This window comes from Girardinichthys multiradiatus, chromosome 5 (assembly GCF_021462225.1).
Source record: "Girardinichthys multiradiatus isolate DD_20200921_A chromosome 5, DD_fGirMul_XY1, whole genome shotgun sequence".
In the NCBI taxonomy this organism is placed as follows: domain Eukaryota; kingdom Metazoa; phylum Chordata; class Actinopteri; order Cyprinodontiformes; family Goodeidae; genus Girardinichthys; species Girardinichthys multiradiatus.
Window position 1 is genome coordinate 4,284,243 of NC_061798.1, and position 273,026 is coordinate 4,557,268.

Here is a 273,026-nt window from a genome sequence, read left to right on the forward strand (position 1 = left end):
TTTGCCCCAAAGATCATACATTCTTCTAAAACCAGCTTCTTGACATGACTTAAAGTTGAAGACAAAACCCTCTGCGGTCTGTGGGTTATCTACCAATGTTATAAAAAAAAAAAACTTAAAAATTAGTCTGGGACTTCCCAGAATTTCTTATTTTTTAAAAATACTCCCATGTCTTAATAGATTTATAAAGAAAATTGCCTTTAATGATAGGTGGCAGTTGACCTGTTTATCCAATACATTTATAAGACAGAAGGTCTTGCTAATTCCTTTCTCAACCCTAAACTAAGGAGTAACGTGATCAGTTTCCAACTCTGAAATAATTCTAGCATGCAGACAATTCTCACTGCTAGGTAAGCCCTGCCCACCATGTTGTCTTGGAAGTTGGAACATTTGGACAGAAATGGATCCAGCTATGCAAGAAAACGTCAAGATTTTTAAACTAAAACACTTAATTAAACATCTGTAAATCTGTTTATTTACAGCACAAAAAAACATACAGAAACTTCCAGTAACAATCAATCCAACTCAAAACAACTGAGCGGTTATCTAAAAAAGAAACCCATTAAAAATCAAGTAAATGTCATAATTAAAAAATCATTCTTGAAGACGGTGAGGCATCATGAGGGAAGTCCTGCCGCCAGGATGCTGCCCAGAAGTGTTCGGTCCTTCAGAGCGTTCTCTACCTCCTTCTCTTGAATCTTCAGGAACACCTGCAGGAACAAGGAGTTCAGAACTACATTAATACAACCAACCATCTGACAGACTGCAGGAACCCTGCAGACTGGAACAGTTTGATTCCCAACTATTAATTGATAGAAAATTCTGATTCAAAGATCTGGCTGCTTATTAGAACCAGTACCAATATCCATCACTAATTAAAACCATGAGACGAGTTGAGGACTCATACAGGTTTACTCCAAACTTCAGAGCGGCAGATATGAACGGGGTCTATATTTGTTTTGGGAAATTATGACAAAGATTGTTCTTTATAAAAAAATAAAAATCGTCTTCCTTAATTGTAGCCTACAGCAGGGTTCCTACATTTCCCTGCAAATCCTCATATAGAGAATTAAAAAGAACCTTCGGGTTCTGCAGCTGAGCAGACTCATACTGTGCATATCTCATCCCACAGATGGTACCGTACATTTATTCATCACATGTTCCTCCAGGATTTTTTTTTTTGGAGGAAAAAAGAACCACCAATCATAAATTAGATCTGGTCTATGTAAGTATCCACATCTTTCAGTGTGAATTAACACTGAATTTAAGCACCAAACAAGATGATTCTGTCAGTCTGGATGCTGAATGACCAATAAAAGAGCTCTTTCAGACGTAACAGGAAGACCTGCATCTGTAACACCACAGCAGAAGTTCTGATCCATTTCAGATGGAGTTTTTGATTTACTGTTTGGTCTAAAGATACAAATGGAGGAACTGGTGACTAAACTGCTAACAAAGCCTGTAGTGGGAACCTGTTGTATCGCTGAACATTCAGCAGTCCATGACATGTAATGTTGATTGCTTGTGTATGATTGTGCAGGCTGTCACTGGGCAATACAAAACCAAAATGGACCCTAATCTGCAGAACCTAATTTCACCTGTTGAATCGTTTTCTTTAAAAGAAAAGAAAAAATTGGGATGGGACCAGAACCTGGAATTGTATGCATACATACGCTTTAACATGTGGTGTTTTAACAACCTCATGTCACTTCCTTGCACTGACCCCACAGCCAGGAGGCATTATGTCAACCACCAACACCCATTGATGCAGGTTTTGCATAATAGAAGAACTTCGCTGACATCTTGAGTTCAGACTTATTCCTAATTTTCCTGTTACATGCCTACATTTTCTAAATGGTCTGTGATATATTCAAATGAACAATCTCTAATTTAGTATCAGTTTGACAGCCAAAGCACATTTGTTTTAAATATATTTGTACATAAACTCTGAAGACAGAAGAGTTTAGCTCCTTACTACCAAAGACCTCAATAACCATTGCCTTCATTTAGTTTTTTGCTTTTCAGAACATTTGTTATACTTACCATATTATTAATTCAATATGCATATTTAAAGCATACAAGTTTATTTTACTTGAAGAATTTCAGTTGTGTAAAGCAGCTAGGAGGAGAGGGGCTGTATAAATATTCACTGAATTAAACTTGAGTTAATCATACTTCAAAAAAGGTTCTAACAGGTCCTGTGGACCACAGTGTTTGAATGATGTTCTGCAGAGGGTTTTATACCTTAGTGAGACGAGCCTCTTTGGCCTTCTTCAAAGCAAAGATTCCCCGGCTCTCCAGCAGCGCGCAGAGCGCCATACACTCCCCCTGACATACTCCAGACACTTTCCTCTGGGCGCACAGTCGGCTGTAGACCTCATGAAGCTGAAACACAAAGCAGGATCATCAACTCTTCATAGTTCAGACAGGAAGACAGCAGAAGCCCATCCGGCTGTGAAACTAAGTAAATTAAAGGAAGTCAAGCTGGAAGCCGTGCTGAACAAACCTCACATACAGGCAAGGTTCCAGCCTAGAGCTAAAGAACCATCACCTCAATCTGAGCCCAACTAGGCTGGCAATACACTGACACAGCCAGTAGACGGAGCCCCTAGTGAACCTTCAAATTACACTGAAGGCTCATCATAAAACAAACAGTATGGTGAAAGCAGACATTCCCACTGGACTTGCACCTGCTTCCTGTTTGGTAGCAGAGGATTAGGGAGGAATACAATCTGAAACGGATGACTTCCTGTAAAGTTACGATTATGCAATTTTAACTTGTTAACCAGCACCAGGTGCAAACTAAAGGATAATAAAGGTACATCATCAGCAAAGCAACTCAATTCCTGTTCTTAGTGGGTAGGGCTAAAGTGATGCTAGCAGTTAGCATACAGATGTGTTGAGCCACACCTACACACTTGCAAGCAGAGTGAAGCTACATGCTGAAAATGGCTTCCCGTTTGGTTTAGGGTATACCTCCAAGACTCTTTTTTTTGTGCTTGAAAAGTTCTACATGCAGGTTCATATTTACAAGTTGTTGGTCTGAGTTCCTGCAGTTTAGGGAGCAATGAGGAGAATTTCTAAAAACACCAAAACAAGTTATTTTTCAGCAACCTGACAACTATGCAGAGGTTCAGGAGTTTGAAAAGTCTGAGGTTTAGAAAAGGCAAATCAACAGAATAAGTTAAAATATTTCATATTGTTTGGCCTAATTATCATGGATTAAACTCATGACAACATCTGCCATTACACAGACCACCTTACCTTCCCCAGGTTCATCTCTTTCTTCTTCCCGTTGCGGATGAGCAGCAGCAGGCAGCAGACCAACAGCTTCTGCTGCAGAGGGAAACTCTCTCCCTCCGAACTGCTGCTCTGAGACGCCATGCGGTCGCCGTACACCTCCGACAACACCTTCGCCACATGAGGGAGGCCGACCAAAGACGCTGAAGACAGATGGGACACAACTGGTTTCAGTGTGTTAGAACAGCTTATTACGTTTATTATTAGGACTCCTACTGACCCTACCTTTAGCTTCACTTCTTGGACTGGATGCCTTCTGTCTTTCATCAGCTTCTGCAACCTCAACTGCTCTCCTGGGAAAAGATGGAGTGGGTCATTTTGCCTGGTTTTCCAGACACGGTGGGATCATGGATGGCAAATATAAAATATGCAGCTATGCTGGAATATTTACCTGCAGATGTCTAAAGCTTTTCTGGCGTCTCCAGACACAGCCGATACCTTCCTCGCACAGAACTGAACCGCAGATGTGTCCAGCATCCCCTCAGCTGAGGCCTTCAGGCACAAACCAGAACTTTGGTTAGACAAACACAGCCAGGTGACTTTGGTGAAACCAACAAAACCGCACTAACCTTGGTGAGTCTGTCCTGAATGATGGTGGCCAGCTCGTGTCGGCTGTAGGGTGGGAAGTTCAGCAGCAGGGGGCGACAGTGAGGCTGAGCCTGCAGTCTGGGCAGAATGCGATCAGTCAGGTCCAAAGCATTGGCAATGCCTACAGGAATAAACGTAAATTATAGGAGAGTTTGAAGATTGTAATGCAAGACACAGACCGTGTGATTTTTATTTAAAGGTACAGGCGCACTGAGAGACTAAAACATGCTGTGGGACAAGCTCTTACCGATGAGACAGAGACGGGACTGCGTCAAAAACGGCCATTCAAATATGGTGTACAAGACATCCTGAGCTTTGCTGTCGAGCTGATCCATTTCATCCAGAATAAGGAGTCTGGGAGGCAGACATGTTGATTAATAACTAACTTTAAGATTTTCACCTGACAGAACGAAGGAATTAAGCCAAGGAAGCATACTCACATTGTGGGTCCGGGGGTCGTCAAGAACTTCTGCAGGCCACTGTGTCCCCCAGTTGCTTTCAGCTTATGGGCCAACAGAGGGAATATGGCATGGGAGCTCCGCAAACTCATGCAGTTCACCACTACCGTCTTTACTGATGCTAGCTCAGACTGGGAGGACAGAAGAAACCAACAAACATGTTAATTGAGGACAAAAGGAGAACAACTAGCTTAAGAACTGGAAGATTTAACACTCGATCAGCCCTAATCGGTTGTTGCCGCTGACCAGAAGCTAAAAATCTAGTGGAGAAAACCTGATCTTTTTTCCCCAATCACTGAACACAGAAAGGCTTCCTAAACCTCATGGGTATAATAGCTGAATAAATGATTTAACAGTCAAACCGTTTTATTTGTACAAAACCTTGTCTCATGACTTGCAGGAATTGATTGTATTTGTAGATTTTTGCAGAGATTAAGACAGGGGCAGCTCTGTAACCTAAGCCAATTATTTAAATGAGATGATCACTTCATTTCAATCAGTATGATTTGATTGAATCAATCTTGTAAAGTACCTTGAGACGACGTGCTGTGCTTCGGCACTTTATAGATAAAACTAGATTGAAATTTAGAGGAAAGATTTTTTATTTTCCCATTTCTCCAGAAAACAAAACAAAAAAAGTTTTACATGTTATTTCTAGCACTTTAATCTAAATTGAAATTGGAAGCTCAAAGCTTTACAAAAATCTGAGATCGGACCAAAACTGTAATGGAATCTTATCCTGGCAGTAACACGTCTCTACACTCTGTCACTTGGAGAGAATGATCTGCCTTTTCATTTGAAACTGAACAGCTACAACCCACCTTCATCTCCTGGAGCACGCAGTTGACGCAGGCGGTCTTGCCAGTCCCTGGGGCCCCTGAGATGTAGAGGCTGCTGGGTGTGTGCTGCAGCACCTTGTCTTTGAGGAAGGAGCGAATGGACGCCTGCTCAGCTTCTCTGGAGAGGAGACGGTCTGGAATGGCGATGTGAAGCGCCTGCTTCACGCTTTGAAACCTGGACTCTGCGGAGAAAGTGGGCCCACAGATTAGTGCCATCACATGAACACATCTAATGTTATTTTTAAACTTTTCAAATGGAATTTGTTTTCTGAGAAATTTTCCAAATAAAAATAATCAAAAACTAGCAGCAGTTCTTACTGTCTGCAAACAGGCGGGTAACAGGCGACTTCTTCTCTGGGTTGCAGAGGACAGGACTCTGAGGAGGCATCTCCTGTCTGCTTGGAGACAACTTCATGGCTGGAGAGCGCTGCTGAAAGGAAGAAGGCTGCATGGGCATGTGACTAGCTGATGTTGGCAGGTTCTCCTCGAAGCCTAGTTTCCGTGGTGTGGCCATACTTGGTCTGTTCTGCTTCAGGGGAGAACATGGCACGTTGCAGCCATTGTCATCACCTTCAGGGAAGAAAAAAAACAGAACATTAGACTGACGGATCACTAAAGATCTGTTGCCCCCCCCGAACACACACAGAGACAATTCCTGTCCATGTCTCACCTGTGCGCTTCCGAGGACTGAGAGGGAGTCGTGTTTGCAGGCTGGGGGAGGAAGGTGGAGTTGAGGGAGGTGCTTGGGTTCCAGATATTTGGGGCAAGAGAGATGGGAGGGCAGCTTTCTGCTTCAGAAAGTGAAGAGGGCTCTGGCCAGCAGCACAGATGGGTGCCCTGTCACTGGGCTGCTTTGGAGAAATCGGCCCAATCAGAGTCGGGGTCAGAGGCCAGGGCTCCGGATTGGTTGGAGAAGGTGCCGTAACCTTCGTGTGGTGGGGTGTCTTTGAGCGCAGGGATGCTTGGCAAGATTTGCGACGTGGGAACTGCAGTGTGGGCTGAGCCTGCCCCTGAGAGCGGGTTCTGGGCATTTTTGGTTCTCTGTTGAAAACAAAAAGGCACAGAATGAGAAAAATAAACTACAGAAGAACCAAGAAACCAGCCAGTGACCGGACTTGGAAAATCAGTGGCAAAGTAAAGATCTGAACCTTCAATCAAAGTTAGAGGAAGCACCAAAAGCTGCAAGTACAGTGACTTTTCTACAGAGACCTACTGACTGTTTCTGCTGCTACTGTTAAACAGGGGCTGGATGTGTTACAGCAAAGCTGCTCCATGTTAACCTTGTGATCAGATTCTGTCATAGAACATGCTGAATTAGAAAATGTCTGAATAATAGTACGGTTCTGCTAAACTCATGGTTACAGTTACCTATGCTAAATCATTCATCAATAAATCCTCTAGCGTATAGCTTTAAATCAGAGCTCTCAGTATTAAGATGGACACATCTTAATTTATTTTGAAAATATTTTGTTTCCCAAAAAATGGAATATCTTGGAATATGGAGCACATCAAGATTTTCAGGTGTGGAAAAAAAGTTAGCAAGAAACTGTTGTTTTTATTCCCTATGAATATTGTGTTGTTAATATGGTTTAATATTGTCATTTTGTATAGAAATAAAAGAAATTGGATTTGGATTAAACTGGTCTGGGTAGGTCAGAGAACAACCATCAGCCATAAAACCTCTGATCTCAGAAACAAACTGTCTGAAAAAATCCGGGATTTTAAGTGATAAGCTACAAAATCCCTCATTGAGAATCAACTTCTTAGAAATCCACTCAGGTTTGTGAGACAGAAAGTCACATTAGCACCGAGCTTTAAGGTGTCCCTACTAGCAGTTATAATGGCACAATCCATATCTGCTCTGCATGGTCAACCCTTAAACTCAATACAGCCATTGCAGATGACCGTATGACTAACATTCCTTCGAGACTACATATAAATATCTCTAATGTCTCAAACAGAAGTACCGATGAAACCAAAGTGAAAAGATATCTCTACCTATATCTCTATTACAGCTCCAACCTAACTAGCTTATGGCGCCAAACAGCTGCGTCGCCACCATCCCCCCTCCTTTAGACTCTATAGTGATCTCAAACCCACGTGTTACACAGAAACCAATTTCAACTCATCTATTGTGATGAAATCAAATCGCTCTAACAAAAAAACTCTTACAATTTATACAATAAACTAGCAAACAAGTCCTGCCAACTAGAAGACACAGCAAGTCTCATGTCCGCCTCTTCTTTAACAAACGATCCAGGCTCAGTTACTTACAGAAAGCACGCTGCTGTAAACGGATAAAAGAAGTTTTCGCGTCTCAGAGATGTTGCTTTGCACGACGAGAAGCGGTCTCTATCTCAACCAGCCACATACTGGATCCAAAGTCGCGCCAAATCTTCTCTCGGATCAGCTGGAACTCCCTCCAACGCTCTCTGATTGGTCATTACCCAGCTTGTGCGACGCTCATTGGCCCGGCGTAAAAGGAGGATGTTACGTCAGTTTTGCTTTGCTCACACAGCCCGGTGGCGGGAGTTTAATTATCTCTGCTTTTGGTGGATTCTGATTGTGTGTTATCGTTAATCCAGAAGAGTTACGCTCCCTGGATCATTAAATAACACTGACAGCTAATAGCAACAAAGTGCATTGTGTAAAATACTTAGATTAAATCAACTAAATATAATTGTAATGTTCTCTTTTAAACGGCTCTTCAACATTTCTTCAAACCTTCTGGTGATCTACGTGGCTGAAGTTGGTTTCCGATTCGGGAAACAGTTAAAAGGGCAATTTAATCTTATTTTTCATTAACTTTAGCATATTTAATCTGCTCCAAATAAAAAAAAAAAACTACTGTATTTACGCACTTCAAACCTGGACTAGATTGTTCGACATCAATAGCAGAATCGTATAAACCTAGTTTGGGATTTTCAAAATCTTTCTTTGATTTGTGAAAGATCGAAAAAGGGCCAAAAACTACTCTACTCAGACACTTCAAACCTAGACTTGATTATTCTACACCGATAGTAGATTCGTTTAAACCTAGTTTGGGATTTGTGAAACCTTTATTTGCTTTGTTAGTTTAAAGGTGGCAGGTGGGGAGTTTGACTGGGACAGTACACATGTCAGTAAAGCAGGTATCCTAAGGCGAGCTCAGGAAGGACAGGAACCTTCCATGGAGCAGAAGGAAGATTTGCCAAATCCTAATTATGAAGCTGCATAAAATCCACTGTCTGATCATAGGCCCAAATCTTTAAACCCATTAAAAAACAACCTCCTTCCCTCAGTAAGGGCATTGAAGATGGGTCGTGGCCAGGTCTTATATACATACAAATAAGACCTTATTTTTGATGGGACCCAGCCATAACCCATCTTCAACACCCTTACTGAGGGAAGGAAGTTGTTGGCTAAGATCTCCTGATACATGGTCCCATCCATCTTCCCCTCAATACGGTGCAGTCATCCTGTCTTCTTTACAGAAAACCATCCTCAAAGAATGATGTTTCCATCTCCATGCTTCACTGTAGGGATGGTGTTCTTAAGGTTGTACCCATCATTCTTCTTCCTCCAAACATGGCAAGTGGAGTTTAGACCAAAAAGCTCTATTTTTGTCTCTTCAGACCACATGACCGTCTTCCATTCCTCTGGATCATCCAGATGGTCGTTGTCAAAGACGGGCCTGAAGGTGTGCTGGCTTGAGCAGGGGGACATTGCGTGCGCTGCAGGAGTTTAATCCATGGTGGCATAGTGTGTTACTAAGGGTCTTCTTTGAGACTGTGTTCCCAGCTCTCTTCAGGTCTTTGACTAGGTCCTGCTGTGTAGTTCTGGGCTGATCCCTCACCTTCCCCATGATCATTGATGTCCCCGAGGTGAGATCTTGCATGCAGCTCTAGACCGAGGGAGATTGACCGTCATCTTGAACTTCTTCCATTTTCTTATAATTGCACCAACAGTTATCTTCTCACCAAGCTGCTTGGTTATTTTCCTGTAGCCCATCCCAGCCTTATGCAGATCTACTATTTTATCCCTGATGTCCTCACACAGCTCTCTGGTCTTGGCCATTGTGGAGAGGTTGGAGTGTGTTTGATTGAGTGTGTGGACAGGTGTTTTTTATCCAGATAACGAGTTCAAACAGGTGCAGTTTATCCAGGTAATGAGTGGAGAACCAGAGGGCTTCTTAAAGAAGAACTAACAGGCCTGTGAGAGCCGGGATTCTTACTGGTTGTTAGATGATCAAATACTGATGTCATGCAATGAAATGGAAATTAATTGTTTAAAAATCACACAATGTGATTTTCTAGATTTTTGTTTTAGAGATCATCACACAGTTGAAGAGTACCTATGATTAAAAAAAAAAAGACTTCTACATGCTACATGCTTTGCAAGTGGGAAAACCTGCAAATTCGGCAGTGCATCAAATACTTGTTCTCCCCACTGTATCTATACTAAAATCAAGCAGAATGAACAGGAGACGGTGAATCAGATACCCTTTATCCCCTAACAGGAATGTATTTTATTGAACTTATTTCAGATGATAAAAAAGACATGTATGATTAACAACAAATGTACACCACAGGGTTCCTGCTCTTCAGAGTGGACAAGGTGAAAAATCGTGACAGATCACATGTGTCAAGGTGAGTGTACATCCAGTAAAGAAAGTGCAGATCCAACAATGGCGGATGTCCCCAGCACTGATCACTCATAGTCACTAAATGATTTGCCTGATGGACCTTTAGGAATCAAACACCCAAAAAAGCGGGTGGTAAAAATCTCACATGGATCCAAGCAACTCATTTACCCCAATGACCAAACATACAGAGTTGCTACAGGTAGTCAGACTAGAGCTCACTCACTGGAATATTGTTAGAACTCTTAACCATTTTCTGTCCAATATAACAAACGCCTTACTTCACAAAAATAGATCAGTGATTAGGATGATCATTCTTTAGTGTAAATATACAATATTTATTGCATTTTCACATAGACTTGTTTCTTATTTTGTTTCTGGCCATCACCTGAAAAGACAATAATAGTAAAAGCACTAGTACCAAAGAGAGTGAAGTCAGCCTGGTGTAAGGCAAAGAGCAGCACTGAGAAATGACCAACTAACCTCAGCCTCCATCTTCCATTTTTAGTCTGAGAGAGATTAGTGTTTTAAAGTGAAGTTTAGCAGATCATAAAAAAGTTAAATATAGAACTATCTGATATAAACAGTTCTCTGGCACTTAGTGTTCAACTCTGTTGGCTGCTACCATTTACAACTACAATCTGCTCATTGCATAGAAAACCATATAATGTCTCTGTGGCCTGTCTTCCTTTAAAGGGCCAGCAGCAGGAAAAGAAAAAGAATGAATAGCTTTTAGTTTTACTTCCTGAAAGATTTCTGATAAAAGAGACAAACAATTCCTTGTAAACTCCACCAAAGCCCTCGTAAAATTTGCAGCTAAGGAGACATTCCACCAAATCAGTTTCAGTACTTGGTACCAGTTGTGTTTCCGCCGCCAAAATGCAGCCTTTTGGAGGTAGAAACGGGGCCGGATCATGAAGGACAACCAAACAGAGCATTGTTTAAAATTCTTGAGTTGGTTTCTTTTTTAATCCACAACAGAACAATAAAAACATTGCTTCGTCACCTAAGTAAGAAGGTAAATTAGCATTGGATGCCATGAGGTCGCCATCCATCATCACGGGGCTGTCTGATTTAATATTGGCAGTCAGTGAATGCCGGTCAACACATTGTGTAAAGCTGCTTTACAGTCATCTCTTTTGAATGCAGCTCAGTTTCTAAACGCCATCAGGCCTGTTTACATGTTACCAGCTGGTGTTTAGAAATCCCACTTAAAGCAGCAGCTGGAAATCCAGTTGTCAGAGGTGGTCGGACATGATGGCTGGCTCCTACAGAGCATCCACAAACACCAACTGTTTAAAACATTGCACACAATCTGAGCTGTCTGCAAGAAAACAAGATAAATGGCTGGGATCTGTGTAGATAAAGTGCCTCAGATACTATAAAGATATTCAGAAAGATGACAAAATATAGTAGATAGTTGTGTAATGACAGACCTCCATGCTGGTTCTCTGACTGAGGAAAATCAAACTGGTTCTGAACTGGATTTTTATAGAGCCGGTAAAGAACTAGCTCTAGCACCTGCCTTTGTTCAGCCTCGGAACTGCTTTGGTGGAAAATCCCAATAAATTCTTTCAAATGGGTTCCATTCACCTTTTTTTGCACGACTAAACAGTGAAAATCCATTCACTTCAACATTCTAAGCGAATTCTGTTACACCAATGTTACTGTATAAGAAATCCTTATGTGTAAAGTGCATTAATCTGCATCATGCACAGTGTTGGTTTAGCAGTTAAGGTGAAGTGCAAAAATTGCCTGAAGATGGAGAAATGAAGATTCAGAAAGAAGGAAAAGTGGAAAATAAAAAAAAAAGAACGCATTCCCACACTAAATGTAAAAAGTAGCGTGCAAGACAACTCTTAATCCATCGCCCTGACAACCCTTTGAGGAAAAATGTAAAACTCCATTCTATGTACAGAGGATGCATAGAAACTGTCAGAGTAAAATAATATGACTCCAAAAGCATTTGGCACGCAGAGAAAAACAGAAGAGCAGAACTGGCTGTGATGCACCCTTACTTGGCACAGCTGGAACGGCTATTAACTACCAAAGCTAATCAAAACAATAACCATCAGTAAGAAGCAGAAACATTTACTGCAACTCATTCTGACATTTTCCTTCTATTGAGCTGATTTTTTCCCCCAAAACATTATAATGCTGACACAAAAAACCCCAAAGAAAACAACATGTTAAGAAATGAGAAGATCATAATAGTCATCATATTAAAAAATGGAATGCAGAGATTCAGAATTACTCAGAGTTGGTCATGATAAGTAGTGTCAAACATCAGCCTTGCATCCCATCAGCAAAGAAGAGGTGGAGGTAAGCAGAGTCAGGCAGGTTTGTTCTCTCATGCAAAGACAGGCAGTGATCCCACAGCAGTGCCAAACCTTTACTTTGTTTACACCACTGTGCTTCTGGCTGCTTTAGCGTTATATTGTGTGTAGTGTGTTTAAGATTTGAGTGCATCTCCACCGCTCCCTGATGGCTCATTATGTCCTCTGACACAGTTCAAGTCTTGAGCCGAGACGGGTTCACCTGCCCACTGGTGGCGCTGGAGGGGCTCCTCTCATCCCAGCTGGGTTCAGAGAAACAGAGACAATGGTTATTACAGGAATGTTGTGTTAGTTTTAATCCACTGGACAGGAATGATTACCCTTGAAAAACTGGTTAACTCTACAAGTTAACTGTGTGACTAAAGACAAGGTCAAGTTGCTGCACATGTAAAAACGGTGGTTGAGGTTTCTTGAACATGGGACTAGTACGCCCTGCTCAATTAATGTGTTCATATAAATCCTTGTATGGAAACTTTTCAATATCTAGAGCATCAAGTCTTTTAAGAGAACAGTTCATTTAGCATCAGGAGTCACTCTGTAAAAATCCTGTTTAAGGCTGGGCTGTTTGGAACAGTTGTGAACTGAGTCTTACTCACAGCAGGCAACTGTAAAAACAACAGCAACTCTTAAGAAACTGCTTATAAAGGACAGTTAATCTATGCTAACAAACCCTTTAAACCTCACAGATTTATTTTTTAAACCAACTTCTGTGTCTGATGCAGCTGATTTACAGTCCACCAGAAGGTTTGATCCATCATTTACTCCTCTGCTTCACATGACTTCACATCCTCCCATCTCATGAAAAAAACCATAATAATAAATGACAAAACCATGTTTACTGTCAGACACTTAAGGAATAGCCCAATATAGACTTTGATGGCATCAAGTTAATGGCTTTTATTAACTGTTGAGATTTAACAGGACTGTTTATGACATTACAGAATAACCATGTCACAAAGACAGTGTACCATTATTTAGTTCAGAACTGGAACCAGCAGCACCAGGAAGTAACAGTCTGCTGTCTGACTAGTGACTCTATTAAAATATTTCATGTCTAGATGTTATCTATGGACACAAGTGTTTTGGAGGGTAAGAAAATAAGTCATTCGTCATAACTAAACCTTTTTAAAAGGTGATGAAATGTTTCTGCACTGTAACAAATTGTTTCCATTATTTAAACAAATCTTGATTACACTAAAGTACTTATAATTTAATTTCCCTTTGGAATTAATAAATGATTGTGCTGTGTTCTGGAGTATTCACAACTTATTTTAGGTCTAAATCCAATATTTACAACTGACTTGTTTGCCAGCAACACTAAGCTCTATGTGAGCAGCATCTAGATGTAAAACCAGCATTATTACTTCCTCAAAACTATAATAGTTGCACAGTTTAAACATCAGAGTGGAAATGGGTGCACACATACCCTTGTCAGCTTTGCTGGGATAAACCTTGGTAAAGGACCTGTATTCCTCAGGAGGGGGAAGATCTTCAATGGGATGGAAGTTGAACTTTGACTCAAAATCATCTGAGGGATGAAAAGAATATGATAAAGAAGATTTAGGTTTTCAGGCTGAACAATCCAAAGCAATCCGTACACATGGTGAAGGGAAAGGCTAATATTATGGCAGACTGTAGGAAACAAGACGGAGAGGAGGGGAGGAAATTTAACAAAAAGAAAATCGCAGTGACCAAGTCCCAAAGGAACTAGATTTTGTGTTGGTCAAATGTACACACATTAACTGTAGTTTGATTTCTATCATTTATAATATTCACATTCTCATCAAAGATTATTTCTGAGTTGTCTTTAAATCCTGCGACTGGCTGGTCACACAAACTATTATTTTTATTTACATTTGTTGTTTTTTTTTGCGGCACTAGAGGCCTTTATTTTGTCATTTTTCCGACAGTAGGTAGACAGGTAAGAGGGCAAAGAGAGGGGGAGACACTCGGGAAAGGTCACCGGGTCTGGGACAGCCGTATCGAGGACTATATCCTCTGCTCACTTAACCCCTCAACCACCAGCGCCTCACCCTGGTCACACAAACTAAACATAGTCACTACATCACTCCCTACGCCCCCAAAGCTGCCTTGCCCCCATACAAGTCAGCCGATGCAGACCTGAGACCACCTTGCTTGGAGAGTCACAAGCTTTAACAGAGGTGGGGAGACTTTACCCTCCTCGCCACATTGGGCCACTCGCCAAAACTCATGGAGACAGCAAAAAGGCACCTTCATCCTGCCTTGAAGTGTTTTATAAAAGGAGCTATAGATTCAAACGGAAAGAAAACCTGACGGCAATGAATAATTCATTCACAAGACACGATTCTACAAATAAACCAAATAACTTGTTTTAGCTATGATAAAAATGAACTTCAGGATCTTGGGGACATTTCTGGATTTGTGAAATCTTGAGGGTTGGTGTAGAAAGAATCTTCTACTTTGCAGTCATCAAGTTCAATTATTGGGGATGCTACCAAAGAACTGAAAAGATTCTCAGAGTCTGAATAGACCTAAAAGACGAACACTAGGAAATCCTGACCGATCTGCTGCCGGTCACGTTCTGATATAGTTCTGTATAAATCAGCCTATACTGGTTGTCTCAACACTGCAGGGATTCAGTGTTTCTATTTTTGACTTCAAGTGAGCTCATCTCTGTTGCATGCTGCTTAATGTATGTAGAGAAAGCTCTACAGCTACCATTAAGTTAGATGAACTCCACACACACACCACACACACACACACACACACACACACACACACACAAAGCGTGTGAACACGTGATAGTACTCTAAGAACTGCTGCTTCTCTCCTAAATGTGTCCATGACAGCAGGAAACAGAAAAAACCTGGTTTGCATAGCTGCAGGAGGATATTTGACTATCCACGACTGCTCATCGTTGTCAGCTTCATCACATCAAGATCACAAAGCAGTTCAACAGCAGAATAACTGGATTTAAGAGAGACATTTGGAGAAGTAACAGCTGTCCATGTGATGATAACAAATCCAGCTCTGAATCTGGAACAAGCACAAACTCCTAGAGACGTTTTCTGATTCAGAACTTTAAATCTGTCCTCACTGAGTGTACCACAGCCAACTACAGAGTACAAAAGGACAGACAGAAGTCTACATGCTGCACCCTAAATGACCTACTAAACTCAAAAAGTCTCATAGTGAGACTTCCTTTAAAACTGCAGTTTATGGGAATTCAACCTGGAAATGTATAAACCTCTTGATCCAAAGTCCTATTACATCTACTTCTTGTTTTAGCAAAGTAAGAGAAGCCTCACAACCCATCATATTTATATATTATATAATAATTATTGGATGAAGAGTCAAAGTACGCTGAGTTCAGGTAATAATTTGTTGCAGCAGTTGTGTCATCGATAGGAAGGATATGGGAAGGATCAGGAAAATGCCACCATGTGGCGTTCCTACTCACCCATGATGGATTTGGAAGAGGAGCTCACAGAGTGACCGTTCCGGATGGGTGGTGGAGGAGGAGGTGGTCCAGCTGGGGTCCGGGAGGATGAGGAAGATGACATGGAGGAGGATGAGGGAGGAGGAGGTGGTCCAGCTGGAGTCCGGGAGGATGAGGAAGATGACATGGAGGAGGATGAGGGAGGAGGAGGTGGTCCAGCTGGAGTCCGGGAGGATGAGGAAGATGACATGGAGGAGGATGAGGGAGGAGGAGGTGGTCCAGCTGGAGTCCGGGAGGATGAGGAAGATGACATGGAGGAGGATGAGGGAGGAGGAGGGGGTTTTACCCGGACCAGGGGTTCTGAGACCCCAGAACTCTGCCCACGGTAAGGGGGTGGAGGAGGTGGAACGTCTCTTCCACCATTACGAGAACTGGGAGGAGGTAACTGGGGAGCTGTGTTGACAACACACACACACACACACACACACGTAACTGAAATAAGGAACAGTTCAACAGACTGAGGATTGCTATCTTCAGTTTAATATGTTACTAGGTGACAAAGTGCAATAAACAGTGGGTGAAGACTAATAAACAGAATAAAAAAAGAAGCAAAAATGCTGGAAAATACAAAAAATAAATCAGGTGAAGAGCAAATCTTGTGCTGGTTGCTTAGCAACAAAAGAACGGACATTAGAAGATTATATGAGTAGCGTAGCATCGTGTGAGAATTATAAAATAGAGCACAGCACAGGTTTATGGCACTGTGAATGTGAAGTAAACCCAGATATGACAAGGTTCACATAACATTTAAAGCCCAGATACATATTTGACTAAATCAACACATTACATTCCTGTTGTTCCTCCAGCAGCAACAGGCGCATGTAGTTTTCTCCTGTCGACAGGAATTTAGAAGATTCATTTAAGTCAAATATGTTATGCTTGTACATCTTGTCTTGAATAAGAAATTATGAGAAGAGGTTTTATCATGAAGAAATGCAACTTCTTCACTGAAACAATTCAGTGAAACAATCAGAACACAGATGTTTCCTTTGTTCACGTCCCTAATTTGGTTTTGAAAACATTTCGAGCAGGTGTGGGTAAGTCCTGTCTGGAACATCTCAGAAGCAGGAAGGACAAAACCCCTGGAGGAACTCAGCTGTCGCCCTCTGATTCAAGGAAAGAAATAACATCTTTGGTTTATGTTTAGACCTGTCGGGATCAATATGGACACAACTTTGCTGTGAACTGAAAACCTCCAGAATCCACTGTAAATGTTAAGTTGATCCTGTCCAATTCATCAAAACCACTGTCTTTAATAATTAAGTCTGGGCCTTGATGGGGATCTGAACATATTTACACCTGATCTACAACTGATTAACCCTTTAATCTCTAGCTAACATCCACTGCTGCCTTCTGAGTCAGTAGTCACATTACAGTTTTGTGAACACACTCTCCATTTTTCAACTCACCTTTGCCATATGCACCTCACAGGTTGATCAGGAAGAATCACAAGCCTTTAAAGTATGCAGCTGTAGTACTGTGGTATACAACACGACTAAGCAGGATTTACAGCAGCACTATGCGTAAAATATGTCCGGTATTTCCCCTACATCCAATAACATCTATCTAAGCTCCGCATTGCAATCATTTTAGCTGTCAAAATGCTTCTTGAAGTTGCTGTACATCATCCTCAGCATGTCATTTATCTGCATCAGATTCTGCTAAGCAACACAGTTCTCACTCGCCCCATGATGTTGGCTTAGCCTTTCCTCTCATGGCTGTAAAGCTCTGACTCCCACCTGAGGTGGATGAGAGCCATATACATTTAGCTCATCAGCCCAGGTGATAAACTAAAGGTATGACCTGAAAGAGGCTATAATGAGGAGATGACACATTAGGGTGCTTTACCATTAGATTGCACTTCAGAGAACAGATCAGTGAAAACTTGTTGGTCCTGTTAATTTGTATTTTTTTAGTGTCGGAAGTTATCACTGGAAAATGTAGGCCTGGCTTACTCAAAGGTTCAACAGATTCACTGCTCAGTGTAGCCCAATATGTAAGAAACTAACATTATGACTTAAGATTATACTTTTATGATTACCAATTAAGATTTCTGGAGCAGAAATGAAAAATGATTGTCAGCTGTGTCTGTTGATGAGATGCTGGTGTTACCTGTTTTGCGTCCAGGTGGTTCTCTGGCAGGTGGTGGGGGTCTGCTGGCCGACTGAGAGGATGGAGCTGGAGGCGGTGGTGGGGCATGGTTGCGTCCTTGGCTGCTGCCGCTTCCTGATTGGTGCTTTTTGTGTAATGAGTTGTGTCTCTGAGGAAGTTCTGGTGCACCTCCCCCTTCTCCATGTGAGGGCCCGTTGGTGGTGCCACTTCCTAAATGGGGTCTGTATGGCGGAGGAGGTGGTGGCATTGATGAGCTGCTGCTGCTTGGTGGTTTGCCTGAAGACTGTTTCGACTTTATGTTGCTGTTTGAGGAAGAACCTCTGCTGGGTGTAGGTGGAAGGACTTTATCTCTGCTGTAAGATGAGGATGTGGAAGATGAACCTTTCTGGTTTGGGGTTGGAGGAGCATTAGCACGAGGGCCTTTGTTAAAGGGTGGAGGAGGGGGCGGTGCAGAGGTGCTGTGCTTCATCCCGCCCGTTGAAGAACTGCTGCTGCTAGGGGGACGGGTGATGTCTGGCAGTGAAGGGCGGTGGGACCGCTGATGCTCTGATGGAGAGGGCTTGTTGGCTGCGCTTGGTGAGGTGGAGCGACCGCTAGGGGCACGAGGAGCTGCGGGCCGGGACCCTGGGGGCCGAAGGGCAGATCTGCCAACTGAACCAACAACTAAACCATCTGGAGGATAGACAGGTGATAAACAGTACAACAACTTAATGTAATAAAGGCTATTTACACCTGAATTGTTGATCAGATGTGAATTAACGTTCTTAAAAAAATGTTGTTTTTCTTTCTTTCTCTAAGGAAGGAAGCTTTTTCATCCCCTGCAGGCTTTTATGCAAATTTTACCATTTGAGGCAGTGGGCAAAAAAAATTGTGCAGCCTTCACAGAATACACGTATCATCAGAGATCTGTCTCAGAAATAGCTTTTACCTCCAACTGGACGTAGTTTTGGCACACCTCCCTGGAAAAGGCCCCCTAATCCAGCAGGCCCACTGCTTCCGAAACCTCCTCCACTGCTGCTTCCTCCACCACCACCACCACCTGGTTCTGGTAAAAAACAAAAACAAGATATGGTCAAACAGATTACAGTTGACCAGTATTTATTGATATTAGCTGTGACACTTTTACAGTCTTTAAAAAACAAAACGCAGTATTTAATGGTGATCTAGAAACATTCACTGTCAATTAGTGCTTGCATGCATTTTGGATGATGAGATCATGGGTGGACACTATTAAATACAGGCATGAAATCAGCCAAGTGAGGATGCATTCAGATCTGAAGTCGCTAGCCACATTCGTTTAGTATTCTGTTTGCATATCCAGGGAGCTTTATGGCCAAGTCGACTCTAGTGGAGTGCTTGTTTGGCTCGAGCACAAAATGTTCTGCAAGGACCTGTTGAAATGCAAGTTTTTGTTACCTACTGAGCCTAAAGAGATCCACTCTATGACTTCTTTGGTTCTGCAATGTTGGCTTGATTTTGGAAATCTGTGGGGCAGGGCAGGCTTGACTTGTGATTTATGAAGAGGCAGTTCAGACCAGGGCTTGTCTTTGCAGGTTTATGATAAAACTGTATGGTCAAAGAGGCTATTGACACCATCCATAATTGGGGAAGAAACAAATAGGCATTACAAAAGAACGTGGCTGCTCACAAAGTCTTGAATCCAAGGATATCTATAGAATGTGGTGCAAAAGGGATATCCACAGACTTGAAAGTATTATAAAGCAAACTCCATGTAAGAATTTGGGAAAAATTCACATGGTGTGAACTGTGGCTGGAGTCAATGGTTCAAGACCCACCACACACAGAGGACATGAGCCACAGCCTCCTTTGTGTAAAGCAACTCCTAAACCAAGGACAACATCAGATGCCTGTTACCTGGGCTAAGGATGGCCATTTGTGCATTTCACTTACCAACTGCACGGTGGCGCAGTGGGTAGCACTGTTGCCTTGCAGCAAGAAGGTCCTGGGTTCGATTCCCAGCCAGGGGTCTTTCTGCATGGAGTTTGCATGTTCTCCCCGTGCATGCGTGGGTTCTCACCGGGTACTCCGGCTTCCTCCCACAGTCCAAAGACATGCCTGTTAGGTTAATTGGTCACTCTAAATTGCCCTTAGGTGTATTGAATGAGTGTGTGCATGGTTGTATGTGTGTTGCCCTGCGATGGACTGGCGACCTGTCCAGGGTGTAACCCGCCTCTCGCCCATAGACTGCTGGAGATAGGCACCAGCTCCCCCGTGACCCACTATGGAATAAGCGGTAGAAAATGACTGACTGACTGACTTTGAAAATCAAGGTTCCAGTCTGAAAGAAGACTGGAGAGGCAAGAATCCAACACCTAAGCAGAACCACAGGCTGACTGCCTTCATGCTACACTGCACTGACGTAGTCCCAACCAAGTACTTCAGTGATTACTCACTAATGGTGAGCTCACAGTAGTAGTGAGCATATTCACTAACCGGTACCTACACACCATTTTCAGTCGGCCAACATTGTTCCTGTTCTATTAGTCTATTAAAATATTCAAATCTCCTGAAACTGAATTTTGGGTTTATTAGCTGTAAGCTATTATCTATAAGAACAGAAATAAATACTTGAATGACGCTGTTGTAATGATATATTACATAAGATTTACTTAAAGTGAATTACTAAAACAAGTTACCTTTCCAGTTATGTTCCAATTTACTGAGATGTACCTGCATTTAGAGTCAAAGTATTTCTGCTTATTGAGGACAAAGATGGTACAACCCATGTGCTATTTGGTTTGCATGTGTAAAATCAGCGGAACACCGGGCGCACACCATGTTTAACCTCATGAAAATGCAAAACATATGATAATGACCCAAACACGAACATTTATGGCAGGAGGATATGCCAATCTAATTCCTTACCACCACAATACAAATGATCAAACCTGAAACTGATTGCGGGGCTGTTTTTCTGTCTATATTTAGCACATTTCAAATGCAGGTGCTAACTGGAATGCAAAAATGTCTGCTGTCCCTGTGGCAAAAAGGAGACATAGATAGACTGACAGATGAAGGAGAGAGAGAGAGAATCGTCTGTACATGTGTCAACAGATTTGGATTTTATGAAATACAAATAATAAAAATAGATGAGAATAGGGGATTCTATGTAAGATTATCTAAGGGTTGATTTGGAGCTAATCACAAACAAAAGCCATGACATATTTCCTGATAAAACTCTTTGCAACACAGTTTTAGTGGCGTCTGGATCATTCCAGCACACCATCGTTGTCAGTGAGATCATCTGCTGCTGAAACACAAGCCTGATCATGCTGAGGGGCACATCACTGATCATCTGCCAGAGAAGGGCGCACAGCCTGTTAACTGTAATCGCACATCATGCAAAGGACCCACTGTGCTTTCATGTTGCTAATATAATTCATGGGAAAGAAATAAAAGACCTTTTCACATAACAAAGCAAACTGCACTGATGACAGTAACATTGTGTCATTGCAGAGCAAACGGAGATGGATCAGCTTGATAAATTTTTTAATGAGAACATATGCCAGGAGAGGGTTTATAGAGTAAAATATTTTGTATCACTAAAGAACAATTTGAACAATAAAATACTTATATCACTAAAATATTGGCAAAACAAACAAAACGAATTCAGTAAAATAATTGGAAAATAATTTATTTTTATCTACAGTACAGACCAAAAGTTTGGACAAACCTCATTCAAAGTTGTCTTTATTTTCATGACTATGAATATTGTAGCTTCACACTGGAGGCATCAAAACTATGAATTAACACATGTGGAACAAAAAAGTGTGAAACAAATGAAAATATGTCTTATATTCTAGGTTCCTCAAAGTAGCCTCTTGACATTCTGTTGATGAGCTTCAAGAGGTAGTCACCTGAAATGGTTTTTACTTCACAGGTGTACCCTGTCAGGTTTAATAAGTGGGATTTCAAGCCTTATAAATGGGGTTGGGACCATCAGTTGTGTTGTGCAGGAGGTGGATACAGTACACAGCTGATAGTCATACTGAATAGACTGTTAGAATTTGTATTATGGCAAGAAAAAAGCAGCTAAGTAAAGAAAAATGAGTGGCCATCGTTACTTTAAGAAATGAAAGTCAGTCAGTCCGAACAATTGGGAAAACTTTGAAAGTGTCCCCAAGTGCAGTCGCAAAAACCATCAAGCGCTACAAAGAAACTGGCTCACATGAGGACCGACCCAGAAAAGGAAGACCAAGAGTCACCTCTGCTGCGGACGATAAGTTCATCCGAGTCACCAGCCTCAGAAATCGCAGGTTAACAGCAGCTCAGATTAGAGAACAGGTCAATGCCACACAGAGTTCTAGCAGCAGACACATCTCTAGAACAACTGTTAAGAGGAGACTGTGTGAATCAGGCCTTCATGGTAAAATAGCTGCTAGGAAACCACTGCTGAGGACAGGCAACAAGCAGAAGAGACTTGTTTGGGCTAAAGAACACAAGGAATGGACATTAGACCTGTGAAAATCTGTGCTTTGGTCTGATGAGTCCAAGTTTGAGATCTTTGGTTCCAACCACCGTGTCTTTGTGCGGCGCAGAAGAGGTGAACGGATGGACTCTACATGCCTGGTTCCCACCATGAAGCATGGAGGAGGAGGTGTGATGGTGTGGGGGTGCTTTGCTGGTGACACTGTTGGGGATTTATTAAAAATTGAAGGTATACTGAACCAGCATGGCTACCACAGCATCTTGCAGCGGCATGCTATTCCATCCAGTTTGCGTTTAGTTGGACCATCATTTATTTTTCAACAGGACAATGACCCCAAACACACCTCCAGGCTGTGTAAGGGCTATTTGACCAAGAAGGAGAGTGATGGGGTGCTGCGCCAGATGACCTGGCCTCCACAGTCACCGGACCTGAACCCAATCAAGATGGTTTGGGGTGAGCTGGACCGCAGAGTGAAGGCAAAAGGGCCAACAAGTGCTGAGCATCTCTGGGAACTCCTTCAAGACTGTTGGAAAACCATTTCAGGTGACGACCTCTTGAAGCTCATCAACAGAATACCAAGAGTGTGCGGAGCAGTAATCAAAGCAAAAGGTGGCTACTTTGAAGAACCTAGAATATAAGACATATTTTCAGTTGTTTCCCACTTTTTTGTTCAGTATATAATTCCACATGTGTTAATTCATAGTTTTGATGGCTTCAGTGTGAAGCTACAATATTCATAGTCATGAAAATAAAGAAAACTCTTTGAATGAGAAGGTGTGTCCAAACGTTTGGTCTGTACTGTATATAAATGTTCGATTTAAATTCTATGCAGGACAGTGATGTGACATTATTTTTTTTAATTAGTAAAGCTATAACATACAGACAGCCAACTCCTACAACAAACTATTTTCATGTTGCTGATAATACGTTCAAGCTTAAATATTGTTGCTGTTTATGATGATTTCAAACATATACTCTCTTAAAAAAAAAAGAACAGGGTGAGTCTCTAAAGAATTAAAAGTTCAAGGGAGACAAACTTCTAATAAATTCTTTGACAGACGTTTTTGTCTTTTATTGTTAATATTGATTGGCCACTTTATAAGCTTCACCCTTTGCGAGTTATGTGGAGCAACACAGTTAACAAACTGTGTTGCTCCTTTAGTGCAGACACAGCACTAACCAGCTGCCCCGTGTGGACACCGATGGCGGAGGGCGTGCTACTCTGGACACAGCTCTGCCCTCCTGCGCAATGGCCTGTAATCCAATATTTTGATTAAAGGCAAAACAGAATTTTGATTTTGCTTCACTGGGCCCGACCGGACCCAAAACATAAAGCATCTGCTCGCAGAACATCTTCAAACTCAGCCTTCTGCTTGCGCAATTACACCCTCAGAAGAGCCGTTTGCAAATGAACAGAGAAGGGAAATAATATCGTCAGGGCAGAGGCTGAGATAATAAACCTGCTCCTGTTAATGGTAACAACAAAAGTTAACAAACTGTAAGAGTCCAGAAAAGCAGGAGTAGAATGGAACAAAAAAAATCAACAACTGGAAAATTCATAATGATGCAGCACAACAACCCCTGCATGTTTCATGTGCCACTTGCAGTAGCAGCAAGTAGCACACAATTTTCTCATTTAAATAGGGTGGTCTGAAGATCATCCCCCAAGTGTTTGGATTATAACAAAATCGATGCATAGCGTGTACAGCAGTGTTACAATAATGCACCGTACTCTGTTTACTTGGTTCACCTGTTATATACAGTAACTGAAGTCAATAACCATGTTTAGAACTGAATACCAAAAATAGTTCAGGTAGCTGAATGAGTTTTAAAAACAAAAGTCAGCAAACAAGCCGGATGTCATTTATGATGCTTAGCAGACAGGTAACTGAATGACGTAAGCTACAGGTTGATTTGCACACAGAACAGAGATGATAAGATCAGAACTGGTCAGTCAACAGACATGTGGAGACATTTTAACATAATTAGTAAATATTTAATCTCGGAGTAATCGACTACTGAAGGAACCGCTCAGGAGTCATGACAATAAAGGTGGCTACAGCAAGGGTGCCCACGTCCAGTCCTCGAGAGCTCCAATCCTAGAACTTTTAGATGGCTCCCTTCTCAAACACATCCAATTCAAATGGCTGAATTTCCTCGTCACAATGTCGTTCAGCTCCGTAGAGCCCTGGTGATGAGCTATTCATTTGATTCAAGTGTGTTAGAGAAGGGATGCATCTAAAAAGGTGTGAGATTGCAGCTCCAGAGGACTGCAGCAAAGCATTCCTGGTATAAGGACTGTAAAAAATGAAGGATGCTACTCACTGTCTAGAATTGGAGCACTTCTGTCATTGACCTCAGCAACCTTTTTTAACTTGGCCCCTTTGCAGATGTCTGACAGCAGGGCTCCACGGCCTTTTGCGTTAGACGAGCTCAGCTTAGGAGGAGCAGTGTTGGCCTGGAGAAGAAGTTAATAGTCACAAGGTTTGACTTGGTACAAACCTGAAGAGAATCAGGGTCTTATACAAACCTTAAAGAAAAGCTTTTTAGAAGAACAAACCTTGATCTTTTGACCAGCATAATGTTTACGCAAGGGGGGGATCACAAACTAAATGAACATTATAATCTACACAGCCTTCTGGTTTTTCATTCTAAATGAATAGCTAGACTACAGATATCACATTTATCACAGATATCACAGAAACTAAATACTATCATGTTTCTGAAAAACACGGCTCAAATGTGCATCAAAATTCTTTTAATGATTGACCACAAGTGTGTTGTCACAGCAGTATCAGTCATAAATTCACTTTGATTGTTAGCCAACAGTAAAAAGCTGCAGGGTGTGTTAGATCCAGTCAATCACCTGATTAAAGGTTGGGGGTGGTGGGGGTCCAGGGGGAGGCGGAGGAGGAGGAATCGGCATCCTGTTCCTCTACTGGCAACTCTCTCTGGGGGTTAAAGATCAATGGTGTCACTGTCTTCCGAATGATGGCATACACCGACTCCCTAACAAACAAAAAAGGTCCAAAAATGACATGTTAAACTAATGATGTTAGAGAGTTTCAACAGTTATTCAGGGGGTAGAGCCATATGAATGCAGACAATCAAGATGTGGCATGTTGTGTTGCTACCATGTGTGATGGGATGACAATGTTGAGCAATATAATCCAATTTCATTGGTGTGTCTTTATGTTTTAACAGGCAGCCTTTTAAAATGAGCTGATCATGTACCAAGGCATGCTAATGTCAATAAACAGCATGGGTTGGCCCAGAGAATTCATCCTCTACATGGAATAAAACAGCTCCTAAACTCTGTCCTTCACGCCTACAGATCTAATAGGAATAGGCGGAAAATGATCACCATCCCTAGTAGTTTACTAGCTGCATAATAATACTGAACTAAGTGACTGTAAACAAGTGTACTAGGTAACAAGGGAGCACAAAACAACTATAACACTGTGTTTTCCTGCCAATGTTACTCAGAACCAATTTGTCCCTTAAGAAGTTTCTACCCTTATTTCAATATGATTTCAATGCTTCCAAGTTAAAGTTCATTCAAGGATAACAGTTTGCCTACACATCCACGTATGCTGGCAACATGTGTAGCATAGATTTGAGACAAATATGTGAACCAAGACTGGAACTGGCACTGAAAGCTTTGATATCGGGAAATGTGACAAATACTGCTTGATTCACTGGAAGAAATCGCTCCGGCTTTCTCTGGAGCAAAGGCTCCTTCAGAAACAAACGTATACTCACAGCAAACCTTTAGCGTGTCTCCACAAAACTGTCTGGCCAAAGCATAGTTCTGGCATTGAAAAATAATTATTTTCACCTCAGAACATCATGACGTGAGCATCATCATATATATTAGCCATAAGAGTTTTCAATGTGCGGCTCAAAGCGCAACTCATGGACATTACTGGTCAAAGGTTTTAAACACACTTTTAGACACAATGGTTTTCTTTACGTTTATGACTATTTACATTGTACGTAGATTCTCACTGAAGGCATTAAAGCTTTGCATGAACACATATAGAATTATGTAGCAAATGAAAAATTGTAAAAGAACTTCAAATATGTTTTATTTTTTAGATTCCTCAAAGTTGCCATCCTTTACTATGATGACTCAAATATTAACCTTTGGCCGTCTCTCAGTGAACCTCTGGGAAGTTCTTTCTAGACTCTTTGGAAAACCATTCCAGGTGACCACCTCATGAAGCTCACGGAGAGAATGCTAAGAGAATAAAGCAGTCATCAGGGCAAAGGATGGCTAGTTTGAACAATCTAAAATATTTCACACTTTGTGTTTACTATATAATTCCATGTGTGTTCATTCACAATTTTGTTGTCTTTGGTGAGAATCTACAATGTAAATAGTCATGAAAATAAAAGAAAACCTTTAAGTGAGAAAGTATGTAAAACTTTTGATCAGTAGTGTATTTTCAAATCACATATCTTTGCCCAAATTCATCAAATTTAGTTTTTGCTCATTTGTATTTGTATTGTAGTGAAGAAATAACCAGGAGAACATCATTAATCATTACAAAGAATATTCAAGGAAGTGGAAATACTAAACTAAGCTTCCTTGTCTGTTATATCATGGAAACTGAATGTGTTTGTGCCCAGTCTGTATCACCTTCTGGTCCTTTTCTTTCTTATTTTCCAGTGATTACTGAGCGTCACACCAAACATCAGGATAATGGTGTCTGCACAGCATATTAGCTCTTGTTTTCCATCCCACAAAATAACGTGGTGTTTCACATCCTGGCAAGCTTTACTTTGAAAACAAAAAACAGCAGAACCCACACAAGCAGACTGTACCCTCAGGTCAAGTGTCACAAATTAGATTGTGGGTGTTCCAGACACATCATGTAGACTGCCACATAAATGAGGGGAAATGCTAGATTCCAATTTCTCAATGACTATCAAATAAGGTAGATGCAGCTAAAAATGATATACCTTGTTGTATTTTTGGCAAATTAATTGAATTTGGCAAAATAAGGCAGTTTGGGTTAGAAAAACATATTTTCTTAATCAAGCCATTATGCTTGTTTTAGTTTCAGCAAAAATATTATAGTTTCTGTCTGATGAATATTTTTACATACACCAACCCAACACCATTTAGTTCATTATATATATGATATGCAGTTTTATGATGCGTAACTGTAGAAGGAATTACAGATAATCAGGCGGAAAATGGAGGTTTTAGCATCTTCTATTGGGTTGTACTACCATAGAAAACTGCTATGGTATTACAACCAGTTTAGACAAACACATCACTGACTCCAAGCGACAACCCTTTATCAAAGCCAGAGTAGAAATGACTCTTTCTACCTTAATGTTTCCAGAATTTGAGATTCAGTGTATACCATTAGTGGGTAAGCTCCCCATCAGCTTTTTGTCATTTCCATTAGCCTCTTCTCTGATGGCATCTGCATTATTGCGGAGCTATGTAGTGGGTATGACCCTGCTGTAGTCACAAATATTTTTATATTATACGTTCATGCAGATTTTTTGCTATAGTTTTAAAAAAGTTGACTGAAGACTCTTTGGAAGTCCATGATGGTATAAAATTGCCCTAGATGAATTTGCCAATGACCATACAATGAAAGTAGCTTGCAATGTGTCTGAGGTCACTGGATCTCCCCAAACCAGTTTGCAGTCTAGGCCTACTGCTGGCTCATGCAGGCAGTACTTGGCCCTCCCTCACCCTAACTGAGCATGGCTATGGGGTTTCTCCAAAAGAATACACAGGAATCTTACCAGTCAAGTTACGCAGTCAGTCAGTGATGTGGTAGAAATGGAAAAAGCACAGCAGCAGAAACCTCAGAATGGGGATGGGGGCAGTACAAGTATGTGTGTCCAACCTCTTTCATGTAACAGTTCAACAATACGGAGATAGTGATGAACCCCTTTTTAAATCACCTTTAATTGTCCACACACCAAGATTGTCCAGCCAGCCATGTCTCACAACAATGTGTACTTAGACGCATGAAGCCAGGTTAGCAGAACCAGCAGTGCTGCTGGAAGGAGTGGAGCTTTCCAAATTCTAGCACACATTGGTCCAGAATGATTTCCACTGCCAGCTCAGAGGTTTGAAAACTGAGAATCGGGTTTAAACCCCATTCTGCTTTAGTCATTTCACACATCAAAATAATGTGGGAGAACACCATCTTAGCTCTGAGTCTGGGTTCAGGTATTTGCTGATACCAAGGCTCATCTGACACATTTGTTTTTACAGCACTGACTGACACACAACATACTTTAGGTGCATTAAATTTACTGAATACCTTCCACACATCAGTAACAAACTGTTTATGTGTTGTTTCTGAAGTTTTTAATTACGAGTAAAGTTTAAAAAATACCCGGATTTATTTGTTTTCATTGAAATGTTTTTATTTTAAATAGTTCAGTTGGTGATATTGAGTGCAGCTCTGTCACCATCACCCACTGCAGTCGTATTATGGAACCACTGAGTTAAAACCATAGGGCAGGGCGACAAAAGAGATATGGAGTCAAGCGGAGCAACTAACTGAGAAACAGATTATTCAAAAAGCACCAATCAGCAGCCTGATCTGATACTTAACATCCAATCAGGACATCCCTAATTTCTACTGTACTATAAGGTCAGGATTAGATGAACGCCATTTACTGTTAATGTCACATACATGGCAACAAATTCTAACTTTTGGGCCCTATAATCTTACCTATTCCATTCCAAACCTCTTGAGGGGAGGTTTGCTCTTTCAGTACCAAAAAGAAAGTCTCCTCACATCACCTGTCTGATACTGCACTGAAAATTCCAGCCACAGAGGAGGAAGTAGGATGCTTTTGTGGTCGAGGAAAAACTGAGCTACAGTGTTACAGCACTGTTTGTCCCGGCCAAAACTGGAGGGTCTGATTTCTCCACTCTAACATTTACCTGATATATTCAGACAATAAAAGGACTTACGTAAGTCAGTTTATTTGGTCCTTAATCAAGGATCTGTTCCACTAACTAGTCAAAAATTAATTTAATGGTTAACAACAGAGTTATAAAAAACAAACAAAGTAATACTAAGTAATTACAGGTCATTAGCCTCATAGCATAAATGCCCAAGTTATATTTCAGTTTATATGATTTAGACAATTATGTTATGAGGCTAACGAGATGAATGCAGTTCAAACTGTTTCCAAATAAAAACTATGGCAGCTAAACTGATTTAGTAATAATCCGTGAGTAATAATGGTTAACGAAGGTATACGTTTTTGGTCATTGGTTTCAGCAACAATTTGGGCACACTGACTTTAGAGTGCTGTTCATACCAAACAAGTCATCTGATACAAAAGTAAAACCTTCACATGACCAGCGAGCACTTAAGATTTCAACACCACAGTTAAGAATTTATTTATTTATTTTTTGCTTTTGTTCGTAATGACTTATTTTATGTTTGAACCATTTATTTTTACAGTATGTAACCTGGCTAATGTTTACCAGAATCAAAAAAACGAGTTCCGGGCAAGCAGAAACGTGTAAGCCGTGACATAAACTTTTGTCAGGCCGAGACAGGTTGCTTGGCCGCTCCCAGACATAGCAACAACATACCTGGAGTTAGCTAGCCGAAACTTAATAGGAGTGAAGTTACCTTCCACAGCCAAACATATACTCACCGGGTTCTAACAACAGGAGCTTTGGTTTGCCCAAACAACATGAATGGAAAGTGTTGTTGTGGCAGTCCTTCGTTGAAGCAGTTTTACAAAAATGACAACAAAAAACAGCTCATGAAAGGTGATGGCAAGTCGCAGTAGTGTAGCTTAATTCCAACTAAAAAAGTCACAGGTTAGCCGGGCTAATGTTAGCCAGCTACTGTCGCTTTACCTACGCGGCTAGCCGCAGTTAGTTGTTAGCATAGAGCTGTTTACTTCAAAGCTGTCAGTGTCAACCCGGTTCGGCTGCCTACAGTCACAGCCCAAATAGGACACATCTACGTGCTGAAGCGCAGCGAGGGTAAAACAAACTACAGAATGCGTTACAGGACCGCTTTTCACAGTTTCTGGAAGCCACGGCACACTTTACCCGCACTACTGACCTACAAGCAGAGCCATACTGTCCGCTGCCACCGTTTATCGGTCCCTTCTCAGAAACCCGGAAATGGGCTGAACTGCGCAAAATGGAGGCCGTTCGGCGCAACTAAAGATGAAGTGTCCGCGGAGAAATGTCAACTTTTACCTCGTAATGTCGAGGTGACAACCGAGTCCGTTAATTAAACTCAACCCGTGGTAACATCTATAATTCAAAGTACGTGGTGGGAGTTTTAGTGTAACGCGAAAGGAAATCATGCAATTTTCATTCAGCGAAGTTCAATAGCACCCCCATCCAAAAAACAGCAAAACATTTTCAGATTTACAGAAACATTTCTCATTATGTAATTTGAATAAATAATTCGAATTTAAATAAATAATGTTAACAATACAGGAGTTTCTTTATTAAATTAAATTTTTATATTTTGTAATTGTATTGTGTCAGAATTCATAGAAATATACCATGATATACTAGATATAAACATTAAAACCTTTGTAAAAATATAATAACATGGTATTTTTATATCATATATAGGAATATAGAATTCACGTACATAGTTTATGGGTCTTGACAAACAATCGTTTTAATTAAAACTTCAATTATATATTTACAACTGTATAAAGCTCAAAAATAAACTAGAAACTGCAGATGCATTTTAACATGGGTGTAAATTCCATTAAACGCTAAAATAATGATATCTGACGTGTTTATTTGCGGAGAACTCAGGTTTTTTCAAGCAGTTTTTCTAACATTAGATGACAAAATACAATATTTTGGAAAAAAATGGGCAGCAAATTGTTTGACAAGAGCCAAAACAATAATTAATATGGAAATAAACAAGATCATTAAATAAACATAAAAGTCAGGGGAAATATTAATTTAAAGCAGTCATACATCAATGAAGAGGCTATAAAGAAACATACAGTTACTCTCAAAAGTATTCATATTGCAGGTTTTGTAATGTCAAAAAAGAAGAATTTTTGTCAAGTTCTCCGTGGGCAGAGCGATGTGTTGCAGTCTGCTGCTTCTGCTTTTCATTCTGTACTCTTACAGCTCAAAAAGTTCAGAGAGAAGGTGTGAGAAGTAAGAAGGGTCAGGAAAATGTTCCAACTGCAGCTCTGACACTTATCCTAGTAGAGGGTAGGGATACTCCAGCAGCCTCTCAGCTCCCCTCACTATCCTCTGCAAGGCCCTTGTCTGTCCTACTGCACTCAAGTCTCTACATGTTGTGAGGCTGTTGTGGCTGACACGCTTCTTCTACATTGCATGGCGGTTGGGGACAATTCCTTTGGACTTGCAGACATAGGCCTTACCTCACTGGTAAGGCCTATGCCAAGGTATGCCAGGGTATAGCAGAGTCTGACCGATAGTCGAACCTCGGCTTCAGGAGGAACAGTGTGGTTTTCATCCCGGCCGTGGAACACTGGACCACCTCTACACCCTCTACAGGGTGCTCGAGGGTTCATTGCAGTTTGCCCAACGAGTTCACGTGTTTTGTGGACCTGGAGAAGGCATTCGACCGTGTCCCTCGTGGTGCCCTGTAGGGGGTGCTCCAGGAGTAGTCCTTTATTAGGGGCCATCCGCTCTCTGTACAAGCAGAGCGGGAGTTTGGTCCGCAATGCCGGCACTAAGTCGGACCTGTTCCCTTTGCATGTTGGACTCTGGCAGGGCTGCCCTTTGTCACCGGTCTTGTTCACTTTTATTGACAGGAATTCTAGGTGCAACCAAGGGCCGGAGGGGGTCTGGTTTGGGGACCAGTGGATTTCGTCTTTGATGGTTACTTCTTACAGTTACTAAAAACCCAAAGTTCTGTTTCTCAGATAATTTTATGACTTAATGAGACCATTAAAACTATTTGTTTAATTCAGCAGTGTAGGCCTACCAAAATGTCCATGTATTGGCACTTAATACTTGGTTTGGCCGCCTTTTGCATGAATTACTGCATCAATGCGACGTGGCATAGAGGCGATCAGACTGTGGTTCTGCTGAGGAGTAATGGAAGCCCGAATTGCTTTGCTAGTAGACTTCATCTCTTCTGCATTGTTGGGTCTGGTGTTTCTTATTTTCCTCTTTGTAACAGGCCCATATTTTCTCCATGGGGTTCCGGTTATGTCAGTTTGCTGGTTTGGTGAAGCACAGTGATACCGTGGTCGTTAAAGCAGGTATTGGTACCTTTGGGTGTCTGGGCAGGTGCCAAGTCCTGCTGGAAAATGAAATCAGCATCTTCATAAAGCTTGTCAGCAGATGGACACATAAAAAAAACTCCTCAACACATTTGGGTATTTTGGAGACTACATAGGTCCTTTAATATTAAAGGTGTAATTAGGATGAAGAAAATTAAAGATTTCTAGTGTTCTATGCTCTAAAATGTCCTGGTAGACAGCTGTCTACCAAGCAAAGCGGACCAAAACCAGTAGACATGTCTCCCCAAACCATTACTGACTGTGGAAACTTCAGACGGACCTCAAGTGGCTTGGGTTCTGTACCTCTCCATTTTTCCTCCAGACTGAGACATTGACGTCCAGTTGAAATGCAAACTTTACTTCCTTTTAGAAAAGAGAACTTTACACCACTGAGCAACAGCCCAGTTTTTTTCTCCTTGGCCCAGGTAAGGCTCTGGTTAACAAATGTGACAGTAGCTCCTAAGGGGTTTTCTAGATGTTAGAAGCACCCTTCTAACATCTTCTAATTCGTAGATGATGCAGCGATGACGCATGCGCTGTGAAAACAGGTTTACTTCCTGTCAAGATGGCGGTGAGCAGCGGGTTTGCTGCCCTGTGGAGGACAAGCAGCTTTAAGTTACCGCTGAACCCTCTCCTGTTCCCGTCTGCGGCCCGAGCACAAAGCTCTGTAAGCGGTGGCCTGCTGCCTCAGACCTCGCTGTCCAGACCTCCTTGGGCGGAGCACACTAGCATACTGCCAGCGGAGGAGGAGCGCAGCAGACATGCCGCCGTGGTGAGCACCGTGAACGAGCGGATCCAGAGGCAGGACTTCGGCCGACTGTTCGCTGTGGTGCATTTCGCAAGTCGCCAGTGGAAGGTCACTAACGAAGACCTGATCCTGATCGAGAACCACATCGAGGCAGAGTGCGGAGATCGGATCTACTTGGAGAAAGTGCTCCTCGTTGGGGCGGAGGACTTCACTCTTGTCGGTAGGCCTCTCCTCGGGAAGGAGTTGACGAGGGTCAAAGCCACTGTGATCGAAAAGACCGAATCTTGGCCCAAAGTTCACATGGTGTTCTGGAAAAGACACCGGTTCCAGCGCAAGAAGATCATCGTGCAGCCACAAACTGTCCTGAGAATCAACAGCATCGAGCTGTACCCCCGGCTGTCATGATCCAGACGGGGTTATTTCAGACCGACTGTTCCCAATGAGACTGTCAGTGGACCTTTTCTGGATGTGTTGTAACTGAAACAAACCTGGAATGTTCCGAGCATGGATGGTTCAGTGGGCTGACGCATGTAAACAAACTTTAGCAAGGCAGGAATTGTTTATATGGTATATTAAAAGTTGCCCTTTCTGGATGCAATCAAAAATCTGGTCTATTTTCTAAGTTTAAAACTGTGATAGCTGACACTACATAAAGCTTCATATTCATTTCTGGCCTCTGATCAGTCTTTTTTTACCAATTTGTTCAACTGTACTATTCCCCTTTTTTCACAATATTTTATGTAGAAAACAAGTGTCTTACATGTTAACTTTAAGACAGCAGATAAAGTTGAAAAATCCTTTAATGGAGACAGGATTAACTTGATTACTTTTCAGTACTGAAAAGTTGTCTATAACACCTAATTCTGTATGAAATATCCCAAAGACAAAAGATGTGAAACATAGTTTTTATTTTGAAAGCTAGTTGAATCTTCTAGAAAAAGGGCAAACAGCATTGAGGACTGATTTTAAGGCACTGTTGAACGTTTCTGCACAGTGGTAACAAGTTTTTTGACTGAGCTCAAACACTGGAGAAAAAGAAATCAGTAACTTGTCCAACAGGCAAAAATGATGACATTACAAAAATACATTGGTACAATGTTAAGATGTTAGCAATATGTTAATAAATGTCCTCTTTTTGGAGTCTAAATACTAACACCTAGCAGCAAAAATGCCCTTAAACATGGTGATTAGGAATAAGCAGCCCCTTTAAAAGAGATCTGGGTCCTTACCCTTCATGTATCCTGGTGGTGATGTTAAGACAGATGGTTTCATTCATTCACTTGAGAAATTACAGCTACATCACTTAATTACAAAAGTTCACATCAATTCAAACTGTTATCTAAACACACGAGATGTTAATACTGCTTAATTACATCCTCCTCTGGTCGTGTAACCATCTTGTACACACAACGTTGCAGGAGATAAAATCAGCAGTCATCCTTTATCTGGAAGTGTTACAAAGTTGTGCTGAAGTCGCTGTTAGAAGTGACAATCTTAGAGGGTTTCTTCCTCCTGACACCTTGAACACTACCTGCAGAGCTAACAGGTGTTTACTACAGAGTAGGCATGGGCTGGTTACTAGTATCAAGGGGTACAGAGGTTATATAAAGCTGGCTTTAAAATTTTCCATCAAACGCTTTAAAGTCGTTTAATTAAGATACCAGCAAAGTGCCGGAATTACCAGAGTTTTCTCCAGCTTAGTGGATCAGAGTAAGGGTTCTGTCACACCTCCACCAGTTGTTGCAAACTGCCGATCAGCTGGCTGAAAAAAAAGGCTCCTAAACCGTTCCCTCCCGCGTACAAAAAGGACAAATTTGCCTGAAGTATTTTTCTTGCAACAAACAATTCCAGTGTAGAAACTAAAAGAGCTCCACCCATCACTCTTATCGAGGCAAGACGGTTTTAAAACTACCGCTGGCAAAATTAGAGCAGCATCTGACTGGAGCCTCGCTACCTGAGCTGGAAACCTACTGAATAATCTAACTGAAGTCAATGTGTTATACACCCAGCTTTAAGAACAGACAGTCAAACAGGGATACTACTTGTGCACAATAAGCACATTTAGCTGAAACTATGGCAAAATTCAGCAACCGTTTTATTCAAGACATCTCTGCATCAAAATGTAAACAAATACAAACATTTAGTAGCAATAGGAACAGCCATTTCTGTCGTAAATAAATCTGTCTGTTTTTAATGTGTGCACTACTTTTATTCAAGGTTATCAGACTGAGAATCTCATCCCAGCCCATGCCTACTACAGTCCAGATCCCCTTAAATCAGACCATGAGGTAACAGATGACATTTCACTATCCCCAAAGCAATGTGTGATCCAACAGTAATCACCACTTCTTTACCAAACACACACATTCAAGTGTTTTCGTAAAGGTCAGACATTACCAGTAAATCCATCCATAAACCAACAGTTTAAACAGCCATTTTAAAACCAACTGGTTATGTATGTTTGATTGGAATTTAAAAAAGGCATTTGCAAGGAAGTTTGGTAAACACACTTCTCATTTTTATCGAATCAAAGGAAATAATCATTTATTTTCAGAGCTGACTAAGTCAAATGCTGAACTGCCTCCCAGCATCATAGCAACAAAATAACTAACTTTCAAAACAAAATTTCAAGTATTATCTTTAAAAGTCCAATCAGTATAGTCCAAAAGATCGACTCCTCCTCTTGATAGTCATCTGCTGCCTGGGAAGATTTCTTTTCATTATGCCCATCTTCTGACATGTAAGAGTCCTTCTCAAACGGGTCCTGGAGCACCGTCTGATCATAAAACACTCTTATTTCAAACTCGCTCTCCAGGTATGATGGGTGGCCATAAATGCCAATTCCCACGGGCCTTTTGAAGTCCCCAGGAACCACCACCACGTCATGGCCGCAGGTGACCGACTGCAGCTTGTAGGTGTCAAAATTCGGATGGAGTGTTTTATCAGACACGTACAGATCTGCGTCTCCTTTGAGGCTCTGCATGTGCAGGATGATTCTTCCATCGTGGTTAAGGCGCAGATAGCTGTAGTTTCCAGCCCCAATATGACCCTGAACCACATGGAGCAGCACCCATTCTACAGGAATACCGTCATCCTCTGGGGGGCTCAGAAAGCTTCTGGCCTGGGACAGCAAAAGGGTGACAAGCAGTATGGTGTGGCCCAGCTTCATGGTGAAGGCATCTGTCAGTCTGTCAGACAGCCTGAAAAACAAAATGATGCACACACACAACATGACTCAGCAGATTGTCCTGAGAGAAACAAAGATTGTACATGATTTAACATTCAACTTCCTCACACAAAGCTGTATGAATGTTTATCTCCCCTTACTTAACTCACAGCCTCTTCAGCGTACATTCTGGTTATTTGTAGTCACACACATCAGAATTTTGCTGGAACAGCTCCTTAACATCTAGAAGCACCCTTAGGAGCACTCATTTGCATAATTTTTGTTTTAATGTGCAAATTACAGTGTGATTCCATAATTTTTCCTTGTGTTGTACTTTACTACATGAAAGCTGCTCTATGAATAAAGTTTGATTGATTGAAAGTCAGAATGTTTAGCTGTAAAATAGCTAAACAGCTTTGTTGAGTGGACATGTTCCAAGAGTAATTAATTCCACGTGTACTGCCTGGGATTTAAAATTACAGAATAACACTCCTGCAATAGGTACTGCCCAGAGAAAAGGAATGGAAGCAAACTTTACAGCTAAATTCTGGAGATCAGGAAGCTTTAATATCAGTATGATGTCAGAGGTACTAGCTTCTGAGAAGAATCTGTAGGTCGCTATATATCTTTAAATCATAATCTCACATTTAAAGAGTAGCCTTGAGTTGATTTGTGTCCCAACAATTCAAATTTAAACAGGTTGCTTCAGTTTGATCAACACATTCTAGTTTTAGTCATTCTAGTATGACGCCTGTACATACAACTACTAAATTGATTTTTTAGATCACTTTTTTCGCAAATATAGCTAAAAGTCAGAAGACTATGAGTGCATAGTACTCTCTCCATAGTTTCCCAGTTTATTGAACGCAAAGTTAAAAATAAACAGCTGTGTCCCGTCTCCTCCGACTGCTCTGACCTTTGATCAAATACTTTAAAAGTTAACTAAAATATCTAAAAACGAACTCTGATAAATAGTTTATCATAGAATGTGTGGCTTTCAAATCTGTCAGCTAATTTGATAAACTAAACATTCTAAACATTTTAAAACTCAGCAACAAAAGCAGAGCAATGTCTGTTACCTAGCTAGGTTTGAACTTTATGCTAATCTATTAACTAACGGCAGCGGAGCAGTGCAGTTTTAACACGTATGACCCCATGGTAATTCTACTTAAAACTAACGCATGGTTTTTCTTCTAAATATTATTTAAGATGAAACACGTCACTGTTGGCAGTCAATAAATGAGCAAACACCTAGCTTATTATTTTGCAAACAAACACGCGCTAACCATCTTGTTTAGGAAACAGTTCTTCAAGTGCTTCAATGCTTTAAGAAACTGAGGTTACACTTTAGATTCAATATGTAACATCCAGCCATTTAATACGTTAACATTACTCACACAGCTGTCGTTTTCTAGTCAACATCTTCCAGTTAGCACAGCTAACCGTAAGTTCACTTCTTCACATTCTTTCTGTCAAACAGCGACTTTCTACCGCCACCTGTCGGCCAGGAAGGTACACTCACCCTAAGACCTAAACGTACTCGGATGGTTTTTTTTTGGGTGTCATCAGAAGGTTAAAGGCATATTTAATATTAAAATATATATATATCTCAACTAATTGTAAAACATTTTTTTTTGTGTGTAATGAGGTCCTCCCCCTTATCTAATATTTCAAGCCTTTATTTCTTGTAGTGTTGATAATTATTGCTTACAGATAATGAAAACCCAAAATCCAGTGGTAGAACAATATTGTGAAAAAGTTAAATATTGGAAACTCATGATGTCATCCTAATCAGCCAATTGCTGCAAAGGTTTCCTGAGCCTCTATCAAAGGTGTCAAAGTCCAGTCCTTGAGGGCCAGTGTCCTGCAGCTTTTAAATGTGTCCTTGGTCCAATACACCTGCATCAAATGCTGAATGCTCCAGAGTCCTGCTAATGAGCTAATTATTTGATTAAGGTGTGGTCAAGCAAAGACACATCTAAATGTTGTAGAACACCAGCCCTCGGGCCTGGAGTTTGACACCACTGAAAGGTCCCAGTCTGGATCAGTAAGTTACACAATCATGGGGAAGACTGCTGACTGGACAGTCAAAATTCAGTGTTTCAGAAAATTTGTCTATTACAGAAAATCAACAGAAAAATTATATTTTAAACAGAAATGGGCTTCTGAAAAGTATGTTCATTTCCAAGCACTCAATGTTTGGTTGGGGCTCCTTTTGCACGAATTACTGCATCAGTGCAGCTTGGCATGGAGGTGATCAGCCTGTGGTTCTGCTGAGGTGTAATGGAAGCCCAGCTGGCTTTGATCGCAGCCTTCAGGTCATCTTCCTCTTGATAGAACTCCATAGATTCTCTGGGGGGGTTCAGGTCAGGCCAGGTTGCTGGCCAATCAAACACAGAAACACCATGGTCACTGAACCAGCCTTTGGTACCTTTGGCAGTGTGGGCAGGTCCTACCAGAAAATTAAATGAGCATCTCCATAAAGGTTGTCAGCAGAAGGAAGAATGAAGAGCTCTAAAATTTCCTGTTAAGTGGCTGCGTTGACTCTGGACTGCAGAAAACCCAGTGGACCAACACCAGCAGATGACATGGCACCCCAAATCTTCATTGACTGTGGAAACATCACTTTTCATCCAGACTCAGGGACCTTGATTTCCAAATGAAATGCAAACTTTACTTTCATTTGAAAAGAGGACTTGTGACAACCGAGGAACAGTCCAGTTCTCTTCTTCTTAGCCGAGGTATAAGATGGTGTCTCTGGTTTAGGAGAGGCTTGACACAAGGAATGCAAAATTTGTAGCCCATGTGTAACATCTGTCCGTGTATAGTGGCTCTTGATGTGCTGTCTCCTTGCAAAGCTACCCCAAACCCTTGAATAGATTTTGTTTCATAATCCTCTCAAAGCTGCAACTATCCCTGTTGCTGTTCACTATTGTTTCCTTCCACTCAACTTTCTGTAACTGTAATTTGATACAGCACTGATCAACCAGCTTGTGACCACAGCAGTCCTTTAACATCTAGGTGACCCACCTTCAATGCCTTCTTACAGGATGCAATAAGCTTAACGACGGTTACGCTCCATCTGCTCCAGCCAGCTACTGAAATCAATGATTTCAAACCCAGCCTTGTTAAATATACACTTTTCTTATGAGCTGAGAGCAGAGAAGGTAAAAGAACATTTTCTTTGTAATTGCCTAATCATACAATGAACTATTATCAGCAGAATCTCACGTATCGTTAAATAAAACATGTCACTCTAAGGGGTATTAGATGACTTAACATACAAATTCCAATTGCAAATATAAAAACACTTCAAACCCTGTATGGCAAGTCTGTACATATGTTTTTTTTTTAAATCTTTAATTGACATTATTAAATGTAGGACTTTAAAAACCTGCAGAAATCCTGTTAGACCCAACTTGGAAAATAAGCTGCAATTAAGACATGTTTTTTCACTGTCAGACTTTCATTTAGAGCCAAATAGAACTTTTCAGAATTTGTAGTTTAGAAAATCAAACACCTGACCCACTGACACCTTCACTATTAAATTATAAGTCAAACTCATTTTTAAGAAGCAAAACATTGCTGGAGACATCTATGGTTCAATATGATTGGCTCACATAAAAGAACAAATCTAATTCTAAATGGATATCTGGGGTTGTCAGTGCATGCCTTAAAGAGTCACCATGTAAAAGTATTTTCCTCATTTATATGAACTGTTGCTTTAACAAATAAAGGATGGAAAGCGGCTGACAGGCTGAATGACTGGAGTGCATTTCCAAAAACCACATCAAATTGCAAATTTTATATAGATATATTTTTTTTAACAAGTTTGCAGAACCTGCCAAGTTGGATACAGTTTATGTTGAGTGGGGGGTCACCACATAAGGGTTTAATAATGACTGCAAACCAATCAGCTTGTTTAAGGCTGCCCAGTTTGACAGTTAAACTGGAGATAAGTCTGTCCCATCCAGAAAAATGGACCAGGCCACATCTGACACTGCAGAAGAGGAGTTTCCTGGTGTCCCTTCAGAATAAAAGACACAGTGTTGTTCTGAGATAAAGACCATCTAAACATTTAAATAAATCATTGGATCTGTTGTCTTATAAAAAAAACTCTCCTGAATCATCATTTAATGGCTGGAAGCGGATAGAGAAACACGATTAAATATTTTTTCCTCGATTCCAACTATACAAACCGACTTAACAGAACTCTGTTTAGGTGCATGAAGGCTGGGTGGAGACATGATTTATGAATAGTTTCATTATTTCTTTCAAAAGAATATCAAAGAATTTCTTGCATTAAACAGTTTACAATATAGTACCATGCTAGCCCTGTCCTAACAATTTATTAGCAGTGAAGAATCAGTGCTGTTGAAAACTACAACACACACTAGTGTTAAGAAGCTCCCTCTGTCCAGACGCCCTCTGCTCTCACCCAATCACAGTGCCTGAAAGAAGAGTAGGAGGGTTAGGAGACAAAGTGAGGAGATGGGAAAACCAAATGGGAAATTCTTACAAACCTACTGAGGTAAACAAAGCTGAAAAATGACACTTCATGCATACAAAATGTATGGATAGAGCAGAGAAAATGAGTAGGGGGGGGTCGGTTCACAGTTATCTCAGCTATGATGCAGGGATGGATGAAGGTGTGCATATGAGGGCACGTGATACAGGGTGGCTACGCAGGGTTATACTGTATCTGCATCTCTGATGAGCACAGCTTTAGTAGTGTTGCGCACCGACTGATGAATATGTCCTCTGGTCATGGACAGAATGGAACCTACATTCCTGGTCTGATAAAGTGGACTTTTCTCGTTATTTTCCCCTCATCTTTCTGAAGCTCTGTTCAATCCTTGGCGTTGTCTTCTTGTTTTGTACAGTTCAGGGTAATGAAGCTAGAAGTACTCTCGTCTCCCCTTCTGATATAAAGTCACGGAAGGTGGGTGAGACGGCTATGATGATGGGAGGTCCGTACTGGGGGTGGGGGGGCGGCTGGAGGAGAGCATGCAGCAGGCAGGCGGCTCAGACAGGGGGCGCCTTGCGCTGCAGTAGATACTGGTGAATGTCATCTGCGTCACGCTTCAGCCAGGCAGCGTTCAGGAGGATGTTCTCGCAGCACTGCTGTACGGTGCGCTCAGCAGCCGGGGCAGGGTGACTCTCGAAAAAGCTCTGCATGGGCAGACAGAAAGAGCCAGTCAACTCCTCACACATCCACACAGTTATAGAAACCATACCAAGCCTTGTAATTAAACCAAGACAGCTAACTAATGTGCAGGATGATTCTTCCATCGTGGTTAAGGTGCAGATAGCTGTAGTTTCTAGACTAATGGTCTCAGATCAATTTCATTCCATAAGGGATTCAAATCATTTAGTGAAGTTCTCATAACGGTTTATCTTTTTGTAGATGCTTTTTTTTCATGGAAGCAGAGTCCATAGTGGTTCTGTCAGTTTCAGATCATTCTGAGTTTCAGGATGTCACTGCAACTTCTTTCAGTCCAGCTGTTAAGTGTTAGACCAACGGTTTTGGAAGTAGCACAGGTTTTTTTGGAAGCCTTGAAGCTTAAACGTCCGAGTTGACCAATAATGTTGTTGGGTGATTATGTTTAGTGATCAGATGTATAATAATTAATTGAATAAAGCTTCATTTGCTCAACACTTTTTCTAGCACATCAAAAAAGCACATTACTGTAGGTTTGCAATAGAAAAAAGTAAAAAATAAATAAATAAGATAAGACAACAATAATTTTCACTACATCTTCCCCCTTGGTAAGATGTAGTGAAAATCATTGGAATGCTAAAGAATTCAAGAATTAAAACACATTTACATTATTTTCTAGAGATTTCACCCTGTAATGGTAAAAGGCCTGAACTTGTATAGCGATTTATCATGTCCCCAAAGCGCTTTACACTACATTCAGTCATTCACACTCTGACAGTGGTGAACTACTATGTAGCCACAGCTACCCTGGGGCTTACTGCCATACACAGGCGCCACCGACCACCATCAGCAGGCAAGTCGGGTGAGTTTCTTACCCAAGGTCACAACGACTGAGACAGACTCCCAGAGTGGGGATTTGAACTGGCAACCTGCCGGTTACAGCACGAACTCCTCCCACCTGGCTGTGGCTGAACCAAAGATACAGTATAATTTGTGGTCAATTTTCAAAAAGCAGCTTGAGAAGCAGAAGTCAGCAACTTGTAGTCTTTTAAGCCTTGAAGTAGGAAAGGGTCACCGGTCAGAATTCAGCCCAGGGATTGATATCCAGCACGTCAGAGTGAGTTGCAGAAATTATTGGATATAAGAGTAAATATGTTAAATAGGCATGCACCGATCGGTCGCATGGCCGATCGATTGGCCCCGATTTCCTTAATTTGGGGTGATTGGTTGATATGTGCATGTGAAACCGATCTTATCCACTGATCTTCTCTACCTACGGAAAGGTCTGAAAACCAGCCACTGTTCCTTTCTGCTCCGCCGTGAGAAAGGGCTGACTGACTGAGCAGCTCACCAGGTCATGTCTGCTCATGTGCAGTTTAAAACTGTTAACATAATATTGGAACACTCAAGATGCATTATGACCTTAAGACACCTGACAGGGTCAGTTATAAAAAAAAAAATCTCTATCAGCCAAAAGATCGTTAATGGTGATTCGCCAGAAAACTGCAATCTGTGCAGCCCTAATGGTAAATATTGACTCTCTATACATTCTGTGTATCGGCCAATAAAAAGTATTTATTCCACCATCCATCATTTAGTAGCTCTTGAGTAGGACATGGAGGCGTTCAGAAATATTAAATATGTTGCGCTGTAACCTAGCGATACCACATCCCATGGTTCCTAACAGAACGGTGTTGCTGTGAATCTAGCCACCAGAACCTCTGCACCACAGCTTGAGTCTGTAGTTCTCATCCTTGCAATAAGGTACCAGAGATATGTTACAAACTCTGCAGTTCTATTTGTATGTGAAGCTTGATACTGGTTATGAAGTAGAGATTATACCCGAGAGCTGGTCTTGTGTGTGATATGTAATGTCAACACAATCTATGCTTTTCACAACCTACACTACAATCCTTCTATTTACAGTATTTATCAGTGTTGCAGTTGAGGACATTTACACCTACTGCAGGAATGACACAAAAATAAGAGTCAGACAGGAAGTAGACGCCTAATACTAAAACCTGAATGCAGTTTTACCCCATCGCATTGACTAGAATGATGCCATTCTGCTCTCTTTTGGTCAGAAGACAAAATGACTGGTACCGATTTGAGAAAAGGAAAAAGGTTTCAGAGACTGAACGCTCCTTGAATTTAATGTTTCACACGAATAAAACTTGCAAAGAAAAAGTGAATAGTTTAAGTCTCACCTTGACTTCAGCTGCCATTTTATCAATAGCAAATCCATCGACTGTAAGCTGCAAAGACAGAAAAAGCTTAAATGCCAAGAAAGCAGCATGACAAAGCTCTGACAATGAAAACGCCACAGCTGATGGATATGACTCCAACTGACCTACAGAAAAAGGAACGTTTCAGCTTGATCAAAGAACTAACGATGCTGCTTCCATACATGTAATGCCCACAGAAGGATGTGATTAAAACATTAGTAACTTAGAGTAACACATGGCCTCACGTCCAACTAGATGTTTCCAACCAATTAAAAAGGTATTAGAACAGTTTTTAACTTACCTTGATGAGGCGTGATATGAGGAAGCCTCCTTGGTAGCGATTGTAAAGCTCTTCCCAGTTGTCCCTGACAAATTTCCAGGCAGCTTTCCGGCCTTGCTTACTGCTTCCGGCCACCCCTCCGATTACAGACACCGTGTCCTGGGGACGAACCTCTTCCTGCCCGGGTCAACATTCAACACAAAAGGTTAGGTTGGAACAGAAACTAATTCACCAAATTATCCGATTCACGGTTGAAATTTTTGCACAACAGCCGAGGAGGGTTGGGTCATAACAAACAGGTGCAGGTACAGTGTCTGAATTAAGCATGTCCCCAACAGGTTTTATTATTATTTAAATTATTAGCATCTTCATGCTTGAATACCAGTGGCTTTATTGCGCAGTAAAATAACACCCTGTATGGTCGACATTAGTAATGACTGTCTCATTTACCTAACCAGTGGGAGTTTCTACACGACCTTTTGTTCAGCTTGCTAAAATGCTAGGCTAACGCTAGCATGTTTACTCCATTTCAATATAATTCAATACTTCAGCTGGTAACATTTCAGTGCTCTTCTAATTAAATGTGCATGGACCAAACATACGGAACAGGCTGTTCTCCTGCTTCCCAAACGTAGTGCTTTGCTTTGAACATTTGACTTTCAGCTTCTCTCTGTACAGGTCTCTCCTCTCCAAACAGACTGTGTGGGGAGTAGGTTACATGATACAGTCATTACAATCTCTTTCACTGTGAACCGTTGGGCAAAACATGTTTATTAAATCAATAAAATCACACATGCAGCGTAGATTCCAGTTCTCAAAGCCTTGCAGACATTTTTTTTATAAAAAAGGCTTTGCAAATGGCAACCTGCATAGCTTGATGGGGATGTGAAGTTCAATATAGCACTGATTCTATGAAAAATAGCTTTATAAACAACCCCAAGCTGATTCCATTGACTGGATCGGGATGTTGCTGCTCTGCAAATGTTTACGTTGTCATTAATGGAGACTGAGATGAAGGAACATTGGGGACAGGGATTAAATAAATACTAAATGAGTGTAACAAAAGGAAGGATTCTTTGTCAAATTCCCTCCTCCTCAATATGAACAGAAAAAAACTTGTAAGTATGTAGCAAAGAAAAAAAGGTTGTGTACCGAGAGGGCGAAGTTGAGGACTTTCTGGATTAGATCAGGAGCAGAGATGGCGCCGAGCACTCGCTCAATGCGATTCTTCTCCTCCTGCATGTCTGCTTGTTTATGGAGCTGCAGGGCGGCACAGAGAACGAGTCAGTTGTTAGAAGAACACAGAGGATGATGAAGAGGAAATAAAGCTTGTACATCCGTTCAGCAGCTTTATCCAAAGCTGCGGACACAGGCAGCAGCATGTCTAGGGGCTGTAGAGTCAGTGAGTATAAAGTTCATCTTAGCTGTGTGTCAACACCAGAGTTTTTTTCCCTAAGATAAAATTCCAGTCAGACCCCCACAGTAATATTTTTAGGGACACCTGAACTGAACTTCAAGATTAATGGGCATTACATCAGAATCAGTGAATGTAATTGTGATATGGATATAGAAAACACAGGGGTCCTACACATTTGTAGTTCATGGTAAAATGTCACACATTCCCAGGCTCAAGTTATTGGTACTTTAACATTCATTTTAAAACTTAAGACAAAAGTTCTAGAGTTTATGGCAGATAATTCTACGGTGAGCAGGCGTTTAATATGGAACCTGCCATAACCAAACATTGATAGGAAAGAAGGACACAAGGAAAAAAGGAAGGACACAAAGTAAGAAGGAGGGGAGTAATCGCACACCATTTCGTCAGTGGTATAAAGAATGAACTCTGAAAATACAAATATTGTTGTAACAGGTTTACCTTCAGCATCGTGTCCAGTGTGGTGCTGTCACCATGCTTCAGCACTGTTAGATACACCTAATGGAAATAAAGATTCAGAGGATGATGGCTGGAAATAAATGTTGTTTAACAGTTGGTACACACATGACGTCCTGTTTCATCAATCAGGACTAAGGCAGAGAAACTTCAAAAAGTAGTTTGATGGGGGTTTTTATATTTAGTTCACAGTTATGTTTATGTTGCTTTTTTGGGTACAATGCATCACATTCAGTGATTATGCTTGTTTTAATTTTACATGCATGCAATAAATATGTCGCATGACTGACTTTAGCAGTATTGGAGAAATGAACAAATGATGCATTTTGGGTCTATATACATCTTGCCTCTGCATTTCATTTACTGTATACAGATTTAAACACCTATGTACAGTTAAAGTTGCCATCCCCTTTGATCAAACCTAACTAGCATCAGAAATCCAAGCTCCACTTACTGGACCCCTAACTAGCATCAGAAATCCAAGCTCCACTTACTGGGCTCCTAACTAGCATCAGAAATCCAAGCTCCACTTACTGGGCCCCTAACTAGCATCAGAAATCCAAGCTCCACTTACTGGGCTCCTAACTAGCATCAGAAATCCAAGCTCCACTTACTGGGCCCCTAACTAGCATCAGAAATCCAAGCTCCATTTACTGGGCTCCTAACTAGCATCAGAAATCCAAGCTCCACTTACTGGGCCCCTAACTAGCATCAGAAATCCAAGCTCCATTTACTGGGCCCCTAACTAGCATCAGAAATCCAAGCTCCATTTACTGGGCCCCTAACTAGCATCAGAAATCCAAGCTCCACTTACTGGGCCCCTAACTAGCATCAGAAATCCAAGCTCCATTTACTGGGCCCCTAACTAGCATCAGAAATCCAAGCTCCATTTACTGGGCTCCTAACTAGCATCAGAAATCCAAGCTCCATTTACTGGGCCCCTAACTAGCATCAGAAATCCAAGCTCCACTTACTGGGCCCCTAACTAGCATCAGAAATCCAAGCTCCATTTACTGGGCCCCTAACTAGCATCAGAAATCCAAGCTCCACTTACTGGGCCCCTAACTAGCATCAGAAATCCAAGCTCCACTTACTGGGCCCCTAACTAGCATCAGAAATCCAAGCTCCATTTACTGGGCTCCTAACTAGCATCAGAAATCCAAGCTCCACTTACTGGGCCCCTAACTAGCATCAGAAATCCAAGCTCCATTTACTGGGCTCCTAACTAGCATCAGAAATCCAAGCTCCACTTACTGGGCTCCTAACTAGCATCAGAAATCCAAGCTCCACTTACTGGGCCCCTAACTAGCATCAGAAATCCAAGCTCCATTTACTGGGCTCCTAACTAGCATCAGAAATCCAAGCTCCACTTACTGGGCTCCTCAGGTCTGCAGGCAGCACCTGCTTCCCGTCCACATGCTCCTTGAATCTCCGTCTGGCCTCTTCCAGTGTGGGTTTGTGTCCCGCCTTTCCCAGTTTGCCCAAAACTAGGCCTCTCAGTAGAGCGTCCAGATGGCCTGTCAAAACAATATTAAAAAATTATTTCAGCAGCTGCAGAAATTATTGGACATTGACTACAGAATCACAAAGACTTGTTTTGATCCATTACTGAAAATGTGAAAAATGAGGAATTTCTATGTTCAATTTCCATGAAAAACATTGGTATATTCAACAGTGGTTTCAAGGGCACATTCAAAGTGTTGATTTGTTAAACCACTAAGAGAAAAATGATGCCATTTACCACAACATGCCAGGAGACATTTAAGTGTCAAACATGTATTAAATTAAATGTTATTAAGAAGGAAAGAAATGTGCGGATGTAAAGAACATAATTCTATGATCACTGTTCCTCTGCCCTTCCCCACCTTCCCCTGGTTTGCTATCCCAGCCCAGCCTGAGGCCAATCGGTGAGAAGAGGTCCCGGATGAACTCCCGGATCTCCTCGTGAAACTCCGTGTGAGATAGCAGCGAAGACAACACTCCCAGGTTGCAGCTGAGGTCGCTCCAAACAGTATAGTTCGGTTCGTTGACGAATGCCTCCATCAGCTTCAGTACCTCCACTGTGCTAATCATCCCTGCACGAGACTGAAGCCACAGAACAAGAACCAGCAGTAAGCAGAAACTTCTTTCCTTCCTTTCAGAATTTGAACAAACAGCATATGTTGCTTCAGGGAGAAAACCAAAGTAAGGACTCCTAAACCATAAACCAGCAGCAGAACAGATTGAGTGACAATCTTTTAGCGGAAAACCTCACATAAGTATTCACACCCCCTGAACTTTCTCACATTCCACTCACTTCAATGTGTTTTATTTGACTGACCAACACAGTACTGCATGGTTATGAAGTGGAAACAAAAAGTCAAATGGTTTTCAAGTCATAGTAGGTAACCCACTGACTTGAATAAGTGCAATCGTGAGAGAAACTTGTGAACTATAGCAACTATGGTGTAGATTTGTCACCTCATCGACAGAACATGTACAGCACACGTGGTTGGGTCATAGGATGAGTAGAACGTAGCAGTTTAATAAATCACATATTTACACCACAAGTGTGTATTTCTTCTGAGTACAGACTGCACTTTGTGGGATGTGCTTGTCAGTTGGCCTTACAAGAGAGAAGAGGTCATTCTGCAGGCCGAGTCGGTCCACAGGCTGCAGGCTAAGGTCTCTGATTCCCGGCAGCAGACTCTCCAACATGGATGAGCTGTACTGGATCCGATAAAAGCCCACAGTTCCAGGGTTGATCTGAAAACAGCAGGAAGACAACAACATAGGAAACCAGAACAATTTAGACTGTAAGAATCTGCTAAATCAAGACATATACAGGTCCTTCTCAAAATATTAGCATATTGTGATAAAGTTTATTATTTTCCATAATGTCATGATGAAAATTTAACATTCATATATTTTAGATTCATTGCACACTAACTGAAATATTTCAGGTCTTTTATTGTCTTAATACGGATGATTTTGGCATACAGCTCATGAAAACCCAAAATTCCTATCTCACAAAATTAGCATATAATTAAAAGGGTCTCTAAACGAGCTATGAACCTAATCATCTGAATCAACGAGTTAACTCTAAACACCTGCAAAAGATTCCTGAGGACTTTAAAACTCTCAGCCTGGTTCATCACTCAAAACCCCAATCATGGGTAAGACTGCCGACCTGACTGCTGTCCAGAAGGCCACTATTGACACCCTCAAGCAAGAGGGTAAGACACAGAAAGACATTTCTGAACGAATAGGCTGTTCCCAGAGTGCTGTATCAAGGCACCTCAGTGGGAAGTCTGTGGGAAGGAAAAAGTGTGGCAGAAAACGCTGCACAACGAGAAGAGGTGACCGGACCCTGAGGAAGATTGTGGAGAAGGGCCGATTCCAGACCTTGGGGGACCTGCGGAAGCAGTGGACTGAGTCTGGAGTAGAAACATCCAGAGCCACCGTGCACAGGCGTGTGCAGGAAATGGGCTACAGGTGCCGCATTCCCCAGAGACCTGGGCTACAGAGAAGCAGCACTGGACTGTTGCTCAGTGGTCCAAAGTACTTTTTTCGGATGAAAGCAAATTCTGCATGTCATTCGGAAATCAAGGTGCCAGAGTCTGGAGGAAGACTGGGGAGAAGGAAATGCCAAAATGACAGAAGTCCAGTGTCAAGTACCCACAGTCAGTGATGGTCTGGGGTGCTGTGTCAGCTGCTGGTGTTGGTCCACTGTGTTTTATCAAGGGCAGGGTCAATGCAGCTAGCTATCAGGAGATTTTGGAGCACTTCATGCTTCCATCTGCTGAAAAGCTTTATGGAGATGAAGATTTCATTTTTCAGCACGACCTGGCACCTGCTCACAGTGCCAAAACCACTGGTAAATGGTTTACTGACCATGGTATCACTGTGCTCAATTGGCCTGCCAACTCTCCTGACCTGAACCCCATAGAGAATCTGTGGGATATTGTGAAGAGAACGTTGAGAGACTCAAGACCCAACACTCTGGATGAGCTAAAGGCCGCTATCGAAGCATCCTGGGCCTCCATAAGACCTCAGCAGTGCCACAGGCTGATTGCCTCCATGCCACGCCGCATTGAAGCAGTCATTTCTGCAAAAGGATTCCCGACCAAGTATTGAGTGCATAACTGTACATGATTATTTGAAGGTTGACGTTTTTTGTATTAAAAACACTTTTCTTTTATTGGTCGGATGAAATATGCTAATTTTGTGAGAAAGGAATTTTGGGTTTTCATGAGCTGTATGCCAAAATCATCCGTATTAAGACAATAAAAGACCTGAAATATTTCAGTTAGTGTGCAATGAATCTAAAATATATGAATGTTAAATTTTCATCATTACATTATGGAAAATAATGAACTTTATCACAATATGCTAATATTTTGAGAAGGACCTGTATACACTTTTGATGACTGGGTTTCATTTTTATTTTTCATTCCTTTTATTTCATTTCAGTGCAGAATTTCCAGAAATATTTTGCAATAGAAGCATTTCACCATAATAGACTTAAAGGACAAAACTAATGCATATATGGTGTTGGATCTTAACTCAAATAGTACAACAAACTATTCTCACCCAATGGTTTCACTGCTAGAAAACCAGTGATATATTTACTTCTGTTGTGGAAGGGAGAGGTTCAATGTGACCTTACCTTGATCCACTGATCAGGACCGACGCCACTCAGAGTCACAGTTGTCTCAGCTTTGTCCAGCAAAATCTTGAGCTTGGAGCATTTGGGGTCCTCGCTAGTACAAATGCTAATAGGCACCATCCAACTGGGACAACTCTCACCTGTCCGACAGACAAACACGGTGAAGACCTTTTTTTAAACACTGGAGTTCTGGACAGAAAATCCAAGACTTCTATTGAAACCACAGCATTCTTTGTAGTGGAAGCTGTAACCTTTGGAACAGGATAATTATTTTAGGCATCAGGGATGTGTTTAAAAAAGGAAATGCAGGTTTAGGACGCTAATACAAAAGGAAACACATGGACTTTGGTGGATCGTTTCATTTCTTCTGTGTTTTTTCTTTTTGATTGTTTCAGAGGTTTTTGATTATGAAACCAAACCATATGCCAAAGGACCTCAGCTTGTACCTGAGGAAGATACGTCAAATTGGCGAAGGAGTGAATTAATGTCGTGTGAACCTCTGGAGATCATTGTGCAAAGAAGGATTCTTCATAAAAGAAGAACATTATGGAGAACCCTGAGCATCCTCTTCATGAGACTGTTGTACAACAACAGAGTGTCTTCAGTCAGAGGCTTCTTCAGATCTGCTGTAAGACGGACGTCTATAGGAGATCCATCCTGCCATCAGCCATCAGCATCTACAACGGCTCTTTGAAGAAACCTTCATAATATGAGCTACAACAACATTTAACTTCCCTTTGAGATTAAAAAAGTATTTTTGGAAATTTTAAGTTTTTTGGAATTCAGAGGAAAGGGTCTCCATTCTCTGGACTATACACACAGAGACTGATGTTTACATTTAGCAATGCTAACCGTGCTAACTGCTAATATAAGACACTAAGGCTACTCCAAACCATCTAGTAAAACCCTGCTTTACAACAACTGCTCTCATACACAGTAAGACATAATCTGCTCCTCATTCAAGCAGTTAATGACTACCTACTGAACAAAGACACTTAATTATAGTTACACTATATTGCCAGACGTATTGGGTCACAGCACCAGATCACTGAAGTCTGGTGTTCCAATCACCTCCATGGCTGCAGGTGTATACAGCTTGATGTAGAGAAACCCGACTAGCCTGCACTGAGCCCCGACATCAACCTTCTTCAACACCTTTAGGATGAATTAGTGGAGACTGCGGTTCTGGTTTCCTCCTCTAACTATGAACAAACTTCTAAACCTTGTGGAAGATGTTTACAGAATAGTTAAAGCTGCTGTTGCTGGCAATGGTGGGTCCATCAACTAATTGGACCTTATAGTTTAAAAATAGGATGTTCATGTACATGTAAATGTAGACAGACAAATACTTTGGAAGTGTAGTGTGTTTAGGAGAAATCAGAATTAGCTGAAATCTTTATAAGCAAATGAAAACAAGAAAAATCTGAAAATGGTCACAACATTTTGAGTGATAGCTAAATTGTAATCTGAAATCAGCACTCACCATTATGTGGTCCACTGGCACAGAACTTCTTCTGCAATATCTTAAGGACCCTGTCATCACCTTGCTACAAATAACAAATAACCAGACAACAACTTTAAGACATTGGAGAATTACAGCCAGTAATTAGACACAAGTTAAACAAATTACAAAGAGATTTTCATTTAAACCAGCCAATTGGTTTATACTAATTTTTAAGTGGACTGTCCAAACTGGTTGGTTGGTTCTCAAAATTGACCAGATGGTACATAAATCACTCAATACTAAAGGAAACAAAATATTTCACCTGTTCCTGGTCAACTACTATTATTGGGAAGCCCATTTGCTTGGTCCATGAGCTCATTACTGCTGCGATGGGTTTCCCACTCGCCTGTTCCAGAGAATCCCAGAGGTCCTCTGTGGAGAACAGGCCAGAATGAGAAGATTAACACCTGCATCAGATTCTTCGGTGAACCCTACCCTTCTCCATGCAGACAAACAGCAGTGGTTCTCTTTTAAGGATCAACAAGTAGTGGCCACTAAAAAACCCACTAAAGCACCGAACTAACTGGGTCCCTGGTGGCTGTGGGCTGTTTGGTGAATTTATGACTACAAGCTTTTTTTCTGAAAGCGAAGAGGCACATAACCCTAAAAATATTACACGTAGAGCCAAAACAAGAAAAGAGCCTTCCAGTCCTTCAAATTATTCCACAGACCAGCTGGACAGTGTTCACTGCATGCTCTTACCTGTTGATGCATTTTTATGTTGGAACTTTAAAAGATAGGCATTCATCCCTTTCCTAAAGTCCTGTGAAGACACAATAAAAGATCAACTGAAATAGATAGAGTCTGATAATCGAGACAGCGCCCGCCATGAGTTAGAGCCCACCAACCTCGTCTCCAATGTAGTCGTGCAACATACGGATCACAGATGCTCCTTTGCTGTAGGAGATTGCGTCAAATATTTCATCTACTTCTGATGGATGACCCACATTCACCTGAAGCACATAACATAAGGCCCAAAACTTTATTCCAAATGTATCTTTTATGAAGTTAAAAAGAAATGTCTTATAATTAATAATCACCTTTCACACCAAATATTTAGTGAAGCAGTCATTTCACAAACATCAGTCAAATTATAAACCCGCCAGTTTGGTAAACTCCACACCAAAGATGTGCCTTAACCACAAACATCTGAACAGCAGGTGGCACGAGGAGAATAAAGCCTGTCTGGATCCTGGTTGACCTACCTCTATGGGGTGGCTGCTGTCCAGTGCATCCAAGTCAAGAGCGCGGGTGTAGTCTGCCGAGACAAACTGGGTCCAGATTTCATACTCTGGGAAGCAGTGATCCACACACAGATACTCAATCCAGGATGCAAACCCCTCATTAAGCCAGAGGTGAGTCCACCATTCCTGTCCACAAGGATACACTTTCAGTTAGAGGAACAGTGTCCCTGAAGACCTTCGGAATCTCATTACAACACAAATGGAAGACCTAATTGGGTTAGGTTGCACTTTCAGAGCTGGTATACATTATCTGGTAAACTATAATTGTCATTTATAAGGCTATTATGACTGGCCTGCCCTTGTGTCCTACCAAACTATTTGCTTCCCTTCCAATAAATACTTTAGGCCCTGATCACACATAAAACACACCCATCTTAACTGATGCCATCACAAGACTTCAAATGGCTCAAACACTGTTTTGCTTTCATCTGGGTCCCATTCAGTCGTATTGCATGAGGGACATGAGGAGCAGCTGCTTACCAAACAGACATGTGTCCTACTAGTGAGAGGCAGCATTTAATAACAATGTGCTTTCCAACCAAATAACCTAACTCATGTTGTTCTTTCACATGAACGTTTTCATCCAGTTCTTCTCTTTGGTTAGTGCATTTCAGCCATTATGGCCCCTCTGCTAAAACATTTTGTAAGAGAGAGAAGAGAAATTGGAATTGGGTAAAATTAGCATTGGCAGTTCAAGGTTTTACGTATACCAGACACTAGAAGATGGTCACAAAACTTTGATTGTGCTCCTATTACACAAAATAAGTTCTCTACTGGTACTCCTGCATCCTCCCACAGTCTAAAAACATGACTGCTTAACTGGTCACTCTAAAATTGCCCTTAGAAGTGAGTGAGTGTGTTGTGCATGATTGTGTGACCTGTGAGTTTGTACTGCCCTGTAATGGACTGCAGACCTAACCAGGAGGTACCCCAGTTCTTTCCTAATGACCACCAGAGATTATCCTAGTCCTGCCAGGATAAGTGGTTAAAAACAAAAAACTATAGAGGAATTCCTAAACTCTCTCCACGGAGGAACCGTTTAGTTCATACAACACTCAAAAAGGCCCCCTTAACAGTATAATCTGACAGTACCAGGAGCTAAATGTAGCCATTCCTCTGCATCCTGTACATTCAAGGCTTACCATTAAATACAATCACAAATAGGTGCAATAAATGATATTTCCCTTTAAAACTGGAGAGGTTTTCAGATTATTACCATGGTGACCAAGTTTCCAAACCACTGGTGGGCGAGTTCGTGTCCAACCACTAGTGCCACCCACTGCCTGGATGACGAGCAGGAGTTCTTCGGATCAATTAGTAGTGCAGTCTCCCTGAAAATAAAACAGTTGTAAAACTCTCAGAGACATGAAGGTGGAGGTAAACACAGCAGAGCCTCCTTCTATTCTTTGTTGTTCCTTTTATTCTTTCATTTTCCAGCCATGTTTGTAATATAATATGACATATATGACAAGACATGGAGTTTGGTATCGAAGAACTTTACTAGTCCTGTGGCTGTGGCTCAGGTGGTAAGACTTCGTCCTGTAACCTGTAACGTCCTGGGTTGCCAGTTTGAACCCCTGCTCTGTCCATTTCAGTCATTGTGTCCTTGGGCAAGACACTTCACCCGACTTGGCTGCTGATGGTGGTCAGAGGGCTCGGTGGCGCCGGTGTATGGCAGCCTCACTTCTGTCGGTCTGCAGCTGTGGCTACATTGTAGCTCACCACCGTCAGTGTGTGAATGTGTGTATGAATGACTGAATGTAGTGTGAAGTGCTTTGGGGTCTCTGGGGACTTGATAAAGCGCTATACAAGTTCAGGCCATTTACCATTCAGGCCATTCCTGACCTTAATCTGACAGAACAGCTTGGGATAAATTAGAGTGACTGTGAGCCAGGCTTTACCATCGGACATCAGTGTATGACCTCACAAATGTCATTTGAATTGCTTAATAGTCCCATAAACACACTTCTAAAACCTCATGGAAAACTTTCCAAGAAGACGTGTAGCCATCATGGTTTGGGTCGATCATATTAAACTCTATGGATTAAGAGTAGGATACTACCTAAGATCATAGGCAGACACGTGTACTTAAAAGATATAGTGTAGGTAAGGTACTAATTTGTCAACTTAACACTGATTTACTAAACACTTGCTTTTAGGTAAATAGAAAAATTTACAATTTTGATGCTGTCATATTAATAGTATAATAGTTCTGAAAATGCAATAGAACACAACCAACCTTTTTAAATTGCTACTGCATTAGTTTCACAGCAGCCTCAGGCTTTAAAACAACCATCATAGCATTAATGTTTTACTACACTCCTAATATAAATGATTCTAAAACAACTGATGCTTACCTGTATGTAACAAGGCCCCAGTTTTCCATGGCACCTACATCACAGAAAGAAAAACGAGTTTTACTTTAAATATTTTCTGTCCAAATGTTTTCATTTGCTTAGTGAGGCGAAGGATTTGCAGTTACTCACCAGCAGCAAAATCAGCGATAGCTATGAGATCAATTTTAGGTAACGGATAAGGAACACTGAAGTAGTCTTTGTAGAAAGGTAAGGTCTTAGTAGCAACCTGCGCAAAGAAATATCATCAGCCTGCTATTATGACTTTCTTCCATGGTGTCAGCATCAGAGAGAAACAAAGTCAGCAGGACGTACAGTACGGGACAGGCTAAAAGCACCATAACATGTTTTGGTCACATTTTATTTATTCACTGCTACAGTTCTGCTTCCCAGTAAAAACAGGAGGGAATACACTGAACACAAACCTGGTCTGTTGGTTTAATTCCCAGCCAAGTATTCTCACCTCCAATGCAAATTTCCCTTGTTCTGCCTTCCCGACAGGTGTGTAGACGCGTACCATTATACCATCTGACGACTGGCTCTCCACAAAATCATATTCACCAATCACAAAAGCTACGAGGTAAGTGGACATGATGGGTGTGGTAGCAAACTTTACTTCCACGAGGTTTTCATCATCTGGGTATGGCTTTCGATCAATGACATTCTGGAAAAGAGGAAACAGTCCTGTAAAAGGTTTTTAATCACTCATCGTTCTGGTGGGTGCTACAACTGGACAATGATTCCAAAAACACATCAGAACTGGTTTCAGGCCAACATTAAGCTTCAATTTGATCTTAATGGCTTTAATATTTCTTTTTGTCCTGTTTGTATAGCAATATTTTAGATTTAAGGATTAGGGTATTATCTCTAGTTTTATTGTGGTTCAGGTTTTTAAATGTTTTCAGAACAACAGAATAATGTTTTAATACTGAACGGTTCAAATAAATATTAAAAGCCCACTATTCATGCTGAAGAGTGGAAAAGTCCCCTCTGCTGGTGTTGATAGTATTAGAAAGAAAAAGAACACCAAATTAAATTAAAAGAAAAAGCAACAATAGTCATTCAGTAAACTCTTCACCCGGTTCCTGAAAGGCTGCAGGTCCAGATGGCATCAGCTCCAGGCTCCTGAGGTGCAGCGCAGATCAACTGTGTGACATCTTGGCGTACATGTTCAACATAAGCCTGAAGCTGTGGAAGACCTCCTGTGTGGTACCAGTGCCTAAGACCACACATCCAAAAGACCTCAGTAGCTACAGGCTGGTAGCACTGACCTCACCATCTAATGAAGACATTCGAGAGGTTGGTCCTCAACCATCTTTGCCCCTGGTGTGTTCTTCATTGGAACCGCTGCAGTTTGCCTACCAGCCTCGCATCAGGGTGGATGATGCCATCATCTACCTCCTGCACTGAGCTCTGACCCACCTGAAGAAGCCTGGAAGCACTGTGAGGATCATGTTGTTTCATTTCTCCAGTGCTTTTAATACTATCCAGGCTGGACATGTGAGGAACAAGCTGGAGCTGTCAGGAGTGGATACTGGACTACCATACTAGCTGCCCACAGTATGTGAGGACACGGGACTGTGTCACTGTCAGGCATGTCTGAAGTACGGGGGATCCACAGAGAAATGTGCTAGCACCGACTGTCTTCATCCTCTACACTGCAGACTTCTCCATCAACGTCTCAGGCTGCCATCTTCAGATGTTCTCTGATAGCTCTGCCATAGTTGGCCTCATCCCAAGTGAGGATGACTCAGACTACAGTGTACACAGGAATTCGTGGACCAGTGCCAGCAAAACCATCTCTTGATAAGTGCAGGGAAAACCAAGGAGCTGGTGGTGGATTTCTGCAGGTTCAGACCCAGCACACTGACAGGGGTGAACATCCAAAAATCGCTGAGATAATGGACTCTCTGGATGTTCATTCGAACAATAAACTGGACTGGAGTCACAACACCGATGCTCTTTACAGGAAGGGTCAGAGAAGACTAACCGTAAAGGAGACTCAGATCTTTTGGAGTGCAGGGGTGTTTCTGAAGAACTTCTTTGACTCTGTGGTGGCATCAGCCACCTTCTATGGTGTAATTTGTTGGAGTGACAGCTTGACTACAGCTGAGAGAAAGCGGTTAGAGAAGCTCATCAGGAAGCACAGCTCTCATACGCATGGCATCTCATGCCATGCGTATGAGACAGGACTCTAGTCATCCACTACAGACTTAGTTTGGCATAAAGCCTGATGCCCGCAGTCATAGCAACCTAAACAGACCCCGCTGAGGCTGCCATTTATTGTTATGCTGTGCTCTGTGCAGTATTTTTATGATGTATTCTAGGTAGTAATATTATGTTGTGCCCTGTACTGCATTGTTCTGCCTGCGGGTAATGGGAGTCCAGGGGCTGGTCTGTGGAAAAGAATTTCCTCCTGGTGGACAATAAAGTCTAAAGTCTGTCCTAGAATGCACCTTGGACAATGCAGGACAATGTCTGCCACCTCTGGCATGAAGCTATTGCCAAACTGGAGAGCTCCTTCAGTGACAGACTGCTGCATCCTAGGTGCACAAGAAGCGTCATCACAGATCCTTCCTCCCAGCAGCTGTTTGACTTTATAGCCATGACTGCTCCCAACAAGCTTAATAAATGTCTACATTCCTGCTGTTATTTGCAGTCTTTCCTTTATTTGTACATAGTGTGGTGTTGTTTTCTCATGAACAATTAAAAATACGCTTTTTGTAAAATTTTCAAATCATCCTTCTCAGTTGCACATTTCATTAATCCAAGTATGTAATTTCTAATAACTGTATTTCTTTCTCTTATGTAGTTATTTTTTTTCCTTAACTGTACAGTCTACTTTTTAATCTTTATAGTTATTTTATGTTTGTGAGTACCTGTATGCTTTCGTTTGCCTTTTACAGGTCCTTCTCAAAATATTAGCATATTGTGATAAAGTTCATTATTTTCCATAATGTAATGATGAAAATTTAACATTCATATATTTTAGATTCATTGCACACTAACTGAAATATTTCAGGTCTTTTATTGTCTTAATACGGATGATTTTGGCATACAGCTCATGAAAACCCAAAATTCCTTTCTCACAAAATTAGCATATTTCATCCGACCAATAAAAGAAAAGTGTTTTTAATACAAAAAATATCAACCTTCAAATAATCATGTACAGTTATGCACTCAATACTTGGTCGGGAATCCTTTTGCAGAAATGACTGCTTCAATGTGGTGTGGCATGGAGGCAATCAGCCTGTGGCACTGCTCAGGTCTTATGGAGGCCCAGGATGCTTCGATAGCGGCCTTTAGCTCATCCAGAGTGTTGGGTCTTGAGTCTCTCAACGTTCTCTTCACAATATCCCACAGATTCTCTATGGGGTTCAGGTCAGGAGAGTTGGCAGGCCAATTGAGCACAGTGATACCATGGTCAGTAAACCATTTACCAGTGGTTTTGGCACTGTGAGCAGGTGCCAGGTCATGCTGAAAAATGAAATCTTCATCTCCATAAAGCTTTTCAGCAGATTGAAGCATGAAGTGCTCCAAAATCTCCTGATAGCTAGCTGCATTGACCCTGCCCTTGATAAAACACAGTGGACCAACACCAGCAGCTGACACAGCACCCCAGACCATCACTGACTGTGGGTACTTGACACTGGACTTCTGGCATTTTGGCATTTCCTTCTCCCCAGTCTTCCTCCAGACTCTGGCACCTTGATTTCCGAATGACATGCAGAATTTGCTTTCATCCGAAAAAAGTACTTTGGACCACTGAGCAACAGTCCAGTGCTGCTTCTCTGTAGCCCAGGTCAGGCGCTTCTGCCGCTGTTTCTGGTTCAAAAGTGGCTTGACCTGGGGAATGCGGCACCTGTAGCCCATTTCCTGCACACGCCTGTGCACGGTGGCTCTGGATGTTTCTACTCCAGACTCAGTCCACTGCTTCCGCAGGTCCCCCAAGGTCTGGAATCGGCCCTTCTCCACAATCTTCCTCAGGGTCCGGTCACCTCTTCTCGTTGTACAGCGTTTTCTGCCACACTTTTTCCTTCCCACAGACTTCCCACTGAGGTGCCTTGATACAGCACTCTGGGAACAGCCTATTCGTTCAGAAATTTCTTTCTGTGTCTTACCCTCTTGCTTGAGGGTGTCAATAGTGGCCTTCTGGACAGCAGTCAGGTCGGCAGTCTTACCCATGATTGGGGTTTTGAGTGATGAACCAGGCTGGGAGTTTTAAAGGCCTCAGGAATCTTTTGCAGGTGTTTAGAGTTAACTCGTTGATTCAGATGATTAGGTTCATAGCTCGTTTAGAGACCCTTTTAATGATATGCTAATTTTGTGAGATAGGAATTTTGGGTTTTCATGAGCTGTATGCCAAAATCATCCATATTAAGACAATAAAAGACCTGAAATATTTCAGTTAGTGTGCAATGAATCTAAAATATATGAATGTTAAATTTTCATCATTACATTATGGAAAATAATGAACTTTATCACAATATGCTAATATTTTGAGAAGGACCTGTATGTTGCTGCTGACACACCTGAATTTCCCCACTGTGGGACAATAAAAGATATTTCCATTCTATTCCATTATAATCAGGTTTTTTCTGAAGCCAACACTCAGGAGGAATTTTCCCATTTCCATGTTTAAACAGGAAATGCAATACTACATCTTGATCCCTGAATGCATTGAGTTGCTGACTTCTGACTGGCTGATTTGTCATTTGGTTTAATAAGCAATTGAACAGGTGTACCCAGTAAAGTGATATTGGGTGTACATGAAATGACCATGGTTTACTTGTGAACTGTAAAAAGTTCCTGTGACGACAAATCATGTCACTCTAAAACACTCCTAGCTTTAGTCATTTCATTCATCAGAAAGAGACAGATTTAGTATCACAGCTCACATCAAGGGAACCGTTAGCCATGGTGGAAAATAGCCTCCATCAGATAATGGTTGCTGATTAAATGCTTTCAGTTAAGATTGCCAGCTGATGACAAAGCTCGTCAACGTACATATTAATAGCCTGTGGTAAAATATGCAGTCCATCTGGGCAATGTTGTGCAAACTATAAAAAAAGGACACACACGGATGTCAGAAAGTTGGCAGCAGAAAGGAACGGAGGAGCCGTGGAGTTTCTCACAGTGATGTGTGAACAGATGACATACCATATTGGACAAGGCAACTCTGTCCTTGGGAACTATCAGGGCGATGTCAAAGGTAGCTTTGATGGCGGGCTCATCCCAACAGGGAAAAGCTCTGCGAGCATCTGTGGCCTGAAGGAGAGGGAAAAGGACAAGGAGGCAGTGAATTTTATTAGGACATTGTTCAGTAAGGAGAGCTTTTTCAAGTTTATGAGGCTTTGTCACCTGATGGGTGATAAAAGAGAACATAGCATTGGAAAAAGAAAAGAATACCTGATGAGACAGAAAGCAGCCTGCATCATTTAAATTTAACAACACTGTACAGTTTGGAACCAAATTCATTTCTGAAGGTAACTTTTCATGTACTTGACCAATCTGCTCTGCACCACTCCCAGTACCACTGCAAGATAAATGTGGCTCAAAAGACAATTTGGGCCTGGTACAATGGTTCTTTCTTAGCAACAACTAGCAGCTGATCCAGAAGAAAGAACTGCTAGCATCAGAACCTATGGGTGGGCTAATGAACGCCAACAACCAATCAAAATGTTCTAAATGCCATGTTTAAACCTCAAGAGTTGGTTTCATTTTTGGATCTTTGCTATTTGATCTTTCCACATTAAACAAAGCTTCAGATTAGCACTCATTAACTGAGAGGCAATGAGGTGGCTCAGAGTTGGCTCCAGGTTATGGAAAACCAAGCCGGTTCTTTTATTGGACCAGCTAAGAACTGGCTCCAGCTTCTGCCTTCACTGTCAATGGAAGCACCATGATGGAAATACCCTGACAAAAGGTGCAGAACCTGCCTTTAAAAAGGTAAGAGTGTATATGATTACTTCTGTTTTTATGTTGTCACACCTTGTCTGTTCCAGCTGGGAATACTGTTAGATCTACAGAGCAATCACTTAAAACGTTTTGCTGACATCAAACACAGTCTGACAAATGCTCCCACTAGAGGCGTCCATGGACTTGTTCTACTGGGACACATGAGCCAGGATACATCTGCTGCACCCCAGTGATGTTCCACATCACATTTCAGAAATTAGGGAAAATATTCAATGACTAAAACATGTGTAAAATCCTCCTGTTTTTTTTATTTAGTAAGAATTTAATTGCTCACAGTCAAATGTAGTAGATTATCTACATGTAAAGAACATTAAACATACTGTGTAAACAGAATCAGAAAGCAGAAGAAAAAGTAAGACATTTGCATTTAGTTTATTATTTCTTTGTTATAACAATGCTTCTTGGCAATAAAGGCTGAAAATAAATAATTCCAAATTTGTAAGGAAAATGCATTTGTAGGTTGTGGAGTTAAGTATGTGGGTTACACCCATGAATGAAAATTAGCTTTTGACTGAGGTAGAGTGATTGTGTGGGGCAGCAGGTCCCTCACTGGAGACAATCAAAACACAGCAAGATATTGAGGGGACATTCTGCAAACATATCTCCAAAGTATTCTAAGATTTATTGCCAAGAAACATTGTTACAACAAAGAAATAAAAACTAATTTTCACACCCCTTGTCCTGAGTTTAGTACTTAGATAGAAATTGCAGTGTACAGAAGTAAGGTTTGCCTCTGCAGACTTGGGTTCTAATTCTTTACATTGGAATAGAAGAACCCCGTTTCCCCTTATTCCGGATGCCATCCACTCACCTCAAACTGTGTGACAGCTGCATACCGGGTCTCTCCAGAAGGTGTTGTATATTTACTTCTATAGAATCCTTTCATTTTGTCGTTCAGTTCCCCCACAAAGTCAATCTTCAATGTGCCAGAGCCTGGGAGGTATCATAGAAAGAGCACAGCTGCTTGTTCAGGCATATGAAGGAGAGCAAAATGTGCTATTCTCCTACATCAACAAAGATACCATGTATCAAAAACAAGGACAACTAACTGACATGCAGAGTCCCTTCATACCTTTCTGTAGGGCACTAGGAAACGACAGGGTGACTTTTTCATCCTCGTTTTGATAGTTGAAACCTGTAGCATTAATTTCTAAAGAAAGGCAAACAGAGAATGACTTGAAAAAAGTGACACTAGCACACAATTTCAGCTGACAGAGGTGAAAGAGGTCACCACAACACTTTAGTCAGAACAGTGACATGACAAAAGGAAGAAAAAAAACAAAGTTTGGTCCTCACCATCTCCTCCGTCTGGTGCAAAAGAAGCTGTTATAATGTCAATGTCAGCGCAGTTCATCACAATCTGATTTGTAGCCTGCGTCACCTGTAAATATTGACAGAAAACAGCTTAACTTAAACTTTAAAACTCATTGTTGAGTCATAATGTTAAATTCTAAACCCTGGGAAAGAGGAAGTTCCCCTGCAGATTAACTGCTGTCGGAAATTCAGCATGCAACAAAACCCAAAATGTAAATGAAACTGTGTCTGAGTCTTGCACTTCGCACTGAAATAGGATCAGAGACTGGAACGCATCCCGCATGTTTAAATTTTTAAAAGCTGGAAATAAATCTGTTGGGTCCCAGTCATAGGATCCAACAAGGACTGAACTGTACAAACAAAAAAGAGACAGAGAAAAACTCTGAGTCCCAGAATGCACTGTTTTAACCCATCCTCAGCTCCCAGGAAGAAAAACTCTGCCCCCAGCAGCATTACTTCCCCTTTCCCGCCGCTCCTCATTAGAGCAGTAGAGAGGGGATAAACGCGCAAGGATGTCTGACTTCGCTGGCTGAATTAGACTACTTCTTCTGAGAACCGCACAAATTTAAGACTTGTGGTGTTTAACCTTTCTGTCTGATCTTCTGCAGAAATCGAATCTAAGACAGAGATTCCCCCATCAGAGGCCGTGTTGCTAATCATGTTGACAGGGCCCTGTTCCCCTCCCAGGGGAAAGCCGGGCTTAGGAAACACGTGAGAGTCCGAGCAAGAGCTTTCCCTCCCAGCTGCTACAGACGGCAGCCTCCACAGCATCTTTGTTCATCTCTCACCAAGCAACTCATCGCCCTTTAGACCTCCTGTTCTCATAACAGTTCACACAAGAGGTTGTGTCTGGGTACAGAAAACTAGTTTAGGATAAAGCTATTTAAATAGTTTATTTCATTGTGTTTGCCTTGTAGTGTTTAACTACCAGAGTCGCCAGCGCTCATACTTATATATATTATTTATATTATATATTATTTGTATTAATTATGTTTAAAAGTCAAATGTGGAACTTAAAGGGCTGCTGAGTAAATATTTCCTTTGTGTTAGCTGAACCACTACCTCCGAATGTGACATCATGTCTGTCCGGTCGTTCGTCTAATGGCGAGCCTATGTCTGCAATCAACTGTTCAAAGGGTTATTGATTTTAATTCTTATAATATTATTTGATTAAAAATTGTGTTATTTACCCTTCTGATTTGAATTAACTGGTTGTTTGAACACATATAAATTGTTGTTCTTTATTAGTTTTAATTTGGCCTCAAGACAAACTTTGGTTCTTAAACAAATATATTCACACAAAACGGTGTTATTATTGCATCATCAGCCTCTTTTTCATTGCCTGTACAAAGCCCGAGGCTTCTGAAAGCCCAGGTTGCATTTCGATACAAATTTACTCAAGTAATTTTACTTTTCTGGGGCTTTACTTTCACGGGTAAATGGTCCTACTCCGGAACAGGTCTTTTCAGCTTTCCCCGGGATTTGTTAGAAGGGGTGAAGCTGTGTGGAGCAAGGCTTGGCAACAGCAGCTTCAGTAATGGTAGAGGTTACTATACAGATTAATCATTTTTATACCATTAATTTGTCAGAAAAAAGTAGTTTTAATATGTTTTTAAGCGAGTAAGTAGACCTCAAAACCTTGGGCTGGGATTCACAGGACCGTACCTGACAAAATGTTTTTTGGCTAAATTTAAATATTCAAACTTTGTTAATAATTAATTATTAATAGTTGCTAATAGCCAAAGCATCATTATTTCACAAATAATATCAACAATAAAATCTAAAAATGTCTTAGTGTGCATTTTGTACATTAAAACACGGTGGTAACATGTTGAATAAATGATCTGGTACAGTACTGGGAGACTAATTTAATTTGATCCATCACCAGGATGTTTGATGCAAGGTGCTCATGCTGGATTTTGAAGTCAGGTGCTCCATGGTTCAGTGTTAGAGCAGGAGCACCACATATTTGGAGGCAATAGAACTTGACGCAGTTGTCCTGGGTTCAATTCCCAGCCCTGACACCATGCCCTTCTGCCCTTCTTCCTGTCAAAGACTGTGCATTTATTGTTTGGGCTAACACACACCGGCACACTTTGATACATTGCAAGAGTGACATTGACAGTTTGCAACACAGGGGTTTTGACACGGCTGTCCGCTGCGAGACTCAGACAAGCCAGAAAATAGGCTGCTGAGACCTTATGCTGCACATGTTTCTCACTTTACTGCCTGCTTCATGGCAAAGGTTGAATCTTTATTTAACAATAATTCACAATAAATGCTGACACTTTAACCTTTCCATATCAAGAAGTTTTTAAATAAAAGGGCAGAGAGGGAATTTGTAAAACGTTTTACAAGATAATGAGGTTTAAGAGATTGTTTCTGTACACTGGTTTTAGAACACTGGTTGAAGCACCCCCACCCCCCCCACCCCCCACTCGTAATCCATGATTTCAGACCTTTTACAGTCTTTAAAAATTATGAGCAACAGGGCGTTGTAGATGTTCAGTCATGGGGAAAAATAAAGGGCACATTTGATCCAACAGTAGCTGAGTCAGGCCCACTCTTCTATACAATATTGCCTTCGTTCATTGAGGTTTGCAAACATTTCTTGTTGTCTGGCTCTCTAAGATTGCAAAGCAGTCGTTTGAATCTGTGAAAGACAGTTAAAACGTATTTTTGTCGTGGATGTACACGTGAGAGCGTAGCTGTTGCAGTTATAGTTTTATTGCTGTTTACTTCTTTGTTGAGGAAGTATGTTTTTCTTCCCCTAAACAAAGGTATACACTTATTTTACAAAACAATTCAGTCATAAATCCACAGAGGATTCCCTCTCTAAACTGCACACAATGTGTGACCTTCAGCAGTCCAGTCTAGCTTCTTAAAGGTGCCCTCTGGAATCACAAAATCTTGATTGTCACAAAATCTGGTGGAACAGTGGCATTGTGCACCCAACGAGGTGTGGACTCAGCAGACTCAAAATGGAGGGTTACACATAAATGTCAGAAAACACATAAGCAGCATGTGACACCTCAGGTTTGTTTTATTTTAAAGCATAACTAAATAAAATACTATATGCTAGTATATATACTATATACTTGGCCAAGTCCAGTGATCTTTTCCTTCTCACCTCAGCGGGACACATCCTATGTGTGCTAATGGTGAGAAATTGTGTTGATCAAATGCACACCACCCACAGATGCTGTCTGTGTGCTTTCACTTTCAATCCCCAGGGCTAGCTGGCTGACCATCTGTGATCTTTACCTAACACTTGCATGGCAACATCTGCTTACCTTTACACAGGTCCGCTGCTATAGGGTTGCGACTACCTAGCTCGGAGAATCGGGGGCGTAACAGCAACAGGTTCACTTCAACAGCAGACCAGTAAACAGCCAAAAATTCAGATTTTATAAAATGCGGTCCACATTGCTGATGATCCAGTTCATCAAGAACATTTGACCAGCAGCACCCAGCCGGTACTGTTCCTCTCAAATCCTTTAGAAGCAGCAAGCGTGTGTTTAGTTTTTACTCATGTCTAAGTCAGGACTGCAACTGACGATTATTTTGCTAATCGATTAATCTGCTGACCATTTTTTTTGATTTACCGATTAATAATCAGATAGCAAAAGGTGCATAATAGAATATTTCTTACTGTATTTGAACCAGGTGAAGGTGCGGAGTTCTGGATAGAGCATATTTACAGACAAAGAAGGTTTTTCCATCTTTAATGCAAAATGTATATATTTCTTGTACAATTTGGGCCTAATTACTGCTCTGCATGGGTTGTTCTTTCAGGAAATGGCATGTTTTAGAGTCTGCATACGCCAGTTAATGATTATTCCATTACTAAATTAGTTGCTGTAATCAATTAATCCGAATAATTTTTTTTAAGCACCAGACTATTGACATTCCATAAATAGAATGCATAAACCATTCAAAGATAACATTTCAATCTAACTTATCAAGATATACTGTCAAACCGTGGCACTAGTTCCACTAAGAAAATATTCAGCAACACAAAACTTTTTTTAATCTCAGGTTTAACAGTGAAAACCAATTCTCTAATTAAAGAAACAATGTTTCACATTTACAAGAACAACTTACAGCATTAGCAAATAAAACAAGTTGAGGAGGCTTAGGTTATTCTATATTAGTGCAGTTGGAAATATACAATCCCTTGCAAAAGAATTCACACCCATTAATCTTTTTATGTGATTTTATGTCAACAACTCAACCAGTTGCCTTGACATCTCACATCATGAAGGTCCTGATCAACAAAAAAAAACACCTTTCAGGTTCCTGCAGTTTGTTTGTTGCTGTGGAGTTGAGGTTGAAGGCGCCATCATACACATGCCTCAACAAGCCGTCATATTGACAAAGCAGGAAGGACTGCGAGGATCATGGTCTTTGATTTTTCCAGTGCATTTAACACAATTCAGTATGATTCACTATGTCAGAATCTCCAAAAAACACAGGTGGAGATCAATGAATACCCAAACAGATCACAACCAGGTGGTCAGCAGCACAGGAGCACCACAGGGGGCTGTGCCCTCACCATTCTTTTTCACTCTGTACACCTCAGACTTCCACTGCTGGTCATAAACCTTCCTTCTGCAAAAAATACTCAGAAGACTCTGCAGTTGTTAGGTGCACCAACTATGGACAACTATGGACACCAGAAAGCTGGTGGACCACTTGGCTGCAAGGTGTGGAGATAAATTTATCATCTTAAATGTGAACAAAACAAAGAAAAGGACTTTAGATTTCAGGAAAAAACTGAATGTGTCAAACGAACAACAGTGAAGGTTTCTACAAGCAGAGACAAAGAAGAATGTGCTCCTTGAGGTACTTCAACTCCTTTAGTGTTTGGAACAAGTCGCACTATATTTTTTATAATCTATTGTGGAACGTGTAATCATTTCTCTCTTTGAGGTAGCAGGATCAGGGCCAGTGACCTAAAAGCAGAACTAGCTGGTAAAGAAGGCTAGTGTGTTCTGGGGCCTACTCTGGAACATCTGGAGATGATTGTACAAAGAAGGATATAATGGACAACACTAAACATCATCTTCACAAGACTGTGACACAACATCAAAGTGAAGGAAGAAAATGATACATAGTTTAATATTTTTTTAAATAAATATCTAAAACAAGTGCTGTATGCATCTGTCATCAGCTCTCCGAGTAAATACCAGGAACAACCACCTGCTGCTGTAACCACAATTGCAAGTCTTTTGGGGCATGTCACTGCCAGCTTTGCATATCTAGACTGAAATATTTGCCCAGTTTTCTTTAGAAAATGGTCCAATCTTAGTTATATCAGTTGAACAGTGTCCTTGAACAGGATTGATGAAGTCTTGTCAAAGATTTCCAATTTAAGTCTAAACTCAACTGAGGTATTCTAACGCAGGAATACTCTTTGACCAAAACCATTCCAGCAGTCCTACCGCTGGAAGATAAACCTTGTGCCAGTTTCAAGTCTTTTGCAGGCTTTAGTGTTATCTTTGTTTTCTCCAACATTTTCCTGTATTCAGCTCCATTCATCATCAGCTTTGACCAGTTTCCCAACAGCATGATTCTGCAACCACCATGTTTCAACATGTGCAGCGTTAGTTTCACCCACAAAGAGCTTTAGCAAAACACAAATAGGATTTCTTCGGGCTTACTTTTTGCCACTATTCCAAAAAGGTCCATTTTGAAGCATATGTGACTAAAGAGTTGTCCTGTCAACAGATTTGCTGATCTTAGCTGAGGATCTCAGCAGCTACTCCACAGTTACCAGTAACTTGTGGGCTGGCGATCTAATTAAAGCTCATATTGCCGAGCCTGTCAGTTTAGGTGGAAGCCATAGCTTCCATCTAAACTGTTTTTGGATGATGGATCCAACGATGCCACATGCCATTTTCCAAGCTTGGGATATTGTTCTGTAACCAAACCCTGCTTTAAACTTCTCCACAACTTCATCTACAATGCTCTGGTTTTTTCCTGGCCTTCATGATACAGTTTGTTAGATATGAATTAATACACAGGACGTCACTAGTTGTAATAAGTACTATTTGAAAATTCACATCTTAATATATGAAAATGATGTGGTGCGTGTTGACTTTCTTTTAAGGCAGTTAGGGAGTGTTTATAACCAGGGACAGGTGTTTGAACAGGTGGCGGAAGTGCACACTATTGTTTTATGGGTTTAAAACGTTTTTAAGTGACGCCTATTGAAATTGCGTTTCGTGTTTATATATAAAGTTTTCCCAAATCATTTAATTACAACTAGCTTAGCAATAACTCATTCATTATTTTGTATACCACATGGAACGTGAACGAAGTAGAACGTTATTCCAAAAGCATCAGAAGGCTGCAGGTTCTAACATCAAGTGTTGTTACAAACACGTAGCGCACAGCGGTCTCAACCTTAGACACTTCTTTCATATTTCATGACATGTACAACTAAACTGTTGTTAAAAACGGATAAGTGTCAGACAGACTAAGTAAGCGAGTGGGAGGGGGCGGCACGATGTTACCATGATTTAGCAAACACATGACAGCGTAAGCTAGCTGTTACTTAGCTTATTTGCACGGGTAATAATAATAAACGTTGTTGACGGTTATCCAAACAGGTCTCACATTAGACTTACAGCTAGACGCTGTTAGCAGAGGCTAACTTTGAAGATATTCAAACAGTTGGCTAGGCTAACGTGAGAGTGCAGGTCTGCTACTACCTTCTGCACAGCTGTGTTAGCTATTGAGACTATCCTGTTAATAATATAAAGCCGCATTTTGCTGTTTTTCTGGCCAGTGCGAACTGCTTAAAAGACTTAGCCATATAGCAATCTACAGCTAACGTCCGTACAAGCTAATGCAACCCCACAACAACTGGCGGGTTGGTTGTGAACACCTTCTAGTGACACGATAAATTAGCTAGCAAGTGGCAACGTTAGCTAGTCAGATTACATAACAAAATCCCTCCCTGGAAGGCTCAGACAATATCATCCATGTCTGAAGCCAGGCGCCCTGCTAGAACTTACCTCCACTTGTGCCTCCAGCTTGCCGTCAAAAGTGAAGTCGATCAGGTCTGGCCTCAGACATAACCCATAGTTGACAGGGTAAACGTCAGTAGGTAACCGCACGAAGGGCCTTCTTTCGGGCATGGTTCCTGTATATTGGCCGCTTACGTTACTGAAGAATGAACTGTGTGTAGCGCCGTTTATCTCTCCGAGTTTTACTAACACAGAACTGACCCAGATGGGCTTCGGTAGTGGAGATGGACCGCAGCTGGTGAACCTATGTATGAAAAGCTGCAGAACCGTGCGTCCCGATAGCAACAACATGAACTGAAGCCCTTTCAACACTACTCTTCGCTCTTGTACTGCCCAAACAACTTCACTTAATCAGCGTCGAGTTCAAGAGAAATTACGTCATGACGTTTCAACGTGTGTGGGAAAGGCAGCGCGGTCAACAGACTTTTGTCATTCATTTACACATTTAGGATTTGTGCAGCAATTTAGGTAAAATTACACTTAAAGGAGCCATATAGCGCTGCCATTAGGGGCCTGTTTTATAGTCTTTTTTAGAATAATTTTAGTCAGCGTTTACTTTGTAGCAGTTGAACAGGATATTAACAGGAACTGTCACCCAAAGTGACGATTTTGACTTTATTTATGTATTACTTGACTACATTACAATGTCCTCGAAGGCCTGTTTACATTTTGCTAAATATATATATATATATTTAAAAATAAATAAATAAAAAAAAGCCCAGTGGTAGACTGACATTGTTTAAAATGAAAACAATATTAAATTGAAATACAAGCCGTCTTTTTGATGATGAAAATGCACAAGCATACTTTTTCCTTTTATATATACTTTATTATATATTATATATTTACACGTACATTTGGGCTAGCAAAGTAGACCACCACTGGACGCCATGTGGTAATTTAAATAAAATTGGGAATATATACCACAATGCATTTTTTGATTATGATGTAATACATAATTAAATTATTAATGTGTGTGTGTTATTATTATTATTTTTTTTATTTGAACTGTGGAACGTTTAACTTGAAAGCGTTTTTACCGGAAGCTGGTTTGTACTTTCCTGATTGATAGGTGCAAGATGGCGACATCCATGACGAGGACGTTTGGGGCTCTTCGTAGCGTTACGTGCAGCAGCTTAAAGGTACTGTGATGTTTAATGATGTTGCGTTGATGAAGTCAGCTTGCTAAGGAACTATCTTCTTCGGTCTACTTGTTTTTAACAGTGTGCGCTGTATAGAAGCCTTAGCACCAGTTTAATTTCATTAGCCGTAAAGGCATGACGCATGGATGTCTTGACATCAACGTACAAAGCTCTCGTAAAAACTAGTTTTCGATAGAAAACGTGAGGCAGATATATTGGCCATGTGGTATTTGTATGGGCTTATGATAGTGATGTAGTGAAGGCTTGTGGGGCGTTCAACTGAAGCAGAGAAGCAATGTTAGCAGTGTGTTTTTTTTTCACGGTCAAAAGGGTAGGATAATGTAGATAATATCATCTATCGGCCACGGCAGCAGTATTAATAACGGATCTCTACTTTTAACTCTTCAGTCTGGAAAGTCTCCAGATCAGAACTACACTGAGAAGCAGTGGTCAGCTCTCAAAAGCAGGTGGAGTAACAGAATGAAGTAAACGGATGCGTTGAGAAGACAACAGTGGTTCTCAATCAGTCAGGATTTGAAACAGAGCAGAATGTCAGAGGAAATACAGAAGTTAAGAAGAACCGAGGCTGTAAATATTGAATCTTCTTATAAATTTGATGTATCTACCAATGAAGGCGTTTACCACTCACAACAGACATTTAATGTTTCTCCAATAAATAGAATACAACAATCAGTGTTTTTTTCAACTGCTTAATCTCCATAAAAGTCAATTCACTTCTCTGGTGATTACTTCACTTCTTTATCCTTCCTTTCTCAGAATGCTGCGTTAGCTCTGGATGTGCGGCATCCTGGCCCACTTTTCCTACCGGTACGGACCAAGAAGAGGTACTTTATCCCTCCTGCAGTGGGTTTGAAGGGCAAGAAGGAAGAAAACCCAGAAGCCAACGCTCAAGCAGCTGGCATCGTCTTCCGACAGCAGTACTTTGAGAGACCGATTAACATTGCATGCTCAGGTAAAGTTAGTCAATGTGCATGAGTGACTACACTTTTCTTGTGTAGAAGAACACATTCTTGTTGAATATTATATCTGGATTCAAGATGCAGTCATGTCTTCTTGCTTTCACCAGCGGGAGTCTTTGACCCATACATCCCTCCAGAAGGAGACGCGCGTCTTTCTACGCTGTCTAAGGAAGGCCTGAAACAACGAACAGAGCAGATACGACAGAGCGCCACCTCACAACTGGCGTGAGATGTGTTTCCTCTTTAGGTTCTGCTGTTGATGGTTTCTTGTCTGACAGTACTCGATGTTTACAGGAAGGGACTAGCTTTGCTGTTGGGGAGAGCTCTTAGTGCCAATTCTTTGCACTGTTAATTCTTTTCCTCCTGTCTAAATTCCAAAGTCCTCATAGTTTCTTATAAAACAGAGAATTTTTATCTAATTTCAGGATTCGTAAAATCAAAGAGCACGATTCAGAGTTCAGCACAAAGACGTTTGCAGAGCAAGCTCAAGAGATCTTCGTAGAGGCTCACAACGCCCTGACACAGTAAGAAGATGAACTCTTGCCTCATTACCCCCACCCCCAACCTGCCCAGAGAACTGACGCACTTTCATGCAGCCAGCAAATTATGTTTATTACAGTGAGGACTGTGTTTGAAGCTGGAGATATGCTCCTGCTGCTCCCAGATCTGCTGATTAAACATTGTTGATAACTGTCATAATGACCAAAGATAAAGGGATAAGTCATTTATAAGTTCCATTCTAGGTCAATGATTCTGTTAGCCTTCAGCTACAGTGTTTTTCTGTACATTTCCATTGGTTGTTATGTGGCACACATTATCTAGTATGAGCTGCAGGACATGCTGCTTCCCTTCAGATGGGAGCATGTTGAAGGTACCTTTCATAGTTTTGAAACAAAGTGCCACGGGTTGGTATGGAATTATTATGGTATGATGATTCTAAGGAAAAATAACACTGCCTTATGGTATTTACTCAAAAATTTATCAGACCTAACATGTTCTAATTGATTTAATTGAAAACAAAAAATGACAGTAATTAATACTGCTACCTATATGACACCCTGCCCGTGTCACTGTTGTTTGAATAACAACATGGTTATAACTATTTGTCAAATCATTTTAGAAGAAATTAATTGACTCAAATAAAAAAAAACTTTTTTATTTCAGCGCTGTTTAGTAGCTGTCTGTAAGATTCTGCTGTTTTTGACATCCAAGCGCCTTGCAAACCCAATCATTTACACACTCATCACATGTGGACACCTTGTTTTGGCTTCAGAGTGACTTGATGTTTGCTTCTTGTTTTGCAGCTTCAACAGAGAGAAGCTTCATTCTCTGGTTACAGAAAGATGTTATCCTGTAAGTTATTCCTCTGCATCTTGCAAAAGTGTCCGTCAGTCTTCACTACTTTGTCCTAACTGCTGCCAACACTGTGGTGGCGTGTTTGCAGGAGATGACGAGAGGCAACCGCTACAAGACGATCCGGTGGAGGTTTGTCGAGTCTCTGGAACCACCCAGAGTGGTGCATGCCCGCTGCCCCGACATGGTCACTAAAGGCAACCTGTATGGCCAGGTTACAGTTCGTATGCACTCCAAGCAGGTATTACTTGATACTAGTATTTACTCCGAGTTAAAATGATAGACTTTGTTTACTCATTAGGTGACTTCTGAAAACAGCTGCATTTGATTTAATTTCAGTGTATTTGAATAAAGGAGGATAAACATGAACATACACCACACTTTTCAGATTTTTATTTTGAAAACTATGTATAATTTTTCTTCCACTTCACAATTATGCTCTACTTTGTGTTGCACAATCACAGAAAATCCCAATAACATACATTAAGGTTTGAATTTGTATTGTGACAAACTTTGAAAAGGTTCTACAGGTATGACTGCTTTAAGATTCTGTTGGTTCTGTGTTGGGGTTTCTTGAGGTTTGGGTCTGAAGTTATGATCAAAATTTTTGATCACTGGACTTTTTCCATGCTTGTTTTGTTCATAGACCATAGCTATCTATGACCGCTTCGGGAGGCTGATGCTGGGCAGCGAGGAGCAGCCAAAGGATGTCCTGGAGTACCTGGTCATAGAACGGCACTTGATCAATCCCTATAGTAGATGGAGGCTACATGGGAAAATTGTGCCCTCATGGGCTCCTCCCAAAGACCCAGTTATTAAGGTAATCATCCACCATGCACCACTGTTCACATTGTTCTTTAGATTTAAAAAAGGACATTTGAAATCATTTATTCAGTCAGTACATCGGGGGTTTTTAGGGCTAAATGAACAAAATTGAGGAAGATGTAAAAATAAGAAGCAGAGAAAAAGTTCCAAATGGGTTAGACTTCATCAAACAAAAGAACAGTAGAAGTATCAAACATTTCCTGTGGATACATTGAGGCTTTACAAGAAAACCAACAAGCAGAAGCAGCTTTCACAAGCTAGACTACAGAGTTAGAATGATGTAGAGCTGGGCTCCAACTTTGAGCTGGACCAGAGGAGAGAAGAGATTTTATACAGAGCTGGCGTCATGGAGACCAACAACCAATCAAAATGTTCTGAAATAATGTGAAATCAATGCTTGAACAATAATAAAATACATTAGCAGAAGATCAACATGAGATTGCTGTCTTTCATCTCCCCACGGTTTTATTTTGATGTCACCTTTCTCAGAGTTAAGTGGATAAATGAACTGAATTGAGCTGATCTTACAGCCCCTATTTTTCACTGACTCTAGACACCGTTTCTAACTCAGCTCTGAACACAGTTTGTCTTTTAATATCATCAGGTGGTACCAGTAAATCCTGCTCATAGTTAAACAAACTAGCACATTGATTCTTATCAAGCACAACACCTTAACAACAACACATGACAGTGTCATCATTACCCAAAGTGCCGAAGGGTTTCTGGTCATTTTACCCTTCACCATTTTGTACCTTTGGAGTTTTGGTTTGGACTTTCCAGGTATAATAAAAGGTGTTAGCCATAAAGGTACAAACTGGACCCATTTACCTGCATCATTTCATACCCAAAAGAGGACTTTCATACCCAATTTGACAACTGACAATTTCAAGTAATTTTCTATACAAGGAGGTAAACTGACTCAGATCTGTACAGAAGCAGTATTTGTAATAATAAATACAACCCAAGACTCAGTTACTTATGGAAATGACTTCACCAGCAGTACATGTGCAGTGTTTGTCTTTGCTGTTCAGGAACCATGCCCCACTTTTATTGTCCATAATGCACTTTGTGTTACACCAGACTATGAATAGTGCTTTATAACTAAGTTTGATTGAATGCTTAGGCTAATTGAGGCATTCCTCAGCTTACACCCTCAAAATGATGTTCTACACATGGAGTCCCAGGAAAAAAACACATGGAACCTGCTATAAGAAAAAATACTGAAAATATAAAGAAATGATGAATAACTGCAGGAACCTCGTACATGGCAATCTTGGATCCATGAGTTCATTTAGCTGTTGGTATTGTTGCCATGTCGATGGAGCTGTTGCCTGGTGGAGCTCAGACAGACATCAGGTGGGGGTCTACAGTTTAACCATCCATCAACCACTGTTGAGCTTTTTCTATCTTTGATGGGATTCATTTCATTTATCAGTGCTTTCAGTACTGTGGTTAATGTCTGTCTGAAGAGCTCTGTCAGATTACAGTACATTGCATTTATTATATGAATTACTTTTATACATATATAGTTTTTTCAACTTGTCAGTTAACACACATCCGCTCCTGTCTCTCATCCAGACGGTTGCCATTCCTGGTCCAGAGCTGAACCCATGGGAAGAATATGATGCCCTCAACTATAAAGTTCCCAAACCAGCATCAGTACAGTGGAATAAGTAGGTCAGCAGGGGGCGATGGTCTTTACATTAAACTGAGGACATTAAGGAGGACATGTTAATTACTCATGGTATTGAATATTTGGATGTTCTTGTGCTCGAGGAGGAAGCAGGCTTCATTTGTTTCTGCTTCCTTCTGTCTTTTGGATTTTGAGACATCAGAAGGAACAGATGCGATTTGGTCCCAACGGCAACATCAAATATCTTCCATGATTATGGCTTTTTTTCACACATTTGTTATTCGTTTGAGAATAATGGTTTATGTACCTGCAGAAAATAAAAATACACAGATCTATAGAAATGGAGTGGTTTATTTCTGCACTGTAAATACAAGATGTTGAACTCTACAATGGAACATTAATAATAGTCAAGGCTGCATGTCATTGTAAATCATGGACTCTTGCAATAATTTTTGTATGTTTAAAAAGACACAAGTATGATGCAGTGCTTAGAAAATGACGAGACAAAAACAAAATTGTTGTTTGAATTCTCTGAATAAAACCATTTTCTACGCTCTGAGACATACACTTTACTATGCATCATTACTCATGTTGTGGGGACATCATTACCAAACAGTCACCTTTTATTTTTCTAAAAACAACAAATAGAAACTTTTATTTTCATATGCTCTGTGTTTCTACTGTTGGTGGGTTTTATAATCACTTTAAAATCTACACCAGATGCCAAGAAAGGATTTAGCTATGAGCTTATACACTAATTAGGTTAGGTTAACACAGGGTGATCAAGGTTCTAATAGACACATTAAAATATATGCATAGGGCTTTGTTTAAACATTACCTTGGCATCTTTTAATATTTTATTGCAAAGCAGAAGACGGTCACTGAAAATGCATATGTGAAATGCATAATGTGTAGAGTCTCCAAACTGCATTTAGATTTGTCATAACTGCAGGCTAGAATTTAGACTTGATCACACATCAGCCATGGGAATATAATACAAGCACAAATAATACTCTCATTACAAAACATACAGACACAAAATACATTTTCATGTAAAAAGGGAAGCTCTCATTGCCATTCAAAATGTGTGTACCTGCTGGGAGGTAAAATGTATACATAAAAAACATGAAACTTTGCAAAAATGTATCATATGCACATATCAAATCAGATTTCTATGAGAGGTCTCTCAGTTCAACCCAACCTACAGGTCACTGTTAGGGTTAACTAACTCGCACCTAACTTGGTCAATAGCAGAAAAGTGTTGGTGTTCATTCATTTTAATTATAAAGTTTAGATTGTTTAGGTTTCAATCACAAGTCAGATGGAAAAACAAGAGCTTCGGCCGCACACTCTGCATCATCTTCCTCATCTTCCTCTGGAATGTTCTCAGGCTCCCAGGTAAACACATCTGTAATATTGTCTGTAAATGAGCCTGATGTGCTCCTGATGATGTCCCATGGACACAAAGCATCACGACGACCCAAAGCCAAGTTGGCCTTAGACTCATCCATCTGCCCTGTGCCCATGTCTTCTTGAGTCTCATCTTTGAGAGTCCTCTGGTTGTCTGTGACAACTCGTTCACTGTTGGTGTTATAAATGTTTTCTGCTACATTTGAGACTGCTTTTCCATCATCTCTGTCTTCCTTGGTGTCGGATTGACAAACATCTTTGTCTTTAGTTTCTACTGTTTCCCATGGACAAACATCCTGACAGCTGTGTTGCTCTTTCAACAATTTTGGGTCTTCTGTCTCCCATGGACAAACATCTGCCCGTGTGCTGTCTTGCTTTTTTAAAACATTAGATTCTTCATTCTCCCATGGGCAAACATTTTCTCTAATGCTGCGCCTTTTGGTAACTTTAGTGTCTTCTGTCTCCCATGGACAAACATCTGCCAAAGCACTGTCCTTTGTGAGCATTTGTGGATCTTCTGTCTCCCATGGACACACATTTGTCCTACAGCTGTCTTGCTTTTTTAACACGTTTAATGGGCTTTGCTGCCCTTGAGACACAATTTTGGCAACTTCCTTACTTTCACAGGACTCTGTTCTCTCCCATGGACAAACGTTTACTGGGATTTGTTCTGTCCCTTCAGTTTTCATGGAAGCAGTTTTTTCAGATATATCTAGTTTTTCTTGATGTCCATTTTCCCAGGGACAAACATCTGTGTTCATTGTCATTTGCAAAGCAGAGTCTGTGTTTGTAGGCTCTTTGTCCTCCCCTTCCCATGGGCAAATATCTTTCATTGGCTTAGGTGGATCGGGGAAATCCCTTGGACAGCTTTCAGCTGCTTTGGACAGTTGTGTACTTGGATTCAGGGCAGGGGTTGTTTTGTTGTGTGCTTGGGTAATTTTTATAACTTCTGTGGATGAACCAGGATAGATGGCAGGTTTCATGATTTCTTTCATAAGAGGTACCATCAGTGTTCCTTTGTTCCCTGAAGGGTTTTCATATAGACCTTCATCCTTGTTCTGAACATCCCAGGGACAAACATTTGCATATTCGCTGTCTTGTCTTATTGAAATTTGGGGAGTTTCTACAGTCTCCCAGGGACAGACATCTACTTTCAAAGACTGAGTCTGTGGCTCTTTGGATGTCGAAGTTTTAGAAGTGACAGAAATTTCCTGCGATTCCCAAGGACATGCTTCGACCCTAGTGCTCTCTTGTCCTCCCGAATTCCCTCGGTCTTGTGATTCCCATGGACAAACATTAGACCGCTCTAACACCTGGGATTCCTCCGAACAGATGTTTGCTTTGATGCTCTGTTGCCTCTTTGGTCCTTCTCCTTGTGCAGAACTAGCCCCATCCCAAGGACACACATCTGTGTAAGACACGTTACAGGCTGGTCTGATTCGATTGCTACCTCTTCGACGAGTGGAAGGGGTTCTTGAGCTGCTAATTGTCTCCCAAGAACTTATGCTACTACGTTTACTGCTCTGCCTTGAAAGAAACACATGGTCGTGGCTGCCTTCTTTTTGTCCATCGTCAGCATCAGCAGGAGAGATGGCAGATTTTACAATCACAATCCTTCGTGGGCTTCTATCAGAGGAATCCGTAGAGGACAGTCTGACTGCATTCTGCTTCACAAGGCAAGGCTTTCCATCTGTTGTTGACATGCTAAATTTCTGCAGTGACTTCTTGTCCATGCTTGGACGTCTACTAGATGTTCTAGATATTGGTGATGTGGAGGTACTCTCCAGGCTTTTTTGGGAATCCTCTCTGTTTAAATATACATCCTTAGTAATCTTGCTACTATCAACGGATGACATAAAAGATTTCACAGAGAGCCATTTATTAGTGGTGGTGCGGAAGGAGAAGACTCGTTGGTTCTTTGACACTTTGGGTCTTGGTGTACCTGGTGCACTAGCAGACACCGTTACTGGTGCTTTGGGGGAAACAATGTCAGCTTGTGATTCTTTGTCTACTGAAGGAACCTTTTCAACAGGTGGTAAATGGTCCCAGGGACAAACAAGTGCTTGTGGGGAAGGTAACTCTTTTTCTTCACTATCCTTTGAGCTTGCATATGTTACATGCTTTTTGTTCTTTTCCCCTGATTGTTCTGGCTCCACCTCCCAGGGACAGACCTCAGCTTTGTCAAATGATTCTGACTGAAGGGCACTCCGGGTCTGATTACTAATGGAAAGGCTCTGCTTTGACTGCATCACACTTCCACCTGATATCTTTGGTATGTTCTCAATGGAATGGGTGGTAGAGGAGCTTAAACTCCAAGATTTATGAAGCCTTGTGTGATCAGGATGCAGGAGATTGGTATCAATTGTTAAATTCTGAGCACTGACTGACTTACACACCGCAGGTGGAATATCCAGGGAGTCTGTCTCAGATCGCTGGGAGGATCTCTTCACAGAATTGGCCCTTAATGTAGAGTCATGGAACGAGGAGCCTCTTTCCCTCACATAATGATGATCATTTTGGGACTTGCATATGAATGATGAATGGGATTTTATTGAACTTCTGTAACTGATACTTACAGTATCTGGTGCCATCCTAAACGAATCAGAGTGACTCCCACGTCTAATGCGGAAGGATCCATCTCTGTCTTCACGGCTGCACTGCCGACTTACAGTTTCTGGGAACTCGGTAATGCGTTTAATAAGCGATCTTCCCAGTGCACACCGAGAACTGCGCTTCTTTGAAAGATGCGGGTTGTTTGTTGTCATCTTCTTTACCTTGTGTACCTCTAACTGGGCATATAACTTCTTAAGCTCATCCTGATTCATATGAAGAAGGCAGGAAAGTTGGGATTGAGCAGAAAGTTGAGATGGCAGGAAGGAAAAGACAATGAAAGAAACGAGTCAGAGGAAAGTCTAAATTACATTTTTTGTGTCAGGAGATAACATTGAGGAGAGTAAGAAAGGATAAAAGGCAAATAAATGTCTTAAATTTGCTTTCTGCCCATGACGCTATATGTTTGCTAATAAATTAATAAAATTGTAATTTTTTAGCAAGCATTGCTAATTGTAAGATTCTGCTTAAAATGTATTCATTTGTGTATTCTTTAAGATTTCTTTCACATTTCGTAAGTCAGTTCAATTCAATTCAGTTTATTTATATAGTGCCAATTCACAACAATCACAGTTGAAACAAGATATTTACATATACTGTATTAAAAAAGATACATAACCTATTTTTTCTCCCTGTTGGACATTAAATCAGATTAAACTCTGTATGTTTCAGGTTAGTTAGTTTTCAAGATTCTTCAACTGCAGAGGTTTAAATACATTTTCTCAATATTTGATAGAATTACCTTTTAAGCTTTATGACTTGACTAACATTTTGGGTATCTTTCTACAAAGTTCTCACAATTACCAGGGTTGCTGATTCAGGTTGGTAGGTTGCCTTGCTTACATATATATTTTATCTCTACTTCCAAACTTTCAACAGGACTGATATGAGGACTTTGTGAATACCACTCCAAAACAGACTGTTGTCCCTAAGCCTAATTGTAACTGTGTTGGCTGGATGGTAAGGTTCATTGTCCATTTACAAGACCCATTTGTATCCGGGCTTTAACTTCCTGACAGATGTTGCCTCAGTATTTTTACACAAGTGAAGTGCACCAGTCCCTCATGCAGTAAAGCACCCCCACAACATAATGGTGCCACCCCTGTTTATGATGTTTTCTGCCTTGCAAGTTTCTCCCTTTTTCCTTTAAATGTAACAACTGTCATTATTACCAAAAACTTAAATTTTAGTTTCACCAGACCACTGGAAATGTCTCCAAAAGCACAGGTCTTTGTCACTGAATGCATAAACAGTTTATTGGCTTATGTTGACTTTGGAGAAATAGCTTTTTCCTGTCTGAGTGGCCTTTCAGCCCATGTTGGTATAGATCTATTTATCTGTGGATAATTGTTTCATGGTTGATACACAAATTTATCACCAAACCACTTTCATCTCTTGGAGACAGAACCTGGTGTGTCCCCTATTAACTCAAGCTAAATGTTGTGAATTAACACATAAGCTTACAAAGTCATGACATTATTACCTGGGATTTCCTAAATTCTTTAACACCATAACAATCTTAGTGTAAGTAAACTCTGGAATTAGAAAAAAGTAAAAGTAAACAAATTCTAAAAAGTAAACAAGGTAAAAAGTAAAATTCTTGCTCTCCTTATTCTGGCATTTAGCAAATAAAAAAAAGTTTGGCAATCCTAACTTACCCTAAAATAGAAGTTTTGTCTGATTTAATTATAGACGTTTAAAGAAATGGGTCTAAGTTGTTTTTTTTTTTTTTATTATTGATTGTGTGTAAACGTCTGATTTCAACTGTATGTCACAGATTCATTACCTCGCGTTTGTCTGAGGGGACGTGAAAATTTACCTGAAAATCATCTGGGTCCATACTGTGCCCGCTCCAAGTAGAACAAAAGCTGTTATTGAGGTATGAGGCAGAACGTCGCAGATCCATTTCATCTTCATACACTTCTGCTGCTATCTCCTCTCTTCTAGCTTTAGTCTCGAAAAAAAACTACAAAACACACACAAATATTTGGAAACGTAACATATAAGAAAATGTTGTACGATATGGAACTGATAAAATTGTTTGAAAGGTAGGTTTGTTGATCTTGAAAATCTTTGTTAAAACTAGTTGAAGAAATGAATAAAGACTAATGATCTCAGAGCTAAACTGTTGAAGGAAATGGTTATTGCTGGATTAGTTACACTGCAACTATTATGCAGCCATAAGTTGCTTTTCTATTGTCTCTGTCACATGTAAATACCTTTGGAACCAGGAGCAGTGTAAGTGTAACTGTGATGGTGACATGGGTGTGCATGAAGGACAGCAGTAACATCCAGTCAGGATGGAGAGACAGAAAGGTGAACCTAATGAAAGATGGAAACACAGAATCATTCCTAATTGAGCACAGTTTGTGCTTCAGAGTACACATTAAATACTTAAAGTGTTGTATCTTTGTTACCGAAACAGGTGGTACATGGAGGAGAGCACGAGCTCGTTGTGGATGGCAATGCCCATGTAGCGAGGTTCATGAAAGGCTGAGGGGACCGGCCTGACAGCTGTCCACAGGGAACTGCTCCAGCACAGGAACAGAAGCTCAGCTGAAGTAAAACAGAGAATAAAGTCTACTCTGGTAAACTTTGTGACAGGGCCTGAATGAACTAAATCTGACAGAAAATCTGTGGGGTCACCTGAAGAGAGCTGTGGACAAATCTGATACATTTGGAGAACTATTGCAAGATATAGTGGACAGGATAAATGTCATATGAGAAAAAGGTTTCATTTGTCATAGAGTGACAAATTTAACCAGGAGTTTGTAGAATTTTAAGAGCCACTGTAAGAAACAACTTAACCACAGTTTCTTCAAAGTACATAAAATGCCATTATCTAGCACCACTTTTAGGCTAACTGACTGACTGACTAATTCCTTTTTTAATCACTTGAATATAATGAACTTTACTCCGCACACTCTTGGCATTCTGTTGATGAGCTTCAAGAGGTAGTCACCTGAAATGGTTTTCCAACAGTCTTGAAGGAGTTCCCAGAGATGCTTAGCACTTGTTGGCCCTTTTGCCTTCACTCTGCGGTCCAGCTCACCCCAAACCATCTTGATTGGGTTCAGGTCCAGTGACTGTGGAGGCCAGGTCATCTGGCGCAGCACCCCATCACTCTCCTTCTTGGTCAAATAGTCCTTACACAGCCTGGAGGTGTGTCGGGGGTCATTGTCCTGTTTAAAAATAAATGATGGTCCAACTAAACGCAAACTGGATGGAATAGCATGCCGCTGCAAGATGCTGTGGTAGCCATGCTGGTTCAGTATGCCTTCAATTTTGAATAAATCCCCAACAGTGTCACCAGCAAAGCACCCCCACACCATCACACCTCCTCCTCCATGCTTCACGGTGGGAACCAGGCATGTAGAGTCCATCCGTTCACCTCTTCTGCGCCGCACAAAGACACGGTGGTTGGAACCAAAGATCTCAAACTTGGACTCATCAGACCAAAGCACAGATTTCCACTGGTCTAATGTCCATTCCTTGTGTTCTTTAGCCCAAACAAGTCTCTTCTGCTTGTTGCCTGTCCTCAGCAGTGGTTTCCTAGCAACTATTTTACCATGAAGGCCTGATTCACACAGTCTCCTCTTAACAGTTGTTCTAGAGATGTGTCTGCTGCTAGAACTCTGTGTGGCATTGACCTGTTCTCTAATCTGAGCTGCTGTTAACCTGCGATTTCTGAGGCTGGTGACTCGGATGAACTTATCGTCCACAGCAGAGGTGACTCTTGGTTTTCCTTTTCTGGGGCAGTCCTCATGTGAGCCAGTTTCTTTGTAGAGCTTGATGGTTTTTGCGACTGCACTTGGGGACACTTTCAAAGTTTTCCCAATTGTTCGGACTGACTGACCTTCATTTCTTAAAGTAATGATGGCCACTCGTTTTTCTTTACTTAGCTGCTTTTTTCTTGCCATAATACAAATTCTAACAGTCTATTCAGTAGGACTATCAGCTGTGTACTGTATCCACCTCTTGCACAACACAACTGATGGTCCCAACCCCATTTATAAGGCTTGAAATCCCACTTATTAAACCTGACAGGGTACACCTGTGAAGTGAAAACCATTTCAGGTGTCTACCTCTTGAAGCTCATCAACAGAATGTCAAGAGTGTGTGGAGCAGTAATCAAAGCAAAAGGTGGCTACTTTGAAGAACCTAGAATATAAGACATATTTTCAGTTGTTTCACACTTTTTTGTTCAGTATATAATTCCACATGTGTTAATTCATAGTTTTGATGCCTTCAGTGTGAAGCTACAATATTCATAGTCATGAAAGTAAAGAAAACTCTTTGAATGAGAAGGTGTGTCCAAACGTTTGGGCTGTACTTTATATCTATCTAAATATCATCTACAATTTTCTAAGTGAGAACAGGGAGCATAGAAGAGGCCAATATGTTTTATTATTCACTAAAGTCTAAAAAGGTGTTCCTTGGCAAGACTTCACAGATATAGCTTTCAACTAAAAAATGCAAGGGAATCTTTCTTTCCTAAATCCTCAGAAAAAACGTTAATAAAACTCGTGCCTGTTTGCTACAGTCAGGTTAACAAACCCTTCTGTGTCTGTAGCATCTGAAAGTCACTCTAACAAAGCCTGCAACGTATTTACTGAGAAAATTCATAAGATTTAAAGAGTAGTTTATACATTAATATCAGGTCCAACACCAATGCCGGCTCCAGTTCTACAAAACCAACTACAAAAACTTAGAAGAAATTATTCATCAACTAAGCTCCTCCTCCTGCTGTCTCAACATTTTACCCACAGCTTTCTTTAAGAAAGTTTTGCCCATTGTAGTGTCTGAAATTGATTGCAATAATAAACTCATCCCTTTTGTCAGGTGTATTTCCCCAGGTCCTGGAGACAACTATCAAACCACTGTCAAAAAATAAATAAATCTGGACAAGTTGCTATTGCAAAATTACAGGCCAATCTCAAATCTCCCATTTAGCTGTAAGGTTATTAAAAAAGCTGTGTTTCAACACTAAAATACCTTAACAATTACCTACCACTTTGACATCTTCCAGTCAGGTTTCCATGCTCACAATGGTACTGAGTCTGTCCTTGACAATGTGTTTAATGACTGTAAAAGAACCCCAGTGCTGGTATTATTAGACCTAAGCACAGCATTTGACACTGCTGATCATGGTATATTACTTGAGTACTTGGCTGGTTAGAGTCTTATTTGAAGGACAGGGACTTTTTTGGGTCAATATGTAACTTTACATCAGAGTTGACAAAAATCACATGCACCCAAAATCTAGGAGTAGTGATGGACTCAGACTTAAACCTCCAGAGGCACATAAAGACAATCACTAAGTCGGCATTCTATCTCCTGAAGAACATTTCCAGGATTAAAGGACTACTGTCCCACCAGGATCTCGAAAAACTCACTCATGTATTTATCTTTAGTTGAATTGATTACTGCAACCATGTCTTCACTGGTCTGTCTGATGGAAAACACCAGTCAGACAGCTGTAGCTGATCCAGAATGCTGCTGCTCTTGTTCTCACTAAAACTAAAGTAGAGAACATCACCCCAGTTCAAAAGTCCTTACATAGCATTTTTCTTACTGAAATAACTCTTGTTTTTGAACTGGTTTGGTTCAGGTGGCTTCAAACTTTGAGCGTTTTTCCATCAAAGGAACTCTCATTCGAACTTTGGTATTTTGTTGTTCACTGTTTCCAGCAGTTTTAGGAACCAGGCTTGTGTCAGCAACAGTGGGAATTACACAGAGGTTGCTGAGCTGCGCACAATGTTCCTTTTAATGCAAAAAGAGAGCATCCATAAACTACAATTAATCTGTGAGTGTAACTGAAACCAGTAGTTATACAATACTGTTCAGTGTGTTTTTGCAAACATATAAATAATGTTTATATGGTACGTTCTTTGTCTTTGCCACCGTACTTGTTGCATCTATTGTCTGCTCTTCAACCAGCCCATGGGTGATGTTATGGTTTGTGCAGAGAAACCAAATATTCTGCGGTACCTGAGCAGAACCAGGGTTCGTGCCCTGGAACCTCTTTTTGTTGGTGGAAACACGCGTCACTGGTTCAAAATCACTTTCAGGAACTGAAATGGGCCCCGAACTACATTGGTGGAAAAGGGGTAACACTGGCTTCCTGTATCTCTGACAATAGAGTTTAAAATACTTCTGGTAGGTTATAAATCACTGAATGGCCTATCACCAAAATATTTATTGCTTCTGTATGAACCTTCCAGACCACTCAGGACTTCTGGTTCTAGTCTACTCTACATCCCCAGAATCAGAACCAAATATGGAGAAGCAGCATTCGGTTTGTATGCTCCACTACTCTGGAACAAGCTTCCAGAAAACTCCAAAAATGCCAAGTCCCTGAGTTCTTTTAAATCAAGTTTAAAAACCCATTAGTTTAGAGTTGCTTTTTTAAACTGTTAACTAAAACATATTGGTAAAAGTTTCTACTGGGGATAAAGGTTAATCAGGATTTTCCATCTTGGAACAGACAGCATAAAGGACCTTGCTGTCCCCAGTGAGAAGCAGTTCACTCTAAAAGACCCCTCCCCGACTGTTGAGCTGAGCTTCAGCCCTTTCTGGCTGAGTGCAGGTCTGGTTGTGTCTCCCAGCCTGGTGGCAGCAGGCTGTTTGCTCCAGGTGGAGATGATTAAATGAATTGTTTGGAGGTACTCACTAACACAGGAGCTGCTGACAATGTGTGAGAGAGGTGCTGGGAAATGGACACTGCAGTACTGAGAAAGCTTGTTTCAAGGAAAGGAAGGAGCTGGTGAGCTGCGGGCTGTATTTGAATACATGTAGAAACTGATATTTAGTGCTTTGAATATATTTGTTTGATTTTTGGGTGTTTAATTTGGATATGTTATACTTATTTTCAAGAATAATGTATGATCATTTGAAGGCTAATTAATTTTGATCATAGTTAAATTTGGTTTATTGGGTTTTGCTTAACCCTTTTGTGTTTTGCTTTGTGTTTAAGGTTTTTCACCTATTGTGGGCTTGACCACTTTCAAAATAAAAGAGAAAAAAGAAAGAATTGTGTTAGGAATAACCTGTATTGATATGCTCATAGCTGTTTTTCTCTTTTATACTATAGTGAAATAAGTATAAGTTCTAATGTTTCCCTTTTGTTACAATAGGATAAGAATTCTCATAGACATACAGTACAAGGATAAATGGCCCAAGGATTGTCATGAATGACCTGAAGCTGGGGCACTGGGTTTGATAGTGGAGCAGTTGGTATAACTGGTTTGATTAGAAAACTACAGCACACTTAGATTAAGGATGGACACCCGCTACTACACAACCTAACAGATAGACACTACAATGGTGACAAATAGTCTACTGATAATCACTGAGGGAGGGAACATCCATTGCATTGGAGTGCCAGATATAAAACTACATGTGACCTTCTATCGAGGCTCTTCGTCATCCTCTAACAGACGGCGACGGTCCGAGACGGGAGCCTCAGCGCTGATCTCTGTAATCATTCCTCTGCCTTAACTTAGATTAAAGGAGCTAAAAGTTAGAAACTGGTTGAGAGTCGTTCCTTTAAGAGTCTTTAGATAGTGTGTGATCGCTTCATGGGGACCAAGGACTGGAGGAGCTCCAAGGCGTCTGACCGCCAGCAAGGTGCGGTAGCTCAGACAATTGACTCTTGGTCACGGATTGAAGTCCAGTTCAAAGTCTTCTGAGGCGAGCTGCCTTTTCAAGTGGGGGAAACCTGCAGTTTAAACCCAAAAAAGTGGGAACCACTTGACACCGACAGACCATGGCTCAGCTGGGCTCCCCTAGAAGAAGTTAGGAGGAAGGTATAGTACAACAAGAAGTTGCTGATTCTTGGTCCAGGCGTGGACCAGTTTTAAAAGGAATAGTCCCCATTATTGAGGCACATAATGGGTCAGAACAGTTCTAAGGAGTTGCCTCCTCCCCAGGGATGATTTCATGATAAGAAAATAAGGGCATAAAAGCATTGAGTGCATTCATTAATTTCAGTTTGTAGTACAACTTTTCTTTACTTTTACTTATCATGCCCCTGCAATATTCTTTTTCATCATGTGAAGCACTTTGAATTGTCTTGCTGATAAAATGTGCTATACAAATAAACTTGCCTGTATAAAATAGTGTTTGCACTGACTGTTTTAAACAGGCTAAACTTCACTTTGGTTTTCTCTGATTAGCTCTTAGCTCAGTTTGATCAAAGTGAAGATTCTAAAAATAAAATAGAGATACGGGCTGACTTTTTAACAAAACCCTATGCCAAAAAATCTGAATTAACCTTTATTGAGTGAAAAAAATTCTAAAACAAATGGAGATGTAACCAGTAAGTACCATTACAGTAGAAATATTATACTCAAAATCACATGAGAGCATAAAAATATGAAAATGGTATCTTAGTTTATACATATGGTATGATCTGCAACAGAGGGACACCTCATACTTCTCAAACATTTACCTACACACCTTGATTTTGTTCCTTGATTATCTAATTTGTACACATTAATTTGAAGTATAATCAGCTTGTCTCAGAGTAAAAACCTTTTTACTGTACTAATTTGAAATTTTATTCAGATATTACTTGAGTTACTTATTATGTGTAATAGAACTCCACGATATACTGAATCACAAACCTCATTGTAATATACACTCAACAGCCACTTTATTAGGTGCACCTATTAAAGTCAATGCTAACACAACTAGCAACTCAGCCAATTACTGACAGGCTGGTCTGAATGTTTCAGAAACTACTGATTTACTGGGATTTTCACACACAATCATCTTCCAGATTCACAGAGAATGGTCACAAAAGTAGAAATTATTCAGTTAGCGATAGTTGTGCAGAAACAAATGCCTAGTTGGTGTCAGGGAAGAATGAGCAAAAAGGTTTGAGATGATAGAAACTCAAAAGCTATTAAAATAACTGCCGGTTCCAAACAATGTATGCAGGATGCCATGTCTGAATTCACAACACGTCGAACCTTGAAGCAATTGGGGTACAGCAGCAGAAAACCACACCAGGTGCATCACCTGTTAAGCCAAAAACAGGAAACCAAAGCTATAATCACTCAGGCTCACCAAATAGGACAAAAACTGATTAGAAAAATGTTGCCTGGTCCAATGAGTCTTGTTTCAGCTGCAACATCAAGATGGAATTTGATGTAAACAACATGAAAGCATGAGTCCATTCTACCTTGTATCAACAGCACAGACTGGCGGTGGTGGTGTAATGGTGTGGGGGTATACTTTTTTGAGTGACCTTAGTACCGGTTAGACATAGTTTAAACACCACAAACAACCTGAGTCCTGTTGTTCACGATACTGACATACTGGTTTCTTAAACATGACAAATAGTACAGTGTACTCCAATGGCCAGTTCTCAATCTAATAAAGCACATTTGGGATGTAAGGAAACTGAAGATTGATATCATGGGTGTACAGCCAGCAAATCTGCAGCACTGTGTGATGATGTCCTGCAGTATGTACCAAGATGTCTGAGGATGAATCTTTGTAAAAGCAAAAGGGGTTCCAACTTGAAAGCAACAATATGTATCACATAATGTGGCTAACGAGTGTATATGGGTAGAATAGTGCAAAAGATCTAATACTTGGTAGGCTGTTTATTTTACCTGCATTGCAGATTAAATTAATGAGCAAATAGCCTGCTAATATTAAGAAGTAATAATGTCTTCAGCTGCTGTCTGTCTGCCCACACTCACCCACGGCCATCATATAGTCCCAGCGGTCCAGGTAACACAGGCTGAAGCCCTGACCGTCTGACGTGGTGGCTGTAACAAAAACCGGAATGTTCCTGTCTCGGTTCTGGAGCACACCCACGGTCCACGCACACAGGAACCAGCTGACCGTCATCAGCATCACTCCCAGAATCCTCAGCAGGTGGAGGCTGGACATGTAGGGCCTTCTCTGGGCTGTCCGTGACAGAAACACCTTCAGCACCCTGGACAAGGAGAGAGGCTGTCAGGGTTTACTTGCTGGAGGAATTCCCACCAAAGTGCCTTAAGAGGCAAAAAAGGATAACTAAATACAGCAAGAGGAACAGCAATTGTTAAATACTTGTTATTCCACAAGCAAGGTAATGCCTTTTGGAGACTATTTTTATGTTTAATTATGTTGGAAAAATCAAAGACTTTCTGGTTGTTGTAATACTAAAATCCCTCAGAGATTTTATATCAATAAACTAGAGGCAGAGAGGGAAAGTGTTTGAGGAAAGAGATTCTACTTTCTCTATTTCAAGGGAAGATAAAGTCCCAACCCATGTTACTTGTTACTGAAAGGGGAAAATAATTATTTAGACTCCTTAACAGGATTGAACCCACCATTCATCAACACTATTGTAACACTTTAACATCTTTGACAGATCATTACCTGTCACTGAATGTTATTGTGCAGGATTTTCCCTCCTCTTATACTGACTTTTGGAGTTTATTTAATGTATTGCAGAAGTCTTGCCCACTGCTATAGTTTATATTGTGATTCAGTGAAGTTATATGAATTCTTTACCTGTACATTTTCAGTGTAATTGTGCCATAGACAATGGAGAACCCAAGCATTCGAACCCAGCGCAGCAGAATACATCTGAATGTGCTCGGCTTGAAGTACAGAATGAAGACCTGAAGGGGGAGACACACTGAAGTAAAACTGCAGAAAAAGTTTGGATTTAGTTCGACTGTACCTTGACTGCAGAAACTGTTTTTACTATTAAACTATTAGCTCTGATACAAGTATCAATATTACAGTTTAAGTCTGTTGATCAAAGGTTAGCAAACAAAGTAAGGCTATCTGTCATACCTTCTATAGATGATCATATCTGCAGGTACAAAAATGAATACCGGGGAACTGATGGAGTATGGGTTACATGGGTAATTGTATAATTAAAGCACAAAGACATGTTTGCTTCCAGCATGGGTCAAACAAGACTGCTGGTTCTGTTTGTCTTATTCAAGCAAAGTGAAATGTCAAGCAGCCACATCTGAAATGTGAAGCCAAATCAGAAGCCATGTTTCACATCTGGATAAAAAGGGATTGAGCTTATCCAAGGTTTAGGGATGAGTATCTGCCTTAAAGGGAGGAGTTAGAAATCATATTGTTTTACTCACTAATGGATGGGACTATATATCCCTTCAGACCAGTGAAAACCTTGGAAACCCCCAAAATAAGCTAGCGTGTAGTGGTGGTAGAATAGCCTCAGCCTGCAATGTGTCATTTTACATGACCTACCACTTCATGGCTGTCATTCCCAGTTACTTCCACTTTGTTATAATGTGACTGACAGTTGACTAAATTTGTTAGCAGTGAAGACATTCCATCAATGGACTTATTATACAGGTTGCACCCTATCATGATACAATGCAGGAATTCAATGAGCTCTTGAGAACGACCCATTCTTTCACGGATGTTTCTAGAAGTAGTTTGCATTCCTAATAGCTGGATGTTATACAGGTCCTTCTCAAAAAATTAGCATATTGTGATAAAGTTAATTATTTTCTGTAATGTAATGATGAAAATTTAATATTCATATATTTTAGATTCATTGCACATTAACTGAAATATTTCAGGTCTTTTATTGTCTTAATACGGATGATTTTGGCATACAGCTCATGAAAACCCAAAATTCCTATCTCACAAAATTAGCATATTTCATCCGACCAATAAAAGAAAAGTGTTTTTAATACAAAAAACGTCAACCTTCAAATAATCATGTACAGTTATGCACTCAATACTTGGTCGGGAATCCTTTTGCAGAAATGACTGCTTCAATGCGGCGTGGCATGGAGGCAATCAGCCTGTGGCACTGCTGAGGTCTTATGGAGGCCCAGGATGCTTCGATAGCGGCCTTTAGCTCATCCAGAGTGTTGGGTCTTGAGTCTCTCAACGTTCTCTTCACAATATCCCACAGATTCTCTATGGGGTTCAGGTCAGGAGAGTTGGCAGGCCAATTGAGCACAGTGATACCATGGTCAGTAAACCATTTACCAGTGGTTTTGGCACTGTGAGCAGGTGCCAGGTCGAGCTGAAAAATGAAATCTTCATCTCCATAAAGCTTTTCAGCAGATGGAAGCATGAAGTGCTCCAAAATCTCCTGATAGTTAGCTGCATTGACCCTGCTCTTGATAAAACACAGTGGACCAACACCAGCAGCTGACACGGCACCCCAGACCATCACTGACTGTGGGTACTTGACACTGGACTTCTGGCATTTTGGCATTTCCTTCTCTCCAGTCTTCCTCCAGACTCTGGCACCTTGATTTCCAAATGACATGCAGAATTTGCTTTCATCCGAAAAAAGTACTTTGGACCACTGAGCAACAGTCCAGTGCTGCTTCTCTGTAGCCCAGGTCTGGGGAATGCGGCACCTGTAGCCCATTTCCTGCACACCCCTGTGCACGGTGGCTCTGGATGTTTCTACTCCAGACTCAGTCCACTGCTTCCGCAGGTCCCCCAAGGTCTGGAATCAGCCCTTCTCCACAATCTTCCTCAGGGTCCGGTCACCTCTTCTCGTTGTGCAGCGTTTTCTGCCACACTTTTTCCTTCCCACAGACTTCCCACTGAGGTGCCTTGATACATCACTCTGGGAACAGCCTATTCGTTCAGAAATGTCTTTCTGTGTCTTACCCTCTTGCTTGAGGGTGTCAATAGTGGCCTTCTGGACAGCAGTCAGGTCTGCAGTCTTACCCATGATTGGGGTTTTGAGTGATGAACCAGGCTGGGAGTTTTAAAGGCCTCAGGAATCTTTTGCAGGTGTTTAGAGTTAACTCGTTGATTCAGATGATTAGGTTCATAGCTCGTTTAGAGACCCTTTTAATGATATGCTAATTTTGTGAGATAGGAATTTTGGGTTTTCATGAGCTGTATGCCAAAACCATCCGTATTAAGACAATAAAAGACCTGAAATATTTCAGTTAGTGTGCAATAAATCTAAAATATATGAATGTTAAATTTTCATCATGACATTATGGAAAATAATGAACTTTATCACAATATGCTAATATTTTGAGAAGGACCTGTACACATGTGGCCATGGATGTGATTGAACATTTGAGTTCAATGATTTGAAGGGGTGACTCGATACATTTGGCAGTGTAGTGTATCTCAGTAACTTAAACAACTGAACTCATTCAGACCCAAAGCATGTATGAATCAAAAAGATGAAGTTGTTGCAGGTTGACATTAAATTATACATACAAATAGACACACTTTCATGCTAGTCTGTATAATAATTCATATTTTACTCATAATGACAGTATTGCTGTATAGTAGCTTTTATGTTTGTACCTCACCTTCTGCTAAACTGGTAAATGCTGATCGCTTGTTATTTTTAGAAATGACTAAGTAGTTCAGAGGGAGAGAGGGGCCAGCCCATTAACATGTTGACACATTAAATCACCTCCCAATATTGTGCAGCTCTGCACACACTGCCTTAGTCTGCAGGAACAATCCCTCATCAGCTGATGCATATTAAATCAAGAGCATGGCAGATGTTACAAAATAAATCTAAAGACTGATTAATATTCTATGACTAGACCTGAGAAATGTACACAGTGTACTTAAGCTTCCATGTCTGTTAACAACTCCATTCTGCAACACATAACATCCTACTCGCTTGGGGACTTACTGGGAAGTAGAGGAGCAGAGAACCAAATAGAATGGTTTCTAGCAGCAGGAGGCTGGAGGCCCGGATCCTCTGAAGGTACAGAGGTAGAGAAAGAGAGAAGAAGAAGAACAACACTGAAAAGATAAATCCGGGAGTACTTCAGTTTTCATGTTACACCCAACTTCCCTTTCTGTTTGCTACATATCCCCATTTTTGTAGATCTTATCTTATCTTATCTTATCTTGTCTTGTCTAACTTATTTTGGTTTACATGTTGGGTTTTGTCATTCTAATGTATTGAGCAATAGTCTAGTAACCTGTATACACACTGTGCAAAATATGAGCTTTAACAGATGAAATAGCATCATGTGTTCTTTCTTTTAAAGTACAACAATGAGTGTATGAGAAGATGACTGTGAAGGTCCAATGTAATTAGTGAGGATGTTTCTGCTTGGTGGGTCCTGTATCACGTGGCTTAGTGTTGGAATGGATCCACTATTATTACTCATTTCAACTCACAGAAGGATCTGACTTACCCGGTTTTGTCGATGCTGATAGCACATTAACATGCTGGCAAAGACGAGGAACATGAAGACACCCTGGAGGGCCAGCACTCCAGCCCTGAGGAGCCTATCCTCCTGCACCCAGCAGGGGGTGCTGTCCTGACAGCTCTTACAGCCTGGCCAGCATGGGAGACAGATGGGCATGTTTGGGTAACATGTAACACTGCTTTTGCTGCCATTCATGGGGTCCCCATCTGAAAAACACAGATACATGGATCTAAACCACCTACACAAAGCCATGTGACAGCATCAGATCGCAGTGGCCTCTGCAGCATGCAGATCTCAAACACACTATTGAAATAAATCACGTCTATAGCTTTTTCTTTCCGCAATTTGAAATTTATTAAAAGTGTCAGATATGGAGTCAGATGCACACACAATCGTTCGTTCTATCATTTTGCTTAAAGCCTCAGATACAGTGACTTGCGAAAGTATGTGTGATGGAAATTCTTTTATTAAGTGTTCCAAAGTGTATGACCTTTAGGTTACCTCACTCCTCAGAACATCTGTGTTAGAGGAGGAAGCTGTAAAAGCCATTATCAGAAGTTTAATGGTTAAAACTCATGCTTTAGGGGGATGTGCAGATGGGTTTGTTCCTAGATAACTTTGTCACCTCTGAACCCGAGAAGGGTCTGGGGTCATAAAACACAGACTCTTTGAAGTTGAGATAACACTGTCATGTTTGGTATAAATACTGTGTGTAAATGTTGATCGTGACTCTGTTTCACTGACTAACCTCAGTGTCAGGGTCTTCAAACGCTTAATGCCTTTGAATAAAACTTATAAAGACAAAGTCCGGATTTTCTCTTTTTGTGAGTCAACTTCTATCCACTTTGATAAGAAAATTCCACAACATATGCATCCCACTTGGCATTTTTCATGTTTTGTTGCATCACAACCTGGAAATAAAGTGGATTGTTTGAGAATTTGCAGTTTCATCTACAGAACATGCCTGCCACTATGAAGATGCATTATTTTTTTTATTGTGAAGCAAACAACAAAAATACGATAAAATAACAGAAAGCTCCAGTGTGCAAAACTGATCACACTCAAAACATGCTTTCTTATTTTTAACAGTAAAAAATTGCTCTTTTCCTGTCTCTTCTATGGAACTCTGCAGCTCCTTTAGGGTTATCTTTGGTCTTGGTGCTGCCTCTCAGATTAATGCCCTCCTAGCCTGGTCTGTGAGTTCTGCTGGGTGGTTCTATCTTGGCAGGTTTGTTTGTGGTACCATGTGCTTTCCATTTGAAGATGATGGATTTCATGGTGCTTCAGTGGAGCATCAAAGATTTGGATATTTTTTTATAACCCCGCCCTGTCTTGTACTTCTACTTGTCTACTTGTCCCCAACTTGTTTGGAGAGTTCATTGGTGCGATGCCTCCTGCTTAGTGATGCTGCAGCCTATGGGGCCTTTTAGAAAAAGTCTGTTTACACTGACAAATCATGTCACACTTTCATTGCACACAAGTGGACTTGATTTCATTAACAATGTGACTTTTGAAGGTAAATGGTTGCAGCAGAACTTTTAGGGGCTTCATAGCAAAGGTGGTGGATACATATGCACATGCCAATTTTCATTTTTTTCTTTTTTTCCCAGTTTTTATATATATTTCTCATTTAACTTCACCAACATAGACTATATTGTGCATATCCATCACATGGAATACGATTAAGAAACATTTAACCTACAGGTTGGAATGTAACAAAACAGGTAAAAAGCCAAGGGGAGTCAATACTTTTCCAAGGCATTGTATGTATATTTTCCCATAGCATTTTATTACATTTCCCAAACAGAAAGAGGGATCTTTGACTATTCATCTCTCTTCTCTGTATATCACCCAGACGCCTGGGTTCTCTCTGATGCTCTTTTCTCTTCAGGTCAGCCCACATGTTTTCTACAGGATTTAAGTCCTGGGAATCAGATGGCTGTGGAAGAAGGTCCATTTTGTGTCTAAAGAACTATTTCTGCATTGATTCAGCCATATGTTTTCAAATAATTTTCAAATTATACGAGACCAAGGTGCAAGGTGATCAAATTTATATTAATCCCAAAGGGTTTTATTAGCTTAAAAGTGAGTTCCTAGCCAACTTGTCTTAATTGTGTTTAAATAATAAGCTCCCTTTATTTCAGTGTAGTTACATCATCAGCAGAGGTGAACCTCAGACAGAGTCCAGCTGAGTTGCTGTAAAGAAGGGCAGATGTGCTTGAAATCATCACTGATTTGTGTTTGCAATTGTTAATGGTTGATTATTGGTCAACTACAAGTACCAAGAAGATAAGAATGGATTACCATCACTTAAGATTAGCAGTTGATAACCAGGATGTCAGTGACTTGCATCAACTCTGGGAATATGGACTTTGAATATACATTTGATATATTTCTTAACAAAAACCTTTGAAAGGTATGACATGTTAATAGATGTTCTATAGTAAAAACAGGTGAAAATCTGAAATTATTGAAGCCAGAAAATGTTTGGACAGTACACATCGTTTTCACATGTCTTAACTGGTGATTCCATTTTCATTGTTTGTTACAATAGATAGAGTGGTTGTTTCTCAAGATAAAAAGCGTTTAATAGATCATTTTCTTATAGCTGGAGTCACAAACCCTGCCTGCTATTACTACACTCACATATCCCCGTTCCCTGGTCTTGTTGATGTTGCTGGTTCACTGATGTTCTCTAACAAATCTCTGAGGTTTTCAAAGAGCAGCTGGGTTTATAAAACCACACACAGGAAGACTCTGCCTACTAATTAGCTGACTTCTGATGCAGTTGGTTGCACTTGATGAAAAAGTTACCACACACTTTTTAGATTTTTATATATGATAAAACCAGGCATGTTTTACCTTGTTAAGCAATTATGCCGTACTTGTTGTTGGTATATTACAGAAAATTCTAATAAAATATACAAATACACATTTTGGTTGTAGCAAAATGTAAAATAACAAAAAACAAGTGAGAGGCAGGAATACTTTTGGAAGGCACTCTTTTCAGGGGGCAACTCTGGACTCACAGTCGGTGTGTATTATGTTGTTATAACATAGAAACCAGCACCACCACATTGTGTGAATATGTTTCTAATTGTGGTGGAAACTCCATTATATGGAATGAAGAACCCCTTGAAACTGCATAACTTCAATAAATTAGAACAATGACAACAGATGGCACATGATTGATGCTGAATGCCAACTTGATGTGGCTAAACAAAGCATGCTAGATTAAAAAAAAAAATAAATGCTTGGACAAAATATGCAACACTAGACCAGTAAGCATGTCTACCAAAACTAAGCAACTGTGCTCAAATGTTCGATTTTGCACAAAGTTTCATGGTGAGATTATACAGCTGCAATCAAAATTCATTTCTCTTGAGGCTTAATGCGTTACACATTCATGCCAGTGGGTGTTGTGTGCCCTCTCTATGTAGTCTCCATACTCCAAATAATATGACAAGGGGTGAAGTAGGAAGGGTCAGTAAGGGACTCAATGAGCAAATCAATAAGAGATCACAGTTTCTGTCATCACGTCATAATTTATTGATCAAATCTGAGTTAGTTTTAGTTATTTTTGTGAAATGCAGCAACAGTTTAACAATTAGAATGTTATTTGATCTGCCCTTTAATTATCAAAACAATGCAAATCTTGCTCAAGTATAACTGGTTAGCCTTTATAAATGGAAAACTTTAGTCAATTCTTAATGTTTGTCATGCTTTCAAAAATAACAGAACATTACTGGTGGCAGCAATAAAGACTTCAGCTTCTCTGATATTCATCTTGCCATTGACTGATGGTTTGCTGTTAACTTACCTGCATTCTCAGGTGGGATTTCTGGGTTGTAGTATCCTTCCTTACAACGACAGCAGTACTGACCCAGCCGAAAACCCCGGCCCGGAACTGGAACACACTGAAATAGAGACAGTGTTTTTACTCTTTTTGGTTATGTACTTTTTACATATTTTTCAGATTTAGATTTTTTTGTGGGTTGGTGGTTTATTAATTTTAGCAAAAAAAAAAAAAAGAAACGTTTTTTAAATTTCTTTCTAAAAATAGGGCTGATCCGATCCAGTATTGGTAGCGGATGTGAATTTGATGCCGCTCTGTTCATCGATCCTGATGTCATGGTCCTGTAGTGCTACATGTTATATTTTGTCTCATTTTACTCTGAAAGTTTTTACTTACCGCTGAAAAAATGCTACACACTTAAATAATAAAATGTACATTGTAATTTTGGCCTTTCCTCCAGACAGAACTGGTGCAACTGGTCAGGTTAGTAGACCACCTTGCTCACATCCTAGCTGTGACATTGACAACATAGTTGTATGTGGAGGACAATATGTTTTAAAATGGATGAGTTTGTAGATTCAATATAAGCCTCTGCAGAATATGATGATAATGCATGGCTAACATAAGCTTGTGAATACCATCTTCATTTGTAGAAAACGTTCAGACAGACTTGCTTTAAATGTGAAGTTACAGAAAACAAATTACAATTCAGTGACAAATATAAACCTTAGATTCATAATTTCTTCATATTCATATTTCAGCTCAGTGAGTTCACTATTGCTGTGCATCTATAACCTTTGTCTCACACTACAGAGAAGCCAGAAGGAGCTTTGGAGCCCCATCTAGGCAAACAGGATTCCTGCAACTTGTTTTGTTTGATTGTTTTGGGCTTTCATCCTCTCTCTGTTAGGATCTTTTAGATTTTCTGTTAATGTTGATCCTTAGGTTTGTATTTTGGTGAATTGTGATGTTTTTGTATTTCTGATTGCTCTGTTTGTTCATGTTCTATATTCCAATGATCATTGTATCCTCTTGACAGAAACCACAGAAACCTTACAAAGAAAACACCCAAACATTTCTTTGTAAGGTTTCTATGGTTTTTGTACCATTTTAGTTAATCTTCATCAGTGTTTTTGTCTATGCTCTCCCACAGCTGCTCCATAAGTTAATTACCTTCACCTGTTCCTTGTGCCTCCTTGTGAATATATCTTGCCATAGTTTTTTCAGTCATTGTCAGATCCTGACAATAATTCCAATTTCAAATTCCAATTTCCAAAGTACACAATGAGGCTGCTGTTAGACTTTGCAATGCTAATCGCTAATAAGAGCTGTTAAAACAATTTGGAAAATGTCATCACCAAAAGGCTTTGTTTCACTAAAATGAAAAAACATTTTATCGAACTGTTTGGTGTTACTTTTCTCAGTCTCTCACGTACAACAAAAACAACATTAAAAGGCAAAAATAGTCGGGCGTACTTGACTCTGCGGACATCTACGCGTGCTCTGGCAGAGTAAATGATGCTAGATTCAATGTTGCTCGAAGCGGACGTCCACCAGACATGTCCGCACAAAGCTGAATTTTTACGACCGCTGACGCGGTGTCACCATAAAATGCTGGGTGGAAAAAGTCTCCACATTGAACTGTTTAATATGTGACACGCTGCTCCGAGCAGCCACTCTCTGTGCCGCACTGACAGGTGAATCCCCCTTCTTCCTCTATAGTGTGGTTTAAGGGCCTTTAACACCACCTTCATTTCTTTTTGTTTTTCCAAAGCTACACGTCAAATTAGCTCTGCCTCCCTGTCTGATGACGCCATGGCAGAAAGTTTGGGAAATGTAGGAATTTGTCACCAGAAATGTAGGAAATTGGTATGCTCGACTATGAATCTTCAAACGTCCGTGGATAGTGTGCACTGAGTCCATGCTGCTCACAGTATGCCTTAAGGGCCAGGGCCCGTATTAACAAAGATCCTCAGAGTCCCCTCAGAGTCCTCTCAGAGAGCTCCTATCTGCGCCTAAAAATTGCTGTCAAGGACTCTTAGCTTAAGAGTGATTCAGTTTGCTGCTGAGAGCGACTGAGCGAGTACAAGACAGAAATTCCTATCTTAATGAGGATGTGTGGTTGACCCCATGGATAGGTGTGAGGCTGTCTTCTAAGAGCTGTGACTGGTTGTTACAAAAACCAAATAATTAAAAAAACAAATGTAATCAATGGAGAGAAATTAACCGATGGTAGAATTTAGACTGGATTCAGAAATGTGTAAATCATGATAATGACTTAGCACGATTAAATTATTTGTCACTGAGCATCACAATGTTTGAACCTAGTCATCAGCTGATTTGGATTCTTTTATATATTTATTGTTATTACTGAATAAGTTACGACAGGGGGTAAGGCACAAAGCAGGGGAGAGGGGAGCAAACATCTAGCAACTACTGCCAGCTCCATTTGTCCTACTAGCAGGAGCAGAAGTCCCACTAGAGAGCCAGTGTCATTATTTCACTGTTTTTAGTATTTGTCTTATGATTTGAGCATCTCTACTATTTGAAATGCGTAAATTGGTCAAACATGAAATTTAAATCCTACACTGAACAGAGGTTCTTAAAACAAAGTATGAGACTCATAAAAATTTTATGCAAACACAAAGGAGCATTTCAGTGCTTATGTGGCATCAATATTAGATGGGGAGGAAAATTGTAATATATGGACCAGTCACACCAGTAGAATAATTCTACTCTAACTATAGATTCTTTAAAACACATTCTGTGTTTTATTTGTGAAACCTTTACAATATCATGTATGTCTTATAAGCTAGGTGTATATCTGCAACACTAGTTGAGAGGCAGTGTTTATATCTAACTAACTACTAACCCCCTATCTGAAGCTCAGGGAAATGTAAGGTAGAACTAATCAAGGAGTTTCTTATGAACAATGAAATAAATTAGCATCAACTTTAGAAAAAAGTGATAATATCGCCATACATCTACAGAAAGCATGTTGCCACTAACAGCTATCTCTGTAGTTATGCTGCTATAGGCTTAGGCTCCTGGAGGACATAATGACCACTTTCACCCTCTTCGCTACATTCTCACACTACTCTCCAATTTTGCATTATTTGCTGTTATTTCAGCTTCTAACTTTATGTTCTCTCCCTTTTCTCTTCCTAGAAGATACACCTGGCCTGACTCTGTGTCTACCTGTGTCACCTTTCTGGAGAGGGGCATCGTCCACATGGCCCTGTCTTTCAGTGTTTAACCCTTTCTCTCTCCTAGACATAGCTACTGATTGAGCTTCTACTGTGACTAACTGTATGTAGTTTCTTTCAGACTCTAACCTTGAAAACTCGCTCAGAGTTTCTGTTTTTTCTTTCTAAATGAAGCCACTAAGGGAGCTACACCCATTAACATTTACATTTCCTTCCCATAGAAAGGACTCCTGAATCAGTGCTTCTTTGTTCTCTTTGTGTCTCTGCTCTGTTCTCTCAAACCCCCAGTCGGTCGTGGCAGATGGCCGCTCACACTGAGCCTGGTTCTGCTGGAGGTTTCTTCCTGTTAAAAGGGAGTTTTTCCTCTCCACTGTCGCTACATGCATGCTCAGTATGAGGGATTGCTGCAAAGTCAACGCCAGTGACTGTCCACTGTCTCTACATGCTCATCCAGGAGGAGTGAATGCTGCAAGTCACTGACTGGATGAAATCTGCTGGGTTTCGTTAGATAGAAAAACCTTTTAACCAATTTGAATAAATAACTGAATCTGACTGCACTGTTCAATGATTAGGATTAATTCGAATGTATGAACCTGACTTTTGTGAAGTGCCTTGAGACAACCTTTGTTGTGAATTGGTGCTATATAATTAAACTGAATTGAATTGAAACTGAAAACTAATGGCTCAGCATCAACAGAACACAATAAAGCTCGTGGAAATGCAACCACATCAAAACTTTAGAAATATAATAATTAGCCTGAGAACCTTCAACGCATTCGAATAATCTCCTAAGTGCTTGTAAAAAAACCAAAACACAAACACATAAAGCAGCACAGAAGTGACAGAAACTGAGGGCTTTTTGAAGAGGGTTTATTTCAAAATAACGCAAAAGATGTAAAGTAAAAAATGATCACTTACATCACTTATGAATAATCAGAAAAAAAAATCTAAACAAAAGCAAAGTAAAAAATGATGGGAGTGCCTGCAGCAAATTTATTCTCCACAGTGAAGCTAGCAGCTGCTCACTGAATGAAGGTTAAACCCAGGGTCATGTCACTCAGTCTCATTCTACTTCTCTCTTATGCTAGCGTCAATTTAGCCAGTCAGGACACAGACACTAATACATACACACACACACACACACACACACACACACACACACACACACACACACACACACTTGCTTAGATGCTGTGCGTGTTAATCGAAGCTAAAAGCTAAATGGACACATAATGCCTCCACTGAAAGTATTATCTATTTTCAGAGAAATCCTGTTCTCCAACTCAGACAAACACACACACACTGACTGCACAAATATTCAATCTCACAACCTCTTTATTGAATGTTCAAAGACCTAATGGCACTAGTTCAACATTAATGTAGCATGGATTATACACAGCAGTCTTTTAATTCATCATGCCCATATCTGAACTCAAATCTATTCTTCTGGCATATTTAAGTAGAAATGACCAAAGCTTTGCAACTTCATGTTTGCTCAAAAGTCACTTTATTGTTTACAAGAGTGTTTGTAGTAGAAGCATAAGCTTTGACCCACACAGCCTTTGGCTTAATTATGCTGTATATACAGTTAAAACCCGATATACAGTACAGACCAAAAGTTTGGACACACCTTCTCATTCAAAGAGTTTTCTTTATTTTCATGACTATGAATATTGTAGCTTCACACTGAAGCCATCAAAACTATGAATTAACACATGTGGAATTATATACTGAACAAAAACGTGTGAAACAACTGAAAATATGTCTTATATTCTAGGTTCTTCAAAGTAGCCACCTTTTTCTTTGATTACTGCTCCGCACACTCTTGGTATTCTGTTGATGAGCTTCAAGAGGTAGTCACCTGAAATGGTTTTCCAACAGTCTTGAAGGGGTTCCCAGAGATGTTTGGCCCTTGTTGGCCCTTTTGCCTTCATTCTGCGGTCCAGCTCACCCCAAACCTTCTCGATTGGGTTCAGGTCCGGTGACTGTGGAGGCCAGGTCTTCTGGCGCAGCACCCCATCACTCTCCTTCTTGGTCAAATAGCCCTTACACAGCCTGGAGGTGTGTTTGGAGTCATTGTCCTGTTGAAAAATAAATGATGGTCCAACTAAACGCAAACCGGATGGAATAGCATGCCGCTGCAAGATGCTGTGGTAGCCATGCTGGTTCAGTATGCCTTCAATTTTGAATAAATCCCCAACAGTGTCACCAGCAAAGCACCGCCACACTATCACACCTCCTCCTCCATGCTTCACGGTGGGAACCAGGCATGTAGAGTCCATCCGTTCACCTCTTCTGCGCCGCACAAAGATACGGTTGTTGGAACCAAAGATCTCAAACTTGGACTCATCAGACCAAAGCACAGATTTCCACTGGTCTAATGTCCATTCCTTGTGTTCTTTAGCCCAAACAAGTCTCTTCTGCTTGTTGCCTGTCCTCAGCAGTGGTTTCCTAGCAACTATTTTACCATGAAGGCCTGATTCACACAGTCTCCTCTTAACAGTTGTTCAAGAGATGTGTCTGCTGCTAGAACTCTGTGTGGCATTGACCTGTTCTCTAATCTGAGCTGCTGTTAACCTGCGATTTCTGAGGCTGGTGACTCGGATGAACTTATCGTCCACAGCAGAGGTGACTCTTGGTCTTCCTTTCCTGGGGCAGTCCTCATGTGAGCCAGTTTCTTTGTAGAGCTTGATGGTTTTTGCGACTGCACTTGGGGACACTTTCAAAGTTTTCCCAATTGTTCGGACTGACTGACCTTCATTTCTTAAAGTAATGATGGCCACTCGTTTTTCTTTACTTAGCTGCTTTTTTCTTGCCATAATACAAATTCTAACAGTCTATTCAGTAGGACTATCAGCTGTGTACTGTATCCACCTCCTCTACAACACAACTGATGGTCCCAACCCCATTTATAAGGCTTGAAATCCCACTTATTAAACCTGACAGGGCACACCTGTGAAGTAAAAACCATTTCAGGTGACTACCTCTTGAAGCTCATCAACAGAATGCCAAGAGTGTGTGGAGCAGTAATCAAAGCAAAAGGTGGCTACTTTGAAGAACCTAGAATATAAGACATAATTTCAGTTGTTTCACACTTTTTTGTTCAGTATATAATTCCACATGTGTTAATTCATAGTTTTGATGGCTTCAGTTTGAAGCTACAATATTCATAGTCATGAAAATAAAGAAAACTTTGAATGAGAAGGTGTGTCCAAACATTTGGTCTGTACTGTATATAAATGTTCAATTTAAATTCTATGCAGGACAGTGATGTGACGTTATTTTTTTAAATTAGTAAAGCTATAACATACAGACAGCCAACTCCTACAACAAACTATTTTCATGTTGCTAATACGTTCAAGCTTAAATATTGTTGCTGTTTATGATGATTTCAAACATATACTCTCTTAAAAAAAAAAGAACAGGGTGAGTCTCTAAAGAATTAAAAGTTCAAGGGAGACAAACTTCTAATAAATTCTTTGACAGACGTTTTTGTCTTTTATTGTTAATATTGATTGGCCACTTTATAAGCTTCAACCGTGTGCGGAGCAGTAATCAAAGCAAAAGGTGGCTACTTTGAAGAACCTAGAATATAAGACATATTTTCAGTTGTTTCACACTTTTTTGTTCAGTATATAATTCCACATGTGTTAATTCATAGTTTTGATGCCTTCAGTGTGAAGCTACAATATTCATAGTCATGAAAATAAAGAAAACTCTTTGAATGAGAAGATGTGTCCACATGGTATAAAAAAGACATAAATATTTCTCCATCATTGCCTGACATTAAACCAGACTAGTCTTCTCCTTTTGTAGGTCAGGTAAGATCACTAAAATTGGTTATATTAGCTAAATTTCACTTTAATAAGAGATACATTTTTTTGCTTTCTTCAAAGTCAGAGGTTTAGATGAACTAACATCACTAAGCCTTTAAACAACTTGGTATAGCCCATATGATTATGTCATGGCTTTATAAGCTTTTGGCAGGTTAAGCCATGACATTTGAGTTAAAACGTTAAACACCTATAAATGTATTTTATTGTATTTTAAGGCAACACCTCAAACATCCTGCTTCCATGTGTGACATGATAGAAGAATCAAAAGAAATCAGACAAGATATTAGGAAAAGAATTGTGGATCTACACAGATCTGGTTCATTCTAGGGTACAGTTTGCAGATGCCTAAATGTGTCACGTTCATTGGTTCAAACTATTATATGTAAAGTTAAACAGTAGGGCAATGTCCAGCCATCATACTGTTCAGGAAGGTTACGAGTTTTGTGTTCCAGAGATGAACATGTAAGAGAGTGCCACTATGCACAGTAAAACAAGTCCTGTACCATCACAGGCTGAAGGGCCCCTCAGCAAGGATGAACCAATTACTCCAAGACAAACATAAAAAGCCAGATTACATGTGTTATAATGTGCACAGGGACCAGGCCTTAACTTTGGAAGACATATCCTTTGGTCTGATGAAACAAAAACTGAAGTGTTTGGCCACAATTATCATTACATTGTGGCTTAAGGACAACAAAGTAGATGAATTGAAGTAGCCATTACAAAACCGTCATCTCAGTCCCACAGAAAATTTGCAGAGCTGAAAAAGGTGTGTGTGAGCAAGGAGGCCTACAAACCTAACTCTGTTCCAGCAGGAGGAATGGCCAAAATTCCAGCAAACTATTGTGAGAGATACCCAAACATTTGACCCAATTCATACAGTACATTGCTACTAAGATTTAGGACATGGATGTAAACTTCTGAATTTGAAGACAGAGAAAGTGATGTGTTTATGTACTCAAAAGGGGTTCAGGGTTGGGTGCATACCAGTTTTGGGACAACAGTTCGATATTGGTCTGGTTCAAAAGCAAAAATAATCAAATGCCATTAATTTGGTTTTTTTTCATTTCTCTTAAGCAGAATAAAAAAAAAAAAAAAACAACAACAGAGACAGGACAAATAATCAAGAAAGGCTATCATCACGCTGGATTAAAAATGCCCTATGACCTCTGAAGTCACCTAAGATTGTTTAAAACATGCAGGATCGCGTCAAAATTTGGAAAGCCTCTTTTTAAGGTAAATGCAAGCAAGATGATATAAATTAAGAATCAAAAAAAGGTCTTTCAGGTTTCTCTTCTGGATATGCTACCACAATGCTAAAATGTTTCTCCACATTCTATGAAATTTCCCTATAAACACGGCGGTTCAGCTACACCTTCAACACCAGGTGGTGTTCTCAAACACCACCAGTCATGGTAGGGGCAGTGGAAGGGGAAACGTCAATAGTATTTTTAACAGTTTATCAGCAGCATTTCTGCTCAGAGAGCTGCACACGGAGGGTCCCATCCTACATAACCCTTTTTACCCCTACCCCAGCTCCTCAACACTAAATACAGTGCCATGGCTTCTCTTTGACAGCATTACAAATACATTTTATATCTAAACAGATGATCTCCCTTGTGTGTACTTCTCTTCACCAGGGAGACTTATTCCATGGTTAACCCAGTGTGTGAAACCACGCCTGAAAATGTGCTGGACCTCAAGGACCTCACAGAAAAGCTACCATTGCTGCAACAAAGCTCCTCCATGACTGAACCGGATACATTGCCAATACAGTTATGAACCACTGTGGAAGGTTAATACATGATTTAAACAGCTTGGGAACTTTCTAGCCCCATGAAGAGCAGTGTGGTGCACATCACATTACTGAAGGACGCAAAAATACTCCTTCAAGACCCTAGAGAGAAAGTCCATATTCATGTGAATAGGTAGAATAGATAACACAAAGACAGCAGCAAAAGGCCTCTTTATAGCCGCTTATTAAAAGCCAGCATTCGGATCTTCCATGGTAAATGTGCCAAATTTATGTAGCGCCTTTCCAGTCCACTCAAATCACTTTACACTAGAGCCACAATCACCCAGTCACTCTCACAAACGCTCACACATTCATACACTGATATGCAGATTGCTAGGCAACTTCAGGTTAAGTGCCTTGCCCAGGGGCACATCGACATGTGGCAGGAGGAAGCTGGAATCAAACCCACAACTTTCAGATTGCAAGACAACTACGCTACCTACTGAGCCACAGTTGCCACAATGGCCTAATGATTATCCGTCATTCTAATATTGCTTTGGTGTGGAGTGCTTTAGATATCCTCTCCTGATTGTACGTGACAAACATATTCTTCTTCTGATGGATGCACTTCTGGATAAAAATTATACTATAACAATCAATTCAAACCAGATATATTCACAAAGCTTTAAATAACCACAAATGTATATTTCAAGGCACTTTCCAAGATGAATAAGTCTGACTTATAGCATACGTGTAATTACAACAGCATTCAGTCAGATTCAGTTGATCATGCAATATCAATTGATAAAAGGTTATCTATCTTTGGAAACCTTGCTGAATACATCGAGCCATTGATTTTGCTCTAATCTTGAGCAAGCACGTGGCAAAAGAGGAAAGGAACAACTGGCAGGCTAATACAATTAATGACTTTAGGCTGGATGAGCCTAAACATGCAGTGAGATACAGGATGGAACAAGACATTAAGAGCTAAACCATGACATAACGTGAAAGGGGTAGGATATCCAGAAGAGAAGAAACTGATCATCTAGTCCATATGCCATCTAATTAATAAGTTCGAATTCTTAAAGACAGAATCAGGATGGGACAATGGTGCCATGAGGTGTCAGAGGAGTTTTGGGCCTAGACTTCTATGAAGATGACGCATAAAGAGAAAGTATGTCAGTGTGCTAGATAATGGCTATAATCCATCAGATCATCCTGCTCCATCCACCTTTAAATAGATGTCACCCTTACAGCTGATACTGGATAGCTTGGGCTAACAGCCTGATGAAAGCATTTTTTTAAATAAGTATGAGGAATAGAGAGAAGATAAAACTTAATCATTGACCTTCGGTGTTAAAACATTCAGAATTAACTGTCAGAAGCAGGGTCGACAGTTCAGTTTTACTGTTAACAGAGGAAACTTTATTTTCTACCCACCCCTCTCTGTCTCTTCAAGTGGTTCCCAGTGAAAGAAATACTGCCGCCTTCCCAAGGCCCCTGGTGTCTCCAAAATAAACAGAGTATCCTTTCCTACAAAATTATGAGTTCATCATTAGGAGTCAAGATAAACAGCCAGTAAACACAGCAATTGGTTTCAGGACACTATTTTTTCCTAATTTGCAAATATGAGATACGTATCTGTTGGGCAGCAGATTTTTCAGAGCCAAAACTACTTGATAAGCTTTAGAAACCTAGCGCACAAAAAAGTGTTCTTTCAGTTGCTAGTTTGAGGGGGCTTCACACCTGATGGTCTGCCTCTGTCTCACACCACCATCCTCTACGGCCACACCAACCCTTCTTATCAATATCCTGTTCCTTTGTTCATCACACCTATTATCCTTCCTCTGCATGTATCCAAAACCACCTTAGCCTTTCTTCTCTGACTTTGCCATCATACCTCTTAACCTGTGCTGTCCCCCTAATAAACTAATTTCAAATTCTGTCCATTGTGGTCATTTGTGTTCTTTACCTCTTTGGTGGACTGCCTGTTCCTTTGGATGGTTGATGCCAGGAACTTAAAGGCCTTTATCTTATTTGGTGCAAGAAAACAGAAACTAAAATTTAAACCAAAAGTACTAACATAAATGCACTATATAGTCCAACATAATAGATGATCCCTCTCAGAAGCTCAGTGAATGCCATCATCGGGACACAACCTTTGCAAAAAGTGCAGTCAGGAATTTTTCTTACCACCAAATATTTCACAGTCAAATGTTAGAGGTATAATACAAAAGTTGAAATGACAGCAACTCAGTCACAAAGTGGTAGTCCACATAAAATCACATAGTGGGATCAGAGGATGCTGAGGCACATACAGGTCCTTCTCAAAATATTAGCATATTGTGATAAAGTTCATTATTTTCCATAATGTCATGATGAAAATTTAACATTCATATATTTTAGATTCATTGCACACTAACTGAAATATTTCAGGTCTTTTATTGTCTTAATACGGATGATTTTGGCATACAGCTCATGAAAACCCAAAATTCCTATCTCACAAAATTAGCATATCATTAAAAGGGTCTCTAAACGAGCTATGAACCTAATCATCTGAATCAACGAGTTAACTCTAAACACCTGCAAAAGATTCCTGAGGCCTTTAAAACTCCCAGCCTGGTTCATCACTCAAAACCCCAATCATGGGTAAGACTGCCGACCTGACTGCTGTCCAGAAGGCCACTATTGACACCCTCAAGCAAGAGGGTAAGACACAGAAAGACATTTCTGAACGAATAGGCTGTTCCCAGAGTGCTGTATCAAGGCACCTCAGTGGGAAGTCTGTGGGAAGGAAAAAGTGTGGCAGAAAACGCTGCACAATGAGAAGAGGTGACCGGACCCTGAGGAAGATTGTGGAGAAGGGCCGATTCCAGACCTTGGGGGACCTGCGGAAGCAGTGGACTGAGTCTGGAGTAGAAACATCCAGAGCCACCGTGCACAGGCATGTACAGGAAATGGGCTACAGGTGCCGCATTCCCCAGGTCAAGCCACTTTTGAACCAGAAACAGCGGCAGAAGCGCCTGACCTGGGCTACAGAGAAGCAGCACTGGACTGTTGCTCAGTGGTCTAAAGTACTTTTTTCAGAGGAAAGCAAATTCTGCATTTCATTCGGAAATTGAGGTGCCAGAGTCTGGAGGAAGACTGGGGAGAAGAAAATGCCAAAATGCCAGAAGTCCAGTGTCAAGTACCCACAGTCAGTGATGGTCTGGGGTGCCGTGTCAGCTGCTGGTGTTGGTCCACTGTGTTTTATCAAGGGCAGGGTCATTGCAGCTAGCTATCAGGAGATTTTGGAGCACTTCATACTTCCATCTGCTGAAAAGCTTTATGGAGATGAAGATTTCATTTTTCAGCACGACCTGGCACCTGCTCACAGTGCCAAAACCACTGGTAAATGGTTTACTGACCATGGTATCACTGTGCTCAATTGGCCTGCCAACTCTCCTGACCTGAACCCCATAGAGAATCTGTGGGATATTGTGAAGAGAACGTTGAGAGACTCAAGACCCAACACTCTGGATGAGCTAAAGGCCGCTATCGAAGCACCTGGGCCTCCATAAGACCTCAGCAGTGCCACAGGCTGATTGCCTCCATGCCACGCCGCATTGAAGCAGTCATTTCTGCAAAAGGAATCCCGACCAGGTATTGAGTGCATAACTGTACATGATTATTTGAAGGTTGACGTTTTTTGTATTAAAAACACTTTTCTTTTATTGGTCGGATGAAATATGCTAATTTTGTGAGATAGGAATTTTGGGTTTTCATGAGCTGTATGCCAAAATCATCCGTATTAAGACAATAAAAGACCTGAAATATTTCAGTTAGTGTGCAATGAATCTAAAATATATGAATGTTAAATTTTCATCATGACATTATGGAAAATAATGAACTTTATCACAATATGCTAATATTTTGAGAAGGACCTGTAGTGTGTAAAACTTTCTGAAGTGGGTTCCCATGGCAGAGCAGCTGCATCAAAGCCTAGCATCACCAAGTGCAATGCAAAAGGTGGGATGCAGTGGAGTAAAGTACGCTGTCACTGGACTCTAGAGAGGGGGGATGTGGTCTCCGGAGAGCCGAATCATCCCTCTCTGTCTGGCAATCCATGAGTCTGTGTTTGGCCGTGGCCAGGAGAACACCACTTGCCTGACTGCAGTGTATCACGTGTTAAGTTTAGGCGATGGCACAAAGCGACTAAAAAGTGAGTGTGGAGTGAAAGAACTTGATTAATCCATACAGACTCCTGAGCTCAACCTGATTGAACAATTTTAGTATTAGAACGGAGACTGTGAGCCAGGCCTTTTCATCCTACATCAAAGTGTCTGACCTCACAAATGCACCTCTGGAAGAACGGTTATATATTCCACTAAACATACTTTGAAACATTATGTAAGGCATTTCCAGAAGAGATGAAGTTGTTATTGCTCTAAAAAAAGAAACAAACCTCATAATGCTCAAAATTCATGAAAATTATGCACGCTCATTTCAAACTGCACATCTACCACATTGCCAATATCACACAAGAAAATAACACACCAATAAAAGAATGTTCAAAAAAAGCCAGTCAGGTTTCTGCTCAGTCGGGTCCATCTCTTCTGGCTGCTTTGTTCATATCTTTCACCTAATTGTCAATGGCAGACCATTCTGGGTTTGAACTACAGGGTCCCACTCTGTCATGTCTCCAAGATACTGCCTCTTGGAAAACATTTCTCCTGACTTCCTTTCCTTCAAAAGGAAATGTCCAAAAAATCCTTATCATTGTAGCTCACATTCAAGTTGGACACTTCGTAGTAACTGTTTCCATCTTGAGGGGCCAGTATCTTATGCATTGATGCTTGAGTTTTTTACAGTACAGTGAAAAAGCATTCATCCGCTTAAAGATTTCTTCTGTAATTGCTCTTTTACCACACTTCCACATACTTGTTCAAGTATAGGAGCAAAAGGTTTCAGATCATTAAACATATTTTAATATTAGAGATAACCTGAGTAAATGTAAAGTGCTCTTTTTGAAGCATAATTTAATTTATGAAGGGATAAAGACTATTTATGTCAGAGGGGTTTGGGTTTTAATTTTCTTTTGTGTTTGAATTTTGATCATTTCCTTGTTATGTTATTTTTTAGTTGTGACACTTTAAGCACAGGGGCTGCACGGTGGTGCAGTTGGTAGCACTGTTGCCTTGCAGCAAGAAGGTCCTGGGTTCAACCAGGGGTCTTTCTGCATGGAGTTTGCATGTTCTCCCCGCGCATGCGTGGGTTCTCACCGGGTACTCCGGCTTCCTCCCATGGTCCATGTCCTGTTCTCGTGTCATGTTTTTGCCTTTTTTTTTTATCTTTAAAGTCCTTCAACTCATCTTGTTGCTCCCACGTCCCTGTCTGCCATTGAGTCCTTCTCCAAAAACCGCACATCCTGACAATTTAAACCAGACTGGCCCAAAGGAAAAGAGTAATCGCCCTTCTTGCTAAATAATGAATTAATTAGGATTAATATAGTTTTTAAAGTTAAGTTCCTTTAATGTTGCCACTCCTGGGCCTGATTACTGCCAGACCTGTAGACCTACGTATATGAAAACTGTCTGGCAACATGAAGTAGGCTAAACAGTGTCAAGAAGCAATACATCATGCCCAAGGCTAAATAAATTCATGAATAGATGAAAAACAGGCTGTGGATGTTGTAGGGTTGTGTTGGCTAACGCGACACTGCAGCATCGCGTGGACATCGGGGGCAGTTCCACTGGATTGGCAGACCGGGGTGGTGGTCCCCCTATTCAAAAAGGGGGACCATAGAGTGTGTTCCAACTATAGGGGAATCACACTCTTAAGCCTCCCTGGTAAGGTATATTCTGGGTTCTGGAGAGGAGGGTCCGTCGGATTATCGAACCTCAGATTTGGAAGAGCAGTGTGGTTTTCGTCCAGGCCTTATGATACGGGCTGTTAGGTCCCTGTATGACCGGTGTCAGCGCTTGGTCCACATTGCAGTAAGTCGGAGTCGTTTCCGATGAGGGTTGGACTCCACCAAGGTTGCCCTTTGTCACCGATTCTGTTCATAACTTTTATGGACAGAATTTCTAGGCGCAGCCAAGGTGTTGAGGGAATCCATTTTGGTGGCCTTAGGGTTGCGTCTCTGCTTTTTGCGGATGATGTGGTCCTATTGGCTTCATCAGCTTGTGATCTACAGCTCTCACTGGAGCAATTTGCAGCCGAGTCTGAAGCGGCCAGGATGAAAATCAGTGTCTCCAAGTCTGAGGCCATGGTTTTGAGCCGGAAAAGGGTAGATTGCCTTCTCCGGGTTGGGGGGGAAGTCCTGCCTCAAGTGGAGGAGTTCAAGTATCTTGGGGTCTTGTTCACGAATGAGGGGAAAATGGAGCAGGAGATCGATAGATGGATTGCTGCTGTGTCAGCAGTGATGCGGGTGCTGTACCGGTCGGTTGTGGTGAAGAGACAGCTGAGTCAAAAAGCGAAGCTCTCGATTTACCGGTCGATCTACGTTCCTACACTCATCTATGGTCATGAGCTTTGGGTCATGACCGAAAGAACGATATCACAGATACAAGCGGCTGAAATGAGTTTCCTCCGCAGGGTGTCTGGGCTCTCACTTAGAGATAGGGTGAGAAGCTTGGTTATCCGGGAGGGACTTAGAGTAGAGCCGCTGCTTCTCCGCGTTGAGAGGAGCCAGTTGAGGTGGCTCTGGCATCTGGTTAGGATGCCTCCTGGACGCCTCCCTGGTGAGGTGTTTCGGGAACGTCCCACTGGGAGGAGGCCCAGATGAAGACCCAGGACACGCTGGAGCGACTATGTTTTTCAGCTGGCCTGGGAATGCCTTGGGGTTCCCCCGGACAAGCTGGCCCAAGTGGCTGGGGAGAAGGAACCCTGGGTCTCTCTGCTTAGGCTGCTGCCCCTGCGACCGACCCCGGATTAGCGGAAGACAATGGATGGATGGATGAAAAACAACAACAACCAAAACATCTATCGGTCTGGAAAGGAAAATTCAGAGCCATTTTCCTTGAATAAAAAAAACATCGAACAACTCTAGTAAAATTACCCCAACAGAAGAAAGGCTCCTCCAAACCAAAACTTCTCAAGCAAATCAAAAAAAGAAAGACACTGAGCAAAAATAAGATCCATGGAAGAGTTCTAAAAACAAAGAATCCAGTTCTTCACCAGAAAAGTCTGAAGGAGAATGAAAGTCCATCAGTTTGTGATCTTAAGCTTAAACATCCTTTGGTTATGCAACACGACAATGTCCATAAACTTATAGTTCAAGCCTTGCTGCATTTAAATTCATTGGTCTTCAATGACTTATTTATATATTTAATAAAAGAATGATATTCTGGCATTCTGAGTTAGCATGTAGAGGATCTTAAGTGCTGCTTGGTGACTTTAACCCAGTGGTCTGGTCAGGACTCAGGGATTGATCCCTTGTTCTGCTGTGTAGTGTACATGAACACCTCAGACATGACCTTTCACTTAGAGGAGCTGCTTTTCTCCAGATCCCACCAAAATGTACATTTCCGGTCTTCAAATCTAGTCAAAATTGTCATTATTTATAGATACTTGGTTTTGTTTTTCTTTTGTTTTCAGCATCTCTTTATTACTCTTCAGGTCTTGCCAATGATCATTATTGTTTATATTCCTCAGGTGGTGCTTTATTAGTTTATCCCGTTTAGTTTAGTTTCTTATTTATGCTTGTATTCTGTTATTGGTTAATTTTTAGCTCTGCTATTTTTGTAAGACATTTCCTTTGGTTAGGTTTTCTCCTCATACTTCTGTGTTGTTTGCCTTCCTGTCTGCATTTGGGTCCCACACCAAGAACCTCCTGACAAAAATAATGCCTTATTCCATTCAGGTGGCATCCAATAGTCTGAAAGTAGGAGGAGTATGTGGCCTTCCTTGCTTGCTGTTATGCACCAAAAAGTCTGGTTGTCCCTAAGTTCTTGTTTTGCTACTATAGAAAAGGAAAAAGCATTTTACATCTTTGAAACTGCCTATATATGTCTAAACACATTTTTAAAATAAATCTATTTTTATGGTGTCTTTCTAATATGCTTGTCACAGTGTGTTTTTGGTTCTGTATTTGTTTACATTTAATCAGATGTTTTTATGTTCTAGTATGATTAGTCTTTGAGTTCCTGTTTCTGGTGTTTTATTTCCTAGGTTCTGTTCTATTGACTGTGTTGTATTTTTAGATCTGTTGTTCTCCCTGTGTTTTGGTTCCCTGGGTGTGTTGTACAGTTTGTTTCTTCGTCAAGCTCCTCCATGTCCTCATTTGTCTCTGTCTGCTTCACCTGCTCCCTCTGCCTCCCTGTCTCCACGTCTCACCTGTTCCCTGTTTTCCTGATCACCTGCCCTATTGTTTCATGTTCACCTTCGTCCCTATTTAGGTCTGTCTTGTCCTTTTGTTCCATGTGGTGTCGTCATGTCTTTTTGTCGTGTCCTTTGGATACTCGCCCTGCTCCAAATCTTGTTTGGTTCTGTTTTGGAGGATTCCTGTGCTCTGGAAATCTGTACCCCTGCTCTTCCCCTATATGTGAGTGGACTCTGTAAATAAAGGACAAGTTTGATCCCACTCTGCTTCCTCCGTACTTGTCTGCCTCTGGTCCACCACAAACCCCACATTATGACATTGCTATCCCAATGCCTCTCCTTTTTTGTTGACTAGTTCCTTGTGATGTCTCCCCCCAAAAAAATCATCGGCTGCCCCCTTTCCTCATTGGAGGGCATTGAAAGATCTTGCTTTCTCTCCAGACCTAGGAAAATTCTGACTGACCTCTCACACCCTGGTCAAAGACTCTCTAACCTTCTGTGCTGTGGTAGGAGGTTTAGGAGTTTAAAAAGTAGAAAGAAAAACCACATAAAAATACCTTTACCTATAGGCTATAGGACTCCTAAATGCTGATTAGAACATGTCAATACTGTACATTACTGGTGAGCTCTGTTTTTGCACTTGCACCTGTGTATATATTGCACATATTAACATTTTAAAACTTTACATTTTACTGTCTGGGAAAAGGGAGATGCTTGATATAATTTCATTGTGTAATGTGAAAGTTGTACAATGAAAATAAATTTCATTATCTTAGAATCACTGGCATTGATGGAGAAACTTGCATTGAGACTAATAATAAACTAGGGATGAATGATATCAGGAAACATGAAACTGCAATACTGTTGCTGAATATTGTGACGACGATTTCGAATGGGATAAGTCAAAAGTTTTCACACTCTCTTCTTCCTTTTCCATCAACACAGTGTTCACACTGCTCTCTATGAGCTTTAGCATCTCAGCCACTGAAAAGATATATAAGCTTTAAGCTCCAAGGTTAGTAAGAGTCGCCTCAACTGGACAATTACATTATTGGCAGAGTGTTAATGCATGGCACTTGTAAAATAATGACCAACAAAATATTGCATCCATCAGTCCTTAGCCACTGCAATATTGCACACACTACAACTGCAATGACGATTGCTATTCAATATATTGCAACTGTAGAAGGAACCACAGAATTAATCAAGAAGACTTTGTCCAACTGGATCAAAAAAGACTTATCAACGTTTCAAAAATTGGTTCTGATGCTTAAATCTGACAGATTAGTGGTGGTTCCAAATCTTGGTCAGACAATTATTAGCGTAGATAAAAACATTTTAAACATTTATTCCTTTGAAATTCCCCTTTCAATTAGTGTGTAAATTAATAACCAGTTGCTTTTATTTAAAAGATGTTTTGTTATGCTCCTTGGGTATTAGGGTATGGATTTGCGTTCTTACCTTTATTAACTGTTTCCATGTGCTTTGGTTTCAAGTTATTTCCTTGTGTTTTGCTCCACTCTTGTTAATTAGTCTTCCTCCCCTCAGCTCCTCTGCTCTCCTCCTGCCTCAGCTGTTTCTCATCATCACCTGATTGCTCACACCTGTTTGCCATGCCTTCCTCTTTATAAAACTAGTACAGTTGCTAAACTTACACAGAGTCATAGCTCTGTTGAGCCATCCATTCCCTTAGCTCTTAGCAGTCATGACTTTATGGGATTCTTCTTAAATAAAATAGATTCTATTAAAAATAAAATCTTTGACATACTACCGAAGATGATTACTTCATCCTCAGCAAATGAGGCAACATTGGAAGTAACTGTAGAACCTGATTTGTGTTTGGACTGCTTTGATCCTGTGGAGCTTCCTGAGTTATCAGAAATATTAGCTTCATCTAAACCTTCAACTTGTATGTTAAACCCAATCCCAACCAAATTATTTAAGAAAGTGTTCCCTCTGATTACCAGCCCCATTTTAGATATGATTAATTTATCCTTTGTAAATGGATATGTACCACAGGCTTTTAAGGTAGCTGTCATTAAACCTTTAATTAAGAAACCTTCGCTTGATCAAGATGACTTGAAAAATTACAGACCTATATCCAATCTTCCATTCTTATCTAAAATTCTTGAGAAAATAGTTGCTAATCAAATGTGTGAGCATTTACACAGCAATGACCTGTTTGAAGAGTTTCAGTCAGGCTTCAGAGCTCATCATAGCACTGAAACAGCTCTGCTGAAAGTCACTAATGATATTTTTATGGCCTCAGATAATAGACTTGTGTCTGTACTGGTTCTGTTAGATCTCAGTGCTGCATTTGATACAGTCAATCACAATATTCTCTTAGAACGGCTGGAATATGCTGTAGGGATCAGGGGAACAGCGCTAGGCTGGTTTAAATCTTATCTGTCTGACAGATTCCAGTTTGTTCATGTAAATGATAAATCATCTTTAACCTCCAGGGTTAATTGTGGAGTACCACAGGGTTCAGTACTTGGGCCAATTCTCTTTACTATATATATGCTTCCAATAGGTAAAATTATCAGGCAGCATGGGATACATTTTCACTGTTACACTGATGACACTCAGCTTTACTTATTCATGAATCCTGATGAGCCCAACCAGTTAGATATTCTACAAGCATGTCTTGAAGATATAAAAACTTGGATGACTTTAAATGTTTTGCTTCTAAATATAGACAAGACAGAAGTTGTCGTCTTTGGACCGGAATCTTTAAAAAAGAAACTGCTTAGTCAGTCACTTAACCTGGATGGCATTAAATTGACCTCCTGTAATAAAGTAAAAAACCTTGGTGTTATTTTTGACCAGGACATGTCATTAAAATCCCATATTAAACAGGTTTCTAGGATTTCCTTCTTTCACCTTGCCAAAATTAGAAATATCCTATCCAGGAGTGACACTGAAAAACTAGTCCATGCATTTGTTACTTCAAGGCTGAACTATTGTAATTCTTTACTATCAGGATGTCCACAAAATGCGGTTAAAAGCCTTCAGCTGATTCAAAATGCTGCAGCAAGAGTTCTGATGAAAATTATAAAAAGAGAGATCATATTTCTCCTATTTTGGCTTCCCTTCATTGGCTCCCTGTTAAATCCAGAATAGAATTTAAAATTCTCCTCCTCACATATAAAGCCCTTAATGATCTAGCTCCATCATACATCAGATATCTGATTGTTCCATATATTCCTAACAGAGCACTTTGGTCTCAGACTGCAGGTTTACTGGTAGTTCCTAGAGTCTCTAGAAGTAGAAAGGGAGGCAGATCATTTAGTTATCAAGCTCCTCTCCTGTGGAACCAGCTCCCGGTTTTAGTCCGTGAGGCAGACACCCTGTCTACTTTTAAGGCTAGGCTTAAAACTTTCCTTTTTGATAAAGCTTATAGTTAGAGAGTGGCTTAGGTTATCCTGAGCTATCTCTGTAGTTATGCTGCTATAGGCTTAGACTGCTGGAGGACATAATGAGCACTTTCACCCTCTTCGCTACATTCTCACACTACTCTCCAATTTTGCATTATTTGCTGTTATTTCAGCTTTTAACTTTATGTTCTCTCTCTTTTCTCTTCCTAGAAGCTACACCTGGCCTGACTCTGTGTCTACCTGTGACACCTTTCTGGAGAGGGTTATCGTCCGGGCTTCTGCTGGCAGCAACTTAATGCTCACCCTCTACCGAAGATCCACATGGCCCTGTCTTTCAGTGTTTAACCCTTTCTCTCTCCTAGACATAGCTACTTATTGAGCTTCTACTGTGACTAACTCTATGTAGTTTCTCTCAGACTCTAACCTTGAAAACTGGCTTAGAGTTTATCTGTTCTTTCTTTCTAGATGAAACGACTAAAGGAGCTACATCCATTAACATTTACTTTTCCTTCCCATAGAAAGTACTTCTGGATCAGTGCTTCTTTGTTCTCTTTGTGTCTCTGCTCTGTTCTCTCAGACCCCCAGTCGATTGTGGCAGATGGCCGCTCACACTGAGCCTGGTTCTGCTGGAGGTTTCTTCCTGTTGAAAGGGAGTTTTTCCTCTCCACTGTCGCCTCATGCATGCTCAGTATGAGGGATTGCTGCAAAGTCAATGCCAGTGACTGTCCACTGTCTCTACATGCTCATCCGGGAGGAGGGAATGCTGCAAGTCACTGACTGGATGCAATCTGCTGGATTTCCTTAGACAGAAAAACCTTTTATCCAATTTGAATAAATAACTGAATCTGACTGAACTGTTCAATGGTTAGGATTAATTGGAATGTATGAACCTGACTTTTGTGAAGTGCCTTGAGACGACATGTGTTGTGAATTGGCGCTATATAAATAAAACTGAATTGAATTGAATTGAATAAAAGCTCTCTGGTTGTCATACTCATTGCTGGTTTCTTCCATTGGACTTCCCCAAGTTCTGTTGCTTCCTCTCCCCTCCATGCTTCTTTGTTTCCCTGTTAATCTGCTGTTTTCCTTTTTATTCGTTCAAGAACTCTGTTGTCATTCAGTGTCTGCTCTTGGATCCTTTTCACACCATACCATGACATGTTTGCTTTTATTTCAGTTTAATTAGCAGTGATATATATTAGGCAGATTGATTTTAAATGTAATTCTTGATTCCATGATTAATACCCCTTATCGTTTTTTTCCCAAACATTAGTTAAAGTGTCAGTTTTAGTGTTGATTCTAAATATGAAATCCTGAGAAGTAATCTGAAATTGCCACATTTTTCATTTTATGGGATAGATGTTGGTCAGTAGAAATGTAAAGAATTCATGCTTCAGATTAATTTTTATAGATTATGAGACTGATTGGTTTATGAACAGAAATATACTGTAATTAACTATAACTTCATTTTGATATAGCAGTGTGCTTTGTTGTCTTTGAAAATTTTCCCTCCACTGCTCCTGAAATCCTTATTGTGCAAGAGTGAGAATATTAAAGGTGACGTATATAGACTGCAACTATATCATAGAAAGCACTGTGTGAGTTTGCAGAACACAAGTGAGGTTAACAATAAATACCTTGAAATACTTCACATGAAATTCAGTTAAAATAAAAATTCCACATAACCAACATTGTAATTTGGTGAAACAGCATATACTGCCCAGTAAAGGTTTTAAACAACTCCCCAGTGACTGGCCAAACTGGGTGGACTAATTCTTAATTAATCAAAGACAGAAAAACAAAAATGATTGTCTGTGTTGCTGAGATGAAGTCACCTGGCCTTTACTTTGTTTACCTCCATGCTGGTGCGATTGCACTGGTGGGTATCAGCAAACCAGCTGTCATCTGTTGCACACTGATCCAAGTCGATGTCCTGAATGTTTACGTCCACACGTATAACTCCTCTAAAACATGAGAAATGGACCACAATATGAGCATGGGTTTGTCATATTTCTGAAGATAAAAGCTTCAAACATCTACTGTTAATCCACAAAATTATGTAAGTCTTTAAGAGGATCCTTTTTTAAAAATTTTGATTTTATACAAATGTATGGATTCAACCATGCCTATTAAACCTTTCTCCAGACAGCAAAGTCTTAGCCTCCAGGAAAGAACCAGAAAAGAAGGAGAAATACAAATATTGCTTCTCGCTTGTCCTGAAATTTATTTTCAGACAAACAATCAAGTTTGTTTTACTGGCAAAAGGCTTGCAAAAACCTGAGGACAACATAGACCAACATTTCAAAACGTTTCCCTTCTTTAATGTGAACTATTCAGTTTTACTTTATTGAACTGAAAAAAAAAAATCCAATTCAGGATACAATGTAAAACAAAAAGGGTGCAATAACCTGGTTGCATAAGCATGCACACCATGAAACGACAACTTTGTGAAAGCGCCTTGTGATTCAAGTAAGTAGTAGTCAGGCAGTAGCTCACATTTCGACTTGGTAAAATTTTCCCACTTTAACTCACTCAGATTGTGAGGAGGATCTTCTGATAGATTTAGTTTCGGACTCTGGTTTGCACTTAAGTTTTTCCTCTCTTTAAGTCCTTTATTTGTTGACTTGGATTTATACTTGGACTCACTTTGATGACAATATTTGAAATCCCTCTCCATCTTCAGCTTTCTAGTAAACACCTGAGGGTTTTGGGTCAACCCTAACTGATATTTGGGACTGTTCACAAGTTCATCCAACTTGACCAAACCCCCAGTTCCAGCTGAAGAAAAGCAACTCCAAAGCAGTACCAATGTTGTGCTAATCACAGCTTTAAATTTGTGGACCAAAGGAGAGAGAGAGAAAGATACTGTGTATCCACTTACATTTCCTCCTAACCAATTTGTTTGTTTGTCTGTTGAATTGTGGAGAATATAAGCTCATCAGCCACACTGTTCGGTACTACTTGTTAGTACAGTGCTGGACTCCTTTTGCCTTCATAAAGGCCTTCATTTCTTGTGGCATAGATTCATTAAGGTATCAGAAACATTCCTCAAAGATTTTGACTCATACTGCAGGGTGGAATCACACAGTTGCTGCAGATTTGACAGCTGCACATCCATGATGCTAATCTCCCCATACACCACATCCCAAAGGTGCTCTATTTGATTGAGATCAGGTGACTGTGGAGGCCACTGGAGAACAATGAACTCTCATGTTTAAGAAACCAGTATGAGATGATTTCAGCTTAGTGACATGTTGCTTTATCCTTTTGGAAGTAGGCATCAGAAGATGGGTAAACTGTGACCATAAATGCATGGACATTTTCAGAAACAATACTTAGGTTGGTTGTAGTGTTTAAACTATGTTTAACTAGTGTTAATGGACTCCAAATGCACAGAGAGCATGGCGCACCATTATGCCACCACTACTAGCCTGAGCTGTTGTTACATGAATTCTTGTTTTTTACACCAAACTCTGACCCTACCATCGGAATGTTGCAGCTGAAATTGGGACTCGTTGAACTAGGCAACATTTTTCTACGCTGTCTAATGTTGGAGAGCCTTTGTTGATTGTAGCCTTGGTTTCCAGTTCTTAGCAGACACGTTCCACCAGCTGTGCTATTCTTCTGCCGTACCCCATCTGCTTCAAGGTTTGACGTGTTCTGAATTCAAAAATGGCATTTGCATACCTCAGTTGTAACGAGTGGCTATTTGAGTTGCTGCTGCCCTTCTACTATTTTAAACCAATGTACCTGTTCTCTGACCTCTGACACCAATAAATTCACACAACTGCTACTCACTTGACATTTTCTCTGTTTTGGACCATTCAACTGTAAACCATGCCATGGTCAGATTCACCTAAATCCTATTTCTTCCTATTCTGATGCTCGCCTGTAATGTCAAGTATATGTGACTATATGAATGAAGTTACTGCCATAGATTTATTCACTATTCGTATTAATAAAAACTGTAACAGGTGTGGCCATTTCGTATAATGAACAATTTTTAAATCATGGTCACATTTTTTTACATCACATAAACCTTGCATTTCACTAGGGTTGTGTATGCTTTTCAGATCCATTTGATTTAGCATGCATCATATTGAGAGTAAACAGGTACTGACCTGAATTCTGGTGTCAGGTCTGGCTTGAGGCCATAGAAGGAGGTAGACAGGGTGAGCACCCACCCAGGTTCAAAATATCCATCCTTACAGTCCAGAAACGGAGCACTGGCATATTTTACCCCAGTACGATTGGTCACATAGCTGTCACCCTGTCCCCATTTGGGCGTATCTAGGGTGGTGAGGTCATTGAGGAGCACTCGCTTGGACAGGGCTGCTGTTGGCTGGCTGGACTCCTGGAATTTCAGTCGTCTAAACCAGCTGTCATCAGGGGCAGGAGCTGGAGGGTGGAGGCTGTCCCAGGCCTTGGATAAGTCCTGAAGGAGGATGGCTTGCTGTTTGCCACTAGGGTTGCGAGTTGCACAAAGAACCAGCTGTGGCACTGGGGCAGTAGGGTCAGCATCAAAGGTAAGCAGCGCCCGCTGAATAAGCAAGTCTGCCTCCAAAATGGAGCGGACCAGGGCATGGTACCACTCCATATCTTCATCCACAGTACTCTCCCGAAGGTCACTGGCCTGGAATACCATATTGAGAAAGTTGGCAGTATTAGCCAGTGCATCCAGAGCAGGTCGGAGAGGAACATTGAAGTTTCTTGGCAGAGATGCGGTCTGCCCCTTAGTGCTATAGGCCCGTGAGCAACGAGCCATAGTTATAGTGGAGGGATCTCCAGTGTATAAAAAGGTCTCTGCTGGTGACCAGTCATCCTCCGCCTCTGTGGGACTCTCTGAAGGTATCTCACCAAACTTAAAAAGCTCTGTAGGGAATGTTTCAGAACTTCTTGTAGTGTTTGTTAAAAAATCTGTGCTGTTGGCCGTCTCCCTGGATAACACTGTTGGGAAATTTGAAGTCACCTGTGATCTTAGGAGGGGTGTGAGTAAAAGAAGAAGCCAGAAATTCATTCTGACTCAGTCTATGAGAAGAAAAGGAACAAAGAAGATGTCAGCAACTATCTGAGAACCTGTGATCTTTTTGAAATACTTTTAGGAAAGTAAAAATGACATGTGGGTGAAGATTTTGGCTCACTTCATGGGTGTCTTGGAGGACCCTGCTGCATAATCTGAAACACTCTTGCTACTACTCAGTGGAAACATCTTCATGTATGTGAAGTAAAATCCTACACACACCACTACAAGGTTTCACACATCCCTTCTTCAACGAGTTTTTAAGCCAGCAGTGCTCGGTAGATGTGACGGTAAAAATAGCTGACAGATAGAGGAAGGAACAGCCACATTTCTTCATAGTCCACCTGGTATCTCCAGCCTTCGCTTCTTTTGTTTCATAGTTGCTGAAAAAAAAGGAAATGCTGTCTGTTCAGTAAGGAGAACAATAAAAATGGAGATGGCTTACAGATAAAGGGTGGTTCCCTTGTCAGATGAGAGACTTGGCAAAATTGAAAGCAACATCCGAAGAGCAGATTTCCTTTAGTATTCTTGACTCCTCTCTTCTTCTGTCTCCCGCTCAACTGATGCTCTGAAGAGCTTCCAGCTCAACTGACAAAAACTTGAAATGCTTGTTAAACCCCCCCAACTCTCCCACTCTCATACGTCCCTCCTCCTCTCTTCTCGCTCACTCCTCCTCCATATTGATGGGGCTGCTTACCAGTGCTGAAAGGTGATGAGAGTGGTCCATCTGTTGTGTGCGTAGCTTCAGAGAGGAGAGGATGATTCAGCCGGCCAGAGATGAGTGTTGGGCTAAGCTGTGCTGCATTTGGGCATCCATCAAGAATCACCCTGCTGGATAAATGGATGGATAGATGGATTAACCCCTCCTACAGGAGAGTGGATGGAGATGAGGATCGGCTTTTACCGCTTTCTGTCTCACTCTCAGACACACATCTGGGCAAATGCGGATTGTTTAGAACTTTTATGAATGCAATTGTATAAACAAAACATTAGCATTTGAATTTTAGTATTTTTTTATCAGTTTTAAAAGAACCAGGGGATTCCCTGCCTGTATGTTGGCCATACGTTTCTAAATAATGTGTTTGTCCAGTTGTGCAAGATATCGTGTATGAAACGTTTGGTAAAGAAAAGAGGAGGGATAAAAGAGAGTTACAGAAGAGAGGCCAGAGAAGGACCCTTTTGTCTTGGTGATCATGGCAACCAGCTTCTGAGAATCTGAGTAAAGAATTAACTGTGGTTTGTATCTAAGAAGTAAAATATAAGACTGATCTCAGATGGACAGTGTGGATAATGAAACCTTATGATTAACAAATATACAGAAAGCCTTGTTTTTCTCCTTCCCGTTCTTTTGTTTCTTTGTTCTTAGATTTTGTCTCACACGTTTTTTTCTTAGCAGAGCTTGTTGTTGTTTTGGTTATCACTTTCATAAGTGGATGTATTACAGATGTAAGACTTTCTGTCTAGATTTCTGTCCCTATTAGTCCTATTATATGTGTTTCATTGTTGAAGCTTTTAATCTACAGCAGAACAGATGCAGTGTATGAAGGGTTAGGGTGTCATTGTTTCCTAGTTCTAGGCAAATATAAAAGCTACATTCATCCTGAGTTCTCTCAGGAAGTGGAATCACTTCTCCCTTTGTATAGAGTCTTTGATGTTTGGTCAGGGCCTCAGAAATATGGATGCCCATTGTGATATTGTGAGAGCTCCCTTTCTCGATTTTGAACTTCAACCTTGTAAAAAACTGCTTCTCCCCAAGCACCTTTAAATGTCCATATCAATCCACAGGTTGGGTCAAAATCTATTATTTTACTTTAACTCAGAAATATGAAGAACAGTGTAAGACCTTGCTAGTGTCTTACAGAAAACATTTTGTTTGAACGCTTATCAATACGTATCAAAGCATTATTCTTCTTATTATATAATTAATTCAAATCACTTCAAATTCATAAATACTTCATTCATCCAGAAGGGAAATTAAATGTTGTTGTAGCTCATACAGGTTTCTTCAAAGAGTCGTTGTAGATGCTGATGGATGTGGACAGGAAGGATCTCCTGTAGCGCTCCGTCTTACAGCAAATCTGAAGAAGCCTCTGACTGAAGACACTCTGTTGTTGTAGGACAGTCTCATGAAGAGGATGCTCAGGGTTCTCCATAATGTTCTTCATTTTATGAAGAATCTTTCTTTTACACAATGATATCCAGAGGTTCCAGAGGAGTCCCCAGAACAGAACCAGCCTTCTTTATTAGCTGGTTGAGCTTTTAATCCATTTTGCTAATTTATAAATTTAGAAAGCTTTGAAATAGTTAACAGTTATTTCTAACTTTTCATAGAGATTCTTGATGGTGTCAAATCTTGAATATCTTTTATTAAATTCAATGATTACATGTTTTAGAATAATGTAATTATTCAGTTTAATATACCAAACCTGAAATATTCATTAGGTATTTGGATTTTCTTTTGTGTCTGTTTTCATTATCTCACTGATTATCGTGTTCTAAAAGGTCTTGCAACATTTGTTCATTCTGTTAGGTTTACGTTTCTTACATGTCTTGTGCTCTGAGTATTCTAATTTATTATGTGGCGTCCACGCGGAGTGGACTGTCCATCGACGTTTGAGGTTTCATAGTACCAATTTCCTACATTTCTGGTGACAAAGTCCAACATTTCCCACAGTTTTTCCCACGGCGTCATCGGACAAGGAGGCAGAACTACTTCGCCTTGTAGATTTGGAAATAAAAGAAAAGAAGGAGGTATTTAAGGTCATACAACTCCAATAGGGATGAAGAAGGGGTATACATCTGTCAGTGCTGCGCAGACAGTGGCAGTGACACTGCACGTGTTTGCGACCTGTTGCTCGATGCAGCGTGTCACATATAAAACAGTTCAATGTGGAGACATGTTCCTGCTAAGCAGTTTATTGTGTGATACCACGTACACAGTCATAAACATTTACGCTTTGCGCAGACATGTCCGAACGGGTTAGTATGGTTCCACATCTCAGCACCCACTCCAACTTTCTCCATCACCTGTCTCAGTGGCTCCTATTCCCTCTTTCTCCTTATTGAGATGCCTCCATTCCCGTTCCAGAGGGTCTGGCTGACCTGAAGTGATCACCTTCACTCCTGCCCCAGCGTCTCAGAGTTACAGAGCCCAGACTTCTTCAGTGCCTTCCAGCAGCAGAGTGTGGTTCCCACAAACCTCTCTGGGCTTGTCTCCTCAGAGCATCAGAGCTTGCTTTTAGACTTAACCTGCCACTGCCTCTGAACTGCTTCTATAGCCTGCTGCAACCCCTGTGCCGCTGAGCAGTGTACAGCATAGAGCAGCTTCCTGCATCCTCGTCTGCCGCTGCAGCTGCTGGCATCCACCCTGCACTCCTGAGCTACGTCCAGCACTCAAGTGGGTCCAAAACTGCTCCCTAGGGCTCCTCCGAGGGTTCAAGGGGCCCCAGGGCCACACTCCAGGGCTCCTCCGTGGGTTCCAGCATCCCTTGGACCAATCTCTAAAGGTCTTCAGTAGATTCTTCCAGTCTCCAGGCCGACCTCCTGACAAGGCTGTCCTTATCAGGAGGTCTCCCAGTCTGCTGGTTGACTCCTGATGAGGCTCTTCATGAGTTCTCCCAGTCACCTGGCCAGCATCCATTTTTTCTATCCCTCCTTCCAAGGCCCCCTCTGCCTTTGGGTTTTGTTTTTGTTTGGGTCTCTGTTTTCATGATTTCACTGTTTATTAAATCTAAAAAGCAATCTTCAGGCAACTTCTGAAGGCAATTGGTTGCACTCAGGGTAAAGTGGGCTAAATACTTTTGCACAATGTCCTTTTCAGTTGTTTTTGTAAAAAAAAGAAATCATGTATTAATTTCGTTCCACTTCACAACTGTATACCACGTTGTGTTGGTCTTGCACATAAAATTTCAATAAAATATATTTATGTTTGTGGTTGTATTGTGACAATATGTGGAAAAGTTCAAGGGGTATAAATACTTTTACAAGCCACTGTACAGTGTCTAGTACTGACCTGCCAGAACCTGCAATTCTACTGAGAAAAGAGGTGCTGCACTAAAACTTGGAATGTGTGAATGCACTGTTGAGTAAAGCTACAAACTGATTTGGTTGCACTTAGAGTCATTAGGGTGGCTACATAAGGATAGTTCCAATTCAGTCACATTTATTAGTTTAGTTTAGAGTTCAGTTAGGAAAACAGGACCTGTTCAAGTGGAGAAAAGGCAAAGCAAAACAATGAAAATAAATGTGATCAATTTGTAATATTAATGTTGCTGAACTGTGACCTCTGGGTTACATCACATTAGTGCTGCTGAGCAGGTTGTTAGTTTGATTACTCCATATAAACCTCAGATATGACCTAACAGTGCCACGTCTGTTTGGCTTACATGTAAACACACACACACACACACACACACGCACGCGCACACACATATACACAGACTGTAAGGATTAATGGACCCTCATCTACTTTCCCATCATGCACTCTGTCTCAGTGGCATCACAAATCAGAGCTAAACGGACTACAACGCCATCTGCCTGTCACTCAGCATTCATGCTATTCTCCAGCTCTACTGTACAGATACATCTAAAAAGATTTGAATATTTTTGTCACTCATTTCAGACAGTGAAACTCATATATATAGATTCATTACACATAGAGTGAAATATTTTAAGCCATTATTTCTTGTAATTTTGATATTTATGGTTTACAGATAATGAAAACCCAAAATTCAATGTCTCCAAAAAGCAGAATATTGTAAAAAGCTGGAAATGTATGGAGTTACATCCCAATCAGACAAATAACTTAAAACACCTGCAAAGGTTTTCTGAGCCTCTAAATGGTCTCTCAGTCTGGGTTGGTAGGCTACACAATCATAGGTAAGACTGGACAGATATCCAGAAGACAGTTGTTGACAACCTCCACAAGGGGGGTAAATCACAAAAGGTCATTGTTACAGAAGCTGGCTGTTTAGAGTGCTAAGTATATTCAAAGAAAGTTAAGTGGATGAAAATTGTGGTAAGAAAATGAGCACCAGCAACAGGGATAACTGCAGCCTTGAGAGGACTGTCAAGAAAAATCCATTCAAGAATTTGGGGGAGCTTCACAATGAGAAGATTGAGGCTGGAGTCAGCTCATCAAGAACATAAATCCTACATATCGGCTACAAGCATCTTAACTGGGCAAAGAAGGGAAAGAACTGGACTGTTGCTCAGCCATTCAAAGTCCTCTTTTCAGAAGAAAAAAAAGTTAGCATTTCATCTAGAAATCAAGGACCCAGATCACTGAGGAAGAGTGGAGAGGCACAGAAACCATGTTACTTAAAGTCCCGTGTGTAGTTTCCACAGTCAGTGATGATTTAGTGTGCCATCTCATTTTCTGGTGTTGCTCCACTGGGTTTTCTGAAGTCCATAGTTAACACAGCCATCTACCAGGAAATTCTAAAGCACACCATGCTTCCCTCAGCTGACAAGCTTTATAAAGATGCATTCATATTCCAGCAGGATTTGGTACCACTCACACTACCAAAGGTACCAAAAGCTGATTCAGTGATGATGGTGTTACTGTGTTTGACTGGCCAGCAGACCCCCCTGACCTGAACCTCACAGAGAGCCTATGGAGTATTGACAAGAGGAAGATGAGAGACACCAGACCCAACAAGGCAGATGACCTGAAGGCCGCTATCAAAGCAACCTGAGCTTCCATTACACCTCAGCAGAACCACAGGCTGACTGCCTCCATGCCAAGCTGCACTGATGCAGTAATTCATGTAACAGGAGCGTCATCCAAATATCATTACAGTTTTAGTGCAGATAATTGGACATGTTGCAAACTCTAATTTCCACATGGAACTTCATATTGAGCCAAAGAGAAGAAAGGTTCATTAAGGGAAAGGAGTCACCAAAGGTTACAGCAGCTGTTACCTTGTTATCCTAGCTCATAATGTACAGTAAGTAGTAGGACAGGTTTTTCATCATGTAATATCAACAAAGGAAATCAAGAATTATTTCTGCAAACCGGGGTTAAAGATAGATTAAATATTAGTAAAGTGAATTCTGATGTGCAGGCCAGAGAAGGCACCTCACTTTAAAAATATACCATAGAAATAAATTGAAGGTCCTTTAGGGAAATTAGAAAGACTCATTCATGGTGGAACAATAAATGTAACAATAAGCTACTTAATTATATTTATGTAACAAAAGTTCTTAGCAATTAAATGAAAACGTTTCATATCTATCAATAATCAACCTGAAGGGTAACTTCTTTTACTAAATCAGTGAGCTCTAATTGCATACTTATGAAAAGGAAGAAGGTTTATAACACAGCATTAGTTTCCGCATCAGCAGCTACTGTGTGGGTTAAAATTAAATCTAATGTTTTCTTTTAACCTATTAATTGTTATACATAATCTATTGTTGGCAGTGTTTAACAATTGCAAGTCAAATCAAGTTGTGTTATGTTTGTCAGGTTTGGGATTGTTCTGCACTTTAGCCCTCCAACACTTTATACACTGATAAAATTGTTTTATAATTGAAACTAGGTAAATAGAAGCATTAGAGATGAAGATCCAGTGTCAGCCTGCTTAACAATGTGACTTTGTAAGTTAGTTATGTCTTTGCGCCATATTATGTGTTTGACTATGAGAACCTGGCGATATTGTAGCAGAGCATTAGTGAATCGTACTATTGTACAATTAATTTACCAATCAGTCTCATACATTCTTTAAACAATTTATTTACTACTCGAAGTCAATATAAACCCTCAACCTTCATCTGGGAAAGATTTGTATTCTACTTTTATAAAAGGAGTTTAATTTATTCCTAGGTGCTCTGATTTATTCTCTGATAGTCATCCAACGTACATGAGAAAATCATTATGAGCTACTAATAGAATCAAAGTGTCTTTACTTAAAGTAATATACATATTTACTAGTATTTACTAATAAGAAAATAATAATAATAATTTAACAATAAACCAAACAAACAACAAAGAATAAATAATCTATTTCTTCTGATAATAAAAGAATGAATGTTTAAAGTGATGAAAGCTCTAATGGTAATCAGACTTTATTAGACTTTCATAAACCTTGTATGAAAAGACCTCCACCTTTTAATCTAATTTGTTTCTTATCTAAGAGAGAAAAGGGGGAAAGAGTTTGAAGACCTCTGTTCCACATCCATTTCTTTCCAGTTCTAAATCAGCAGAAAAACAAAGAATTCTTCACTTTCATGCCCATGAAAACCTGACTTGCTTTATGGATCTCAGGAGTACTGTATATCAGCACAACTTTAAATCACACTACTGTATATTTTATTTGGGAAATCTGTCACAGGTATTTTACTATTAATTCAACAATCAAATTTCTAATCAAAAACAATTGAACTGGGGTGGCGGAGGAGCCAAGTTGTATTAACATTATTTACAGGTGCATTTGAATAAGTTCACTAACATTGAGATGAAGCAGCAGTGTTTACAGAAAATCAGCCTTAGCCGGATTAACATGTTTCGTCCACTTAGACCAAATTCTGTAAAAGCCACTGCTCTGTACTCTAAAGGAGTAAGGCTATATTCACACTGTAGGTCCTGGTGCTTAATTCAGATTTTCAGCTGAAATCCAATCATTTCTGAGTGGTCGTTCAAACTTCTATTTAATTGCGACCTCCATCAGATTTCAGCCCGAACTGTTCATGACCCCAAAGTGACCGACAGGTGCAGAAGGAGAATGTAAACATCACGTCATCATCGTCTCTGTGTTATTGTTGAGTTGTTGAGCAACGGGAGCCAACAACATTATGACCACATTATAACAAAAAAAAAAGAGAGCACAGTTATTAACAATGAGCTTTAGTGACTGCTGCTGCTGAAGATAAGTCAGTGTGGATGTGTAGTTGGAGCCAGGACAATGATGTAAAATTTGGATGAAATGCGACATGACCCTTCGTACTATGAACGCTTTGAAAACAATCTGATATGTTTCCAATTCAGTACCACAAACGAAAGTGGAACAATTTGGATTTTTTGAAGGTGAAAAGATCAAAAGTGGACCTTTTTGACTGCCATGAAAAACTCGGATAAGGTTCGCATTTGCCTGCAGTGTGAACAGCTTTCAACTGTATAGATCTCTTGAACAATGTTTATTCAGTCCTCCGTTTTTGGTGGTTCTCGTTTGAGCCACCTCTTCATGAAGGCCTTTTTACTTGCAGCCAATAAGACATACAATAATTTTCTGTCTTTAGAGCTCAGATGATTCACCTGTATATTTACCAAATATATAATTGAAAAGGCCAAAGAAAATGCAACCAGAAAAACATTGTGTACATGTTCATGAAAGCGAGACCAATACAGACAAATGACTTGGCAGTCCTAAAACATATGAAAGTGGTGGGCCCCATTCCCCCCGCATCTCCAACAAGAATCACCAATGCCCGAATACCTCACCTGAACAGTGGTAATGAAAAATCTTGGTTTACTTTTCCAGCATACTTTTCACCCCATACATTTCCTCTGAAGTCATCAAACAGTTGCACTTTCAACATAATTCTCAAACAATTGGCATGAGGATTAAAAAATCATTCAGTCCAGAATCACATTAATAAACAGGGGATCGTAGTAATTTACTGTGCAATCAAGGCTCCGGCTTATCCTGCAAGTTATGATTCCACATTCTAAATTTGTCAGCTAGGAGAAAAGAATAAAACCACACAGAAATCAAATACATTCTGTTACGAAAACACAATATATTGGAGGTGACACTGTGCATGACCTAAATAGGAAAACTTACATCCTGGGGGTCCCTATACTAGATAGACTCTCAACCAGCTGGCAGGATAGCAGAGGAGTTCCCAGTACAGAGCCAGCCTTCTTTATTAGCTTGGTGTTCTCCAAAGTCAGTCATTTATTGGCTCTTTCAAAACTCCCCTCTGTGGCTGAAACTGTTAGGCTCTTTATTAACCCTGTTTTCAGACTTGTCTTTTTCTTTTTACCGTGTCCTGTCTGGCGGAGTAGCACTCAGAATTGTTGTCTGAGTGCCAAGAAGAAGCCCAAATTATTTAATTTCACAAGTGGAGGATTACGGCTAACGCTTTAATGCTCTGCTTGATTTTTACAAACAAAACTTTATTAGAAACTGCTTTTGGATGTATTTCAATGGTGATGGACATTGAGAAGAAAATGAAAAGGAAAAAATAAGAAGCAAGAAAGAGAGGGGGGGGGGGGGCAAAATGGAAAAAGGGAGAGAAGGAGAAAAGAATGGAGGAGAGAGAGAAGGATGAAGAAATTACAAGATAACACCCTACTTACTTCTACACCTGCAGAAACATATATAATAAGAGCATTGTTACCAAAAAATGCACTGTACTAATGAATGCAAGATGTCTTTAGTGGTAAATGCTCAATATAGAACATCTATGTATCTGTTAACACCTGAATCTAAACACCTGTGGGTTTCTCCATACAAATATGCAATAGTGAGTGTGAGGAGCTGTCGACAGAAACGGAGGAGATCCAAGCCACAGACATCCAAAGGCCCCCCAGAGCACGGGTACCTCAGGAGAACAATCGTTGGGACTACCGCTACCCCCCCAGAGAAGAACAGGGGAGAGTCCCAGGGGAACTACCTAGCAGTCACAGTGCAGAAGCCCCAGGGAGCTGCAACAACAAGCCCACAGTCCCCGCCGGCAGCTTTCTATGCCGGAGCAGATCCAGCCATAGACCCAGAGACCTGAGACCATGGGACACATCACTCCCAGCAGAGGCCTGACACAGCCAAGGGGCCCAGGCCCTGGCAAGCAGCCACTGGGAGTGAGCTGGCACACACCAAAGCACCCTGCCCGGGACGCAGCAGCTGGGAGCAGCCCAAGACCTAACCTGACACAAAAATAGGCACACACAATCACAGTCACACATTCCCACCATAATGTGTACACATAAAAACACTCACCCCCACGCACCCAACATAAAGACACAGAACAATGAATGTCGTACACTCACTCACACTCCCCATACATACTCTATACTCCCAGGTCCAGGTGCCAATACCCCATAGGGGCAACCAGGAGGTGGCCCCCTTCCCTCCAGGGTGGAGACAGGCAGACCACTGCAGCACCAGCCCAGACTAGTGCCGGCACCGCCCGAACCTGAGCGACCCCGGCTACCCCCCATATCCGCAACAATGTCCCACAGAATGAAGCCAAAGGTGCCCCACCCTCATTAGTTGATGGAGCCGATTAAAGGAGCCCAGAGGGATTGATCTGATGTGGAGGCAGAGGCTGTTTCAAGACTTATATAATCCAACAAGAGATTTCTATACTGGTTAATACTAAGAAGATTTTTATTTTTCCAATTCATTAGGATAGTTTTCTTAGTTACATAAGGCAGTGAAGACCATGTGAACTGAATTTGTCTCCATAGTGACATTATCTAAGTTGCCCAACAAGCAAACTGAAGGAGAAGGTGAAATATTACATCTGAAACACTTTGATAAATCTTCACATATCAGGCACCAGAACCTCCAAACATGTGTACATAATCATGAAATCATCATCTGAAATTATTTCCAACAGAGGGCCCGAATTTATTCATCCGGTGTGGTGAGATTTGTGCTGTGCTCTGGGTGCTAAATCCCAGCTCTCCTCTGGGTGCCACCCTCAAACCAATGGCCAATGCGAAAGACTGAACCTAACTCGAGAACGTCCTCCGGTGCCTTTGCACTAACAATCCCACTTCATGGAACAAACATCTCATGTGGGTCAAATATGCCCACAATACCCACGTTTCAACAGCATCTGATCTGTCACCTTTCGAAGCCTGTATAGGCTACCAGCCTTCACTCCCTGCCTCTATCCCTGACTCTTTCCTTCCATCAGTAAAGACCCATCTTCTCCACTGCCAACGAATTTTCAATCAAACCGAAACGGCACTACAACTAAACTCCCACCAAAACAAGAAATATGCTGACAGAAGAAGGACACATGCTCCCACCTACTAGCCTGGTCAAGATGTTTGGCTTTCCTCCCAGAACTTCCCCCTTAAAGCATAATCGAAGAAACTCGCACCCAGATTCCTTGGTCCCTTCAAGATCGAATCCATTATCAGCCCTTCCACTGTCCGCCTAAAACTACCCTCTCACCTTCGTGTCTATCCTACATTTCATGTTTCTCAATGGGCATCCCGCCTTTACAGTCCACCGCATTGTGGACTCTCGGCTTGGGGGTCGTGGTGTTCAGTTCAGTACCTTGTGGACTGGGAGGGATACGGTCCAGAGGATCGCTTCTGGGTTCCCGGAGCTTCATTTTAGACCCCTCACTCTCAACTTTTTTTCTCCGGTTTGCCGCCAGGAGGCATCCAATGAGGGGGGTCATGTCTTCCCACAGTGGCTGTGTGCAGTTTTTTGTGTTTTGTGCTGTGTTTCTCTCCACCTGCAGGGTGTGACTGACAGGTGCAGCTGCAACAGGTGTTTCTCGTTGAGTCCAAACACCAGGGCTTCTTAAGGAGCAGGAACCTGGAGGAAGGCATCAGCCCGTTGTCTGTGCCAGTGTGGTAACCTGACTGTGTTCTGCAGTTCTCTGCATTTTCTAAGCCTGCTCTAATCAAGTTTCTTGTCCTGCTATGCAGATCTGATCACTCTGTAACAATGTCCTGGATTCCAAGCTACTGTTCTCTGTATCCATGCTCCAGTGAGTTCTGGAAAATATCCCCTACCGCTCCGATCGTGAGTCCCCTTCATGTCCAGCCTGCAGCCCTGCAGCTTTGAGATCACCTCGTGGAAACACCTTTGCTCACCTGCCTGTCCACCCTCCAACATCGCGTGCTCAGCTGAAGCACTGCCGCTTTAAGGATCACGAAGAGAGAACTGTGAATCTCTGTGCTACTCCTCCTGCCAAACTCAGCCTCTTTGGGATAGACTTACCACCTCCAATAAGCCATCATTCCCCACCAACACCAAGCTATCCTGCACTACTCTCCATAAGTTCCCCCGAACAACAATAACCTCTCTCCTCTCTTCCTCAGTGCCAATCCAGATCCCTCCAGTAGCTCCAGTCTGTATTTTACCTTGTTTTGTACATATTCCAAATAAACTGTTAAACTACTGTTCAGTCTCCATAATTGTGTCCACACTCAGAGTCGGTAAAGCCAACATTATGACAAAACCATAAATCTGGATACAAACTTCAATTCTTGCTCCTAGAAGTTGATAACATAACTCGTATCTCAACCCACAATGTAAATTTAGGTCATTCATAACACATGGCAAATAAGAAAAAAAAAAAAATGACAGAAGCAACATCTTCAGTTAATTCTAATCAAAATGTTAAGGTAGGATTTTACTCAAATGTGGTTGATATAGTTAAATTGTAACCAGTACTGAATATTTTATTTATAAACTGATGTACGTTTATCATTTTAATAAAAAATATATCTTAATTGTTTTTTCACTTCATCCTCCGGCACCTGGACTCCACAGGAACCTACGCCAGGATCCTGTTTGTGGATTTCAGCTCTGCCTTCAACACCATCGTCCCAGTTCTGCTACAGGAGAAGCTCTCCCAGCTGAGTGTGCCCGACTCCACCTGCAGGTGGATCACTGACTTCCTGTCTGACAGGAAGCAGCGCGTGAGGCTGGGGAAGCACATCTCTGACTCCCTGACCATCAGCACCGGTTCCCCCCAAGGCTGTGTTCTCTCTCCTCTGCTCTTCTCCCTGTACACCAACAGCTGCACCTCCAGTCACCAGTCTGTCAAGCTTCTGAAGTTTGCGGACGACACCACCCTGATCGGACTCATCTCTGATGGTGACAAGTCCGCGTACAGATGGGAGGTGGACCATCTGTTGGACTGGTGCAGCCAGAACAACCTTGAGCTCAACGCTCTAAAGACAGTGGAGATGGTTGTGGACTTCAGGCAGAACCCAGCCCCACCTGCACCCATCACCCTCTGTGACTCCACAATTGACATTGAGGAATCTTTCCGCTTCCTGGGAACCATCATCTCCCAGGATCTCAAGTGGGAGCCAAACATCAGCTCCCTCATCAAGAAAGTCCAGCAGAGGATGTTCTTCCTGCGGCAGCTGAAGAAATTCAACCTGCCAAAGACTATGATGGTGCACTTCTACACAGCCATCATTGAGTCCATCCTCACCTCCTCCATCACCATCTGGTACGCCGCTGCTACAGCCAAGGATAAGGGCAGGCTGCAGCGTGTCATTCGGTCTGCTGAGAAGGTGATTGGCTGCAGTCTACTGTCGCTCCAGGAACTGTACACCTCCAGGACCCTGAAGCGGGCAGGGAAGATTCTGGCTGATCCCTCCCACCCTGGTCACAGACTCTTTGAAACTCTCCCCTCTGGCAGGAGGCTGCGGTCCATCCGGACCAAAACCTCACGCCACAAGAACAGTTTTTTCCCATCTGCCACCAGCCTGGTTAACAAAGCCCGGAAACCACACTGACACTCCCCCCCCCCTTTTTTTTTTTTGCTGACAGGACACCTGTAAACTGTAATTCTATGCGTTACATTAACGCTCAGCTTGGACTCCTGCTTTACTTGCACAATGATCACCTGCACTGTTGTATTGCTCTTGCATCTTATACTGCTCTATATTTACTCTCACTCACTTAAAACTGTGCACATATATTTATATTATATTGTAGATATGTTTATACTGTTTAATTTGTATTGTATTGCACCGACTACGCCAAAACAAATCCCTTGTATGTCCAAAAACGTACTTGGCAATAAAGCTTTTCTGATTCTGATTCTGATTCTGATGTTTTAGTGTATGTTGTTGTGATTTGGGGCTGTAGGCTATAAATAAACAGACTTGTACTGAATTATCAGTCCAAGCGCTATACCATATCAAGTAATTATGTGCTTTGAGAAGGACCGAAAACACAAATCAGCTGTGAGTCTGGACTAGTAACTCTCAAGATAAAATTCCTTTGACCAATTTATGGTTCTCATCATTGGTGCTGATGTGGAGGATGAGCGGGGCGGGTGGGGCCTGGCTGGGATCAGAGACAAATTGTGTTTACTGACCGGAGACTCCACCAGCTTTTCTTTCTCCAGCCTAAAATCAGACTGCATGTATGACCCAGAGTCGGCCTGCTGCTGGACCAAAGCTGCAGTCATTTTCACGATCATTCGCAGATGGATGCTGCGCTTTCCTAGAGGAGGAGGATAAAAACATTTTTGGCATTTTTGCTCATCTTCCAGTCTGTCTAGGCGATGAACGGCAGGAGAGACAAGAATCTTTCTTTATTATAAGGACGAAATCTCCGCTGTTGGCAATGCGAAGAGCCTTGTGATTTTCACTTTGTGATCCTGTCAAATAATTATGAACAACGCGCAAGATATGTCGCCCGATTTCGTGTTAATGCGCCTGGTGTCCGCAGCCGAGGATGACCGCTTGGACGCAGAAAACGGGAATTTGCAGACGGGAGGAGTGGTGGCAGGGTTGGGGAAGAATGTCCTGGCTCACAGCGGCGTTAAATCGGCTTTGGATATCACCCGAGATCCGGCGGCGGGCCTGGAGCATCCCAGCAGCCTCCTGAACAAAGGCCAGCCGAGCTGCGAGACCGCGGCAGCACCTGACAGCAGGGGGACGCAGAGCCGAGCCCCGCTGTCTCCCCAACCGCAGTCACATAGCTCCATGGAGCCCCAGGGTTTTGACTTTGTCCCCAGCCCCGGCCTACGGCCTCAGCTGCTTGTCTTCTCCAATATAATGCGCAACGGAGAGGGGATTTTGGATTTAGACCGTCTGAATACACCGAGGGATGTGTTGGAACGGAGCCCTGGCTCTGGCTGCTCCGGCCCAGCTATTAACAACAACACCCTGAGTCCTGGAGACGTTCAGCGGCAACAGGACCTGCTGGATCAGAGACCATCAGCAGCGCAGCCTTCAGTCCCTTCATCTGCGGAGAGTCCGGGAGCTGCCGAGCTGTGCCACCGGCATCGATTCATCACCAGCCCCCACAACTGGCCTCTGTTATCGGACAGATCCAGACCTCTTCCCGCAGGTGACTCTAGTAGGAACCCGGAGGATGCTGTGCTTGAGCTGGCACGGCGGTTTGGTGAGCTAGGGGTCGGAGCGGTACCCAGGATGCTGTTTAAAGGAGCGGAGCTGCCGCAGTGTTCCTGTCAGGGTGCACAAGGATCGGTAGATGGAGAAGTAGAACCCAGTAATGACCCGACAGAGACCAGCGATGCTCTGTTGGTCCTGGAGGGGCTGGGGAGTAGGAACATTGACGGTTTGGGTATGGAGGAGTGCCCAGAAGGGGAGCTGGGTGATGAAAATGGGCACAGTGAGTTTTTGCTCAAAAGAAAAAGGGAAATAATCCAGAAGATGTCCGGGACTTTCTCTATCAGCAGCTTTCAAGTGGAACTGAGGAGGCAGATTGAAGAGATGGGCCTGGCAGCAACCCAAGTGGTGGCTGGAGGTTCAGAAGGTTCCACTCAGGTGTTAACCAAGATATCCACACCTGTCCAGAACTCACCTTGGACTACTAGCCCAAACACAAGCCGTGTTTCAACGCCCAGAGGAGCAAAGCGGTGCACCAGTGCCCCCCGGACTCCCACATATCGGGCTGCAGGTGGAGAGAAGACATTCAAAGTTCCAGGGAAGTCCAAAAAGAACTCTTTAAAGACCCGACTGAGTAAACTGTTCCGAACTAAAAGCTGTAATGGGTCCACTCACATCCTGGACAAAAGGCCCTCTGTGTCTTATTCGGTATCCTCAGCCATGAGTCTGGTGGACATGGAAGGTACATCTGGAGCAGAGCAGGATGCTGACAGGTGGGAAATCTCTGACATAGTCTAATTACGGATCAGACTACGATTTCTGTCTCTTTGTTATTGGTAAAAATACACTGCCATACTGACATACTAAAAGAATTCAGGTTTGCAGGGATCACTAGAGATAGATTTCATATACTGCACTGTGCAAAAGTCTGGAATTGTCATCTTTCAGTTATTTACAATTTGCTTCTGTACTTCAGATGCTTAAAGAAGTTTTAAGCAGAGTGGGAATTACATACTCTATCATGCCAAATTGGGGGGAGTTCAAGACCCAAGCGTAGTTATATTAAATTAACTCCAATCTCAAAAAACGTTAGAGGTTTATGCAAAGGCTATTTTATGAATCTTTAACATGTCATATTTGACTGAGGCAGTTATCTAAGCAGAAGCTGATGATTATTTACACAGGAAATGAAGCTGGGAGACAGAATGACAGTCACAGTAGAACATTTAAAGCGATTATGGACATACACAGTACATGTTACACACAGGAAGATCAATGATGGTGCACCACCTCCATCATCCATTTCCTGGGTACATAATCATCTACTTCTGTATGAATAACCACCCAATGAAAACATGATGACAGTTCAACAACCTCTGTCATTTCTTTGAGATTGGACTTGTTTATAAGATGGGAGAACTCTACTTTGAGCTTGGCCCTTTTCAGACCAACCATCAGTTTCAGCTTCCAGGACAGAACTGATCTGGATCTAAATCTTCGGGATCTAAAATATTCTTTATAGTAAATGATGATGCCAACATAATCATTTACTGCAGGTAAGATATTAACTGTCCATAATTTTCCAAAAATCTTAAAATATCCTGAACTATCTTATTAAGTGTCAGCACATGAGGAAAGTTAAAAGAAAATCCAGAATCCACATGTGCACATATAAATAAACAAAAACAGGCTAATTTCCTAGCTGTATAAAGACTTTTTCAACATGTTATTTTCATTTTCTTCTTTTTCTTCAATCTGTATTGATGTCTGACCTGCCGCCACAGGAAGCCCCAACTAACCCGGGCCCACAGTGCCTTCTCCCCTGCATCCCTCACTGCCTCCCTCTCTGCCTCCCTCTCCACTTTCACTGGTAAGGACTGTTTCATCTATGCCAATGTTTCACTTTGTGAAATAATAGTAATTGTAATTTGATAATGCCTATAATTCTTCATAGACCTGCTATTAATCACTTAAACTAGAAGAAGGGGCGCACAAACTCCATATTTTGGAAAATGTATGTGTTCTTAGCCTCTGAACAAGTTTTTGTTTGCTTTTATGCATGTGAACAACCTATATCTTACAACATCCTACTGTGTTGAGAAGGCACCCCAGCTTGTTGCTGAGAATAGAGAGATGAGGCTCTGTTTGCTGTCAATCACACTGAGCTCACATGGCGTGAGGCACAAGTTACCCTGTGTCTGAACACTACCTTTAGCTATGCAAAAACAGGAAATTTAAAGAACTTATAATTTTTACAAACTATGCTGTAGAATTGAGAGGGCGGTTGATCTCGAGAGGGTTTGCGAGATTTCCAGTCTGAAATCTGAATGTTTGTGAGTGAAATCCGTTCGTGGCATGTGTTGTGTTTGCCATGTGACTGGACACCACACACTATAGGACCAAACCTGTTACGCTGGAAACTAATTTTGAAGATTCAAAGTTAGGACATTTTCTTGCAAGAAATGTCAGATATGATGCCATCAGCACAGTAAAATACTGCTGTGAGACGCATACATACAACCAAAAATATACAATATTTTAAGATCAGTCCACTTAGGAACGTTAAATCAAAACTACAATAAATGCAACCATCTGTAATCAAGGACATATAGATGCAAATCTTCGCAACCTTTACCTGACCCGACCGTTTCATCACTGCAGTTGGTGCCTAAGGATTTAGGGCAGAATGCTCATATGTAAACGTGATGAGGAGGCTTGTAGCTCAGCTGGCTAAAATTAGTTTGCTGACTTCATAAAAATCTATTTTTTCTCTGCTTGTCTCAGAAGCATAGTGCTACCCCATATTACTTTGCATTCAAGTTTCAGCAAAGTGTTTCTATGTATTAATCTGAGCATCATTCAACATTAATTTATTCCTTTGTGTCTGTGCTCATATACAGAACAGCATTTCACATAACTCATTCGTCATGGAGTCTCTGGATCATGTCCTAGAAGCAGTGCCCCCTGGGAATCCTGTGTGGTCAGGGGGGATACCAATGCCCCCAATCTGAATCTGTGCAGAGTTTTGTCGCTGGATTTTTGTACTAGGCATAAGATTTCATGACGGATCACCATGTTTAAGCACAAGAAGGGGGTGGGAAGGAGGGGGGGGGGGGGGTATCTCTTGGATCTCTTGGGTTTAGCTGCTGAGAGGAGGGTGTCTGGTTTGGGAATGTCAGAATCTCATATTCATTTTTTGCAGATGATGTGGTTCCCTTGGTATCTTTAAGCCATGACCTTAAGCATGCATTTAAGTGTTTCACAGCTGATTGTGAAGAATAGAATGAGAATCAGCTACTCTAAGTCTGAGATCATGGTTGTCAACCTGGAAAAAGTGGATTATTCCCTCCCAGTTGGAGGTCAGTATCTACCCCAAGTGGAGGATGTTTAGTATCTTTGTGTGTTGTCAATTATGGATTTTAAGATCAAGTGTGAGATGGGAGCTTGAAGGACATCCCATGGTCCTCCTTATCGAAATGAGTTAGTAGCAGTGATTTAGGCATCTGTTCAGGTTGCAAAGTCAGAATTTGCTGGAAGGACTCTTTATCCCTTCTTGCGAAAGCACACCATACAATTTCTCATAAGGAGCTGGAGAGTGCCACCGGGAAGACGGATGTCTTGGTTTTTCTCCTAGATGTGTTACCCTCAGAACCGAAACTCAGATAAGCAATCGGATAGATGAGGGATTCTTTATAATGACCAGTTAGGCTAAACACTGCGGTCCTACACCACTTCCACACTGAACTCCTTTGTCACACAGACAGCACAGCCCACCACTGTCTTACAGTACTCCATGTCCTGCATCACTCAAACATACTCCAGACTTCCTCATAGAAAACCACAGCTCATCTCTCAGCACTCTATCATATGCTTTCTCTAGATCTACAAAACAAAATCTACAAAATCTGCAAGATCTACAATGCAGCTCCCTCTGACCTTCTGTACTTCTCTATCAACATCATCAAAGCAAATATTGCATCTGTAGGACTTTTTTTGCATGAAACCATACTGCTGCACTCTTCTGGAAGAAAGTATTTGCTACAGACATTTCCATCCTCTTTATAAAGTCTACCACCACCTGTCCTTCTGCATTCCTGTTCTGGATACCAAACCTGTCCATCACCTGCTCATCACCTCTGTTTTCTGCTCCAACCTGTCCACTGAGATCTGCACCAATCACCACTCTCTTATCATGGGGGGATTCTGCATCACTTCATCTAACTTGCTCTAGAATTTCTCCTTCTCTTCTAACTCACATCCTACCTGTGGGGCATAACCACTAACAACATTGAATATCACACCTTCAATTTATAGCTTCAGACTCATCACTCTATCTGACACTATTTTAACCTCCAGAACATTCCTGACAAACTTCTCCTTTAGGATAACTCCTACATCATTTCTCTTCACATCCACACCATGGTAGAATGGCTTGAACCCTACGTTTCTAGCCCTGCTACCTTTCCATCAGGTCTCTTGATCACACAGTATGTCCACCTTCCTTATCTGCATCATGTAAGCAAAATCCCTTGCTTTTCCTTTCATAGTCCTAATGTTCAAAGTCCCTACTCTCAGTCCTTGATTCATGCATTTCCTCTTCTCTCTCCACCTGCAGACGCGTCTTCCTTCTCTTCTTCCTCTTTTCTTTTGACGACCAACAATAACCTAATTTCCACTGGCACCCTGTGTAATGTACAACCTCCAAAAATGTACAGAATGATGAAGGCTGAGATTACATTTGATTAGTTCAATTTCTAGTGCACCTATCAGTAGATTTTAGTTTTTTCTGCCTATAGCTGTCTCCAACAAGCAGAATTTCACTGAGGTCAACACAGTGTGGAGCATTTCCATTAGTCAGGGTGTATGTTCTTTATTAGAGGGATTTTGGCTGATTAACTCTGTTAAGTTTCCATTAAACAAACTGTGTGGTGTTGCTTTAAGGGACCAGAGTCCACAAACACAGACACTCAAATTAAAGCTCTTTTCGTTTTTTCCAATTTCCTATTCCTCTTTGTTTTTAAGCTTTTCCTCCCATTTGCCACTTTGTTTATCCAGGTGAAACAGTTTCTCTGGTGGATGTGGATATTTCTCTACGAGGGACGAACACTCCGCACCCCCCAACTCCTCCGCGTCGAAGTCTCAGTCTGTTAGGTACCACTTTCCCGCTGTTTTTCTTCCTATCAGTGTAGTAGTTGTGCCAAATCAAATCATAGCCACCGAGAGCTTCATTGAGAGGTCGTTTTTTGAAAAGGAGGAAACCCAGCAGTAACACAGTTTTGTCTTAATATTTCTCGATAGATCAAATCCATCAAACAACAGTTTTTGCAGCAGGCTGTAATCTGGTTTGAGGAGATTTAAAAAGTCAGGAATGAAAAACAAATATAAATCAAAATCTGTGTTGCAGTGACTGAATAGGCAGTGAGATAGCAAAGACCATACAGAGACTTTCAAGCTTTTGTCTGCTTGTAAAGGCTTATCTGTCTGTGATTATTTCTGCTGGTCTTTTTCTGGACTGATATTGATGTATAAACACATGAAGCTCTATAGATTTAGCTTACACAGCAACTGTGCTGTCTGCCAAACACTCTTTGCATACATTTCATGTGTTTATTAGTATATACTACATTAAAATATCAAATCTAGCAGGTGCATTATATACTCTTCCTCTTACCTTAGAATAAAATGAGAATTTTTTTAAATCACAGGAATTATCTCACCAAATTTCCTGCCTTTGGTCTTTGACCCTTTCAGTATTTTTGAATAAAAATGCCTTATAAATTTTTTTTACCTACATTTCATTTTATAGACAAACACAAAGTAGTGAATGGTTGTGAGGTTGAACAAAAATGATTAAAAATGTTTAGTTTACATCTAAAAATTTGAAATCCCTGTTTACTCTGATACCCCTAAATTAATCCTTTGCAAACAATTGATGTCAGAGAGGTCCACCTCTGTGTAATTTAATCTGAGTATAAACGCAGCTGTTCTGTGATCGTTCCAAAGGTTTGTCAGAGAACATTAGTGAACTAACAGCATCAAAAGGGTGCACTGGTTGGATGAGACCGACATTGAGCTTTATGGCTTACATGAAAAACACACCATCACCCTGGTGAATCAGCATAATGCTCTGGTAATGTTGTTTTCAGGTGAACATAGTTGATGAGTAGATGAATGGAATTAAATTTAGGACAATCCTGGAAGAAAACCTATTACAGGCTTCCAGCAGGACAACGACCCTGAGCATACAGTCTGAGCTACAATGAAAGGGTTTAGCTCAAAGTATACTCATGTTAGAACGGCCCAGTTCAAGTCCATAATCTGGACCTCAATGCTACCTCAGATGTAAAAACTGAGATTAATGTCAGCTGAGCCCTGAGCCCTGCTCCTTTACTTGACAGGAATTAGAAAAGCATTCAGGGCTCCTGTGAGGGCAGTGTTTCTGGCTGCAGGAGTTCTGTATGAGGGACTAAGTCCAAAGAAAAAGCGTTTGTAGCATGTGGTGAGTATTTGATACACTGCTGATTTTGCAGGTTTTCCCTCCTCCAAAGCATGTAGAAATCTTTCATTTTTAGGTACTCTTAAACTGTGAGTGATAAAATCTAAAACAAAAATCTAGAAAATCACATTGTGGGATTTTTAAACAATTAATTTCCATTTCATTGCATGACATCAGTATTTGATCATCTAACAACCAGTAAGAATCCCGGCTCTCACAGGCCTGTTAGTTCTTCTTTAAGAAGCCCTCTGGTTCTCCACTCATTACCTGGATAAACTGCACCTGTTTGAACTCGTTATCTGGATAAAAAACACCTGTCCACACACTCAATCAAACACACTCCAACCTCTCCACAATGGCCAAGACCAGAGAGCTGTGTGAGGACATCAGGGATAAAATAGTAGACCTGCACAAGGCTGGGATGGGCTACAGGAAAATAACCAAGCAGCTTGATGAGAAGATAACTGTTGGTGCAATTATAAGAAAATGGAAGAAGTTCAAGATGACGGTCAATCTCCCTCGGTCTAGAGCTGCATGCAAGATCTCACCTCGGGGACATCAATGATCATGGGGAAGGTGAGGGATCAGCCCAGAACTACACAGCAGGACCTAGTCAAAGACCTGAAGAGAGCTGGGAACACAGTCTCAAAGAAGACCCTTAGTAACACACTATGCCACCATAGATTAAACTCCTGCAGCGCACGCAATGTCCCCCTGCTCAAGCCAGCACACCTTCAGGCCCGTCTTTGACAACGACCATCTGGATGATCCAGAGGAATGGAAGACGGTCATGTGGTCTGAAGAGACAAAAATAGAGCTTTTTGGTCTAAACCATGTTTGGAAGAAGAATGATGGGTACAACCTTAAGAACACCATCCCTACAGTGAAGCATGGAGATGGAAACATCATTCTTTGAGGATGGTTTTCTGTAAAGAAGACAGGATGACTGCACCGTATTGAGGGGAGGATGGATGGGACCATGTATCAGGAGATCTTAGCCAACAACTTCCTTCCCTCAGTAAGGGTGTTGAAGATGGGTTATGTCTGGGTCTTCCAGCATGACAACGACCTGAAGCACACAACTAAAGAGTGGCTCCGTAAGAAGCATCTCAACGTCCTGGAGTGGCCTAGCCAGTCTCAGGACCTGAACCCTATCGAGAATCTTTGGAGGGAGCTGAAAGTCTGTGTTTCCCAGCAAAAGCCCCAAAAAGAAGGATCTGGAGAAGATCTGTATGGAGGAGTGGTCCAAAATCCCTGCTGCAGTGTGTGCAAACCTCATCAACAGCTAGAGGAAACGTCTGATATCTGGAATTACAAAGAAAGGTTTCTTTACCAAATATTAAGTTTTGTTTTTCTGATGTATCAGATATTTATGTCATGCAATAAAATGCTAAATAATTTTTTTGTTTTAGTTTACGTTACTCATAGTTGAAGAGTACATATGATAAAAATTAAAGACTTCTACATGCTATGCCAGTGGGAAAACCTGTAAAATCGGCAGTGCATCAAATAATTGTTCTCCCCACTGTACATACTGCTGTTGGTGAGGATGATTAGGAAATGTATTCTTGTCTCAGGATATGTTTTACAGGAGTAGATGGTGAGACCCTGTCTGTTTGATTGGTGTTTTGTCTGATGGCACAGATAAAAACCTTTGTTCCTCCCTTCCTTACCTTTCCAAACATCTGCCTTTGTTTTCTTTTCTCTTTCCCCTCTGTGCTTCCTCTTTACTGTCAACTCATTATTCATTTCGTAAATTTTTTCCTTCCTTCTTTCTCCAATCTTTCCCTGTTGTCATTCTTCCAGATGACATATCAGGGCCTCAGCCGGGGCCTTTCCTAGTAAGCATTGTGGGTGCCTCACTGCAGTCCCTCCCTCTGCCTCACCCTCCTCCTCCTCCTCCCTCCCACTCTACCATCCAGCACAGTCTTAGCCTCAATGGTAAGACGTGAATGATGGGAAATGTATGATTTAGTAACTATTGTGTTTTGTCATCATCCAAATAAATATGTGGATAATTAATTTTTTCGTAAAAAATACCTCATTTTTCACCTGACTAAGATGCGTTTTTCCGGGCCCTTCCTCATTCGAGTCCATTGCCGTCGGATGCTGTTCCACCTATGAGACGAGCTGCTCCTCCTGTGCTGTGTGCTCTGCGGCGATCTGAAGCCAGCAACTTCACAGCCAGTCTGAGAGAGCTGGAAAAGGTTAGCCTTTTTGTCATTCAGCAGTGTAAAAACTAGAACTGGTGGGAAAGAAATGGGAATTTATTTAATCTGACTATAAATCCAGCTGTTCTGTTTCTGGGCACAGAGGTTTGTAAGAGAACATTAATGAACAAACAGGATTATGAAGACCAAAGAACACAACAAACAGTTAAGGGTGAAAGTGGTGGAGAGGTTTAAAGCAGGGTAAGGTCTGAAAGCAATACCTTGAGCTTTGAACATTTTACAGAGCTCTGTTCAGTCCATCTTCTAAAACTTGTCAGCCTGTATAGGCTTCTCTGCTGTCTTCTTTTTTCAGCTAGAAAACATATAAATATATAGCTTAAACTGTTAAGTAAGCAGATTATGGTTAAAATGTCTCCAGTCTCCATTCTCTAGTAAGTTCTTTTTGCAGCAGGTTACAAATGACAGAAACAGAGAAGAACTGCTCCTTACTGTGCTCCTGGGTACTGTGTTGGTGTTGCTTGCAGTGCGGCTGGTACTGGGGTCCTATGAACTGGGAAGATGCAGAGGTGAAGCTGAAGGGCAAACTTGATGGGTCGTTTTTGGTCCGAGACAGTTCAGACCCCCGATACATCCTGAGCCTCAGTTTCAGATCCCAGGGAGTCACACACCACACTCGCATGGAGCACTATAGAGGTGAGAAACACACAAACACACACTAATGCATTTTTGATTTAGGTTTATGTATCATTTCAAAAAATTTACATATGTAAAAAGAAGTACCTCTATAAACTTCAGTCTTCGTGTTTTTATAGATAAAGCGCCGTTTAACTAAATAATCTGAACTGAAACTATCTGTGTAGTTATGCTGCTATAGGCTTAGGCTGCTGGAGGACATAACGACCACTTTCACCCTCTTCGCTACATTCTCACACTACTCTCCAATTTTGCATTGTTTGCTGTTATTTCAGCTTTTAACTTTATATTCTCTCTCTTTTCTCTTCCTAGAAGCTACACCTGGCCTGACTCTGTGTCTACCTGTGACACCTTTCTGGAGAGGGGGATCGTCCAAGCTTCTGCTGCTAACAACTTAATGCTCACCCTCTACCGATGATCCACATAGCCCTGTCTTTTAGTGTTTAACCCTTTCTCTCTCCTAGACATGGAAATTGACTGAGCTTTTACTGTAACTAATTATATGTGCTCTCTTTCAGACTCTAACCTTGAAAACTGGCTCAGAGTTTATCTGTTATTTCTTTCTAGGTGAAACGACTAAAGGAGCTACATCCATTAACATTTACTTTTCCTTCCCATAGAAAGTACTGCTGGATCAGTGCTTCTTTGTTCTCTTTGTGTCTCTGCTCTGTTCTCTCAAACCCCCAGTCGGTCGTGGCAGATGGCCGCTCACACTGAGCCTGGTTTTGCTGGAGGTTTCTTCCTGTTAAAAGGGAGTTTTTCCTCTCCGCTGTCGCTACATGTATGCTCAGTATGAGGGATTGCTGCAAAGTCAATGCCAGTGACTGTCCACTGTCGCTACATGCTCATCCAGGAGGAGTGAATGCTGCAAGTCACTGACTGGATGCAATCTGCTGGGTTTCCTTAGATAGAAAAACTTTTTATCCAATTTGAATAAAAAGCTAACTCCGACTGCACTGTTCAATTGTTAGGATTAATTGGAATGTATGTACCTGACTGTTGTGAAATGTCTTGAGACATGTGTTGTGAATTGGCGCTATATAATTAAAACTGAATTGAATTGAATGTCCTAAATTCATAAACAAAGCAAGAAGTCAGAACAAGACCACCATCCACATTACATGATTTCTGTATGCATTTATACCTAAAAGCTCCGATTACATGACATGGATGGATCCATCACAGACAAACAGAACCAGACTGAATATCAGTGAAAAACTGGTTGAAGTCTGCAGAAAAAATTTGAATATATTTCTCAACACCATTTCAGGGGATTAAAAGAAAGTGTGCCTTTAACAACTAATTTACAAAGAAAGGAGACATGACTCAAGACTTTGTCACAGTAACACGTAGCAGGAATACGCACCTTGTTTGATTGATTTGTAACTTACTGTCTATCTAAAACAAATAATAGACAGCACTGCTACTCCTAGCCACAATGTTTTTTCTTATACCCAAATGTTAAATCTCTTTGGCTGTGGCTCAGTAGGAAGAGTAGTCGTCTTGCAATCAGAAGGTTGTGGGGTCGATTCCAGCTTCCTCCTGCCATATGTCAATGTGCCCCTGGGCAAGGCACTTAACCTCAAGTTGCCTACCGATCTGTGTATCGGTGTATGAATGTGTGAGTGCAATTGGGTGAATGTGGTGCTAGTGTAAAGCGCATTCCTGCAAGTTTCTCTGATCTTGTTCTTTATCAATATAAATGTGTAACAAAGTTTTCATTGTTTAGTTTTTACTACCTACAGTAAATATCCACTTCACTACTTATGAAGACATTTGAAAGCTTGACAGTTGACATGACCGATTTAGCATCTCACAGTAAAGAAAAAATGAGCTAAATGCCATGTTTATTTTGGATTAATTTATTCTTTGGGACTTTTCTCTTTCTGCACTTCCCTCCATGCCTTCACCTTAATCCTACACCCTTGCCCCTCTCACCTCTGATGGAGCCTGACTGTTGGGCTTCCTTCTAAGCATATTTCTAGCTTTATATTAACTGCAATGTTATATCTTCATTTTTAAGTCCCTTTAGATAAAAGCGTCCCCCAAATTCACAAACTTAAACTTTTGATCATAACCTCAGCTTAAACAATTATCTGCACCTTTTCTCCCTTGTGTCAAGTAATCATTTGCAATCGGAGCCCCCTTTCCAAGATCAAAATTGGGCTGTCTGAAAAATAAGAACCACCGTTTGGTACCCTTTGTCTCACAACAGTTTGATGTTTAATATTTTTCAGCATTTGTAGCAGCAGTCTGAAATCGAACCTTGAGGTTTTATGGGATCTAAGTTTTCTTTCTGCATTCAGGGACATTCAGCTTGTGGTGTCACCCGAAGTTTGAGGACCGCTGTCATTCGGTGGTGGAATTCATTGAGCGTGCAATCATGCACTCTAAGAACGGCAAATTCCTCTACTTCCTTCGCTCCAGGGTCCCAGGTAAAAAAAAAAACCCAAACAAAAACAACAACAAGGAAAAATAATAAGATCTGTATTTTTTGTCACTGATTCAGGGTTGGGGGGAAGGAGGTGGAGCCAATCCACCCAGACACATGCAGAGACAATCATGGACACACATGATCTCACCTAAGGGGACTTTAGAGTGGCCCACTAACCTAACATATAAGTATTTGGGATGTGGGAGGAGGCCAGAGTAGTAGAAGAAAACCCATGCATTTATATTGAGAACATGCTAACTTTACACAAAAGATCTAATTTATTCTTACTGTGAAGTATCGGTGCTAACCATCATAACTCTGTGCAGCCCCAGAGATTTACCATCTACAGGTCCTTCTCAAAATATTAGCATATTGTGATAAAGTTCATTATTTTCCATAATGTAATGATGAAAATGTAACATTCATATATTTTAGATTCATTGCACACTAACTGAAATATTTCAGGTCTTTTATTGTCTTAATACGGATGATTTTGGCATACAGCTCATGAAGACCCAAAATTCATATCTCACAAAATTAGCATATTTCATCCAACCAATAAAAGAAAAGTGTTCTTAATACAAAAAACGTCAACCTTCAAATAATCATGTACAGTTATGCACTCAATACTTGGTCGGGAATCCTTTTGCAGAAATGACTGCTTCAATGCGGCGTGGCATGGAGGCAATCAGCCTGTAGCACTGCTGAGGTTTTATGGAGGCCCAGGATGCTTCGATAGCGGCCTTTAGCTCATCCAGAGTGTTGGGTCTTGAGTCTCTCAACGTTCTCTTCACAATATCCCACAGATTCTCTATGGGGTTCAGGTCAGGAGAGTTGGCAGGCCAATTGAGCACAGTGATACCATGGTCAGTAAACCATTTACCAGTGGTTTTGGCACTGTGAGCAGGTGCCAGGTCGTGCTGAAAAATGAAATCTTCATCTCCATAAAGCTTTTCAGCAGATGGAAGCATGAAGTGCTGCAAAATCTCCTGATAGCTAGCTGCATTGACCCTGCCCTTGATAAAACACAGTGGACCAACACCAGCAGCTGACACGGCACCCCAGACCATCACTGACTGTGGGTACTTGACACTGGACTTCTGGCATTTTGGCATTTCCTTCTCCCCAGTCTTCCTCTGGCACCTTGATTTCTGAATGACATGCAGAATTTGCTTTCATCCGAAAAAAGTACTTTGGACCACTGAGCAACAGTCCAGTGCTGCTTCTCTGTAGCCCAGGTCAGGCGCTTCTGCCGCTGTTTCTGGTTCAAAAGTGGCTTGACCTGGGGAATGCGGCACCTGTAGCCCATTTCCTGCACACGTCTGTGCACGGTGGCTCTGGATGTTTCTACTCCAGACTCAGTCCACTGCTTCCGCAGGTCCCCCAAGGTCTGGAATCGGCCCTTCTCCACAATCTTCCTCAGGGTCCGGTCACCTCTTCTCGTTGTGCAGCGTTTTCTGCCACACTTTTTCCTTCCCACAGACTTCCCACTGAGGTGCCTTGATACAGCACTCTGGGAACAGCCTATTTGTTCAGAAATGTCTTTCTGTGTCTTACCCTCTTGCTTGAGGGTGTCAATAGTGGCCTTCTGGACAGCAGTCAGGTCGGCAGTCTTACCCATGATTGGGGTTTTAAGTGATGAACCAGGCTGGGAGTTTTAAAGGCCTCAGGAATCTTTTGCAGGTGTTTAGAGTTAACTCGTTGATTCAGATGATTAGGTTCATAGCTCGTTTAGAGACCCTTTTAATGATATGCTAATTTTGTGAGATAGGAATTTTGGGTTTTCATGAGCTGTATGCCAAAATCATCCGTATTAAGACAATAAAAGACCTGAAATATTTCAGTTAGTGTGCAATGAATCTAAAATATATGAATGTAAAATTTTCATCATGACATTATGGAAAATAATGAACTTTATCACAATATGCTAATATTTTGAGAAGGACCTGTATGTGTTTTATAAACTGTGCTGTAGTGCAGGTTGTAGTGCAGGATTATCAGCAGGGTAGAGAATAAAAATGTTTGCAGTGTTTATTGTGTTCTGAGCACATTAGTGTAAAGGAACCAGCAGAAGGCTTACACAGACCATTGACTGAGTTTATGTTAAACTCAGTCATGCAGCTGTTACTGGACAAGCCACAGGGCCAAGAAACATGTCTAAAGCTAGAGCAAACATTGTAGCAGAGTGATGTTCACTGCTTGCTTTTTGGTTTTTGTTTCAGGGCTTCCACCAACTCCAGTTCAGCTGCTGTATCCTGTATCTCGCTTCAGCAATGTGAAGTCATTACAACATCTCTGTCGCTTTTGCATTCGGCAAATAGTTCGCATCGACCACATCGAAGAGCTTCCACTGCCCAGGTATTCAGCTCTTTGCTGTGTTCTTGAGTGTTCTTACTGAATCCAGTCATAACAGTCTTGTTATCTAAAGAAAGCTCTTTGGCACAAAAAATAGTCAGCACTGTGAGGAAAAGTATATGCCTAAATTTTAGAGATGCACAGAGAAATTGGCAGGTGACCAAATCTGGCCAATACTTGATCAGCCTTGAGTGGTGACCGGCCAGCTGAAAACTTGAAAATGTGATTTCCTTATGCTCAGTGAATGCAACATTCCTAAGCCATACCAGATCAACAACAACACTCTTGGTGTGGACGTTGCTACTTTAAGAAATTAGCTATTTTCAGAATCGGTAAGGAAGCAAAGAGATGGAGGAAACTATTTCAGACTTTGAGAGGCCAATAGAGAGCAAGACCTTTGGTAGATAGCAGGAAGGCAAGGTTGCTGTACTCTAGTTTATCCTGTTGAACTGTCAGTCTCTGTCTATTTGGGAAAGTTTGCAGCCTGTTGGAAATCTCAGAGTTAATGTAATAATGCATGTTCTTTATGGGGGCGAAATCACACAGAGACCAATGTTAACAGTTAGAAGAGCTAACAGCACTAATTGCTAATATAATATGCTGAAGATAGTTTAAAATGTCAAATATGTGATAGTTTTTTCAGTTTTAAAGTAGTAAAGTTTTACATCAACTGCTCTCTCATTCACACAGTGTGATGTCACCTCTGATCATATTTTGAATGTTGATCTTTTACCTCCTTATACTGTAGATCACAAAGGGAATTCGGCATCAGCTAAAATTAGTATCAGCTAGTTAAAATTCCCTAAATTCTGATCAGTGCATCTCAAATTAGTTTGGATTGTCTGATTTAGACTATTTCAAGTAAATAAATCATTATATTCTGCATTTGTTCCACCTTTCCTGCTTCCTATTTCTACTTCCAAATATAATAAATATGACTGTGTTTTTGCCAGTAAATTTCCTTTTGAATTTGTTTTCCTTTTTTCTCTTTACCTCTTTTTAAGATCTCTGATATCCTACCTTAGTAAATTTTATTACTATGAACCGGAGGAGGAGATGTATCTATCAATCAATAGTATTCGGAGGGTGGTAGGATCAGAGCAGAAGGTCAGTCCGCAGACGTAGCAGCATACATCTCCTAACCTTAGGTGAGTACACCTTCTCCTCAGCTTATGATGAGAAGGTACCTTTGACTTATTTTGTATAGTAATAGTTCAGAGGAATTTTTGTCATCACTTTGGCCGGTAATTAAGGTGAACCTCCATCACGCACAGGGTGGAGGTAGAATTTACTTAAAACTCTGTTGCAATCTGTTTTGTATGAACGTGTTTTCTATTGCAAAGTTGAACATAAATGTATAGAATAAGATGAGAAAAAGTCAGTCAATCATTTTCTACCACTTATTCCATAGTGGGTCGCAGGGGAGCTGGTGCCTATCTCCAGCAGTCTATGGGCGGGAGGCGGGGTACACCCTGGACAGGTCGCCAGTCCATCACACAAACAACCATGCACACACTCATTCATACACCTAAGGGCAATTTAGAGTGACCAATTAACCTAACAGGCATGTCTTTGGACTGTGGGAGGAAGCCGGAGTACCCGGTGAGAACCCACGCATGCACAGGGAGAACATGCAAACTCCATGTAGAAAGACCCCCGGCCGGGAATCGAACCCAGGACCTTTTTGCTGCAAGGCAACAGTGCTACCAACTGCGCCACCGTGCAGCCCATGAGGAAAAAGTATTTAAGTTAAATATTTTCATTAGAAGTCAAATTAATTTAATATATATTAAGTTACTTAATTTCATGATAAAGAGCCCTGTCATAACTGTTAATGTGGATTGGCACCATATTAGCAACTAAACAACTAAACTCAACCATAACAGTTGCATTTATTTTTTATTTTTGTGCATACAACTCTGCTTTCTTTATTCCAGTGCTGGCAAAAATGTATTTTCCATAGAGGCAGACTTAAATGAAAGGATTTGTTATAACCACTATTGTACATTACCAGTGAAGGGATTACATACTGTTATCGATGGCATTAATGTCATTTAAATTTCAGCTTTTAATGATTCATTTGAATGATTCTTTATTTCCGACAACAGTAAATTTCACTCACGTCCTGCTTTTCAATCTTCTCTTAAAACATTTTTCTGGTCGCGGTGCTGATGGTGTAGGGGTTAAGCGCACGACCATGTACGGAGGCTACAGTCCTTGAGGCAGCTGTCCCGGGTTCGAGTCCCAGACCCGGTGACATTTACTGAATGTCTCCCCTTTTCCTGTCTGCCTACTGTCAAAAATAAAGGCCACTAGTGCCAAAAAAAAAAAACCTTTAAAAAAAGCAAAACGTTTTCTTCTCTTTGGCTTTTAAATTGGTTTGAGATGTTGGCTCTCATAGTTTTATCAACTGATAATTGGTCATTATTACTGTTTGTTTTTAGTTTAACGTTTTAATGCTTGCTAGAATTTTGCCTGTGACTTTGAATTTTCATGGTAAATCCAGTTACATTTATGGAAAGGAAACATTGATAAAATATTTTAAAAAGTAAATTCATGCAATGAACAGTTGTTGAGATATATGGTCATAAATGTCACTAAAAATGGCACTGATTGAACCAACCGGAGGCGAAGCTGAGCATCATGGAGCAATAGCAGCAGACACAAAGAATGATTCAGGATCTGAGGACACTGTGTGTCATTTTTTTTTTTACTTTATATCAGAATTTTTAGAGAAACATTTATTTAAAAATATCATATGTAATTTATCTTAATAAAATAACAATTTTGGATTTTTAATTACTAACAATAACTGCCGATATCTAAATGCACTTTTATGACAAGGAAGTATTCTTACCTGCCAAGCCTTGATCCGTTTAGTAACAGCAGCAACAACATTTTCTTTGGCGATTTTTTTTTTTCTCATCAGATGCTCTGAACAGCGTGGCTATGGACTCTGCTTCAACATTCTCCTTCGTCTGTCAGATATCCTGACCTCTGACATCATTTCTTTTGTGAATTTAGAGGTTTCTTGTTCGAAGCAGTTTGCTGAAACGTCCTCCAATCACATCTGGCTGTGCTTGGTGGGACCAGCCCATCTGTCCCTCCTCAGTTTTCCAGCTCTGATCCAGGCAGCTCTGATCCTCTTCACTTCAGGAAAATAGTGCAGACTACCGGCTGCTGTCATAGTATTGCTGCCACCATCAGCAACACACCGTTTCACCACATTAAACCTATTTATAACACAACTTGGCTTCTACCTGAACCGTTTATCATTGACACTGACGCAATGAATGACCGGAGGCTTTGGACTTGTAAAATTTAACATCAAAATATGCTTATTTTGTGTCACAAATGTCTTTTATCACATCTTTGATCCTATTATGTCAACTACTGCCCAATTCCTTCAATATAAAGATGTTTTCTTTCAATTTCTGCATTTGTTGGAAAAGCGTGTCAGAGGCACTTTAACTCTTTGTATTTTTGTGTTTTACTTGTTTTTTTGTTTTTTTTTATCAGTCTACAGCACTTTGATCAATTATGTTGTTTTTAAAATGCTTTATAAATAAAGTTGTATTGTCAGTCAGTCATTTTCTATACCGCTTCTTCCATAGTGGGTTGCGGGGAAGCTGGTCCCTATCTCCAGCAGTCTATGGGCGGGAGGCGGGGTACACCCTGGACAGGTCGCCAGTACATCGCATACATATTGAATATATCGGTGGTTTTTGGGTATTTCTGAACATCCCAACATATTTCCTTTCATCTGAGAGTCACAGTCTGGGTCAGATGGTTAAAACCTAAACAGAATTGGGTTTTTCTACAAGACAGTAATCCTAAACACACTTCAAAACTACTTTTGAAATTGACAAATCAAGCTTCTGAAATGTCTTTCAAAAAGCAGTAATCTCAGCCTTGTTTAAAATTTGTGAGTTCTACTTATAAACTCCACTAATACTGGCAAGAAAGGTGATTAAAGAACCATCCATCCAGTTTGTATACCTACTTCTTTCATACATGACCTCCAGCTGTCTACGGGCAAGGGGCATGGTTCACCCTGGACAGTTCGCCAGGCCATTGCAGAGCAACACAGAGAAACCCAGGACTGACAACCATGCACACATCCATTCAGAGCCAGAGTACCCAGAGAGAACCCAAGCATCCATGGGGAGAACATGCAAATTTCATGCAGAGAGACCCTCGGATGGGAGTTGAACCAAGGACCTTCTCGCTGCAAGCGACAGTGCTACCAACTGTGCCACTGTGATCCGATATCCAGCCAGATATGGCAGAAGATGTAAAAAAAGACAAGCCGTGAAAGGGAAACTCTCTAAGGTTCATTTGACCAGTGTAGGCGTATGTGCATTTGAGACTGTATGCCTAATTTTGAGTCTAGTGTAGAGAATATCCACAACAGAGCAGTTAATTTTTTTAATTCATTGTAGTTGTTGGTTGCATGATCATTCCAACCTGAAAAAACTAATGTTTCAAATACATCCTTTAAAACCCAAAATAATCTGACATTCGTGCCCATGGTAAGTGTATGCCAAACCACTGAATGAGTATAAAGCTCAAAGGACTTTGCTTAATTTTTCTTAATATAAAAACTGTTAGAAGAAACTTTCTTTACGGGTGAATCTTACAAACAACAATGCTATGAAATGCACTGTTGCTTGCAAACAAGCTCTACTTGCACATCACCCCTCCCCCATGTCTCACCTACTAATTAACTCAGCTCTGTAACAATAGCAGGTTAACTATAGCCCCTCATGCAGCCTATTACTTTGAGTTACACACTTTCAGTGTGTGTGTAACTCAAATTAGTACATTAATTACTTACATTTAGCTTTACATCTATTAGCACTCAAAGTTTAGCTGAAATTATTTGTACTGAAATACATTTGTCTCCAAACCCTGTCTCCAGGTCTCTTATGGAGGACTTGTCTGTACTGGTCGGCAGGTCTTCCAGCATCAGTACCTGGAGGAGTGTATACGGTCAGACTGGAATGGACTCACGCTTTTTGGAGAAAGATGGTGGAAGAAAAAACGATGTTTCTAATGCAGAGGACCTCAGACATGTTTGAAGAGGGAACAAAGAGATGTTCTTATCTAAATAAAAACTAAAATAGCCTCAGTCAGCTCTGCTTTCCTGTTTCCTGAACCAGCTGGAATTTTAAAACATGATGCACTGGTCAATTTGTATAACTGTTGTTCTGAAGTACATATTTGTTTTTCCTTTTTATTTTGTAAAAACTAGGGATTTTGGATTTGAGAGATGCCTGCAGGACAGAAACACACCTAGAGGCAAGGCGAGGCAAACCAGCCACCAGCACTGACAAGAAAACCTCAGACTTTTACTTTTGAATCTGTTATGAAAGGTTCCTGTTTTTTGTGGAAGCAGTGATACTGCTTTATTTTGCTGTCAGTCAAACATGGAAAAGAGATCTTATATTTAGGAATAATAATACTCCAGCCAGTGTTGCATCATCTGTCTTTGGTATTCACCTTTTGAATAGTTATAAACCTATAAGGTTGCAAAGCATCTATTTTTCTTTAATAATTGAAAATTATTAGGTTTAGCAGAATTGTTTTTTACCTAAAAGCACTGCAGACTGTTAATTACTTTTGTTAATGAGTCCAACAGGGCAGTAGCAGTGAATGGCCATTACTCTAACTGTTCTCTGTAATGTAAAAATGGGCTGATAAACTGAATATGCAGCTCAGGTAAAAATATTATCAGAATATGGTTTGAGGTCAGTAATCTGAAGATGGCTGTATATATAACCACTCGCTTTGATGATGCAGTAATAGGCTATCAATCACATGTCCAACCCAAAACAGTTGCAATTGTCCATGTTCCTGTTTAAAAGTGTTTGATTTTGTAAAGTCATTGGCAAAGGTTTGACAGCGACACAAATGTTGTTTTGTGGGAAAAAATTGTTAGATTTTTCACATATTTTTATGACATGGTGAAGAACAGCTACAAATAGTTCCTAGGTTTCAAAAGGCTTTTATTAGCAACTACATCAAACTTTCACACTTTCGACCTTTGAGCTGCTTTTTTATGAGTTTTACCTCATGTTGGAAAATACAAACCTCATCATCGAATTGTTTCTCAATTTTTGGAACAGGCTCATCCTCATTCATGTTTGGATTCCAGTCTTGATCCATAGAAGTGTCCCCATGTGACTCCCTTGGATGAAAGCAACCCCAGACATGGATCCTATCAGGATGACTCATTGCTGGCATGACACAGAACTGAGCAGTGTTCTTTTTCAGACAACTGATTTCCAAGATGTCACAAACAACAAGAGTGGGATTTATTTGAGAAAATAACTTTGCAGCAGTCTTCGAATGTACATCCTTGTTCTTCCCGAAGAATTTCAGGGTGTCCTTGATGCTTTTCCCGAACAGAAGTGGCTTCTTTGCTGCCCGCCTTGTCAAAGGGCCATTTTTAATGGCCAGATGCTGTCACATCCAAGGGCTGTTGATCCTGAAAGAGTGGACCCTCTTAGATGTCTAGAAACTTTTTTTGGTTCAACTGGAACTCTCACCACAAAGTTTTGATAATTCAAGTAAGTAATACGTTTTTCTTTAAGTGGCAATAACCATAGCAGCAGTTTCCTTCTACGTGACGTTATTTCGGTGCAATGAGATGATGGCTGCACAATTTACTTTGGAAGTAAGACCCACATCATGCTGTCGTTTATCTGACTTGTGTTTTAATAGCTTAAGATAGACTGCTTGAAGGAAATAAAGCTGAAGGTTTTGGACATGTTAAAAATTCCGATGCATCGATATCACAACTCAGAGACACCTTATGTACTGTGTATATGAAATTGGCACATGTAAGACCCATTTTTTGACACACCAACAAACCTTGCAGGAAAGAAAAATGTGACAGCAGCTTAACCATTTCTAGCACAGGAAGACACACCTGCCCCTCTGTCCCTGTCTATCCTGCGCGTTTTGGGTCTGTACCAGGATCTCTTCCCAGTGGGGCACGCCCGGAAATACACAGGAGGCATTCTATGCAAATGCAGGAACTAACCTCATCCGTCTTGTTTCGATGCAGAGGAGCAGCAGCAAGACACCGAACCTCCCCTTGAATGCCTTGTCTCTAAAGATGAACCCAGCCACCACAAAATAATAAGCTAAAATGTTTTTAAAATAAATTTGTCCCAGCTGAAACTTTTAGTGGAGCTATGACACTATATTTGCATAGTTGGTTTTGTTCTTTTCTTCTTTGCCTGACATTTCCCAGAATGCCTTTGTTTAACATGTATAGGCCATACAGATGTGATGCTAGTACTGTTGCTGAAGCCAAAACAAAGAAAAATCTCTGATCTCATTTGCTGTTGTCTTCTGAAACGTGGGAATCTGAGGTTGCACTGGATTCTGCTCTGTTAGAGCTCCCTCTCTTTTTCTACCAAAGTTTCACAGGTTTACTTTCACTTCACTACTGTTAACATGTTCTTTACTGAAAATCTAAGGTGTCAAAATCATAAAACCAGATCACAGTAGAAACAGGACCTTTACCAAAGTTTTACCATTTAAAGTGTTTAGATTAAAGGCTGTTTGCTGATGTAAAGCAATTAAACACCAAATAAATCTAAAGAAACCTACCTTTGTATAGTTTTAGGTCCTTGGAAATTTTACATTATAGACTGATGGGTTTTATTTTCTTTTATACACAATGCCCTGCCTATTGGTGTAGGTCTTCCATAACTCTTCCTTGCCTGTGGGTTTTAGTTGCTGAAATGTCCAAGTGTATTTTTCTGTATCCTCCAGACTTTGAGTAAAATAGAAAAAATACACTTGTGTGTGGTATGTTTTTGAATGAGTATTTTATGCTAATGTGGCAAAGTGTTGAGGGATTTTTATGGGAAGATGCATTAGGGAACTAAAAATGAAAATTATTGTTTTGTTCTATTTGCACTAGGAAATATTATAACTCAACAGAATTTGGAATTTTGAGATTTCTCGCAAACCTTTGCCCTAAAATTCAAATATGGCAGCTAATCATTAAAACATAGTGAAAGCTATAGTAATAATACAGCTAACTGTAGCCTGGTCTCTAAACACAAGGAGTAAATCAAACTGGTTTTCTGATTTAAGTTTCATATAACAGCGTTCTCAAATGCCTGAGCTTAAACAAGTTATATAACTGTTAGCTATTTGGTTATATAGCAAATAGCAGTTTGTTTCTTTCTAATTATTCTCCTTTTCAACAAGTCAAACATGTCATTCTTTCTTCATTGACTAACTATATGGTGTATATATGGAATGATGATAGAAACAGTGGCAAAAAATATACACACCCCTGCTAACATTTAGGTTATCACTGTAGTTATCATGGGAATCGTTTTATCATCTCATGAATTAATAGATCAATAGTTATTATATAGATGGCGCAATAATGTATACTTCAAATGAAAACCACCTATCTCCATGACAGCTTGGCTTTGATTCTTGATGCTGTGTAAATGCCAAGCTTTGCTTTGTCTTCGTGTTTTTCTCTGTGTTGCTAAAAAAAATATTTGGCCAACATAAACTGCCTAACTAATGAAGAAAGAGCCCTTCCGAATACACAGATTTGTTCATATTTAGGCTTTAAATGCTTTTTGACAGATATTCTTTCAAAAATCAGATTTGTTAGGTTATGTCTCTAAACCTGAAGAAAATTTCAACAAAATTCAACTGTGAGCTGCAATTGGTGTCTCTTACTGCAGCACAGCCAGTGAATGCAGCACCTCTCAGCAACTAACATGTAGATCCAAATGATGCCAGCTGTGGCTTCTTGTGGGTTGGCACAATGAAGATGCATCACAGTCTGTTACAAACATAAAGAAATCCTTCTTTTTTAATAACAGCTATTTTCTTTGAAATGTTTAAGACTCCAAACTCCTTGAGGGGAATTCAGAGAGGAGTTTAATCGCCTCCACTTTTTCAAAATCTTTTAACTTCTGCACTGGATTAACTCAAATTGCATACATCCTGTCTTGTTCCGGTACCAAAGAAAACTCACCCATCAGTCCTCAATGACTATAGACGTGTTGCCCTGACATCTCACATCATGAAGGTCCTAGAGAGACTCCTGTTGGCCCACCTGAGTAAGCAAACAGTAAACCATCAGGACCCCCTTCAGTTTGCTAATCGCTGTGGAGTTGGAGTTGAAGATGCCATCATACACCTGCTTCAACAAACCCACTGTCATCTGGACAAAGCCAGCAGCACTGTGAGGATCATGTTCTTTGATTTCTCCAGTGCATTTAACACAATTCAACTTGATTTGCTTTGTCAGAAACTCCAGAAGACTCAGGTGGAGGCCTCAACAATCTCCTGGATCAAAGACTACCTGACAAACAGACCACAGTTTGAGAGACTGAAGGGTTGTGAGTCTAACCAGGTAGTCAGCAGCACAGGAGCACCACAGGGGACTGTACTCTCACCATTCCTTTTCACTCTATACACCTCAGACTTCCAGTACAAGACAGACTCCTGTCATCTGCAGAAATACTCGGATGATTCTGCAGTTGTGGGGTGGATCAGAGATGGACAAGAAGCTGAGCACAGGAAGGTGGTGGACCGCTTTGTGGCATGGTGTGGAAACAATCATCTCATTTTGAACGTGACTAAAACAAAGGAGATGATTGTAGATTTTAAGAGAAACAGGAATAAGTCAAAAACTATTTCTATCATGGGAGAAGAAGTGGAGGTGGTGGAGGAGTATAAATACCTCGGTGTTCCCCTGGACAACAGACTGGAGTGGAGATGCAACTGTGAAGCCATCTACAAGAAGGGACAGAGCAGACTGTACTTCTTGAGGAAGCTTAGGTTCTTCAGTGTTTGCAGCAAGATGCTGCACATCTTCTATAAGTCTGTTGTGGAGAGTGTGATCTCTTCTGCCATCATCTGCTGGGGAAGCAGCATCAGAGCCAGGAACTTAAAAAAGCTCAACAAGCTGATAAAAAAGGCTGGCTCTGTTCTGGGGACTCCTCTGGAACCTCTGGAGATCATTGTGGAAAGACAGATTCTTCATAAAATGAAGAACATTATGGAGAACCCTGAACATCCTCTTAATGAGACAGTCCTACAACAACAGAGTGTCTTCAGTCAGAGGCTTCTTCAGATCTGCTGTAAGACGGAGCGCTACAGGAGATCCTTCCTGCCCACAGCCATCAGCATCTACAACGGCTCTTTGAGGAAACCTTCATAATGAGCTACAACAACATTTAATTTCCCTTTGGGATTAATAAAGTATTTTTTAATTGAATTTGAATACACAAAGGGGCAATCCTTCCATCATATCTAGCAGGATTCCATGGGCGAAATTCATTGGGTCCTGAGCTGATGAAATATTCCTCAAAACTTTAAAGACCAACATCTGACTGGTTTGGTTATTTTAGTGGTGCAGCAGATTTTAAATTATTCATTCATTTATTAAAAAAGCACTGAGTTAAGATAAACTGTATCAGATTATAAAACTATTATCTGTCATTTACACAAATAGACTATAAAATCTTAATTCTCATATTATGTGAGAGTAAAAAACAAACAATCGTTCACGATACCATCCTAGTAATTTCCAGCTAATAAATTAATAAAAGGATCTTTGATTTCGATTGCGGAGTGCTGGCTGGCAGAGGTGGCTTCTTTGCACAAATTATCTGTACTCACATCACACACTGAAGCTTTAATGCCAAGTGGTAACAGTGGAGGGTTGACTTCAACCCCCTCCCGCCACCGCACTACTATCACAAGGCGTTTTAACCCAGCATCAAGGTGTTTTGTGAAAGGGGCTCTGATTTCTCAGTGCACCTCACCTTCTTTACAAAGTTAATTTGTTTGCTAAGGTTTGTATTATGCATTTTAAAAAAGCGACAGCATAAAACACAGTTTAGACAATTTCTTTAAACATAGAAATAATTTCATAAAAATATAAGGCCGACTTCACTAGAGGACAGGATCAGTTCCATCCTCTGTGACATCCCTGAACCATTTTTGCAAAGCCAACACTACAGCAGGTTGCTGTTTTCTCTTCGCTAGTGCCAAAATTACCACCGGCTGCCTGCTGACCTCATTTTTCGGCTCAATCTACATTAAGAAAACAGTTGGTTTTTAAGACTGCCAAGCAATTTGCTCTGGCAGTGATTTACACAAGCATATGCAAATACAGGCAGACATTCCTTAAATGCATACATAACGTTTAATTTAAATGTAGGCAAAGTGCGTCAGCTCAGGAAAAACACTCTGCTCCGTGAAGCTATTTTAGGAGCAGATATGCCTAGTTTACCAGCTAGCACACACAAACTCAGGTTTCAAACATTTTGTATGCTAAAACTTGCTGTGTGGATATACTGCTCTGTTTTACGTGCTCACTCGTACAGCAACCAAATGAAATGAAGGAGGATGAAAGTAACTTCTCAGCAATTTAAAACCCTTTACAATGATGTAGAGAAAGGACACACTGAGAAGAAACAAGCGATCTTTGTATGAGGTTAAGTGCTCCTTGGGAAAGGCTTATATAAAAAGTGGCCTGATGCATTGTGGATGTACAATGCTTCAGAAAGAGTAAAAGAAAGACAGCTAATCAAGCCTCGATGTTGGCTGAAAGTGCTGGGGGCGAGCTCAGCTGTTGTTGAGGACAGATGGGACTGACAGTCTCCCAATGTTATTAAAGGCCACCAGTGGGACTGCAGGAATCACGTCAGAATGTCTTAACAGCAACAAAGCAAAGAAAAACCGGCCTTCATCATCAGCGTTCAAATCTTTTCCAAGTCCCAGGACCAGTTTGAGGGTGTGATGAGTTATTGAAAACAATGCTTTTTTTTAACAAACTTTTGACTGGATGTATTGGCTAATCGTATATACAGGTCCTTCTCAAAATATTAGCATATTGTGATAAAGTTAATTATTTTCCATAATGTCATGATGAAAATTTAACATTCATATATTTTAGATTCATTGCACACTAACTGAAATATTTCAGGTCTTTTATTGTCTTAATACGGATGATTTTGGCATACAGCTCATGAAAACCCAAAATTCCTATCTCACAAAATTAGCATATTTCATCCGACCAATAAAAGAAAAGTGTTTTTAATACAAAAAACTTCAACCTTCAAATAATCATGTACAGTTATGCACTCAATACTTGGTCGGGAATCCTTTTGCAGAAATGACTGCTTCAATGCGGCGTGGCATGGAGGCAATCAGCCTGTGGCACTGCTGAGGTTTTATGGAGGCCCAGGATGTTTCGATAGCGGCCTTTAGCTCATCCAGAGTGTTGGGTCTTGAGTCTCTCAACGTTCTCTTCACAATATCCCACAGATTCTCTATGGGGTTCAGGTCAGGAGAGTTGGCAGGCCAATTGAGCACAGTGATACCATGGTCAGTAAACCATTTACCAGTGGTTTTGACACTGTGAGCAGGTGCCAGGTCGTGCTGAAAAATGAAATCTTCATCTCCATAAAGCTTTTCAGCAGATGGAAGCATGAAGTGCTCCAAAATCTCCTGATAGCTAGCTGCATTGACCCTGCCCTTGATAAAACACAGTGGACCAACACCAGCAGCTGACACGGCACCCCAGACCATCACTGACTGTGGGTACTTGACACTGGACTTCTGGCATTTTGGCATTTCCTTCTCCCAGGTCTTCCTCCAGACTCTGGCACCTTGATTTCCGAATGACTTGCAGAATTTGCTTTCATCCGAAAAAAGTACTTTGGACCACTGAGCAACAGTCCAGTGCTGCTTCTCTGTAGCCCAGGTCAGGCGCTTCTGCCGCTGTTTCTGGTTCAAAAGTGGCTTGACCTGGGGAATGCGGCACCTGTAGCCCATTTCCTGCACACGCCTGTGCACGGTGGCTCTGGATGTTTCTACTCCAGACTCAGTCCACTGCTTCCGCAGGTCCCCCAAGGTCTGGAATCGGCCCTTCTCCACAATCTTCCTCAGGGTCCGGTCACCTCTTCTCGTTGTGCAGCGTTTTCTGCCACACTTTTTCCTTCCCACAGACTTCCCACTGAGGTGCCTTGATACAGCACTCTGGGAACAGCCTATTCGTTCAGAAATTTCTTTCTGTGTCTTACCCTCTTGCTTGAGGGTGTCAATAGTGGCCTTCTGGACAGCAGTCAGGTCGGCAGTCTTACCCATGATTGGGGTTTTGAGTGATGAACCAGGCTGGGAGTTTTAAAGGCCTCAGGAATCTTTTGCAGGTGTTTAGAGTTAACTCGTTGATTCAGATGATTAGGTTCATAGCTCGTTTAGAGACCCTTTTAATGATATGCTAATTTTGTGAGATAGGAATTTTGGGTTTTTATGAGCTGTATGCCAAAATCATCCGTATTAAGACAATAAAAGACCTGAAATATTTCAGTTAGTGTGCAATGAATCTAAAATATATGAATGTTAAATTTTCATCATGACATTATGGAAAATAATGAACTTTATCACAATATGCTAATATTTTGAGAAGGACCTGTATGTCGGGGTGTCGATGGATTTTACAGAGGCATCACAGGTGATAAATTTCCCTGATAAATGTCGTATTACTGGGTAAAAGGTGAGATGAATCCTATTAAACCCTGAAAATCTCAGTCTGGTGGTCAAAAGGAGAAAATAATGGGCAACAAATTGAGGAGCAAGATAGCCTAATAATAAAAACAATTTTATTTATAAAGGGTTAGGCACTAAGAGTACATTGAGGGGGAATAAACTGAAACTCTTATGTTGGTGAGTGAAGAACGTATGACTTCTTCCAGAGTACTCTGGCTGTGTGGTAGGAGTTTCATGGTTGTGACACCTACTGTTTAGAACAGAATAGAATAGAATAGACTTAATTGATCCCAAAGGATTTAGGAAGGAAGGTTTAGTAAGTAGATTAACTTTGCCCTATTGACATTACAAGTTAATTTTGCCATTACCAGTGCGAAAATATTTTCTGGTTAATCTTATAGCCCAATAAACTAATTACATAAGATGCATTCATTTAAACTTCAAAATAACAACATGCCATTATACGTTTATTAATATCACAACTTCACATGCTTTTTCACTTGCCATTAGTATCAGGAGTCCGGGTGTGTGCTGTTTCTGTTTTGCTTCTGTCTTCCTGAGAGTGCCGCTTCAGTTGGTGGGCAGAGCTGAGCTGATGCAGTGGTCACACCCGCAATTCATCTGGCTGCCCAACATTCGACGCCTTAAATTTCTAGCCCTCCCTGAGACCTTTTGATTACTAACTGTGGTTTTGAGAAACCTAACCCTGATTTCTCTTTCACCTCTTAAAGGTTATTTCCTGGAAACTTCCTGGTGAAGCTCAAGCACTCTGGCTCAGTTTAGCAGATCAATAACCTCAGGGATCACTGTTTCCACGTCTAGCACCAAGAGCCTCCTCATCAGCATTTTCCTCTGGAAAGACCTGTCCGCCCTCCAACGAACCAACACACCCACACCACTCCAACTGCCACCCTGGACTCCATTACCTCCTCAAAACCTTGATCATCTTTTACCCTTTATCAGTAAGCCCAACAATCCACACCTTATCATTCACCCCACTGTTAAACCTACTTAACCACCCTCTTCTCCTTCCTGCAGTGGCGTGTTATAACGGAACAGCTTAAGTCTCTCCCAAGAAATATTTTCATTGTAATAAACTGTTTAAACTTTACTGGTCTCCTGGGTTTTTCTGCATGAAAGCTTCCTAAAACCATGACAATTAGAGGGGGTGTATCCTGAAAACAGGGAAGCTGCAACCCAAAGATTTTCCAAAAGAAGTGGGCTGCTTGGTAAAATGAAAAAGAAAGGCTTATCTGACCAGTCATGCCATGGAAAACTGAGCAGAAGCAGGGCTGGTTTTGGAGAAAACCATGAAGATGTCCAGTGGAAATTTAATAGCATCCATCTTCCACTATGTGGCGCTATATGCACCTTGGGATCTGGGCCCATATTCACAAAGAATCCTAAGGCTAAAAAAATCTTAGAATCTTTTGAATTCTAAAATTTTTCTTAAAAGTTTCCCTCTGTAAGATAAAAGTTATTCACAAAGCATCTTAACGTGAGGAAATGTTAAGGGTAGTGAGGAAGACTGTTAGTGAGGTTAAGAGTGTCTTAAACAGAGAAGATGGTGGAAAGACAGACAGAACAGAAAACGGATCCACCACCTTAGTAGTTGAGTAAACGAGAACATTAACATCTATAACAATCATACAATTATTAATTTAGAGTTAAGATTAAATTTATCATCCCCCTAGGGGGAAATTAAATAGTTTAAGCCACAGGACAGGTTAAAGGTGCACCTCTAGTAAGGTAATATTAGGAAGGATAAATAGGTTTTCCTCTGGGCCCACCGGGAGGAGGCCTAGAGGAAGACCCGGGACACACTCGAGGGACAATGTTTCTCAACTGGCCTGGGAACGCCTTGGGATTCCCCCAGACGAGCTGGCCCAAGTGGGTGGGGAGAGGGAAGTCTGGGTCTCTCTGCTTAGGCTGCTGCCCCCGCGACCTTCCCCGGATGAGCGGAAGACAATGTATTGATGGATGGATGGATGGATGGATGGAAATAAATAATAGAAACAATAATGAATAACCATTAATAAAATGTGAACAAAATCACAATATAGTACAGAATTATTTAAATATGTAAAGACTGTAAAATGCTTTCAAAAATACAATTTTGGCAAAAATTGGAAAAACTCAAAAACATGCAGGTCCTTCTCAAAATATTAGCATATTGTGATAAAGTTCATTATTTTCCATAATGTCATGATGAAAATTTAACATTCATATATTTTACATTCATTGCACACTAACTGAAATATTTCAGGTCTTTTATTGTCTTAATACGGATGATTTTGGCATACAGCTCATGAAAACCCAAAATTCCTATCTCACAAAATTAGCATATCATTAAAAGGGTCTCTAAACGAGCTATGAACCTAATCATCTGAATCAACAAGTTAACTCTAAACACCTGCAAAAGATTTCTGAGGCCTTTAAAACTCCCAGCCTGGTTCATCACTCAAAACCCCAATCATGGGTAAGACTGCCGACCTGACTGCTGTCCAGAAGGCCACTATTGACACCCTCAAGCAAGAGGGTAAGACACAGAAAGACATTTCTGAACAAATAGGCTGTTCCCAGAGTGCTGTATCAAGGCACCTCAGTGGGAAGTCTGTGGGAAGGAAAAAGTGTGGCAGAAAACGCTGCACAACGAGAAGAGGTGACCGGACCCTGAGGAAGATTGTGGAGAAGGGCCGATTCCAGACCTTGGGGGACCTGCGGAAGCAGTGGACTGAGTCTGGAGTAGAAACATCCAGAGCCACCGTGCACAGACGTGTACAGGAAATGGGCTACAGGTGCCGCATTCCCCAGGTCAAGCCACTTTTGAACCAGAAACAGCGGCAGAAGCGCCTGACCTGGGCTACAGAGAAGCAGCACTGGACTGTTGCTCAGTGGTCCAAAGTACTTTTTTCGGATGAAAGCAAATTCTGCATGTCATTCGGAAATCAAGGTGCCAGAGTCTGGAGGAAGACTGGGGAGAAGGAAATGCCAAAATGCCAGAAGTCCAGTGTCAAGTACCCACAGTCAGTGATGGTCTGGGGTGCCATGTCAGCTGCTGGTGTTGGTCCACTGTGTTTTATCAAGGGCAGGATCAATGCAGCTAGCTATCAGGAGATTTTGGAGCACTTCATGCTTCCATCTGCTGAAAAGCTTTATGGAGATGAAGATTTCATTTTTCAGCACGACCTGGCACCTGCTCACAGTGCCAAAACCACTGGTAAATGGTTTACTGACCATGGTATCACTGTGCTCAATTGGCCTGCCAACTCTCCTGACCTGAACCCCATAGAGAATCTGTGGGATATTGTGAAGAGAACGTTGAGAGACTCAAGACCCAACACTCCGGATGAGCTAAAGGCCGCTATCGAAGCATCCTGGGCCTCCATAAGACCTCAGCAGTGCCACAGGCTGATTGCCTCCATGCCACGCCGCATTGAAGCAGTCATTTCTGCCAAAGGATTCCCGACCAAGTATTGAGTGCATAACTGTACATGATTATTTGAAGGTTGACGTTTTTGTATTAAAAACACTTTTCTTTTATTGGTCGGATGAAATATGCTAATTTTGTGAGATAGGAATTTTGAGTTTTCATGAGCTGTATGCCAAAATCATCCGTATTAAGACAATAAAAGACCTGAAATATTTCAGTTAGTGTGCAATGAATCTAAAATATATGAATGTTAAATTTTCATCATGACATTATGGAAAATAATGAACTTTATCACAATATGCTAATATTTTGAGAAGGACCTGTATATAAATACAAACGAACTATCTCCTCTCTAGCTTCCGATTGCAGCAGGTACCAGAGCTACTCACATTCCACTTTGGTGCGTGAAAGCGAAGGGAACGGTGCATTGATCTGTTTGGGAATGACTGTTTGTTCCCACCGTGATCCCAGCAGACTCTGCTCCTCTGCCTAGTTCGGCTTTCTCCACCTTTTACCATCAGCGTCTACAACAGCTCTTTGAAGAAACCTTGGATGATATGAGGTACAACAACATTTAATTTCCCTTTGCGATTAATAGTTTTTTTAATTTGAATTTGAATTCTCAAATCGAACATCTTTATACAAGAAGGAGATCACAGTAACTAGCTTCATTGTCCGTGCTAAAGAAAAGTACACCCACAGCATAAGACTGCCACCACTTGTCATAATGGGCCTGTATTTTGGGGTTTTGAGTTTGTGTTCTGTTTACTTTCTCTGCACTCCCATGTTCTTTTCTTGCTTTTTTCAGTTTATTATAGACTTATTAGATTCATTCTGGTGTTTAGGTTTTTGTTACCTATGTCATATGTTTGTATGTCCTTATAGATTTTATTCCCCCATTTATGTTCTTTTGGCAGATTTGTTTACCTTTTTCTGTTCTCTTTATTTTCTGTTTCCTCCCTGCACTCCTTGCTCATCATGTTAATTAAACACTCTCCCTCTGTTACCTTCAGTCTCTCTCCCACCAGCTGATCCTGATTCCACTCTGAATAACTCCCTGCATTCATTGGTCCATTCTCCACTTCCCCTCAGTACTTATACGTCACCATTGTCATTATCCTCTACCTGTTCCTTCTGGAAACTACCCTGATTAGCTGCCTGATTTGCTGCCCTCTGATCCCATGCTCCTGTTATCATCCTGCTCATGTCACTCACCTGCCTGTGTTCCTGTACGTGGTCAAATTGTACTTTTGTTTACTAACAAATCTTTCTCATCTCCACTACGCTCTGCATTTAGGTCCCACCTCAACACACACCATGACACCATTATGTTTCGCAATGGGGATGGTGGGGTCAGGGTGGTGCGCATTGTACTTTTTTCCTTACACATAGAATTTGAATATAGGGCTAAAAGTTCAATTAAAATCTCATCTGACCATACACGGCGCTGGTGGTGTAGGGGTTCGGCGTGTCATCATGTGCAGAGGCTATAGTCCTCGATGCGGCTGTCCCAGGTTCAAGTCCTGGACCCGGCGACCTTTGTCGAATGTCTAACCCTCTCTTTGCCGTCTTTCCTGTCTACCTACTGTTAGAAAAATGAAAAAATAAAGGCCTCTTGTGCCGCAAAAACAAAAAAAGAAATAATTAAAATCTCATCTGACCAATACGGAAGCCAAGAGCGGTTGTTTTCTTCATGTTCTTTTGGTTTTCTCGAGATAACGAGTTAATTTTCTCGTTATCTGAAGATAACGAAGACCGTTTTCTCGTGATAACGGGATGATTTATCTCAGGAAAACAAACTTTGTTTTCTTGAGATCACAAGATAATTTGCGTGTGTGTTAAAACTGATTCCATCCTTCAAAGTCAACAGCGGGAGAGGACTTATAAGTGTAAGTCATGGCATGTACAGTACAGACCAAAAGTTTGGACACAGCTCAGATTAGAGAACAGGTCAATGCCACACAGAGTTCTAGCAGCAGACACATCTCTAGAACAATTGTTAAGAGGAGACTGTGTGAATCAGACCTTCATGGTAAAATAGCTGCTAGGAAACCACTGCTGAGGACAGGCAACAAGCAGAAGAGACTTGTTTGGGCTAAAGAACACAAGGAATGGACATTAGACCAGTGAAAATCTGTGCTTTGGTCTGATGAGTCCAAGTTTGAGATCTTTGGTTCCAACCACCGTGTCTTTGTGCGGTGCAGAAGAGGTGAACGGATGGACTCTACATGCCTGGTTCCCACTGTGAAGCATGGAGGAGGAGGTGTGATGGTGCGGGGTTGCTTTGCTGGTGACACTGTTGGGGATTTATTCAAAATTGACGGCATACTAAACCAGCATGGCTACCACAGCATCTTGCAGCGGCAAGCTATTCCATCCGGTTTGCATTTAGTTGGACCATCATTTATTTTTCAACAGGGCAATGACCCCAAACACACCTCCAGGCTGTGTAAGGGCTATTTGACCAAGGAGAGTGATGGGTGCTGCGCCAGATGGCCTGGCCTCCACAGTCACCGGACCTGAACCCAATCAAGATGGTTTGGGGTGAGCTGGACCGCAGAGTGAAGGCAAAAGGGCCAACAAGTGCTAAGCATCTCTGGGAACTCCTTCAAGACTGTTGGAAAACCATTTCAGGTGACTACCTCTTGAAGCTCATCAACAGAATGCCATGAGTGTGAGGAGCAGTAATCAAAGCAAAAGGTGGCTACTTTGAAGAACCTAGAATATAAGACATATTTTCAGTTGTTTCACACTTTTTTGTTCAGTATATAATTCCACATGTGTTAATTCATAGTTTTGATGCCTTCAGTGTGAAGCTACAATATTCATAGTCATGAAAATAAAGAAAACTCTTTGAATAAGAAGGTGTGTCCAAACTTTTGGTCTGTATTGGGTGTGTAATTACATGAATAATTCTTAGAATAAGTGATAAGTAAATCACGAGACCACGTCAATGGTTTAATGATGTGTTTTGTGCTTGGTGTGTTCTCTCGAGCAGAATTTGTCAACAAAAACTCTGAATTCCACGTTTGATTCATCATTGTCTTCCAACAAATGGATAAATCCTAAAATTGAACTTTATTCAGTTTTCATTAAAAAGCAGATAAAAATGGTTACACCTTCGCCAGAAATTCCACTCATGAGGTTATAGGTAAACATGTCGCCCTCATAAAATAGACTGCATGTCTCAGTGGGACTTACCTGTACAAACAAAAGTTGAATTGGTTAACGCTGAGTTTACCATTTCCAGTCAGGAGTAACTCACTTTTTTGTGCAGTATCTTTGAGAAATGACCTCTGTTACTAATAACAGATAACAAACAAAATGTGTCAGAACTAGATGACCTTTCGTGGTCTTTAGTGTAAAGCATGTAGTGGAAATCTGAAGGTTAACGTTTGACAGCGATTAACATGTATTGTGTTGTTCCATGTATCCTGCCAGATCACTATGGACCAGTTTCTCTCAGCTTTAAGGGAAAGAGTTGTTCCTGAGAAGAACCTATCAGAAATGGCAGAGGACAAGGTCAGGCTAACCTACATGATCCAAACCAGTACTCAAAGGCAAAATCTAACACCAGAGAGAAGGTACAGCTTGTCTGTCTGTCCGTCCGTCCAAGAATAAATATTTCTTGGAATATATTTACCAATTGGCTAATACTAACATCTCCTGCATTTGTTTTTTAGGTAGATCAAGATATTGTAAAGTTCCTTGTTGAAGAGCAACTCTCGGTTTATATTCCTCAATATGTTGACCGCATTTTCGCCAAAAACTGGAGGAATTCAGTAACTACGGTACAAAGCCGGGGAATGTTAAAAAGTTTATATATGTCTTAATGTCGTTAATATATGCTCTTGGTCCGTCATCTTGGCGCTAGTGCTTCTTCTTCTTCTTGCTCTTCTGCTGGCGGTACGCAACAAATTCAGAGGTGCATACCGCCACCTACTGTACATCATTGTATAACTCTGTTATACTCTGTGTCCCCTACATGGCTTCTGTCAAACTTTAAATGAGCCTGTCTTTCCACAATGTGTAGAGAAGGTATAATGACTCAAAATGGTTGATTAATAATTGTAGCAATTAGTAATCCTACTTGTAGTTTTGTATTAAAGAATCCTATCAATATCATCTAATTTTCCTTTCTCCCATCTATCAAAAATAAATTCTAAGGGTTAATTCTTTTACCTAATCAATGAGTCCTAATTGTATACTTTATAGAAAGGAATAAGAAAAATATTTTATGAGAATATGTTTATTGTCAGAATCCCAAAATTGACACTTTAATTTAGGTAGAATGAACTCCAAGTGAGCAACCTTTGATCGATGAGCTAAGATCAATCTGAACCTCTACAATAACTGATAAGATGTGCCTGACTTTTGGATCTGGAGTCTGACTGTGGTGCCCCCTCTTTCTGGGTACCATATGAGGCCTCAGCAGCTGAAGTTCCTAAACTTCTGTCTCTCTGACATTGCTGACGGGGAATATTTCGACACACTGCTGTTATCCTGACACTGACTGGCGGTCTGTCTTTTGGCTTTAAAATGTCTTGGTTGTTTCTTCATTTGGACTTTGAGGCTTGCTAAAATTGGGTTCTGGTCTGCACAAAGGCAAAATGCAAAGGTTGTTAGATGGTTGGAGGATGAACAAAAACAAAAGGTTGAGGTGAAACATAAAAACATTGCTTCCTAATTTTAACCAAGGGGATCAATCATCATAGGCTTGATTTTAAAATTGGGTCTCTTCTTTGATGGTTCTGTTTTGTGAATCCATCAGTCTGTCACCCTATCATTCTCTCTGCTTCCTTTTGAGCTAATGTACCAATGAGATCAAACAGAAGTCACCCAATTCTAATGTCATCAGGCCCTGTCTGCAAAGGATTTTATTTCTTTCAAATCTTTTAAGCTACATTTAAAAGAAAAAAGAAAAGCAAAACTTTTTCTTAATTATTTTGTATTTTAAACATTGTGATACTGTATTTTAGAAAGTCTTGCATTGTTGTTCTATATGAGTTTTTACATGTGTTCTAACAGGTCTCTCTTGTAAATGAGAACTTGTGTCTCAATGAGACTACCTGTATATATAACGTGTAATAATAAATAAAAAAAATCTATCTCAAGGTTTGAGACAGCACTGAAATATTGGAAGCAGGGACATTTTACGGAGTTTTAAAGTTGCAGAATAAGATAATTCACGTTAAAGAGCATTGTTTGACATGTATTGATGTGCACAAAAATAAAATCTGTGGTGGTTATGTTTTCAACATGTACAAAATGTTGAGTGTATGAATTATTTTGCAAGTCACCTACATACCTGGGTAGCTTTTTTTTGTACAAAGTACCTTCGGAAAAAATATAATGTGGCATATTATTATTGCTGCTCTGGGCTGTCACATTATTGTGTAATAATATGATCCTAAATGAAACCTTACAATATGGTATAGGCCTATGCACAGTCTGCATTGTCCTGTATAACAGTTTGCTCTTTAGCATTGTGCCTGAGATCATTTAAACAGGTCAGACAGAAGAAACTTATCGTTAAATGCTCCACACGGTTGTCATTCTTGCTTCACCGGAACTGCCCCTCCAACCTCACATTGGTCGCTGCACATGACAGTGTATGAGTAATCTCGTTGTAATAGGGTGTAGGATTATGTTCTAGGAACCTCCTCACTCAGCTCAAAACCGACATTCTATTGGCCAAACAGTCGGACGAACAAAAATATTCTTTTAGGACTGGTTTAATACATTTCAATCAGACAATCACTCCAAGACGATTGGTCTGTTGGGCTGTCCCTCAACCTGTTCCTTCTCAGGGATTGGTACAGCCGCGCGGGCGGATTCCTTCATGTCTTGGTCTTCAAGGCTGTGGAGAGCGAATGTCGTCATGAGCGGTGGGTAGGAATGAAAACATTGGTGTTTATATTGCATTCTACTTCATAAACACTGTATTGTTGTTGGGGTGAAAAGCACTGAGTGTTATGTGCACATATAACTGTGTTTTAACATAACCGGTTTGGTTTTATGAGCTAGAATGAGCCACGAACTTCCGGAAAAGGGCTGCATTTTTTCTGTAACGTTATCAAAGAGTTTCACTGGCTAGCCGCGACTCAGCTAGCTAGAATGCTAAACAGGACTATATAGCTGGTGGTTCACTTGTCCCCGAATCTTACCTTGCATTCAATCGCTTTTCGCCCAAATGAATAGTTGAATTATTTAAATGTGCCACTTAAGTTTAAATTATTATCATTGTTATAGTCGAAGGAAGTTGCCCGGATGCTAAACCCGTCTGAGCTTTCCAGCTGAATTGCTAGCTTGGCGCTTGCTTGCTAACGCAAGCAGCTTGTACATAGCAAACTAACCCAACTGCTTGGGTTTAACAAAGGCGCTGCTTTTGAGTCCATAATATTTCGTTATTTTGGTTGTGCATAGTTCACGACAAGGATTAAAGTGGCATCATTATTACTGATAGCTGATTTAGAATAATAGGTATCATTTACTGTGAAGCAAAACTGCGAGGTTTCTGTGGTTAAGTCTTCCCCACACCGTGAATCGTTCAAAGTTGGATTCATAACAAACATTGAGGCAGAAAACCACGAGAAAAAAAGCAGCATATCTTCTGTTCATCCAAAAACTCATATTAACATTGTTTTCTGTGAGGTTGAGTGTTGCAGAAATGTGCAACTTTGTTTGTTAATATCTCTGCAGTTGGTGTTCTGATACTAGTTACCAATACGAGTTAATAGTAGGGTTCTATTATTTTTGCACTGACGTTAAAGGTTAATAGTTTTTAAACCTTCTGTCAATAGCTTTACTTTCCTATACTTTGTGAAAATATTCAGTATAGCTGATAAATGCTTACATGAGCTTGGAGAATTTGCAGAAAACATACCTGTGGTTTTTCTGTTCTTAACTGCAAGTTTCTCTAAATTAACAAGTAAAATAATAATAATTTTATTATATTTCACATAAAGTATTTTCTATACAGCTAAATCTTTGAAGATACTCATTTGTTTCTGTAACGAATCATTCCTTCAACCTTCTTCAGCATCTCTTATAGTTCCCAACTGTCAAACTTTGCCATTGGGTTGTCATGTAAACCCAAATCAGCTGCAGTTTGCTCTAAGGGTGTTAAATGGAAGCACAAATGTCTTACCATCAACTTTTAATCCACAATATTACTCCATGTGGGGGTATAGAGTTTTTTTACTTCTGTATTTCTCTACTTTTTAGGCATTTATTTCTAAGTTATATTATAAGACTTAAATAATAAAATAATTCAAATATTCATTTACTTTTACTTGTATGCACACAAGCCATGAGTTGCAGAAGTTGCCCTTGTTGTTTTTAGAGATGTGTGCCTTTCTGTTTGTTGTTTAGCTGTTTTTCTAAGTCTATGCAAGTGTCTATCTATCTATCTATCTATCTATCTATCTATCTATCTATCTATCTATCTATCTATCTATCTATCTATCTATCTATCTATCTATCTATCTATCTATCTATCTATCTATCTATCTATCCATCCACATCCATCCATCCATCCATCCATCCATCCACATCCATCCATCCATCCATCCATCCATCCATCTCATATCCTTACAACTCACATCGGAGTAATGAATAAAATATTTGACTTATGTTTTATTCTCAAAAACTTGCATCACTGGATGTTAGTCCCTCCCCCACCTTCCATTTGAGAGTGACCTACAGATGCTCCATAGGGTTTAGGTTTGGAGACATGCTTGACCAGTCCAGTAGCATTGCCCTCAGTTTCCTTAGCGAGGCAGTTGTCATTTTGGAGAAGTGTTCGGGGTTCCTAACATGTTGGAATGCTGCCCTGTGGCCCGGTGTCTGAAGGGAGGAGATCATGCAGTACATATTGGCATTCATGGTTCCCTTATGCCCCTTTTCCACTGGCTCGTTTTAGCCGGTGCAGCTCTGCACCACTCGGTTTCGCTCTACTCGGTACAGTAACGTGCTTCCACAGACCCCCCCACCGGCTGAAGCTATGGCGACAGGAGCCCCGCCTCCAGCCGTGAGTGTAGAGCGCTGTGGTGTTATTAACGTTGTTGTGTTGCATTGTCGCATTAAAGTAATCCGAGTGAAATAATAAAAACATAAATAAACTAAATACTAATAACGTTTGTATTAATATGCATGCAGGAATGTCTTATGTTTATGTCTAAAATGGTCCACTAGGATAACTATCTGCACCACACAACCTATAAATTAAGGCTCAGGGGTTCTGATGTGAGGGGCTGTGGCAGGAGAAGCAGAGAGGAGAGATGCTGCTGTCTGGATGGTGAAGATCCAGAGTTTGCCTGAAGAAGTTACAATTTTGGGCTTTATGAGGAAGTTTTTGTCTCAGCCATGGCAATAATGAGGACAAGGACTTAAAAGCGCAAAACAGTGGACTTTTGACCTTTGAAGTTAGTTTTAGGGTGGATATTCATGCTCTGCAGATTCAGCAGGCTCGTCCTCCTGTTTGGTACGATGCAGGCAGTCTGATTACAGGCAGCTGCTCTCTGCCTGCTCCCTCCTCCTGCTAGACGCTGGTTCGCTAAAGGACCGTCAATAAATGTCTGAACCAAACACGTTGTTTCATGGTGGTTATGTTTTGTGTGTTTTGGGGCAAATGTTTGTGCCTCTGAACAGCTGATTTTATGTGTGATCAGGATGTTATTACATACAGCGCTCTGCCTGCGTGTAATTCAGAAAGCTGATTTGTCCTTTTTCTTTTTTTATCAGCCCTCAGGCTGGTTTATGACCCGTAAATGGTAAAATGACATGTATGACCTGCTTTGGCCACTGTGGTCCTTAATATTATTGTAGTTGCTCTTGAGTTTAATTAACTTTTTCATGCACTGTCTCAATGAAAACCTTCTCATTTCTCCTCCTCCCACGACCAATCAGTGAAAAGCAGTCTGGTCACGTCACATGTAGTCCCTACTCAGCCCAGGTTGTACCTGCTCAGGAGCAGAGACCAAAAAAGTAGGTACCAGTACAGAAAAAACTGTAATGGAAACGGTAGCGAGTCAAGTAGGGTCAAATCGAGCCAGTGGAAAAGGGACATTAATGAACTGCTGCCCCCCACAGCTGGCAGCACTCATGCAGCTACAAACCATGACATTCCCACCACCATGCTTGGCGTTTGGTAAGACCCACTTGTCTTTGTACTCCTCACCTGGTTGCCACCACACATGCTTGACTCCATCCCAAATATGTTTCTTGGTCTCATCAGACCACATGACATGGTCCCAGTAATCCATGTCTGTAGTCCGCTTGGCTTCAGCAAACTGTTTGCAAGCTTTCTTGTGCATCATCTCTAGAAGAGCCTTCTTTCTGGGACGACACCTATGCAGACCAATTTGATGTCTTGTGCAGTGTATGGTCAAAGCACTTACAGACAGGGGAGTCTGTAAGTGCTTCAACCACTGAAGCAATGCTGGCAGCACTTATATGTCTATTTTCAAAACATAACCTCTTTAATACACCTGCTCCCCATTCAAACCTGAGACCTTGTAACACTAAAGACTCACACAACACCAGGGACAGGAAATGGCTAATTGGGCTGAATTTGGACATTTTTACTGGGGGTTGTACTCACTTTTGCTGTATACTTACTACTTTACATTGTATCAAACTGTCATATCTTCAGCGTTGTCCCTTGAAAACATATAATAACATATTGACAAAAATGTGGAGGCGTACTCACTTTTGTGTGATGCTCCACATTGTTTCTTTTCTCCTATTTTGAAGATTTTGTAGTGTTAGTGACAGTATTAAGATCAGAGATGAGCATAGAGGGGGAGATGTGTTTGGGGTGCTTGATCTACCTCTACACCCTGCACAACCAAACCATGTATTTTTATGGTTTCCAGCAATATTAGATTATGAGCCATATTTGGCTACTGTGGAAATGATCTTTTACCACTTTGTGCTTTTTTCATCGTATGAAACTGGTTTGAGAAACAATCATTCATTTGCTGTGTGGCAGGTTCTTTTGAGGATTTCATTAATGTTGCTAGACCTGCTGTTAGTGCTTGTTTGGTAGTGGATAGTTTAGTCTGTGGAACACATTTTGGGGTGCGCTTTTAAAGCGTCTTTCACAGGAGCTGCTTTTTATCATTCCCTGTGAAATCTGAACTGCTCATCCATATTAAAACAATAATGTTTGCTAGATTATTAAGCAGCTGTTTTTTGCACGTCTACAAATGTTTTTTCTTTGCTTCTCACTACTGGTTTACTCACTGTGCTCTTTACATCTTTGAGGTTTCTCCGTGCTCTTGTGCTTTCTTTCAAAACACTGAGCCACACATGCATACAGGATAGTTTTCTGGATGGTTAGGGAAGTTTGCCATCTACTGTGAGATGCAGTAGACTTGGTGCTGGTTATGGATACATGGACTGGGGTCTGTCAGCTGTAATGAGGGTGTACCTATTTATTATTATTATTATTATATAGTGCAAATTCACAATACATTTTGTCTCAAGACATTTCACAAAAGTCAGGTACATACATTCCAATTAATCCTAACCATTGAACAGTGCAGTAAGGGTTAGTTATTTATTCAAATTGGATAAAAAGTTTTTCTATCTAAGGAAACCCAGCAGATTGCATCCAGTCAGTGACTTGCAGCATTCACTCCTCCTGGATGAACATGTAGAGACAGTGGACAGTCACTGGCTTTGACTTTGCAGCAATCCCTCATGCTGAGCATGCATGTAGCGACAGTGGAGAGGAAAAACTCCCTTTTAACAGGAAGAAACTTCCAGCAGAACCAGGCTCATTGTGAGCGGCCATCTGCCACGACCGACTGGGGGTTTGAGAGAACAGAGGAGATACACAAAGAGAACAAAGAAGCACTGATCCAGGGGTACTTTCTATAGGAAGGAAAAGTAAATGTTAGTGGATGTAGCTCCTTTAGTCGTTTCACCTAGAAAGAAAGAACAGATAAACTCTGAGCCAGTTTTCAAGGTTAGAGTCTGAAATAGAGCACATATAATTAGTTACAGTAAAAGCTCAGTCAATTTCCATGTCTAGGAGAGAGAAAGGGTTAAACACTGAAAGACAGGGCTATGTGGATCATCTGTAGAGGGTGAGCATTAAGTTGTTGCCAGCAGAAGCTTGGACGATTCCCCCCTCCAGAAAGGAGTCACAGGTAGACACAGAGTCAGGCCAGGTGTAGCTTCTAGGAAGAGAAAAGAGAGAGAATATAAAGTTAAAAGCTGAAATAACAGCAAACAATGCAAAATTGGAGAGTAGTGTGAGAATGTAGCAGAGAGAATGAAAGTGGTCATTATGTCCTCCAGGCGTCTAAGCCTATAGCAGCATAACTACAGAGATAGCTCAGGATAACCTAAGCCACTCTCTAACTATAAGCTTTATCAGAAAGGAAAGTTTTAAGCCTAGACTTAAAAGTAGACAGGGTGTCTGCCTCACGGACTAAAACCGGGAGCTGGTTCCACAGGAGAGAGACTCTAGGAACCACCAGTAAACCTGCAGTCTGAGAATGAAGTGCTCTGTTAGGAACATATGGAACCATCAGATCTCTGATGTATGATGGAGCTAGATCATTAAGGGCTTTATATGTGAGGAGGAGAATTTTAAATTATATTCTGGATTTAACAGGGAGCCAATGAAGGGAAGCTAAAATAGGAGAAATATGATCTCTCTTTTTAATTTTCATCAGAACTCTTGCTGCAGCATTTTGAATCAGCTGAAGGCTTTTAACTGCATTTTGTGGACATCTTGAAAGTAAAGAATTACAATAGTCCAGCCTTGAAGTAACAAATGCATGGACTCGTTTTTCAGTGTCACTCCTGGATAGGATATTTCTAATTTTGGCAATGTTCCGGAGGTGAAAGAAGGAAATCCTAGAAACCTGTTTAATATGGAATTGAAATGACATGTCCTGGTCAAAAATAACACCAAGGTTTTTTCCTTTATTACAGGAGGTCAATTTAATGCCATCCAGGTTAAGTGACTGACTAAGCAGTTTCTTTTTTAAAGACTCCTGTCCAAAGACCTGAGGTCTGTAATTGTAAATAAGGAACTGAGCCAAATAAAATGATCTTCCATTTTCCAGGTGGCTGGAGACAGTCACCTGGAGAATGTTGGTTTAAATGAAAAATAGGCAATCTGACCTGGAAGGTACCAGAAGGCCCGAACTATAAGAGCAGAGTTGTGTTTCATTATTTTTGATATTTTAACTATGATCTATTTAGAAACATGCTGGACTGATTGATGTTTACAGACAGTAATGCTAATCCCTAACATAATTAGATAAACATCTAAAAGATATTTTAAAATGTTAACTCCAATTCATTGTATTTTTAAATAGGGATGCACAAATATGAAACTTTATCAATATCCAATGTTGTGATTATGAATATGAATATATTATTTAATATTAATACTTTAATATTTTATTAAATAATATTTTGGTCTGTTAAGGGTTGTCCTGTGAATACCAGCCCAATAAAGTGTAGGAAAAAATTGAAAGGGTGAGCCAAGCTCTGACATTATTGAACAGCATAAACTCTCCACACACATGGAATGAATTCACACAATTTCTTAATAAATAAGAATTTATCAACAAAAATAAGTCTAGTCAAAGTCAAACGTATTTCAATGAACAAACTCTTTACTATGCTAAAACAATCCAACTAAACTACCAAGCAGAATTAAAGAATAACGAAGATTAATGGGCTATGTACAATATAAACAAGTTGATTCAAGATGATTGAAAATCTTGACCAAAAGAATGATGCAACATTACCATGCAATGTTTATGTTTGAGAACCAAGGATTATCTTGGAAGAATCTGGAAATGAAGTTCAGTTAGTCTTGAAACAAACTTATACAATAATTGGCACACCTTTAGACAACCATTCACAATGCAAGATCAGATAAAATATTATTTTAATAAAATAATATTTTAAAGAATGATTTGCTGAATAAAACCAACCTTCTGGATGACTAATTCTCAACGGTGTCTCATTAGCTGCCTTTATTTATTGAAATAATATTTAAAGAAATATTATTTAGGAAATAGTAAAATAATATTTAAAGAAATATTATTTTAAATAAGAACCAAATCTTTGAGAAATGGGGCTTAATGGTGTTTACTTAGTTATCAAATTTAGTAAAATAATATTTAGGGAAATATTATTTCCTAGATTGAAAACTTGTTCTGTCGGCCGGCCAAACTGCACGTTACTGCTGTAGCCAAGGTGATGCGGTCCCGTTATCCTTCCTTCAGACCAGGAGAAACTGCTCCACTCTGAGTTGTAGAGACGGGGTCTCTGCTGGGAACTCTCTGGAACACAGTTTGCTTCTGTAGACCTCAGAGAGAAAGTCCAGCAATGCTTGTACCTTAATTACCCCGTTTATGAATGAATACCGGGTACACAAAAGGCAATTCATTCCTACTTAACTTAATGCATATGATTGGCTGATCGTGCGACACTCTTGGATCCAGTCTATTTGCCAGCAAAGAGACATTAGCGCGCTGTGTCCCTCCGTCCAGTTCCTCTGGGGACCTGCGTAGAAGAGGTCTGTTTGTTGCAAAAGCGGGATTTTTATTCAGACAGTAATGTCATGGGAAGTCTGCTGTTATTCCCTGTTCCTGTCTGTGCTGGGAGTAGGTTAATGCGATTTATTTTGAAAGTTCCAGAAAAGTTTTTACTGGCCCATCATGTTGTAACCCATGGCTGTGGTCCCAACACCAATATTATTATTGCTGTTATGGCCGATAACTGATAGTTAGTGACGGCTGACATTGCTTCTCTACTTCAGTTAAACACCCAATGATCCTGCGCAGCATCATTGTCACATGACCAAAAAGATAGCACATGGCCCAACCCCCGAAACATATACACAAACAGCAACAAGATGGAAATCAACATCGGTTATTAATATCAGCCTAGTTTTACTCATCGGACCAATACCGATGTTGATGCCAATAAAAAGTCGCACATCCATCCCTGTTTTTAAACTTCCTACAGTAACTGTCTCTCACATACCTAGCAGGATGAGGGCTAGTAAGAAATCTTTTAAATGCTTTTTATTACAGTTGATAGTTTTTGAAGATAAGTCAGAATTGTCAAATATCAGTATCAACATGTCAAAGCTCTACAAATCACCTTATGGTACATCTATAGAATTTATGATATTATTGGAATGACCAGCAGTTGTTTTTGACAATATTTCAATGTATCAGTTTGGTGCATATTGCATACAGTGAATTTACTATATATGGTGCTGCCCTATAGGTTATTATTATTAATATAAGCAGATAGTGTTTAATTACACTGTTCATTGTGCTCAAAGTGTGTTTATTACTGCAGCCAGGACCATTGATGTATATGACTGGATTGGACGTTATGCGACTACTATGCATTGAGTTAGGACCGCTGCAGAAGCAGAGTCAGAAGTACACAGAACTGGTTCTTTTTAAAGGCTAATAAAGTTTTATAAGTAGAATAACATTTTGCATGGGGGCTGCATGGTGGCGCAGTTGGTAGCACTGTTGCCTTGCAGCAAGAAGGTCCTGGGTTCAATTCCTGGCCTGGGGTCTTTCTGCATGGAGTTTGCATGTTCTCCCCGTGCATGCATGGGTTCTCACCGGATACTCCGGCTTCCTCCCACAGTCCAAAAACATGCCTGTTAGGTTAATTGGTCACTCTAAATTGACCTTAGGTGTATGAATGAGTGTGTGCATGGTTGTTTGTGTGTTGCCCTGCGATGGACTGGCGATCTGTCCAGGGTGTACCCTGCCTCTCGCCCATAGACTGCTGGAGATAGGCACCAGCTCCCCCGCGACCCACTATGGAATAAGCGGTAGAAAATGACTGACTGACTGATAACATTTTGCTTTGTCAGTTTGACGTGAATGTAATTAAGATATAATTGACATAAAATGTAACTTCCAAAGAATTCTAGAAAGAAATCTCTGCTCTGTTGTGACAGTCAGCCTCAGAAAAAGAAAGGGGTGTCTGGGAGCTTTAGTTAGATACCCCAGTGAGTTGCACGAATGGCATGGGTTGGTTATCAAGCATGACCCGAACTGAGCTTTGATCCCGGTGCTCTCGATGGCCAGTCCGCTCCGGGCCTAGGTTATAGGTGTTACATGAACCCTCTTAATATATTAGTTTAGCAATTCCATCAACAAGACTAGAAACCAACAAACTGTGATACAATAATCACAACTATGCAGCTTGAGCTGTTAAAAAAACCCACTGTGGATATCTGTCAACACTATAATGCACAGTTCCCAATAGGGCAGGGTACCTTACACATTTGAACCAATAAAATACCGATACCCCGTATCTGGGAGTTGCTATCTGTACTCCACGGTACCAGTTTTCAGTACTTTTGTGTGTGTTTATGTGGTGATATATGTTAATTCATTTAACAATAAAATCTCTAAAATTTTCAATTTAACATATTTATTTCTGTATTAAAGTTTATATAAAACTTAATGAATATATCAAAACAACATCCAGCTGTTTGTATTGTAACATCTCAGTTGTTTCAAACATTTCTTCAACATGAAAACCCCTAACTGACAACGCAGTGTTTTTTTTCGTAATAATGCTGGCTGCAGATGACAAGCCGCTAACGGATGCAGGCTTTCTAAGGTTGCAGAAAGCATGACTTATAGCTCTAGATCTGAGGCTGATGAAAACTGTGCACTCTTTGACCTTGACAAAAATCTGGTGCTTAACCAGGTGCTTCTTCAGATGAGAAGTACAGGTCCTTCTCAAAATATTAGCATATTGTAATAAAGTTCATTATTTTCCATAATGTCATGATGAAAATTTAACATTCATATATTTTAGATTCATTGCACACTAACTGAAATATTTCAGGTCTTTTATTGTCTTAATACGGATGATTTTGGCATACAGCTCATGAAAACCCAAAATTCCTATCTCACAAAATTAGCATATCATTAAAAGGGTCTCTAAACGAGCTATGAACCTAATCATCTGAATCAACGAGTTAACTCTAAACACCTGCAAAAGATTCCTGAGGCCTTTAAAACTCCCAGCCTGGTTCATCACTCAAAACCCCAATCATGGGTAAGACTGCCGACCTGACTGCTGTCCAGAAGGCCACTATTGACACCCTCAAGCAAGAGGGTAAGACACAGAAAGACATTTCTGAACGAATAGGCTGTTCCCAGAGTGCTGTATCAAGGCACCTCAGTGGGAAGTCTGTGGGAAGAAAAAAGTGTGGCAGAAAACGCTGCACGAGAAGAGGTGACCGGACCCTGAGGAAGATTGTGGAGAAGGGCCGATTCCAGACCTTGGGGGACCTGCGGAAGCAGTGGACTGAGTCTGGAGTAGAAACATCCAGAGCCACCGTGCACAGGCGTGTGCAGGAAATGGGCTACAGGTGCCGCATTCCCCAGACCTGGGCTACAGAGAAGCAGCACTGGACTGTTGCTCAGTGGTCCAAAGTACTTTTTTCGGATGAAAGCAAATTCTGCATGTCATTTGGAAATCAAGGTGCCAGAGTCTGGAGGAAGACTGGGGAGAAGGAAATGCCAAAATGCCAGAAGTCCAGTGTCAAGTACCCACAGTCAGTGATGGTCTGGGGTGCCGTGTCAGCTGCTGGTGTTGGTCCACTGTGTTTTATCAAGGGCAGGGTCAATGCAGCTAGCCATCAGGAGATTTTGGAGCACTTCATGCTTCCATCTGCTGAAAAGCTTTATGGAGATGAAGATTTCATTTTTCAGCATGACCTGGCACCTGCTCACAGTGTCAAAACCACTGGTAAATGGTTTACTGACCATGGTATCACTGTGCTCAATTGGCCTGCCAACTCTCCTGACCTGAACCCCATAGAGAATCTGTGGGATATTGTGAAGAGAACGTTGAGAGACTCAAGACCCAACACTCTGGATGAGCTAAAGGCCGCTATCGAAGCATCCTGGGCCTCCATAAGACCTCAGCAGTGCCACAGGCTGATTGCCTCCATGCCACGCCGCATTGAAGCAGTCATTTCTGCAAAAGGATTCCTGACCAAGTATTGAGTGCATAACTGTACATGATTATTTGAAGGTTGGCGTTTTTTGTATTAAAAACACTTTTCTTTTATTGGTCGGATGAAATATGCTAATTTTGTGAGATAGGAATTTTGGGTTTTCATGAGCTGTATGCCAAAATCATCCGTATTAAGACAATAAAAGACCTGAAATATTTCAGTTAGTGTGCAATGAATCTAAAATATATGAATATTAAATTTTCATCATGACATTATGGAAAATAATTAACTTTATCACAATATGCTAATATTTTGAGAAGGACCTGTATTCCTGCCGCTGGCCTTGCACTTCGTGTCACAAATATTGCAGCGTAATCTGGACTGCATTTTGAAAAGTGGAGCCATACTTTCGAGGGCTTCCTATCAGTCATGCTTTGTTGACGGTACCAGCGGCTACTGACGTCATTACGCTCTTGTGCCTGCAATGCTGTGTTCATGTCGGGCATGGAAAATCGCCCACTCCACTCCCTCAGTGTCACAATGATGCGTTTAGGTACCGAAACATGGTACAGTGTGACTTTTACGTGAATCAGCACTGTATTACCGACGGAGTTCGGTCGGTTCCTCTAAAAGTACAGTATTCTTGACCCATCCCTAGTACCCACAGTGCTTATAGATTTATGTTTAGGAGAGTACATGTTTCTATGTAACATATGATCAGCAATTTTCTTAGCTTTAATTTGACGCAAATTTTACGTGCGACATCGTGTGGCAAATGTCAACTACATTTGCGTGCGATGGACTGGCGACCTGTCCAGGGTGTACCCCGCCTCTCGCCCGTAGACTGCTGGAGATGGGCAGCAGCTTCCCCGTGACCCACTATGGAATAAGCGGTATAGAAGATGAATGAATGAATGAACATTACGGTCATTCAAATGCAACATATGTCCGCTCCAAGTTCCTTGGAGTCCGAAGAAAACATACGCGAGAGGTACATTGGTTCACCCGGCCGGAGCAAGACGGACCGGAACAGAAAATTGGAGTTGAACGACGGAGAGCGGGTCCGTCGACGGTGACGTACGGAGTAGTCACGGCGAATGTGGGACCGTTCTCTTTAACATATCAACGGAGTTACTCCGTGTGTCGGAATGGAACAGAGCACCTCCTCAGAACTAGCAGCTTCGTAGGCAGGAAGGAGCCAGCGGTGTTGGTTTTTCAAAATAAAGTACATTTTAAGGTTTCACGACATTTAAATTTCAATCTCTTAACTCTATTATGGTTAGTACTTAAATAAAATTAACATAACAACGTGTGCGTGTGTGTATATATATATATATATATATATATATATATATATATATATATATACCTGACTTCTGTTGTAAAGCATTTATAGTTTAGATGCAAAAATAATTACATTAATGTAACATCAGTCTGGCACATGGTGAATATGTGAGGTTTTTCATCTAATAGTGAACATTACATGATGACATGTAACTTAAATTAGAGCTGAACTTCCCATTGTTCTGAGAGCACATCTGCTTTAATTTGATGTCCACCTGTCAGGCTCATCAACAGCTTAACCACAGCCTGCCTCTGACTCTGCTGTGTGTCTTCCAGAACAACAGGACAGCATGGCCACTGTTGCTGTTAGTCCAAGTGAATACCTTCAACCCTCCACTGCTTCTACACAAGTAAGCAACTGTCTGGTCTCAAATGCTGCTACTCTTATGTATTCTGATTCTACTTATGCACATTTATGATATTAATTAATGTCTTAGTACTAACAAATACTGTTTGATTAGATACTAGAAGCTTGTTAAGTTAACAGGCAACCCTTCCAGTTATTACCATCTGAATGGATGAACTTATATCAATATGCTGCTCATGTTTACAAACCATTTGCCTTGGCATGTAGGAACGAAACCTATTTGCTCATTCAGCCAGTGTATCTAAATGACACCTATTGAAAGGTAACTTCAGAGTCCCACAGATAATAGTAAACAAGCACAACTTTAAACATGTTCCATGCAACCCAACTCAGTAAAGTTCTTTCTTGTACAAACAATAAGAGTCTGCAGAATAAAATGAAATTGAAGTAATGGTCAGCACATCCAACCATGATAAAGAGCACTGTGTTCCATTCACTTCCTTTATGAGTCACGGTAAAAACATTCGTTTAAGCCACAATCTGACTGTCAACAAAAACACATGTAGGCAGCTCCTCAGAAGTGAAACCAGTGTCACAGACAGCTGAATCACATCACAGTGAAACAAAACAACTTTCTAATATTTTTAGGTGGCATCACTGCTTCAGCTAGGGAACAAACTTAGTCTGGAGGTACTGTATGTTATTAGTAGAGGTGATAAATCTCATATCTTTCCCTTAATTATGACAAACACAGTTAAAATCAGAATTTAGAGCATAATTAGTGCCGTTGGGTTTTTCTATTCTCTTGTCTCTGCTTGTTTATTTGAACAGCAGAACTTTTATGACATTTAAAGAATCATTTTTTATCATGCTGATTTTGATTTGTTTCCTGTTTTTCTTACAGCAGGACACACAGCCTTCTCCTCTGGCCCTTCTGGCTGCTACTTGCAGTAAAATTGGACCCCCAGCTGCTCAGGCCCCTGTCACATCTCCTCCAACTCAGCCGCAACCTCGCAGGCTTCAGCCCATAAAGCCAGCTCCCATAGCACCGGCTCCACCCAAAAACTTGGGTTTTCTTTCAGCGAAGGGCAATGTGATCCAGCTCCCTGCTGGCTTGGGATCCTCAGCTCCTGGCAGTCCTATTGTGCTTACGATCCAACAGAGCCCTGCACGCACCAACACCTCCGGCCCTACCAACATCCAGTACCAGGTGATGCCACAAATTCAGATGATGCCGCAGGGGGGTCAGATCCAGCTCATACCAGGCACTAACCAGGCCATCATTACCACTCCTATGACTGTGCCAGCCCCAGCTGCTGCTGCTGCAACACCTGTCACACCACAGAAGACTGTAGCCATTAAACCCTCGCTTAAGGTACGGAAGCCGAACAACACAGCTGCAAATGCGATGCAGCTGTCCAGTGGGTTCACACTACCCCTCAATGTTGCAACTGGAGAAGTGGGCGGATCTGCTGTCGTCACAGAGACAGCCGCTTCCCCTCCCACACCGGGAAAAGGACGGCGAGGGAGGAAGAAAAAAATGGTTCTGCCAGCTGAACCTCCACCGGCTCCTGCACAGGCTGCCTCGCCACCACCAGAGCAGATGGAGACCATTTTAATTGAAGCTGGCGATAACATAATACAGGTTAATCTTACTTAATATTTTTGCCCATTCTAATTCTACCTCGGAAATGTTCTCAACGAACCTGGCTGTTTGACAAAGAATTGCAGTAAATTAAGGAACAAGTGTGTGTGTTTAGCTGTGTGATTTTGATGGCATAATGCTGATTCTGGTAAATCTAAAAACATCAGCCTAACTTAGGGTTTTCTGTCTCGATGAAGAAGGTGCAATTTTTAAAAACAAAAGATGATGTTCCTATGTTAAGTTTTTCTTTAGTTAGTTTTTTTTTAAAGTGCTGTTTAGAGCTGGTAACTTATTTTTACTATTATTATACGGAAAAACTATCAATCTCTTCTAAGAGTCACTATATCCACTTTAATTTGGGTCTTATTTTAAAGCTGTTATGGTTTATGATCTTGCTCTCTTGCTCTACTGGATGATTATCTATATTTGGATTTCCTTTGTCTCATCTGTAATTGCTGTCACTCTAATGATTCCAAACAACTAGTCAGATCTCACAAACACAGATAGAGATGTGACTGACACTGATGGACCAGTCTATCCTTGGCCCAGCTTTGCAGTGTGTACACGTTGTTACCAAATGTTAGTGTCTTTCTTTAGCTGATATTTTGTTTGGCCAAAACTCCTATGAAAATGTTTCAAAATTGCCTTCTATGTGCACAGCAGGAATAGAAAAGTGAGACTAGCAGAACTGAGGCACAAGAAGTGAGAACAAATAAAGCGTCAACATTGACCAGGGGTTAGACAGCAATGGGTTATTTGTGTAAGGGCCACAAATAAAAAGCTCAACAAGCTGATAAAGAAGGCTAGCTCTGTTCTGGGGACTCCTCTGGAACCTCTGGAGATCATTGTGGAAAGATGGATTCTTCATAAAATGAAGAACATCATGGAGAACCCTGAGCATCCTCTTCATGAGACAGTCCTACAACAACAGAGTGTCTTCAGTCAGAGGCTTCTTCAGATCTGCTGTAAGACGGAGCGCTGCAGGAGATCCTTCCTGCCCACAGCCATCAGCATCTACAACGGCTCTTTGAAGAAACCTACATAATATGAGCTACAACATTTAATTTCCCTTTGAGATTAATAAAGTATTTTTGAATTGAATTGAATTGAAAAAGCCTTTGTTCACCTGATCAGAAACATAATATTTATGGCTTGTTTCCATGGCTCCAGAGAGAAATATAAAGGTTACCCTACCTTTATATGAAAGGTAGGACTATCTCCACTTTTTGGTGGGAGGCACCAACAATAGGAACTTTACACCTAAAGACAAAAGCCAAGACTTTAGTTGTTTCATAACTGGAGATCTTAGCTGTAGCACTTGAAGAAAAAACAATTTAGCTGAAAATAAACCTCCAACTCCTTTTTTTCTTATATTTTTAGAGTGCAGCTTTTTGGTCAGATTATGGTGTGTGAAAGGAATTGTTCAGTATTGGCAAGAATTGTCCTTGCTACATTTTTTTTTAGCTTAAAGCCAAGTGTATTGTCATCAAATGCTAAACTTTGTTGCCTCTTTGTGTAGGCGGGGAACAATTTGCTGATTGTGCAGAGTCCTGGGCAGCCAGCTATGGTGCAACAGGTTCAGGTGGTTCAGCCTAAGACCGATTCCCAGTTGATTCAGATCCCCCAGCAAGCATTGAAAGTGGTGAAAGCTGCTTCTGCCACGCTGCCTCCTGTGCCACAGAAACAGCCTGTCACTCCAAGTCTGCAGGTGACTCCACCGGAATCAACACCAACCCAGGTATCACCTCAAATATTCTGCCACTCCCACACTGTTGTTACAGCCTGACAGGAAGTCAGACGCAACATCAAAATCTAAATCAGAGGTGTTTACTATCTGTTAGCTAGCTTTGTTTGTAGTTTATCCTGTGTGTAGGTTTTAATTTAAGATAACATTCAACATGCCATCATTCTCGTAGGAGTAAGACAGTTTTGTTTCATGTTTATAATGTGTTGATTTTTCGTGGTAGGTATCATGTTTGTTGTATGCCAAATGTGCCAAAAGTGTTATCACAAGCTAAGCATTTAGCTAATGTATTCTTCTTATTATTATTATTAGTTTTATATTTTTGTCCCTCTGTTTGTTGTCCACTGTTAGGTCTCTCTTTTCAGTCAGCTCAGTCAGTTTAAGTCATTCAGACCATGTCAGTCACAACAATGGTGTGTTAAACCTGTGTCCAGCTGTACAACTGCACAGCAAAACCTGGTATATGCTGTCAAATTCATGTCAGTGTAGATGTCTAATATAGCTTAATTACAGATGGATCCAGTTAAGGCTGTCATCCTTCATCCTTTACCTAATTCCAACCAGTATCTACTTGATCCCTGGTTTTCCATTTCTTCTTTACATTTTTCCATGATGCCATCAGGGGGTCCTAAGTTGGCATGCATTGGTATCAGATTCTTATGATATGATCTAAAATATTACCTAAAAGATATCATACAAAAATGTGTAGCATGAGATGATGTTACTTTAAAGAAAAAAGATTTTTTCCCCAACTTGTGCTAAAAAAACATGTGAAAAGTGTTATGTTGCTGCATGGACATTAGTAGGAGTTAGATTACAGACCAACATGTTGATCTGTAGTCTCTAACTCAACTATTTCAGCAAAAACTGGGTTGTTTTACAAGATGTATTGACTTTTTTTACTTTTTCAGAGATGTAGTTGTGTTGATGTGTTTGGAGACAAGAAAATAAAGAAAATCTCTTGCTAAATCTATTAACTGTTTTAAACAAATGTGCTTATTGCACTAAATAATAGCCATTTTTCTCATTCGGTTCTTTATTAGAGTAACTCTTGGGGGTCTAACAAGCTGATATTGCATGGGTTGCCAGCTTGCAGTCAGCTGTTTCATAGACGTCTCCTTTCTAGCTGACTTTGTTTTTCTTATAAGACTAAAAAGTGCAGACAGTGCGTAGAAACAGGCGAGGGTGAGGGAGGGGTTAGCGTATGCCCCTTTTTCTCTGGCTCGTTTTTGGCAGTGCGGCTCTGCTCCACTCGGTCTCTCTACTCGGTACGGTACCAGTTGTGTTTCCACTAACCCACTGATGACTGAAGCTATGGTGGCTGAAGCCCCGCCTCCAGTCAGTGTAATGCGCTGTGCTGCTATTAACGTTACTGTGTTACATTGTCACATTAAAGTAATCTGCATAAAACAATAACAAATTAATAGAAAATAAAAACATAATGAACAAAATTCAAATAATTTCTGTATTATGGTATATGCAAGGATGTCATATATTTGTTTTTTCATGTATTAAAATAATCCACTGGGATAATTATCTGGACCACAGCCCAGCAGAACTTATAAAATAAGCTCAGGGGTTCTGATGTGAGGGGGTGTGACAGGAGGAGCAGAGAGGAGAGAAGCTACTGGACTTTAAAGCACAAAACTGCGGACCTTTGACCTTGGTGATGTTTGTTTCAGGTTGAATATTCGTACTCCATGGATTCAGCGGGTCTTCCTCCTATTTGATCCAATGAAGGCAGTCATTGATCTCTGCCTGCTCCCTCCTCCTGTAGACGGTGGTTCGCAATTTCCAAACTGAGCATGCTGTTTCATGATGGCATTGTTTGGTGTGTTTTGGGGGAATTGCTTGCGTGTCTGAACAGCTGATTTTTTTGTGTGATCAGCTGGTTTAGGATATTATTAAATACAATGCGCCGCCTGCGTGTAATTCAGAAAGCTGATGCGTCCTTCTTTTCTTTCAGCCTTTAGGCATGGTTTCTGATTTGTAAATAGTAAAATTATATCTATGACCCGCTCCGGCCATTATGGTCCTTAATATTATTGTCGCTATTGAGTTTGATTAACTTTTCCCTGCACTACCTCTGGAAAAACTCTGTAAATCAGCTCATGCCACACCGCATTTCTCATTTTAATATTTTGAACTTCAATTTTCTTAGATCCTCTTTAAAACAGCTTCAGGTGAGTGGCAGTCAGTTCAAATTCAAGACCCAGGCTCAACGACAACAAGCCCTACGACCTCTGTTGCCCCCACTAACCCCACATCGACACCTGCCACCAGCAAGAGAACACAGGCTGGGGTACGAAAGGAGCGCACTCTGGCAAAGATCGCCCCAGCAGGTGGAATGATAGCATTCAGTCCATCGCAACTGTCCTCTGCAGCACAAGCAGTGCAGACGATCAGCATCAATGGGGTCCAAGTCCAGGGGGTTCCTGTCACTATCACCAATGCAGGAGGTAAGCTAATCAGGGGTTTGTTTTCATTGTTTAACTGCAAAATTATTTGACAGGTATTTTACAGTTTAATATTAATAGGCTGTTGGCAATAAGAAAGAATGATCCTAATTTAAACTGTACTGTTGCCTTGCAGCAAGTAAGTACTGGGTTTGAATCCCAGCCCGGGGTCTTTCTGCTGGTAGTTTGCATTTTCTGACTGATTATAAGTTTTCATAAGGCAATTAATTGACTGCAGCTAAGTTTCTTATAGAAAATGTATTCAACTCAACAGAAAAGTAAACATTTAAAGTTAAATATGAATATATTCTTGACAGAGCATGCTATTTCCTTATGAGTGAGTATTAGGGCCAGGCCAAGAGGATTTTATTGTGGAAATGCATGAATAAACTCAAAATATTATGAGAATAAAGTTGGAACATTACAAGAATAGTCAATAACAGCAATTTTTATGAGAACCTTTACAAAAAGCACAGTTTTCCAAGCATTAAAATGAGGAATGTTGAATATCTTGTGAAGTTATACTTTAGTATCAGTTTCATAAATACGGACATTCTTAATCTTTTAGCACATCAGCATCAAATTATTACCAGTATCAGGACTTTGAAACGACCGTGCATATGACTGTCCGTTTCGAAGAAAGAAAGACTTGGAAGAAATTGTTTTGTTGAAAAAGGGTCATTCCTTTTTTCTCGTAATGCTATTACATTCTCGTAATATTAGCCTACAACTTTATTCGTGTAATAAAAATAAAAAAAATCTTAGTCTGGCCCTAATACCCAGTCATATCTCCTGACTTTCATGTCAGCAGTTTATTTTATTTTCCATTAAATAATATTCCAGCCCAGGTTGTTTTTTGTAACCCTTGCTCTTTTGAGATTTCTAAAGGGAGTTTTTCAACAGGAATCAGTTGTGCATCTTACATTCTGTCTGTATGTGTGTTTATTAGGCCAACAACACTTAACAGTGCAGACGATGCATGGTGGAGGCCTCCAGCTGGCAACAACACAGGGCCAGCCTGCCCTCCAGGTAGACCAGGCTCTCACGCTGGAGCTGCCCATTCAGCCAGGGGAGAAAAAACGGCGTATGGCCTGTACGTGCCCCAACTGTAAAGATGCAGACAAGAGGTAAGTGTGTCAATAGACAGGCAAATACCTGCTGATGTAACAGTTAGCAAAATTTAAAAATCTCCAAAATATAGGAATTTATTAACCAAAACAATTCAACTCCAAGTTAAACAATTTCAATTAACAAACTCCTAACTATGCTAGAACAATTCAATTAAAGCTACCAATCTAAATGAAGGAGTAAAGAAAACTAATGAACTACATCCCAGGAAAAAGGCACAAGGGAACCAATAAGAATTATGTAAAGATATGAATGTTCAGTGTGGATATTTATGTTTGAGAGCCAAGCTTTATTTTGGAAGATTTAGGAAATGAGGTCAAATTTGTTTTAGAACTAATTGGGGAACAGTTGGAATTGGTTCAAATAACCAGTCAAAATGCAAATCAGAAGGGTAGATAAAACAATATTCTAATAAAATAATATTTTAAAGAACAATCTGCTGAATTAGAACTCAATTACCTTTTTGGACCATTGTTTCTTAATGTCGTTTTAATCAGCACCGTCATTTTAGTTAAATACTATTTAAGGAAATCTTATTTGCCAAATTACATCAATAATCTTTTAAACATTTGATCTTAATGTTGTTAACTACCCATACCATGTAGAAGTGACTACTAAAATGGCGGAGAGGAACGGCTATGGACTGTCTGAAGATGGTGATGAACTGAATATAAATATTTCACCCTACTGGCGCCAGCATTTATTAGTTAGTGGTTTTAGCTAACAAATGAAAGCCTATAGCTTATTCACCACTCCTTTTAAATCACACATGTACCTTTACCTACCATTAATATAACTGGTAATGTGCATATGGGCTCTGGTGACGTGTTTAAACCACTCATTAAAATGAAGTTTGTTGTAACTTTAAAACACAACTCAGAACAAATAAACAATCCTCAAGGCTTGGGGGCTTGTTCGCATTAGCTTGGCAGGTAGCTTGCTATCATTCAAATGGTTAAGCTTTAGCACCGCAAACAAAGCCAAACACCATGAAATAAACAATATTTAGGTTGTTTTGTCCTAAAATAATTTTCTCTGCCCAGACACCACCTCTTACGTGACGCAATTCTGTTGAACAAAAGTGAACAAGGTCCAAAGGGTGTTGGGTTATGTGGCGAATGGTTGCATGGTGTCCAGCGAACAAAGAAGCTGTGGCGGCTGCTCTCAGTAGCACCTGGGAGGTGGGAAAGCTTCTGCTCAGGCTGTACGCTTCAGGCGTGAAGAGAGACAGTTCTGATGGCGTCTCTTCAGGCAGTGGAAAAACAACTTTGTCCTCTTAACTACCCACGTAATTAGCTGGATGCACGAACAGCAGATCATAACTTAACTTTTGGTTGTTCTTTGACCGACACACTCTTAAAATCAGATTGTAGTCAACTTTGGATCCAAGGATTCTTCGAAGTAGAGGCTTAATCGCCAGCGAGTTTCAAAGATATTCAGGTGGTCGCACACTTCCTCCCCAATGTGATCAGCTGTGCTGCAGGGGGTAAATAGGAAATAGGTTTTGTTAGTAGTTCCATGACATCATGTGGATTCTAGCTTTAACTCCTCCTTTCTGGGCTGGGTTAGAAGTAGGTTAATACGATGCATTTAGGGATTCAGACTTTTACCAGTCTCTTTGTTTACAGTTCAGTCCATGTTTCATCCTATGGCTGGGGCACAACAGTCACATATGTACAGTCCCTTGTGAAAGTGTTCAAACGCTGCAGTTTTCTGCCAAAATAACCTTTTATATGTTGGTGAAAAGATTGCTCCAGAGTTTTCCTGGGCTTCTTGGCTGCTTCTCTGATTAATCCTCTCCTTGCCCAGTCAGTTTAGGTGGACGTCCATGTCTCGGTAGGTTTACAGGTGGTCCATCCTCTCTCCATTTCAGATGATGGGTTGAACAGACCCTGGGACCTAACTCTGCTTTGATCTTCTCTACAACTTTCTGCCTGACATGTCTGCTGTGTTCCATGGTCTTCATGATACTGTTTGTTCACTAATGTTCATTAATATGTCTCTTTGAGGCCTTCAGAGAACAGCTGGTTTTAAAATGAGATTAAATTAAACACAAGTTCAATTCAGTTTTATTTCATATCACAACACACGTCGTCTCAAGGCTTTTTACAAAGTCAATTCAATCGAATCATACAGATTTCAAGTCAGGTACATACATTCCAATTAATCCTAACCATTGAACAGTGCAGTCAGATTCAGTTATTTATTCAAATTGGATAAAAAGTTTTTCTATCTAAGGAAACCCAGCAGATTGCATCCAGTCAGTGACTTGCAGCATTCCCTCCTCCTGGATGAGCATGTAGAGACAGTGGACAGTCACTGGCGTTGACTTTGCAGCAATCCCTCATACTGAGCATGCATGTAGCGACAGTGGAGAGGAAAAACTCCCTTTTAACAGGAAGAAACCTCCAGCAGAACCAGAACCAGGCTCAGTTTTTGTATCCAAAAAACATAAAACCACGGCTGCCCAAATCACGGCAGAATTAAATGTGCACCTCAACTCTCCTGTTTCCACCAGAACTGTCCGTCAGGAGCTCCACAGGGTCAATATACACGGCCGGGCTGCTATAGCCAAACCTTTGGTCACTCATGCCAATGCCAAACGTCGGTTTCAATGGTGCAAGGAGCGCAAATCTTGGGCTGTGGACAATGTGAAACATGTATTGTTCTCTGATGAGTCCACCTTTACTGTTTTCCCCACATCCGGGAGAGTTACGGTGTGGAGAAGCCCCAAAGAAGCGTACCAACCAGACTGTTGCATGCCCAGAGTGAAGCATGGGGGTGGATCAGTGATGGTTTGGGCTGCCATATCATGGCATTCCCTTGGCCCAATACTTGTGCTAGATGGGCGTGTCACTGCCAAGGACTACCGAACCATTCTTGAGGACCATGTGCATCCAGTGGTTCAAACATTGTATCCTGAAGGCGGTGCCGTGTATCAGGATGACAATGCACCAATACACACAGCAAGACTGGTGAAAGATTGGTTTGATGAACATGAAAGTGAAGTTGAACATCTCCCATGGCCTGCACAGTCACCAGATCTAAATATTATTGAGCCACTTTGGGGTGTTTTGGAGGAGCGAGTCAGGAAACGTTTTCCTCCACCAGTATCACGTAGTGACCTGGCCACTATCCTGCAAGAAGAATGGCTTAAAATCCCTCTGACCACTGTGCAGGACTTGTATATGTCATTCCCAAGACAAATTGACGCTGTATTGGCTGCAAAAGGAGGCCCTACACCATACTAATAAATTATTGTGGTCTAAAACCAGGTGTTTCAGTTTCATTGTCCAACCCCTGTATGTCTAGGAGAGACAGGGTTAAACACTGAAAGACAGGGCTAAGTGTATCATCTGTATAAAGTGAGCATTAAGTTGTTGGCAGCAGCAGCTTGGCCAATGTTCCCCTCCATGAAGGTGCCACAGTTAACACAGAACCAGGTTAGATAAAGCTTCTAGAAAGATAAAAAAACAAAGAGAGAACATAAAGTTAAAAGCTGAAATAACAGCAAATAATGCAAAACTAGAGAGTAGTATGAGAATGTAGCAGAGAGTAAAAGTGGTCATTATGTCCTCCAGCAGTCTAAGCCTATAGCAGCATAACTACAGAGATAGCTCAGGATAACCTAAGCCACTCTAACTATAAACTTTATCAAAAGGAAAGTTTTAAGCCTGGTCTTAAAAGTAGACAGGGTGTGCAAGTAGATGGACTTATTTGAGCTAATAATGTTGAATCTGAATGTAACCTGTCACCTGTTAGCGTTTACTCTGAACATCCTGTGATGCTTGGTATGTTTCTTAACGTTTGCCCTGCAGGCCTGGGGAGGTGGGGAAAAGGAAACACATATGCCATGTCCCTGGCTGCGAGAAGACGTTCAGGAAAACATCACTTCTCAGAGCCCACGTCCGGTTGCACACCGGGGAGAGGCCCTTTGTCTGCAACTGGGTCTTCTGTGGGAAACGTTTCACACGCAGTGATGAGCTGCAGAGGCATGCAAGGACGCACACAGGTAAACACACGAAACGAAGGCATTTCTCAGGGACCTGTAACAGTGTAAAAGGATTAAATAGATAATGAAATACACAAATAGCTCAAAACACACAAGACATAAAATAATAGCAGTAATGTAAAAAACATCATCTAATAGCAGTTCAGCATTTTAACAGTTTGAGTTATAAAGCTGTGTAGCAGTCAGGTGGAATTTTAAGTCATGCTTCCATTTGCCTGATTGAGTTAGTGCAGTGAGTTCTTGAAGAGTGTGAGAAGTCCCGGACCATATTCAGAGGTCGGTTCCTGCATCTGCTCTAAAACAGATACTGGACAGATGGTCGTGACATTAGTGAGCTCCAGACCCCCTTACTTATCCCCTGCAGGGCACTCATATTTGTTTGGACATCTGTCTATAGGCAGCATCACTTGATTGATATTTGCTACATTCGGCTTCTCATTGACATGCTATCACAATGCACCCACCTTGGCCTGGAACCATGAGCCAGGTTTAAAATGTTTTTAGGCATGACACAGTTGTTGGATCTGAGCCCAGAGAGGCTCCACAGAATGGTTTTAGTTGAATTAATGTGTCCATTGGAAGCTCTGTTTCTGTCTTACGGGCTGCCATAGTGCGAATATTTCAGCTTGCCCTATCTGTGGCTTATTCCCACAGTGGTCTCATCAGACTGAGGCTACGTTCACACTCCAGGCAAATACGGCCCAAATCCAACTTTTTCATGGCAGTCAGAATGGCGCAAATGTTTTTACCTCCACTGACATCCAAATTGTGCCACTTTCATATGTGGTACTAAATTGGATACATATCTGGTGGTTTTCAAACGTCCGCAGTCAGAACGATCATGTTTCATTTCATCCAACTTTTACTTCGTTGTCCTGGCTCCGAGTGCACATCCACACTGACTTCTCTACAGCAGCAACAGTCACTGCTGCACAACAGGTCATTGTTAATAGCTGTGCTCTCTTTTTTTTGCCTTTCATCGTCTTGTTATGATGTGGTCGTAATATTGTCGGCTCCCATTGCTCAACAAGATAATAACACAGAGACGCTGACATCTATTATTACCTCCGTAAACAGTGTCCTGCTGTGTGACAGCTACGTTCTCCTTCTGCACATGCGGGTCGCTTTGGGGTCGTGAACTATTCAGGCTGAATTCCGATGGAAGTCGCAGTTAATTAGTAGTTTAACAACCACTCAAAAATAAAGACATATTTCTGGAAACAATCAGAATTGAGCATTAAGACCTGTAGTTTGAACATAGTCTAAGATACCAGTTTCTGTTGGACTATAGTGACCAAAATGTTGAACATAAAAAGGGGGAACAACTGGAATCCACTGATCAGGATGGAGGCAGGAAGAAACAAATATCCTAACAGCCAGATCAGCACAATCTTCAACTTCTCTTAAATGACTGTTCTTCCCTGCACAACCACCAACACACAGGCAACCATTAACTCCTTCTTAAAGATCATTGTGTCAGTAACATCCTAGATGTTCTGAAGAGCTCATATTTGCTTTCAGAGAAGTCATGTAGGATTGTGGAACCAAAGGGGCGTGGCATATCACTAAGCAGTATTCACCCTAGCAACTTGCATATAATGTGTGTTTGGCATTTCTTCCATATCCAGTAAGATAGGCTGATGAGCTCTGTGTCCCAACCCTGTCTAAAAGAATTCAAAATTTCAAATACAAGCAAAGTTGTTGCTTTTAGAAATCATCACTAGTTTAATAGGTCATGTATTGTGATCTTTTAATGTTGTATTTATCAAACATATTAAGGACAAAGCTGATTATAATTTATGCTACAATCCATTCCTCATCTTTTTCTTTGTTTTTAACAGGAGACAAACGCTTCGAGTGCAATCAGTGTAAGAAACGTTTCATGAGGAGTGACCACCTGACAAAGCATTACAAAACTCACATAAACACCAAGAACTTATGAGCCCACTCTAATAACACTCAGAACTTTGCTACAGGAAGGAGTCATTAGGTACAGGAGGTGTGTGCAATTCACACATGGAAATATCCCAGAAGAAGCCCCATAGATTCCCTCACTCCTTCAGAATGCTTTTGTGACACGGTGTACAAAGAAATCCTCAGGCTGATCCAGCAAAGTTATTCATGGCGGTCCATTTTAGTTGTGCTTTTAAACATATTTTTTTATTGTTTTAAAAGAGTTTGAAAGCAGATTAGTTTGGATTTTGCAACTTGGGAAGGTGTGGCTTCAGACACAGATCCTTAACTCTTCATCCTTGCTGTGAACTTGTCTCTCACACAGAATGATTCAGACATCAACATGCAAATCGGACATCCTGGACAGTTTCTATTGCTATTGTCTCAAAAATCGACACATTTTTTAATTGCCCAAAATAAATATTACCCCAGTGGAATAATTTTATTTTTGGTCACCTTTCATCATATCGTTTTTGTCCTTTCCCTTCCAGTTGAGGTAAAACTTGTAAAAATCAAAATGTTTAGTATACATCCACTGTTTTATGTAGTTCGGGTTAGGTAACAGCCTCATCTGAATAATAATAATAATAATAATAATAATGGTAAACATGTTAATAAAGTCTTACATACTGATTAGCTTGCTAAGTGGAGCTTTACATAGAACAGAACAGCCTTTAATTTACAGGACTGATACATAGCAAAAAGCATCAGAACAGAAGACTAAACACACTCACTGTGCCTCTATATTTTATTTCTAATGTATATGAATCTACAAACAATAACAAGGCCAGGAGATCCGTTGCAAGTGAAACAATCCAGTAATTACCGCTTCAGAGTGATCTGAATGTAGCAATATGAAGATATAATTAATTTAAAGATGAGCAAAGAAATTTGGGATGAAATGATACAAAAATGCAAAAGTTTCCAGGATTCCAATTGGAGCTTCTTCAGCAATTCATAAAAGTGATTAAGTGGTATGTTGTGATCAACTATTATATAACTGTCAAACCAAATGGAAACTTTTAAACTTTAATTTTAAGCAGGTCAAGAAACTAGAGTGAGAATAAGAAATAACATGAAAGTCAAACGTACAAATTCACAGAATCTTTTGTGACTTTGAATGAAAAACGTTATCTGGCCAACCACATTTAGAAAAACTAGATCAGCATTCAGGTTAAGGTGGTCAGTCATGTTTAAATTACAGAAACATTTGTTTTAGCTTTGCAGTCTAATTAAGGAAGGTCAAACAGCCCTCTGGTGTAAAATGACCTATCTTCATAGAATCATTTTACAACATTCTGCCAAACATTATCACACTCAGAAATGTTGACTTTCCTTAAAGGTTCTAAACATTACATTGAGGCACAGCATTGTCTCAAATCTTTCTTTTCCACTGTGGGATTCAAACAAGCATCCAGGTACGGTTACATCTGAGGATCTGATTTCATCATGCTTGGTACTGTGAAATACCTGAAATATTTATTTTCTTCAAATATTTCTTCATGGGAACTTTTGGTTCATCTGCTGAGTTTCAGACTAAATTCTGTACAGGAAGTAAAATTCAACTTTATTCTTAAACTTTACCCTTTAAGATAGTAATAAACCACAGAAGCATTTTTAGCAACACTGCTTGAAGAATACTTTTGTAGAATAAAGAATCCTCAGAGAGGGAAGATCTGTAAACAGTTGTAAATGAAAGCCCGCTCCAAGTCCATTTGCTCCTTTACTAAATCGTAATCCCAGTACTTTCTGCACATTGTGGTGTTGTACCAGTAAACAAATAATTGCATATCAGTTTATTTCTCATTGTATTATTGTTACATGACTAAGATAGTCACAAAATGTCCAAATTCCTTGTATGATTTAATTTAAATTAAAGTGATATTCTGAAGAAGTTCGCATTATACCCTATTTGAATTTAGTTTGGTTCCGATAATGTTTTGGGCCTGTTAGCCCTTATGAAATATGGCAGATCCACCTGGTTAAACAAGGATTCCTTTAAATAGCCTCCTCCTCAAAGCTATCATTTATCAGAGTGATAAATCCACATTTCCTTCCTAAATGCAGCCTATATGAATGAGAATATGGAAAATTACTTTAAATCCCAAGCTGTCAAAGTGGGAAGGAATTGATGCATGATTAGTACGAAACGTTCCACTGCAGACTGCTTCATGTCTAACCCACTGAAAGGTTGGGTACAAAACTACCAGAACTACAACGGTACAAAATGGCGAAGAGGCAAAAAGACCAGCACCCACGATAGCCAGCCCTCCATGTTTTTTATGTTCCAGTTTAAAAACATAGAGACGCCTCCAATATCCCATCCAATATTAAGCTTTTTCCACTGCAAAGTTTCGACATACATTTTTCTAGCCCTTTTTTATTTTATTTTTACTGGATTGGTTTTATTATTCGACAATCATCTCACAATATGCCAAGAAATAGTTTTTCCCCACTGTATCATCGCTTAATGTCTTAACAGTTTGCTAGTCTACAGCATTGCTTAGATGTTGCTGAGTAGAAGATCCTGCTCTGAATACATGCTGTCCCTTTCTCATATACCAGGATGTTCCTAATTCTGAATGACTGGTTCAGTTTACAGACCTTTTATTTAATGGATGCTGTTAAAGATCAGTTATTTCATCTATGTTATGTTTCGTTACAGAGTGTTTCTAATAGACTTGCTGATTATTTAAAAGAATAAATGGGTCACAGCAGGATGATTTGAACTTAAATCTAGTGTCAAGTTTTAGGACTTTAAGTGCTTCACAGGGGTAATAGACTTTGTATTTTCGGTGGCCAATATTTGGTGTAATATATTTTAAAAAAATGGTCTGAAGTCCACATGGATGGAAAAAAAAAGGCATATATTTATGTTTTTCATAAATATGTAAATACAGTGTTTTTTGGAACCAGTAAATGTAGGATATAAAAGGTTACATAGGTATTTGGTTGGCCTTGGTCACCCTGGAAGGAAAGAACCTTGTACAGTTTTTAAGTTAAAATATATAAATATATATATATTGTGAAATTGTATAGATTCATTCCTGCTTTGTATTATATGTTTAGATTTTTTTTTACTGAATGAGAGATGCCTTAGACAGCTGCGCCCAGTGTTTAACTGTTCTTTTCTGTCTAATTCCGGGTAACATTTGTAAAACTTGCTTTGTGTTTCTAGCTTATGTTACATAATGTCATGGGCACTGATTAAACCTCTAGGTTCCATGTGTAAAATTAACGCTGATTGTAATTAAATATAATTTTTATTTTCAAATAATGGCAGTTCTGGTGCTCAATTTCTGTAAATAAAACGATTCTCCTACAAGCCTCACCTAATGTTCTACAGCCACTTTGTGTTTGCCAGGAGAATACAGAGAACCAGCAAAAAATCTTCTATGTTAAAGGTTTCTTACACACATTTGCTCTTTTTCTACAGTCACCTCCTAAATAAAGTGCTCAAACCAGTGTAAATGCTTCAGTTCTTTTTGTTTTGGAACGTGATTAAGGCTAGGCTAGGTTTGTATTTAGTGAATCTGATTTTTTTAATGTTGTTCCCCACTTATTGAAAATTGAAATGTAATCAAGTAACTGAGATAAAAGTCAGCTGATTATCAGTAGTCTATTTGCTGCAAGTTCAGGAAGCCATGGTGATGCCAGAGATGTCATTTCTTTGAAATGAAAATTCACCAAAACTTTCTCTTTTAACCAGTAACTGAAATCCTTGAGCTTTGTGATTACATGTACTAAGCCTACACATCTGGGTCTGACATTTGTGCTTCTTGTGTAAAAATATCTGTATTATGAGCATACCAGTGAAGTAGGTCCAAACGAGGTAACATTAGATTCCCTTTTCTATTGGAGTCAGCTGGGCAGTCTCCTATTTGGAGGTTTCTTTATAAAAAGCTGAAACTGTAAACACTAAATGTCATATTCAACTTTCTCCTCTTGGTTATGTCTGTGGGATCTGTTGCTGATAAATCCTGCAGTATTTCAGTATTAGGATATAGACCAACACAAACTAGTACATTTATGTAAAATGATGGTTTTCATTTTTTTACAATATAAAAACCAATAAAGTGTGGCGTTCTTTTGTATTCGGCCCTTTTTACTCTTTTACCGGTACACAAAATCTAGTGCACAAAATTGCTTTCATGGGTCCCCTAATTAGTGAACAAGAGTCGATTTGTCTGTAATTGAATCTCATTATAAACCCTGCTGTTCTGTGAAGGCCTCAGAGGTTTGTCAGAGAACAAAAAGCATCATGAAGACCAGGGAACACAGCACCTCAGGTGGAAAGTTGTGGAGAAGTTTTAAGCAGAGTTAGGTTATAAAACAAGATCCTCAATTCTGAACCCATAGAGCACTGCTCAGTCCAACATCTGAATGTAGAATATGGTACAACTGCAAATCTAACAAGACATGGACGTCCATCTAAACTGATGGGCAAGGAGAGCACTAATCAGAGAAGCAGCCAAGAGCCCCATAGTAACTCTGGAGGAGCTGCAAAGACCCACAGCTCAGGTGGAAGTATCTATTGAAATGCCAACTACACTAGTTGTGCACTTCACAAATCTGGCCTTTATGAAAGAGTGGCAAGACTGTTGAAGGAAAGACACAAGTCCCCCCTGCAGTTCTCTTTAAGGACACAGCAAACTTGTGGACCTGTTGCTCGGGTCATATGAGACTTAAACAGAACTATTTAGCCAATGTGAAAAATACTATATGTGGACACTGACTTCCTGAGCAAACTAACCCCATTATGAAACATGGTGATTGGACCAACATGCACGTGGATGTATTTTTCAGCAGGGAGAAGAAAGCTAGTTAGATTTGAAGGTGAGGTGGATGAAGCTTAATACAGAGCAATGTCTGTGAAAGACACTTGAACTGGAGCGGAGGTTCACCTTGCAGCAGCACAACCATAAACACAGAGCTGCAACAGAATGGTTTGGGTCAAAGCATATTCTTGTTAGAAAGGCTCAGTCTAAGTCCAGACCTAAAGCCAAGTTGAAATATAAATGAAGACTTGAAATTAGATGTTGACAGACACTCTCCATCCAATCTGACTGAGCTCAAGCTATCTGGTTCAACAAAGGAAAAACGTTGTCAGAATGATGTGTTCAGAAAACAACTCATTGATGGAAAATATGGTACTTTTGGCATTCCATACCGGCGCCACTTTTAAAAAAAGCATTTCAATCTCATAGGTGGTTGCACTTAACTTCTTTACAACAGTGTATGGCCCCTGCCATTTTGCTAAAAGTTTATTGTCAGATGTTGGAAGTAATAAAAGAACCTTCTGACCTGGTTTGAAGGATCTGCACCTGGCCGTTTTATAATACCAGGTCTATTGCTGCTGTTGAACCTTCTCCAGGTGCCTTCTTACGAGGTTAGTTGTCTCCTCCATCTTCTGTCTCATATTTAAAATGTAGCTGATGACATTGGTTGACTGATCCCTCATGCCAACCCAGGACTCTTGAAGAACATCCAGAGGACCCCTCAGCTGCCTGCCATACAGAAGTTCAAATGGAGAAAAGCCAGTGGACGCCTGCGGAACTTCACGATAAGCAAACAGAAGGTAGGGTAACCACTTATCCCAGTCTTTGCTATTGACAGAAATAAACTTCTTCAACATACTCTTTAATGTCCTGTTGTACCTCTCCACCAGCCCATCAGTCTGTGGATGGTAGGGGGTGGTCCGAATACCCTTTATGCCCAACAATCTTTAGACCTGCTTAAGATTGTTTGACAAAAAGTTAGTACCTTGGTCAGTAAGTACTTCTGATGGAATCCCCACCCTAGAGAACAACTGGAGTAAAGCATAAGCTATCTGTTTAGCTGTTATATCTCTAAGGGGAAAAGCCTCTGGATAGCATGGGCTATAGTCGCATACCACCAGGATAAACCGATTTCCTGCCTGGGTCCGTTCAAGTGGTCCCACAATGTCCATACCTATTCTGCTGAAAGGAACATCAATAATAGGTAAGGACTGCAGTGGATATTTTGGGACATTTTTTCCTCCTGACAACTGACACACTGAACATGAATTGCAATACTCTTATTTGATTATAAAGACCTGGCCAATAAAACCTGGCATAAATCCTATCATAGGTCTTTTTAAAACCCAAATGCCCTGCCCATGGAGCCCCATGACCCAAATTTAGCACTTGATCCCTTAGACTTTGTGGAACCACCAGTTTTTCTGAACCTGGTTTCCCCCCATGAAGATAAAGCAACCCATCCCTAAGGATATAATCACCCCCATCAGGCTGTTTACCCATTCTCCATCAATGATAGAAATTGCTTGATCAAAAAGACCCTTCAGTGATTCATCAGACTGTTGTAATCTCTGGAAGTCAACTTGTGAACCCACAATGTCCCCCTCAAGATCCGGCAATCCCAATGATGTTTGCCTAACTGTGCCTGCCATTTTCTGAAGCCTTCTTTGTTGTTTACTTTTCCTCACTTTAACCACACTCTCAAAAGGAAGATTAACATTAAAGGGCAGTTCTTGCAGAAGATTTAGTTCATCAGTAGTCTCAAAGTTTATTTGCTGGCCTTCCTCCACAGCCTCAGGTGCAGGTTCAGAATCCTCCTCCCTAGCTAATTGTTTAGCTTGTGTTTGTGATCTGGTTACAACATACACTGACTTACAAGCCTGGATCAGTTCTGGTAAGACTGGAATATCCTGACCCAAAATAACTATATGCGAGACCTTCCACCACACCAACACTTAAAAGATAAGTTTGGTTTGCCACCTCTAGATACACTGCAGCAGTGGGGTAAGTTTTGTGATCACCATGCACACAGAAAATATCAAGGCCTGGGCCCCCTAAGTAGCATTCCTTTCTCAAAATAAAAGGATGGACTAAGGTCTGTACACTTCCTGCATCCAAAAGAGCAATGGATGGCTTTCCATTTCCTCTAACCTCCATGACTTGTTTCTTACCTTCAAATTTGTTTTTGGCAAACCCTAGCCTTGGAACAGTGCAAAAATATGCTGATTTAGCTTTTCTCAATGGGCAGTCTGGTTTTATATGCCCCTCTTGACCACAGAAATAGCAGACAATCGGTTTTGCTTCCAACTTAGGCTTATATGAGAATGTTTTCCCCCTTTGCTTCTCTACACCTGTCATCTGACCTGGACCACCACCCAAACCAAATCCCACAGACTTACCCTGCGCATTAAGCTGGCCTTCTGTTGAAGGCTGTATCGGAAAGTTTTTGGTCCCCGTCTGGCAGCCAAGAAGTTTTCAACAAGTTCTGTTGCTTCTTGTGCCGATGCTGGGTTCCTCTCTTTGACCCATATTCTCAGCTCTGGTGACAAAGAACTGTAGAACTGTTCCAAGATGAGAATCTCCCCAATGTCATCCTTTCTTTTTCCCTGAGGTTGCATCCATTTCAGGTAAAGGTCTTTCAGACGGTTATAGAACTCTCGGGGGGTTTCATTCACACGGACCTCCGGCTCTCTAAATCGTTGTCGGTACATTTCTTCATTAATCTCATACTTTGTTAAGATGGCTGCCTTTACTTCAGCATAATCACAGGAATCCTCTGCGGCCATGGCCACATATGCTGCTCGGGCCCTACCGGTGAGATGAGGTACCAACCTTACTGCCCAGTCCCTCTCGGGCCACCGGTATGCTGTTGCTAACCTTTCAAAGGTTGTCAGGTATTGTTCAATGTCATCTCCCTCCTCAAACTTTGGAATATCCGATTGAGTCCATGCTCTTTGTACTGGCTCACCTTTAAATTGATGCCGAGAAGCTGGCTCTACATCTGCTTCTGAAGAGGGGCCGGCTTGAGCTTCATCTTCAGTCTTCTGCTGCTTCCCCAGATCATCTCTCAGATTGCCAACTTCAACTTGTATCTGGTGCCATCTCCTTTCTTGCTTACTCTTTTCTTTGTCCCATCTTTCAACAAAGTCACTCTGGAACTGAAGACATCTTTCCAGCATGCCAGCAATGTTGCTCATGTCCACAGATGCTGTTTCATCACTGGACTGACCTGTAGCTCCTTCCTGCTCTGGCTCCCCCACTGGCGCTGCTTCTGCCACTTTGAGGCTTTTCGTCTGCTGCTTTGGACCCATAATTAGCGCTTATCTGGACATCGGCGTCGCATCCCTCTCCTGACACCAAGTGTTGGTTTGCGACGAAAAAAATCAGACAGAACTATTCCTAAACTATATTCCTAGAAAAATATTTACATAATTACAAATAACAACTTCAAAACTAAAACAAAAACAATCTGGGCCCAATCAAAATCCAGAAAACATCTCCCCTCTCTCTCAAACAATGGATTTTCATTGTGAGCAACCAATGAAAACAAAACAGTATGATTTACAGCATTTCAAGAAAATGCAGATGGTTTATAAATAAATATATTTATATTTGACAACTACCCACTAATCTAGACATGTAGACTGATTTACATCCTGTTTGCATTTGATCGTAGACTAATGTTAAAATCAGAGTTGTGTGTGCAGTTAGGTGGGGAGGCTTTTTCATTCATATTCATGCTGATGGTGCGGTTCCTGAGCTGAGACATCATCATATGGACAAATGAGACAACACTGGATCTTCTGGCAAGTTACATCAGCTCTTTGTTCAAATTAAGCTTTCCAAGAAAGAACTGATATGTTGTTGAACATGAGAAGATTCACTTCTGTTATAGGTTTGTAGGATGTATCTGGCACAGGTTGGCATGAACCTGTGAAGGTTGCAATAAAACATCATGGAAGTGGCTGGTCTCAGCCAAAGGTCATAAGTCCTCCATAAGATAATGACCCAGAACCAAAAGGTAAAATTAAACTTACTCTCCTGTTTTAGCTGAAATATGGAGTGGGAAGAAGTGACCTTTCAAACCTGAGAAAGCCAGACCAGTTTATTAATGAGATGTAAGCCAAAATACCTGCTCCAGCTGCTGAAATCTCATGTTTGCAGCAAGATGCTGCATATCTTCTATAAGTCTGTTGTGGAGAGTGTGATCTCTTCTGCCATCATCTGCTGGGGCAGCAGCATCAGAACCAGAGACTTACAAAAGCTCAACAAGCTGATAAAGAAGGCTGGCTCTGTTCTGGGGACTCCTCTGGAACCTCTGGAGATAATTGTGCAAAGAAGGATTCTTCATAAAATGAAGAACATTATGGAGAACCCTGATCATCCTCTTCATGAGACTGTCCTACAACAACAGAGTGTCTTCAGTCAGAGGCTTCTTCAGATCTGCTGTAAGACGGAGCGCTACAGGAGATCCTTCCTGTCCACAGCCATCAGCATCTACAACGGCTCTTTGAAGAAACCTTCATAATGAGCTACAACAACATTTAATTACCCTTTGGGATTAATAAAGTATTTTTGAATTTTTATTGAATTTTAATTGAAAATGACTAATCACTTATCAGAGGTGACTTCTTCAAAAGGTTGAACAAGAAAATATGAAGTCATGGGTACCATCCTGTCTCCAAGCTACTCTCATTACAATTATTAATTTTTAAATGATACGTTTTTATGTGTTCAACTGCATCTCCTACTGACATTCCGACCCTTTAGGTCGACATGTAACAGTGGCACTGAGCTCCTCAAGGCTGCTATCTGAATTAAACCAAGACATGGACTCCAGCCAAGCCTTCACATGAACCTGGGATTTTTCTAGTTTGCAGCTGGCTTTCTCAAGATTCTTGCATTTTTCGTTTAGCAGTGCCTTCAGGAACAGGGCCGGCGAATGTCCTGCACCTTCATAATTGTGGCCATGTAGCCGTCGGACACAATGAGATATAGCAGTCGCGGATGCCAGGTGACTGAAAACCGCTGCCTCAGGAGATCACATACAGACAGGCTCGAGCTACAAATTTCTCCATTCTCTGCAGACAGCGGGGGTCTGTAAGTGACCAGCAGATGCAGGGGCAGGAATTGCGCAGGACCAAAGTCAACATTGCAGCCAGAGCTCGTCAGGGTGAGAAGCCCACCGAGGCGAGCCAACATCCAGAGGGAGCCCCTCTTTAAGACGCAGGCAAAGAACAGGCCTTCAGCTGACCAGCTAACACTGCCGACCCAGTAGGACCTGACATATTTTGAAGGGATATCCATTTCATTGCTTCCACATCCTCCTAGGTCGCTTGATACTGAAACAAAATTCGGTGTGCTCACAAAAAGGACCTGTGTGTCCTTTGGTTTCTTCTGGTTCAGCACGATGGCTAACCGGCATCCATCTGGAGAGAACGCTGGCAATAAGGCCCCTCTGGACTTTACTGGCTGGCATGGTGGGCACAGGTGAGACATGGGGTATTTTTTGGTTGACCATTGTATATTGTAACCAATTGAACCAATCCTCACACTGCCTTGGCTCCACTGAATTTTTAGAATGGTGACAACAAGCTGCTTCCCAGAGGTGAAAACAAATGCTGATAAGCAAATGTCAGCCATAACAAAGATGGCGTGCTAGGATGCTTCTTTATCTTTTCTAGAAGGCAAAATGGTCTCTTCAAGCGGCAGCAAATGAGCCCACCGTCCTTTGACAGGGCCGTCTCGCAGGTCTGGAAAATACCTCCCCTCTGTGCACTCCCACAGGAACACCTGCCCAGATATGGAAGCCAGAAGCACCCTCATTTTATGTGTGGGGCTGCATGGTGGCGCAGTTGTTAGCACTATTGCCTTGCAGCAAGAAGGTCCTGGTTTCAATTCCCAGGTGGGGGTCTTTCTGCAAGGAGTTTGCATGTTCTCCCCGCGCATGTGTGGGTTCTCACCAGGTACTCTGGCTTCCTCCCACAGTCCAAAGACATGCCTGTTAAGTCAATTGGTCTCTCTAAATTGCCCTTAGGTGTATGAATGAGTGCATGGTTGCTTGTGTTTTACCCTGTGATGGACTGGCGACCTGTCCAGGGTGTACCCTGCCTCTCGCCCATAGACTGCTGGAGATAGACACCAGCTTCCCCGCAACCCACTATGGAATAAGCGGCAGAAAATGACTGACGTTTTTATGTATTCATTATGATTTGTTTCAAACTACTTTTGTGAGTTTTACATTATTTTCATACCCAAAATGGATATTCTTTTAGAAAATAATAGCAGGGTATCAATCATTTTGTCCCAATATGTACTCTTAGCCCTCACAATATCTCTGAAAAATCAATACCGTTGATTATTAAAAGATCAACTTTATGAAAATAAACAAATAAATAAAAGTCCGATGCCAGGGAATAAACTACTGAAATTAGGAAAAAAATAGAACAAGTCCGTAGAGAGACCTTTTTTGTTATTCAAACAGATTCGATGTAAAAAAGGGGGCTATCGAAGATTATAAATAGAAAACTAGAAAATGTCGGAAGAAATTTAGACGGGGCCTGCCTCTTGGTGCGTTTTGCTCCGACCAGAGCTTGCTAATTTTTTTTTATTTCATTGTCTATGCTATATTCTATGCTATTATCAGCTTAAAATATTACTAGTAACTCTGGAGGACTCAGGCTTTTATTTTGAAATTTTCAATAAGCCTAATTTTAAATGGGCAACACTAGGTGAGCTCCAACATTAGTGTGAAGCCCAGTCCTGAAATGATCTATTGTTTAAAATGCAAAGGCTTTTATTTTGTAGAGCATGTTTTGTCTTATTTTGAAAGTCCAGCATGGCTGTACTTTCAGGTCTGGGTTAGTTGCATTGGTTAAATAGAACCCGCTTGCTATTTAAAAATCATTTTCTATGCTCTTGTGAGCTCACAAAATCCATAGTAACTATGGGGGGTTGAGGCTTTTATTTTGAAAGTTTCAGTAACCCATATTTCAAGCATAGTCCCATTTCCAACACCGGGTGAACTCCAACAGTAGTGTAATGCCCAGTTCTGCAATGATCTATTGTTTAAAGTGTAAAGGCTTTTATTTTGTAGAGCATGTTTTGTCTTATTGTGAAAACCTAGTATGGGTGTCCTTTCAGGTCTGGTTCACTTCCATTAGTTACATAGAACCTGCTTGCTCTTCTAAAACCATTGTGTATGCCATTATCAGCTTTAAAAAATCATTAGTAAGTATGGAAGGTGTGTGCTTTTATTTTTAAAGTTTCAGTAAGCCTGTTTCAAAGGACCAGCATAGTCCCATTCCCATCACTGGGGGAGCTCCAACAGTAGTGTGAAGCCCACTCCTGCAATCATCTATTGTTTAAAGGCTTTTATTTTGTAGAGCAGGTTTTGTCTTATTTTGAAAATCAAGCATGGTTGTCCTTTCAGGTCTGGGTTATTTCTATTAGTTATATAGAACATGCTTGCTATTGTAAAACCATTGTGTATGTTATTATAAGCTTTAAATAATCATTAATAAGCATGGAGGGTTGATGAAAGAATTTGACCTTTAGGGTCAATCACTGTTGTGTGGGTGTTGGAACAGCAGTACATGCTGTTTAAGTTCCCCACACAACATGGCCGCCATGTACTTGCCCCTTATGAAGCTGGTCAAAGGGGGTCAGGTCAGGTTTAAGCCATAGAAATGACTGAAAATCAATGAAAGTCAATGCAAAGTCCTCAGAAAGATAGTAATCCATGCATGTGTGTGTGGGTGTGTGTCTGTGTGTGTGCTTGTCTGCGTCTCTGTGTGTGTGTGGGTGTGTGTGTGTGTGTGGGTGTATGTGTGTGTGGGTGTGTGTCTGTCTGTGGGTGTGTGTGTGTCTGTGTCTGTGTGTGTGTGGGTGTGTGTGTGTGTGTGGGTGTGTGTCTGTCTGTGGGTGTGTGTGTGGGTGTGTGTCTGTGTGTGGGTGTGTGTCCCAGTGTGAGACACAGAGAGGCAGAAAGAAAGACAGAATCCCATCCAGACATATACAGTAGGAGATACACAGAGCTATAAATAGAACAGTGAGGAATGAATCAGCCAATCAGCAAAGAGCGTCAGTGTAACTTGACACCTGCTGTTTCTCACTCACGCAGCACCTCTCTCTCTGTCTCCCCTGGTCTAGGCTTTATAACATGGAGGCGCATGCTCCCGAACAACTGGCCATAACTCTGAAACCATAGGGGCGATCGATGTCATTCTTGGACCGTTTTTATCAGAACGGACAGGGGAACATTAATATTCATCCTTTATTAGTGAAAATATAATAATAAAGACACAACACTGGGTGAAAAGTAAGGGAAAATGGAGAAAAAGGCAAAAATGCCTGAACATGCTCCCGAACAAAGTCTAATATCTCGGAATCGGTACATGGTATTTGAAAAATTTTTAAACTGTGGGCGACAGCTATCCCTCGTCCCCAATCATGGATATTTTCATAGCTCTATGTCATTCACAGTATAAAATATGATTATGGAAAGAAATGGTGTCACTCATGGATTACAGGTCAAGCTCTCATTGAAAATACATGGGAGAAGGCCTACAGAAATCCTGTGAGTCTTGGCGATCGAGGGTGTTTTGACAGAAATCTATGAGACTTAGAACAATTTTGAAATTATTGTGTGAAAGCAGAGGCCCGGCCCTACAATCTGACCGAAAATTGTGGCTGTAGAGCGAAATTTGTGGCCGTGAGGGCCAGTTGAAACTAATTTTTCCTGAAAAAAATCCCCTCTTTTTACACTCTAGTAACTGCCATCTCCACTGTTAAGAGTGTGATTTTCTCTCAAACTTTGTGTCGCTTGGAGTCTAATTTTAGAGAAACCGTAGCAGTTATCAAGAAACCGTTTTGACTTCTGAAGAGCCGGCGGATTTTCCTACAAACTGAAAGTCAAACTGTGTTTCTAGGTGAAAGTATGGCGATACAGCAGAGCCTCAAAAACAGTGAATTTTGAGGATTTCTTCCGCCCCTGACTCCATTCATTCCTATGGGATTTTGGGGCTCGGTTTTTCGTTAATTACGTCGCCATATGCACTGCTCTCCTATGCAATGCTATGGCAGGCCCCAATAAACTCCAGTGGCAAACGTCAATTAAAAAAAATCACTTCCGGTTATCGTCCAATCATATGTTGCAGTCGAGCTACGCCCACAAAGGCTCGTCCAATCATGTTGCAGTTGAATTACGTCCATAGTCTTGATTGCGCTTGATTTCGTTCGTCCAATCGAGATTGGTGGTTGAGAAACGCCCTGATTGAGAAACGCCCACTTCGTCTGCAGAGATCCCTACTTGAAACCAAACACTTTTTTTTTATCCGACGCTTTGGTAGACTGGCTTATTGCCAGTCAGTGCATCGAAAGCCTGAGTGAACGTAATGTCGATGATTTCTAGAACTTAGTTCTGTTCGTTGTTTTGTTAAAAAGGGCTGTTTTTTTCCTAATGTTTTCCTCTTTTTTGTATGTGTACACGTGTATAGGGATTATACTCTTATCCCTACCACGCACATTAATATCACAGATGCATGTTAAGAAATAACTTTATAGAACATATATGATTAGAATGGTATTTTATGTAGTCTATCATCTGCCGACATTTTTACCTTGCTTTATTGAACAATTTTAAATAACGCGTAGCCTTTGTCATTCCAAATATGTAAAACATCAAAGCAGCAAACATGTTAAATACAAACAGAAGGACAAAAGTAAATATAGACGTTGCATTGCTACAGAACCAAAACGGCAATAACGAGGGCAGCTATATGTGGTCTCTTCCTGTTTACAAACAGTCCAGGTCCTTTATTGACAGTCGGTAGTTTCTATATAGATTTAGAAGATTTATAATGTCCGTAGTGTCCACCAGCAGAGAGGGTTTGTAAAGCAGCAACCCAGCCACCACCCGGATGAAGTCGTAGTTTACCACAACAACAGGTTGAACTACAACACCGGTTATATGCAAAGACTTCTCCACTGATTTAGACTTTATCAGTGCTGTTGTTTTAGATTTATTTCCCACTAGTTGTTGTTTGGTTGACGATGGGCTAACCTAAATAAGTCAAATAGTTCGACGTCTGCCTAGCTAAGTAATGCAGCTAGCTCTTCTTTACATAATAGTCTGTAATGCTTCTTGTTTAAAATGGTTACCGTCTGGTCTGTTTGGACGTTATAGTAACACAACTTTCTGCTTTTTGGCCACTTGCTTTATATACAGAACTGCCATGAGTGTGCTAAATCTGAAATGCAGTTTTCAAGTTAAGTTAAATGCTATTACCATATTTATCAGAGAGGAAACCTTTACGCTGTACCGTGTCGTTAGAAATGTTCATTGTCAATTTAACAAACAATGGCAAAATCTTTACATAAGGACTCGTAAAAGAGTTTACAGAATTAAAAATGATTAAAAAAACTGAGCTCAGTTAAATTGGCATTATTTATGTGTTCGTAGGTGGATCTTAATAAATTAGAATATCGTTTAAACGCTCATTCAATTGATTAATTGGAACTCATTATATAGATTGATTAATCATAAAATAAGATTATTTAAAGGTTTGTCTTCATTTAGATTATGGATTAAAGGTAATTGAAACCCAAAAGTCAGTTTCTCAGAAGATGATTATTAAATCAAACCAATAAAGTGTGAATTAAAAGAAAAATGTCAAATACCGAACAGAAAGTCTATGTACGGTACAGTATTTGCTTATTTACCATTTGGTCAGGGCTCCTTCTGCTTGAGCTACTGCATTAGTGCAGGAAGGCGATTAGCCTGTGGCTCTGCTGAGGTGTTAGGGAAAGCCCACTTTTCTTTCATTTTATTAGAACGTAAAGATTAAGTCTTTAAAAAAAACATTGCTGTATTTTTTGGCCATTGCATTGTATGGCAGAGGCCTCAAGGCACTGCAATAAAAGCAGCAATTAGTTGTATCTTAAAGATGTTGATATTTATTACTGCTGTCATGTCATGTCAACGGCTAAAAAAAGTAAAACAATCCCAACAATACTTTTAATTGTCAGTGTCTCTAGTGTTACCTAGATTCTCTTTGGGGTTCTGGTCGGGTCAGTCTGCCAGCTACTCAGGCACAGTGATTCCATGGTCATAAAAGCAGGTACTGCCACTTCTCTGGGTAGGTCCCAAGTCCTGTTGTAAAATGAAGTGAGCATCTCCATAAAGCTTGTCAGCAAAGGAGGGATGAAGGTTCTAGGAGGACAACTTCACTGACTTTGGACTTGATAAAACACTTCAGACTAACTGCAGCAGATGGCATGGCTCCCTAAATCATCACTGACTGTACAAACTTCACACTGGAGTCTTGGAGCAGCTTGGATGCTGTGACTCTCTTCCTCCAGCTTCTGACATTGTCTCTGGCTCAGGAGTGGCTAAACACAAGTAATGTGACAGTTGTAGCTCAAGTCCTGGGTGCGTCAGTGTGTGGTGGCTCTTGAGGCTGTCTGCACCTGCAGTGCACACTCCTAAATCTCCCCCAAACTCTTGAGAGCTGTTCTTCACATTCCCCTCAAGTATGTGGTTATCCCTAGTACTTCACCTTCTTCCACCACACTTTTTCCTTCCATCAAATTTTCCATGCGACAGTCTAGTCAACAACTATCAAGTCCACAGTCTTCCCCATGATTCTGCCATAAAATGTCTGTTTTAAAATGCCTATTGTATTGCTCTTGTCTGATACTCTAATCATCTGAGAAACTGAATTTAGTGTTTTCATCAGCTGTTTGCTGATGGTTGATATATGGTTGATATATGTCACTCTGTGTGTGATGACTCTACAAAGAATAAGTTTTGCTTTTGAAATTGAATTACTGAATTTAACTTTTGAGTGATATTGTAATTTAATGAGCCGCACCTGTATGCACTTTAAAACATTAACCTTTAAAGATGAACACTTTGTTTCCGGAGCACTTTTCAAAATGTTGGCTACAAATGAATAAACAACAGTTTTATTTCTCTCTTTTAGCTGTTTTACCCCTTATCATGCAAATCAGAAAGAAATATTTGTCTTTCCACATTTATTTTTTAGAATGATGGAAGTCTCATAGAAGGACAGGATGAGTGACCCCTGGCTCTCTGAGCTGGTCTCGGGCCTCTGTCACACACCCGAGGACAATCCTTTTCCTCTGTGGCAGGATGGACACGTCAGTCCCTGCTTTAACCAGCTTGTCCTCGGAGCCGTGCCTCATGCTGGGATGGCGGTTTTCAGTGCCTGCTATCTTGGCATGGCTAGGTAGGTAATGAGATAGGTCAGTGCTTCTCAGTTTTGATTACCTGGTATGCACTTCCTTCAATATCTAAAATGTATTTGATTTTTAACTCATGATTTGAATCAGTGAGTTATTAGCAGACACAGACAAATATAAAGTTCTCATAGTATGATAAAGTTGAGTAAAAAGTTCCGTTTCACAGTATGACGTATTTAGAAAACATTTTTACAAGTATAACACAGTTGCATTGTTTTAATTAAAAATTAAAATACAAAAGCTTTTATTTCCACTGCTGTTGCAATAATAAGAAATAGTACTGGTAATAATGTTGTCTTTAACTTTTATTATTTATTATTTTAGTAGTAGTTTTCAAGTGTTTGTTGTGCCTATGATCTGTAAAACAAGCTGATGATAGGGGGTTAATTAGTTAGTCTGCAGTCAGATTCAATAAATTACAATACGTGCTCCGATGAGGCTCGTTTGTCAGATTAAAGGTACCTTTCTAAAATAACAATCAATTAGCAGGTATTAAACATTCCTTTCATTAAGCCCACATTTGTGCATTATAAATGTTTTTTTTATTGGTCTGATGTAATTTTCCAATTTTAAATGTCTATGTTTTGATTACGCTGTAAGCAAGAAATCATCATAAATAACAGAAATACAGACTTTAAAACAATCTGTGTGTAAATATTCTATATAATGTGTTTTACTTAGTGAATTGAGTTACCAAAATAAATAAACTTTTCAGTAATATTCTAATTCATTGAATATGTCCGTATCTGCGCAGGTAGCCTGCCTTTAGTCAGCTCCTTAACTCACAGGTCACAGGTAGCTTGCTCACTGTAGTTTCAGAACAGTACAGTCTTAGTAAGGCTGGTAGGTGGCTCTCATTTAATTTGGCACCTGAATGCTTGAATATTTTCTGCAACCAGAAATACTTTCAAACGGCCAAATCTGACTTTCTTGTTAGCCGGGGGGAAAGCGTAGTTACCTTCTTTCAGCCGCTGACTGGCACTTAGCACCAACAAGTGGGGGAGGGGCAGCGCTGTGTTAGTATATTCTCTATACAGCAGAAGAAAAGTGCAATCCCTCGCCATTGCTTCACTGATATCACACATCAAAAGCAATTAGAAGAAATTTACGGTAATATCACTTTGTCTTTCTATGATATGTCTGCATATGTTCTGTTGTAACATAATAAACATCCAAAAAGCCTTTATTTAGCCAGGGAGGCCTTATTGAGAGAAGGCATCTCTTCTTCTGGGGAATCCAGTTCAAAATGGCATAACCAGAATCTAAAACCATTTCAAGCAAAAATGACTTTAAATATATAAAAGTTATTGGAAAAATACAGGAACAAATAATTACAAAAGTTAATGCAAAATAAGAAAATCAAGCAAATGTTAAATATTTCAAAATATTTAAAACCAAATAACATCCAACACAGTTCATCACCAATAAAAAGTTAAGTAAAACAATCACACGCGTCATTCAGAGCAGTTTTATACGACCACAGAAAATGTGAAGACAGGGAAGGATATGACGATTGCTGATATTTTGAAGCTTGTTCCAAAGATGTGGAACAAAAAAGAAAAAGGCAGTTCGACCAAATTTAGTTTTCACTCTTGGTACATTCACTTGTGTTTTCCATTGGGTCTGGTATACTAAATTTGAAATTTAAGGTGGAAAGTTACTTAACAAATCTTTTGCAATAAAAAACAGCATGTTTTTTTGCCCCATCTGATTAAAAGAGAGCCACCCTAAAGATTCATTAAAGGTGCAACAGTGAGTCAAGAGTCTACATGTGTTACAGAGGATAATGCTGCACAGTATGCTAAGTCCAATCCAGTAAGAAAGAAGCATGCATGTAATGGTATCTCCATAGTCCAGCCAGGGAAGAAAGAGGATTGTGTATTGTTTTTTTATTTTTGACTGCAAAGCTAAAAACCCTTCAAAAGTTTAGCTTTAGCTTTTTGTTTTTTTAACAAATGAGCAATTTCAGCATCAAAGGATAATTTTCCATCCAACCAGATTCCTTAACATATATAAGACGTGACATTTTCTTTACTTCTTCCATCTAGTGTTCGAACAGAGGGATCTTATTTAAGTACAGAACTGAATTCCTTTTCAGCAGAGACTGCTTCAACAGCGGAAAAGCTTCCAGTAAAGACTCCACAGCTTGAATTAAAGGAGAGAGTCACTGCCTTAATTGCATATTAATGTACTTTGTTTGCAGTTAGTGCCTGTCCCAATATGTTTAGAAAAATAAAAAATAAAATGGGGGTTAAAATAGATCCTTGTGGAACACCGTTGGGTACAGTCAGTGGAGCTGTTGTACTGTTTTATGTATTAACACAGTAGTTTCGTCAGATGAATGATTTCATTTCACTGAGTCCTATAGAATCAAGTCTTTCCAATAGAAGTTTCTGATCTGCAGACTCAGGCACTGGGCATTAATACAGGAATTTTCTCTGTAAACAAAGTTAGAAATATTGATACTTCACTTTTTCTGTTTTTCAGAAGCAACCTCCTTCACACTGATGCTCCATGTGGTTGGACAGTCCGACTGGTCTCCGCACTACTGGTTGTGCTGCTCTTTACAACAGATGCCATCTTGGCGGGTGTCCTCCAGCAGGGGGACATGTATCTGGACATCTTAGCTGACAGCTGGGCGATCCTGGCCTGGCTGGTCCACTGTAGTGCCATAGCAGTGTTCCTGAGGACTAGTTTTAGAAGAACCAGAGGACCTCCTCTGCTGCTTGCTATGACCCTTCTGTTAGTGCCCAACATTGTCCTCACCTTGAAGATCTACTGTAACAGCAAGGAATATTTAAGCCTTACAGAACCTCTTAAACTTGCCAGGTTTGTCCTCACCTCGGCCCGGGCGTTCCTGTTACTAGTTTACCTTCTTGCGTTTGCTTGTCCTTGTATCGGTGATGCTGAATACACCTTGCATATAAACACTGTGGATGGATCCCCACTCCTTCCAGAGAGCACTGAGCCAGACACAGGTGAGATAGTAGCTGAGGACGGAAGCAGCTGTCTGTCTCGGCTCTTCTACCTGTGGTTGAACCCATTACTCAGACGAGGTCAGCAAGGGGACCTGGAAAAACCACACCATGTGTATCACCTTCCCTGGACACTTCGAACCAGAGTTGTTTGGAGATACTTCCACCGGTGTTGGGAAGCATGTCGAAGAGGGGCAGGAATACATAACCAGCAGGATCAGTGGGCCAGACCGGTCAGCAGTGTGAAAGGTTCAGACCATGAGGAGGGACTGTTGGAACTGGAGGGCGATGTTGGATTACTGAGAGTGTTGCACAAGGCATTTGGGTTGCGGTACTACATCCTGGGTGTGCTGAAGGTGATGGTAAACATGTCTACATTTGCAGGTCCCTTGCTACTCAGCAGTCTAGTGAACTTTATTGAGGAAAAGGGTTCCCCTTACAGTAAAGGTGTTCTTTGTGTGCTCGGCCTCTGTGCCTCAACCCTTGTAAGTTCTGTTCTCCGGAACATCTACGTCTTTCAGATCTCCAAAATTTCACTGTCAGCACGTGCCTCACTTGTGTCAGCCATTTATGGCAAAGCGCTACAGGTCAGCAGCTGCAGCCTGGCCGGCTTTACGCTGGGAGAGGTGGTGAACCTAATGAGCACAGACACTGATCGCGTAGTTAACTTCTTCAACAGTTTCCACGAGCTCTGGAGCCTGCCCTTCTGCTTTTCTGTCACCCTCTACCTGCTCTATCTCCAGGTAGGGGTAGCTTTCCTTGGAGGACTCTGTGTGGCGCTGGTGCTGGTGCCTTTCAACAAGTTTCTCGCCTCTCGTATCCTTAGCAACAACAAACACATGCTGAAGTACAAAGATAACCGTGTTAAGGTGAGATATGTGTCTTTTTGTTTTTTGCACACTCTTAATTATACTAGGACTATTATGCTCATATTAAATAGCAAAACCTAAAAGTCCTTTTCTTTCCCCCAAAGTTAATGACAGAGATCCTCTTTGGCATACGTGTCATCAAGTTCTACAACTGGGAGCCTCATTTTACCCAGAAGGTGGCCAGGTATCGGGAGCGAGAGCTGTCACACCTCAAGAACCTCAAATACCTGGATGCCATGTGTGTGTACACCTGGGCCGCCCTGCCTGTGGTCATCTGTGTCCTCACCTTTGTCACATATGTGCTGCTCGGAAACCAGCTGACTGCAGCCAAGGTAGCAACTCTTTACTCTGCTGACTGTCTAGTTATCCAGCGCATTTTATGACGCTTTTGCATAAAGTCACTGTTTATTATGCCCTGTATTTTCTTTATTTTCTGAATTTTATTTAACCAGGAACCTCCCTTTGACAGTTTTAATTAAACAGTCGGATTCCCCTGGTCCGCACCAGTTCTAAGTCAGCTGCTGTGCGCCAGCTGTATGTCGTCTGCCAGGCAGCACTGGTCAAGATGAGCAGCTGAAGTTTCATATATAAATACAAGAACTGAAAACCCAAACACAGTATTCATTAAACACAAAACGAATGAAAATGCTCTAGAAGAAAAACCTGGATTATCTACCAAAGCAGTCTTTAAAAGTTGTTATACATTATCATACACTAGACTGTTCAGTGATGGAGGTTAATTAAAATAGTATGCATTTTTTCTCATTTTGACAGCTTAACATGATTTATTAAATTCTGAATGCCTTCCATAATTTTAGGTTTTTTTGTCTGGTAAATTGAGTCAGTTTATCATCAGTGACAGGAGCCAACAGTTTTGAATTAAACTGATTGATGTCAGGCACAGAGTAGTTCCCAGCAGTAACAGTGACTCTCATGCAGGTTATAACCAATAAGCTCCTGAAATCTTTTCCAGCCATTATCCTGTCAGGTTTTAAACCACAGAGGTTTCCACTGGGGCTGCAGGGGAAAGAGCACCAGGAAGAAAAGGGGGAGACATTTCTGAGCAATAACTCTCAGCAGGGCTGCTCATTATTAGGAGATTATCCATTATTATTACTTTTAATATTGAGGTGGCAAAATTATTTTTGAACGGTCGACATCTTTCTTATTTAACTATTTTTTATCTGTCAGTATGATTCTTCCAACAGTCTCTTTGACCTTAAGCATCTTGTGCACATCTGGATCATCTGTGTCAGGTGTGGTCACCTACTGCAGTGAGTCTCCTTCAAACAGGATGAATATCTTATTTGTTGCAGAGCAGGAATTTATTACACTTGGAATAAAATAGCCAGTAGATAGTATGTTCCAGACACAGTCCTGTGTGATATTGCAACATGTTGTAAAACCATGAGCACTGAGTGACTTTGGGGGTTTGTTATCTTCAGTGTACAGGAGAACCACTTATTAGATCCATCATTCCAGTTCTAATGTAGCCGGGTCCAGTCCGCTTCCATCTTACAAATAGTGGACTTTCTATCGTCTCTTTTCCAGTGATTATGAGAACTTTAGTAGTAAATTTTTTTTGTTTGTTCAAATTAAAAAACAAAAGGACAAGAGCGCTACTAATGTACAGAGGTATATTTTGTGTGTTGGCAGGAGAAGTCCTCTTCTGAATAATTGCTTTTGTCTGCGATCTCCAAGATGTCATAGGATACCTTTTTTAGGAAATATGCTCAAAGTGTAGCTGCTCAGTTTTTCTTGGAAGCTATATGGATCCATTAGCAGATTATTAGATGACTCTGAAGCACAATGTCCACTGAAGAATGTTGAGCAGAAATAAAGTGAAGAAAATCATCTGGATTGCTAGGTAAAGAGAAGCAGCAGGACGCAATGGAAACTGTTCATCAAGCTGCTCATGATAAATGAACCCTCAGAAGCAATCTCCTTGTTTCTGACGACAAACTTCTTTCATCTGCATAAAAATAGGACCAAGGTCCATCAGTGCCTCTTGTGTTTCATTTGTGTTTTGATTTTGACAAACAGAAAAAATCACTATTACCAAATGGAATTAATAGTTGCAAGATCTAACCTTGGAGAGAACTTGCTGGGATATCCACTCCTTGGAAGACTGGGAGCTGTTTCAAAATATTTTCCTCTTGTAGATAATCTTTGCTTCTGTTTAATGATGGACTTCAGACACTTCTCTGGTTAATGGACAGAAACAATGGTTTCTCTAAGGTGATTATTTGAATTAGCCTGTGTGATTAGTTGACAGGAACTATATCTATAGGTACGGTTCCCATAGTTGTCGTTTGGTTCATATCAGCAATACCAAAAGAGTAGAAAAATATATAATTAACTTAGAGTTACAATATAAACAATGTAAAGCGATCCAAACCTTATTTAAAAAACAGCAAATATTTAGAATATAAAAATGAAAAGACAGGGTACATTGCCCCTAAAACAGCTTTAAATGTAGCTGTAGTAAAAGTATGCACACATAATAAATGATTCCACCAATTTGTAATGTTGGAAGTTAGAAAAGGCTTTCCTAAGAACGTCTGTCTCTCTTGTAGAAGCTATAAACATGGGAAGGCTATATTTGAACACTGGGACATTAAATGAGCTGAGTTTTTCTCTCCCTTGCAGGTGTTCACCACAGTGGCCCTGGTAGGAATGTTGATTGTTCCTCTCAATGCTTTCCCGTGGGTGCTCAATGGCATCCTTGAAGCTAAAGTGTCCCTGGAGCGAATCCAGCGCTTCTTCAAACTGACCAACCAGGATCTGCAGGCTTACTATGCCCTGGGTGGGATTCTGATTTTTTCCATTATATGCTGCTGTCTAGGATTTATAAGTGAATTATTAGTTGCCTTTTGATGAAAAGAAAAAGTGCATTTTATAATTAGGTTAACTCTGCCTCGCTAATATGTAAATCTTACTGATTTTGATGTCTGTTTGCTTGCTGCCCTCCGGTTTTGTACCTAATGTGGGTCTGTGTTACTGTCTCTGTTATAGTTTTAGAGGAATGTTCTCAGAACCAAAATATAAAAGATAAACCAAATGAACGCATAAAGCAATGCTCCTATTTTAGCATCTGGAATCTAAAAACCTGTTAGTTGGTATACAGTTAACTGGCATAACATTATGACCACTGATGGATGAGGTAAACAACACTGATCATCTGTTCGTCATGGCACCTATATGGGGGTGGGATATCTTAGGCACCATGATGTCCTCACAGTTAAATGTGTCATAAGCAGGAAAGCATCATCATCACTGATTAGTGTTGGGAAGCAAAGGTTTGCCTGTTTGGTCCAATCTAACAATCTGTAGGTCAAATAACTGAAGAAGCTAATGCTGGTTCTTAAATAATGGTGACAGAACACACGGGGCTTTGCTGTTTGTTGTGAATGGGGCTACATTATCTTATCTTTAAGAAAATCATTATCTTATCTACATACACTAACACCCAGAATCATTCATAACCTTGGCAGATTTTAGAGATGTCCATCTCATATCCTGGCAGAAACAAACTTCTCGGTTGAATAAAAATAGTTTAAAATCTAAATGTGCCTTGAGTATAAATTATTTTGAGCTTAACTTTAACTGCAGGTCAGACAGGGTGCCCATTCTAACCCCTGTCCCTAAAACCGTTGGTTCTGCCATCCATGTTGATGTTACTTTAACACGTACCACCATTGTTGGAGACCATGTTCACCCGTTCATAGAAACTGTATTTCATGATGGTTGTAATCCTTTGAGCAGCACAATGTGCTCTTCCACAAAGAAGAAATTATTCAACAATGTTTTGGGAGCACAATAATGAGCGTGACGTGTGGCCTGGCTTTCAAATTCCCCAGAGGCAGCAGCAGCACACTATTATTGAGGTGGTCATAATGTTTATCCTAATCAGTGTTTTTTCCATTGTGCTGAAACATACAATATCTGTCCATAGTGTCTTCTGAAGACATCCATCACACATCGATCCTGTTGAGCCAGGGAACGTTTTCCTGGCAGGGGTCTGATTGCAGGGAAGTAGGAGAAACTGAAAATGAAGTTGGGAAAGGAAGTCTGCTGCTGCACAGCTTGAATCTACATGTAACTAAGGTAGAATCATAAAGTTGCTTCATACTTATGAATGTCTTCTTGGCTCTTTGTTCTTCACCATTCCTGCAGAACTTGTTCAGCACATCAACTAAAACCACAACAAAACATATGGTTTAGATATGCATCAGACTAAAACAGGAAAAACACAGAAATGTCTTCAAGTACACTCCTTAGTTACACTAACAGCAGCACTATGTTGTTTAACTTTGACTGTTTCAGATCACAGATGAGATCAAATCAGTAAGAACTTCATCACATCGTATGGAAACATGTAGTATTTTAAATATAGATTCAGAAGTGAATAAAATGGCCGAAAATGGCCCTATTTAAATCGGATCAAACGATGAGTTGCTTTGATGGAATAGAGCGTTATTAGTTTAAAGTATTACACTAAATGTAAATAAAATAAACTAGCTTGGTAACACTTTTGGCTCTTTAAATATTTTTAATATGTCAAATCTATGCACTTCTCCGGGAACTGGGCCGCCATGTGAGTAACATCATGCTTCTTGCTCAGGGCTCTCTGGTGGCTGTTGTGGGAAAGGTTGGCTGTGGAAAGAGTTCCTTACTAGCTGCTATCACTGGAGAACTCAGCAGGTATGTCTTCTTTTAGTCCTTATCAAATGCACCGATGATGCTACCAGTTCCAACTGATTTTGTCTGCTTTGGTGGAATTAATGTTACCGCTTTGTGAGTGCATTTATCCCCGCCCCCCCTCTGTGCAGGCTAAGCGGTGTGCTCTATGTTGCAAACAGAGAGGCTGGCTTTGGTTTAGCCTCACAGGAACCGTGGATCCAGCACGCTTCAGTTCGAGACAACATCCTGTTTGGCAAAGATTACAGTGCTGCCCTCTACCAAGCGGTGATTGAGGCCTGTGCGCTCTCAGACGACCTCAGTGTACGATGTTTTCATAAGGATTTACATTGAGGACACAAAATACGTTGCCTATTATGCAGAGAATTTTGTGAAAAAACTCGATTTATGACTTCAAAGCTACAAGGGAAGAGAATTTCTGTTGAATATGCTCTATATTAGAGACTATTTAACATAAACTTTTGTTTTTTGATATGATACATGCCTTGCTGAATATTAGTATTAAACCAACTCTGCCAATATGCTGACAGAGCTCAGATGTCCCTTGCAATTCTTTTGTTATTTTTTTGAACTAGCATTTTACTTTATTTTGCCCCTTCACCATTTTGTACTTCTGAGGTTCTGGTTGCTTTATACCTGATCTTTTGGGATACAGAATGAAACTGCCTTCCAGTTGACATTTAGTACCATCCATGCTGGTTATTTAGTCATTTTATAAAATGTACTCGTCTTGTTGTATTGTATTGTTGTTTGATTAGGGGAGATAATCTGATCTATAAGGTGATCAGAACCATCGTTAATGGAAACAGGATGTAATATAAAGTATTCAAAAAATAAAAGAATAAACTGTATATAGCTTCGAGGATTTTTGCAATATTCTCCATAACACGTCAAAAAAACCTAAATAATGCGGAAAATAAACTGATATGCAACATGAATATGAAATAGTTTTTTATGGGCACGAAGTGGAAGCAGGATGTGATGAAACTGCAATGATTGGGTATGAAATGGGTGTAGTTTTTGGTGAAGGGGCGAATTGATCGGGAACTGATCTCAAGGTTTCAGTTTCTGCTTGTGCTGTTGCAGGTTTTACCAAATGGAGACAAGACAGAGGTGGGAGAAAACGGAGTGACTCTGAGTGGAGGACAGAAGGCCAGGCTGGCCCTGGCCAGAGCTGTTTACATGGTCTGTTCACTTCATCCATCTGCTCCAATTCAGATACAGATCAGGATTCTCTGATTTAAACCTTGTATTATTACCACTGATGGGGAGATACATGGCATTGGGTGAAATAGGTGAAGTAGGACTTGATGATCATGTGGATGGTCATTTGTACCTTTAAATCCACCTGTTGGACACTAAAAAACATAGCAGGCACATGGACCAAAATGTCTTTGCAAAAGCTGGAGTATAATTCTTTGTTGCTTAGGTCCTAGCATCTGCACAACTGCAGCTGAAATAGTCGATTTGAAAACAAAAAGGATGCATTTAAGAATAATGGACAGCTAAGGCTGTTTATGTATGTGGGGAGTGAAAGGAGGGTTGGCAGATATAATAGAACAGCTAAAATTGCTCAGATTGTTTAAGAAATCAATCTGGTCTCATTAGAACACAACATGCATCATAGTTGCACACTGTGCCACAAAGCTGCAGACAGCTAAGGTCTGCTGCTAAAAGTGAGTTAGCTCTCAGGAGCCACCCAAATCCCAATATTACCCATGTTGTAGATTTATAGCGCCTTACATTATACTTATACAGTATATAAGTATATCTGTACTAATATATAATAGTTTTTTTTATAATGTAATGAATGATAATAGTTTAACGTTTTGATGACAGAATGTTTAGCACATGTGTAACGTGTTATGGCATGTAATCAATGACATGGGTCACATGAGACTTCTTCTCTTTTTCTGGCCTCCACATCAGGACAAAGAGATCTACCTGCTGGATGACCCACTGGCAGCTGTTGACACAGATGTGGCTGAGCACCTCATGAAGAAATGCATACTGGAACTCCTCAGAGGGAAGACTAGAATCCTCTGCACCCACCGAATAGAATTTGTGGACAAAGCTGACATGGTGGTCCTCATGGACAGTGGAACCATAATTAAAACAGGTACAAACATAAGTCTGTATAACTACAGTTAACCAATAAGCAGGGTCAGGGGAGAAAGTTTCTATTATCTTTATGGTTGAATCAAAAAGAGGATCCTAAAGCAAAGACTGTAAGTTATTCATATGACCTGATCGCTGGAAAAAGATGGTAATGTTGTTACAGGTGTCATTTCTGAGTTCTAAGACACCTTACCTTTTTATTTTAGAGGTTTGCTAAGGTTTTAAACCTGTTACAGCAGGTAAGGCAGTTTACATAGTTTATCACAAGGATAATGCTTCACAGTTTTATTTCTCACTGACAGCCTGTTTAGTGTCACATGCATGTTCTCTGACTGCAGAAGACACATGAAGAACATGGCCTGGATCACCAGCTTTATTATTTGAAGCTTGCTGCAGTGACGTGCCATTACACTATTATACAAATGCTGTAAACATTTTATCATCCGCCAGTCGGTAGTCTTGCTATGCAAATGAATTTATCACTGATGCTTCCTGAGTCACAATAGAATAATTTCAATCTTTGCTCTTTGATCACTGTGTGATCACATCACAGTTGTCCTTAAATCCCTAGCTCCTGGTTTGTGAACACCTCAGGTCATCAGAGACCTGTTTCCTTTAAAGTTCCCAGGACCAGAATTAAACCAGGGGAGGCAGCATTTAGTTTCTGTGCTTCTCAGTTCGGTTAACCAACTTCCTGAAAACCTGAGAGGTGCAGATACCATTAGCTGCTATTAATCAGGACAAACAACATTGTTTACTGTAGCCATCCCCTAAACCCCCAAATTAGTTTATTACTTAATTTTTATCATGTTTAACTATTTATTTATAGTTTTCTTTTTTTTCTTTTTCACTATCACTTGTTTTTACCTTAATTCCTTCTTTTTTGTCTGTGTAGCACTTTCACTTACCTATTGTATGAATAGTGCTATATAAATAAACATGTCTAGCCTTATTTATATTGTGCCAATTTATTAAAAAAAAGTCATTCTTACAAGGCAAACAGGACCAATTCAATCCAGTTCAAACACAAATTTATTGAGTTCAATTCATTCTAAACCAATTCAGTCCAGCTAAAAATGGTGAAATTACACTATGGTCTGATTGAGTTGCTCATACAGTGCCGATTAGTAAAGCATTGTCTAAGGAAACATGCAGACTGCCTCATTTCATTTTCAGTAGCTCATTCTGAGCAAGCACAGGGCAACAGAGGAAAGAAACAACTCCCTTTCGTGAGGAAGAAATTCAGACAGAAGCAGGTTCAGGATCAGCCATCATCTGGCTGAGGAGGGTGGGGGCTGAGAGAATAAATACAGTACATTTCTTCTCATTACACTGTTTTAATCAAACTTACTTTACCTCTATGACATTTTGCTGTATTGCACAACATGCTGGGACATGTATTTCATGGAGGAAGAAACAAGCAACCTGTTGTTTTATTGCTTCTGCAGTGTTCCTCTTTGTTTTAACAGGAACACCAGCGGAGATCCTCCCTTTGATACAGTCTGAGCTGAAAATCGGGGAAAAGGACCACAAAGCAGAGCAGAAGGGTATGCTCACGTTCTACCAGACTTCCACATTAGAAACCTCTGATAGATGAAGCTTAGAATAATGTCAAGTTGTTATTCTGACATTAAAAACTAAGATAGTGAACATGGTAAACATGCATATTGGGCTACAAAATAGAATACTTAAAAATGCTTTAGCTGTTTCATTGGTCATGCTGTCTTCTGACTGAACTAAAGACATTCAGAGCAACAGTTACAGAAATGGCACCAATTCTAACAGAGCAACTCAAACTGTGTGCTAGACAATCTCCTGGTACAGTCTTGGCTAGTTAAAGAAAGCTACTTTCATCTGATAATGCTTTAGAAGAATCTCATTTCTGTTTTCTTTTCTTGACTCCTCTTGATTGAAAGCAGATGAGGAACAGAATGAGGACAAGATAGGTTCTCTCCCTGATCTCTGTGTGGATGATGACCCTGATCCGTGTGGTGCAGAGCAGAAGCGAGTGGGTGGACTGGCATGGGGAGTGTATAAAACCTACTGGTTTGCTGTGGGTGGAATGCTAGCTGCCTCCATCTTGATGTCTCTGCTCCTCATGCAAGGTTTGCAAGAGCCATTGATAGTCATGTGACAAGAAATGATGTGCTGTTCCAATTCCCAAGGTTTATTTACCAGAACATAATCAGAAATCTGTTGCAGTCGATAGTTATTATTCCAGTTGAATCAGGACGCAGGCGGGTTGTGTGAACTGATCGCCAACCCAACTAAAAACACGTGTCCCAGACAGCTAATGAAAAAAGGTGGCTGGGACTAACAAACACAAAACAACAGTGGGGCAACTATCAGGGACAGCGGAGCTGCTCAGAGCTGACATTACGGTGTCACACTGAGCAAAACGCAGTAATAAAAAGAGAAGCAAAAAAACAGTGACACTTAAGACCAAAACACAGTAAATAATGAAACCTGATTTAAAATAAACCAAACATTCCGAATTTTGAACATAAAGGTATAAAGTGTCAGTAATTTGTAAAATGAAATGCTTTACTTGGGGTTTAATTTAAAGAACTGACATAGCTGGAAATATTTTTCATATAGATACATAAATCTTGGTTTCAGCAATCCAGTCCAAATATTATATTTTTGTCTGTTAGATAGAAGTAATAACATTTTTAGAATAAAATCAATGCTGAACGTCATTTCAAAACTTTCCTGATTGGAGGTTTTTTTTTTTTTATCAGGTTAGTTTTCTATCCCAATAAAAGGTGAAATTTTCCTGCAGAGTCCGAAAGTAAGCAGCTTTACTTTCACTTTATCCTCATCTAATTAAAATCCTAAGTCAGATTGGATAAATGAGAGAAAAACTACTGAACTCAAAATATGAATTTGTTTGGAATGTTTGAGTTCCTTCATGATAAACTGTATGTCCAACACACCATGATTAGATTGTTAGGTCTGCTCTCCACATAAATACCAGATTTTGACTTATTATGTCATCGAAAAAAGATAAACATTATGGATGTTATCCAACATGAGCTAATGTTTCTGTGCTCTGTATATTTATGTTTGTGTTTGTAATATTTGAAGCCTCTAAGAACGTTTCTGATTGGTGGCTCTCCCATTGGATTTCTTCGCTGAAAAACAACAGTTCCAGTTGTACGAACGATTCCTCTTCAGCTGATCTTGTTCGTCCTCACATGCTGCTTTTCTCACCTGGTGGCCTAATGTAAGTTAATCAGTCAGAAAAAAGCACCCATAAATTTAAGTTAGAACAAAATACTGGAAATAAATATAACAAATATGTAAAATTTTGTCAAAACAGGTTTGGAAATTTTTGAAACTGTATATTTTACACTTAGTAATGATAGCATGATGTTATGATTTTCTTTGTGTGATTCATTAACTAATAACTAAATAAAGTATTAAAGTCCTGACTTCAGACACCCAGATTTATGTTCTAAAGGACAGAGGTAATTCTGAATGAACATATTTCCTTCCATCCATCCAGAAGCCCTGTTCCCTCTATGGAAGCTTTCCTTACCAACACCACCAGCGACGTCAGGTTTTACCTGACTATCTACAGCTCCATCGCTGCCTCCAACACAGTGTTCACAGCCCTTCGAGCCTTCCTCTTTGCCTATGGAGTTGTCTGTGCTGCTTTCTCCATCCACAACAGACTTCTGGACCGGGTCCTCAAGGTACGTTATCTGAGCTTTCACCCCCCACACACCTGTCTGCAGCATATGGCTGCTATCAGAGCAAAGCAGAGCAGAGTATCAGTTGCATGAAACGCTTGGCAGCCATGGCTGATGGTTAGAGATCCAAGCTGGGGACTGGATGGCTGCTAGTATGAAAATCTAGCAGCCATACTTGGGAAAAGTATTCACACCCCTTGAACTTTTCAACAATATGTCCATTACAACCACAAACCTCAGTGTGCTATATTGGGATTTTACATGATTCACTAACAACTGTGTTGTAGTAGTCTACGTGTGTTTAATGAATCTCTGTTTCTAGCCTCAGAGGTTTGAAGTACATTAGTGAACAAACAGCTTCACGAAGACCAATGAACGTGGTGGACAGGTCAAGGAGAATGATGTGGAGTGGTTTAAAAAAGGGTTTGGTGCTCCATCCGTCATCTGAAAATCTAAAGAGCATGACACAACTGCAAAGACTTGGCGATAAACCTAAGCTGACAGGCCAGCCATAAATCATAGAAGCAGCCATGAGGGCCCCTGTAATCCTGCACTGAATAAATCTGGCTTTTACTGGGGAGTGGCAAGAAAACGTTATTGCTGAAAGAAATCCTGATCACACCTTCCCCAGCAAAAAACATTGTGGTGGCAGCATCATGCTGTGGGGATGCTTCACTTCAGAACGGACAGGGGAGCTGCTCAGAGCTGGCAGCTAAATACAGGCCAATCCTGGAAGAAAGCTTGTTGAAAGCTACAAAAGACATGTGAATTGGTTGGAGGTTCACCTTGCAGCAGGACAATAACACTAGACATATAGCCGGAGCTAAGGCCAGTCAAAGTCCAGAGGTAATAGCAACAACGTACTTGTGCCAGGACTTGAAAATGAATGTTAACAGATGCTTTCCATCCTGTCTCACTGAGCTTGAGCTATTTTGCAAACATAACTGAGCCAAAATTGAAGCTGTAATTGCAGCCAAAGGTTGTTCGACAAACTATCGACATAAGGGGCCAGACGACAAAGGCACACTACACTTTATAGATATTTATTTATAAAGGACTTTGAACATTATGTATTATATTTTGTTTCACTTTACAATGATGAACTAAGTTGTTCTATCACATGAAATTCCACTAAAGTACATGGAAGTTTATGGCAGTATTGTGAAAAAATCAGAAACATTTCAAGGGGCAACAGAAAGTCAGCAGATATGCAGCAGTTTATATTAAAATCCACTGATCAATGCTTTGTTTTTTTTCTAGTAATAAACTTGGAATTAAAGCATGTTAAAACAAGTAGGTTTAATACCATGAAGCTAAACCCTTATGTATAAACAGTCTCACATTAGCATTTTCAAATTAAATTTCAACAAAAAGACAAACATGCTGAGAGAAGCTAGAAGACACAAATGATTAAATAACATCTGTTTTGTGTTTTTGTCCAGGCCACTGTGACCTTCTTTGATATCACCCCTTTGGGTCGCATACTCAACCGTTTTTCCTCAGACTTGTACAGTGTGGATGACAGCCTGCCGTTCATCCTGAACATCCTGCTGGCCAACATTTTCGGCCTGCTCGGCATGCTGGTGGTGATAAGCTATGGTCTGCCATGGGTGTTGGTGCCGCTCCTCCCACTGGCTCTGCTCTACCACCAGACACAGCACTTCTACAGGCACACCTCTCGGGAGCTAAAACGCCTGTGCAGCTTGACCCTGTCGCCCATCTACTCTCACTTTTCTGAGACACTTGCTGGGCTGGGAACCATCAGGGCAAGTTGTAGCACTGCCAGGTAGAACACTGGAAATTAGACATGCTAAATCTCTGATAACTAAAGCTGTGACTGTCAGTGTTATTCCTTGATCAGCAACGTTTCCATGGTAACTAACTGCTGCACTGGCCAATAGTTAGTGGTAGTCCTTATTAATTCCATGAGTGCGTTAGATTTTTACTGAGATATTCACCACAGTGTCAGGATATAGATACTCCAACAGACCCACTGGATGGATGGATGGATGGATGGATGGATGCATGGATGGATGGATGGATGGATGATGGATGGATGGATGCATGCATGGATGGATGGATGGATGGATGGATGGATGGATGCATGGATGGATGGATGGATGGATGATGGATGGATGGATGCATGCATGGATGGATGGATGGATGGATGGATGGATGCATGGATGGATGGATGGATGGATGATGGATGGATGGATGCATGCATGGATGGATGGATGGATGGATGATGGATGGATGGATGCATGCATGGATGGATTGATGGATGCATGCATGCATGGATGGATTGATGCATAGATGGATGCATGGATGGATGGATGGATGGATGGATGCATGGATAGATGGATGCATGGATGGATGAATGGATGGATGGATGGATGGATGGATGGATGCATGGATGGATGGATGGATGGATGGATGCATGGATAGATGGATGCATGGATAGATGGATGCATGGATGGATGGATGGATGGATGGATGGATGCATGGATAGATGGATGCATGGATGGATGGATGGATGGATGGATGGATGGATGCATGGATAGATGGATGCATGGATTGATGGATGGATGGATGGATGGATGGATGGATGCATGGATGGATGGATGGATGGATGCATGGATAGATGGATGCATGGATGGATGGATGCATAGATGGATGCATGGATGGATGCATGCATGGATGGATGCATGGATGGATGCATGCATGGATGGATGCATGGATGGATGCATGCATGGATGGATGGATTGATGCATGGATGGATTGATGCATAGATGGATGCATGGATGGATGCATGCATGGATGGATGCATGGATGGATGGATGCATGGATGGATTGATGCATAGATGGATGCATGGATGGATGCATGCATAGATGGATGCATGGATGGATGCATGCATGGATGGATGGATTGATGCATGGATGGATTGATGCATAGATGGATGCATGGATGGATGGATGGATTGATGCATGGATGGATTGATGCATAGATGGATGCATGGATGGATGGATGGATTGATGCATGGATGGATTGATGCATAGATGGATGCATGGATGGATGGATGGATTGATGCATGGATGGATTGATGCATAGATGGATGCATGGATGGATGGATGGATTGATGCATGGATGGATTGATGCATAGATGGATGCATGGATGGATGCATGCTCGGCTAACAGCTTTCCCAAGCACACCACATTCCATGCATCCTCAATTGGTTGGCTTCAGCTGGCTACATCCTCAGTCTCGGTCTCACAGCTTCTCCTCCGTGGTTACATTGTCTGAAGTACTGGTTTTTAAACAGGAACATAAAATGGAGTGGTTTCCCCGGTTTTTAGGTTCAGAGAGGAGAACTCCAAACGTCTGGAACAGAACCAACGTTGTCTGTTTGTTAGCAATGCTGCCATGCAGTGGCTGGACATCCGCTTGCAACTGATTGGTGTTGCTGTGGTGACGGTGCTCGGAGTGATAGCAGTCATTCAGCACCAGTATAGCTTTGTTGATCCAGGTGGGGCAGTGTTTAAAAATGGAAATTGTACACCAGTCTGACTTCTGCTATTCAGACCTTCTGTATGTGACTGACCTTGTTGTTCTGCTCAGGTCTGTTGGGTTTGTCCCTGTCTTATGCACTGTCCATCACACAACTGCTGTCTGGCCTCATATTCAGCTTCACACAGACTGAAATGCAGCTGGTGAGTGTGGAGCGAACTGAGGAATACTCCACTGAATTGCCATCTGAACCACAGCAACTCAATGAACAGGTAAGACCTAGCTGCTGCAGGGCTATCGACTAGTAAGCTTTGTTATAGAACAAGTTTTACTGTCTGTTTAACGTCTGACTTGATCTCATAAAAACTGAAGAATGTCTTCTCTGAACAGATGCAGCTCACTATCCTCCCAGTACAAACATATTTTCAGTGTTACATTTTAACTGTATGTGCAGCAGTGTTACTCTAGTTAGTAGTCCTCCTTCATAATTTCCATTCCACTTTATTGTTTTGATACCTCAGCTGCCAGCTGCATGGCCTGAACAGGGCTCCTTGGAGTTCTGCAATGTGGTACTGGCCTACAGAGACGGTCTTCCTAACGCCCTGGATGGAGTGAGCCTGGTGGTGCAACCTGGGGAGAAAATTGGCATTGTTGGACGCACAGGCTCTGGCAAGTCCACCATGTTCCTGGCCCTGTTTCGTATGGTGGAGCTCAAACAGGGGCAGATACTCCTGGATCAACTAGATATTAGCACTGTGGGCGTAGCTCAGCTAAGGTAGGCCTAAAATCATTGCAAGAGATTTTTGAACAGGCATGCAGAAATGAGCAAATCTATTGTGATAAATGGTTTTCAGGCAGTATCTTTACAAATCTCTGTGTTATAAGCGAACATTATTGTCAACTGTGTGGTTTTTTATGGTCTTTGCAGGTCTAGGTTGGCCATTATTCCCCAGGACCCCTTCCTGTTCAGTGGGACCATCAGGGATAACCTGGACCCTAGTAAGAGACACCTGGACCAGCAGTTGCTAGATGTGCTGGATCAATGCCACCTGAGCACTGTGGTCTGCAGGATGGGTGAGTGTTACTGATGATGATCATTAAAGGAGACAGAATGAGGAATGAGCAGAACAATAGCTCTTAGTTTATAAACACCTGATGTAAAGTTCACTCTATCCTTTGAAGAATTGTTTTAGGCATAGAAAGCTGTTTTTGAAAAAAGCAACTATCTCCACAGTTCTATTGGGTATCTGAACCTGGTGCATGATCAGTTCAGAGCGTTTCAGAACGAGTGTGGCTAAATCTCATGTGTTCTGTGAATATATATTTATCTGTGTGTATGCGTATGGATATCAGGGGGTCTGGATGCTGAGGTTGGAGAACGAGGAAAATTCTTCTCTGCAGGACAGAGACAGCTGTTGTGTCTAGCCAGAGCTCTGTTAACCCAGGCCAAGGTGAGTGTCACGTATGTTACCGAACTGTAATGCAACACATACAGCATCTGATAAATATCTGGTTTGTTTGTTATGCTTTATGTCAATGACTGATTAATGGTCAGACAGAAACAACCAGGTTTGTCCTTTGCAATTTCCATGTCCTTTAGAGGGTCTCAGCATCCTCACCACACCCATACTACAGAAGCATCTTCTCATGACAATCCTGTGATGTTACCTTCACAATGTATCCTAAAGACTTTGCCAGGATGTAGGCATTCACATAACATCATGACACACTTAAATAACGCCATAGTCTGTAGTGACTTGTTTCCATGAGCTTGTTTGATTTTAATTCTTCTCATACTAAGACAATCACAATCTTTTAAATGTTCTACTGTATATATCCACACCACCAGTATCGGTATAAGCCTTGCTGTGGTAGATGAATTAGAATCAACATGATGAACATGCCTCTGAAAGAATCTGAATACTCAACCTATCAGCCATTATAATCAAGTTATGAACAGCCTGAGGTTACACTGATGAAGGTTTATTTTGCAGATCCTTGACCATTTCTGCTCTTCATCCTTGCTTGTGAAGCGAGCCTGACCATTATGAGAAAAGGTGCTACTGGCTTTCTGTACAAACGGATAATGAAAGAGGGCTGAGTATAGTTCTTTCAGTTGTAAAGAGAGTTGCTGCAGAAGGCAATGTGCATAGTAGTGCACTGCCAAGAGCTTTGCAATAATTAGCTTGTAGTGCTATTATAACCATGATGAAAGCAGAACAAGTCTAAATGAGTTGTAGGGACAGAATAATAACTCATAAATGACAGACGGTTATATTTATATATTAAAAAATTGAATCATTATCACTACCAAAGTATATCGGTTTCCTAAAAGTGTCATTTTTCATAAAATATGTGTCTAAAGGATATTTCTTTTGTATAATCAGTGAGCCCTAATTGCACACGTTACTGAGAGGAATGAAACAAATATAGGAATATATTTCAATTAAATTAAATTCAAAAATACTTTATTAATCCTAAAGGGAAATTAAATAATTTAATTTAGGGAAATTTATTCTCACAATCACTGTGTTTACAATTGACCTTGACTATTGGAACTACACACCAAAGGAATCAAGAATTGATTTAGTAGTACACTCATTAATTTATTTCAGTAATTTAGTGAAGAAACAAGAACCTAGCATTAAGAAGCTAACATGAAATCTAACTCCTTAATGGTAATTCTGAAGGGAATGAGAATGAATGTTCAGATTACCATTGGCTGCATAAAAATTGAACTTTACGTTTAACAGAGAGACACATTTTGTTAAAGTTTTTGCTCGCTGTTTGGAGATTTAAACAACTGGCCTTACTTTGAAGGGAGAAGAAGGCCTTTCGGCTGCAGCAGGTTCTAAACCAGGAAACAACCACAGAACAGGAAAGAAAGATGGCCTACTTTTGGATCAGACAATTTTATTTTTCTGAACCCACTTGGGTTTCTGCTCCAGGTTCTGTCAGCTCTCAGCCATCTCTCTCAGCTGAAAGGATTAGCCTTAGGTCCAGCAGCTGTTCTGTCCACCCCAAGGAGGTGACTTTGAGGCTGGGAAGCTGATGGTTCTGTGGTGCAGTCTGGAAACCTCTGTGATTCCTCTCTTGGGATTTAGAACTAAATTCGTAACTGCGAAAAACAAAATACCCTGGTTAAGTAAGCTAGATTCTGGTGTCTATTACAGGTGAACAGAGGCAAAACCCAATCATGTAAGTTTGGTGGAACTTTCCACTGTGAACAAAACAAAAGGTTCTGGTGGATAAACATGATGTAACCAGATTTAAAGTTGATCCAAGCTTAATAGGCTAAATTGGGCCTCTTCATTGATGGTTCTGGTTCTGTCTCTCTTAATCAGTCCATCAGTCTTTCTCTCTTTTCCCTCTGACTCAGCGATGAGAGCTCACAGAATGGTGTGACCAGGGGAAGTTATGAAAACCTGCCACGTTGCACTAGATAGCTGCTAAGAACAACACATTCTCCTGGTTTCTGTCAAACCCCGTGGTTCAGATGTACACAGAGATGGCCTGTTCCAAAACAACCCTAATAATGACTGGAAGCAGAACTCTACCTGCAAGTTATCAAAATGCATAAAGAAGAGAGACAACAATGCATTGATTTATTTAACTGTTTAAAGAGTTCTAAGCTGGCAGAATACGATCATTCATTTAAAGAGGTATTGTTTAAAATGTGTTTTGAAGCATCTCAATGAACATTTTGTCATAACAGCTTCATAAACATTACATTTGGACCTGGTTCAACAACATCTGGATCATTCTCACATCAGAATCTCAGCCCAGTCTAATCACAATGAAAGCCTTTTCAGCAGTGTTGGTCAGAAGAGTGAGAGGTGTGCATATTTGTGCATCTGTGCATGTGTATGTATGTCAGGAGTTTCTAATGAATGTTTCAGTAGGACACAAAGAACGTTGCTGGTTAAGGAGAGTCCTTTAAATAGGAGCACATTTCTATGATGGGGATTAAAAAACAGAGGAGAAACTTACATTTTGGGGGAATTGAAGCATATTTGCAAACAGGGAGGAACATGTAAGTGCAGGAAAGTTGTGAGGAAAAGACAACACAGTATCCAAGAATGAAAACAAGGAATCCTGCTATTAAATCAAACCTGTATTTTCCATATTTATGACAGTAAATTACCCCCATTGGTTTGGGTTTACAATAGAGATAGAGGGCAATTGCTCATATAAATATGCTAAGCCGCTTCTGTCTATTGGATCATCAGCTATCCACTGAACATTTTTTTTTTCATTTTTCCAAAACTGAATGCTGTCTGTGTTCACCTTAGATGTACTTTTTATAAAATGTAAACACAAAGAAAATTTAGCTTTGGTTGCTTTTGTTTTAATGTATTTATTCATCACCTGGTTTTCAGTGGTTCTTGTTCCACTGTAAACCCTCCTAACAAATCACCTGACCTTCAGATTTGAACATTTGAGCAAAAAATGCTGTTTTCCCCTTCATAAAGGTTCTATGTATTGATGAAGCCACGGCCAGCGTGGACCAAAAGACGGATAAACTGCTACAGCAGACAATTAGACAGACGTTTCAGGACAAGACTGTGCTCACTATAGCCCACAGGTAAGATGTTCAGTGGTACAAATGTTTGAAAAGTCCATTTTCTGTCCCATCCTCCAGTCTAGTATTGGGTCAAGACTATTTTAGGATGTCACATCCCTTTGTAGTGTGGTAATAAGGTTGAAGCTATAGTTTATTCTCTCCTTCTCAGCGTTGTCACATCTCACTGTGTAGGGCACTTCCTGTTGGATCTTATCCCAAGGTCAGCCATCATTATGCCAGTCCTGAGAGCTAAACTAAACAGACTGGGTACACAGTTCAGTCTCTGGGTCCTTGTTCCCAGTTGTCATTCTGAGTTAGTCGAAGGTATTATTGCGAAACCAGATAACACCTTATAGAAAACAAGCTGCCTGTCTGCAAACCCTTGCTCTCCATCTCCAAAAGAGGCTCTGTTCAGACCTGGTCATAAAATTCACTGAGGCTGATAGAGAAGCCTGACAAAGGCCATACACAGCTGGCAATAAAATCAGCCCTGAGTAATCAGATCACCTCTATATATGCAAATAAATGCCCAGCCTTGTCACAGAGAACCATTTCAGCTGAGTGCAATTATTCTGACATTAAGCACAGCTGAGATCTACCTGAGTCACAGTTTTGTGATTTGTGGGTGCAGCAAGCTCTCTGAACCTTATGATGCAGCTTAACAGATGCAGTATGGAGAAGTAAAAGCAAATAAGTAATGTGGAACTTTATAAAGTTTCGAGTCAGCTTAAAACAACTGAAGATGTTTCCTGGTTAAATCGCCCGAAGGCTTTCTTGAATCTGTCAGCTACCATACACACATACTGTGTAGTTAGGTAACAATGTATGCAAAACACCAGAGAGGTCATCTTGTTGATAAAGCCCATCCTTGTTGAATGACACAGGACATTTTACATTACTGTTATTACGAAAACTACCTGAATGTGAACTGGGTCAAGGGCGTGGGCATTGAAACTGTTTTGAAGAGTTCAGCATACTGGTCTTGCTGAGCTCGGCTTGTTGTAAGTACAGATTGTGTCTCGCTACTTCAGTAGCAGCTCCTTTAGTGGCTTTTTCTAGGAGGGAAACAGAGCTGAACAGATGTAAAATCCAGTTGTAAAGTCTATTGGATGAAAGGCAGTACGCATGGTTTTTTGTAGCAATAGCTCCTTCATTTGCATTGAATATTTTAAACAATTCATGAGACTCCTTGTTAGACTTCAGCCTACATGTTTACTTGGCTTTACAAGCTGGATGTCCTTGGTCTAGTCTTGGCACATACAGTTCTAGCTTTAGACTCTTGTATGTGGCCCTTCTTTGAGGGGCTTTTAAAATAACCAGTCGGGGCTGGCAGAAATGAAAACTTTTGATCTTCTGATAAGGTCACCAAGAAGATGTTCATCATAGTGAGACATTGACTCATGCTCATCCAAGAATGAGGAATATATTTATAACCTGATGTTATAGTTTGATTGAGATGCATATGTCATAATCAGCTGCTATTTGTTTGTTTCATCAGGATCAACACAATCATGGACTGTGACCGTGTGCTTGTGATGCATGCTGGGAAGGTGGTAGAGTTTGATACTCCTACTGCTCTCTGTCAGACTGACACCTCAATCTTCCACAGACTAGTTGGAGGGCGGGGAGATTAGTGAATGAAGAGACAAATGGATGGAAGGAAATCTGACACACTAAAAATCAACTTTTTTACTTTCTGTTGGATTTTTTTACTGAAAACGTTTTTCTGCATTTTCCTGTTTCATGTTACTTTCAGGTTACAGGATAATAATTTTGGAATTTTATCTCCAGTTTATATTCTTGGTTAATGTGAGAATGTTTGTGTTGTAACCTACTTTGCAATAAATACAAAAATATTTTCCTCTAAGATTACCATCTGCCTTCTGCAAAGCTGGGCTGCTTATACTGGAATCAAATGGAGTTGCTTAGACATTATTATAGCATTCAGGAGCAAAGGGTTACTCAGATTGTATGTTTTTATTCTGACCGGTTGAAGCTTTGTCAATGCCTCTGACAGAAATGTCTGATATTACACAAAAAGAACAATTTTCAAATATCTATGCAACGTATTAACAGATTCTGAGAACTTAAAGAGTGCCAGTGGTAAACTGGTAAAGAAAATGGCTGTTTTAAAATGGTTTATACCATCTACTGTTCGTGTACCCAGCAAATCAACCGGGGGTAATTAAGATAGGGTTGTCTTAAACCTTTCTTTTAGTCTACTTCATGTTTTTATTCTACAGGCTTGTGTCTGGCTACTATAATGGAACTCAGCTTTCCAAAAAATATGTGATTAATCACAGTGATGAATCTTTTAGTAAATTAAATCAACATTTTAAAACTCCATTTAGTATTTATTCAAGTTGTCTTTATTGAATATTAAAATTACTCTGATGATCTTAGACATTTAACTAGGACATGAAAGTAGAAGAAAGCTGGGGGCAAATACTTTTCAACAGAAGAATAACATTCAGTCACTATTTGTAAAAGAGAACTCCAATATCTCTCACAGATGGATCTGGGTTGTGAAAGCTAAAGACATCAGACCCCCTGCATCCTTACTGTGGTGTTGGCCTGAAGTCTCATGTAAGAGTGCGCAGCTTCCATACTAAATGTTGGCGGTGGGGAGAATTTATGTAACTTGCGGCGAACCAAAAAATCTGATGCATGAGACCGTGCTTAGACATATCACCGCACCGCACCGCACACCTTTCCTTCATACATCCCACTTTGTGTGGAATTGTGCGCAGCTGCATCACCCGGCCCCCACCCCAAAATACATGTGCAAATGAATACAAATACCCGGAACGCACCCACTACTTGTCCAAATAACCATGGTAACGGTGCTGTGGGAATCAAAGACTTTGTGTGGGCACCATTAGGAATATTGGTATTGTGAATTACATCAGCGTCTCAAACATGGCTGAAAATAAAGTGAGAACTTGGACAGATACGACACTGGCACCAGCGACGCACGGTTCCCCTCTAACACCCAGGAGTTCCACAATAATTGCTCTGGGCAATCTGAACCAGCTAATAAGCTATTCATCAACATGTGCCAGCAGGTCAGTACGATCCTTGAAAACAACGCTCCCTTCAACTTCTTCCATCCTCCAGCTGAGCCAAAGCTGCCATCGTTCCAACATTAACGCGCAACTTTAAGCAGCTATTAATGGACATGTCATGGTCTACAGCTTGTCTACCTTAGGAATCATCACAACTCACCTGTTTGGAGTCAATCTATTGATCCATTTTCTTTTTCAGTGAGAATAAAAGTGGCCCGTAGATGACGCACATGCATTTGATGCTCCTCAGCGCACAGGCCGATGCGCACTTACATCTACAGGTGACAAAAACAGGGGCGTTTACAGTTTACTTGAGACTGAAGTTGTCTCCATCATTTTCTGAGGTGTTTTACGTTATTGTATGAAGCTAAATGTGATTCAGTTTCATCGCTCGTGTTTAAGCTATAAAAGCTCAATGTCATGAAAAAACATGTTTGATGCTCCATCATTTCAATAAAATTGAATAGAGTCATTTCAGCGGCTTTTGGTGAGTTTTAGTTTTCTGTAGTTCATTATTGTCGATTGAAAAAGTTTGCATTTCTACCGCACATTTTGACGGCAGGTCAATAGTTTGCGTGGATTTCTGCACACTTCCACGCCACACTTGACGCAACTGGTGAAATGCATTCAGCTTTGTTTCAGCTGAGCTTCAGGTTCTGGGGATCCACCAGCATGGCTGAAGGTACACAGGGAGGCTTTCGCTGTGGCGCCATTTGCCCACATTTGCATGCATACTTGGATCATTAGTTTTAATCCAGGCATCTGATTTAAGAGCCCCACATCGTGTAACTTGTTTCTCATCAGGTTAAGCCCAGTGTAGCCCCCAGTAGTCTTTTCCGCAACAGAATAAAGATAATTTTCTGTTCAAACTCAGAGGTCATAAGTTGATATGTGTTTAAGGGACAAACTGATCTTTCCTTCCGGCTGACATGTTAGACACCTCATGTTAATGTTTGTTTTAGATTTGTTGAAGAATTACTCTTCAAAAAGTGTGATACTTCATTTAATGATGTGCCACCCAGCTTGTAAATTATTGTGCCAGATTAATAAATTTTTAATGTTAGAATGAATGTTTGAGATGCTTTTATTTTGATGGTTCAGAAGGTTTAAAGCATTTTCCCCTGTGCTTGTGAAATCATGTCTCCCATTTGAAAAGAAAAAGTGAGGTATACCTAATATTCCAACCCTCTTATACTGATTTGGTTTAATTGTCCAAGAAGACACATACCATCTATGGGAATTCTTGATCCTGACATCCTGAAGAGAAACACTTCTTTGTAATCGACTCTTGATACTTGGAGGCTCAAAAGGTGAAGTTGCAGAACCTGCTGCCCAACTGTGACCCGAGAGAAAGGAGGGGCTGATGTCTTCAGCAACTTTAGTGGAATGACTGATAGTAATGCCTGGATGCCTTCCTCGGGAGGTGTTCCAGGCACGTCCCACTAGGAAGTGGCCCAGGACATGCTGGAGGGACTATGTCTCTTGGCTGGCCTGGGAACGCCTTGGGCTCCCCCCCAGAGGAGCTGGAGGAGGTGTCTAGGGAGAGGGACGTCTGAGTGTCTACTGATTCTGCTGCCCCCGCAACCTGGTCCCGGATGAAGCGGAAGACGACGAGTACAAGTACAAGTACAAGTAGTGACATTGAAGGACAACAGGTTTCCACTCATATGGGACTAAACAGCATTTCTTCTTGCCTTCTGGTCTCCATTCTTTCAGAAACAATGAGAAACCAGATGAAGTATAGGAGAACTTTTCAACCCAGGTTCTTTGAAAAGTCTGATTAGGATAAATGTTTCTTCATTAATCTAACCATATCTGTTTTTATTCTGATCAGTAGAAGTTGATTTTTTTTCTTCATTGTTTGTCCTTAGGTTTTCTGTTATTCTGGATTGTTATTTACATGTCTCATCAGTAAACATGAATTTGTTTGAATTATAATAAATTTACACTTTGATTCAACTAGTAGCTCAAGGTGACTTTCTAAATCTTTAGATGATGTGTTTGATCTCTGATTTAAAAGAAATTGCCTTGCTAAGAAAAAGGTTAGACTCCTGATCTACTTATACACTCACCGGCTACTTTATTAGGTACACCTTGCTAGTACCGGGTTGGACCCTCTTTTGCCTTCAGAACTGCCTTAATCCTTTGTGGCATAGATTTAACAAGGTACTGGAAAAATTCCTCAAATCACTCAGATGCTGCAGATTTGTCGGCTGCATCCATGATGTGAATCTCCAGTTCCACCACATCCCAAAGGTGCTCTATTGGATTGAGATCTGGTGACTGTGGAGGCCATTTGAGTCCAGTGAACTCATTGTCATGTTCAAGAAACCAGGCTGAGATGATTTGTGCTTTATGACATGGCGCGTTATCCTGCAGGAAGTAACCTTCAGAGGATGGGTACACTGTGGTCATAAAGGGATGGACATGGTCAGCAACAATACTCAGGTAGGCTGTGGCGTTGACACGATGCTCAATTGGTACTAAAGGGTCCAAAGTGTGCCAAGAAAATATCCCCCACACCATTACACCAACACCACCAGCCTGAACCGTTGATACAAGGCAGGATGGATTCGTGCTTTCATTTGTTGACGCCAAATTCTGATCGTACCATCTGAATGTCGCAGCAGAAATCGAGACTCATCAGACTAGGCAACGTTTTCCCAATTTTCTATTGTCCAATTTTGGTGAGACTGCGCAAATTTTAGCCTCAGTTTCCTGTTCTTAGCTGACAGAAGTGGCACCCGGTGTGGTTTTCTGCATTATATGAAAACAAAAAGAATTCATTTCAGATTGATTGGTTTTTTTAATTGCTTAAACCAAATTTTGAGACTAATTAATTGATTAATTATACAGTAGTAGTTTTTATTATAGGACTGGTCTACACTACAACGAAGGCATAAAGTAAAGGAGAGAAAGGAAAAGTCAAGAGAAAGTTTCCAGACTCCATTTTCCAAAGTTTCTGAGCCTATATTACTAATAAAACTACAAAAATTCACAATGGATTAACTCCAGGTATTTCTGTACAACGCAGGCTTTAAATATGGATGGATGGATGGATGTGTAGGTGGACAAAATGAATTTTCAGTGATGAAATATCTAATTTTAGCTTTATAATACAGACTGCTGAATGGTAATGACTTTATTCATAGCACAGTTGACAATGATTTCACGCTTACAATGTGAGGTTAACAAGTGAATTAGCTTGATGACAGTATTTCGGCCTTATCAGAATCAGAATCTGATTCTTGGCTTTATTGCCAAGTTCGTACATACAAACAAGGATGACTACTTCCCTGTCATAGTTGCTTTAATTGAGGCCGGGTGGTTGTATCTTATAGATACAACCACTTCCAGATTCTGTCAAGAACTGAAAATGCTGTTGATGTATTCTCTGTGTCTGGTGACTGCCACTGTTTCAAATGAATGTCTGATGCTCCAGCCACTGCCTGTAAATGATCACTTCCCTCTTGCCACTACTTACACCCTTTGCTGTTTAATACATTTCTGACTTCAGTTACAGAACATGTATTCATTCAAATTGGTTACATCATCAAAGTCAACAATATTTACATGCTTTCAAAGAGAGATAAATTGAGTAAATATGCCTGAACAATTTTACCTTTTAATTGTAATTCAAATTAAACATAGAAGCAAAGATTTTTAGATTTGTTTATATTATGTGTTATACCAAGGAGCATATTTATAGTTCAGGTGCTTTCTATTTGCATGTGATTAATAAGAAGAACAGAAGCTCTGGGTGTAACCACAGGCATCTGCCCTGTTTGTTCCAGTGGGTGTGTCTGATAACAACTTTTTCATTTTTTATCATCAGATGTGATGGAGAGCTCCAGTGTTACCTGTAGGTTTAGGATCGGACTCTTGTTCTTTGTTCCTAGATTCACTCAGGCAGTCTTTGTCCCCAGCCCATGACTGTAAGGAGAGTGAGTCATACAGTGAACGCCCTCTGCCACTCCCGTGGCTCAGGTTGACATTCTTCTCACACCACTCACGTTGTCAGGAGGACTGTTTGGTTTTTGTTTTCCTGTCCCCGTTGTCCACGTTCTTAGACCCAAAAAGTGACTGGGTTTCTAATTGGCTTCAGAGTATTGGTGTTTGCCTTTAGCAAAAAATTAGCTGCTGCTGATTGGTGAAGAGTGGGTCAAAGACTGACATTTACTCCAGCAGTGCAGTGTGTGCTTTTTGTTTGCAAACATGTGAAACCCAGGTGTGTTGCCGTTAAGGTGTGTTTGCAGGAGGAAGCTTGAAGTGACAGTTTATGTTTGGATCTGCTGACGTCTCACCACATGGTGTCAAAACGTTTTGGGCTCAACCTGTTTGTCTGCTTCAGGTGGAGTATCCACCTGCCTGACTGGTGCTCCTCTCCTCAGTGACAACCAGCTCAGCTTTCAGCAAGGACTGAACTCAACTTCAAGACAACTGAAACAACTTGATGGATCCTCAGGTCAGCTTGACTACTAAATGTTCTTCATTTAGTGTGCAGCATGGTCTTTGGTTTTAAAGAATTTGGGGGTGAGAGAGCTGCTGTCCAGATGTTGAGTTTCTGGCATGCAGCCAGTTTCTGTCAAACCAGTATCTCTGCACCATGAGATATGGCCTGTGTTTCAGGCATGTTTTACTTCATCCAGCAGGTTTCAGCAGATAGCGACAGAGAGACATCTTCACCCCAGATGTTTTCTTTCCTCTGTGCAGTTTTTGTTTTTAAGAAGATATAATTTAGACGCACCTACATGTATCTGCACCTCTATACTTTCTCTCTCTTTCTATCTCTTTAGAAATTAGAAGCTGTATTTCTGGTTAAAATGCATAAAAATTGGATGATCGGTGAGTGTGCTTTAGTCTGTTTTGGGGAAGGAACATTTTATCTTTTTTGGGTGCACTTTGCCTTCTCTTGTGTTTTATAGCTTCACAGGTCAGTTATGAGTTCAGATGGATTCTAGTATCATGCTGGTGGCTTCTACATGAAACTCCTGGTTTGGGGCCACCATCAGTCATGTTCTGAAACTAATCTGGAGATTTGCCATATGCTCGGTCAGATTAAGGGTTTCGTTTCATTGCAGATTTTTCTTCAACTTTCCTATAACTGTAAAATGTATATAAGGTTAGATTTGTTCACATTTATGCTTAAATGTTAATGCAGTAGCTCAGTATCAAGTCAGCAGAATGTATTACATATGTCGTACTCCTACTTGTACTTGTCGTCTTCCGATTTATCCGGGACCGGGTCGTGGGGGCAGCAGACTCAGCAGAGATGCCCAGATGTCCCTCTCCCCAGACACCTCCTCCAGCTCCTCCAGGGGGAGCCCACGGCGTTCCCAGGCCAGCCGAGAGACATAGTCCCTCCAGCGTGTCCTAGGCCTCCTCCCGGTGGGACGTGCCTGGAACACCTCCCGATGAAGGCATCCAGGAGGCATAGATGTCCGAGTCACCTCAACTGGCTTCTCTCGATGTGGAGGAGTAGCGGCTCTACTCCGAGCCCCTCCCGGATGGCCGAGCTCCTCACCCTATCTCTAAGGGAGTGCCCGGCCACCCTATGGAGGAAGCTCATTTCAGCCGCTTGTATCCGGGATCTCGTTCTTTCGGTCATGACTCAAAGTTCATGGCCATAGGTGAGGGTAGGAACGTAGACCGACCGGTAAATCGAAAGCTTCGCTTTTCGGCTCAGCTCTCTCTTCACCACAACGGACCGGCACAGCGCCCCCATTACTGCAGCAGCCGCACCGATCCGTCTGTCGATCTCCCGCTCCATTCTTCCCTCACTCGTGAACAAGACCCCGAGATACTTAAACTCCTCCACTTGAGGCAGGAACTCCCCTCCAACCTGAAGAGGACAAGCCACTCTTTTCCGGTCAAGAACCATGGCCTCTTACTTGGAGGAGCTGATCCTCATCCCACCCGCTTCACACTTGGCTGCAAAACGTCACAGGGCATGCTGTAGGTCTTGGCTAGAGGGGGCCAGCAGGACCACGTCATCTGCAAAAAGAAGAGACAAAATCCTCTGGTCCCCAAACCAGACCCCCTCCGGCCCTTGGCTGCGCCTAGAAATCCTGTCCATAAAAGTTATGAACAGGACCGGTGACAAAGAAGTCCAATAACAAAACACCGCTCGGATTCAGATCGGGGAGGCCATTCCTCCCGATCACACCTCTCCAGGTGTCACTGTTGTTTCCCACGTGGGCGTTGAAGTCCCCCAGCAGAATAATGGAGTCCCCGGGAGGGGCACTGTCCAGCACACCCGACAGGTACGCCAAGAAGGCCAGGTACTCCGCACTACCACTTGGCCCGTAGCCCGAAATGACAGTCAGAGACCTGTCCCCAACCCGAAGGCGCAGGGATGCGACCCTCTCATCCACTGGGGTAAACCCCAACACGAGACGGCTGAGCTAGGGGGCAACAAGCAAACCCACCCCAGCCCGCCGCCTCTCCAGGGTAGAAGAGAGTCCAGCCCCTCTCAAGGAGATGGGTTCCAGAGCCCACGCTGTGTGTGGAGGCGAGCCTGACTATTTCTAGTCGATATCTCACGACCTCCCGCACAAGCTCAGGTTCCTTCCCCCCCAGCGAGGTGACATTCCAGATACATATGTCATATTTCAAATAAAAATCTGCTGATTTGATTTTGAAAGTTCATTATCAACTTGCACTGATGCCAACAGACAAGGGGACATTATTTTAGCTATAATTTTCTTATAGCCTGATAACTTTGTGTATTTGTTGTTATTGTATGGAAGTACATTGAAGCATAACACTGTATAAATAATGGAATAAATGATTTTGAAAGGACATAACATGCCAGGTCTGTCAGTTTCCTTTTGTATTAGAAAGCAGTGGGTACGGTTTCTCTGACTGTGTTTGCTTAAGAAAAAAAAAAAAAAAAACGCCAAAAAAGCAATTGTACACAACCCCGGAGGAACCGGTTTCTGGTTTCTCATATTGATCCAGCATCTAAAGGTCATAACTTACATTCCTGCCGAGTTTGCTGGGTGGGAAAAATAAAAACTGGCATGGTTTTCCTTTCACCATTAAGATTTTCTGATATTTGCAGGCATGAGCATTTACCTTTATAGTGATTTTTATTACTTCTTTAAAGGTAAACGCTTTATAAAGCTGTTTTTATCTTGCTAAATTCAGCTGGTAAAAGACCACCTGCTGCTATGACCAAAGCGTTTTGCAGGGACAACCTGCATTAATTTTGGGAAGGCACACTTATAGTTTTTCAACTGTGATGGGTTTGGTCATATTCTCATAACATCAGACTCTATTCACTGACTATTGTTTTTCTTCTAGGTTTAGTCTGAGATCTGCAAACAACCATCAAAAACATGGTATGGAATTATGTGTATCAGTGCTCAAAGTTGTGTTTACTTCATTACTTTCTTGTGGATAGGAATGTGGATGAAAGACACTAAATAAAAAAACATTTTGTGTGCAGCCAACCCATCGAAGGGGGCGGAGTCTCTCTGAGGCCTTGACCCTGGAGGAATCAGAAGGAGGGGGACTGGTCATTTCCAGCATTACCAATGCCTCCCATAACTTGAAGGAAGGTATGAGCTCTGACTTATTGTCTTTATTTCAAAAGACGTATCATTGTTCTAGTATTCAGAATTAAAAACATACTCAGTTTCAGTTTATTTATATAGTGCCAATTCACAACACGTTGTCTCAAGGCACTTCACAAAAATCAGGTACATACATTCCGATTAATCCTGACCATTGAACAGTGCAGTCAGATTCAGTTGTTTTTTTCAAATTGGATAAAACGTTTTTCTATCTAAGGAAACCCAGCCGATTGCATCGAGTCAGTGACTTGTAGCATTCACTCCTCCTGGATGAGCATGTAGATACAGTGGACAGTCACTGACATTGACTTTGCAGCAATCCCTCAGATCTCTGATGTATGATGGAGCTAGATCATTAAGGGCTTTATATGTGAGAAGGAGAATTTTAAATTATATTCTGGATTTAACAGGGAGCCAATGAAGGGAAGCTAAAATAGGAGAAATATGATCTCACTTTTTAATTTTCATCAGAACTCTTGCTGCAGCATTTTGAATCACCTGAAGGCTTTTAACTGCATTTTGTGGACATCCTGATAGTAAAGAATTACAATAGTCCAGCCTTGAAGTAACAAATGCATGGACTAGATTTTCAGCGTCACTCCTGGACAGGATATTTCTAATGTTGGCAATGTTGCGGAGGTGAAAGAAGGAAATCCTAGAAACCTGTTTAATATGGGATTTAAATAACATGTCCTGGTCAAAAATAACACCAAAGGGTTTTTACTTTATTATCAGAAGTCAATTTAATGCCATCCAGGTTAAGTGATTGACTAAGCAGTTTCTTTCTTAAAGACTCCGGTCCAAAGACGACAACTTCTGTCATGTCTTGAATTTAGAAGCAGAAAATTTTAAGTTTTCCAAGTTTTTATGTCTTCAAGACATGCTTGTAGTCTATCTAACTGGTTGGGCTCATCAGGATTTATGGATAAGTAAAGTTGAGTATCATCAGCGTAATAGTGAAAATGTATCCTATGCTGCCTGATAATTTTACCTATTGGAACCATATATATAGTAATAGTATAGTATAGTATATATAGTTGGCCCCAGTGCTGAACCCTGTGGTACTCCACAATTAACCCTGGAGTTTAAAGATGATTTATCATTTACATGAACAAACTGGAATCTGTCAGACAAATAAGATTTAAACCAGCCTAGCGCTGTTCCCCTGATCCCTACAGCATATTCCAGCCTTTCTAAGAGAATATTGTGATCGACTGTATCAAATGCAGCACTGAGATCTAACAGAACCAGTACAGACACAAGTCCATTATCTGAGGCCAGAAGAATATCATTAGTGACTTTCAGCAGAGCTGTTTCAATGCTATGATGAGCTCTGAAGCCTGACTGAAACTCTTTAAACAGGTCATTGATGTGTAAATGCTCACACATTTGATTAGCAACTATTTTCTCAAGAATTTTAGATAAGAATGGAAGATTGGGTATAGGTCTGTAATTTTTTTAAGTCATCAAGGTTTCGTAAGTAAAGGTTTAATTACAGCTACCTTAAAAGCTTGTGGTACATATCCATTTACTAAGGATAAATTAATCATATCTAAAATGGGGCCGGTAATCAGAGGGAACACTTCCTTATATAATTTGGTCGGGATTGGGTTTAACATACAAGTTGAAGATTTAGATGGAGCTAATATTTCTGATAACTCAGGAAGCTCCACAGGATCAAAACAGTCCAAACACAGATCAGGTTCTACAGTGATCATAAGAGTTTAAGAAGTTATTGTCGTCTTTACTAAACGCAAGTCTTCTTTAACCGACTATGTATTTCCTTCTATTACTTGTTTTTCTATTGAGCCTATTGCTATTTTTGTAGTTGGAAATCTTTTTTCTTAAGTTGACATTGTAGTTAGCGTATGCAATAATTAGAAACCATAAATACGCATTTGGGAAGCTTATTGCATTATACAGATTTATTTAATTTAGTTTTTTATATAGCACCATTTCACAACGCCTCACCTGAAAGCACTGTACATGTAAAACCTTCAATTCAGTTAGAAATCTATAATCAAATCTATCCAATACAAAATTAATCAGTCCCCCTGATGTAATTTTTCTATTTACAGTCTAATCGAGGTACTCTGTTAAAATCAGTTCCATTGTTAGGACTCTAATGCTCTTAATGCAATAAAGATCACCACAGTTCAAACAACAAAGGCAGCTCAGTGCGGCATCAGCAGTTTGATTTGCAGAATAAACTGACTACAGTTTCAAAGGGAAGTGTGGTTTGCTACCTGCTCCCATCTCATGCATACTTACCAATTTTCCTTTGTGATTAATTGGCATTGTGCTCTCAGTGGCATCTCAAAGGGAGATCAACTTCAGGCCTCAGTTCTGTGCATGAGTTTATGCCATAAATTTCATGATCCAAAGTGATCATGAAATTTAAAAACTATTTTCACAATTAATAGAATTTCTATGAAACGAGTCAATATTTATTGAAATATTAATTTGTCCTTTTCAGGGGATGAAATTTTGGGAGCAACAATAAACTTTGATCAGCTGTCCAAAGAGGAGGTGATAAAGGTGCTGAAAGTGATGGAGCCATTTGATGACAAGGTCCAAGTTCTCACCCGAAGTGGCCTAAGCAAGAGTATGGACAATTTGGACCAGTGTGCAAGAAACCCAGAGGCAGTAGGTTGAACATGACACTTTAAACTTTTATTAGCTTTATAAGGCAACATCTTAAAACTGGCCTTAATGTTTCTGATGCCTTTGACACCACATTCAAATCAACTAGTTATGGCTTATATTTCTAGATGCTGAAGGATTCCTACAGTAAACTCTACAATGCCAAAATAAAGAGGTTTGTGAAGGATGACTTGTCTGCTGCTAACAAGTCAACAGTTGCCACCTCATCCAAGGTCAACCTAAAACATGACATAGGGCTGCCTCGCCTTGGAGTTGACTTTGGTCTTCTAAAATCCAAATCACCGATGGCAGATACTAATGACGGTTCTAAGTCTGAAACAAGACATCTGATAGATGGTAGCAACCTGAACCTTCCACCGCTTGGTGTCAGTTTGAATGGGCTTACTGCTGGTGACACCAAAGTGCCACAACTAAAACTTGATGCCAGAAATCCACAGTCTCATCTCTCTCGGACATTACCAGATGATTTACATGCCATGAATGCTGCTGCTAAGTGCCTGGCAAATACTGACAGAACCTCAGAGAACTTGAAAATGCCAAACCCCGAAAGAGTTCTGGATACAAGATTGGCCACAAAAGATTCAGATGTAACCCTTCTAGATCCTTTTATAAATAATCCTAATACGGAGGTTAAGACACCAGATGAAATCTCAGCAGTCCCCATAGGTAAACTCAGTCTGAAACATTCCAAAAGACTGAAAACCCCAGATCTAAATTTAGATGACCCATTTAGTTTCGTGGGTTCATCAAAACGTAGGCTGTCTGAGACACTACCTCAAATGGAGCTAGGAAATATAGATGTGGATGCTCCACCTGGATCAGTCACATTGCCCACAATTGGTTTCTCTGGTGAAAGTCAGGGTGCTGATAAAACGCTTGACTTCAGTTTAAAAAACACGAAGACAAAAAGTGGCATGTCTGCACTTGATGCAAATTTATCCAAAGCCGACTTGAAAGGAACAAATTTGGCCACTGATACTCCTTTGGATGATATCAAAGGTCCATCTGGAAAGTACAAGGCTCCTCAGTTTACCATGCCCAAATTTGATTTGCCAGATATTCAACTACCAGGCTTCAATAGACACATGGAACTCCCAGATGCTGACTTGCATGTACCAAAAGTGAACATTCCAGAGGTTAAGCAGTTTAACTCTGCGGTAAATGATCCTGACATAGATGTATCTGCTCCAAATTTCAAAAGGGGCATTAACTTCATGGGAGACTTTAAAACCCCTGATGTTGGCTATAATACCCCAAGCTTAGACATGAACACTCCAGATATTGACATCAGTTCACCAAAATCAAAACAAAAGATGCCTAAATTCAAAATGCCTACATTTAACCTACCAGGTTTCAGAGGACCACAGATTGATGCCAGTTTGGATAAATCAGACATGGCCATTAATGGACCCAGTAGCCATAAACTAAAAACTGATCTAGACAAGGATGTTTCCGGACCATCTGGGAAATTTAAGAAACCGAACCTAAACCTGCCTGACTTGAGTCTTTCAGGTCCAAAGATAGATAGTCCTAACCTGGACCTAGGAGCACCTGATCTAGATGTCTCTGGTCCTAATCTCAAAGGTGGAATAAATATGCCTGACTTCAATATGCCCAAGGCGGACTTTAAAACCCCCAAACTGGACCTGAGTGGCCCAAAGGCCAACTTAGACATGCCCTCAGGCAAACTGAAAATGCCTGAAATTCAAGATCCAGACTGGGATGTTAATGGTCCTTCAGGAAAACTGAAGATGCCAAAAATGAATCTTTCAGGTACTTTACCAAGAGGACCAAATTTGGACCTAAATGCAGATCTCAAGTCACCAGATTTGAATCTCAAAGCTCCAAAGATCAAAGGTGGGATGAATGCTCCTGATCTGGACTTCCCAGACATGAACCTTAAAGGTCCTAAGTTAGATGTTAATACACCAGATGTTAACATTGGATCACCCAAAGGAAAATTTAAAATGCCTAAAATGAAAATGCCAAAATTTGGCCTCCCGAGAATGAAAGGACCTGAACTCGATGGTAACCTAAAAGCTCCAGATATAGATGTAAATGCACCTGATGTAAACTTCAAAAGGCCTAAAGCTGATCTAGATTTGAACATGCCTGATTTGTCTGGGAAATTTAAGAAACCGAACACAAACCTGCCTGACTTGAGTCTTTCAGCTCCAAAGATAGATAGTCCTAACTTGGACCTAGGAGCACCTGATCTAGATGTCTCTGGTCCTAATCTCAAAGGTGGAATAAATATGCCTGACTTCAATATGCCCAAGGCAGACTTTAAAACCCCCAAACTGGACCTCAGTGGCCCAAAGGCCAACTTAGACATGCCCTCAGGCAAACTGAAAATGCCTGAAATTCAAGGTCCAGACTGGGATGTTAATGGTCCTTCAGGAAAACTGAAGATGCCGAAAATGAATCTTTCAGGTACTTCACCAAAAGGACCAAATTTGGACCTAAATGCAGATCTCAAGTCACCAGATTTGAATCTCAAAGCTCCAAAGATCAAAGGTGGGATGAATGCTCCTGATCTGGACTTGCCAGACATGAACCTTAAAGGTCCTAAGTTAGATGTTAATACATCAGATGTTAACATTGGAGCACCTAAAGGAAAATTTAAAATGCCTAAAATGAAAATGCCAAAATTCGGCCTCCCGAGTATGAAAGGACCTAAACTCGATGGTAACCTAAAAGCTCCAGATATAGATGTAAATGCACCTGATGTAAATTTCAAAGGGCCTAAAGCTGATCTAGATTTGAACATGCCTGATTTATCTGGGAAATTTAAGAAACCGAACCCAAACCTGCCTGACTTGAGTCTTTCAGCTCCAAAGATAGATAGTCCTAACTTGGACCTAGGAGCACCTGATCTAGATGTCTCTGGTCCTAATCTCAAAGGTGGAATAAATATGCCTGACTTCAATATGCCCAAGGCGGACTTTAAAACCCCCAAACTGGACCTGAGTGGCCCAAAGGCCAACTTAGACATGCCCTCAGGCAAACTGAAAATGCCTGAAATTCAAGGTCCAGACTGGGATGTTAATGGTCCTTCAGGAAAACTGAAGATGCCGAAAATGAATCTTTCAGGTACTTCACCAAAAGGACCAAATTTGGACCTAAATGCAGATCTCAAGTCACCAGATTTGAATCTCAAAGCCCCAAAGATCAAAGGTGGGATGAATGCTCCTGATCTGGACTTGCCAGACATGAACCTTAAAGGTCCTAAGTTAGATGTTAATACACCAGATGTTAACATTGGAGCACCCAAAGGAAAATTTAAAATGCCTAAAATGAAAATGCCAAAATTCGGCCTCCCGAGTATGAAAGGACCTGAACTCGATGGTAACCTAAAAGCTCCAGATATAGATGTAAATGCACCTGATGTAAACTTCAAAAGGCCTAAAGCTGATCTAGATTTGAACATGCCTGATTTGTCTGGGAAATTTAAGAAACCGAACCCAAACCTGCCTGCCTTGAGTCTTTCAGCTCCAAAGATAGATAGTCCTAACTTGGACCTAGGAGCACCTGATCTAGATGTCTCTGGTCCTAATCTCAAAGGTGGAATAAATATGCCTGACTTCAATATGCCCAAGGCGGACTTTAAAACCCCCAAACTGGACCTGAGTGGCCCAAAGGCCAACTTAGACATGCCCTCAGGCAAACTGAAAATGCCTGAAATTCAAGGTCCAGACTGGGATGTTAATGGTCCTTCAGGAAAACTGAAGATGCCGAAAATGAATCTTTCAGGTACTTCACCAAAAGGACCAAATTTGGACCTAAATGCAGATCTCAAGTCACCAGATTTGAATCTCAAAGCCCCAAAGATCAAAGGTGGGATGAATGCTCCTGATCTGGACTTGCCAGACATGAACCTTAAAGGTCCTAAGTTAGATGTTAATACACCAGATGTTAACATTGGAGCACCCAAAGGAAAATTTAAAATGCCTAAAATGAAAATGCCAAAATTCGGCCTCCCGAGTATGAAAGGACCTGAACTCGATGGTAACCTAAAAGCTCCAGATATAGATGTAAATGCACCTGATGTAAACTTCAAAAGGCCTAAAGCTGATCTAGATTTGAACATGCCTGATTTGTCTGGGAAATTTAAGAAACCGAACCCAAACCTGCCTGCCTTGAGTCTTTCAGCTCCAAAGATAGATAGTCCTAACTTGGACCTAGGAGCACCTGATCTAGATGTCTCTGGTCCTAATCTCAAAGGTGGAATAAATATGCCTGACTTCAATATGCCCAAGGCGGACTTTAAAACCCCCAAACTGGACCTGAGTGGCCCAAAGGCCAACTTAGACATGCCCTCAGGCAAACTGAAAATGCCTGAAATTCAAGGTCCAGACTGGGATGTTAATGGTCCTTCAGGAAAACTGAAGATGTCGAAAATGAATCTTTCAGGTACTTCACCAAAAGGACCAAACTTGGACCTAAATGCAGATCTCAAGTCACCAGATTTGAATCTCAAAGCCCCAAAGATCAAAGGTGGGATGAATGCTCCTGATCTGGACTTGCCAGACATGAACCTTAAAGGTCCTAAGTTAGATGTTAATACACCAGATGTTAACATTGGAGCACCTAAAGGAAAATTTAAAATGCCTAAAATGAAAATGCCAAAATTCGGCCTCCCGAGTATGAAAGGACCTAAACTCGATGGTAACCTAAAAGCTCCAGATATAGATGTAAATGCACCTGATGTAAATTTCAAAGGGCCTAAAGCTGATCTAGATTTGAACATGCCTGATTTGTCTGGGAAATTTAAGAAACCGAACCCAAACCTGCCTGCCTTGAGTCTTTCAGCTCCAAAGATAGATAGTCCTAACTTGGACCTAGGAGCACCTGATCTAGATGTCTCTGGTCCTAATCTCAAAGGTGGAATAAATATGCCTAACATTAATATGCCCAAGGCGGACTTTAAAACCCCCAAACTGGACCTGAGTGGCCCAAAGGCCAACTTAGACATGCCCTCAGGCAAACTGAAAATGCCTGAAATTCAAGGTCCAGACTGGGATGTTAATGGTCCTTCAGGAAAACTGAAGATGCCGAAAATGAATCTTTCAGGTACTTTACCAAAAGGACCAAATTTGGACCTAAATGCAGATCTCAAGTCACCAGATTTGAATCTCAAAGCTCCAAAGATCAAAGGTGGGATGAATGCTCCTGATCTGGACTTGCCAGACATGAACCTTAAATGTCCTAAGTTAGATGTTAATACACCAGATGTTAACATTGGATCACCTAAAGGAAAATTTAAAATGCCTAAAATGAAAATGCCAAAATTTGGCCTCCCGAGAATGAAAGGACCTGAACTCGATGGTAACCTAAAAGCTCCAGATATAGATGTAAATGCACCTGATGTAAACTTCAAAAGGCCTAAAGCTGATCTAGATTTGAACATGCCTGATTTGTCTGGGAAATTTAAGAAACCGAACCTAAACCTGCCTGACTTGAGTCTTTCAGGTCCAAAGATAGATAGTCCTAACCTGGACCTAGGAGCACCTGATCTAGATGTTTCTGGTCCTAATCTCAGAGGTGGAATAAATATGCCTAACATTAATATGCCCAAGGCGGACTTTAAAACCCCCAAACTGGACCTGAGTGGCCCAAAGGCCAACTTAGACATGCCCTCAGGCAAACTGAAAATGCCTGAAATTCAAGGTCCAGACTGGGATTTTAATGGTCCTTCAGGAAAACTGAAGATGTCGAAAATGAATCTTTCAGGTACTTTACCAAAAGGACCAAATATGGACCTAAATGCAGATCTCAAGTCACCAGATTTGAATCTCAAAGCTCCAAAGATCAAAGGTGGGATGAATGCTCCTGATCTGGACTTGCCAGACATGAACCTTAAAGGTCCTAAGTTAGATGTTAATACACCAGATGTTAACATTGGATCACCTAAAGGAAAATTTAAAATCCCTAAAATGAAAATGCCAAAATTTGGCTTCCCGAGAATGAAAGGACCTGAACTCGATGGTAACCTAAAAGCTCCAGATATAGATGTAAATGCACCTGATGTAAACTTCAAAGGGCCTAAAGCTGATCTAGATTTGAACATGCCTGATTTGTCTGGGAAATTTAAGAAACCGAACCTAAACCTGCCTGACTTGAGTCTTTCAGGTCCAAAGATAGATAGTCCTAACCTGGACCTAGGAGCACCTGATCTAGATGTCTCTGGTCCTAATCTCAGAGGTGGAATAAATATGCCTAACATTAATATGCCCAAGGCGGACTTTAAAACCCCCAAACTGGACCTCAGTGGCCCAAAGGCCAACTTAGATATGCCCTCAGGCAAACTGAAAATGCCTGTAATTCAAGGTCCAGACTGGGATGTTAATGGTCCTTCAGGAAAACTGAAGATGCCAAAAATGAATCTTTCAGGTACTTTACCAAAAGGACCAAATTTGGACCTAAATGCAGATCTCAAGTCACCAGATTTGAATCTCAAAGCTCCAAAGATCAAAGGTGGGATGAATGCTCCTGATCTGGACTTCCCAGACATGAACCTTAAAGGTCCTAAGTTAGATGTTAATACACCAGATGTTAACATTGGATCACCCAATGGAAAATTTAAAATGCCTAAAATGAAAATGCCAAAATTCGGCCTCCCAAGTATGAAAGGACCTGAACTCGATGGTAACCTAAAAGCTCCAGATATAGATGTAAATGCACCTGATGTAAACTTCAAAAGGCCTAAAGCTGATCTAGATTTGAACATGCCTGATTTGTCTGGGAAATTTAAGAAACCGAACCTAAACCTGCCTGACTTGAGTCTTTCAGCTCCAAAGATAGATAGTCCTAACCTGGACCTAGGAGCACCTGATCTAGATGTCTCTGGTCCTAATCTCAAAGGTGGAATAAATATGCCTGACTTCAATATGCCCAAGGCGGACTTTAAAACCCCCAAACTGGACCTGAGTGGCCCAAAGGCCAACTTAGACATGCCCTCAGGCAAACTGAAAATGCCTGAAATTCAAGATCCAGACTGGGATGTTAATGGTCCTTCAGGAAAACTGAAGATGCCGAAAATGAATCTTTCAGGTACTTCACCAAAAGGACCAAATTTGGACCTCAATGCAGATCTCAAGTCACCAGGTTTGGGTGTCAAAGCTCCAAAGATCAAAGGTGGGACAAATCGCTTTGAAGTTCCTAATGTAGATTTTGGGAGCCCATCAGGAAAACTTAAAAGGCCAAATGTGAAAATGCCCAATCTGGGATTTTCAAGTCCAAAGATAGATGGCTCAGATCTTGATGATGCAAAAATAAAAGGCAGACTTGAGTCTCCCAACCTGAGTTTACCAAAAAAAGACTTCAAAAGCTCCAAACCTGACCTAGATGCTCCAGATGTAGATTTTGGTACTTTACCATTTAAACTGCCAAACTTGAAAATTCCTGATGTGGGGTTTTCTAGTCTAACGCTAGACAGCCCCAATCTTGATTTCAAATCACCAAATTTAAATGCTAAATTACCAAAGGGACAAAATCTGAAATTAAATTCGGACCTCAATTCTTCAAAACTAAATCTCGGATCTCCAAACCTAAAAGGTGGACTCAACTCACTTGAGATTGCTGCTCCAAACATCAACCTCCAAGCTCCTAAGTTGGACATGAACACTCCAGATAGCAATATTGGTTTACCTGGTGCCAGTCTAAAGAAGTCCCAAATATTGATGCCAAAAGGCCTCGACGCTAATATAACAAGTGAGCTACAGGGGCCTGAGTTGAACATGCCCAATGTATATGGTACTGGTCCAAAAGGTTCATTGCCAAAGCTGAAAGGTCCTTATTTAAGTTTGCCAGCTTTAGATTTAGCTGATCCTCATCAGGGATCTCCAGATCTTAATACTGATGATGCATCCATAAATTTCAATGTAGACTATAAGAATCGCAGATTTGATGTGGCAAGTAAGAGTTTAAAAAGACCTGATTTGGACATAGATCAAGACAACCAACTTAATTGTCCAAACAGAAAATCTGCAAGAATCAAAGCAAGGTCCAGCTACCCTGCAGTGGATGATGCTTTGCACCAGTACATTGATTTTAATCGTTCAGATCTCAACATTGATGATTTCACAGAGAAAAACCACGTCCTTAGAGCCAGGGGTTCACAATTGGACCTCTGTGCACCATCTAATTATCAACAAGGGATCCCTTCTTCAGCAGTTTATGTTGATTCCAGAAACAGCAGAGGACTGCCAACTGGTAGCAGAGTTCGCAGTATGCATGATTTATCTCAAAGTTCACCATTAAATGTGCCTGAGGGTTCAGGGGGATACTATGTCACTGTTTTCCCAAAACAAGCAAAATCTCAAAAAGTTCCAAACAGTAGGCCTGACTTTCCTACAGGAAATCTGGACCTTGAGGTTCCAGATGAAAACTATCTAAAGGGCTCAACTTTCTTTTTCTCCAACCTTGTATAGTCACCACAGCACTCACATGTCTATACTGTTGTATATTTGATATTCTGTCTTTATTTATTGTGTTCATTGTTTCTATATGCATATTTTGTATGATTTATTATTAATATTGAAGGTGTTACTGTCTGCTATCTGTATTTTGTGTACATAAAAACAATTTGCAGTTAGGCTGTAGTGCATTGTAGTGCACCATTTTGCCCTTGTTTTATATATATATATATTTTTTTTTTTACATTTTGTACATTTTTACACCATATTTACACCAGATAACTAATTTAAAATATTTTGTCATAGCATTCTTAAGCTTTTTAATCTTCTTTTTTTTTTGTAATTTTGATGTTGAAACTCCAGGACAAAAATGTGTGATATTTTGGATTTATTTTTATTGTCAAAGAAAAAAACTTGTTTTATTTTTAAACAAATTAACTATAGGTTTATCTCATGTTGCCTTTTGTATGCAGTCACTGAGGAAACATTGGGTAAATTAGTTACATATATGTTTTGTAAATTTAGCTTAAATGAGTTTGGTCTATAATTAACATGTATAAATAATGAATTTATTGAAATGTTTTCAGTTTTTGCTTGATGACAGAAAGGTGTAGTTTCTTTACAGTTCTGGCCAAAAGTGCTGGCAGTAACACATGTGTTATGTAGCTTTGGTACAATTTAACATATCTTTAGTTTCTTTTACATGTGTGCACATATACTACGGTAAAATTAACAATTAAAAACAGTTTATAAGAATTAAAGGAGTGTTGATCCTTCATTATCTTGAATTCTGGAGGTTGTCAGGAATATCCTTTATTAATATTACTCATAGCTGTTTTTCCCATTTATACCATAGTGACATAAAATATAAGTTCTAATGTTTCCCTTTTGTTAGAATAGGATAAGAATGCTCATCGACACTGTTGTGACTATGAATCTGAAAATATTATTTAATATTTAATATTAATAATTTAATATTTTATCAAATAATATTTCGGTCTGTTAAGGGTTATTCTGTGAATACCAGCCCAGTAAGGCAGTGATAATAGGACAAAATCAAAAGGGTGAGCCAAGCTCTGACATTATTGAACAGCAAAAACTCTGCACACACATGGAATTAATTCACACAATTTCTTAAAATACAGGAATTTATTAACAAAAATAAGTCAACTCAAAGTCAAACATATTTCAATGAACAAACTCTTTACTATGCTAAAACAATCCAACTAACTACCAAGCAGAATAAAAGAACAGGGAAGATTAATGGGCTATGTACAATATAAACAAGTTGTTGAAAGATGATTGAAAATCATGACCAAAAGAGTGATGCAACATTACCATGCAATGTTTATGTTTGAGAACCAAGGATTATCTTGAAGAATCTGGAAATAAAGTTAAGTTAGTCTTGGAACCAACTTAGGAAATAATCAGCATACCTTTAGACAACCATTCACAATGCAAGATCAGATAAAATATTATTTTAATAAAATAATGTTTTAAAGAATGATTTGCTGAATAAAACCAACCTTCTGGATGACTAATTCTCAACGGTGTCTAATTAGCTGCCTTTATTTATTAAAATAATATTTAAAGAAATTTTATTATGGAAATATTTTGGAAAAGAGCCAAATCTTTCTGGCGAAATGGGGCTTAATGGTGTTTCATTAGCTGTTAGCAGTTAAAGCTAACAAAAGAAGCTGATAGCTTAGCACCAGAATCAAACACACACCTTTAAAATACCATTAAAATGCACAAACAAAACCAAACTTCATAAAATGAAAAATGTTCAGATCATAAATCTTTCTCTATTACTGTGCCCAAACCCTAACCTCGTATAAACCATGCTGAGGAGTTGTCCGGGCGACGACGAAGTTCGACGAAACATCCACTTTGAAAGAAGGTTAGCTTCAGCTAACCTCCGAAGCTGTTGGGGGGGATCGCTGTCGGGCTGACCAAGCTGCATGTTACCACGGTGATGCGGTCTCTGTTGTCCTCTTTCAAGACTGGGGAAAGAGGAAACTGCTCCACACAGCTTCGTAGAGACAGTGTCTCTGCAGGGAACTCTCTGAATACAGTTTGCTTCTGCAGGGCTCAGAGAGAAAGTCAAGCAACGCTTATACCTTAGTTTCCCCTTTTTATGAATGAATACCAGATTCTTTCAACAGTAATTCATCAGTACTTAACTTGTGCATATGATCGTGTGATCTTATGACACCCTTGGATCCAGTTTGAAGAGTTTATGTCTGTTTGCCAGCAAAGAGACATTAGCGCGCTTGCCTCCCCTGTCCCGATGATCACCGGTGTGGAAGAGATTGGACCATTGGAAAGGTGGGGCATTATGGGAAGTCCGCTGTTACCCCGTTTCCTGGCTGTGCCGGAAGTAGGTTAATGCAATTTATTTAGAAAATTCCAGGAAAGTTTGTACTGGCCTTTCACGTTGTAACCATGGCTGTGGGTCCCAACATCCCCCCTTTAGTTCCAAAGAATGAGATGAAGTCCACAGTCTTTGGGGCTAAACATCCATCCTCAGCCATGTGAAAAGAGTCACTGGGTTCCTGCAGGTAGGCAGAGTTCAACAGCTCATTTTTGGTTCAGAGGTTAGTGTTTGGACAAGAGTGAGGCAGGTTTGGGCAGAGACTAACACTAATAAAATGTTTTAAAGAAAAAAACAAAAACAAAACAAAAGTCATGTAATAATTTTCACACCATAATAATACTGCTTTTAAAACCTTAATAACTTCTCATGTTCAGAACCATAAGAAAGAAAAAGATTAAAACAGAATATAGGGTTTTGGAAATTATTTACCATCTTCATACCTTGTTTGATAGATTTTACAGGGTTGATTCTGGACTGCAACGGCTTGCCATGTCTTTTAGGAACGCCGTTACCTCAGTGATAACCCACCTGCAGATCATCTCAAACTCCTCCTTTGTGATGACATCTTTGGAATGGCTCCATTCTTTACCACCAACCTTACAGTTGGATGTTGGACTGTGAAAAGGTGTTTGTCTTTTAACTGGTGGCTTGGGTTTTGGCTGGTGCCATTTCCCACCCCCTGGTTCTGTTGCATCACTTGGGGAGTTACTTTGCGCTTCTTCTTAGGCCTGTTCTCTGTTTGAATGTTTAAACACTCTAACTTTGCCTTTTCTGTTTGAACGGACACGTGTTTCCCACACAAGCTGAGCATATCTACGAGTCTCCTGCATGGAGAGATTCTCTGTTATGCAATGCATGGTCACTTCATACAGCACGCTAACATAGAGGTTGTGAAGAAACAAAGACTTAAAAGTGTGGTTTTCTTCAAGACCTGGAGCATAACATCCCTGAAAATAAGCTGTCTTCAAACGGTGGAAATATTCTTGGGAAGGTTATTCTTGTTTTTGCAAAACTGTCAAAGCATTGATAGTGGCAGCGGCTCAACATAGTACTCTTCTCTAAGAGCCTGGCAGAGAGCTGTCACTAATTTTGGGAGGAAGAGTTTTTATGAACACATGAACACTCTCAGCTGTTGTTTTCCAAATAAGCCTCAGCTTTTCACGATCAGAAGGAAAACACAAGTCAAGAAGACAATGTTCAACCTCAAACAGGTAAGCATCAATATTTGACTCCTGGCTACCTGGATCAAAAACTTCTATGTCTTTAGCGAGGAATTCTAGCTGTTTGAAACGGACACTATGCTCCCAAGGTTGACCATGTCCATCTGAGAAGTCATGCTAGTTAAGTTCATGAAATGGTGGAAGATCCTGATCTAACCTCTGGGGAAGGAAACAGGTTTTCTCATTATTTAAATGAGAGCTTTCTAATGAATGGACTCGTGCAAGTGATGGTGGGTCAGGTTGGATTGAGTCACCTGAGAGCCATGTGCGTCTCTCCTGGCCCCTAGGGGTTGACACAGAGTCAGAAGGGAGAGGGGTGCCGATCAGGCAGGAAGGATGCTCCTCCCACTTGTGCATGCTGAGTCCAGCACTCTGTCATCTTGGTGGTTGTTCAGTGCAATGGGATTTGGCAGGACACCACTGGAGACCATCTGACTTCCAAAATTTCTGTTAAGGTCTGTGGAAGTAAGTTGAACACTTGGACACTGGCTGTGCTGGAAGTAGGTTAATGCAATTTATTTTGAAAGTTCCAGGAAAGTTTGTACTGGCCTTTCACGTTGTAACCATGGCTGTGGGTCCCAACAACACACATTACAAGGATAAATGGCCCAAGGGTTGTCATGAATGACCTGAGGCTGGGGCACTGGGTTTGATAGTGGAGCAGCTGGTATAACTTGTTTGATTAGAAAACTACAGCACACTTAGATTAAGGATGGACACCCGCTACTACACAATCTAACAGATAGACACTATAATGGTGACAAATAGTTTACTGATAATCAGTGAGGGAGGGCACATCCATTGCATTGGAGTGCCAGATATAAAAACTATATGTGACCTTCTGTCGAGGCTCTTCGTCATCCTCTAACAGACGGCGACGGTCCGAGACGGGAGCCTCAACGCTGATCTCTGTAATCATTCCTCTGCCTTAATTTAGATTAAAAGAGCTAAAAGTTAGAAACTGGTTGAGAGTCGTTCCTTTAAGAGTCAGTGTTAGATAAGGTGTGTGATTGCTTCTGGGGACCAAGTACCGGAGGAGCTCCGAGGCGTCTGACTGCAAACAGGGTGCGGTAGCTCGGACAAATTCCTTCCACGCCCCGGAAGCGAAAACCACTTTTTGATAGGATTATTGCCGCGAAAGGACAACGCCTCACAGCAGCAGCCGCAAATCATAAGGTAGGGAGATTCCTATTAAAAAATCTCCAGTGTTTTTCCTGTAAAAACACTTTGGCTGTGTTGTTAGTTCTGAGTGAGCTGTTTTTGTAATTCTTGTAGGCAGAGAAATGGTTCAGAAAAATTGTTGCGAATGCGTTAAACCGTAAGGCGTGTAGATAAGCGGTGCGACTCTAACGGTGGCAGTCCGGGAAGAAAGGTACAGTCTTCTAAAAGAAACTAGGGTTCGGGGTGTAGGTCTCGAGTTATTTTATTGTATGCAACGGAAGATCGGTTTCCCTCGCACACAATATAAAAGTCACATCCCTGAATGAAGCACGCAAAAACTCGGTTAGGGGTTTGACGGTTCCCAACCTTTCCATAAGAAAGGTTAAAAGATACTACCGAGGGGAAGTGTATGGGTTTAAATGGCCTCCCTGATCTTCTTAAAAGATCTCAAAGCCACCCACTTCTTTGAAAGTAAACACACAGGGATATAGATGCGCATACCCGGGTTAGGGGTTTGATAGGTCCCGACCATTCCATAAGAAGGGTCAAAAGATACTGCCGGGGGGAGTGATACGAGTTTAAAAGGCCTCTCTAACCTTGCTAAAGAAAAAGGTTTAAAAGCCGCCCACTCCTTTTTATCATTTTTGAGTAAACAGCTGTATAAATATAAACGTGTAACATCAACTGGCCAGTGTGGATGTGCGAGAGTCAATAAGTGAGTTGACGGAAGTGACGGGGGATACATTAGACTGACGGACTTTGACTCCTACATGCTACATGCTAAGCTAACAAACCGTAGCTCACGGAATAAACTCTACTGTGAATAATCTTTGGTTTCTGAGAGATAACGAAATAAGCTCTCATGTGGACCAGGAAACGGTGCTGTACCGCCTGGTTGGCCAGAGTATGTGTGAAGTGAGAGAATGACTGAGAGAATCACTAAATGAGCTCCCTGCTTGTTCTGTAGGAGCAGACTTGGAGACAGGGAGGAGAAATATATTAGCAAGTTTCAACCACAAAGACGCTTTAACAAGTTAAAACAACAGTTTGATGGAGATTGTTTGGGTCCCGGAAATAACTGTCGCATCACCAGAAAAGGGTAAGAAATAAGAAACGCTCAGTGTTATTTATTAAATAAGGTATCACAATAATAATTAGAAACTACAAGAGCAGGTCTGATCCAGCAGTACCATAATAATATTAGGTCATTTCTTTATGATAACATGAAAGGAACTGCCAGAAAGGGACAATCTCTCGCCTCAAAACATGATTTTAACAGATGGTTTGACTTTTTCCAGTCAGGTTCAGAATGATAAAATTAGACTCAAATTTAAGACAAGATTAAATTCACTTTAACAGAATTACTGGGCTGGACTGAAATGGAGAACACTCGAGTTAACTGAAACAAAATGTAGTTACTTGAAATAAATACAAAGTGTAATTTATAGCTGACTGAAACTCTACGGTGTATTTATAAAACTGGGTAAGACAAACTAAGATTATAAGACATAACATGCCCTTCATTTTTGTGTTCATCAATTTCATTAAGCCTTCTAAATGGATAAGGTTTTCCACAAGACTCAGTTACAGCTAAATGTAATTGAACCAGATTTTAAAAATGGTATCTATGGTTCAGATTTAATACTTGCATTCACAATTTAGTGAACACAATACTCTGACCCTTTTGATGCCTACACTACACATAAGAAGAAACTAATCAAGGTATGGAAAGAGATTAAAATAAGCACTAGAACTAATGAAATTAGCACTTAGCATTATTAGAATAATAGCAACTAATAAAAACTAGTGACCCCATTCTTAAATATAATAAGGACTTACTGCATTAGAAAATATAGATAGATCTAAATGAAACTAGATTAGAATAGAACATTCAGAGCCGTTATAATCTTGCTGATGAATAACACAAAAATTGTTATGGAACCAGATGATTACAACAGAGCAGCTTTATCATGGCCAAACAGAAACATTTGCAGGGAAGATCCAATGTCCTTCGACCTGATTTTGACTTTATTTAACCCTATCATGGCACATTGTGTATGGAAAGAAATAAAAGCTATAATTGGCAGCACTGATAACTGATTATTTTAAGGGTAACCCCTTGAGATGTACCATCTAATTTTTGACAGGGTCCTTGCAGAACAGAAGATCACCTGAAATGGTTTTCCAACAGTCTTGAAGGAGTTCCCAGAGATGCTTGGCCCTTGTTGGCCCTTTTGCCTTCACTCTGCGGTCCAGCTCACCCTAAACCATCTCGATTGGGTTCAGGTCCGGTGACTGTGGAGGCCAGGTCATCTGGCGCAGCACCCCATCACTCTCCTTCTTGGTCAAATAGCCCTTACACAGCCTGGAGGTGTGTTTGGGGTCATTGTCCTGTTGAAAAATAAATGATGGTCCAACTAAACGCAAACCTGATGGAATAGCATGCTGCTGCAAGATGCTGTGGTAGCCATGCTGGTCCAGTATGCCTTCAGTTTTGAATAAATCCCCAACAGTGTCACCAGCAAAGCACCCCCACACCATCACACCTCCTCCTCCATGCTTCATGGTGGGAACCAGGCATGTAGAGTCCATCCGTTCACCTCTTCTGCGCCGCACAAAGACACGGTGGTTGGAACCAAAGATCTCAAACTTGGACTCATCAGACCAAAGCACAGATTTCCACTGGTCTAATGTCCATTCCTTGTGTTCTTTAGCCCAAACAAGTCTCTTCTGCTTGTTGCCTGTCCTCAGCAGTGGTTTCCTAGCAGCTATTTTACTATGAAGGCCTGATTCACACAGTCTCCTCTTAACAGTTGTTCTAGAGATGTGTCTGCTGCTAGAACTCTGTGTGGCATTGACCTGTTCTCTAATCTGAGCTGCTGTTAACCTGCGATTTCTGAGGCTGGTGACTCGGATTAACTTATCGTCCACAGCAGAGGTGACTCTTGGTCTTCCTTTCCTGGGGCGGTCCTCATGTGAGCCAGTTTCTTTGTAGCGCTTGATGGTTTTTGCGACTGCACTTGGGGACACTTTCAAAGTTTTCCCAATTGTTTGAACTGACTGACCTTTATTTCTTAAAGTAATGATGGCCACTCGTTTTTCTTTACTTAGCTGCTTTTTTTCTTGCCATAATACAAATTCTAACAGTCTATTCAGTAGGACTATCAGCTGTGTACTGTATCCACCTCCTGCACAACACAACTGATGGTCCCAACCCCATTTATAAGGCTTGAAATCCCACTTGTTAAACCTGACAGGGTACACCTGTGAAGTGAAAACCATTTCAGGTGACTACCTCTTGAAGCTCATCAACAGAATGCCAAGAGTGTGCGGAGCAGTAATCAAAGCAAAAGGTGGTTACTTTGAAGAACCTAGAATATAAGACATATTTTCAGTTGTTTCACACTTTTTTGTTCAGTATATAATTCCACATGTGTTAATTCATAGTTTTGATGCCTTCAGTGTGAAGCTACAATATTCATAGTTATGAAAATAAAGACAACTCTTTGAATGAAAAGGTGTGTCCAAACCTTTGGTCTGTACTGTACATATTAAACAAATGTGAAAAAATCACACAGAAATACCCACAACATTCTCAAGGACACACACAATCTCACAACCACCACCATAGCAACCGCATGGCACATACACTTAACATCAAGACACAAAATAAGACAACACATACAGATGCAGAGTTCATGTTCATATCTCTGTGAGGATTAAGTCCAGAATAAATGAACCTTTATTCTTACTGAAAGCAAGAGCAAGATGAACTTAGAAAAATGAATAACAGTGATACGGTAAGTAAGTGAGGCAAAGTATTCCAAGATGATGAACCTTTAAACTGAAATGCAAAACGACTCATTTTCCTAATTCTTGGTGTAAAACACAAAAAGATAACTGATCAGTATTTCTTAGGCCATTGTTAAATTGGATTAAGTATTTCCAAATACAGAGTATTTCAAAGTTTGAGGGGATAAAGATTAGTTTCTGTGGCATAGCCATAAATAACATCAGCGTATTCTAGGATTGGCAGCACCAGTTGTGGAAAACTCTTTTACGAGCTGGAAGGAAAAAACATCGTCAGAACGATAATGTGACAATTTTAAGGCAACAGGCTACAAACAATATTAAATTTAGGGTTTTAGCTCGACCAGGTAGACTCATATTTTATCCGACTCCAAAAGATGATTTTTCGAAAACTTTACAACAATTAATTGCAGTGATTAAACTTGGAAAAACTTTCACTCATTTAAGACTTACAGTAGGAGGAAAAATGCTGTTAACTTTATATAATTTGAAAAGAATAAATCTACCATTGCCTTCTGACAAGATTAAAATTAATGTCCTATACTAAAACTTGGTTTTCACCAAAAGTGGTAGTTGCATTAAATGATACAGTTGATTTAATTGATGGAATTAAAGATAATAAAATCCCTGGCAGATTATACATACCGATTTATGTCAAGTCAGATTTATTTATATAGCATTTTCCAGCAACAAGGCACTCAGGACGCTGTGCATAAGGAGGGGCATTGCAGTGATGCAAAATCAAATAACAGAGGCAAGAATAGAATGATGGATAAGAAAATGAAAGGAAAGTTGGACTGAAAACTTAACTAATAATGTTTAGATGTCACAGTTATTATTTATGCATGAATAGGTTTATTGAGGTAGGCAGAAGTACAAATTAATTTTCAACTTTCACTATTTGATGCTGCAAAAAGGGTAACAAGAGGCCAAGTATTCATAGTTTTTGTGTCAGACCACCAGGAGCTACAAAGATAGGCTATACTTTCCTTTTTCTGAACAAAATGATTCTGTTTAATCTAATCTATTTGCTTTTTATCTTCTTTTACTCCTTAATAAGCTGGTACACAGCAAGACTGTAATATTGTTTATTTTTGTCTTCTTTGTATAAAATAATAATAGAAATAACAATGTACAAATATGATTATGTGTTGTGAAATGAAGATGGTGAAAGAAAGAAAAATGCTGATTTCACTACCCAAGTTTGTGATTTCTTGTTTGTGTTAATTTGTTGTATTGGGATGACTGTATGATCAAACTGTTTATTTTCAGGCATTGCCGGTCACAATGCTCGTGATTACTCTGGAAAGGTTGAACTTTTACTTGCTGCTGATCAGAACTGTTTTATGGGGAATAATTGCTTTGGGGGGTGACTACCTATTTACTGGACAGGAAAGATGTGCCCTGGTTACCCTCTCCATCCAGGACGCCCTGACACCGATTGGCCTCCTTCGTCAGGCGGAACCTTTCAGAAAATGTGTTTTTGAATTTGATATGTCTGCTAGAATACAAACTGCTTCTTGTTAGAACCGATTCTAATCTTTTAAATGACACCACGGCAAAACAGGAGAGACAGCTGAAGGCTGTGTAAACAGGATGTTGAAATTATTTCTTGTCAAATTAGAATAGCTTTGGATATGATCCTAGCAAAAGAAGAATGGTTGTGTGATGTTTTTGGAGAGGCTTGTTGTTCTTTTATTCCCAAAAATTACAGCACCTGATGGATCTCTAACAAACGCCCTAAATGAACTGCAATCACTGTCCATCGAATTAAAATCGCACTCAGGAATCGATGAACAATTCACAAACATGTTCAGGATGTGGTCTGGAAAATGGGGAAACCTACTGGTGAGTATATTCACTTCATTGACTGTTGGGGTGATTGCAGTTTATGTATGCTGTTGTGTAATGTGTATTCCAGCTCTCATCCCCAGGTGTATTGATCGTGCGATTGGTTCCAGTGATAACAGAGGGTTGAGATTATCAGAATATCAAATGGATGTGGTGCCAGAACACACTGATGTTGTCCACTGAATATTTAAGCACAAGTGATGATGTGGATCCCATGGAACCAAACCAAAGTGCTGGAGAAAGTATGATACTGTGCTATGAGGAGGAGGACCAGACAACTGCAATAGATAATTGAACAGGTTTTACGATTCAGGGCCTACAA

General features: G+C 40.7%; 11 protein-coding genes and 1 long non-coding RNA gene across 23 annotated transcripts; 6 read left to right on the plus strand and 6 right to left on the minus strand.

Annotated features, from left to right (window-relative positions):
* Nucleotides 1–452: 452 nt before the first annotated feature.
* cdc6 (cell division cycle 6 homolog (S. cerevisiae)) lies at nt 453–8,489 on the minus strand. Of its 2 annotated transcripts, none has more exons than XM_047364387.1 (12): nt 7,460–8,489; nt 5,856–6,226; nt 5,504–5,755; nt 5,168–5,367; nt 4,329–4,477; nt 4,136–4,242; nt 3,870–4,009; nt 3,692–3,792; nt 3,526–3,593; nt 3,265–3,464; nt 2,245–2,385; nt 453–710 (listed from the first exon to the last, which is right to left on the minus strand). In XM_047364387.1, exons 2-12 carry the CDS (start codon nt 6,214–6,216, stop codon nt 618–620), a joined length of 1,812 nt encoding a protein of 603 aa, XP_047220343.1. In that variant the 5' UTR covers nt 6,217–6,226; nt 7,460–8,489; the 3' UTR covers nt 453–617. The 2 variants fall into 2 exon arrangements, with proteins under 2 accessions (XP_047220343.1, XP_047220344.1); XM_047364388.1 differs by having other exon boundaries at nt 3,265–3,443; nt 7,460–8,473.
* Nucleotides 8,490–9,658: 1,169 nt separating this feature from the next.
* On the minus strand, nt 9,659–30,404 carry wipf2a (WAS/WASL interacting protein family, member 2a). 2 transcript variants are annotated; one of them, XM_047366177.1, is made up of 8 exons: nt 30,261–30,404; nt 25,052–25,194; nt 24,511–24,643; nt 18,664–18,780; nt 17,736–18,407; nt 15,585–16,016; nt 13,569–13,670; nt 9,659–12,384 (listed from the first exon to the last, which is right to left on the minus strand). In XM_047366177.1, exons 2-8 carry the CDS (start codon nt 25,109–25,111, stop codon nt 12,341–12,343), a joined length of 1,560 nt encoding a protein of 519 aa, XP_047222133.1. In that variant the 5' UTR covers nt 25,112–25,194; nt 30,261–30,404; the 3' UTR covers nt 9,659–12,340. The 2 variants fall into 2 exon arrangements, with proteins under 2 accessions (XP_047222133.1, XP_047222132.1); XM_047366176.1 differs by having other exon boundaries at nt 29,842–30,368.
* Nucleotides 30,405–32,967: 2,563 nt separating this feature from the next.
* On the plus strand, nt 32,968–33,850 carry mrpl21 (mitochondrial ribosomal protein L21). The gene has a single exon (XM_047366251.1). The coding sequence runs from the start codon at nt 33,002–33,004 to the stop codon at nt 33,587–33,589; it is 588 nt and encodes a 195-aa protein (XP_047222207.1). The 5' UTR covers nt 32,968–33,001; the 3' UTR covers nt 33,590–33,850.
* A 225-nt stretch (nt 33,851–34,075) lies between these two features.
* c5h6orf120 (chromosome 5 C6orf120 homolog) lies at nt 34,076–37,904 on the minus strand. Its single transcript, XM_047366252.1, has 2 exons — nt 37,748–37,904; nt 34,076–36,384 (listed from the first exon to the last, which is right to left on the minus strand). Exon 2 carries the CDS (start codon nt 36,351–36,353, stop codon nt 35,799–35,801), a length of 555 nt encoding a protein of 184 aa, XP_047222208.1. The 5' UTR covers nt 36,354–36,384; nt 37,748–37,904; the 3' UTR covers nt 34,076–35,798.
* Nucleotides 37,905–39,689: 1,785 nt separating this feature from the next.
* Nucleotides 39,690–70,344, minus strand: npepps (aminopeptidase puromycin sensitive). The gene is made up of 23 exons (XM_047364905.1): nt 69,973–70,344; nt 62,933–63,017; nt 62,709–62,786; nt 62,448–62,569; nt 60,818–60,925; nt 56,121–56,321; nt 55,790–55,886; nt 55,661–55,694; nt 54,520–54,634; nt 53,265–53,429; nt 52,908–53,012; nt 52,762–52,822; nt 52,322–52,431; nt 52,039–52,102; nt 50,556–50,695; nt 48,518–48,652; nt 47,773–47,992; nt 47,282–47,424; nt 45,893–45,949; nt 45,169–45,276; nt 44,038–44,193; nt 43,719–43,766; nt 39,690–41,522 (listed from the first exon to the last, which is right to left on the minus strand). Exons 1-23 carry the CDS (start codon nt 70,273–70,275, stop codon nt 41,376–41,378), a joined length of 2,802 nt encoding a protein of 933 aa, XP_047220861.1. The 5' UTR covers nt 70,276–70,344; the 3' UTR covers nt 39,690–41,375.
* Nucleotides 70,345–71,056: 712 nt separating this feature from the next.
* mrpl45 (mitochondrial ribosomal protein L45) lies at nt 71,057–76,254 on the plus strand. 2 transcript variants are annotated; one of them, XM_047364906.1, is made up of 8 exons: nt 71,057–71,126; nt 71,904–72,099; nt 72,214–72,331; nt 72,532–72,630; nt 73,411–73,459; nt 73,551–73,700; nt 74,106–74,279; nt 75,863–76,254. In XM_047364906.1, exons 1-8 carry the CDS (start codon nt 71,064–71,066, stop codon nt 75,959–75,961), a joined length of 948 nt encoding a protein of 315 aa, XP_047220862.1. In that variant the 5' UTR covers nt 71,057–71,063; the 3' UTR covers nt 75,962–76,254. The 2 variants fall into 2 exon arrangements, with proteins under 2 accessions (XP_047220862.1, XP_047220863.1); XM_047364907.1 differs by lacking the exon at nt 71,057–71,126 and adding an exon at nt 71,525–71,714.
* On the minus strand, nt 76,251–124,524 carry gpr179 (G protein-coupled receptor 179). Its single transcript, XM_047364904.1, has 12 exons — nt 124,062–124,524; nt 122,466–123,747; nt 120,200–120,308; nt 97,914–98,010; nt 94,079–94,299; nt 93,565–93,633; nt 90,453–90,562; nt 89,651–89,889; nt 82,355–82,493; nt 82,157–82,259; nt 81,757–81,903; nt 76,251–80,143 (listed from the first exon to the last, which is right to left on the minus strand). Exons 2-12 carry the CDS (start codon nt 123,359–123,361, stop codon nt 77,228–77,230), a joined length of 5,046 nt encoding a protein of 1,681 aa, XP_047220860.1. The 5' UTR covers nt 123,362–123,747; nt 124,062–124,524; the 3' UTR covers nt 76,251–77,227.
* A 12,829-nt stretch (nt 124,525–137,353) lies between these two features.
* socs7 (suppressor of cytokine signaling 7) lies at nt 137,354–160,337 on the plus strand. 4 transcript variants are annotated; one of them, XM_047366572.1, is made up of 10 exons: nt 137,354–139,147; nt 140,159–140,244; nt 143,430–143,525; nt 146,677–146,811; nt 146,932–147,077; nt 147,566–147,734; nt 150,041–150,169; nt 152,391–152,526; nt 153,528–153,671; nt 157,445–160,337. In XM_047366572.1, exons 1-9 carry the CDS (start codon nt 137,691–137,693, stop codon nt 153,646–153,648), a joined length of 2,475 nt encoding a protein of 824 aa, XP_047222528.1. In that variant the 5' UTR covers nt 137,354–137,690; the 3' UTR covers nt 153,649–153,671; nt 157,445–160,337. The 4 variants fall into 4 exon arrangements, with proteins under 4 accessions (XP_047222528.1, XP_047222530.1, XP_047222529.1 ...); XM_047366574.1 differs by lacking the exon at nt 157,445–160,337 and adding an exon at nt 155,548–156,110; XM_047366573.1 differs by lacking the exon at nt 157,445–160,337 and adding an exon at nt 155,453–155,508.
* A 14,892-nt stretch (nt 160,338–175,229) lies between these two features.
* On the minus strand, nt 175,230–175,922 carry LOC124868508. Its single transcript, XR_007038334.1, has 2 exons — nt 175,678–175,922; nt 175,230–175,370 (listed from the first exon to the last, which is right to left on the minus strand). It is a non-coding gene; the product is annotated as an uncharacterized LOC124868508 (long non-coding RNA).
* sp2 (sp2 transcription factor) lies at nt 175,315–204,557 on the plus strand. Of its 2 annotated transcripts, none has more exons than XM_047365881.1 (8): nt 175,315–175,398; nt 188,124–188,197; nt 189,059–189,799; nt 191,319–191,537; nt 193,705–194,002; nt 194,949–195,126; nt 198,946–199,139; nt 200,981–204,557. In XM_047365881.1, exons 1-8 carry the CDS (start codon nt 175,353–175,355, stop codon nt 201,079–201,081), a joined length of 1,851 nt encoding a protein of 616 aa, XP_047221837.1. In that variant the 5' UTR covers nt 175,315–175,352; the 3' UTR covers nt 201,082–204,557. The 2 variants fall into 2 exon arrangements, with proteins under 2 accessions (XP_047221837.1, XP_047221838.1); XM_047365882.1 differs by having other exon boundaries at nt 175,341–175,398; nt 188,070–188,197.
* Nucleotides 204,558–215,244: 10,687 nt separating this feature from the next.
* Nucleotides 215,245–242,908, plus strand: abcc10 (ATP-binding cassette, sub-family C (CFTR/MRP), member 10). 5 transcript variants are annotated; one of them, XM_047365625.1, is made up of 22 exons: nt 215,245–215,262; nt 217,918–218,121; nt 220,622–221,978; nt 222,083–222,310; nt 224,628–224,784; nt 225,934–226,085; nt 226,603–226,682; nt 226,811–226,982; nt 227,766–227,864; nt 228,609–228,798; nt 230,267–230,344; nt 230,717–230,902; nt 231,885–232,023; nt 232,306–232,495; nt 233,935–234,278; nt 235,848–236,017; nt 236,110–236,270; nt 236,520–236,773; nt 236,927–237,072; nt 237,352–237,449; nt 240,471–240,583; nt 242,061–242,908. In XM_047365625.1, exons 2-22 carry the CDS (start codon nt 217,946–217,948, stop codon nt 242,194–242,196), a joined length of 4,626 nt encoding a protein of 1,541 aa, XP_047221581.1. In that variant the 5' UTR covers nt 215,245–215,262; nt 217,918–217,945; the 3' UTR covers nt 242,197–242,908. The 5 variants fall into 5 exon arrangements, with proteins under 5 accessions (XP_047221581.1, XP_047221579.1, XP_047221582.1 ...); XM_047365623.1 differs by lacking the exon at nt 215,245–215,262 and adding an exon at nt 215,663–215,818; XM_047365626.1 differs by lacking the exon at nt 215,245–215,262 and adding an exon at nt 215,663–215,818 and having other exon boundaries at nt 226,811–226,946.
* Nucleotides 242,909–247,985: 5,077 nt separating this feature from the next.
* si:ch211-69b7.6 (neuroblast differentiation-associated protein AHNAK) lies at nt 247,986–261,296 on the plus strand. Its single transcript, XM_047365937.1, has 6 exons — nt 247,986–248,092; nt 250,933–250,970; nt 251,078–251,189; nt 253,681–253,850; nt 253,976–261,236; nt 261,292–261,296. Exons 2-6 carry the CDS (start codon nt 250,968–250,970, stop codon nt 261,294–261,296), a joined length of 7,551 nt encoding a protein of 2,516 aa, XP_047221893.1. The 5' UTR covers nt 247,986–248,092; nt 250,933–250,967.
* Nucleotides 261,297–273,026: the final 11,730 nt, after the last annotated feature.

Bases quoted from the DNA above. Each gene is read 5' to 3' on its own strand.
- cdc6 (XM_047364387.1), bottom strand. From the start codon at position 6,216: ATGCCCAGAACCCGCTCTCAGGGGCAGGCTCAGCCCACACTGCAGTTC. The intron at 5,368-5,503 runs GTAAGAACTGCT...CTTTCTCCGCAG, and splicing joins TACCCGCCTGTTTGCAGACA to AGTCCAGGTTTCAAAGCGTG. The intron at 4,478-5,167 runs GTGGGTTGTAGC...CTGTCCTCCCAG, and splicing joins GCGTGCTCCAGGAGATGAAG to TCTGAGCTAGCATCAGTAAA.
- wipf2a (XM_047366177.1), bottom strand. From the start codon at position 25,111: ATGCCGATTCCTCCTCCTCCGCCTCCCCCTGGACCCCCACCACCCCCA. The intron at 18,781-24,510 runs GTGAGTAGCATC...GTTTTTTACCAG, and splicing joins AAGTGCTCCAATTCTAGACA to AACCAGGTGGTGGTGGTGGT. The intron at 12,385-13,568 runs GTATGTGTGCAC...CTCTGAACCCAG, and splicing joins TCCCAGCAAAGCTGACAAGG to CTGGGATGAGAGGAGCCCCT.
- mrpl21 (XM_047366251.1), top strand. From the start codon at position 33,002: ATGGCGGTGAGCAGCGGGTTTGCTGCCCTGTGGAGGACAAGCAGCTTT.
- c5h6orf120 (XM_047366252.1), bottom strand. From the start codon at position 36,353: ATGAAGCTGGGCCACACCATACTGCTTGTCACCCTTTTGCTGTCCCAG.
- npepps (XM_047364905.1), bottom strand. From the start codon at position 70,275: ATGTTGTTGCTATCGGGACGCACGGTTCTGCAGCTTTTCATACATAGG. The intron at 62,787-62,932 runs GTGAGGACCAAA...GCCTTTCTTTAG, and splicing joins TGCACCAGACGGAGGAGATG to AAATTAATGCTACAGGTTTC. The intron at 45,277-45,892 runs GTAAACCTGTTA...GCCGCCCTGCAG, and splicing joins CACTGGACACGATGCTGAAG to CTCCATAAACAAGCAGACAT.
- mrpl45 (XM_047364906.1), top strand. From the start codon at position 71,064: ATGGCGACATCCATGACGAGGACGTTTGGGGCTCTTCGTAGCGTTACG. The intron at 72,100-72,213 runs GTAAAGTTAGTC...TGCTTTCACCAG, and splicing joins GATTAACATTGCATGCTCAG to CGGGAGTCTTTGACCCATAC. The intron at 74,280-75,862 runs GTAATCATCCAC...TCTCTCATCCAG, and splicing joins CCAAAGACCCAGTTATTAAG to ACGGTTGCCATTCCTGGTCC.
- gpr179 (XM_047364904.1), bottom strand. From the start codon at position 123,361: ATGAATTTCTGGCTTCTTCTTTTACTCACACCCCTCCTAAGATCACAG. The intron at 94,300-97,913 runs GTAAGTTAACAG...TGTGTTTTTCAG, and splicing joins AATCCCACCTGAGAATGCAG to ATGGGGACCCCATGAATGGC. The intron at 82,260-82,354 runs GTAACAAAGATA...ATCTTTCATTAG, and splicing joins TCCATGTACCACCTGTTTCG to GTTCACCTTTCTGTCTCTCC.
- socs7 (XM_047366572.1), top strand. From the start codon at position 137,691: ATGAACAACGCGCAAGATATGTCGCCCGATTTCGTGTTAATGCGCCTG. The intron at 143,526-146,676 runs GTACCACTTTCC...TCATTCTTCCAG, and splicing joins TCGAAGTCTCAGTCTGTTAG to ATGACATATCAGGGCCTCAG. The intron at 147,078-147,565 runs GTTAGCCTTTTT...TGTTGCTTGCAG, and splicing joins GTCTGAGAGAGCTGGAAAAG to TGCGGCTGGTACTGGGGTCC.
- sp2 (XM_047365881.1), top strand. From the start codon at position 175,353: ATGTCTTGGTCTTCAAGGCTGTGGAGAGCGAATGTCGTCATGAGCG. The intron at 175,399-188,123 runs GTGGGTAGGAAT...TGTGTCTTCCAG, and splicing joins AGCGAATGTCGTCATGAGCG to AACAACAGGACAGCATGGCC. The intron at 191,538-193,704 runs GTATCACCTCAA...CAATTTTCTTAG, and splicing joins CGGAATCAACACCAACCCAG to ATCCTCTTTAAAACAGCTTC.
- abcc10 (XM_047365625.1), top strand. From the start codon at position 217,946: ATGAGTGACCCCTGGCTCTCTGAGCTGGTCTCGGGCCTCTGTCACACA. The intron at 230,903-231,884 runs GTTTGCAAGAGC...TAATATTTGAAG, and splicing joins GTCTCTGCTCCTCATGCAAG to CCTCTAAGAACGTTTCTGAT. The intron at 237,073-237,351 runs GTGAGTGTTACT...TATGGATATCAG, and splicing joins CACTGTGGTCTGCAGGATGG to GGGGTCTGGATGCTGAGGTT.
- si:ch211-69b7.6 (XM_047365937.1), top strand. The intron at 251,190-253,680 runs GTATGAGCTCTG...TGTCCTTTTCAG, and splicing joins CTCCCATAACTTGAAGGAAG to GGGATGAAATTTTGGGAGCA. The intron at 253,851-253,975 runs GTAGGTTGAACA...TTATATTTCTAG, and splicing joins GTGCAAGAAACCCAGAGGCA to ATGCTGAAGGATTCCTACAG.